Raw genomic sequence first — 224047 nt, 5'->3', positions numbered from 1 at the left:
TGTGTGTGTGTGTGTGTACCTCCACCAGAGTTCTAGGGGGACTATGGTTACACGGATTTAAAAAAAAACAAAGCAAGGATCAAAGCACAAAAGGGCACACCTCCACCAGAGTTACATGGGGGACTATGGGAGTAAGGAGAGAGAGAGAGTGAGGATGTGTGTGTCTCTGTCTGTGTCTGTGTGTGTGTGTGTGTGTGTGTGTACCTCCACCAGAGTTCTAGGGGGACTATGGTTACACGGATTTTAATAAAAAACAAAGCAAGGATCAAAGCACAAAAGGGCACACCTCCACCAGAGTTCCATGGGGGACTATGGGAGTAAGGAGAGAGAGAGAGTGAGGATGTGTGTGTCTCTGTCTGTGTCTGTGTGTCTGTCTGTGTCTGTGTGTGTGTGTGTGTGTGTGTGTACCTCCACCAGAGTTCTAGGGGGACTATGGTTACACTGATTTTAATAAAAAACAAAGCAAGGATCAAAGCACAAAAGGGCACACCTCCACCAGAGTTCCATGGGGGACTATGGGAGTAAGGAGAGAGAGAGAGAGTGAGGATGTGTGTGTCTCTGTCTGTGTCTGTGTCTGTGTGTCTGTGTGTGTGTGTGCGCGCCCACACTCCCTGCAGTGTACCAGGGACACAGGACTTCCACTAGAGTAACAGGGGCACGAAACCCCCAATAGAGCACCAGGCGCACGAATAGAGAGAGAGAGAATGTGTGCATGTGTTTGTGTGTGTGTGTGTGTGTACCTCCACCAGAGTTACATGGGGGACTGTGGGAGTAAGGAGAGTGAGAGAGTGAGGATGTGTGTGTCTCTGTCTGTGTCTGTGTGTGTGTGTGTGTACCTCCACCAGAGTTCTAGGGGGACTATGGTTACACGGATTTAAAAAAAAACAAAGCAAGGATCAAAGCACAAAAGGGCACACCTCCACCAGAGTTACATGGGGGACTATGGGAGTAAGGAGAGAGAGAGAGTGAGGATGTGTGTGTCTCTGTCTCTGTCTGTGTCTGTGTGTGTGTGTGTGTGTGTGTGTGTGTGTGTGTACCTCCACCAGAGTTCTAGGGGGACTATGGTTACACGGATTTAAAAAAAAAACAAAGTAAGGATCAAAGCACAAAAGGGCACAACTCCACCAGAGTTACATGGGGGACTATGGGAGTAAGGAGAGAGAGAGAGTGAGGATGTGTGTGTCTCTGTCTGTGTCTGTGTGTGTGTGTGTGTGTGTGTACCTCCACCAGAGTTCTAGGGGGACTATGGTTACATGGATTTTAAAAAAAAACAAAGCAAGGATCAAAGCACAAAAGGGCACACCTCCACCAGAGTTCCATGGGGGACTATGGGAGTAAGGAGAGAGAGAGAGAGAGAGAGAGAGAGGGAGGATGTATGTGTGTGTGTGTCTCTGCCTGTGTGTGTGTGTGTGTGTCCACACTTCCTGCAGAGTACCAGGGACACAGGACTTCCACTTGAGTACCAGGGGCACGAAACCTCCATTAGAGGACCAGGCGTGTGGGGCTAAGGAGGTCAGTCAAAGGAGACACAATCAAAGCAAAGTTACGACAAAATCCTCTGTAATAACGAGCTAAACCAAGAGAGCGACGCAACTCGCGCTTGGTGGTGGGAACAGGTAACTCAGCAACAGCGGTTATTTTTGCATCTATTGGCCCTGACCAACCTTCTTGCCAAGATAGGTGATGGTGGCCTTGGCAAACTCATATTTGGCAAGATTTGAGGTGAGCGAAGCGTCTTGCGGGCACCAACACACAGTGGACAAGGTTTCCATATGGCAAGGCCAGTCAGCAGAGTAGACAACCACATCATCGAGATATGCCTCACAGCTTTTCACACCAGACAGCACCCGCTGCATAAGGCGTTGAAAAGTGGCAGGGGCATTACGCATACCAAATGCCATAACAGTGTACTGCATGAAACTGTCTGGGGTCACAAATGCAGAGATCTCTGAAGCACAGGGTGTTAAGGGCACTTGCCAGTAACCCTTTAGCAAGTCTAACTTTGTGACATAGCGAGTAGCACCAACTCTATCAATACAATCTTCAATACGAGGAAGAGGAAAAGAATCTGGTTTGGTAGCAGCATTAATTTTCCTAAAATCAGTACAGAAGTGTGGAGTTCTATCAGAGTTTGGCACTAACAAACACGGGGAGCTCCAGGCACTAGAACTAGGAACAGCTAAGCCATGATCTTGTAAGTACTGAACCTCCTTCTGCATCTGAGATCTTTTGGTGGGATTCACCCGATAGGCATGCTGCTTAATAGGACGGCAATCCCCTACATCAATGTCGTGCTGCAAGACTGTGGTTTGGGTCGGTACATCTGAGAAAAGTGCATAATGATCATTAATTAATCCAATGATGTCACTCATTTTTTTCAGCAAGATGCGATAAATAAGTATCTAAATCACCCAATACTTGGGAATTCGGTAACCGAGCACACAGAACAGGAGTATCTTGCATCACTAGGTCATCGTCCTGAGGAGAGTAGGATGGTAATACTGTTGTTACAGCCACAGGCAATGTCCTAGCTGAAGCAGAGAGAGCTGGTTCACCAGTCCTGGCAACATAAGGCTTCAGCATGTTCTCTCAGGTTCCTGTGGATCCTGGTCCTGGCCCTGGCCCTGCTGATGTGGTTCTCTGGTTCCTGTGGGTCCTGGTCCCGGTCCCGCTGATGTGGTTCTCTGGTTCCTGTGGATCCCGGTCCTGGTTCTGCTGATGTGGTTCCCTGGTTCCTATGGATCCTGGTCCTGGCCCCGCTGATGTGGTTCTCCACCAGCCAATGGATGTGCGTCTGTCCAAGGCTACAGCCTGTCCGTCCTTGGGAGCTGGATCTCTCCTTCACTGTGGTGCTCCCGGAGGTTTCTCTTTTCCCACTGGGTTTTTTGAGTTTTTCCTTCCCGAAGAAGGAGGGTCATAAAGGGCAGGTGATGCCTCGGACTGATCCATCGGACTGATCCACTGGCCTCATCGACTGCTGGACTCTTTATTAGATTGTTTGTTCGCTTACACTTGTTTATTTCAGTGAACTTTGTAAAGCACTATGAGACACTCTGTTGTGATATTGGGCTAGACAAATAAAATTGAATTGAATTGAATTGAAAGTGACATACGCGTCTCCTATCAGGAGTACAGATGACACAATCTGTTTCACTCGGTTTCTTGCCAATGGTATAAGGGCCTGTGAATTTGGCTTCAAGTGCTGAACCAGGGATAGGAAGGAAAACCAAAACAGAATCTCCAGGTTTAAAACATCGTTTGACAGCACTCTTATCAAAGTGAGCCTTCATTTTTGATTGGGAGCTGGACAGTGCCTCTTTCGCCATCTCATCATAATCCAACACATTCTGATTAGGAGAAGTATGTCCAGTCATCTGCTCACCCAACAACTTCAATGGGCCACGGACTGTGTGACCAAAAACAAGCTCTGCAGGACTGAAACCCAACGATTCCTATACAGTTTCTCGAATTGCAAAGAGTAGGAATGGTATACCCTCATCCCTTTCCTTACCAGTTTCAAGACAGTAGGTGCACAACATAGTCTTAAGGGTTTGGTGGAAGCGTCTCCCCATCGTTACTATGGGCAACGTGAGATCGCTGGTAAACAAGATGGAGGAGCTAACAGCGTTAGCCAGGAGTCAGATGGAGTACCGGGAGTGTAGTCTGGTGTGCTTTTTGGAGATGTGGCTGCATCGGCACATTCCCGACGACGATGTTTCCATTGGTGGCTTCCAAACTGTTTGGGCCGACAGGGACTGCACCAGGAGCGGTAAGCAGAAAGGAGGGGGGCTTACCGTTCTGGTGAACAACAGGTGGTGCAATCCTGCTCATATTACTATCAAGGAGTGCATGTGCAGCCCGGACATTGTGCAGCCCGGACCTGTAACCAAGCCAGATTGCAAGTACACAACATGCAATGGGACTTCAATCCATGCCATACCACAACCCTGAACTAAAGCATTGTCCCCTGTAAAGGTTTCTTCAGAGAGGGGCAAGACTCCCTTTACCAACAAAGACTGAGCAGCTGCTGTATCTCTTAGAATACAAACTGAGACAAACTTCCCTGACTCAGAGGTAGCCATCAAACCTTCCATACGGAAAGGTGCAAAGAGGTCAGACTCAGAGCTGTCCTCAATGGACTCACCAGGCTTTTTCACCACCCCAGACCTGTCCTTAATGAAGTGACCGAGTTCGAGTTCCTTCGGACTAGACAGAGATGGTACTGAAGCCAACAATGCCACCGGCTTAGCAGCTTTCTGCTTTTTACTGAGAACATGACAGTCAGCTATAACATGACCAGGCTTTTTACAATAGAAACAAACTCTCTCAGTGTTTCCAATGCTGGAACTAGCAGATTTCATAGCAAAAACTGAAGAATTAGCTCCATTACTGCTAGTTTTAAAACGAGGAAGGCGAGGGGAAGTATTGTTCTTAGTCTCATGGGCTTTGACAGTATGAACTACTTTATGGGCTAAGATGTATTCATCAGCAAGCACAGCGGCATCTTCAACCTTTGACACTCGCTGCTCACTCATAAGTTGCAACTGATGGAGGAACACACTTTTTAAATTCCTCTAGGAGTATCAACTCACAAAATTGCTCTTTGGCTTCCACTTTCAGAGACGTGCACCATCTATTAAACAGAATTTCCTTCTCACTGGCAAATTCTACAAATGTCTGTTTCTCCACCTTACGACAACCTCTAAAACGCTGCCTGTAGGCCTCTGGGACCAGCTCATAGGCACGCAAGATGGCTGCTTTAACTATTTCATAATCAGAACTTTGTGTTAGCGTTAACGAAGAATAGACATCATGTGCTTTACCTGACGAACACCAGGGTCACAAGTGTTCCAAAGGAACACAACTACAGCCTAGAATCTAACAAACTACTGCACAAAACAAATTGCTCTGACTCCCCACAACGCTGTGTGGAAACAAAAGCCTGCAGATGCCACCACATGCTATCGCTAGAATTAGAAATCAATGCTGTTACCTAACCTACTCTAGAGCATGCCTTGTTCCCTCTCTATCAAAAACTGTCTCTACCTAACTAATCCTTGACTAGTCTTCGTCGGCTTTCCGGGCACGCCAGGGGCCACCCCAGGGTTACCGCACAAAAAATAATAAAGTGGTGATGGTCTCTCCAACACCCGGAGGCTAACTTAACCAGGCAGCAAAAAGTATCATTTATTTAGCCAAATGAACATAACCAACATGCTGGGAACTGAATCATGTGCCAGGGAGCTGAGAGAGAGAGAGACAGAGAGAGAGTGGGGGAAGAACTGCTTATACAGAACACAGACGCAGAGGCTGACGCCGTTTGGCTCGACATACCTGTGCGAAAAGACTTGCTCGGCACTGACGTATATCAAAAATAAATACAGATCTCGTCTAAACGTGGGGGATGATCTCCGAGTGGCCGTCTCCAAAATTAAACCCACAATTGACTTGCTGTGCTCCATGCATAGTGCTTATTTTAACACTGAAACATAGAAATTCCCAAAATGTACATTTGCACCGCAGCAATGTTCACGTTTACTCAGTGTTACAGTTTATGGTTATTACTTTGACTGAGATATTCTTCTGCTAACGTGGAAATGAAAGAATTGTGTGTAAATTAAGTTCAGTGTTCACTCATAAGTTGCATGGAGATTGCTTTATATACAGTATGTGTTACCAAACGTGCACGAGGTTCGAGCCGTGTGTAGACGGAGCTGGGGCATTGCTTCAGGAATGGAGCGAATAAACTGTGCGGGCACCGCAGTGTCGTACTTTGCCTTTAGTGTCCCGTTACACTGCAGCTCAATCTGAATCTGTACAGGTGCAGATTCCACGTCGATGGCAAATGGGTTGCGAAGCAGCTCGAAATTCTTTTTTTGTGCTTCAAAGTCACGAAAGCGCAGTGCGAACTCAGTGCGCAGTGTGCTCAGTTTATCAGCAAAGTGCGCATTTGGGAAAACCGTTGTGCGGACTTGGTTCAACGTTACTTGGCAACGGGGAAAGTGAGGCGAGTTGCGCTGGTGCATTTGCGTCTCCCAGAAGAGCAGCTTCAATTGAAATGCCTTCACCGCATCATACATGTCAGTGATCGTGCGGTCACGTCCTTGGAGCTGAAGGTTTAAGACGTTGAGATGAGCTGTTATGTCAGCCAGAAACGCCAACTCACATTTCCACTTTTCATCCAGCAAAACTGTGGGGTCTTCTCCTTTACTGTCTATGAACTGACACATTTCCTTGCGGAGCACAAAAACTCTATTGACAACTTTTCCCCGACTCAGTCAACGCACATCTGTATGAGAAGGAATGTCGGCAAACTCTGAATCTATTTCCCGCATTAAAAGACTGAAATTGCCGGTGATTTAAACCTTTGGCTCGGATAAAGTTTACGGTTTGCGTTACAGTGCTCGTTACGTGCACCGTTTTTAGGACTTTACCACACAGCGTTTCCTGGTGTATGATGCAGTGATATGCTGTTAACTCACCAGTACAGTTCTCCTCCTGCATCTTTCCTCGCATCCTTCCCACTAGTCCACTTTTTTCACCGCACATCACCGGTGCTCCATCTGTTCTAAGTCCAATAACTTTGTGCCAGGGCACTTTCATGTCGGTTACGCTTTGACATAGGTTTTCACAAATGTCTTTTCCTGTCGTTGTCCCTTGCATCGATTTAATGTCCAATATTTCCTCTGTAACGTGCAAATTAGAGTCCACTCCACGGATGAAGATGGCCAGCTGTGCAGTGTCCGTTGTGTCAGTACTTTCATCCGCAGCAAGACAGTATGCAATAAAGTCTTTGCTTCTTTCGCTCAACTGTGTTCTTAAATCAGTGGCCATCTCACAAACCTGATCAGCAACCGTATTTCTACTCAGGCTTACATTTGCCAACGTCTGCTTTTTGTCTGGACACAAGACCTCGCACACCTTCATCGTGCAGCTCTTCAGAAACTCTCCCTCGGTAAGTGGCCGGGCTGATTTGGCTATCTCCTCTGCCACGATAAAACTTGCTTTCGCAGCAGCTTCACTTTGTGATTTTGCTCAGGTGAAAAACGTCTGCTGAAATGTCAGATTCTTCTATAACTCTTCTACTTTATGTATCTTCTGCTCTGCATTCAGGTTTTTCAGCTTATCCTGATGTTTTGTCTCGTAGTGCCGTCTTAGATTAAATTCCTTCATTACAGCCACATTAGCTCCACAAATTAGACACACAGGTTTACCGCCAATGTCAGTAAACATATACTCAGCCTCCCGTGGGTTTTGAAAGGCTCTGTTTTCACAATCAACTTTTCTCTTTGCCATTGTGAGAGGCTAGCTTCGCAATAACTTTACAATAGGGTTGTATACAGCAACAGAAGCTTGGCTTGATTGACGCGGGAATGTTCCCAGGTAGCCTAGTGTTCGGCAAGGCAGCTGAAGTGCTGCGTTATGCTATCTGTAGTTTGTGTGTTATCAGCGCTTCATATCGCCGGGCCATTAATAACAATAATAATAGATCTATATAAAATGATCTCACGGGCCTTGAGTTTGACACATATGCTCTATAGGGTTGAAGTCTGGAGATTGACTTGGCCAGTCTAAAACCTTCCATTTCTTGCCCCTGATGAACTCCAGTGTTGGTTTGGCAGTGTGTTTTGGGTCATTATCTTGCTGCACCATGAAGGTTCTCCCAATCAGTTTGGTTGCATCTTTCTTTAAATTGGCAGAAACATTTTTCCGTAGACTTCTGAGTTCATTTTGTTGCTGCCATCGTGTGTTACATCATCAATGATGCCCGTCCCAGAAGAAGCCGTGCAAGCCCGAGCCGTGACATTACCTCCACTGTATTTCACAGATGAGCTTGTATGTTTGGGATCATGAGCAGATCCTTTCTGTCTCCAAACTTTAGCCTTTCCATCACTTTGGTAAAGGTTCATCTTTGTCTCATCAGTCCATAAAACTTTGTACCAGAGATTTTGATGAGTGGTTTGCACCTTCTAGTGTAGCCTCTGTACTTTTGTTCATAAAGTCTTCTGCAAACAGTAGATTGTGATACCTTCACTCCTGCCCTCTGGAGGTTGTTGCTGATGTCCCCAACAGTTGTTTTAGGGTCTTTCTTTACAGCTCTTACGACGTTTCTGTTGTCAACTGCTGCCGTTTTCCTTGGTCTACCCGTTCGACGTCATCACGCCACACGTACACCAGTGGTTTCTTTCTTCTTCGGGACATTCCAAAAGGTTGTACTGGCTGTGGCCAAAGTTTGTGCAATGGCTCTGATTGATTTCCGTCTTCTCTCAGCTTCACAGTTGCTTGTTTTTCACCCATGGACAGCTCTCTGGTTTTCATGTTGGTTACACCTCTAACTATAAATGCAGTCTGCACGGGCAAAACCCAAATCTGAAACTGAATGTAGACATTCAGCTCTATTTATTGTTTGAGTAATCAATGTAATAGGACACAGCAGGGCAACAAAACACACCTGTCAGCAGGGGCGTAGCACCAAATTCTGGGCCCTGTACACTCTCAATGTCAGTGGGCCCCATCCCAGTGGAGCCTATTACTATGACAACTAAAGATAAAGAGAAAAAATAATCTAAAAATAAAAAAATCAGATATTGATTTATAATGTGTCAAGTGTTGTGATGGTTTCTCTCTCTCTGTCTCTGTCTCTCCCTCGCGAACCAACATACCAACGTAAGTTAATTGGACTTTGCATAACAAGCAAACTCGGTTCACCTTTGGGAAAGAAAGCAGTCAACAGCTGCCACTGCCTCCCCTCATTCTGCCTTCTTTCTTTTTCTTTCCTCTTCTGATACCCCGACTTGTGCTTCTTGGGCAGCATGATGTCTAGCCCCCAGGTCATTCAATCTGGACTCACTGACGTTACACTTGTCGCCGGTCGCTGTCGGGCGGACTAAACCATTTTGCGCCTCCAAGAGGGGGCCCCCAGAATGTCCAATATGTTGGGAGGACTTTGACATAAAGTTAATTCTCTCAGTTGATGTTATCAATATATCTGAAATAAATTATGACACCAATTAATTGGAGGGCCCAATTCATTCGAAATGAAAACATCACAAAAAATATATATATATATATATCAGGATTTTCATGGGCCCCTCTCCCTACTCGGGCCCTGGGTAGTCAGGTCCACTTTTCCCCCCACTACCACGCCCATGCCTGTCAGTCACGTGTTCCAATACTTTTGCTCACATGAAAAGTGGGTGGGTTCAGACAAAAGGTGCTATCTTCTAAGTTGTTTATCAGATCCAAATGTAAATACCTGGAAATAAAAGCTGAAATGTTGTTCTCTTGTCTCAAACCCAAATGTTCTCAGTGTACAGCAAAAATAAAGGAATTGACCTCACTGTTCCAATACCTTTGGAGGGGAGTGTAGATCCAATAACACGCCTGTTTGGGGGCACACTTGAATGGGGGCACATGCGCATGCAGCGACCAGCAGCAGGAAGAGTGTCCGTCTTGTTTGTTTGAGTATGCTTGAGTTTGGAAGTTTTAAGCCTGTTAATTCGCAAGTTTTGGATCAATCTTAACTCTACATCAGCTTGCTGAAGCGTGACAGGGTTCAGAGACGATGGATTTGACCGTGATTTATTTCCTGGTGGTGTTGGCGTCTGTATGGCGCGCGCTGCTCACGGCACCTGAAGTCAATATGATAATTCAATACTCAAGAGATTACCTGTTCAACTATAACAACCCTGCTATCAGCGGACCACCGGCGAACCTGGTTTTCCCTGACCTGGAGGAATTTGTCCACGGCCATGGGAAAGGTGATTACTTCAGAGCTCTGCAGCGTAAACCGAGGAAGCGAGGCAGGAGAGGTGGGGTGCGGGAGCGCATGAGACGCCAACATCTGTCTCGCATACCCCTGCCTTCCATCATCCTGTCTAATGCCCGGTCCCTCTGCAACAAGATTGAAGAACTTCAGGCTCTTGTCCGTCACCACCATGAGTTCAAAGAAGCCCATATCCTGGCATTTACAGAGACGTAGTTCGGGGAAAAGGACGCCGACGGTGATTTGGCCATAGACGGGCTCGGGGTCCCGTTCCGCACCGACAGAGCGTCTGCGACAACAGGGAAATCATGCGGAGGAGGGGTATGTCTGTATATAAACGAGTGCTGGTGTAAAACTGTGGTGGTGAGAGAAAGTTTATGCACCAAGGATGTTGAGCTGCTTTCTTTGTCCATGCGCCCAGTGTATCTTCCACGAGAATTTCCACAGATTTTTGTGATGGTTGCTTATATCCATCCAAAGGCTAATGAGGAAAACGCCACTGAACTAATTTTTCAAACCGTGCTATTTCCCCAGACGGTCCTAATCTCATTTTAGGTGATTTTAACCACTGCTCACTGGGATAAAACCCTCAGAAACTTGTACAAGTATGTTTCCTGTCCCAACCAGAAAGACAGGATCCTAGACAAGTGTTATGTGTCTATTTAAAAAGCCTATAAATCAATACCACTCCCTCCGCTGGGTTCAGCCGACCACAATTGTGTGTACCTGATTCCATCCTATCGGACATGTCGTCAGAGGGGAAAAGTGACAACCAAAAACAGCAAAGTGTGGTCAGAAGAGGCCACAATGTCTCTTCTGGGCTGTCTGGACAGTACAGCTTGGGAGGAGTTCATTGAATCCTCTAGTGACATTAACAAACTGTGGTCAGCTCCTGGATAACCTACTGCGTGGACACTGTTTTTCCTGTAAAGACTGTTAAATCTTACCCAAATAGCAAACCCTGGGTGAGCAGGCATCTTAAAGTGTTGTTAAATAAAAAGAAACAGGCTTTTAAACAGGGTAACCTTACTGAGCTCCTTTCTGTACAAAAGGAAATCAAACAGGAAATCGGGAGAGCTAAATTATGTAACAAACAAAAAGTTGAAGATAAGCTGAGCAACAACAACCTGGGCTCAGCATGGGACAGTATTAAGACTATGGTTGGGCTGACTGACAATGCAAAGAAAAAGGTCTCATTAGACGGGTTCACCTCAGATCTGGGTCTGGCATAGGAGCTAAACAAATTTTATTCAAGATTTGATGTGCATGATTTTAACAATGAAATAACTACGTTGAAAAACACTTTTCTGGAATCCAATCAACTGGCCGCACCTCCGTTTGATGTGTATATGGCTGTCAAAACTTTGAAACACTGTAAAACCAGAACAAGTGCTGGCCCTGACAACATTAGTGGTCGAATGCTCTCAATCTGTGCTGAATAACTAGGACCGATTTTTAATTATATTTTTAATCTGTCATTTTCCCAGCAGAAGGTTCCTATTTTGTGGAAACAGGCCACTATAGTTCCTGCTGCCAAATCTAAACACCCTAAATCTTTAAATGATTTCAGGCCCATAGCCCTGACTTCTCTAGTCATGAAGTCATTTGAAAAACTGGTTAAAGCTGAACTCCTGAATAGGACTGAACACTTGCTTGATCCACTGCAGTTTGCCTACAGGAACAGGAGGGGGGTTCAGGATGCCACCGTAACTCTGCTAAACTACATCTACAAGCACCTCCTATCACCCTGGTCCTATAGCACTATTGTTAGTGCTATAGTCACTGTTAGTACGTTGGTTGCTGTTTGTGTTGTCTCTCTCTCTCTCTCTGTCCAACCTCCACTTAATGCGGACCCTGACAGAAGCCGCCCACATTGACCCTGGGTCTGTTCGAGGTTTCTTCCCGTTAAAGGGGAGTTTTTCCTTGCCACTGTTGCTCAATATAGTATCTGATGCTTGTGGGAATGTGGGAATTCTTGAATACTTCATTTTGAATTCCTGAATCATTGGGTCTCTCTCTAATTAAAGAGTTTGGTCTAGACCTGCTCTTTATGTAAAGCGTCTTGAGTTAACGCTGTTGTGAATTGGCGCTATATAAATAAAGATTGATTGATTGATATGTGCACCCTCTGCTAAACAATGTGAGAGTGACACTGTTACACTGTTGAAACACCTAGCTGAAAGATGTCACAAAGCTAGCCTATCTAAACTTCAATTTGTGAAGCAGGAAGTGACGTTTCTAGGACGCATTATCTCTCCACATGGCAAATCTCTCTCTCGAAAAAGAACTGAAGCCATTCGCAGGCAAACCACAGACTAAAAAGCAAATTATGTCCTTCCTGGGAATGTGTTCCTACTGTCACACATTCATTCCAAACTTATTACTATTAACCTATTACTAGCTGGACCTGAAACCAGATTTTGCTTGTAGAATCCTATGTGGTCGCTTTACCCTGTACTCTTGAGTCTCATCTATGCCTGTGATGTTGGACTCCGAGCTCGTGAACTTACATAAACTTCTTGAATGAATCTTAGAATCCTCTCTTCATTACTACAAACCATGGAAAAGCATCCCTACAATTTGGCGTCACGAACCTGACGGTGCTGCTTTAAAGGTTTTTTTTATAACTCTATAACTTTTAGAAATACTGATCGATTATATACCTGTAGGCCTACTTATAGTGTTTTGTGTATTTAATAAAAAAAAAAAAAAGGGACAAAAAATAGGAAGAGGGGGGCCCCTCCACGTCACACGTGGCATTAAAGTGGTGTCTACGGGATACGCACTGACTGCGCAGTCCAGGGAAAAGCGTCAGGTCACTTATAAAGTGACACTGGACGGCTTATAAAAAGCATCAGGTCACTTGTAGAGTGTCGCTGGATGGCTTATGAAGAGCGTTAGGTCACAGGAAGTGTCGTTGGACGGCTCGTAATAAAAGCGTGAGGTCATTGAGGTGACGCTGCGTGGCTTATGAAGAGAGTGAGGACACGCAGGAAGTGTCGCTGCACTGCTCAAAGACAAAAAGAAAGACAAAGGTTGCGCAGGTCGCTTCGCTGGACGGCTTATGTATGTTGTTGTGTACACTGTTGTGCTTTGACAAGTGGTAATGTTCAATTTGGCTATCAGAAATAATTAATAATTATCAAAGATAATTATTAATTATTAAAATGAATGAACTTTGAATAAAGTCCACCTCGATTGGGGCACCACCTCGAAAAACGAGGAAAAGACAGCCGTTTTAATTGATTTAGTCTCATAAAAGTACTAAACTATCAATTTGGAATTATGTTTTATAATTAATTTAATAACTACTACCAAAATTACCACATTGATAGCTAGCTGAAGGATTTTGGAGTTCTTGACAGTGTAGAAGTTGGCAGTGTTCACCCTTGTACAACATTAAAGGAGACAGCAGGTATTAAAACATTTATTAAAACAGAGCAAGACGCAGGGACATCATTTGTTACTCATTAAGGTGAAGGACTTGTATTTTGGTTGTAAGTACAGCTGAAGCAGAGTAGGTATTAAAGACATCTGCTGTTACAGAAACAAAATCAATCAAACAATCTAACTAAGTCTCTATGACTAAACGAACAAATAATAAGAGTGTGTGTGTGTGTGTGTGTGTGTGTGTGATAAGGCTGAGGAATGTGGGATGGGCCCACAAAGGTGGGGGGAGAGCCCAAATGGTGATGGCCAGACCCCCTGAGGTGTGGGGCAAAGGAGACAAAGGAAGCTAAGTGCTGTTAGCTTAGCTTTGTCCCTCAGTGGCCTGTTGCAGACTGTGTGTGTGAGAGAGATAAAGGTGCAGGTTAAGATAGGATGGTTAGTTTGTATACCCTGTGTCTGTGTGACCAAACTAACATCAACTAAACTTAATGGCTGCACAGTAATCTACAACACATCACAATAATCAAACTCAATGAACATTTAAGCAAGTCAATACATTAACAGGGGTAAACCATGTATGCAGTAATGCTATGCTAATTATGCCCTGCTTTCTCAGCCTGTTGCTGGAGGAAAGGTGTGGTTCTTGTCCGTTGCTGTGTGGTTGCAGGCTGGAGGAATCCGGTCGCTCCTTTGTTCCTGTTAGTTAGCAGCTCTGTGCTAACTTGCTGGTGTGCTCCTGTTGTTGGTTCTGGTTATCAGCTGGCAGCCTCTGGGTCGTGCCTGCTGGCGCTGATCTGCTTACTTCAGGCAGGACCTTGTGTCGCTACCATGAAGGAGGTGGCTGCTCTGGACAGACCACACTGAGGCAGAGCTTAGCTGAATTGAGCTTCTCTCCTCTTCAGGAGAGATCAGGAGAGCTGGTCTCTCCTCTGCAGGAGAGACGTCCGGAAAAGAGGGAGCAGAAAAGAGAGATCAGAAAGAGTGAACTGGTTTTGTTGGCCTGCGGTCGTAAAATCATGTGTCCCCTCCGGCCAATGGTGACTGTGTGTGAAACTGGGGGACAGTTAGTTCTACAGTCCAATAGTTCTTCAGACAAAGAAACATGTGGTTTCACTATGTGCTATTCACTGTATAGTGAAGCACAACAACACGCTGCTATCTTGACGGCCCGCTCGCATCGACGAACCCGATTTCTTGATGTGCAAGTGTTGTTGTTCTTGTTGCTATTATTGTCATATACTGATCGAGCAGCATTGAGACATAACAGCCTCCCCTAAATTTAGCTGGCAGAGTAATAAAATTAATTAAGAAAATACAAAGAAGGAAGATACAAAAGAGCTTCATTCAAGTCTCCACTCTCTGTTGACCTCACTTGCCCCCCTAAAAACCCGGACTGTGTCATTCACCCACTCTGCACGTTGGTTTACACCCCAACTCCGCCTTCTCAAAGCCAAAGGACGACAACTGGAACCACTCTACAATAAAACCGGTCTAACTGTTCAGAAGGACATGTATCACCACCACATCCTCCGCTACGAGGACTCAATTAACACAGCCAAATCACAATATTACGCAGGTCTCATCAGTGCTGGTGATGGCAACACTCAGACTCTGTTTTCATTAATCAACAACTCCCTCCACCCACCGGACTATTTTCCCCCCACACTTCTACTCTGTTGACCACTGTAATGCACTCATGAACTTCTTCAATGCACAAATAGACAATATCCACAGCCAACTGGCCTCTCACATCCCCTACAATTCTTTCCCTCCTGTTCCCCAAACTCCCTCCTCCCAGCCACTCTCAAGTTTCGTCCTTCCCTCTGCTGCTGCGATAACTGAACTCATCAGAAAATCTAAACCATCCACCTGTCAACTCCACCCCCTCCCGACACCTCTCATCAAAGCCTGTTTCTCCTCCCTGTCATCTCTCATCACCACCATCATCCACTCCTCCCTCACCTCTGGTTCAGTCCCATCACCTTTCAAATCTGCTGCAGTAACACCGATTCTGAAGAAACCTGGTTCAGACCCCAACAATTTCAATAACCTTCGTCCTATTTCCAATTTGCCATTCCTCTCTAAAATCCTGGAAAAAACAGTTGCATCTCAAGTCCACTCTCACCTTTCCAACAATAACCTTTAAGAACAATTCCAGTGAGGCTTCCGTCCCCATCACAGCACAGCAACAGCCCTACTCAAAATCACCAACGACCTTTTAATGACAGCAGATTCCAAACTCTTATCCATTCTTATCCTCCTCGACCTGACTGCAGCTTTTGATACCATCTCCCATTCCATCCTTCTCCATAGACTGGCTTCCATTGACTTATCTGGCACCCCACTTGACTGGTTCAAATCATATCTCTCTAGCCGTTCTCAATTAATTCAGTTAAAAACATTTACATCCCAGCCATCTCCCATCTCCTCCGGTGTTCCCCAGGGTTCTGTCCTCGGTCCTATCCTCTTCATCATCTATCTCCTCCCCGTTGGCCACATTTTCCGTAAATATAACATTCAATTTCATTGCTATGCAGACGACACCCAGCTCTACCTTTCCACCAATCACATCACCCCTGTTCTCCAACAGCTTCGCTGGCTCCCAGTCACATACCGCATCACATATAAAATCCTCCTCCTAACCTTCAAAGCCCTCCATAACCTCGCCCCTCCATACCTGACTGAACTCCTCGACATAAACACACCCAGCCGGACTCTCAGATCATCATCCTCCATCAACTTCACTATCCCTCCTGCCAGTATGACCACCATGGAGTCCAGAGCCTTCAGCCGCTCTACCCCCCCGCCTCTGGAACTCCCTCCCACCAGACATCCGTAACATCAACACTGTAGGTGCGGTTGTCTACCACGGGTGGCAGTGTAGTGTAGTGGTGTGGCATGGAAGCGTATATATTGCACACGTGCTATAGGCCAGGTAATGATGCATGGGTGACGGGGAGATCAGACGTTTTTTACCGCTGTCACAACGCATGCAACCACCATCTCAACCATCACGTAAGCAAAAATGTTTTGTATGTAAAGCGGATTTAAATTAAATGTGAACCTCACCCAACAGCACTATCGCCTGGAAAATCATTGTTTGAAGCGCGTTAAAAACAAGGTCTTGTCCCGCACCCAGCTGAGTGGCCAATCAGCCAATTGACACTACAAACACATTGACTATTTTTAAATCACACCTCAAAACCCACCTGTTCAAACAAGCATACTCATTCTGACTGTCACTCTGCAGATCTCCCCTTTTTTTTAAAAAAAAAAAAAAACGGTTACAACTTTTAACTTTGTTTTTATCTGTGTCTTGTACGGTGTCCTTGGGTGTTTTGAAAGGCGCCTATAAATAAAATGTATTATTATTAAGTCTTATGTATGTTTTATTTTTACTAACTGTATGAAATATTAATCATGGGGTCACAAAACAGTAAAGTCTCTAGAGGAAATATGATAACCATTAAAAAAAATCTGAACATGATTTACCAAAAAAGGAGAGGAAAGCTATGAAAAAGTCGTTAAAAACAAACCCTCACTTAAAAGAAGTTACAAAGACAACAATTAGCCAAATGACACCTAGAGAATGGATACAATTAAAAATCTAATTTTATTATGTTGAACCATTTTTAATGGACATCTCTGAATGGACTGATAATCGTTATCCTATAGAAGGAAGTTTTGATAGAAACAAATTGGACCAAATTCGTACATATATAATAGATAACACTGCAGTTCCCAATCCAAACTGGGACAAGGAGTACCTGATTGATGTATTCAAATCTTGGGAATTAATGAGCAAACAGTGGCCAGCAAATGTAAAAAAAAAAAAGAAGAGTAGAAAAAGACTAAATTGATTATGAACATGCCTCAAAATACACTCAAAATAGAACCAGCTCAAACTGATGACAAACAAAGTTAAAAGTTAAAATTAAATCTTCAGTTTCGTTATATCCCTCTCTTAACATGAGCATACCACCTCCAGAATATGAATCTGATGAAGAAATGGTTGATTGGATGTTTGCGTGTTCAGGCACAAATGTACCTTCCCCACCACTAATTTAAGTTACTCCTACAATTATTTTTCCTGGAATTGGTAATATATCAAAACCAATTCAAGACTGAAGAAAACAATGTGTCAACGAATGGATACAAAATTGCAAAAAAGTTTTTGAGACTATAAACAAGAGAAATTAGACTTGGAAAAAGTCAGAGCTGAACAAACTAAATATGTCAAAGAGTGTATGGCATGTGAATTCAAAAAGATTTCCGCTATAATAAAGAAAGGCAAAGAGCTTTAGAGCAGTGTTACGGCGCAAACATAAAAGTGGACTTCAATCAAATTGATACTAAAATGATGAAATCTATTATATCTAGCATATCAGAGATAGACAAAAAGTATTCAGGACATGATTGAATATTTGATAATAGTAGAGGAAGAGGAACAAGAGCATAGCTTTTCAAATGAACAACAAGTAGAGCAGACCTCCTCAGGTAAACAACAATTAAACATTGCAATGCCTCTAGTAACTATGGATAACCGTCTCATGGATAAACCGTTAACACTTATGGAAATATCGCGGATCACGCAGGATGCTCCTTCACCATTAGGAAATCCAACAGCATTTTTGAATTGGTGGACTACAGCTTTAATGCATAGCTCATTGTCTGGAAAAGATGTTCGTTATATTTTGACGACTTTAATGCCACACATTAAAATTGATACGATAATTGAGGAATGTCAAACACTCAGTTATGATAATGACGGACCTATTGACGGTGAAGTTACCGTAGAACGTAAGTATTCGTGGTTACGAAAAATACATAAAGAAGAACACATTATCTTGAGCTGCATTTTTCTTCAAGAAGGCTGCGAGTTCATCAGAGATGTTACCCAAGTTCTGAATTGCAAATGAAAATCAAATGAACCAATATCTGAATATGCAAATAGATTTCAAAAGTGTTGGAAAGAACAAGCTAAGTTAGAAATTACAGAAAATGAAGACCCATTTTTCGTGTCAATGTTTTTAAATGGCTTGGATCAAAATGCAGCTTATACTTGAAAAATATCTGCACCAGGCATTTATTCACTAAAACCAAATGAGCTGTTAAAGAAAATAAGGGAATTAGATGCTATTGGATTATTTGAAATGTCTAAAAATAAACTGCAAGCATTACAAATGACTCCTGAAATTCCTGAACAGGTTATGGCTTACCAAAACACACCATTAAGAGGCAGAGGTATGACTAGAGAATACAGGGACAAAATGAGACAAAATGGACCTCCTCGGTATAGAATGGGATATAACTCTCCACTCCCACCTCAGAGAGGAAGAGGCTTCAACCTTGGGATGGATTTAGAGGGGTCACTGACGTTTGTCATTATTGCCAACAAGCTGGACATTGGATACGAGACTGGATACGAGAGAGGAGGCAGGAAGTATACCAAAACACAAATCCAGGGCATGATTACAGCCCATTTCCTTCGCAGAACAGGGCTCCTTACACACAGCAGCAGACACATAGAAGTGATCAGAAACCTGACACAACCCCTGAACACAGACCATTCAATGCATTATGGACCAACAGTGGGACACGGACAAAGATCAACATTTCAAAATAATAATGAACGCTTCTCAATTCCAGATTTCTAATAAACCATCTGAGATACCACAATTAAGTTTATCTGTTTCAGGAAAAAGAGTGCTGATCACCCACAACTTAAGTAAAACATATGAGATAAACTACAACACGATAAACAATAAGATCCAGAGGGACCTGGATAAATGGTCAAAACTGACTTTAGACTTCAGATCTAGGATGGAAGTGGTGAAAATAAATATGCTACCTAGACTTCTATACATCTTTCTATCATTATCAGTTAAAATCCCAGAGTCTCAGTTCAATGCATGGGACAAACAGATCTCTAGATTTATTTGGGCTGGAGCAAGACCACGGATTAAATTAAGATCCCTCCAACTGACTAAAGAGAATGGAGGTCTAGTGGTACCTAATTTAAAAGAATATTTGTCTGCTGCACAATTGAGATACATAGTCTACTGGTGCTCCTCGGAATATCAGGCAAGTTGGAAACAAATTGAAGAAAAGACAGGCAAACACAAGCCACAGGCGAGACTAGTTATTAAAGAAAATGTGGACCAAAAGTGCAATAACCCCATTACAGAAGAAACTTTAAAAATATGGCGAGAGATTGTACGGAAATAAAAGCTTGAAAAGGACATCAAACTTTTGATGTGGCCTTCTCAATGCCCTAGTTTTCAACCGGCGGCTCTAGATGATAGATGATGATACAAGGTGCAATGAAAGGGGAATGACAGCTCTTTGTATGCTCATTGAAGGCCAATCTTTTAAATCATTTGAAACAATTAAAAAATCATTTAAATTAGAAAGAAATTAAAAATTTATACCATGGAAAGACTAACTTACCACTTGGGGCTGAAAATGTCTACCTTTCATCAAAAATGGAGGAAATGGACAGCGTTTAAGGAGCTTGAAGCTGAATGAACGGACTATGTGGGCCTCTTTGTTAACCACTTGCAAAATAAGGAGTAAGAACTGCCCCTCGTGTTTCTTTTGTTCTGATTTTTTTCTATCCTTGAAAAAAAGAGAAAAAACAGTTAAAAAAACTTTTTTTTTTTTAAAAAAAAAGGTTATTTTAGTATTTTTTACTAAAAATCTGACCATCGCTGTAGGGTTCGTAAACTTTTGAGCAGCACTGTATATGGGCTGCTTCTGGTTAAACATGTAAGGACACCTAAACGCTGACTCCTGTGACCCCTCTGATTTATGTTTTTGGAAACAGACCGGACTGCTCGGCTGCAGTGCTAAAGGGACCCTCGGGCTGACGCTTCCTCATTTTGTCACACGCTCGTGCCGTAAACGGGCTGTTCGAACCAATGCACATCTCGACGCTGAGCGCATAAACCTGTCATCTCACTGCAAACGTTCACCTTGAATGCAACACTGACAGCAAAACACTGTTACACGTGCAAATATAGAGAAAAAAGCAAACACGCCATACATCCACCAAAATGCGTCTTAATGACAAATGGGACATATTTACATATTTCAGCTTTTCCAGGATACAAATGCATTTCTTACACTTTTATCTTTCCCCTTTTTGTCACAGTACTATGATAAAGTGTAATAAATATACAAATTGTGAATGACAGACTTCTTTGCTTCGCACAGGTCCTCACAGACTTCGTCAGTTTGTGCAGAGTCTGTGTGGTTTAGTCTTTTCGCATTACTATCACTATTATTCAGCACTGGAATGTAGCCTTGACACGTCTGCCGTGTCTCGTTAACTTTAATATGGCACCAGTGTCTTGTCTTGCTGCAAATCACTGAGTATAATACTATATTCATACGTCTACTCTGAATTATGGCTTTGTCTCTGTGGACTTACCCATGTGGTAGCTACGCCAAGACGTCGGTGTGGGTCGGGCCTGTAAACCACAATGATTAGAAAACTGTTAGAAAACTTTTGAGTGAGACGGTTATTTGAAAAGGAAACGTGAGAACGAGGCTGGTCTCCCAATGGAAAGTGTTGGGATTCTTACACTACAATTCTTTAGATAGAAATCTGCACAGAAATTAGATCATTGCATAAATAACAAGGTGAACGACAGATTTGCTCAACAAGAGCACACTTGATGGATAAATCTCAGAAAACCTGCTTTATGATCACAAGGTGTGCTCATTCTGACTGTGGCCACATGGGGGCGTTACTATACTATTAGCAATGGAGACTACTGATGATCTTTGCTGCCTCTTTTCAAGTATTTTGCAACCTAGTTTTCCCCTTTTTTATTCACTCTGATCACATTCTGATGATTGGGAGAAACTCCAGCTCCTGTGTCACAGACATATAGTTTGTGGTATTGCATGAACAGTACAGTACAGTAGAGCAGACTTTTCCCATGTGTCTATATGAAGCAAGTCTGCAAACCAACAGTTTGGATAATGGTTACTAAATGACATCTAAAATGGCAAACAAAAAATGACCAGGCAGGATTTTATATGTTTCACTTCAATAAATATCACTGAATTGCATTTAATCAAAGAATTGAGCCTAGATGAGAAATATATGGATATTTGCTGGGTATAAATCTGTAAAGGTATCAGCGTAGTAAAGTCTTGTAAACAGCATCAGGATCGCATCCAAATCAATAACAAATATATTAAATAGATTATTTACAATCTATTAAAACCTACTCATCCTCACTGTAAACCAGTGAGGATGCAGTCCGGTCCTCCAGGCCAGTAGGGGGCGGTTACAGCGTAACACGTAATGGCTAACACCGTGTTACATATGAAATGCTATGAATTAACTTTATTTTAACGCTGTAAAGCATCTGTATAATCTGTCATTCAGCTATTTTTATTTAAAATATGTTGCGCACCTTGTGTCGGGCTGGCGGCGCCGTTTTTAAGGTAAAGACGCTGTTTAATGAGCACTAATGAGCTAGCTAACAGCGAGGCTAACAGCGAGGCTAACCTCCTGCTAATGTTCCCAAACTTCATCTTTGTTGTGCTTACTGGTAACACTTTGCATTCAAGTCTCTCGTATGTGCATTTATATTAGTTAACTTTGACACATAAGCAGGCCGTGTTACCGTGTTGTGGGCAAACGGTGAGACAGGTGAGCTGAGGTGTCCGTGTCTCTGCAGAGCTCCCAGGGGACCGTGCCTTACTCGTGGGTGTCTCCAGCCCAGCAGCGGCGATGGGCCTCGCGCCTGCCCATGAACACCGTAGTCCTGTTTGTGCCGCAGCAGGAGGCCTGGGTGGTCCAGAGGATGGGGCGCTTTCACCGGATCCTACAGCCGGTGAATCTTTTCTGCCAAACCTGCAATAAGACACTAATTTCTCTCTCTGTTTGACCACAGTTCATTTATGCAGATGAGTGAATGAATGAATGGATGGATGGAGCACCTGCACATTTAACCCACTTGTTTTGTCCTTTTATTACAGGGACTGAACTTCCTCATTCCCATTCTGGACCAAATTCGTTATGTGCAAAGCCTCAAAGAGATTGTCATTGACATCCCTGAACAGTCAGCTGTCTCCCTGGGTAGGTTTTTTTTTTTTCATAATGGGAGAAAGTGATGACATTTGAAAATTGTGCTTATTGGTGGTTTAGTTAACCATCTAAACAGCTGACTGAACTGATATTCTTTGCCCTTACACAGATAATGTGACTCTGCTAATTGATGGAGTCCTTTATTTAAGAATCACAGATCCTTTCAAGGTACGCTGGCAATATTTACTATATATTTATTTAAGTATATATATATATTTATTTAAGTATATATATATATATAAGTACTAGCATGTGTTCTTTCCTAGTTATTATGTATCTGGACTAACAACTGCCAAATAACTGGAAATAACTGTACAATGTGTGTAATAAAAAATCACTGTAGGAACATTTGAATCACAGTCATGTAAAATAATCCATCAAAAATTCAGTTCAAACCCTAACACATACCTGACTATTACTAAGTACAGTTAAATTAATCTGAGATTGAAGTGACAGAGTGACTTGTAAAAATCTGTTGTATGATCACTGGTTTGCAGTAATCCAGGAGCTCTCTGATTTTGCCAGCAGGTGGCGCCTGTTATGTTCTCATTCATGACCTGATCCACTTAGAGATTGATTCGTTTTGTCTCCCTACAGGCAAGTTATGGTGTACAAGATCCAGAATATGCTGTGACTCAGCTTGCACAAACCACAATGCGTTCAGAACTGGGTAAACTAGCCATGGATAGATTGTTCAGGGTAAGAAACCTCTGCACTGCTTGGTGTGTATTGCATAGCAACGAGGGAAGTACCTGAAACCTGCTGCTTTTCTGGTTTTTGAAGGAAAGGGAGCATCTTAATTCCAACATCGTCCACTCCATCAACCAGGCGTCAGACGAGTGGGGCATCCGCTGCCTGCGCTATGAGATAAAAGACATACAACTTCCGCCTCGTGTTAAAGAATCAATGCAGATGCAGGTAACACAACAAACACACACACACACACACAACCGTGACTGTCATTTCAACACTGACAGTTACTACACACAAGGTTCTGAGACATGTCGCACCCAGCCACTGGTTGGTTTTAGGATGATTTTGTTTCCCTGGAGGAGAAATATTCAGCATCCCTCTTTGTTGTCTGTGTAGGTGGAGGCTGAGCGGAGGAAGAGAGCCATAGTGCTGGAGTCTGAGGGGACCCGGGAGGCGGCCATCAACATCGCAGAGGGTTATAAACGAGCTCAAATCCTGGCTTCAGAGGGAGAGAAAGCCGAGTACATAAACAAAGCGGCCGGTCGGTGTATTTCCCTTTTGTCTTAAAGAAACATCTGTTTAAGTGGGATTTTTCCATCGACTCAGTTACATGCACGAATCGTGTGATCACATATGTAATTGAAGGTCTTGTTAACGCAGGACTCAGGCCGTCATTACGCTAAATCCACAAAGCATTTAATTACGCGCCTGCAGACTGTGTTACAACACTACACTAGGATCTCACGACTCAGACTTTAAACAAATCAAACGCGCTTACTGACAAATTGAAAGCACATTGGAGAGCAAGCGAATTAAGAGGAATGAGGAAAAGGGACGTCTAAAGCCTCCAATATACTGTGAATCCAAAACAAATCTAGTTTTCTTTTAAATTGTCATGCTGTGTTGTGTTTAGGTGAGGCCCAAGCTGTGTTAGCCAAAGCAGAGGCCAAATCCAAGGCCATCCATCTGCTGTCGGAGGCTCTGGCTGAAGAGGTATAAAGTAGATGTTATGGCCTCTATTGTCTTCAAAGGACACGATATTCACAGTATTTTACAGTAACCAGAATTTTGGTTGTGCTCTTGGTAGAACGGACATGCTGCCGCCTCGCTGAGTGTTGCCGAGCAGTACGTCTCCGCTTTCTCCAAACTCGCCAGAGAGTCCAACACTGTGCTTCTGCCCTCCAACACTGCTGACGTCAGTGGCATGGTCACACAGGTATACTGATCTACCTGCCATGGAACTTAATTTGCCTTTAATTTGCTCACAAACTATATCATTATTATTATTTTGTATTGTTCCTCTCCACCTCATCCATTATTTTCAATACACCTTATTGTGTAATATCACTTACTTAACTATTGCTATCTGTGGTAACACTTAGCATCCTGTTGTTCTGCCCTCAGGCCATGACCATTTATAGCACGCTGGCCAAATTGAGGCCAAAAGTTGAGGCCATAAAGACCAAGACAGAGGAGCCCAATGAAAAGCCTCCAGTCCAGTCAGCATCATCTCAGTAGCAAAGGACGCCATTATCGCTCTAAACTGCAGCAGACGCTGAAAAAAGCAGAAGCAGTTTTCCACAATTATGGAGGACAATGACGCTGCTGTGTGTACTCCCTCGCTGTCTGGCGCAAAGGGCACAGATTGCCGGGGCAGCCGAGCAGTGCTCGATAAACGGAGACGATGCGGAGCGGGGACGGCTGGGAAAAAAGAAAAAATTGACCACAAATGTCAGGTGTTGTACGTGGACATGTTTTCTTTGCACATACAAAACAATCAACTTTACGTGGACATTTGCTCAATGTGATACTATGTCGACAGTCGTGTTTGTCATGCTTGAAATATAATTTCATATAATGATAATTTACTATATTTTTTTAAAGCAGTTATATTTTACTATAGCGCATACAGTCCTTTGACATAAAGCAGTTATTGTTTGGGGTATGGTTCAAAACCATAAAGGATAACTACATGTGTCTATTTTTTCAGCCTGGGCCCTATGTATACATATTTTGAGGTAGAAACGACTGGAAGGTACAAGCAATGCAGTGGCTGCAACATAATCCTTTGAAGCAAGTGCAGCTACTCAAAGTACGTCCAATAAAAGTGCTTGTTTTCACCAGGCTCAGATTGTTATTCTGTGTGTCTGACAACATTATGAAAAGGATCCCTACGGGGGATGGACTTGTGAGATCCTTTTGGTTTAACCAGAAATTACATTACGCTATTCAAACCCACCAGACTCCATCGACAAAAACAGTGATTTTGCCTTGCCCTTCCAGTTCAGACTTCTAAGTTGGTGCTCTGCGGTCGTTCAAATGGGTTTTTGTTATTCATAAACAGTTTCCAAGTTCCTAGTTGTCATAAAAGCACCGCTTCCTGTGATGAGCTTGTCGTAACTACTGCAACTATACCCTCTCGCAAAGATGATTTATCACAAACATTTCTGTTATCTATTATCATTCTGATGTAAATTTTGATATGAACCTTATGCTGAGCCATTTCCCTTCAATATTTCAATTGTTTGAGACCAGCAAGTCTCAGTTAGAGTAGTTTGATTTCATCAGTACATCTGTCACAGGCGTGGCAGCTATTTCACGAGAAAAAAGACTCCTGTGCGGTAAAGCAGTTCTCGTGGTTCCACATCTTGAACAAAACTTCTCTCTTTTAAGAACTGATTCCATTATTTGAAACACTTCCACTAAAAGATTTTACTTAAAACTTTCCAAGAGGCGCTGCACACCCACATCTAGACGTGTTCCTGTATTAGAAGCAGTTTTACTTTACGACTATCAGTCTGACAGAATCATTTTAGGCCTGAGGGTGAGGGCCACCCAAGACGATGTAAGTTTAGCAATGGAACAGGGAGGAAAAGACTTATTTCTTCTAAACAAATGTCTGTTTGTCTTTTTCTCTTATTTTGGCCTTTTTCTAACTTGACTCTTGCTTCTGTTTTAGTTGTGTTTGGTTTGTTTTCACCCTCTGCGGAGGATCATGCTCAATAAATATTTCATCGGGGCTTTAAATTCTCCCCATCACGCCCCCGAGGAAGCCGTTAATCCTTCAGACAGATAAAGTAAATGCTAACTCATACATATTCAGAGTTCATTTCCACGAGGCAGGTGATTTGTTTTCTCTTTTTACACATCAGCAAGCCTCTTGGTTCGTGGGTGCCACAGAAAGGATAAAGCCTGGAGTTACAAACTGAACAGGCTCCCTCTAATTCTATGCCGTGAGCTCATATGATGAAATGGAGAAAGCAATGACTGGAATGTGGAATATGGTTGCGTGGATTTCAACACATAAAGCGTACTGCAAGCAGACACTTGCCACCGTGTGCGTGTGTGTGTGCAGGGGTGTGCGTCTTTAATCCTTGAAAAGGCTGCTAGTGACTGGCCCAAATATCGGATGTTTTCTCATTCGAGCGTTTCCCAGACACACCTCTTTCTCCCTCGTCGGCGGCGGCCTTCTGTCTCTCCCTTCCTCTTCTTATTCCGTCTGACTGTCTGTCTTCTCCTTAATTTATTTTACAGTTGTCGGTAACTCCTTTGCCTCAGGAGAGGAAAAAAAAAAGATCATAATTTAGACAAAGATGTGAGCTCCCTCTCCTGTTCACCTCTTCTTACCTTCCCCTCCTCCTCCTCATCCTTCATGACACACAGACACACATGCCCACAGCCTTAGGGCAGTATAGTTAAGGAGGTATGTAAAGTTTTTCATTTTTAGCACCCACCAGAGGCAGAGAGAGAAAGAAAAGAGATGAGAGGGGGAGGGGAAGAGACAATGATGGAGCTTGATAAAGTGCAAAGGAGTGAAAGCAGAAAATCTGTTTGGTGCTGCAGGTGTGACGCCAATTTTGCGGCTTTACTAGTGTTTCTCTACGTCTCGTGCACACAGACGTACTTGTCTCGACAAAGCAATAGTGCTTACCGAGGTGAAGAGAAACCAGCGGGAACTGGAGCAGCTGATATAAAGCAGAACCAGCAGAGAGAGAGACGGCAGAGGTATTAGCAGCTCATAAAAAGGCACTTAAAGCTGCAGTTAAGCAACTCACACATTCATCACCGCTGGCTGCTACCGAACACACACAATTTTTTAAGTCTCAATGGCAGCTGCTCCCATTACAAGGAATTAGAAAGATGGAGGGGCAAAGATGTTAAGATAACAAATATGTGAGAAAGAAAAGAGTGATAAGGAATGTGGGAGAATAATGTGATTCTGTAACTGATGCTTGAACCTGTCTTGTTTTTGTCTGAGAGGACAAAAGTTATAAAGCAAAAATATCCTCACCACTGAATTTAAATCACATAAAAAGAGGATGATGGCATGTGTTGGGAGAAAGTGTGTCAACGCCAAGGCGCTGTCTGCTTCTCTACACGCTGTAAAGCCTGCAATTTCTGGGGAGAAAAAAGCGAGTGTGCCAGTATAATCAGCTATAATGCACGAATCATCTCTTTCAAAGCCCTCACTCCGCCCACAAGATACAATCCCTCCATTCTGGTATTTTTTCTCATTCACTCCAGCAGGATGTCTATGAGCAGGACGCACATTCACTCTAGTTGGACAAGAACTTAATACCAAAAGCTGGACTTTTTTTTATTTTTAAATCTCCTCCTTTCCTTCATTTGGGAACCGGATTTGGAATAAGTTCTTCTCTTTTTTTTTCCACTCTCTTTCTCTTTGATGCTTTTCTAAGGATCAAGCAGCCTGACAGAAAAAGTTTCGACAGATTTAGAAAGCAGCAAAAAAAAAAAGTCCAGAGAGAGACAGGCAGAGCTTTGCCCCTGAGGTTTCTGAGGAGGAAACAGGAGACAGATAAAGAGGCAGCAATAATCTGAGAGAGAGACAGGGAGGGAGGGAGAGAGGGAGGGTAGAGCACAGCTGTCGGGTGAACAGAAGGGAAAATATAGATTAAAAAAAAAGCCTGGAGGTGCACAAGTGTGAAGGACGAGCAGAAGAGACCGACGACCAAGGCTGGAACAAAAGGGACGTACGCGGTCAACGCATTAAAGGACGGGGATTGAGGGATAATTCGAGTTGAAGGTCAAGAAAGACACCAAGAGAGAAAACAGCAAACAGAGACAAACACTGACTTGGGGAAGTCAACACCTGACATCTAGCTAAAACGCAGTGAGAATGGAGACGCGGCAGGACGAGAGGAGAGACTTCAACTGAAGTGAAAGGCAAAAGAAAAAGGAGGTGTGTTTGAGCCAAAGTAGAGCAGACGATTTCCTCATCATGTTTTATTCAGCTGGCTTCCCAATTTCAAACAACCTGCGCCGGAAGAGCAACTTCGTCCCGGGATAGAATGAAGAGAGGAGCAAAGAGATACCTGCTGAGTCTGTGACACCCTTCTGCTCCTCCTTTTCCTCCTCCTCACCTCAGACTCCTCCAACTTCCTCTCCTCCTCCTTTTCTTTCTTTCTTTATATCCAGCTTTGAATTCACTGACTTTCTCCTCCTCCTCTGTCCTGATATCTCCTCTCTTCTCCATCTCCTCACTATGTGGATACCAGCATTGCTCCTATGGATTCTTAATATCAGCAATTTGTGCTCAGGACAAGATTATACAGACTACTACCAAACTGGAGACATGGGCACTGAGGTGAGACATTTCATTTCTCCATCATCTCTAAAAACATTTGCTGCACTAACATATTGCTGTACCATTTCTCGGCTTGGCTTTAGACAAAACTACTACTAATTTAAGTGTCTCCTATTGATTACAATCAAGAGACAAATTAAAGTACAAATGTGAGCCAAATATTCAAAATATATCAAGCAGAAAATTGTCACCAAATTTTTACATTTGGCGCCCCACATTGGCACATTGGGGATGAAAAAAGTCAATGGATCTTAACCCACCTGAACAACTAAGGGAGATTTGGAGACAGACCTGTCAACCATCATCACAACACCAAATGAGAGAATATCATTTGGAAGAATGCTGTTGGCTAAGCTAGTAAAGCTCTGTTTATACAGGATGTCTCCACAAGTTGAAGAACTAATTTACGAGACAGAACTGACAAACAATATATGTGTTCACAAGATCAATTCAGTCATACTGCGAACCATCCAGTGGTTTAAGGGTAGTGGCAACAGCACGGACACGCAGAATGTATATAATATATAATCTAGTGTAGAGCGGTTAGTGTATGATGGTTGTATGGTGGTTTTTCTATTTTCTAAGGAGAAACGAGCTTTTTTTCAGTCTTCTGTCGTGCCAAAAATTTGTATCCATCCATTTTACATTCACAGTATAGAACAGAGAAGTTCTGTGGTCTTGTGAAATGTAAAAACTTGTCTTTTTGGAGTCTAGAAGAAGCTTTAAACTAATCAAAGAGATGGTCAAAGCAGACTGTAACCTCTTCAACGTGTTAGAACCTGTATGCTGCATACAAGATGGTGTCATCAGCATAAAAATGAACATTGCAATATTCAATTGAAAATATATATATATATAAGTATATATGAACTGTAGAGCAGCTTATTTAGCTAAATATCATGATCGACAGTATCAAAATGCTTGGACAGATTACAAAGAGGGTTTTTACCAGGTGAGTTAACCATGCCGTTTTCTGTGACGTAATTTGAAATAATACTATTGGCACAGTTCTCTGTAAACGACGTGATTTGCTTTGGTTTCAAGTGTTGGCTTTCCTGTAAATCCTGTTTACAAGCCAACCGGGAAACTATCTGGTGTTCGGCTTCAAGTTCTATTGAATGACTTGTGAATATGGGTTCTTCTGTCAAAGTGTGTACACGGTGGAGTTAAAAGCGTTATCAAAAATGTCTTTGGCATAATATGAATGGAACTGGCCATTTATCAACTGTTTAAAAGAATAGCTTCAGACATAAGATGTTTACACTGGAAGACAGACTGAGTGACAAATGCATGGGTGTGTGCATGTGCGTGTGTCTGTGTGCCAGCAGTATCTAACGGTCATTCGTCCATCGTGACCTCATAGTCCCACAGCGATTACCTCATGTCATGTGATCACTTAACAACACAAAGCAGACAGAAAGAGAAAAGAGGAAACCAGGGAAGACTTTGAAAGAGAGAGAGACAGAAGAATCCATCATCCAGTGTAAAATTACAACTACTACTATTGAATTATTGGAAGTTATTTGCCGGAAAAAGTATTACCACAAATTGTTTCATTTTAAAAACCACTTCAACAATGAGTGAAACACTGAATTGGAGTAACTCAATTTAAATCAATAGCAGACTTTGTTTTTCCTTACTGAAATTGCACAATAGCTGTAGCTATAGTTGTGTCTCAAACACTAAAAAAGTGTGGTTGGTCCAACACTTTGGTGCAGACTGAAATATGTCTCTTCCTGCTACTGGATGGACTGATGGCATTTGGTTGAGATTCATGGTCCTCAGAGGATGAATCCTATTCACTTCAGTGATCCCCTAACTTATCATCTATTGCCACTATGAGGATGACATCTGGGCTTTCGAATGAAATGTCTCAAGAACTTCAGGATGGATTGCCATGAAAGTTGGTGCAGACATTCATGTCCCTATCAAGACGGATTGGAATAACTGGTGATAAATTCAAAATGAATTACATTCCCATCAGCCTCAGCTGTACTTTCTGTTTATTACTCATAAGCAAACGGTAGCATTTGTTCTTATCTTGGAAGAACTGCAAATGTTACAGTGAAATGAAAGCAAAATGAAGACAGCTGTGAGATACACGGAAAAGGGGGAGGTAAAAAATGACAGAAAACTACGTTGAGATGGATGAGATGAATAGAAATGGAAAGGGAGGGGGATACAGAGACAGTGAGAGAGTGAAGGAGAGATAAATGGAAAGACTGATAGGAGAGATCTGGTTTCTGTTTAGGTAATGCCAGCTGTACCAGTCTGCTCCTTCTCAGCCTGAAAAACTAAACAGCCACCCCATATCCCTGGGAGGAAGAATTAATATTTGACACCCAAATCGACCCAGCTGACATTTGGTCCCTGCATATGATACAGAGGCATTTATTCTTATTAGTCTGTTATACAATTAACATTTTATCTTTCATCTACTGTATCTCTACAGGGTAGAACAGAGTCATCCATCATGACTCCAGGAAAATCATTAAGGGGATGACTCACAGCAGGAATGGTTTATAGAGTGATATCTACTGTCAACTGAGAATTCCAGCACAAAACTAGTCCACCACATAAAGCCTCTTTGTGCAATAATAATAATAGTAATGTGGGTGGTGTTGGCTGAGCTGACAATCTCTGTTCATTCATCTCATTAAAGCAGGCCTAATGCTGCATTTAAGCACTCCTCAGAGGCTCTTATGCAGGAGTCACGAGGTTGCTCGTTTAACTTGTTGTTAAAAGGCACATTAAAGAAGGGTACAATGAAAACTGATTCATAAAAACCTGACTGAGGCCAACACTAAATGCAGACTTTGTAGCTTCCATTTGTACTTGAATGCAAAAACACGTGTGTGTGTGTGTGTGTGTGTGTGTGTGTGTGTGTGTGTGTAGGTGAGGAGAGGACACTTGTACTCATAATAACTAACAGTAGCCAACATGTTACAACACATTGGTAGCAAAGGTATTCACTGTTTATCCAGCTCAAACCAGCAGAGCTTACACTGTAAATTCTACAGTATCTAATAGTTTCCCAAAGAAACATGACATGGAGCAAATCTGTGTTGCATTTTAAGCATTTCTATCATATTTCACAGCCCAAAACAGGCTGAAATTTGTCACTTCTTTGACGGACTGTTGTGTCATCAGATTTTTCCCTGCTTTCCAGGCTCCGGTATTGTCAGATGACCAGTCCAGTTTGACTACAGTGACGAGCGTGGATCAGCTATTGCAGATTCTATACCCCGAATACAGCTTGCTTCAGCACTGCCTGACGAAGAAATCGTGGCACATCTCCTCTTCCCCCTCTTCCCCCTCTTTTCCCACCTCCTCTGCAAGCCCTTTGGCCCAAGCTAACAATGAGGATCTGTGGGGTCAGCCGAGGGAGGAGGCTCTTTACAAAGTGGACGGGACGCTAGGAGGTAAATATCGAGATGCATCACATTGGACTCCCAGAGATTTCACTACAAAACATGTCATAACGGACCTCAAAGCTTTTCAGATTCAGAGCGTCATGAAACATAATCCAGTGCCATAATCACATATGTTTTCAGTCATCTTAGAGGAGATCCAGCGGACCTCATGCCAGCCCAGAGAGGTGTGTGTTGAGGTCGCCAAAGAATACCCAGAATCCACCAGTCAGTTCTACCTCCCTCGCTGTGTGGCGCTGCATCGGTGCGGCGGATGCTGCAACAACGAGGCCTATTACTGCACCAACACAAGTTACTCGCTTGTCAACAAGACAGTGAGTCGCAGCTGGATTCTCTTATTTCTTCCTTGTGGCGACCCTTTTTGTTTCCATGTCAGACACTTGTTAACACTCGTGCTCACTTACATTACACAACTGTGTTGGTATTTTCTGCTCTCACATCTCAAAGTAACTCGGGGAAATAGGACTTAAACCAATCTACCCCTTTATGTAACAAGCTCACGTGTATCGCAGCCCGCCCTACTGCAGTGGGACGCCCTTTGGCTGCGACTGGACATCAAATCAATGCAAAAGAAGTCACGCACAGTTGCACAATCTTCCACCCATTGCATCAACTTCCACACGTCAGCCACATCGCATTTAGTCATCCCCAGTAAGATTGCAATGACAGTAGTAGAAGAAGAAGAAGAAGAAGAAAAAGAAAAGACAAGGGCCGAGAAATACTTAGACACACCTGTAACCATCGTCTTTCCTCCTCCCAGCTGTTGGAACTGTCCCCGCCAAGGATGGATCGCTCCGTCGTCATGGTAACCTTCGTCAACCACACTTCCTGTGAATGCCTCTCCAAGCGGCCCCTGCACTCCATCATAAGACGAGCCGCGACAGATCACCTGTGAGTAACAGTGAGGAGTGACGTGTGTGTGTGTTTGCAAACATTTCACTATCTGAGTCATTGGTATCCGTGCATTTATAATGTGTGTGTGTGTGTGTAGGTGTTCCCCGCCCGAAGTTCCCTGTGCCTTGGGGTCATTATGGGATCCAGTGAACTGTGTGTGTGTCTCTACAGATGCCATAAACTACTCTGACAGAGAGACAGGTATGTGCGCATGGGTCATGTTGGTGAAATTATTCAGTTTCCGTTGTGACTGCTGCATAATAAGGTCAGATCGCCCTTCAGGGGTTTTAAGATAACACATTTCTGTTATATCAAATTCTGTGACCTTTCTCTAATTTTTGCTGGTTTTTCCTCGTGAAATGCCGCATACACTCAGCTCTTCTGGCCATAAAAACCCATCAAAAGTATCCTGAAGGAACACTGCTTCATTTTAAAGAGGAGACCACATCTCCAAAGAGCAGAACATTTTGCCTCATGGGTACAACCCTGCATTCAGAGCAGGCAAAAAAACCCTATAACAAACCCAACATCAGCTGATTTCCACTATGTAAGTGGAAATCAGCTACAGCAGGTGAAGATCTGCACAGCCTGTAACTCCTGCCACTGCAGTGGGGGCTGCACAGACACTCCTCAAACATGTTGTGAGCAGACGCCAGCAGCCAGAAAGATCATCCATGAAGGGAATCTTATAGAAAACATGCTTTTACTTTTAAAAGTGTGTGTGTTTTGAAAAGTGGATATCGTTCCTCTGTTGCACGAGTGAAATGTGGTGAAAATAGCTCTGGAACAGAGGCAGTGTCATCAAAAATGTGGCTGCACCTTCGCTGAGCAGGTTTTGGAATGTGAGCCAGATTTCTGCCCAGGTTCAAAGAAATTTTCTCAAAACTGTACCACAGCCAGACGATGATAAGGAGGATGATGATGATGACTGGGCGGCAAATGAGATGATCTGAAACCACTTCCCCCCTGGGGGAATGTTTATTCACATATAACGTGAGAAGTCAGAGTGTCTTTGTGGCATTTTACTTGTACAATCATGCAGTGAAGTACAGTGTCTTCATCTCCTGCTACTATTTCATTTTCTAATAATCAACTGTCAAACCTCACGTATCACACAGCTGTTGTTGAAAATAGATACCAGTGGGAAAGAATGCGAATGACTAGAAATACAAACAAATTTTTAAAATATATATGTACATTTTAGTCATAGTCGGGCAAACATATCCAACTGACTTTTCCTGAGAATTGGGCTTAAAAGTAATGTTTTCACAAGCAACTTCAGTGAATACTCTCTTCTATGGAGCTGCACTGAAGCACCGCAGGTATGTGAAAGCTCAACCAAAGGACCTAAAAAAAGAAAATGTCAGCTTCTTTGCGACTTTAACCACTGGCATCCATTAGAGAGTCTCCAGCCCTGCTATGTGGGGCTGCACGGTGGTGCCTCAGCTGAGTCTCATGGGAACGTCGTTAGTTTTTCTTCTTCTTTTTTGTTCTTTTCATGAATTAATCAACACCACTAAACACCATTTTATACCTCCTTTCCGTGTGGCTTCCAGAAGCGCTGGATTCGGGTCTGCTGGCTCTCTGTGGACCCAACAGGGTTTTGGATTACTCCACCTGCGAGTGCATCTGTCGAAATGGACTCACGGAGGACAGCTGCGATCCAGGCTGGAAACTGGACCATAACACCTGTAGGGAAAGTTTCAGTTACTTAAAGAATTTCATATTATGTTGTAAAACACCAGAGTCTGATAGAATTTGGAAAGATGTAAATAAGGAACAAATGTTTTAATGAATTAACATTGTACTTGTCCAAAGTGGAATGCCATGTTTAAACACTCGTGTGCACTGCTGTGTGCAAAAGTGATCCAGAAACTGCTGTTTCTCTGTAGCTACCTCTGGCCCTGGTTTCACAGGGAGCAATTTACTGTAAATACACCAAGTTGCTAAGAAAGGGGCTGTCATTCTGGATCTGCAACCAGGAAAGAGTGAGCCAGAAAGATGAAACACAGACAGAGGAGAAGTCTGGGAAGTAGGCCTTTATGCAAATAAGTATAGTAACAAGTCAGAACCCAACCGTCAGATATTTAGTTTCAGCTGTTAAATTACCTTTATGTCTTTGTTTCTCTCACTGTTTCTCCTCCAAGGTGAATGCCAGTGTGAAGGTCAAGGCGAGGGGAAGTGGTGCCCCTCCGGCCAGCGGTGGGACGAGGAGCTATGCGGCTGTGTGTGCGCCGCAGAGTGTCCCGGGAGTCAGCCCCTCAACCCCGACACCTGCCTGTGTCAGTGCAGAGAGAGTCCACAGTCGTGTCTGCGCCAGGGCAAGAGGTTCAACCCCAACACCTGCAGGTAGGTGTGCAGGGAAGCCTGGAGCCTGTCCTCAGCTGCTGAAGTGTCCTTGAGCAAAACACTGAATTTCTCAGCTCTAAGCTCCTCCATCTCCTTTGGGGGATCAAATTATCACAAGTATTCACACTCTGGGTCTCTGCCAACTACACCCTTAGAACATCCTCTGGCCTGAGCCAAACAAGCCAATAAACAATGTTTCTCATCAACATTTTTATCTTGCCTCTGTATAGGGAACAACATTAATCCTGCACTTTATTATAACCTTTATTCATTTGTTTTGGCATTTATAGTAGCTGGAGTTTGTTGTCGCATTGTTTACACCACAACCAGTGCGGTTGAGGTTGATATTTCCTGTCTGTCAGCATCAAAGCATTTCACAATCAACGAGTGACAGGGAACACTCATCTCATCTTTTTTTTTTTTTTTTTTTTTTTTTTAAATCAAAGCTTGTCTCCAGGTTGCGTCAGAACAGTTCATCGGAATTATTACTTCCTCTTTCTCCACTTCCACTGTTCCACTGATGCATACACACATTTCTTGAAATTTTCCAGCTGGACTGCACTTCTGTAACATGAACTCTCTTATTGCATTGCACAAAGACACTGACTGCCATAGCAGCCCAGAACACACTCAAACTGCTTATAAAGGGTTTTAAGAGAGCATGAAATATGTAGATTGGCTCTAGGGACACCAACAGCAACAACAGGTCTTAAAATGTACACGTTAGCAGTAATGGCTTAGTAATATTGACAAACTTGAGTAGGTTTTTACTGGTTAACGCATCAGTTCTTCAATGTAATTTGGTTCTTTGCATGCTCTGATAATGCCTGCTTGTTATCTGGCAAACTGTAGTCTGTCACTCGTGCTGTTCCACGCATGTCTTCTGGTTAACTGAGTTCACACTTTAAAGCTCTAGCTCAGTGTTTTGGACGTGGAGGTGAGGATGAGACAGTTCCTGGTTACAGTGACTTAAGACATAAAAGACATACATCAGATTGTGTAGTGTTGGCGCAGATAAATCTCCAGCACCTCTTGATTCTTTTTCCACTTCTGCACATCAGTTCACCGCGAGTTCACCCGATCCAGTGGCTTATACTGGGAGAACTGGTCCTGTCTGCTGTGCTAGGGGTGCCGTCACAACTCTTCGACCTGGGAGAGAAAGTAGGAGGAAAGAGTGAGAACCAGAGCTTTGACAGAAAGGGAAGAGGGAGAAACTGAGCGAACCCTCGATGGACGTGTCATGCATTCCAAACTGGAAAAGCTTTCTTTCGCTCGCATGTTTCCATATGACCTTTTATGGACACTGGGTGTCCGAAACGTTCGGTCTCGGTTGCATGTGCGTGCTCTGCATACGTGTTGTGGTTCCCACAGTGAGCATGAGAGAGTTTAACCTTCCTCTGACCCAAGAGGCCTGCGGGGAGACAGACAGGGAGACAGGGTGAACTTGATGACAGTGAGCAGAGCTGCCGTCAGACAGGCAGGCGAGCTCGGAGACAGATGGAGTGACAGACACAAAGAAAAACACGTGAGCTTTGATTTGGGTCATTTCTAATCGTGGTTATACAAATGTGGGAAAGTTCACAGACACACATTTCTTTTGAATGGCTGGTGCAACCCAATCCAGCTCTTTAACACAGCCAAGGTCATATAGGATGTTATTATCCAACCACGCACAAGACAACTCTTTTACTTCATTCTTCATTTTGTCTATTTTTTTATGTTTGATTCCACATCTGGTCACAGTAGGTGGTACACAGAAGACCATACACCTACTGTGATTTTGAAGAGGAGAGTTCCCAGAATTTGTCCATAATCCTCCTTCCCTCTGGAGAAATACTCCCTCTTTTTCTCACACACAGAACCGTTTGATGCACAAACAAAACTTGGATGAGGGTTTATCCAAAAGGGATGTGAAGAGCTAAATAATCGATAGTGTTCGTGCCAAAAGTATAACCTCCCCTGTGTTTGCTTTTTATTTGTTCTTCTTTGTTCCTCCTCTTAACCTCACCCTTTCTTTCCCTCCAACGCTCTCTCAAATGCTTCTTTCCTACTCTGATCCCTCCCCACACTTTCTCCCCCCTCTCTACTACTTCTGTCTTTTTATTTCTACTTCGCCTTCATCTTTCCATCCTCCTCTCTCCTCTCAGCTGTTACAGGTTGCCTTGCAGAAAGCCCAGGCCCGTGTGCCAGACTGGTTTTTATTACAGCCACCAAGTCTGCCAGTGCATCCCAAACTACATGAGGCCAGAGTGGAATTAACCAATCACAGGCAGACAGAGGAGCAAGACTGCAGATGCTGCCGTTTGTTGGCCTTTGACATTAGGCTAGAAATGTTTTGGCGTGTAAACAAAGGAGAGAGAAGGAGGAAGTGCCTGTTAACAGCAGGGAGATGGACCTACACATTTACATGTAATGGATTACAGAAGACTACAAGCAGCACTTGGAGGAGGATTAATGCTGACTGCGCTCTGGCACAAAGGATGATGGGAGTGCTTCCCAGTGAAACAAAAAGGCCAGATCAGCCGCCCGTATGCAGTAAAACTGGAGTAATCTTAGCCAAAGAGAGGAGAGATATTTGACTTTCTGGTACTCTGTCTTTAAGTGCCCGTGTGTTGGCCCTTTTCCCAACACTAATAACACGATCTCCACTGGAAGCAGCCAATCACACCTGGAGCATGACAGCGAGAGCGGAACAGACCAATCAGACCCAGAGCCAGCGTTCGTCCCTGCCGCAACGTGTTTGAGCAAGATATTCACCCACCGACCTGCTGCAGAGGCTCCGTTCACAACTGTGTGAAATGGAAAGTGGAATAAAATAATAACAGACCAGACTCCATGCATTTTTTCTTAGATTCCAGCTTTGCGTGTTGGCTGCCTCGAGTCATGACATATTAGAGAGGTTGAAGGATTTATTTTGCAGAAATGATGTGATGTCGCAGGGCCTTATATTCCCGCTTTTAGGGAAGGGGAGCCCAAGAGGCTGTTTCCAACGCTAGATTTTAACTGCAGCGAACAGATTGTGTGTGTTGCGTGAAAGCAATGGAGTTGAAGCTCTTTCCGAAGCTTGGTTGTTTATATTTAGGCTGACGATAAAAATGTCTTTTTACATAAAAGTCATAGCTGGTGCAGCTTATTTGAGTCTTCTCATTTTTCCCAAGAAAGTAGAGGTTTAATGCCAGGCCTGGTTTAATTGAACGCTAATTTAAACACTCCACAACAGCCATTAGAGCCTCCAGTTTCTACTTGCCTCTACTGTAGTGCTGCTTTGAAGATTTCATACACGGCTGAACCCAATCACAGTTGATGTTAACACTTGGGTAGAGATCTAGATCTTGTAGTAATTTAACTTTACACACTCAAAGTAATATTATTTGTAAATATTTAAATCTTTTTCATATTTAAAAATGAAATTTTGAAGATGGAATCATTTGTTAATGTAAAATACCGTATTTAAGTCCATATCATAACTAAATATTGTTTTGGAATCAAACTATTCACATCTTTGAACTCCAGTAGTCTTAACTATTGATGAATGATGTTTATCACTGTCCGCTTTGACTGCACTGCAGAGTATTCATTTCAACACCTCTTTTAGACACGTATACAGCTTTTAAATCATGATTTTACAGCTCAAAAATACACTAAATGTTAGGATGAAGATCCATTGCAGTGTAGAAATGATTGTAGTGTTTGTGCTATATGGATGTAAATAACTGAAATTCTTTTATCATGCTACTATTAGATATTTAAAGTAGTTTTGAAGTATTGATTAAAAGCCACGTCAGACTGATCTGTTTGTGTACCAGTTTTGTTAACGTTGAGTATTGGGCTTTATTTTTCAAGGGTATATTGGCATCTAGTGCATGTTTCAGTTCAAATACTGATAACAGAACACTTTTTTTAAATGATTTTACCATGTTAAGATTAAAGTCAAATGCAAGATTGAAGAACAAGACATTTTTGACTAGCCATTAACCAAACTATGAAAATTATCGCACTGTTATAAATGCCACAGTTTTACATTTTATTTTGTCATTTAAAGCAACATAATGTGAATTTTGCTTAACAGCAACCCCTGGTTACAAGCATTAGTTTTTAGATAACTGTTGCCAACTGGTTCAGTAATGTGCATAAACAGCATTATTTACCTGATGTTAGCTAACATTAGCCACCATGTGCTACGATCGTACCAGACTATCTGAGGCTGTAGCAGTGAAACCTCTGAATGTATTGAATTGAACAAGGGTGTATTTTTTTGGCCTGTGGATCCAAGTTTTTATTTGTACTCTCAAAAATTGGCTTCAACTGTTCACTTTATTTTCATTAAATGTTGTCACCCTGGTTTGGAGGCAGGTATGTACATTTTGATGGACAATAAAACATGTCATAAGTGTAATGAGTGTCCTCTGTATGTTATCCCCCAGATTTCCAGAAATATAATACACTTAATCCAATAATGCGTATGACTTTGAAATTTGTCACTGCTCCTTTAAAAGCACAATCGCATGTTAACTCTGGTAACTAGAGGATGAGAAATGCACATTTTGTTGCTCATGTTTCAAAGGACAGTCGCAGTGAAAAGTACCTCGGCACACACACACACCTGTGGGGTGGGAACTTGACTCTTCCTGTGGTCTCCCGTTTCTCCTTCTCCCTCCTCTTTGGCGGTCTCGCTCTCCCTCTGTCCCCGTCTGCCACAATAAACAATATTGACTCAGATGGAAAACAGAGGGATCGCCTTTCTGTCTGGCCCTTGTGACTGTCTCCCTGTTGAACTGCCTCATCACTTGTCTGTCTGCATCATTAGCTGATTATAGTGATTAATGGCTCAACGGTAATTACTGTCATCAGCAATAGAAAACCACAACTACCTAAAAGACATTTAATCTGACTTTTTTTTTTTTAACCAGCTCTGACAAATCAATGAATTAAACAACTGTCTGACACCCAGCGAGGTTAATAGCCACTTTGGCAGCTCTACTGACAATAACTGGGACAAATGGGATTCATTTCGAAATAATGCTACGTCATGTATATAAATTGTGCTCAGAAAATTACCCTAAAATGCCCATGAAGTTTCAGACGGTGAGAGCCTGAGCCTGAGGCTACATTTGGTGGAAATCCAGAAATGCAGCTGTGGCTTTAGCTCCTTTTCAAATTGGGAAAAATGCCATTAAACTTCAAAAACGTGATATAATTATGACAATTATTGGGTATTTGGTCTTGTTTGGTTTCCTCTTGTTTCAATCCGACAGTTAATGTTTAACATGATAATTTGTACACTGGCTAAAAACACAAAATCACTTCGCTGCTGTTATGCCCAGTTATGCAATTAGATTCCCCTCCTTGGTTTTTACCTTTTAAGTAGTTTCACATGTGGGATGCAGACCTTAATACCGTCTGGCAAAGGTGAGGATTGATCTTGTGAGTCTACTTCATTTAACATTTTCTCTTCCTCTGCAGCCTACTGTCCAACACTGCTGCGTCTTATCTTTTGCCAACGCGCTGAAGCGTTTAAGTTCCTACTTTTGGAATAAACTGCTCATTCCTCTGATAAAAAAAAAAATTCTCTGGTGTATTACGTACTGTTAGAAGGCCAATCGAATTGATGCCATTTGCAATGTTTTTATTTTTTCTCCAAGAACAAAATATAAACCCAGCTCCGACACCCTCTTATATAATAAGCCATTGAAACTCTTCAATATTTACAAAAGATAGAAAATAAAACATAAATAAATATAACCTGCTGCTGCTCATAAAGGACTGGTGTGATCTTGCTTTAAACTGCAGTTTACGACCGTCTGTTTCCTCTTTGACGGAAGCCTAAAAAGCAAACATTCACCCTAAAAGAGAAATCACAATGTCTCTATGGTCTTAAACAGTTCAGTAAAAGATAAAATTGAAAAATCTAAGTGAGAAAATATAATATATGCCACAATGTCGGCTGCTCCACTGAAAGCAAATAAAGGAGAGAACACAGTCAGTGACAGAACCCAGCAAAATATCAGCTGGACGCTGGCACATTTTGTGGTGGTTATTGCTAAAGGAAATAACAGCTTGATGGATGTGACTGGAAGTCAAGCCTTTTCTTGAGTTCGTTCTGGGATAAATACAGTGGAGCAGCTCTGTTTGTAGAAGTCCTTCCACTGCAAAAAGAGCAAATAATATCTTCTACTGGTTTGCAAGAGGGGAAAAAAAAAGTAATCTGTTAACAATTGAGATTGGTGCACACTGACCCCTACTGGTTACTCTTGGTTAGGACAAGCACAGACCTAATCCACAGTAGAGAATTAACCCCAAGGAAGAAATACAATTAGTATTTAAACAAGAATTACATATAGAAAAATCCCAAAGATGCAACAGCAATTTTACAGCTTTTCAAAGTTTAGACTCTTAATCAAATGTAACCTTAGGATGTTAAAACAGTGTGATTTTTCGAGGCTTCGTCTAATCCCCGTCACTTTAAGAGTTTAAGCAGAAACAACTCGACTGAGAAACCTTATGAGAAGAGTGCAAAAAGCAAACAATGGCATTTTATGGCTTACTGATGTGAAAAATATGTATCCTAGTGATAGCAAGAGCAGCCTTGTCATCGTGTGTCTATTTTTCTTTCACAGCTTTCAATAGTCCAGTCTTAAAGCCACTTCCTTAACCTCCATACCAGGTGAAGCAGCTGGAAACAGCGGCGGTTCCAGAGCAGGCACTTCAGTACTAGCCGTTCCGCCGACAGTCTGACTGGGATTCAGTTCAGCTCTCTTTTATCGGTTGGCTAGTTCATGTGTTCTGGTCGCTCCCGGGGGCCTTGCATTACAGGCACATGCTGCGGCGAAAAGTCAGATTCTCTCTCTCTCAGTGTCTCACAAGTTTCTGGCCATGGTGGTTTGCGAGTCATCAGAGAGCACCGAGCCGCTGAGGTACGATCCATCCGGAGGCTCCGTGGACAGTCCATTATGTATCCAAAACTTCCCCTCACTTTGACTCAAGTAGAAACATTCAACTGTTGCCTGAAACACACAAACAAAAACATACTAAAGCGAATATTGATTATTAGTTTGTCCTCAATTCCTGCAACTTTAACTTATTATCAGAACTAATAGTACTTATAATATAGAGGGCAGACTCACCCTCGTCATCAGAGTCAAACCCAAAGAGGTTGGAGCACTTCTGCAGTTGGAGATGACTCTGCAGATCCTCTGCGCTGTTGAAAGTAGCAAAGCAGTTGGCACATCGCTGCCTCTGCACAGCCTTAGAGAGATTTGCCTGCTGAGGGGGGGGACTTCGCTGTGAGGACTGGAGGAAAGACACCTCCTTCCTTCGTTTTGGCATGGTGATGTACTTCTCGTCCAGGTATGCTGTAGGTGGCAGACGCATGTACGGCCTCTTGCTGTACTCTGCCAGAGTGTCCTTACACACAGCAGATTTGACATCCTCTTTTGGTGCTTGTCCGTTCGTCATTACAGAGTAGCCGGGGCTGCCTTTTGGACACTGTGGTGTTTCCTCTGCAGCTTTTCCCTCCTCGCCCGGAGAGCTCTCCACCACCTCTGCGGGTTCAGTTTTTGACTTTACAGGCTTCTCCGATGGATCTTTGCATTTTTTCTTTACAGTCTTTGTGTTGCCTTCTTTCTGAATACCCTTACGCTTCTTATTTGCTTTGTTGGGGTCTGAGTTTTTAGTGACGTGAGGTTTCTTTAATTTTTCCTTTTTCATTGGCTTCTGCATGTTCTCCTCAGCGGCAGTAGGTGGAGAAGTTGTTTCATGTGAGCCGCTAGCTGTGGCAGCGGGGATGGAGGCACCACTGCTGTCAAGTGCGGCATCTGATGTTCCTTCTTTTGCTTTTTCTTCCACTTCAGAACTCTTTACTGCCGTTTCAGCCTCAACCCACTGATCCGAGGATGCTGACTTGGTTGGCTTTTTCACTACAGGTGTTTTGCTTAGATCTTTGCATGCCCGTCTTTCCTTGACTGTCTTTTTGTCTCCTTTTTTATGAATGTTTTGGTGCTTCTTACTAGTCTTGCCTGAGTCTGAAGTAGTAGTATGAGTTCCTCCTTTTTTTGTTATGTGTGATTTCTTTGACGTTTCCTCTGTTGTTGCTTTCTGTGCTTTCTCTCCCGAGGCATTGGGCAGTGCAGTTATCTCAGTCAAGCCGTTAGCTGGGACAGCAGCCACAGAGTCAGTGGAATTTTGTGTTGTGTCTGTGTTTTCTTCCTTTACTTTTCCCTCCTCATCAGCACAACATTCTTCTTCTACTGTTGCTGCTGCTGCTGCTGCTGCTGCTGCTGCTGCTGCTTTGGCCTCAACTTGTGGGACAACAGACTTTGACTTGGCAGGTTTTTTCGTGGCAGAGTCTGGTTCTTTGAGACAAGATTTTTTCTTGACAATCTCTGTGTTGGCTTTGCTATTTGTAACCTTCTGCTTCTTTGACTTGCTGGAGTCTGAAGGCGCAGTTTTGTCCTCTTCGGGAGCAGAGCGTTTTTTCGCTTTTTGCAGTTTCTTCATTCTGTCAGCAGTTAACTTCTGTGTTTTGTCTGCGGAGATGCTTGTGATTGATTGACTTAAACATTGAGCTGTCGAGGTATTACCCGAGAACCCCTTTTGTTTAATGTGATTCTTCTTAACCTGCTTGTTCGACTTTGAGCTGTTAAGAGTCTCTGTAGTTTTGGCTGCATCCTCACCCTGCAGACTAGTTTCTTCTTTTAAATCGACAGTTAAATCGGTCTCTGCTGCTTTAGTGGGGCTTGCGCGGTGAGCAGCACTCTTCTGGTCCTTCTGTGGAGCAGTTTGTTGGACAGTGGTAGTGTTTTCATCGTGCACAGCTTTCTTTGACTTAGGAGGACGCCCTCGTCTTTTAGGACCTTTAGTGCTTACTTTGACCTGCTTCTTGATTTTATGCCTCACTTTGATGTTGTGTTTTAACAACGAGGATGAGATGACTTTGTGGGTTTTGGAACCTGCCAAGGTTGTATTTGTTACTTGAACTTTTCTTAATGTTTGCCTTAATCTCAGATTAGGGCCAGTGGGCTGTGTGGAGGTGTCTTTGTTGGAAAGATTCTTTAAAACATGTGAATCCTTAGTGTCACTGCCCTCTTTCAACTCCTGTTTCAACAGAGACGGTCCGACGGTGGTCGGAGGAGGAGCCTTAACATGTTTTCCTGTTGCCGAGCTGTGTGTAGCCTTTCTTCTTAACTTTCGAGCGGCCTTTACGCTCATAGCCTTATTTACAGTAGTGGTTTTAGTTTCATCTTTTGGATTATAATCAAGTTGTTTCTTCCCAGTCTGTGTGTTACTATGTTTGTCACCCGTTTGCTCATTTGTATTCTTGTCTGATTTAATGGGTTTGGAAGTATAGTGCTCTCTTTCATGAAGGTTCAGTGCCCAGAGACAAATAAATAGTTGAGAACAACCAGGGAGGCAGCACACCGCCTGCAGTGGACTGTGCCTCCTGGTGTGGCGTCTCATTTCCATTCCGGTTTTGAACCTGGCAGTACAACCCTGATGAAGGCAGGGATGCCGAGGAGTGAGCCTGTGTCTTTCAACGTGATGCTGAAAATGTTTGAAACTCCATAAGACCCTCATGCAAATACTACATCTGCTGTTTCCGACGCGGAACGCCACTTCTAAAGGTTTGACTTCACCACGGTGATCGTCCAGGGCATGGTACAGGAACGCAACGCGGTTTTTTGACACGTCTGTAAACCAAGCGCAACCATCCACAGGACAGCAGACCTTCTCTTGTGGCTCCACATTTTTCTCCTTAACAGCTTTCACATCTTGTTTTGTGGCCGTCTTCAAGACCAGCGGAGATTCTGTCTTCTTCATTTTATCTGTAGGGGGACAGCTGAACTCTTCGTCCACCTCAGCTGATGTTGCAGAGGAATCCGTTTCTATTTCTTGGTTTTCTTGCTGCCTGGCATTTTTAGTTCCACCGCTTGCTCTTTCTTGAGAGTTCTGCTGCGTGAGTGGCTGCTTAGCTTCTGAATTGAAGGTGTCCTTTTTTGGTCTGTCGGGATCTTCCTTTTTGACAACATGTCCATTTACCTTATGAGCAAGGGTTTTATCATTAAGGTGCTTTGAAGCGTTTTGTTTCTTTTCTTGTGAAGATGGACCATCCACTGGCTTATCGTTTGATCTTAACTTTCTGGATCCAGATGCGGTCGAATCTGCAAGACTTGTTGATTTAGGGCAGACATCAGAATGCCTCCCACTACTACGGTTTGTGGTCTTAGCTTTGGAAGAGGTCTTAGGTGTGGAGATATCTTTGGTCTCTGAGACCCAGTTTTCTTGGGCTTGTTTCCCAGCTGACTCTTTGCTCTTCTTCAGCTTCTCAATGTGGTCAGACAGGTGCATCATGGCCAGGAGGTCATCTTTGAACATCGTCCCACAGAACATGCACTCGTCTTTTCGATAATGAAACATAGCATGTGCTACAACACGACTTCCTTTAAAGACTTTACTGCAGAAGGTACAACAGTACTCCAACTTGGATTCCTCTGTTTCGGGTTGGGCATCCTCGTTATTCTCAAGTGCTTTTAGACCAAAATCCTGAGGTCCATCTTTAACATTAACTGCAGAGGCGCCTAGTTCTGGTACAGAGCAGTCAGAGGAAGTGCATAATTTGTAAGGAACTTCATGTTTACTTCCAGTTGTCGACTCCTTGGAGGCACTTTGCTCTGGAGCTGGCAGGTCCAAATCTCGAGCGAGTGCCTCAGGTGAAAGTTCAGTGACCATTTCCGTTACTAAAGTCAGAGCAGACATGTCATTCATTGTGTCCCGATCTGTAGGTGCCTTGCTCAAAGTGACTATTGTTCCTCCGAGGTTTCCGTCATTTTCACTGCTGTTGCCGACCGAGGTGTGCACCTCTGAAGTGTCTCCTTTTGCTTGGGCTACAGGAGTTTTTCCGGTTTCAGCCTGCAAGGAGAGTGACTTCACCTCAACTTGTTTCTCATTGCTAATATCAACATCTTGACGCTGCAAGGGCATGGAATCAGCAGCGCTAATGTCTGAAATGTTGGCCGCATTGGACACCGGATGAGTTTCTACCATCAGATTGTTGTCCACAGCTGGGGCCTGCAAAACCTCAGCTGAAGTTGTGGTTTTTGACGATTTTGAGACCTTATCTAAACCTCGTGATTGAGTCACTTTTGCCGCTTGTGGGGTTTGTGAGGCAATAGTGACTTTCATCTCAACGGCAGACTCTTCACAGGGATCTCTTGCTGAAGCTATGGTTTGAGCTTCCACGACCTTATCCAACATTGGTGCTCCTGGCGCTTCAGTTGCTGCTAATGTCTGTGACGCATTGGTAGCTTTTATCTCAGCAGGCTTTTTAGAGAGTTCTTTTGCTGTAGCTGTCTTTCGTGAGACTGCTTTTGTAGTTTGAGTTTGAAGGCCTTTTTCTAAAACTGAGGATTCTGCCACTTCCGCTGCTGGAGGTGTCTGAGAGGCAGCCCCACCTTTCATCTGACTGGCAGGCGTTTCACAGAGCTCTCTCTGTGGATCTTTTGGAGGACTTCCTTGCACAGAGGAGCGTGTGATTGTTGACACTGAGCCTTGAACATTCGACCCATTACCTTTCCCTTTTTGCCGCCGAACATAACAGTGCAACTGCTGTATAAACATAGCTGTGTCCCGCGCTCTTAGAATCACCTCTTTGCGATGTACAGTCTTTACTGGTTGTGGTGTGGCAGGAAGCTTCACTGTAGGTTTGTATAGAAGCACTTGAGGGAACCCTCTCTGTCTGTGGCAAGTGTCGTCAATAAACGTACCCATCAGCTCATTGTCTGGTAGGGACAGCTCAAGAATTACTTGTGGAGGGTTGGCAGGTTTAAGACAGTCCAAAGATAATTCTTTCTGGTGCCTGCTGTTGTTTTCCCTTGTCATTAAATGAGAGTTTGCTGAGGGTTTGTGTTTTGCATTGTTCTTTGCGTTGTTCTTGATCTCACCAGTTTCAGACCTCTTTACAACAGAGGACTGATGGTGCTTTTGATGTTTCAACCCATGCTTTTTGATCTTAGGATGAAGACTATTCTCTGCGAGAGTTCCTGAGTCTTGAAGAAGCCACTTCGGTTGTCTAATTCTCCGTTTTGGCGGGTTCTTCTCCGAGAGCCGTGTAGTGCGCCTCAGTTCTCCATGCCCGTGGGCTCCATTGTCCTGTAGTCTGTCTAGCTGCCAAAATGAACGCCTCGGAGGTTCAGATGATGCGTCCTTCAAAGGTCGCGACCCTTGGTTGCCTTTCTTCTTTACAGTGTGGTCAGCATTTAGCCGTGTTTTGCCTGGGCCCACCTTTAGTCTTTTGGAGTTTGTATCCTCTTTATGATGTCTGTCCTCTTTATGGTGCCTCTTCTTACTTCCTTTCTTACACGCTGATGTGCTTGATCTGAGACCAGGTTCTTTGGTGCAATAGTTAAGTATCCATTTGTCCTCCATGATTTCCTCCAGGGCAGCACTGACCACCTTCTCACTCATCAGCTTTAAACAGTTGGTCCGCAAAGCAATGAGGTTCCAAAACTCTGGGTCAAAATACAGGTCCTTCTTTAAAACCTGAGGAAAAACAGAGAAGAAAACATTTTGATACAACAGTACCAAAAAGAGCAAACTACAATGTTTTCCCCATCATGGTTTGTTAAAAATGTGCTCTAACCTGCAGGGTTTCGAAGCGAGTGTGATTTCTAATGGGGCCGTACTCCACATTGTACTCCTGGTCAGGATGCATGTACAGTAGGTAAACCATTTTGTAGGCCTCAACAGTGCGTTCCAGGAAGAAGACGAGGAGAGCGCATGCACGGCAGACCTCCAGGTCATTGGGTAGCAGGCCAGCAATGGTTTTGTAGATTAGGGACTTGGTGATGACATCGCAGGAAAGGCAACACTCCAGGGCATTAACACATAGCTCCACGCAAAACTGGATACCTTCGTCACCCAGCTAGTGAGACACAATCAAAAGGACTTGGTAAATATGTGATTCAATACTTAATTTACTTTTATATTTTATTCTTATGAAGATACATTGCAATTCAAATTTCTCTCACTTCTTGCAGTATGGCTCTGATGAATGGGAAGATTGAGTTGGCATTGGTGGCAGACAGCATCAGCTGATGAGTCTCCTCAAGTAGAGCTTGCTTGGATGTATGCAACCGATGATGAAGCTTACTCCATATGAAGACAAGATCACTGCAAAGAACAGTAAATTAATGGATCACTTGGCCTCAGCTGGTGTTACGCACACTGACCTGAAATTTAAGCTTTCTTACCACAAATAGTACATGTCTCCCCTACGGAGTTGCTGGGAGAGGAAGGCTCTGCTGAGGGCGAGAAGCAACTCATCCTTTTCCTCACACTCCAAACTACAGATGATGTGTACGGCATCTTTACCATTAAGGTCAACCACCTGAAAACACAAAGAAAGCATTAGTGTAGCCCAAAAGGCAGTTTTCACACGATTCACAATTGTGTGGTATCTAAGCAACAGGTACCACAGACTGGAGGGAAAATTCTTGTCATTTGACGGAAAGACATGCTGGTTTTCAGCACACAACAGTCCACTCACCTCTTTGTGTAAGAGGTCGTGCTGTGAAGTTTTAAAAAGCAATGCGAGGTAGACCTGGAGGAAGAACAAGTGTTGTCCTGCTGTGGGATGCCGGGCACAAAACTTAGCCAGGGCCATAGCCTCACTGATCCGCTCACAGGATAAGAGGTAGCGCACCCGAAGCTCAAAGAACACCGGCAGCTCAGAACTGACGCACCCATCTGCTGAGGAACAGTCGAGCCAGAAGAGAGACAGATAAGGTTTTAGTTTAATCTAAAATCCTAGACATTACTGCAGTCAATAGCTAGAGAGGTAATAACACCAGAGTTGGATGTACTCCAAATGTTAATCATGTTACCTACCTTCACTCTGAGGTAAACTGGACTCACTGAGGATTGCCTGTAAGACTGGGCTGGCCCAAGGCCCGCCGCCCTGAACCAAACGCTCCACCTGAAGTAAATGAACATTCTGATGCCTCGCAAGGGCCAAATGACATTCCTGAAAGAACATGAGGACAAAAACAGTGTCTTAAAAATCAATATATCAGAGTGCCATCGTCAATTATTACAATAATGTTGAAGAGTGTTAAATAATCAACTGTTTTAAGAGGTGTAGCACACAATAAAAGACTATTAAGTTAAGCCCCAAAACTTGCATTTCTGATTAATTATTGTACTAGGATCTGTCCATTGTTGTGTTGGGAAAGCGATCTGCATTTCATCCTCACCTGGAATGTAACAGTGAAGTGTTTCAGTGGCTCCTGATGGAAGTCTTTCTGGTCAAAGAACAGCAGCAACTCAAAAACACTCCTGTGAATAGATCAATATTGTTTGGCTTCGATCTGCAGATCCACATTTTAAACAGTTAAAACCTACTTTATAATTTCAATCAGAGTATTCATGTAAAAATACTGACAAAGAAGCAGAGGAATGCACTTAATTAGGAAGCTGAGGGAAACCCTGGGGGGGGTAGGGTCAACAGCTGGCAGCATGCCAGGGTTTTTCCTGGCTTGCACATTTAGTTGCGTGAGCCAATGAACACAATCAACTTTCAGTTCCATAAATGTTGCTACCAAATGTCCTCAAATACACAAGAACCTCAGGAGGTGCAAATAAAAAAGCACAGGTTTTGTTATGTTTTATTATTATTGTTGTTTTCTGGAGGAAAATTTAGATTTTTTTTCCTTTTGTGTATAATGGTACTAGAAAGTGATTGAAGATTTTTTCCTGATTATGATATTAACTTGGATATATTGTTAATGCTTTGACCTATCAATGTTTAATGTGTTTTTTTTTTTCTATGTGTGAGGTCGGATGTTTTATGTGTGCTTTGTCAAAGGCCCATTATGCAAGGCCAGTGCCTTAAGGGGCAATAAAGGGTTTCATTCATTCACAATTAAACCAAAGTGAAGATTGGACAGTAAAGCAACACTGAGCAAAGCAGGAACCAAAACAAAACAGTACAAAGAGACATCCAGTCTACTTTCTCTCTTAAGGAAATCTAAAGCTGCATGTGGCCTCAGCCATGGACGCTCGTAAGCAATGTGTTGCCTGTTTTGCTTTGTGAAGTAAAGAGATTCAGAGATGGTAGCAGGAGGGGTTCAGATATGAAAGCCTGGGGTCATAGCTGTCAGTAGCACATTTTGTTCCGATCGCCTACAGCAAATCCAGTTAGTTGTCTTCAAAGGCTTATTTTCATCACAAGTTGCATGATGGTGTCTGGCGCTGCAACTTTGTGACAATTTCTGACTGAAAAGCACATTTCTCTTCCACTATAACAGTATTTATACGACTATCGTTGTGAGTATATTTTCCATCGTTTTTACTGGTGCCTGGTACTATGCCCGCCAGGAGCAGTAGATTGGCCTGGGGTGCTGACATGACGCCAGGTCTCTGTAAATGTTGTTGCTTAGGCAGCCTGAGTCCCATTTCATCCAGCCGATCTTTGCGACCGGACATTAGCTAGAAGCAGGCTTAGGTACTAGCTTGGTTAGCTTAGCTCTTATCCCAGCTCTCCCTCCTCTCCTCCCGGGGAGATCGGCCTTCCCAATACAGCGCTTGGTCCGGGTGGACGGAAGACGTCGTGGGCACTGACTTAAGGTCTGCTCCAATCCAAACGCTTATGTTCAACGTGTAATTCTGCCACACTTAACGTATTTGAGCAATAAAAGTAAAATTTGGCCGATAATAAAAACAACAATGTAAGTAAGTCGAATCTGTGGCAGCTACTTCTGAGAGGACTGACGGCAACCTAACGAGGAGGGTCTGTGTACTTACAAGGCCAGACTACTGAGTGTGTGAAGCACATGATCACAGTTTGATGTGAAGAAGGTGGAGGCTCGAGCAAAGTAGCAGAGAGCCTTCTCAAGGATCCTGAGCTGAGGCAGCGGCACCTGCCAGCGAGAGGCATACTCCTCCACCAGCTGCATGGAGAAGAGACCAAACAAAGATGAGTCAGAGGCACAGTTACAAGGGCAATTAACACTTTGGGTTGTTTAGCTTGTTTAAATCTGTGGCAGTATTAGATGTTTTAACCACAGCGACAATTACAAGGCTCAGCCTAGTGGCATTTATACAGTGTTACTAATACCAACCAATCACAGCTTTAGAGTTTGATAATGTGGTAAATTTAATATCTTTGGGTTCTGGGCTGGGCTCAGACAAAACGAGACAATTTAAGGCCTTTGACTGTGAGAACCTGGGAAGGGCACTTTTTTCACAATTTCAGACATTATAGTATAGACTGAACAATTAATTGAAAAATTAATTAGCAGATTTATTAAAAATGACAATAAGCCCTGCAACCAATACATCCGTTATGTAAAAACCAAGAGAAAGCAAGCAGCTACCTGGCTCACAGATTACCCAGACAGAAACAAATACATGAGAATAATCAACATGGCTGAGCCACACCTTTTATGATGATGCACAAATCAAAATACCCATTGTAAATTGAATGAACACACAGCACAGCCACCATTTTGACTGCAGCAGTTATGGCTGCAGCCTTCCCCTTGGACACACATCTACTGCAGTGCACAATGATAAATGATGTAAGTCAGAGACCTCTTTGTAACCAAAATGTGGCTCTTTGTACTGCTTTTCACAACACTTACAGTTGACCTGTCAAATCCCTAAATCACAATGTGCTTAGATTGCCCTCTAATGGTGGAGATCCAAGACATCACTCTGGTGCACTACTGGAATCTGGTGAATGTGGACTGTCAATAATATTCCCAAGCCTTTGTCCAATCAGTACAACTAGTCCCCTACTAAATTACACTGCAGCTAGTTATTAAGAATCACAACTTCACTTTGGTAGTTAATTCAAATCCAAAACCCCGATGATGAAAGTGCCCAAACCCCAATGTTTTTATACTGTGCTAAACCTTGAATTTAAAGTTTGAAATGACAAGCTAATGGCCTCATAGCAAAATCAGATTTAATGTCTTGGATTTGTCAACAGGAAACAGTGGATTACACTATTTTCCACTGTTAGTAAACAGACTAGAGCCCTGTTTATGAGTCTGTGGTGTTGCCATCTAAGATTGATCAGCAGTCCCTGACAACTGACATTTAAATGCACTTTTCCACGAGATGTGCTGCCTGGTTTTATTCCTCTAACCTTAATGCATCATGAAAATCTTGGTATGAGAACATTTTGTGATACCAGAAATTATGTAATCCATTACTTCAACACTGCATCTACAGCTGCATGTCCTGTTGCTGTTTTGAGGAGGGGGGGGTCCAGACAGGTCATTAAAACACATTCAAAGTTGGCTTTTATGGGAAATATTTGATAATTAAGGCAACTAACTTCATGGCAACCATAAAGTACCATCAGCAATGCTCCTTACTAGTTACATAATTAGTAAACGTGAAAAGACTTGTCCAGTCGGTTTGGTAAACATTGAGCGTACTAACTAAGCTAATTCGCAGGCAAAATCTGGGCTAGCTGGGTAGCGATTAGCCGAGTTAGCTTGCTAGCTGTACAGTGAACATTCACAGTCAAAATATGATTGATTTTCAGACTTTAACGCACAATAACGCTACTAAATCTAAGCCTGGGTTATCGTGCATATTATTTAAAGGGCGTTACGGTAATGTCTTAGTTTTTAAAGCGATTACCACTCGTTAGCTGGATGCTAATGAACCTAGCTGCTAATGCTAGTCGTGTAACGGCCAGTTCTGGGGGAGGGGAGTCGGCTAACATATACGCTCTTATCTTCGACAACAAGCCTGTCACCAACTTCAGCCACGGCTCCTTACCTTGCGAAAGTCGGAGCAGAACGCTTTACTGTCTGCTCGCAATTCATCACTTGAATAGCGGCTCAGCAAACTCTGTAATTGTTTTTCAAGCCCCTCTAACTCGTACACACTGCCCTCCTCCGCCATACTGCCTGTCTAGCCTCGCTCGTAGCATCTACCACACAACACATACATCGCCACGGTCAACGACTTGCATTGACAGCGCTGATTGGATGCTGCCAACCTACAGGGGTTCGCTCCTTTTTTAATCCGGCGTGCACCGGTGGAGATCTATTAGGGCGGGGTCACAGCACCGCAATTACAATAGATTGCCTTTTAATGAAGCCCCGCCAACACGGTATTACGGGTAAATTATTACATGCGCCACAAACCACATGGCAAACACAAACACAGCGCGTTAATGAATGTTAATATTTGCGTTCACGTCCCCAATACACGAATATAAATGAATTAAAATGACAACCATTACAGTCAAGACTAACTTAGCTGTAAATCATATTTAGAGAATTATATTTACAATCAAACATTTATATAACTACATTACCACAAGATATATAGTGCAGATTTCTCTAATATGATATAAAATCATTTTTTTGGCTTTACTCCTTGAAATAAAGCCTAAATGTGGACATCGGTTTTGAGCTGTTCAACCACAGTAATGTCTGATTTAATAGATATTTAATTCTAAGATAGGGAGAAGACAGAATAGGCAGTGACAGACCTCCTTAAAACTTTATTTAATCATACACTTTCATTAAAGGAAAAATGATGCAATACAAAACTTTTTTCTCAGACGCAGCTAAGATTAAATAGTCAAGACAACTTTACAGTTCATGTCACAGGCACATGTGATTCTTCAAGACATCTGATTACACTCTGCATGAATTTCTTTTGTGTAAACATACACAAATGAAAGAGAAGCACATAATGAGCAGCAAAGAATAAGATAATATGCATATATACAGCAATTCTGTTCTCTAATCTTTTAAGCTTTATACTATCCCGTCTTATTTCTGATGTTTGATTGATACACAAGGCCAAAGTGAAGTATTAAAGTATTTTTCCAGACAAATAAAATAGCAACAATGAGACCTCTATTCAATACTCTGATACAAAACAAAAAGCTTTCTACAAGTAATAAACTTACAAACGATTTGCCTTGAGCATTATGAGCAAATATAGTAATCATCAAAGGCATCAAATCAGGGTTGGCATAGAAACCCAAGATATTTTGTTTATTACAGCTTAAGACTCAAATTCAAACATAAAAAAGAAATCAACATTCTTTAAGTGGAAAAACCTGAACCTAAACTAAATCAAAAACTACACATGATTATATCTGCCATCTTTGAGCCTCGTCTACTAATCATTGGCTTCGTTATGTTAATGTCAAGAAACGTACAAATGTGTACGTTATGTTTCAGTTTCAGTTCAGCTCGTCCGTGGACTCTGACATTGATCGCTCTCTTCTTTCCCGGCCTGTGACAAAGTTGAGCAGGTCAACGGCCGTCACCACCCCGAACACCATCTGCTTCAGACTCGGAGAGCCGTCCGTCAAGTCTGGTGGTGGAAAGAGGACGGAGGAGAGAGGGATCAAAGTGAGCACAAAAATTCTGGTTCCAGTTCCTTAAAAGTGATGATTTGCCGCTTTTCTTTGTTTTACATCATTTTAAAATCGATATGAAACGGAGGGATTGTGTTTCAGACTATTGATCGAACCAAAAACAAGGCATTTGGAGATGTCACTTTGAGCTCTTTTAAACAGAAATAGACATTTTATAGACCAAACAAACAATCAATTAATCTAGAAAATAATCACAAGATTTAACAATAATCAAAATAATCATGTAGTTGCAGCCCTGTAGTATAAAACTGAACCATCCCAATGAAAAGAGGTTGGTTGTATGTAGGTAGTGCAGTGACCGATTCTACAGCAGGACAATAAACTGTAAATCAAACATTAATAAAATACTCACATTGATTTCGAATGGTCTATTACAGTATTGGACGGTCTAGACTGACTATAACAGACTGTTGCTATGGATGCATTTCTGATAGCAGAAGCAATAAAATCATTTTCAAATCATTACTTTATGTCAAAGTATTATTATCCAGCAAGATTGTAAGTGATAATAAGCGAGGTAATGTAATTATTAGCTTTTGCAGTTATGGCCGCTGTTTCCTGTACATTATCGCTCACATGTTGATATGAGGAACAGCTGCCTGTCGACACATCCAGCAGACGAAGAAACACGTCTACCAGTGAATGTGAGTCCAGTATTAACTATTTCAGTCCTGCTTGGGTGTCCAACAACTGCTGAGGGAAATGTCTGGCTCTTCAGCGTAAAGGCACCACTATGCTCACCAGCTTGTCGCTGACTTTGTCTGTCTGCTGCCCGTGTTTTAAAGTTAGCCTCACACTCTTCTCCCACTGCGTGAAAGATGCATGTGATGTGTGACAACTTCACTCCAGTCCGGGCAATTACACAATATTCAGAAGTCAGTCTGTATCCAGTTTTGACGCTAGACACAACTCAGAATAATGCAGTGGTGGGCTAGTTTATTGCCACTTTGTAGCAGCAGCGTTGTCCAAAACAGATCTCTGGGATGCTCGCCCTGCAGCTGGACTTCAACACGTGTGTATCAGAGAGGTCGAACGATCGGTAGCAAGTTGACCCAGTGAGCTAGACTGGTGTTGTCATAAAAATGAGGCTGCGGCAGGATCCCAGGTCCGCATTTGAACAGCAGCAGTCAATACTGGGTCACTGAGAAAGACCGTGACCCCCCACACAAGCAAGCTCAGTCTAAGCTGCTGGGAATGAAGATGCAGACTAATTGTCTGATTGTGAATATGTGCCATAAATAGTATAAATCAGATGCAACAAATCTGAGCATTAAGAATTATATTGCTTTTATTCTATTTAACAGCATGACTTTAGCACAGTGTGTTTATCTATCCTACCAGTGGGGGGCGCCAAAGTTAGAAATCTTGTGCAGACATTGAGTTAATCGTGTTTGTAGGCAAATGAGAGCTTTTGAATGATTTAAGTGTGCGTGTGACTGAGTGCATGCATGTTTGTCTGAATGTTGTACTTACATTGGATCTGTTCATGTACCACCAGGGCAAAGTGGTCGGTCTCCAGAATGCGGGATAACTTTCCCAAGTTATCAGTCAGGCGGATCTGAAATCAGGATAATAAGGCAATGACTAAAGTATAATACAATATTCATGTTAAACTGAAAGCAATTTATGCACAAGTGCCATACAGATCTAGCTTTTAAGATAGAAATATGCAAAACTGCCAAAAATTTAAATTCGGATACTTTCACGGACAGGAAGTCTTCGCACAGGGGAAGTGAAAAGAAACAAACAAAATTGCATGCAAACACTTCTGGATTTGTCAAGTCTTCAAAGTCATAAAATAGTTGAGGTTTTAAATTACAGTTGGTTAAATTATAGTCATCGGTTTTTACAATCTGTTATGGACCAACTCCAGTCATGTCCTCCCCTGAACTGGTTTGCCTCATTGGCTGCTGCTGTCAGCCAATCAAAAGTAAGAATTCAGCCTCAAATTCCTTTAACAAATTCAGCCTTTAAGGCACTTTCACACGTTTTCACATTTCCTTGAGTACATGAGCAACAAATAGGAGTTGACGTCAGTGTCTGACCTGTTTGAACTGCTTGTAGAGCACTTTGCTGACCGGGTCCGACAGCTTAATCTTCCCTGCCAGAATGCAGGCCAACATGTTCCCAAGAGTCACCATGCCCAGGATCAACCTGTACATGCACACAGAGGTGGGAGTTAACAGAATGCAGATTTGCAGTATTTGTGACATTTTGCTTGTTTGTCTTTTCTCTGTTGGGATGCTCACCCAGCCTCATCCACCACGGGCGCCTGGTCGAAGCCCTTGTCTTTGAGGATTTTGATGGTTTTCTGACAGGTGACGGAGGGCAGGACGGTGAGGGGGGCTGACAGGTTCAAACCCTGCAGCTTCAGGTTCCACCACCTGACGGGCAGAGACGAAATGAGAGGGTCTTTCACACGTGAGGGAGATTTGTGCAACAAAAGAGAATATACCCTTTAATTACACATACCATGGTTTTTTCACCATGAGGTCCTCCTCACTCAGGAATCCCTTCTGGACCATCCATTTGTCATTCAGGAATTTGGACCTTAAGGGAAAAAAAACAAAAATCAAGATTTGCTTCATCTGTGTTTACACATTCAACAGAAACCAAATCAAACATCTGATGGCCCAGCTAACCTAAAGTGACCTCCATCATTGCACTGCTGTTTGTATTCTGGTGCCTTTTGGGCAACAATTACCCTGATCATCAAAGTGGGGGTTCAAACCACACACCGCTGCGGCTCTTTGTTAACATTTCCAGCATTTCACCAAGACATGTCGTGCTGATTGAAATGACCTTAATTGACCACATGGGGGAACTAGAATTAGGAACAAAATGACAAAAAGATCCCGTTTAGCCATCTGCTCTCTATAAAAATGATGTGAGACCATAAAAGTCCAAGCATTCTAAATTTCCCATAATTTTAATTTGTGACACGCTGAAAAAAAAGAGGCTAAATGTTGCTCTCTTTGTACTCGATACGCAGGTATATAATTCTCATCTAATATGTTAGCCAAAAAATATAATAGCTGATGTATTACACCAAGATTTGTGTTGTCAAAGAACCTTCCTGGTGTTGCTTTCAGCCTGGGGGTTTACATGAATGTCAATAGTGAATACCTCACGTTTATTATTCAAAGTTTCTGACATTACAGAGGTCGACAGCCTGGTTATTTGACATGAGGGGACTCACATGTAGTTGCGGATGGAGTCTGGCAGGATGACCACACAGCGCTGGCCCTCCTTCAGGTCCTTGGCTACATTTACTGCCGCTGCCATGGCCGTCCCAGAGCTGCCTCCTGTTACACAAAAGGCCAAATGGTGAGTCCACTTTGATGATTCAAAACGTCTGGCTATGCTGGTTTTCTGAGCAGGAGCCTGAGTCCTCACCACACAGCAGGCCCTCCTCTCTGATCAGCATGCGGGACATGTTGAAGGACTCCTCATCCTCTGACTTGTACCAGGTGTCAATTACCTGTAAGAAATTAAGGCCGATAACGTATAAGTGGTTGTGAATCAGGCAATTGAAACAAGGAATGAGGAAAAGGGAGGTAAGGAGAAGTGGCCCCTGGAACTCACTGATCTGTCAAGCACGGTGGGGATGAAGTCGTACCCGATGCCCTCCACCTCGTACTGGGTCTTATCGGTCTTGTTAAGCTCCTCAGGCTCAGCCAGGATGGAGCCTTCTGGGTCAACACCAACAATCTGTACACAGCACACACTATTCATAAACAACAAACAGCTCAGCCAAGAGTTATTCTACATCTTTTGTGCCGTTTCTGGGTCACTTGTCCTGTTTGACTTCTGGACAGAGACGACTTACTTTGATGTTGGGGCATCTCTCCTTCAGTTTGCGGGCGATGCCTGTGATGGTTCCCCCTGTGCCTGCTCCTGCCACTAGCATGTCCACTTTACCTGTTTGGACAGGATGACTTAAGGGTCAGAGGTATGGCAGGAAAGTCAGGTTCAATCTACTTATAGAAAGGTACTTGGACAGACGCAACAAAAGAACTAAATTAATCTAAACACTAAATTGGGAACTGTGTGCTACTTTTTTAATGATTATGGCTGTGTCAAATCTTCTTACCATCACATTGCTCCAGAATCTCCTCAGCTGTGGTGTCATAGTGAGCCAGAGGATTGCTCGGGTTGCGGTACTGGTCCAGAATGTGGGAGTTGGGGATCTCGTTTTTAAGGCGCCAGGCTACGCCCACGTGAGACTCTGGTGAGTCGAAGCGAGCGCTGGTGGGTGTACGGACGATCTCTGCTCCGAGAGCTCTCAAGACATCCACCTGTGAGGAGAGAAAAGCACAAAGCACAGAGTGGATGTTGTGTCAGCTGCCAAAACCAAGATCCTGTCCAATATCTATATGTCATTTGTAGTACAGTAGCCTGATGTGCACTTATAGTAGCCCTACATTAGAGTAGTAATAAGATAAGAAAAGTTTCAAATAATAATATCTGTGTATAGAGATGTGCACATCTTTTGTGGCAGGAAGGTTTGACAAGATTTGGACGAGGTTACGCTATTTACGACATGGATTGGCTCATTAACTTCTGGTGTGTTAATAGTGCTCAATGGGTCGTTTTGACATTTGGCAAACCTGGAACGCAAAGGATTAAAATAAGCAAATTATAAGATCACAGGCAGAAACGAGTGCACTTCTCAGACTTAGACTTAGACTTCTTTATTTTATCCCCCATAGGGGGAAATTTTCTTGTTACAGCAGCAACAATATAAACAGGGAGAGTGAAAGAAACAAAGCAATAGAAAAGACAAAAAATAGCAAATATAAATATAAATATAAATATAAATATAAATATAAATATATGGATATCCTGCACCGAACTCGAGCTGGGTGCTCTGCCACAAACATGAGGGCTTCAAAACACGCTAGTTTGGTCTATTATTTCAAAACTAAATTCACAAAAATGACTAAGACACTCTTATCACTGATATAGTGGCTTTTCCCAGAATTTCTTTCTAGGGACGAAAACACCACACAAAATTAGAAAACACTTAGCGGCTCACCTTCTCCATGCTCATTTTCTCTGGCATGACAATGATGCAGCGGTAACCTTTCACAGCTGCAGCCAGCGCCAATCCAATACCTAAAAACCAAGAAAAGCTGCTAAATACGAGCACAGAGAGTTTTACAACGTTGCTGCTTTCACCTAATTGACATTCCATTCGTCATACGTTTAAATACCTTTCGTCCCGTAGCAACACATGCACAAGCACAAACACATGCAGTTAATTACCAGTGTTTCCAGAGGTGGGCTCTATAATAGTGTCTCCTGGCTTGAGGATGCCGGCTCTCTCAGCATCCTCCACCATCCGCAGGCTGATCCTGTCCTTGACGCTGCCGCCGGCATTGAAGAACTCACACTTGGCCACTAATGCACAGCAGAGAGATTTGCTTAGTCATTTTGGATGCTGAAATGATGCAATTGACCACGAACTGCCTTCACTCATTTCTTGAACTGCAACACACATTACACATCTCACTGGTTAGATGGTGTCAATGAGTCATAGATAGTAAACGGTCACACCTGTTTGATCTGAGAAAGTGTCTCGGCTTGAGTGTGTTGGGTGACTCACGTATTTCGCATTTGAGTCCAAACAATTTGGGGATCTTGTTGATGCGTACCAAGGGAGTGTCACCGATTCTGTGCAGGATGTTTGGAAGAATGGTTGGAGCGACCGCCCTGGGAGGAGGAAGTGGAAGGAAACGATGTTTCATCAAAAGAGAAACACGTGCAGAGACACTGTTTAGACAATAACTCTACAGTAGGTACGGAGATTAAAATAGTGATGCTTGTTTCCACTTGTTTCCACTTGTTCCACTTGTTCCACTGGTATGGGGAGTTGTTTGTTTGCCAAGTGGCACTCCCCATGATCAGCAGAAAACAGTTTTTGCTGGTGAGAAGAATCAAAGTAATAATGATATCTGTATAATGATACATTTTCAGTCCCAAACGCATTCAAGTATCAGCAAAAGTTTAAACATGATATTCAGCTGTTTCGGTGGTGGAAATTTCAACACACTGACCTTGAAATTTGTGTGTGAGGGGAGTCGGCTTTTGAGGCTCCCAGGCTCCATTTGCAGCGGCTGGGGAGGTCAGGCCGGATCCATTTCCTCTCAGTGCTGCCGTTCTTTGTGTTGATCTGAATGGTTCTGCTCGCGCCTTCAGTGTCCTCCATCGCGGGCGGCTTGTCAACCCCGTTCAGGGGGAACGAAGCCTCCCGGAGTTTTGCGTCCCCATTGGTGTGGCTGAGCAGCTTGCCAGCATGGGGGCACACGGGGCCATTGACGGTGGTCTCTTTGGATGAGGGAACTGACGGCATGGCGTACCCTGGAGAAAACAGACCAAAGAGGCTTATGTAATGACGTGTGACATTTTCAAAATCGATAAAAATGTCATATTCTTTTGTTCCGTTTGTCTACAAAATGCCATCTCTAACCGGTTAATGCTCTACTAAGGTACAGCGGTGCTTTGAGCTAATGTTGGCATGCTCCAACACTCACGTTTACCATGATTGTGTTAGCTACTTAGCACTAAACCCAAAGTGCAGCTGGGGCTGATGGGAATGCCCTTAGTTTTGCAGGTATTTGCTCGAAATTTAAAGTATTGGACAAATTAAATGTATGTCCTGATGATAGCCATAGATGAAAAGTTAAGGGGTCACCAAAGTGATTAGAATTAACTGTAATCCAGAAACATTTAGCTAAAAGTCTGTAGCATTCATCCATATGGATATGGAACCATGCCTAAACACTGGGCATTATATGAAAAAAAAAAATCAGGAAATATCTTAAAGTAAAAGTAAACAAACAAGACTAATCTCCTGAGTGGAACTTTTGGTACTTTGGTTCAATATTTCTTTCCAGATACTAGAAGTAACGAGGCTTCGATACGCAGCACAAGAAAAGACCAGTTTCATTCACAGCTTATATCAAATCTACAATCTACATTATTACACAGTGTTACCACACATATGCAGGAGCCAGTGAAAAACAAACATCCTCCTCTATCCAACGCTGAGTCATACCAGCACTGAAGAATAGCAGTGTTTCCCCTACCATTATATTAGGGGGGGCGCTCTGCCCCCCCAACGGCCCCCTTTGAAGGTCACGTTAATTATATTTTATAATTTAATTTTATTTTCTATACAGCACCAGATCACAACAGAAGTCATTTAAGGTTCCCTTTCCTATACAACATGTGTTCTTCTATTAAACAAACTAAATAGCCTGATGTTATTTATGTTATTGTCATTTCTGTCTCTGTCACGTGTTTACAGTTCTCCTCTGTTCTCTGCATCGCACCCACGACACACACACACGTATTGCATCATTCATTCACTGGCAGACGAAAAACACCAATTATTAAGAAATTGGTGCAACTTGTGTTTTATAATAATCACAGAAAAGGCAGAATTATGAGCATCATGATTCCAGATTTAAGAGCAAAACACTTCTTACTGTTTAAGATAAACTTCCAGGCATGTTTTGGATGCCTCCACGGCTGATTACTTCTGTATTTGTGAATGTACACCTCAAATGACTCAATGATCCTCCATTACCAGTTATAAAATGTTGTAAAAGTCACAAATACAAAACTAACTGTAAAACATTACCCTAAACTGGAGTTCAGTACAGCATGATGATAAATATTACTGTCTGTACAGTCTGAGTGGACCAGAGGGGAGCATTAACTTGAGTTGGTGAATGAATAACGTTATAGAGTAGGTAATAAAAAATACGCTGTTTTTTGTTTCGTTTTTTGACAAAAGAAAGAGATAAATGCAGACTAATCATTCACGAAATTCATAATTAGTTGCTGCAGCCCTACAGATAAGTATATGAGGTGTGAGACTACTTTGAAATGATCACAAGAATCAGATGCCCCTCGATCATTTACACCCTTCTACGCTTTGACACAGATCTTTGCTCAGCTTCTGAATACGTCCATTAGGTTTCTCCGGTGGCAGCAGATGAACCTTCACTAACACACAGTGCACACAGCGAGGCCAGCTGTTAAAATTGGGGCCCCTCTTTGACTCCACCAAGAGCTCCAACTACAACCACATCTCCTTAAGCAAACAGCTCTCATGGGAGAGAAAACTGCCCGAGGGTATGTTGTTTTAGAGTTAGTGATGCACTGATAAATAAAATGTTCCTCCTCCTAGGAAAACAGCAATAACTGCAAACAGAAATACACTGATACTTCTTCGGCTTTCTACTTGGTCTTTTTTTTTTTTTTTGCTTAACTTTTATTAGCTATTACTACCTATTCTCAAAATGAAAAGGATGCACCGATCTGTTAACCCTCCTCTCCTGACATCAGATCTCTGTGGTCACAACTAGTCGCACTGCTAAGTAAGGCCACACTGGCTACACCTGCTGTGGGAAGTGTGGGAAAGAGCAGGGGGGTATGTGGTGGCCTTACAGGGTTCAACAGGGCAATCCGATCCTCCCGGAGAGCAAATGTGGCACCAAGCCCAGGCTGCAAGACTTGCAAGAAGATTTAACAAGGAGAAACTTCAACTTTTGTTTAATACGGTACACTTAAGCTAAGAATCAAATCCTCAAATACCTACCAGGCTGAGAAAATACACGGCAAAAATCACCTGATCTGAGTCTGGCAACATTAAACCCAATTGAATGAAAAATCCCCATAATATTCTTACCTTATCAGACTGGGTGATCTGCTTAAGTTTTGGCATTTCTAATCTCCTTTGGTATGTTCAGTGCCCTCAAAGTTTGATTATTACTGTGCCGCAGCCTTTCATGTTTCAGGTTTTTTTATTTTTTTTAAATGGCGCAAGTGTCGGCCAGTTAATTGTTCTGGCAGCTACAAAAACAACCAAAGTATCAGCCAGTCAACAGCGCAAGACTATAGATATTCACTCAGCCATAACAAATGGTAGGCCAAATGTGAAAAGCAGGAATGCTGTGAGTACTAATTCAATGTAAAACTGCAGGCATGTACACCTGAAAACCCCCCCACTGCACATCTGAACACTAGTTTATGATGACTTTTTACCTTAAACGCTAGATAAGTAACCAAGTATGAGCTCCTTACTGTGATTTGCGGCTATCAGAAAAAGAACAAACATTGATAAAGAGAAGAGAGAGATGGTTAATGGTCAACTATTTTGATCTACCAAGAAATCTGATGGTTGCAGGTTCTCAAATGTCAGAATGTGATGCTTCTCTTGGCCTGAAAACACAGCACAATGGATATCTTTGGGTTTAGAGAACCGGTTGGACAAAACAGCTGCTCCAGGATACTGTGATCAGTGTTTCTGAGTCAAATGACTCATATAAATAGTCAGAAATAGCGTCAGAATTTTATTTCTAAAGCCAAAATGTCTGTATTTCATTGTACTTCTAAAATGTAAATATTTGTTTCCTGTCATAGTTTTACTACAATAATACATAAATGCATTTGGGTTTTGCTGGTCACACAAAACAAAGAATTTGAATAAGTCATTTTTGTCTGACAAGCAAGTTACTAATCGCTTAATTGATCCAATAAAGAGAAATGTAATCCTTGTAACGTTAACATGACAGCCAGTGTCCAATAGAAATGTAGCAGGCAAACCACTGAGCAGAATAAGAGGCAGCTACCTCTGAACATATTATGATCCATGGGGGAGATGGGAGGCAAGGACTATAAAGGCAAAGTGACGTTAAACGTGATTCAGCTGATTGAATATATATATTTATATATATATATAATTATAATTAGAATATACCATTAACGGAGAATAATTGTGTAAAAACAGGATATATTTCGCTTATTGATCGCTTGTAAGCTGCTGATAGACGGAGACATAAACCAAATGATCTGGCATTTAGTCAAACAAAAACCTGAGCTGCGCAGTTTCAATGTTGCATCAGAAAAGCGTCCAGCCTCCAAATGCCCCACACCACGTGCTTTAACGCACTTTACCTTTCTTTCGCCTTAAATCTCCTCCAGTCGTTATTTCCCACTCACCTGCAGCGTTAAACGTGGCCAAAAAGCGGGTGAAAACAAGCCTGTGTCGGTCCCGGTGGCAGACAACTCGGAGTGAGCGGCTTCGACAAAGGAGACGGCTATCGTGACGGCACACGTGGACCGAGCGAGGGGGCGTGGGCCAAGTTTCAAGCAGCGCTCTGATTGGCTGCGGCGAGGGCGTCAGTTTCGTGCGCTCCACCAATCAGAGCGCACATTTCTGTGTGGAAAAAGCTGCGTTGAAATTGTCCGCACCATGTGTTTACCTTTTACTGACCAAACACACACAGCGTGTACTTGGACACATGTGACATCTTGAGACCTTCTCATGCACCGTGTGGTCCTCCCAAAATAAGCACAGTCATCGGAGAAACGGTTATTTAATCTAAAATACTTATTCAACAGTGAACACCATACTTATTCAACACCAAATAACCACATTTGTTCTATATTTATTAAACCAGCTGGCATTAATTTGTTTAACTAGTTAATCTTAAATGAAATGTGTCAAACATGCTTTCATCAGTGCTGCCTTGTGGGGAGTAGAGGAGAGCCCAGATGATTGGCTGATCAAACGTTAGTTGATATTGCATCATTCAGTAACAGGAACAATGAGTAAGCATGAAGGGAAGTCTGAACTACACTTGTATATCCTCTACACACCCACCTATTATGAATTGCCTGCATCTCCCATTATTAAGATTATTTATATGTTCTAAGGAGACTCAAAGTTCTCTCCTTAACAGCTGTAATCATTCACAGATTTATGGCTAAAAGTTGGAAATAATCGTAAATTTGAGAGCATCAGTGACAACAACACAACGGGGCTCTCATTAAATTAGAATAATAAAATCATTCCAGGAACACAGTCAGATAATTATTTACCCTGATAGATCTGAAGTTTGGCAGACTTCAACATTAGATAAGAACACTTGGTTAAACTTTGTGCCATAAGGCCTCAGCAATTAACCACACCTGTTTTTCCATGTTTGCACAATTGCATAAGAATGCTGCACACATGCAGTTTACCAATAATAGGTGCTTTTCTTAATTAAAAAGGTCTCTAAATGAGAAATAAGTTGCTGCTCATATAAACCAGCAGTGCCAGTGCAGAATTACAAATCTGTTTTATTGAGAAAGCGACACAAGCTTGTCTTAAAAAAAGGGAATAAAAGAAAAACACTTCCAACAATTCACCAAAAAAGAAAATAACTTTGTCATCACTGCTGGGGTGAAGGGGGATGGATTTGGTAGGACATCGGGTCAGTCTTGGCTTCCTTCAGAATCTCCCAGAGCGCTCTCGGTCCCTCGACCTTCGCCTCTCGCGGTCCCGCCGTCGGTCCCTGGAGCGGGAGCGCCGTTCCCGAGAACGTGACCGAGAGCGGTGCCTGGCGAAGGAGAAGGCAAGTTTCATTAACAAATCCTAATTGATCCATAAATATAAATATTTCACTTTCAACACTTGTATACCTTTTCCTGCGACGGCCGTATAGCTCCCTTCGTAGTTCCCGCGATATGGGTTTCAGATGCATGAAGTTGCAGAAGCCTCCTCTGGTGCACTCTCTGGAAGAAAACGGTACATGAGGGGTTAAATCTTGCTGGCTCTGCATTTGGTGGAGCAGTGCCACGAGGAAAAGTTGGCTTACACATGCTGAGGAGCATGCCAGCCCACCAAACAGAACATCTGATCTTTATCACACTCCCACATGGAGTTCGTCCTATCACTGGCAGAGCAAACAACACCCAATCCAATGGAAAAACACTGAGGGACTCATAAAGGAGAGGAGCACAAGTTTCCTCCCTCTGCGCAAGGACAAAGTTTATCTTTGCATTTAAACGAAAATGTGACAATTCACACAGTGCCCAAGCAGCTGGTATGGTTTCAGTGCCTTTCTGAAGGGCCCATGTGAGCTGGACAGTGATGGTTTCTCTCCCTGCAGGTCTGGCCTGATTTCCCGTTACAGGTCTTCATGGCACAAATGAGCTTCTGAGGCCTCTGTTCATCCCACATCTCTTCTTCCCACTGTGTGCAATATGAGTATTTTTCTATGCCGACCTCAAGTTTTGTGTGGTAACATGAATTCAAGTTTGAAGGAGCCTCTTCAACACAACCACCAAAACCACCTTAAGGCCTTTATCAGTTGATACTGTGCTTCAACAGTGACTGTTACCAATCAATGTCTCAGTTAAAGCAGCACAAACCAGTTCACATGCGATAAAGTCTGGAGCCTTCGAGGCTCCTCGAGTGCTGGAGCCTCAGGCTAGTTGCCCTCTTTACCCAGTTGGTAATCCAGCCTGCAGTCTTAGCTGCAGGGTGAGCAGCTTTAGTATAGTGACAGGGCAGATATTCTTCCCACCTCACAAATCTGCTGCCAACACTGCATAGGTTTTTCTGTTTTTAATCACACTGTACATATAACAACTATCTAAATTATGTAAAATGTTGCAAATGAATAGCAAACATTTTCTGGTCATTCAGACACAATGTTGACATTTCCCATCTTTCCTGTTTGATATCTGATGATCAAACAAAGAGAAAAAGATTAGGAGAAGTCTTCTGTTTGGATAAGGGCAAAATGTAGACAATGTCAAACATGCCTGCAGCTCACTACAGAACCTAAACTATCAACCGCCTTCAAATCTTATTTATCTAAACACCTTGTTGTAATTGGTGAGCAACGCAGTATTATCGTATATAAGAATGTTACATTCAAAATACATTTACAATATGTTTCTTTTTTTTTTTTTTACTAATAGAAAGTCTTCAGTGCTCCTACAGTTTAGCAGGTTTCACTCACCCCATTTCATACTGACGGCAGCAAGCTTCCCTGAAGTCAGTGACGGGGGAGAGCTCTGCGTGGATGGGCTGGGCATTGAACCAACGGTTGTTCAGGTCCATGACTGCTTTCTCTGCATCCTCCTCACGACGAAACTGCACACGGAGGACACACAAAGTCAGGATAACTAAGGGTAGCTTAGGGCGACCAATAACTTGTGGCTCCTAATGTGATAAAAAACAAATACATTTGAGTCGATGACAAAGCAGCTACACTGAATGATGGAGTGGTCACTAAAATCAACCTTTCTGAACAGTCCTTTCAACCACATCTACTCATATTCCATCATTTGTATTAGCGCCACCTTTCTCTTAAATGCATTTACATCCACCACCAACCTTGACGTAGACATTGCCGACAAGGTGGTCGCCCAAGTTGTCGCACACATTCATCTCCTCCACCTCTCCATACTTCTCCTCCATCTCTGTGAACACCTCCTGCGTGGGGAGTAGGAGAGGAAAAGAACAGTTAACCTGCCCAACAGCTTCTTCTTTGGTTTTATTTCAAGTATTATCAAAGGAAGCGTGCAGTCACTTTGTGCGACAGGGTCACGCTACATAGACACATATTAGCGAGCCAGATGTTTAGACATGTGTTGGGATTTGAAAGACTGCCTGGTGTGTCATCACATGATTTTAAAAGCAGCTGAGAAAAGTTTACAACCTGCCACCATTTCATCTCAAGATGAACATGCAGAGTTAAAGTGAAAAGTAAATGAACTCCTTTTTTCAGTTAACACCCCAGTATGTGTAAAAGTAGTTACAGTACAGCTGTTGGCATTATTCCTGCTGTGTAAATATTGGCTCCTGAATCATGCTCGCTTCAGCACAAGTCGGATACATTCTGACATTGTCAAAAGGCAGATAACGTGGCTATGACGTCGTGCAATGTGGAATGAAGATGAGACGCTGGCACAGAGGGTCACTCACCTCAAAGAACTCATCATAGTGCTCCTGCATTTCCACATCGCTGACGGCGCCTGCAAAACGTCAACAAGGGACAGTCAAGGCTAAGCTACGTGGACACTGGTGGGAAAAGACAGCCTTCAAATGGACTGTGCAAAACCTTTAGCTTTTAACAAACAAATCTAACTGTAGCAACACAATAGTTACACCCTGAAAACATGGATTAAAAAGGTTTCTAGATTTCTATGTTATTTGGTACTAGAAACGGTCTTCTCTCTCCCACTTCAACCTATTTCACAGAGGCATGGTAAAAACTAGAGTTGACCCATTTAGTCTCCTCCTGGCTAAAGGGGGGTTTACTTTCAAATTATTTCTCGATGTTTTACCTTCTTTACAAAACTGTGTTACCAAATGGACATTGTGCGCAGGAAGCCACAGAACGTCTTTTTGGGTTAAATACTCAGCTGGCTAGTACAGTTAAAAACAGCACTAGCAGGAACCCGCTTTAATGAATCAAAAGCAAAAACGTGTGCTCATTGTGAAAGTTTAAAGTGTAAAGCAAAGAACACAGAAACAGTCATTTAAAAATGGTGTTTAAGCCTATCACATCTTTTTCGCATCAGCAGAATGATGAATCTGATACCAAAGCTGTGCACATTGTGGCACGACATTGACTGTAGTTTGAGTTAGGCCAAGAAAACATGCAAAACAGCATGTGGCCAGTTACTCTATCTGATGATGCGGCCTTTAGAGGACATGTTCCTACACTGAGACAAATTTATGTGGGGAGGTGTAGTATAGTAAGTTAACGGTCCTGCAGATGAAGGGAGAACTTACAGTGTAAACCATCAGCAGACTGGGCAGAGTTTTGAAGGTTATGAAGGTAAATGTTCAAGAGGGAAATGGTCTGAAATACAAAACGTAAACTTCTGTGACATAAATCAACCAAAATAAAGAGCTGGGGAAGAAAAAATGATTAGAAATTTATCTGTCAGTAAATTGCGACCTTTGCTTATCATATCTTGTGACCTCCAGCTAATTTTATGAAGGATAAAACTGTGTTAAAGTTCTCAGAAAAGGCCACTCTGTTATTTATTGGAGGTTGAGCTCATTGCTGCACACCTCAGTTTCAGATTTTTGTCAATCATTTTCAAAAAGTTTCACATTTTGAGATATTAACTGCCTTTCATCTACTCTTGGTGTTTTTTTTTAATTTCCATTTTATGTAAGAGACTCGAACAAAATATTGGTTTAGTTTTGCTTGAATAGGTTGTGATCCACAGAAAGTGGGTCAAAAGTTTTACTTTAGAGGTGAAAAAAGCACTCTAAGCTGTGGGCCGCACTGGGTTCCCTTCACCAGCCAAACTAAAAGCTGGTTGGGAGCCAACTGCCCAGTCTCAGCCCCTCATATTTCATAATCAAATCTAACAAAGCGGTCCTTTTAAATCAAGCCTCTGCTCTAAGCAAGGGTGCTAAGAATCAACTTTTAACCATATCTACAGGGATATGTATTTCTGGCATAACACTACACCTCAGAGAGTATTTATTATCAATGGCAGAGTAAATGCAATGCTTTCAGATTCAGTAGATGCATGATTTGAGAATGGGGTCCAAAGCAAAACACACAATTCTAAGGCCTTTCCGCCCATTAACACACTTACCTGTATGAGAGGTACTGCTTCACTTCTACTAACTGGGCTTAATGGGTTTACTGTACACACCTTAGTGCTCCTCTCCAACTATCATTGTGAGTCAGCTACACAAGGTTGAAAAGCAGATAGGAAGCATCAGAAGCAGTTGTTAGTGCTTTCTAATGGTGTTGGATATACTAAGGAGGTAATGGGGTCAGACTCAGGCGAACAGGGCTGAAGCAGTACCTCACATCTGTTATATGTGATATGCACCACTTTTAGGAAACAGAAAGGGGGCGCGTCGACAAACATCTTACTTACAGCGAGAAGCGTCGGCCGTCTGTGCACTGTTCTGGGGATTGCGGTAGATGTTTTGAATCAAGATGGTCTGCATGGGAAAGAACAACAAAGTGTGTGGTCACATTCACATTCAAACAGGATTCTTTGATGAATGATGAAGGTTTGGGCTCTTTCTGTTGACAGAGACTTCTATTTTAGCTTGTTTACATCTTTGTAGTAACGCAGACACAAGATCCTTTGAAACAGAATAGAAAACAACGACTATATTCTTTTACAAGTACTCACCGCCACGTTGACCAAAAACATTCACAGTGGTTTGTAGAAGAGCGTCGTGTATAAAACAGCGTCAATAAAACAAACAGTGCATATGTACACTTCTGACTCTCAGGTCTAAAGCCAAATGAAACAGGCCACGTCTGAGAGTTACATTCACATGCTAGATTAAAATGTTTGATGTATGTTGCAAGCAGATCAGCTTTGATTTGACAGGCCGGCGCCTTGCATGGCACATCTTCCGCTATCAGTGTGTGAGTGTGTTTGAATGGCACAAGCGCTTTGTTGTAATCGTCAGGGTAGGAAAATAATATAAAAGCAGTCCATTAACTATTACCAGTGATTTGTCAATTCTTTCTGGAGGGGAACTTGGCTTGGGATTACCTGGCTGAAGGTTGGTTTGTTGTGCAATCTCGAGCAGCGGTCTCCATGTCTGCAGGCGCCAATTTTAAAATAGAAGGAGCAATTGACCCTAGAAAAGAAAGAATAGTGAAAAAAAAAAAATAATAATAATCAAAACACAGTTCCCATGTTCATTATAATGAAGGAGCACCTGTGTAGCTCACTGACATGTTTTCAGCACAGAGGAATAAGCTATACCAGCCTTTGGATACACAGACAATACTTGTTAGTTAGATCAATAAACTGCACGGATTTGTTTAGAATATAGAAATAAAGAATAAGATCACATTCCAGCATCATTTTCCAAACACCTCCTTTAAAAAAAACTAGTTTAATAAGTGCTGAAAGTGGTGAAATTGAGGTATGTCATTACCGTGGTACAAAACTAAAGTGTGCTAAGGGTAAGTTACCACAACACTTAATAATTTCTTATTACTTTATTTTAAATTGTAACTGTTTTGTATCTCCACTTATTTGAATGAATGAATTGAATGTAGATGTCTTGGCTCTTAAACACTGTTGTATTTGGCTATATCAGAGCCCACCACTTGCACTAAGGTAAATAGTCTTACGTTATTCCAATTAATTGTCACGCTGCTGCAATAAATATATGATAAACATATCGCGATATTGAAATTTGGAAATCGCTAATAGTTAATTGACCACAAACGTGTAGGACCTTTTGCTGCTCTCCACCGGTCAAACAGAACAAAACAGTCCGCCTGAGCAGGGTAGCTAAGCGTAGTTACTCTATTAACAAGCTCATTGATTAGCCTACACAATATTTGGCAATTAAATACGCTACAAAACATGCTTTCAGTGTTAACCTGTGTACCCACAAACTCGTGAACATTTTGAAAATCGACACATTTTGGCGCAAACCAATAGCACAGTAGCTGCAGGTTAGCCGAGGTGCCTTCCTGATTTCATTCAATGCGTTAGCGGAGCGTTAGCTTCCTGTTGCTAATGTAAGCTTAACTAGGACATTCATCAGCGCTGCTGCAACAAACTGAACCCCGCTGGCGATGAAAAAGATCCGCTGCAACTACTCTTAGAGTAAAACTCACCTTGAAGGCCCTAATTAACTGAAATATTAAATAAAACTTACTTGTCTTTTTCTGTGCCGAAAATGGATGCCAGGTACTCCGCCATTTTCGGCTCGTCGAAGACGTAATGAGGTACGTCATTACGTACAAGGATTAGCGACTGCGCAGTCGGTACCGCCGGCCAACATGCACTGACTGTGAACGCCACATATGTGCGCTGTTGCTCCAGGAAAATTATTTATTCCTCAAAAACAGTGATTGACTTTTTGTTTTCAAATAACACTGTTGATCTCATTTGCGTGAATGCCCTAAATTAATCCAAACATCTTTTCTGAGTACTTTTACTCTTAAGTACACGCTTGATAATAAGTCTAAAAAAGTACACTTGTATTTTTACAGTGAGGTATAGTTGCTTTCACGTAATATCTTTATATTGTATTTTATTTTCTTAGTTGTACACAGTAGATGAGTATTTTTCCATTTTACTTTGCTGCATTTCATAGAGAAATGTTGTACTTTTTACATCACTACAATTACAGCTACCCTGCAGGAAAATATTTTAAAACATGCAAACTGCTTCTAATATGATGCAAAACTAGCCTATACTTATAGCTTTGATTGGAGTATTTTTCCATATTGTACTTCCCTCTCACTGTGCTTATTTCTCCAGAGATTTAAAGGGACCCACTTGCATTGAAATAGTTAAAATGGAAGCTGCAGAGTCTGAGATCCTGACATTCTGTCTTAACTGTAGGTCGAGCCCCTTAACACGCTGCCTAGATTAAAACCTGAATGAGCCTGAGCCGCTGACAGACAAGCAGTCCACGGGCTGATGGTGCTGACTCACAGCAACCACACACACACATCAACAGAGTGGGCATTAAAGCTCAAGAGGCCACAGCATCCCAATCTCCTCTACAGTGCACTGTATACCCTCCACTGAAACCACATCGTTATGCACAGGGCCGCACAAGTTTGCAGTAGACACAGATGGTGAAGATGAAAGGAAAGGAGAATGTAGAGGAAGTCAGCTTGAAGAGGGTGAACCACATACACTTCCAAGAAGTGATGAAGCTGCTGTCAAGGTGTGCAGACTGTAAGAGGACTCGGAGATGACAAGAAGGGTAATGTGAAAGAGGAAGATTTTAGTAAAACATGAGATCTTTGCCATCGCTGTATGGCACCTGGGGCTGTGGGAACCCCCTAATCTGAGATGTTTCGCTGCATTGTGCGTTGGACCTGCAACATTTGCAGAAGCGAGACCACCCACCGACCTTCACTCCCCTCTAGTACGCTCACGCCCCTACCTTACAAGGGAAAGAGGCAGAGGTAGGAAGGGAGTGAGCAGAGAGTAGAAAGAGGAAGCAGCATGTTGTGAAATATCTCCAATTCTCTGTGATGATGATGATGATGATGTGCTTGGAGGAGCAGTTCACACTTGAAAGATGAACGGAGGATTTCTGACCATTCCCATCATGAGGCCTAACCACTGCTGGACCTGCCTGCATGTGTTCATCTTGGCAGCGCAGCTTCTCACCTTAAACGCTGACAGTAAGAACCTTTTTGCACATTGTGCTGTCTCAGTATTTGTGTAGTCTTTCCTCTGCAGGTCTGAAATGTGTCAGATCAGGTATTTGGGTTAGAAAGTCAGCTATTTTAGTTTGATGGGGAGACATTTTAACCATTAGGCCTGATTTCTGTAAAGGTTATGAACTTTAAAGTGGCGTTGTCGACACAGGATTTAGATTTAAAATGCAACTGCACTGGTTGGTGTAGTAATCTGGCAAACTCCATGAGTGGCTCACTTTGGTGTAAAAGTTGTAATTGGAGTGTGAATGTGATTATGCTATACCCCATGTGCTTGTCTTTAAGCGTATGTAAATTTAACCATGGATGTCGGTTGAACTGACAAAAACTTGTTTCAGATGTTAAAAATGGTACTTTAGGTTAACTACTTCCACAACAGGAGGGTGTTTTCACACACGTGGGAGCTTCTTGGAAACAATCAGAGATTTTATGCAAATATTAAAGCGAGACATATTTTTAACATTTCCTCTAACTTAGGCGTACACATTGGCTTTATCGATCGGCTACCCACTCGATCTCCCCGTGTTTTTCACACTAGGGAGGCCATATTTATAATTTCTCGTTTGTAATGGTTCCTTCATCCTCAAAACACCACTGATGTGATATCTTTTCTTTTTTTTTTTTTAAACAGTGAATGACTTCAGTGTCATTCATGTATTTGCCTGTAAGTCAATTCTATGGTTTCTTCTTTAAAACGTTTCAGTCTTTATAACCTTTAACTTCACAAAACACCTTTTGTCTGATTCCTATTCGGGAATTTGTTACTAAACCGCTGAGATGAAAAGACTGCAGGGCTCAGGTTATTCAGTGATGTAGATAAAATAAGAAAAACGTACTATCAGCTTCCAGAGTGAGGACATAAAGAACAGTTGGGTAGTGGTTAGGTCTCATGATGGAAATACTTCAAAAACCAGTGATCCAGTTCTGTAGCACAGATATTAGTCTGTTGGTCTGCTCTCATGTCACAGTAAATGTCACAAGGTTGACTTTACTTCCTGTTTTTGTTCTGTCCTTCAGTGGCAAAAACTTTCACTTTTAGTGGACACACCTTAACTGGATGCAATTGCCCCATAGGATTACATTACAGCCATTGTGGCTCATTTGCCACCCGTTCTCAGCTGCCTGTGGAGGCGATCTACAGGACCAATTCCAAAACCTTTTGTGCACACCAGTCATTTCGAACCCGTAATATGTAAACTTAGACCCAGGTTGAAAAATACCAGAGTTCTACTAACGCTCACTGTATCAGCTCTGAGAGTGCTGTCATCACAAAGCTGAGAGAGAAACCAGGCTGGTTTTCTTCACTCAAGAAAAGTCAATAATGAACTCCAGCTCAACATTTATGAATGTTGGAATATCTGGTGTGGAAACAAACATTTGCGTAGTGTTCAGTTCAAGTCATTAATATTCATCAAGGTCTGTAAAAGGTGAAGTTCAGATACGTGGGTTTAAAGTTCCCCTTGAGACACTGTACTTTAGCTGGAGCTCCGTCTCAGTTCCTTCAACTACCGAATCTCATGCGAAATGTGTTTCCACTCATCACAAAACTACATTCTTTTTCCATTTTTTCAATAACCTGCATGTTCTGTGCCATTTTCATTTTTCAGGTGAAGATTCAAATTGTGAAATTGAAATCAGAATACACCGCGGCACACATTATGAAGCTTCACATGGGGAAGAGCTCAGGATTCAGTGCCCGGTTGTTTTCTGCAACAATCAACCACCAACAGTCTCCTGGAATAAAATTGGGAATACTTCTGTCCCTGTCATTATCAGCAGTCACATTAAAACAGAGTGGATTACTTTAAACCATTCACAAGGAACAGCATCTTTGGTCTTTCAAAACGTACTCAGAAGTGACTCAGGTGTGTATCAGTGTCTCAGTGGAGGCAGTGTGGGTCATGTCATCATCGTCTCTGTCGATGGTGAGTGTGAATTTTCCAGCAATTTAATACATGTTTTATAATTAATGGACAAATGCAGAACTACAGGTTGATTTCACTTGAAAGTGTAAACACATTTCTGACATGAAATTCTCCTTCTATCTTTGTGTCATTAAGACTCTAGACCGAGTGAGAATACCACTGTTACACAGAAGACTGACACAAGTAAGAAAAGCTTATATATTGTGCTTTGCTGCAACACTGCTGTTCCACATGCTTTCAATTCCTTCATTTTCTATCAGTAATCTGAATCCTAAAGCACGTGTTTTGCTCTTTCAAACACTGTAGCCTATATTAAGTACGTTTAATTACATCAACATGTTCATATTGAGTCAAACTTCCTCTTTTTCTTGCAGATAGCCCAACTATGGCTCCTGAACCCACGGAAAATGTCTGGATGTATGTGTACACCGCTGCTGGGATCGTGGCATTCGTCGTCATAGTGATAATTATATCTGTCGCATCAATGCAAGGGTGTAAAGGTGAGATGTTGAGATTTTTTTAAGTATCAAAGGGGATGTTCTTTTCCAAGATAAAATGCCACCAAGTATATAATAAGCAATACAGAGCAATATCGTGACTTATTTCATCAAAATGTCATCATGCAGGGAAACCAAAGAAAGACATTCAAACTGATAATCAGGTAAGAAAAGGACATGCTTTAATCTCAGAGCCACCTTGTCCCATTTTTATTTCTTCAAACATTTTAACATCGAACTTTTTTCTTGGATGCTTGCAGTACATGGCGATTCCCATGGTCGAGCAACCCCTCCAAGACGCCAGCCTCCAGTCCCAGCCAAGAGGAAGCCCCTCTGAGCTGCCATCAAGGAGATCTACTCGGAGAAAGAGACCACCCTCACAGCCCAATGAGATGCCGTTACCAAGAGACAATGAGCATGTTTACGGCAAGGGGCATGAGGACAGGGAGAGACAGGGGAAAACGGTGGAGGAAGAGGGGAGTTTGGTGTACGCTGCCCTCAACCATCAGCTCCCTCCGAGGGCTGCTGTTCGGCCACGGAGGCCAATGGAGGAGACTTCAGAGTACGCAGCTATCCGTGTAAAAGACCCAGCATCCCTCGAGACACTAGAGGACCACTGAGGCATCTTTCAAACTCACAAACTCTCTGCACTTCATTTAAAGTGCCATTGCTGTCCTTACTGGTGCTACATTTCTAACCAGAAGGGCCAAATGAAGCCCAGCTAGGGATATGCTGCCTTAAAGTGGAACTTGTGAGCTTGTGGTTATGACACGGGAAGTTGTGTTGTGTCATGTGATATGTTTGGTGTTCAAGTGGTCACACTGTAAAAACACCATTGCTAGGTAACATGGACTCCTCGCCAACAGGCCAACACTTTAACCAGCTAGCGAGCGTTTAACGTTAATGCAGCCAACCACGAACTGAATAACTAACTTCCATAGCCTGCACCATTTCTGAACACTTCAACAAAACTTCAGAACCTCGTGAACTCTAAGCTTTCATGAAATCACCACTTCCAAAGTCAAGAATCCCACAAGAGGGGGTCGTTCATATGGACTCTGGATACGGCAAACACAGCCTCATTTGAAGGCCCCATTAATTGTGTTCTAACAAGTGCAACAAGTGAATCATGGAAATCAAGTCACAGTCTCTTCACACCCACACAGTCCAGAGAAAAAGCTTAATCAGGTGCTAGATGAAAACACCTGCACAGGTGTATCACAGGTATGCTGGGCATTTAACATTCATAAATATAACATTAGCAAGAATTGCTGAAAATAATACCCATGCAACACAGATGCTGATTAGCTCAAATATGTTTTGTTGAATTGCTAACATTGAAACTTTATGCTGACAGTTTTTGAGGCAAAGGTACTTATACTGTTAAGCTCAGGAAAACAACAGTAAAACATTGTATTATTATGCTTTCCTGGAAATGTCACTGATATAATCCCTCTGGAGCCACTGTGTAGGATTTTTTTTCAAATCATACAAAGTTGCGAGCCACCAAATTGCAGGTGTTTTGATCAACCCTGGCTCTGATATGGAAACTGCCTCGTATTCTCCAAGATATAAGTGAGAAAAGGGCTGAAATCAGGCTAGGACGTCTGTTATGAGAATTGCCAGACAGAGTGGCAATCGAGGGTGCGCTCTGCAACGGTGGGAAGCCTCATATCTACAAGGACAAGAAGAAGTTCTCACGCCAGTAGATGATCACACGATGTGTGAGAACTACACCCACAATGCCCATTATAAAACCTAACTGTATATGCTCACCAGATGAGCCTTTTACTCTGTAACCTCCATGATGTTGTTGCACTGTTAAACGCTCCTCTTACATGTAAGATTAAACTTTGTTATAACTTGCAAGCTGGCTCCAATCTCCTCTGCCTAAAGAAGAAGTCTTTTGACAACGTCCACCATCTGTAAATCTGCAGCTTTGGACAGAAACACCATCTCTTACCAAACTAAATGTATTTTTTACAGAATTTTTGCAATCTGTCTACAATTACTGCAGAGTTGTCTGTGATCTTAGTTTGAATGTTTTGTGTCACCATCACTGTTAAAACTGTGACTTTGTGCTGTTGCACATCCATGACTTGAATATACTCTGTTTAGTACCATCACACCTGATAGCATGAGCCACATACCAACAGTTGACACATTTTCTGACTACTTAGCTTTTGTCATTTTTGTGTTTTACAGCCTTTTAGAATTATTGATTGTGTTTCTTTAACGGGAAAATATGAGAATTTAATAATAATACCATCATTTTGTGCAATCAAATTACTTGATGTGTATCCATATTTGATTTCAAATAAGATTATATGATGTCATCACTGCTGAATCGCCTTTGTTTTGTTCATCCTGTGAAATTATATATACATGGATAAGTGTTTACCTGAAAACCCCCAAACTTTCAGATATAACGAGGTTGAGAAAAAGGTGTATGTGTGCACATGTGTGCCTAAAGTGGCCTTTTTTGTGCTGTGAGATTGAATGTATCTAGCCTCACAGCATGCACTGTGGTGGGGGGATGCATACGCATAAGACCATCATGGTAATCAAAAACAGGAAGCAAAGTCAACCTCATGTCATTTACTGTGACACAGAGCAGACCAACAGACTAATATCTGTGCTACAGAACTGGATCGCTGGTTTTTGAAGTATTTCCATCATGAGACCTAACCAGTACCCAACTGTCCTTCATGTGTTCATCTTAGCAGCGGTGGTCCTCGCTCTGGAAGCTGATAGTAAGTTTTTCTTATTTTATCTACATCACTGAATAACCTGAGCCCTGCAGTCTTTTCTTCTCAGTGGTTGAGTAACATATTCCCGAATAGGAATCAGACAAAAGGTGTTTTACGATGTTAAAGGTTATAAAGACTGAAACGTTTTAAAGAATACTTGATATACCTGACACGTGAATCCAGACCAGACATACTTATATTCTCCTGGACATACCTAAAGACTCAACAGCTCGGCGGTGAAACTCAACAAGGAAAACTAGACCGAATGTGAGTGTTGTTGGAGTCATTTTAACAAAATGTGACGTAAAAAAAGGATCTTTGATGCATTAATACAGATTTTAATTCAACGATTGCACCTCAGGAGGATCTTTATAGAGTCTGTGTAGATGGTTGACGGATAATATCAACCATATCACTAAATCAACCATTCAAGGCAATAGACATGACAAGAAATCAGCTATTTTTTGGTCCACCTGCAGCTTTTTCCATCATATTTTTCTGCCGTGGTGGTCACCATGTACCAGTAAAAACTACACACTGTAAGGCCGAACACTGCGAACAGTGTAGAGACTGAATCTGAAGCTACACAAGCTCATGTCACCATCAAAGGCAGTGGAGCTGCCCCTCATTACAACCACGGCTCCAACCCAAAATCTAATATTCAGTAATGTAAATCTAAACATATTTGATTGCAAGAGTTTGTCTCAGGTTGTGCAGAACCCAAAGCAGAAAAGTGCTTTAACCACAGGTGACTTCCTGACCTGCATATTCAGTTTGATGGTCACAGCTGCAGCATGTAAAACCCTTAAAACTTTCTCTTTGATGTGACTCTTTTCTGCATCATTCCTACAGACTGCTGCTTAAAATGTTTGATCGTTTTTCACTGCTCTCATATTCTATGATCATCAGTTGTCCAGCCATTTCCAATCTGTATGATTTTCCTTTTACAGGTGAAGATTCAAATTGTGAAATTGAAATCAGAATACACCGCGGCACACATTATGAAGTTTCACATGGGGAAGAGCTCAGGATTCAGTGCCCAGTTGATTTCTGCAACAATCAACCACCAACAATCTCCTGGAATAAACTTGGGAATACTCCTGTCCCTGTCAATATCAGCAGTCACATTAAAACAGAGTGGATTACTTTAAGCCATTCACAAGGAACAGCATTTTTGGTCTTTCAAAACATACACAGAAGTGACTCAGGTGTGTATCAGTGTCTCAGTGGAGGCAATGTGGGTCATGGCATCACCGTCTCTGTCGATGGTGAGTGTGAATTTTCCAGCAATTTAATACATGTTTTATAATTAATGGACAAATGCAGAACTACAGGTTGATTTCACTTTAAAGTGTAAACACATTTCTGACATGAAATTCTCCTTCTATCTTTGTGTCATTAAGACTCTAGACTGAGTGAGAATACCACTGTTACACAGAAGACTGACACAAGTAAGAAAAGCTTATATATTGTGCTTTGCTGCAACACTGCTGTTCCACATGCTTTCAATTCCTTCATTTTCTATCAGTAATCTGAATCCTAAAGCACGTGTTTTGCTCTTTCAAACACTGTAGCCTATATTAAGTACGTTTAATTACATCAACATGTTCATATTGAGTCAAATTTCCTCTTTTTCTTGCAATGGTGAGCGATCCTTTCTGCACACTGCACATTTCTGAATGTTTTTCAGGTGATGTCAAGCTCACCAGTATCTCAGTTACATCGACAACTTCAAAACTGGGTACGAAAACTCAGTTTGTGCTCTCACAGTGAGATCGCTGTTTCACATACATTGCACAGCTTAAAAACAGTTTTTTCACATGACTGTAACGTACACAGGTAAGTGCTGCTTGATGCTGAGCCAAATGTCCTATTTTATCTTGCAGAGAGCTCAACAAGTCTGGATAATCTCTGGCCATTTTTGTACCGAGTTGCTGGAATCACGATGTTCGCCATCATAATGTTGACTATATGTGTTATATCAAAATCTGGTTGTAAAGGTGAGGATTCTTTATTTTTAGGCACTCTGCAGAATGTCTCATTTGGAAAAACTAATTTAAAATACCACAAAGTAATTAAAGTAATAGGGTACCTATACACTGTAGTGAGTGTGAAAACAGTAACTGATCTCAATCTTATGTTAGTCCAAGGTGTCTGCTGTTCTGGAGAATCCAGGGACACGCCAGACCTGAGAAGCCAGCCCGTCACTCATATCTATGAAAATGAGGTTTAGTCCTTCTGTCTGTACCTTCAAAATCAATCTGCTGAGCTGAATCTAAACATATTAGAGCTACAATTCATATACAAAATGTCATGATATTCATTTCAAGATTTTGTAACCTGTAACTTGTATCTGATTTTTTCATCTTTTTATTGATTTTTGTGTTAAATTAGTTTTAATGTATTCATATGCAATATGCGTTGAGAATCATGGATTAGGGTGTCACTCATCATTTTGTACATTGATAAAAAATGATCCCTTTCTTCATAATGGAGTGTTTACTGTCTTGAATAATGTTCGATCTCACTGTTGAACTCATTTTTGTGTGTTTTGATTTGAGTGATTTCTCTGTCATAAAACAGAAGTGAAATGTTTCACCCTGTAAAACCCCTGTTGTTTGGATCAAATGCTCATGTAACACATGAGTAGTTCTGCTTCCTGCTCAGGTGACAATCTTTTTACATATGTTTGGTGCAGATAACTTTAAAAATATCTGATTGTGTGTTTATCAATACTGATGTGTGTGTTTGCACTTCTGTTTTCATGCTCTCTTCTGATCTTGACTGAAGCATCCTTTCTACTTGGGTACAGTATCAGTGGAGCCTTTGAGAGCAGACAGACTGCTGACTGACGAACAGGAAGCAGAATTAAACCACACAACACTAAACATATGTAAAGACAAAGGACTCAAGCTCAGGCTACACCCAACCGTTGAAGAAATGATGTTTGAAAATTGGATTTGTTACCATTGGACATAAATCTTCATCTTTATGACTGACTAAAGATTTTAATCTGCATAAATGGATAAATGACAACCAGGCAACAAAAAGTTAAAAAGTTCAACAATAGTTTACAAAATATTAACTTTCTTTTATAACTTGAAGGCTAATTTAGCAAAGCTACTAGCATGTTAAGCCTATGACAAAAGTGGTAGTTAGCTGACCACATTGTTAACAAACTAATAAAGAAGACTAGAACCATGCTAGTGGTTATATGTGAGGCTGTACTTAACATATATATATGCATTGTAAATGTAAAAACTTAACCTGTTGATGGCGCTAGATGAAAAGTCAGAGGATCCCCAAAGTCATAAAGATTCATCCTCTGGGGACCATGGATGTCTGTACAAAATTTAATGGAAATCCATCAGATAGATGTTTAGATATCTCAGTCTGGACCAAACTGGTAGACAAACCAACCTAACATGCTAGCATGGCTAAAAAACTGTTCAGTAGGGTTGAATGTTGCCTTTGGAGTTGAAAAGACACATAAATACATTTTATGTTTGTCAGTTGGCTAAAAGTTAGGTTAGTGGGCTGACATTTTTCCATTCTGTGAGTTCAAAACATACTTCACCGAAACTAGTCCACTATGCTAAAAAATTTGTGTAAAACCCTGTAAATTCCTGTTGCATTTCAAAATGAGTCACCTCTGGTGCTGAAGCACTTGTTTAGAGCAGACAGACGGGGGAAAAAACGTTCTTATTGTTTGATTTTAGCTCGTCAGTCTCCCACCCCGAATCCAGGAAATGAGACCTTTCAGTTCAGACTGAAACCAATGAAAAAAATGAACCAAAAATCTCACTTTGAGCGGTCAAGGAGCACTTCATTTCTATTACAGTCACTACAAGTAAAATAGATTTTCATAAGAAAATATATATCACGTTCTGGGCATCTTTAAGAACACATGAGGACATTTTACTTTTACAGCGTGGACCGAATGCTTTAACTTCCATATAAGCTTGACATATAGCAATAAACAGCAGTGCATTTCTATTTATATCGACACAAAATGATTTGCATGAGGCGGTGATAGTAGGGAGTTGGACACACAGGGCAGAGGTGCATGAAGCACGTGGCCTGTGGGATGTGTTACTTCTGTGGTTTTGAAAGTGCTAAAAGTTGTCGTACAACGCAGCACAATCTGGCACAGGCACAGGCACTCACACATTTCTTGCACAAACACAGACGCACTCACTTTTGACAAACAACCCCACCCAGCATGCTCCATCGCCCACCAGCCCCCATGTGACACATGCAGGTAGACCAACTCATTGGGGGAATTGTGGATAAGAAGTGTGAACCAAGCCTGGATGGGGCCGGGGAGAAACTTCAGACTCTCACTTAAAGGACAATTTAACATGGTTGCCATCTTGTGGTGTAAAAGTCAAACTCAGGATATTGAATTTAAAGGCATCTGGCCAGATGTCTTTTTATCGCGGCGATGCAAGGTTGTAGGCAACCCAACAAAACCCTCCAAAATCTTTTCACAGGAAGGTCAGTCATCACTGAAATCATTATTTCCTACCCCATTAGCATTGAAAGCCACAAGAGACCAAAACAAAACGTCCACTCAAGGTCAGCACACGGTTTCCTCCAGACAAGCCTCTATGTTTTTATTATTAGTCAAATTTCTGGCTTTAATAACATCAGTGCCACCCATAATAATCAAAATAAATCACTCAGTACATTCAAGTAACAAAGGAACTACTTACCCTTTCCTGTTTTTGTGAGGTTTGTGGAAACTGTAAGAGGAAAAAATGTCTTTATTCACATGAAAGATGTTTGGAGAAAATGTTACAATGGTTCCACTCAGGCTACAGAGCTCACTTCCAAAACACGACTAATTCAGATGAAAGCTGCTGCAGTCTACAGTAGATTTTCCAACCTTTGTTTTTTTTTTTTTTAAATCAAGATGCACTTGTTGCACATGTATTGATTTTAGACTGAGGTGTCAAACTTCAAGTTCAAAGTTCATGTATTTAAGCATATTGAAGGCAAAAAAAAGAACAAACTAAAACTAAAACGCAGACATACGTCTGTTTGGGAATGATTTGCACCATGAGTCTAACCGGTCATTTTATTAGTCATTTTTAAAATCACTGTCAGGAACTTAATAAAAATACATCCTGTGGACTCAAGGTGTGATTTAATACCACGCCAACAGTCATTTTCCAATGTTTTTGAAATGTTTTTGAAATGAGTATACTAAATTTATCCAGTGACTCGCAAGTGACTCTCAGTTACACCTGAAACAACAGCTGTGGGGCTGAATGTGTGTTAATTTAAGCTTTAAATATTTGCACTGGGTCGTCACAGATCATTAAAAAAAAAGCCGTTCTGCCACTCGTAGGGTCTGAGAGTGAAAGGGTGAAGTCACTAGAGTGGGCTGCAGAGGAAATGAGTTACCTATAGTGTAACTTTCTGTCCGCCCACAGTCCTCATACATCACAAACCAACAATACCATAAGAGTCCAGACCAGATTGGAGAGTTGACTTACAAATTTGAGGCACTTTTTGGAACAAAGTATAACATTTTCTTACTCAATGTCTCCAAAAATACAGATAATAAAAACAAACAAAAGCAGAGAAGTCTCAGGATTTTATTTCAAATCCACTTTTAACCTCAGATTATCTCCTCAGCACCAGTACAGGAAACTATTCATCAACTCTTACAGATACAAAAATGGTGAATACTGTTTGAAAAACGTAACGCTGCTGGCACTGAAGGCATGATTACTGGTCTGAAAGAAAAAAACAGCAGGGAGATAACCGAGCAAGTTTCTTTTAACTTCAATGTAGGCATTTATTGACATTTAAACCATATCATCGCCTTTATATACAGATAGACTTTACCGTAAAAGTATGTTTAGTTCTACTGTAACCATCCAAGAGAGGTGTTTAATTGTTAATAGAATATGTGATTTTTTTCCTCATAAGTGAGATTTTCTACAAAATGAACTACACTGTACACAGCCCGTGTGGGCACGTATTAATATTTTCCCAAATACTTTTTAAATTCTAACACTGGTGCGCAGCAGGAGTTCAGCTCTGTAAGTCGTGAAATACTGTACAACGACGCACACAGACATGTAGGCACAAACACACAGGCTGTCTCACACAGTGATTCACAGCTGCAGCAGTCGTCCACACAGGAATCGTTTGGGTGGTGTTAACCACAGAGCCCATGAAGGTTACAGGTCGACCACCCTTCTCCGTCCCACACAACACAGCAGCTAGAAATAACAAACCATTCCTTCTTTCAAAGCATCCCTTCAGTGTGAGTCACAACAGGGCCGGTGCTTCATTAAAGGTCCAAGTTTAGCCTCAGTCCCCCTGCTTTTTCTCAACTTACTGTAACTGGCGAGTCTAGTTCCAAGGTGGCAACCTTTTAATCATCCCTCTTCTGTATTTGACAACCATAAATAGAGGGTTTTCAGGCGACGCAACACCCTGTGGTGGCCATATTGGAAGTCCAAGGCAATCAGGCACAGCTGTGAGCAACGGGGTCCTACAGGAAGACAAACTTCGAACAGTTTTGGTTATTTCTGTTGAGAAATTTCTGAGTCTGTGTGTGTTTTTTTAACATTAAACTACCTAAGGATATAAAATAAGTATTCTTTAAAGCAAATTTTGTTTGTTTTTGAATGGAATCAAATCAGTTCCCCACTTATAAGTGAATTGTTTCACAATAGATGACATTAGTTGATTTGCTTAAAAGGCTTCTAACTGCAAACTCTAGTCAAGCCTAAATGTATATATGTATGTATAACTTATCACACTGGTCAACATCTGAGGATTAACTAATGCTTTCCTTAGCCCTGATGCCTCATCCTAACCTAAACCTAATTCTAACCTTAAGCAAAACCAAGTTTGAACCCTCAAACAGCCCTTTGAAGTTGAGTGAACCAGGCAATTTGTCCTCACAGTGCAGGAAAGACCTCATAAAACTGATTTAAAACCAAAATTAGTTCTCACCTTGACAAAGACATGCGCGCACGCACACACACACACACACACACACACACACACACTGCATCAACCTTTTTAGGCTACAGAGTTTATCCCGCCCACTGGACCTCCATGATGGCATATTACAAATCCAAACCACTCTATTCATATCACAAGCATTTCATCCATCATCTAAGCAACTTTCCTACTGTAAGTGTAATATCTAGCATGAAATAACTTGGTTTTAGTTGTGTAGTAAATGACAAGAAAAATGCGTGTGTGCCCCAGTAGTGTCTTCACAGCTCATGGGAGCAGAAGCAGCAGTGTTGGCTCGGCTCTGTGAAAGCTCTGTTCCCTTCCTCTGCCCGCTGAGCTGGAGGGCACGCTGCTAAGCAGCTAGGTCAGGCTCGGAGCTCAGCTGGACCTTCATCAAAGCAGCAGTGATGCCGGCCTCCAAATCAGTCTGGACAGAAAGAGAGAGAGAGACACATACAGTTTGTTGGTCAGCGAGCCACCTTTGTCCCAAGAAACTTTCCACAACGTTTCGTTTCCCATTTTGCATTAAACACGCAGATCAAATCCTTCCTCAGCAGTCTACATGTCCTGTCAGGCCGTGACACCTTTTTCCTGTCAGGACAACCCAGTTTTTATCAGGTTTTTGGGAAGCTGGTCTATTTTCCAGTACCCTATAAGTGATGAGAACCAAAACACCAGCTGATGTCACCAGCGAAATGTCATTTTCAGAAAATTCAAGCTATCAATCAGGTTTGAATTCAGTCCCTGTTGTATCCTGATGATTGATGCAATTAATAAAACCCCAATGAGATGAGCTCCTTTTTCTCATATGACCATGACAACTATGTGTAAAGCAATTTGTGGAGTCCTGTCTGCTTTATGTTAAATGTCATTAAATAGCTAAAAGTTTTTGGATAACCTTTTAAAAGTTAGATGTAAATGACATTTACAATAATAGAAAAAAATCTAATCCTTTCTAATGAGTAAATCTGACATAAAAGTTTGCATAAAGTAGCAGAAATCATCCTCTTGGAACCATGAATGTTTGTACTAAATTTCATGGCAGTCCATCTAATAGATGTCTACATATTTCACTATGCATACTTTATTCTTAACATGTGCCTAATTTTCTTGATTTAATGCCATGCAGATAACAGCTTCGTGTGAATTAGAGGCCATGTATATAGAAAATAAGTCACAAAATTCATCGCTCTTTGTCTCTACAAGAGCAGCCGAGAACGAGTTGCTCTTGGCAAAAATGTCGCAACATCGTGGGCAGAAGTTGCATTTACATCATATAAATACCACACAGGAATGCAAAAATAAACCCAGCAAGCACACACACGCCTGTATGTGCACACAGAGTCCCCAAAACGACCACATGCACAATGTAATGAAACATTGCAGGAATTCCACAGCCGTAATTAAGAGCCTGCCACACCTCAGTGTACATGTGGAGGCAATGTGACTTCTTTAGGAGCCTAGAAGCCAATTAGAGGGAGAGTGACAACTGTGTGTGACAAAGAACCTGGAAAATCAATCCATCAGCACTGCAGAGGGCAAAAAACCTCAAAGAAAAATGATTCATTATTAGAATAACTGGAAGGTTGAAAGTGATTTGCGAGCACTAATCTCTACGGAGCAATCAGTGTTATCCTTAGTTCTGCCCTCATGATTTAAAGGACGACCGCGTTTGTGTCCCGGGCCGGACATGGTCACTCCCCCGTACTTCCTCTGCAGATTGGAGGGTGCCACTGAAAACAGTGGCTTTTGTGGATAAATGGTTCTCATCTGTGGTTCACTTCCCATCCTTGTAGTTGTGCCACCACCATACCTTACAATTTGTACATCTCCAGCCGGGCCACACCAAAAAAAAACATGGAAACACGGACACAAATAGACCAGCAAAACTTTCCTGGAAGAGCCTCAGGCCTCCCCGCTGCTTCCCAGCCGTGATTGCAGCAGGCAGAGGCTGAATTACACCCACTGATTCAGAAGGAACCCCAAAAGCCTCTTAGTGGCCGGCCCGCGGATCAACTTCAGCCGCAGACATCACAACTTTATGGGCCTTCCACAGTGGGTTTCTCTGCAGCTGAACAACATGTCAACATACAGCAGAGCTCTACTTTCAGACAACTGCTACTTGTGAGAGGACACAGAGAGGAAGTGTTATTTCACCCAAATAACAAAAAAAAAAGATTCCCTTTAGTGACATCCAAGCCATGCAGTTTTGTTTTTGCAGTGTTCATGTAAACTTTGAGACATCCAGCTGTGAGATTTGTGTCACCAGTCCAATAAAAATATCCACAAAGTGTCCACAAAATGGTCTCTGCAAGTCATGTGTGTGATACAATCAAAAAACCCTTAGAAGATGAACCAAGTCAACTCCATATAAGGACTTGAGACACTTTGCATCTCAACTGCATCGCAGTTCTCCTCCCTTAAACGGCAATCTGAGTCACATCACAGTAAAAGCCTGTGTTCCTGGCACATGTCGGTCAAGCCAAGACTGAGAAATACAGTGCGTGAGTGTCTGTACAGTGAGTGTGAGAGGGGGTGTTGTTATCAACTGGGCAGGCCGTCAACTTTGGACTCTGTTCCTTCTTGTCTTTGTCTCTTCCCTCCTGCAGACCCCTAACGTCTGTCTTCTTCCGCAGTCCAAGGGATTAGACGGAGAAAGAGGGTCTTTTCTTCTGGCTGCTCAACCCAAGACAATCAGCACAACCACTTGTTATTCTGCTCAGGATCCACGGAGTTGGAAAACGAGGAAACTTGGGCAAAGACTTTTTAAGCCATGTGGAAAGTCTCAAGCAATCAGGAGCAGTTTTTTTTTCCAAGAGAATAATCTATTTTTACAGTGACCCAGCTGCGATCCATTCAAGATATCCCACACTGATTTTGACCACAGATTCTTGAGCAAGTTCGAGTCCTACGCAGGACTATCAGTCACATGCAAATACAGTAATTGAGAGTGTCAAGACTGTCCCTGACCGTCTTATGGGTTAGGACTGTGAGAAAGCACTCTTAAATCAACAGTACGATGGAGACCTTTGTTGTGTGCAAAGCATGTGGGGGCGAATGTTGGTTTTGGAGCTTGATATAATGAGGTGACAAGGAATGTAGGAGTTAAGGCCATGTGTCATTGGGTTTCCATCTTTAAGACACCAGGAAGAGGGGCGTGTGTGCCCTCTGCTTATCGCACAAGAAAACAATGATGAGGAGGAGCTGAAGGAAAAAGAACTCAGTAATCTGTTTAGGAAATGCTCTAGAAGGGTCTTTTAAGGGTCGACGCAGGTATGATAAAAACATTGGGATTTCTCTTCTGTTCTGACTTTAGTTGGCTCATGGCACACAAGCTAAATTGCACATTGCCAAATCGAGAGTAGCCGTGGGACCATCATGACCTTGACGCACTTTTGTTTTTCTTCCTCTACAACTTTCGTTTGGCCAGCGCAAGCACCAACGTCAGCCAAGGCTTCTGTCATTGCAGGGATAAGTTCGGTTTTCGCTGCCTCTCCGCGGTGGGCAGAAAATTTATGATAAAGGGGAAGTGGGCAGCCGGCCACCCGCCACTTTGCGCGCCACACCGTCTCCATGACACCCAGATAGGATTTAGGGGAAGGTGATAACAGGAGTCAAGGGAGTGTTGATGACACACGACTAAGCGTCCAACTTGTCACTGTGTGGAAAGTAGCTGTCAAGTGACCTTTAGTGTGTGACTCTCACTTTACCGGCATGCACCTACACCATATTTCCTTCCTCTGAGATTTTTTTTTTTCCATACTGCAAACAGCTGATTGGCTGTTGTGCACCACAGGACTGGCCTGCAATTGAGTGTGTGTTTCTGTTGTCATCAGCCGGCTTTAATCAGCCGCCACGCCACAAGCTGAATATATATTATTAGTACACATCAAGAAACCTCAAGTGCAATTAAAGCAGCATGCAGCTTTTTGCTTTATTCCTCTCCCTCAGATGCTAAATATCCATATATGGTAGCTGTCAGTATTTTTTGCTTTCTTAAGCTTCTTTAAACCCGCAATGACTCATTTATGGCCAGTTGGGGTCAGCAGAAACATGGTATAATCACAATAGTGACATACTTTTAAATTCATATGGTGAATAGTTATTTATACACTCAGTAGATACGGAGCAACATTTGCATTCATTTGGAATCATCCTGATGAATGAAAATTCAATATTTACTTCCCTTTTCTGGTTTGGTCTCCATCAACTAGTGAGAGAAATATCATCAGCCAGTTGCTGACTTTATTGTATTCGGTAGCGTACAGTTTCTTTTTCTAGCTTTGTGCATGGAAATGATGCTAACAGGAACAGTGAGAGTGAAACTAAACAAAACAGTTGATGGCCGGAAAACCAAAGCAACTCTGTGGAACTGAGGGAAACTGCAGAGTTGGGTGATAATTCTGGGTTGTCCTATGAACAACTCCTTTCATGTACACACAATCATGTGATCCTTTATCGATATAAAAATATTGACTAGAGCAGCTTTAAGTACATTTTTTAGTAGGCATCAGACAGGGTTGTCTCGGCTCAAGGTCTGCTAAGGTCGGCTTGCTGTGTCACGGTTCATAAAATCCCAGGATGTTTTCTGTTTATGTAACCAGGAGAAATGTGAACAGTTCATCATAATCACTACAATGACAAGAGGCACTCAAAACTTGGCCAGCACAACAGGCCACAAGATAAACAATGCACTGCATATCAGCTGGGTGTTTTTCTCCCATGATAGGATCCTGTAATAAAGACATGCCCACAGAAAAGACTGAATTATGTTAAAACAAAAACAAAAAGATGTTGTTGCTCATTCCTATAGCTCTGCTATACAGCCACACAGTAAGTGCTGAGAGCTGACCAGAAAAACCTCAGTCTTCTGCTGAACTCTGTAGCTTTAAGGATCAACACTAAGGATTGTTCAAAGTGCTTCTCATTCACTTTCTTCACCCACGTTTTCCTGAGCTGCTGGGGGACAGACACTGGCAAGGGGAAATCCACATTTCAGACACTCGCATAACAGGAGTTAAAGTATTTTTGCTCTAATTCACCCTTTTGAAAACCACCAGAGCATAGGCATAACCTTGTTGCATACAGGAGCTGCAAACCCTGCTCCTTCACCATGATTAAATCAAATTGTAAATAAATGACACCCCAACACATGTGAGCACAGACTGTAAATACGTTTTGCAAAGTCATCTAAGATGAGCGCGTGTGGCTTGAAAGAGCTTTTGTGGGCAGTGAAGCTGCAGAGTCGGGGCTCACCGTCGGTGCAGATGAAGCACTTGCAGAGACACACACACAGACATAGGAGGAGGACCGCTGCCACACCGCACACCGAGAGGAGGATGACCATGGCTGGAGCCACTGCAGCACACAAACACACACACACACACACACACACACACACACACTCACATTTAATCACTGTTTAAGTTTTTAAAATTACAGCATGCCAGTGTATGACATCTGGATTAAACATGTTAGGTACAAGAATAAGGACTTTCTTAGGAGAAAAATAATCCTTCTTGTATACTGCAACATTACAGGATTCAGGACCCCATCAAAGCAGCCATAATTACCCGTGGTTAAAACAGCAGAGAATACATACATGTGGAAAACAAATTCCACTATACCTCAGTACATAAAGATGGAAAGTAGAACTTGTTCTTACTCACTTGCCGCCTGATCACGGCTACCAGCTGAGGTCTAGTTCCTACCCGTCATTCTGACCCCAAATTATATTGAACAAAATTGTGCAGAGGTTTAAAAATAGTGGAATTATCCTTTAATTTTGCTATACATGTTTTCTTGAAAACATGTGCTTTTTATAGTATACGTGTGACCATGGCACACTTGCACAGGTGTTTTCACTTATTGTGCCTGATTAGACCTACAGAACTGTGTGAGCGGACTGTGTTTGATTGACATTTCCCTCACACTCTGCCCTGAGTTCAAAATCCCACTCAAGTAATCCCACAAAAGTACAGTATAATCAGCAAAATGTACTTTGTAAGTAAAAGTACTCATTCTGCAGAATGTGACGGCTGCATGTTATCTTTGTAGCTGGTTGAGGTGGAGCTAGTTTTAACTTTTACATACAGTTAGGTAGGTTAGCCCAGTGGTAGCCAACCAAGGGTCGGCCTAAATAAGATAAATCTAAGGGATGCCATGAATAATGGGATAGGAAGGAAGAAAAAGCAAAGTTCTGCTGTTAAAATATACATTTATTTTTGGACTGTTCTCTCTAAGCTCTGCTTTTTTGTGAAATATAAATATAGTAATATACATTTTCACTGATTGTCAGCATAGCTTTATCCACCCAAATTACCCAGAAAAAGCACATTTGTGTGCAGGACCTGTGCAATCAGACCATTGTGGGATAATTTGATTGGGTATCAGAGTGAGCTGGACTTCTAACTACAGTAATTTCTCACTGCATTTACTTGGAAATAACCATTTTAAGTGGTCAGTGATGAAAACCTTTAACATTCAATCTGACAAGAAGTCATTAGAGGAATTATATATGAGCTCCTCACTGTTTGTGTTGAGGGCCACAGTCAGCGGTTTCTCCAGACCATGGTGGTGCACGATGCACTTGATGGACAGGTCGCTGAGCAGCCCCGACTGGAACAACAACGTGCTCGTCACTATCGTCGTGCCGTCGCCCTGGTCATAGGCAGAGGAAATGGGCGGTCCGAGCGTTCTGTTGTCCCCGCCGACGTTCCACGTGATCTCTGCTGGAGGTCGGGATTGGGCGGTGCAGTTTGCCTCGGTGACGCCTGAAGATGAGGTCACAGAGCTCACCTCTGGTTTGGGTAAAACTGTAGAAAGAAAGAAAGAAAGAGTATATTCTCATTTTTTGAGCCAAAGTGTCAAATTTACTGAGCGAGAAAAAACACTATTTATTTTTTGCAATCAATTTTGTCATTTTGGATTATTTTGCTCCCATAACATGTCTTCTTTTAGACAAGTGGAAAGAAAATGTCCAGCATACACATTTAAAGTTTTATTTTACTACATTTTCCCTTTTTTGCATCTGTAGATTTCTCCTAAATTCATATTTTTAAAGACCAATATCATGCTCAGAGCCAGAACTCTCCACTTCCACTTAAGCAGCACTTACATACACTAAACTTATTCCTATGTGTATTCTGTTTTTCTGATATCATTAAAGAAATATAGAAAATCCTCTTTGTAAAAAGCTTTGGCTCTAATATGACAGCAAAATCAATCAAGAATTTTGAACCTGGTTTGATCCAATGCTCAGATTTCTGTTCTCAAATTGTATGCAAATTACACATTATAAACATTATAAACACATGTTTATATACACATTTAAACATACAGTTCTGAAAACTAATTGTCTTAATATAAATAATCAACTGGGGAATTTTCATGGTGATTTCTATTAATTACATTAGTTTCTATTAGTTTCTCTCCTAGTTTTTTTGTGTGATTCTTGCATTCATTTTGCATTTGGTCTGAGCCTGCCAATCACAGACAACAGAAAGCGAAAGAGAAACAGAAAGAGATTTGTTCCTCTGCCTTCATAGCTGAGATGGAAAGATGGAGCACATCGTCTGTCAATCTGTCCGCCCAGAAGACACAATGACACAAGTTGTCCACCGACAAGCCGGCAGAAAACAGAAGCAAGGCAGCTTTTACCAACTCTGTGGTTCTGTTTGTGAGTCTGGATCTCAGCTTCTGTCAGCTCAGACAAAAGCCTGTTTAGCAGAGCAAAGACGAGTACACACACACACACACACACACACACACTGCAGACCTTGTGTCTGGGGAAACAGTGAGCCACTCATCTCCTGGGCTTTCTCCCAAATTAATCACCCCAGATTCCCCCTCCCTCTGTCAACACTATCACTCCCAAAAACACACGCACACTGAGGAAGATCGGCCATTAAGTCCAAGAGAGCCTACACACTTGTCTTTTTAACACCGTGGTTTACACCGCTCTGGCACAGTAGGACCACTGAGGGGGGGGAGAAAAAGAGGGGGTTAAGTTGTTGGCATGGGGCGCTTAGCACTGTCTCCAAAGCAGGTCAGAGCAGTAGTTAAATGACCCACTAGAAGAGCTCTCACCTTGGGGCTGCCTGTGGTTTGTTTATACACAGCACTTCCCTTTCCTGAGCCATGCCTGGGATTCACACACACACACACACACACACACACACACACACACACTTCCTCTCAGGCTACAGTGTATCCGCAGTCCACACGTGCCAAGATCACTTGGAACATAATCCCAATGTTGTACAGTGTGAAAGCTGTGGAGCAATCTAGTGACAGACCTTGGAAACTAGCTAAGGCTCTTAAATAAAACCAAAATTAAATTAAAAAAGAATGATTTATGTATACTTCAGCTCAGAGACCGTCCCATATCATTTATCACACTAGCAGTGTCCTTTTTAGCATCCAGTAAGTGTGGTGAACAAATGAAAACGTCTTTTTAGCCGACATGTTGATAACAATGGGCCTCATGCACCAATATCTTCAATATCTTCTCAAGAAATGTGCTAAGAAAAGTCTACATCAGATTCATGATTAGAAATCTTTGCAGAAATTGGGTTTTAAGGAGGAATTCCTTCTCAAAAACGGTTGGTGATTGAAATAATCTGGAAGCATCTGAAATTAGTCATAAGTAGCCTTTTCCAAAAGAGCTTCGCCAGATATGATAATTCATCTGTGATGGCATCACCTGGGTCATGTCAGAAACAATTACTCAAGTGGCATCAACCAAGTATCTCAGTTTGTCCTTAGAGACTAAAAATGCAAAGTACTCACCGTAAACAGAGAGGCAGCTGGTGCCGCTTTTGGTGCCGTCCGGGTACGTGTGGAACTCACAGGTGTAGCAGGCTTCGTCCTCCGTGCTGAGCGGCCGGATGGTCAGTTGGGTGTTGCCCAGGGTTCGGCTCAAGGTGACCCTCCCCACGAACTGCTCCGCTATGCTCTGGTGGGCATGTTTGGTGTAGGAGGCCACGGTGGTGGTGTCGCCCTGCTCGGCCGTCTTCCTCCACAGCACCTGGTGCACCCTCTCGGGGAGGCTGTACCAGCAGGACAGGGTGGCCGGTTTCCCGCTCACGGCTGTCTTGTTCCCCTCAAGGCGCACTTTACCTGGGACAAAGAAAATGACCCTCTTGTTAATACCCAATACAAAGACAATGAAGATCCAACATGTGATTGTATGTTTGCTGTATGTGGGTTTCTTCTGCTGCTTGTGTGCAGGAGCCAGGGTACAAACGGGAGCCTGGGAGCAATTACTGTGTGTGCACACGTTTAATAGTAACAACAGGAAGTGCCGAGGCTAGCTGGGTGGGTGGGCTTACTCCCCTGCCGGTCTGGGAGTTCAGACCTTTGCCTGCTTCTTCCTTTGTGTGCCAGGGGTGTAATGAGGAAAACAAACACTATGTAAAGAGGCTCTGTCTTTGTGGGGAAAAAGAACAAAAGCTCAGATGTTGGGTGTGAGCTGCTGCCCTGAAAATGCTTGTTTAAGATAACTTGTTCTTTGAGATAACAGAAGCTGGGAAGGAAAATTCCAAAACAACCAAAACCACATTTATCATCTTAGATCACATTATTAATGTGAGGGAAATTACCCTTTCCCCTTACAAGATGCCTCTCCTTTCAGCTGTTAGCTGACGGCACCCTAAATTATGCTATAGGTTAGAGTAGGTCACTTTTTGACAGACAGACACTGCAAGATATGCTAGAACTCTCTGTGCTAGTCAAGGTTGAGTTTTGTGTATTGCTGACAGAACTGAGCAGACCAGCTGTCTCCATATTGGTCTGTAATCTGGACAATATATACTTAACGGGAAGAGAGGATCCTCAGAATTGATGTTGGCACTGCTCGCATGAACTGCTGCTCTGCTGGTGTCACTTCTCCTGATCATCAGTAAACATTACTACAACGTAAGCCATCTGTGTGCCTCTCTGTGTCTGCCTCCACAATCCTTCAACAACCTCTCATCTTTCCACAACAATTATTATCCAAAATATGAATCATGTTGTTAGGCTCAAACTAAACACTCTTGTCCAGACTGACCAGTGACGCTGATGCACGTCCTGCCTTCTTGCGGGCCCTTGGGGAAAACATCAAAGACGCACCGGTAGCAGCCCTCGTCGTCAGGCTGCACCTTCTTGATGGTGATGTAGCTGGCGTCATAGTGGGAGGCGGTGAGCTGCACGTTGGGTTCCTGATGGCTGATGCGGACGGGGGCGCTCTGCTCGTACGCCAGGAGGATCTTCTTGTGCCCTTTGAGCCAGCGAACTTGCCGGACGGTGTCGCCCGTTTCCGTGGTGATGTTGCAGCTGAGCATGACGGGGTTGCCCACCTCTGTGCTCAGGCTGGGGGGAGCTGTGACCTCACCTGAGTTCAGACACCATGGCACTTTTAAATTTCAATTTTAGTCAAGATTTATCGGGTGAAACGTCTAAAAGGTGGGTCAAAAGATGAATCTGAGGGGTTGGGAGATGACAAATGAGGGTGCAAAGTTAAAAACAAAGTTGTTTTCATTTTTGACATTTCTCTAATCAGAAAGTTTAGGGGGGAAATGTCTTTGTTGTATGTGCACATATCTGAAACATGACAAGGAGCCTCAACTAGATGCTGCTTTTTTTGCACAAAGGCTGAAAGGTTGAACCACTGTTTAATCCTTAACTTTGCATTTATTTCATCATGTTTTTTTATGTAAAATATTGTCAACTCCCTCTCAGATAAATGCAGTTGAGTAAAAATTGCAATATTTCTTCATAGAAAGCAGGATAATGAATACAGTCCAGGATTGTGAAGTTCCATACTGAACATTTACCTCTTCCTGCCCTTTTGGGTTGTTAGACAACTCTGATTGAATCTAAAATCCTCTTTAAAGAAAGAGCTACAGTCAGTTTAATAGCATACCTTGTGTCCTGGAAGTCATCCCTACTATCCAGAGCAGCAGACACAGGGGCAGGACAGGTCCACACATCGCACACTCAGAGAGGGTTACCAACTCACACGCTGACCCAGTATCACATCCAGGCTGCAGCTGCAAGCACAGACACCACCAGAGAGCTTAAACAACCACAACCTAAACCTCAAACCAACATTTACCAAAAAAACAGGTCAAATTAGCAAAGAATCATGTGTGAATGGTGAGGCTGTGGTGCAGCTGTACCCCCGTCAGCTGTCCAGTGTTGTGACTTGTTGAGCTGCTGCTGGTCAGCACAGCTGTAGCTGCATCTTACTGGCACGCTGTCTGCTGTCATGGGAAACATGAAGCCAGAGGATGACATGAGCAGTGACAGCATCGCCTCAGCACCATCAGACATTACACTCTGCTTAGCAGAGGAGGACGAGCACGGAAATACGTTTAAAACTCAAAACTACTGAACTTCTTTGCAGCTTTGAGCCACGTATGCATCTCTTTAAAAGCCGTTACCATGGCAACACAGCATGCAAGCATCAACAACAGTAGCTACTGATTCAGGATACGTCACCTGGGGTCTAATGGAGGTTCTACATCTTATTACGCAGCGTGCAATCATCCGGCAGCAAAACAAGCTGCAACTCTGTGGTCTAGACAACCGCGGGATTTCATAATCCATACCTGAACTCCAACCTCAAGACAATTACAGTGGCCGGATGATGATGCAAGAAGTGTGTCATTAAGGTGATCATGGCATGACAGCGAGTTTGTTTGATGTAAGCAGAGGGAGTGTGTCTCCCATTACTTCTCCATAAATAACAAAGGTGCAGGGATCAGGCGTGGACCAGCCTTTGATCAGACTCTACAAGTGGAGTGGAAGAGAGACCCGCTGGAACCACAAGGCAGAGCAGGTCCAGACCTCAGAGATTTATAGGTGTTGTTTGCTCTTTTACAGTGCCAACCATCTGGCTTCAAACATGCAGCCTGCTCCTGTTGGGCAACACTTAAATCACTTTACCACTGCAAAGAGCCCACTGATGTCTGACAGAGACCACAACACATCAGACTGAGTCAATGAGCGCATATTATCTTCTGCTGATGCTTCTCTGGAGGTCAAAAGCTTCACCGAAAGGCACATTCAGTGTAGTTATTGGTAGGTGAATTGACAGAGGGTATCCAGAGATTGCTGAAACCAGCCTGGCAACCTAAATCCTAAAAAAATCAGCTCTACATCCAGATGTGCAATGAGCTCTTTCGCCACAGCTGGTTCGGTCCGAGAAGATTTCTTGAACAGATTGCTAAGAAAGCCCCACATTTATGAGGCGAGGGGGAGAAAAAAAGAGCTCTTGCACATAATCAAGACAATTTTGGAGATGTAAATCTTTCTCTTGACAGGTTTGCCACATGAAGATCATAAAAGATCTAAAATGCTGTAGAGATAAGTGCACAAGCAACAGTTTCACCCAGAAATGATTAAAGTTGCTTTAATTTTTTTCTGTAAGAAGGTTAAAGCTAAATTAAATGAATTAAAACTTGTTTTGCAGGTTAGGTGAATGGAAGTAAACAAAACTACTCTAAAAACAGCAACACGTTGTTTTCAGTGAGAAAACTAAATCTTTTAAAACATCCATCTTTCTAAACTTGTCCCGTTCCTGGAGAGTTTCAGCATAAAAAGTTCATTTAAACGTGCAGACGTTCCTGGAGTAAATGAGAAAAAGCTACAAGCTCTCCAACTATTCACAAGTTCCTTCCAGAATAAAAAGCCACCAGACTCACCCGCTGACAGATGATGGTGCTCCAGACAGAGAGAGCTCCCAGTGTTGGAGAGGCTCCCTGCGCTACAGGTGATGTGGAACTGGAGCAGAATAATCCATCGTCCATTGATTTAAATCCACGACCGAACTGTGCTCTGTTTCCTTCTGCCGCCCTCAACCCCCCCCTACACACACACACACACACAGACACACACACACAGCTCTTCCTCTGTTACCGTGGGAGAAGCAGGACCTCCAGTGGCCGTGATGAACACCTGCTGCTGAGAATCTGCAGCTCCGGAAATGGACCATATTATGAAGGTCTTATTTAATAGACCTCAAAAAACATCATATGCATCATCAGCGGAACAATGCATTGATTTAAAACACAATCTTGCATGTTATATGTTAGAAAGCACTACTTTACATATAACTCAAACAGGTTGTCATGGCTGCTCAGCAAATTTCAGTCACACATGCCCACCAATATTTTACAAAAACCTTATATTTGTGTACCAGATTGTAATGTTTCCTGAACATGTTTTGCTGACATGTTCTCAGTTTTATTGGATGTTATTTCTTCACACAGGACACATATAATGCCGTCTCTCCAATAAAATACAAAAAGAAGCAGCAGTAAGTTAATATACAGTGCTTAACAAATGTGTTAGACCACCACCCAGTGGAAGGTGTTTGCCTCCCCTGCCCTAAATTGACAGTATTGCTGATCACCAAAGTATTTTTTTAGTTTCTGTAATGGTTAACCCACCAGTATGTGCAGCTCTTTAATCAGAATGATGTATTTGAAATAATGTAAAAGGAATCTGGAGTAGAGGAACTGATGGACTGGCCAAGTCAAAGTCCAGACTTGAGTCCTATCGAACAGATCTGGGATTTATTGGATTAAAAAATAGATCACACACAAATTTAATCCAAAGCAAATCTCTGGGAACAGCTGGGAACTATTTGGAGCTCAATAACAAAAGAGACGGTGGAAAAGTCCATGAAAACAATCAGGGCCAAAGGAGGTCAAACAGAATATTAAGATTTTTGGTTAATATATGTGAATAAGGACTATTTAGTTGTTCCAGTTTATTATTTGCCTAATAAATAATAATACAATGTTTAATTTGAAACAAGTTTTTTAAAGATTTCTAAAATATTTGTGTTTTTATGACAGGTGGTCTGAGACATTTGTTAAGCACTGTACATTGGTTGAAAATTCATTTAACAGATTAATAAAAAGATGTACAAAACAAATTATGCTAATGCTTCATCTGGAGACAGTAGTGATTTTAAAAAAGCAAATAAAAGGCATGCTCATATAATATGGTAAAAAGATGAGTTCAAAAAAACCACAGTGAATCTTCTTGATTTTATCATCCATGAAACTTGGATAAATGTCCTTCAAGTCCAGTCGTCCTCGCTTTGGCGCCGCAGTCACGTCCATTCTCTGTCATTAAGGAGATGACTGTGGTAAAAACAGCTGCCGCTGACACTTTGATGATGATGCTTTCGGGGTGCCGCTTTTTCTAGTTTTCCCAGTAGACCGCTGCCTTAGCTGCTCGTTCACGTGCTGCATTAGAGGTGTTCGGTTCCTTCAGATAAAAAGGAGACATTAGTCTATTGGTATGTGGGAAAGTGAAGGCTAAAATAGACATTATGTGATGCTCATTTTCAAGTTCATACTTGTATTCAGAGGTGCTACTAGAGCAGGTTTACATGGTTTATTGTTTCTCAGAGCCGACACAGTCTTTGCTTTCACCATCCTCATGTTACTGACAGCTGGCGTTACTGAGCAAAAATAATGGCGGGCAGCGAGGTGGATTCAGGGGATTTTATCTGGTGGGGACAATCTGCCTACTGAGGGGCTGGCAGAGGTCACATGATCATCCCCTTATGACATCATAAAGCGGGCCAAATCTAAACAGAGCGTTTGCACACATTACTGAAAAATGGAGCAGGAGAAAAAGAGAGAGGATAGTCTTTTTTCATAGTTTGGTGGTCACTAGATACACTGGAGACACGTTTATGTTGAAAACATATTAAAAAGGACATTTCGAGTCATATAGGACCTTTAAATGATGTTGCAAAGCAGCAACAATAAATAAAGTGAAAAATGAATAAATTATCTCACTCATGAGTGTCTTTGCTTGGTTTCGGGGGTGTCTTGTTCCTCTCAGAGTCTCTGTGTGACGGACTGAAGAATTTAGGAAACATCAGTACAAAGCAAACATTTATCGATTACTCATTTGTGCATTTTTTATCCCAATCAGTCATTATCATGTTAACAGTGACACGCTGGTATTGCAGCAACACAGCTGGTGAGTTAAAGGTAAAACATGATGTGACCTTTTCCGATGTTTTCTTAGAAGCAAAACAGCGACAATCGCAGCAGCACAACCACAAGCCACTGCCAGCACTGCCAGCACGATGATCAAAGTGAAAACTGTGAGAGAAATAGGGACATTACCAACACTCAACATTCAGAAAGTAACTGCAGATCAATTGGAAAATATTGATTTGAGACAAGCTAGAGATAGACTTACTGTCATTGGATTCAGATTCCTCATCAAAACCTGGAAAAAGCCACAAACATCAGAATCTTAAAGTAACTATTAATGTATAAAACTGCAGCTTTGGAAGTGTTTCCCACCTTCAGCAGACGACTGTTTGACCTCAGGAACCGTCATGAACACCTCTATCTGAGGACCAGACAGCACTCGTGCTGCACATCCAACTTGTGCGCTGTAGTCACGGAGACGAGGCAGCACGGCTGTGGCGGTGACAGTGGCTGTACCGTTGGCGTTGGTGATGCTGACAGAGCTGTGGTTGGAGAGGTGGAGGTCTTGTTGCGGGACGTTCAGCGTCACCGTGGGAGCAGGTCGACCTGTGGCCGAGCAGGACACGACTGCCTCCTCAGCACAGTCTGATTCTCCAACACGTAGAACGGGTTCATGGAGCTCTGACAAAGAGAAGATGTTGGAAAATGGCGCATGAATGAAGTTCTGTTACTGGTGAGCTCAGTGGTGTCTCAAGGAGCCAGTTGAGGTGGTTCTGGCATCTGGAAGTCTTCTGGGCACATCCAAATGGGAGCAGACCCAGAACCTGCTGGAGGGATCATATATCCCATCTGGCCTGGGAACACCTCAGGAGAAGCAAGACCCCGGATAAGCAGAAGCAAATGTTATTCCTTTTGCATTTTGTGCCATAAAGTACACAATACTTGTCAGAAGCAAAAAGTGGTCCTACAGTTGTACAAGTCAGGTGAACAAGTAGACATGATTTTAAGGTTAAAACCACCAGTGGGAATATATTGAAATAATATGGAAATGTCTTTATTGATGCATAAAGGTTCTTACCATAGAGCTGCAGGCAGGTGGAACTAGTGATAGCACCATCAGGGTAGGTGTTAAACAAGCAGCGATAGCAGCACTGGTCCTGCTCCGACACCTTCCTGATGACTATGGAGCTGTTCTGCAGTCCGGCCTCTTTAAACTCCACTTTATCTCTAAAGCCAAGATTCACCTTCTGACCAAAGAACTTGTTGTAGGTGGCGAGATTCTCCTCCCTCTCAGGTGAGATCTTCTGCCACGTGACTTGAAGAACATCTCTGGTTTGCATGAGCTGACAGTTTAAGTAGGCCTCCTCTCCCACTGCTGCCATCACCATGTGCTGGGTTTGGATCTCAGAGCTCAGAGCTGCAGGAGATGACAGTGCAGATATGGAATTTATGGAATTTCCCCTTGGGGATTAATAAAGTATGTTGAAACTGACATTTTAGAGATGCTGCTGAACATTTGTGGTCACAGCAAATTAAAACAGCATTTTATTAAACCTCAAATAGACCAAATCAACTAAAATGAAGCTAAATAGAAAATAAGAGACACAGTAGTAGAATGAGACAGGCTGAATCCAGAGTTCCTTATTCATCCTCTTGAGCGCACAGAGCAGCAGCTTCTCTCACTGTGGACTTGTGAGGAGATAAAGAACCAAAAAGTGCAGAAAATGTTTAAGAACGTGCTGCAGCGCCAAATCTTTTCAAAACGACGCACCCCGATACAACTGCAATAACCAAAGAAAACACAGGAGTCTCCCAGCTGTGCTTCCACTTGGAGAGAAATAAATGACATAGTGTGATGTGAAGGTAGTGATTACTCTCTCACCTGCCTGTACAACTCCAAATGCCCAGAGCAGACAGAAAAGTACACGATGCGCCATCTCTGCAGCTTTATCTCTACTGTATCTACCGCCAAAACTTGTGAAAGTGAAAGCGTCACCAGGGAAGGTGTATGACTGCCAAATAAACACAGAAATTCTGTTAATGAACAACACGAGATGTGAGACACCGACATGATTACATGTTATTCTAAGTGACTGAAAACTCTACAAGTAGGAACACTTTTGCACATAATCATAGACGGCAGGGCACGAAAATCAGGTAAAACTTTACCTGTGTTGACCTTTGAACTGTGAGCAGCTGCCTAATAAATCTACAGTAAACAGCGCCCTCCAGTGGCCAGGTGGTGCAACTACATCTCCAGGTGACATTGAGGCCAGTTGGAAATAAATGACATCCAAATCGACACAATGTGGTCAGTTATTCTTGCTGTTGTTGTTAGAATTAGTAGCAACAGGAGACAAAGCAGTAGTGGCAGCGCTAACAGTGATAAAACCTCATTTAAATAGCAATTTCCAGAAATGAGTGTGGATGGAGAATAATGTTAAACCCTACTCTGTTACACTGGAGGATTATTAGTGGTACTGTGAATCTTATCCCCACTAAAATCGGCCTATTTGACTTCTTCCTGCTACAGTTTTTCATATATTGACATTTACATTCTGGCTTAACTAATACAAACTTACACAACTACAATAAACATGCAGGAGTCACTCAGCACAAAAATGACCAACGACAAGGATATTTGTGTTTCTTCTTTATGATCAAGTTCACGTGATAAAACCGTTCTACTGCTGGCATGTGTCATTTGAGATGCTGTTATTGTTGACAGACATTTTAAGGATATCGTTAAAAAGATAATAAGCAAAAGAACATTTTCATGTTTTCACTGACAAACTGCATCTTTGTCTTCTAAACGCCACACAGATCACAGTTTGGGGTCTTAAATATATCAGTGCAATTACAATCTACGGTTTTCAGTGGTTTCTATCGTCACATGGAGCTTCTACAAGTCTTTCTAGGGATACACATTACACATTTTTGGCACATTTCATCACCAAAGGTTTTTCATCGACTCCACTTTAAAACAAACCTCCTATCTGTTAAACATTCTTTCAACAAAGCAATAACATTGTGCGTGCTCAGTCACTCTCTAATTCATTATTTGGCATAATTTAGCTTGTTAGATAACACAAGTGGACAAAAGCTCCTCGTAGTGTGAAGTCACAATAAAGCACACAGAGAGAGAATTTATATTTCTATAGATTAGTGTCGTCTTATGTATGTTGTGCAAATACTGGTTAAGTGCAGCATAATGGAGAGTCCACAATTAACAAATACAAAAAAGCATTAAATAGTTTAAAAGTGCATAAAAAGTGAATACAAACATCTGGAGATGTTACAGTCATCTTCTAGTGATTTCCACAGACTTGGTCTCTCCCTTAATTGTTGAACAACTAAATAAATGATGTGCAGTGCACAGTCTGGAGCTACAGTCTCTGTGTGGTTAATGCTAATAATTATAAGTCAGTCCAGTCAATCACATGGTGTCCTTGACATCAGAGGGGACACGTTTGGTTGAACCATCACAGGAGATCGTTGTCTGAGCTCATCCTTGTCCTGTGTGACCAACACTTGAGTCCTTAACAGAAAAGCAAAACAATGCATTTTAGCTCACAATGTTTCTTTCATCAATTAATACTGCAAAAGAAGCAGATAGAGGAAACTGATATGCATCAGATTTTGCTTTGCATAAGGAGCAAGTATCAGATTAGCTGGGAGGGCAGGGGGACAATAAGTGGGTGTGGAGGCAAAATGTGACAATATACGACAGACTGAAGACACAACAAATGATTTTAGCGTGTGTGCAAGTGAAGGGTGAGATTATAAAGAGAGGCTTACATACAGAGGTCATTGATTGTAGACTGAACAATCTTATTCGGGACCCTGTGTGACAGACTGAAGGATTTATGAACAGTTAAAGCTGGACAAATATTCATCAGCTCTCATAGACTGAGATATTGATGAAAAGAAGTACCTGTTCTGTTTTTCCGTTTAAGCCAGAAAATAATGACTGCAGCTGCAGCAACATAGGTCACTACCAAAGGCAATGCAATGCTCCAAGAGCTTCCTTTGAGAAAAAGAGGAACAACTGTTGATATGACAAACTTAGAAAGCAGCAACAGATCAAATGTATCTACATCTGAACATCAACTTACTGTCATTGGATTCAGATTCCTCATCAAAACCTGGAAAAAGCCACAAACATCAGAATCTTAAAGTAACTATTAAAGAGATTAAAGTTTGCAGGGTTTCTTATGCAGAAGAGGGGCTTATTATGGAAATGTCTTCCTGATGCATAAAGGTTCTTACCATAGAGCTGCAGGCAGGTGGAACCAGTGACAGCACCATGAGAGTAGGTGTTAAACAAGCAGCGATAGCATCCTTCATCCTGCTCCGACACCTTCCTGATGACTATGGAGCTGTTCTGCAGTCCGGCCTCTTTAAACTCCACTTTATCTCTAAAGTCAGGACTCACCTTCTGACCAAAGAACTTGTTGTAGGTGGCGAGATTCTCCTCCCTCTCAGGTGAGATCTTCTGCCACGTGACTTGAAGAACATCTCTGGTTTGCATGAGCTGACAGTTTAAGTAGGCCTCCTCTCCCACTGCTGCCATCACTGTGTGCTGGGTTTGGATCTCAGTGCTCAGAGCTGCAGGAGATGACAGTGCAGATATGGAATTTATGGAATTTCCCCTTGGGGATTAATAAAGTATATTGAAATATATATGATTTCACACCACAGGTACATTTTAGAGATGCTGCTGAACATTTGTGGCCACAGCAAATTAAAACAGCATTTTATTAAACCTCAAATAGACCAAATCAACTAAAATGAAGCTAAATGGAAAATAAGAGACACAGTAGTAGAGTGAGACAGGCTGAATCCAGAGTTCCTTATTCATCCTCTTGAGCGCACAGAGCAGCAGCTTCTCTCACTGTGGACTTGTGGATGCGAGGAGATAAATAAAGAACCAAAAAGTGCAGAAAATGTTTAAGAACGTGCTGCAGCGCCAAATCTTTTCAAAACGACGACGCACCCGATACAACTGCAATAACCAAAGAAAACACAGGAGTCTCCCAGCTGTGCTTCCACTTGGAGAGAAATAAATGACATAGTGTGATGTGAAGGTAGTGATTACTCTCTCACCTGCCTGTACAACTCCAAACGCCCAGAGGAGACAGAAAAGTACACGGTGCGCCATCTCTGTAGCTTTATCTCTGCAGCTTTATCTCTACTGTATCTACCGCCAAAACTTGTGAAAGTGAAAGCGTCACCAGGGAAGGTGTATGACTGCCAAATAAACACAGAAATTCTGTTAATGAACAATATGAGATGTGAGACACCGACATGATTACATGTTATTCTAAGTGACTGAAAACTCTACAAGTATGAACACTTTTGCACATAATGATAGACGGCAGGGCACGAAAATCAGGTAAAACTTTACCTGTGTTGACCTTTGAACTGTGAGCAGCTGCCTAATAAAGCTACAGTAAACAGCGCCCTCCAGTGGCCAGGTGGTGCAACTACATCTCCAGGTGACATTGAGGCCAGTTGGAAATAAATCACATCCAAATCGACACAATGTGGTCAGTTATTCTTGCTGTTGTTGTTAGAATTAGTAGCAACAGGAGACAAAGCAGTAGTGGCAGCGCTAACAGTGATAAAATCTCATTTAAATAGCAATTTCCTCAAATGAGTGTGGATGGAGAATAATGTTAAACCCTACTCTGTTACACATGAGGATTATTAGTGGTACTGTGAATCTTATCCCCACTAAAATCGGCCTATTTGACTTCTTTCTGCTACAGTTTTTCATATATTGACATTTACATTCTGGCTTAACTAATACAAACTTACACAACTACAATAAACATGCAGGAGTCACTCAGCACAAAAATGACCAACGACAAGGATATTTGTGTCTCTTCTTTATGTTCAAGTTCACGTGATAAAACCGTTCTACTGCTGGCATGTGTCATTTGAGATGCTGTTATTGTTGACAGACATTTTAAGGATATCGTTAAAAAGATAATAAGCAAAAGAACATTTTCATGTTTTCACTGACAAACTGCATCTTTGTCTTCTAAACACCACACAGATCACAGTTTGGGGTCTTAAATATATCAGTGCAATTACAATCTACGGTTTTCAGTGGTTTCTATCGTCACATGGAGCTTCTAAAAGTCTTTCTAGGGATACACATTACACATTTTTGGCACATTTCATCACCAAAGGTTTTTCATCGACTCCACTTTAAAACAAACCTCCTATCTGTTAAACATTCTTTCAACAAAGCAATAACATTGTGCGTGCTCAGTCACTCTCTAATTCATTATTTGGCATAATTTAGCTTGTTAGATAACACAAGTGGACAAAAGTTCCTCGTAGTGTGAAGTCACAATAAAGCACACAGAGAGAGAATTCATATTTCTATAGATTAGTGTCGTCTTATGTATGTTGTGCAAATACTGGTTAAGTGCAGCATAATGGAGAGTCCACAATTAACAAATACAAAAAAGCATCAAATGGTATAAAAAGTGTATAAAAAGTGAATACAAACATCTGGAGATGTTACAGTCATCTTCTAGTGCTTTCCACAGACTTGGTCTGTCGCTTAGTTGTTGAACAACTAAATAAATGATGTGCAGTGCACAGTCTGGAGCTACAGTCTCTGTGTGGTTAATGCTAATAATTATAAGTCAGTCCAGTCAATCACATGGTGTCCTTGACATCAGAGGGGACACGTTTGGTTGAACCATCACAGGAGATCGTTGTCTGAGCTCATCCTTGTCCTGTGTGACCAACACTTGAGTCCTTAACAGAAAAGCAAAACAATGCATTTTAGCTCACAATGTTTCTTTCATCAATTAATACTGCAAAAGAAGCAGATAGAGGAAACTGATATGCATCAGATTTTGCTTTGCATAAGCAGCAAGTATCAGATTAGGTGGGAGGGCAGGGGGGCAATAAGTGGGTGTGGAGGCAAAATGTGACAATAAACGACAGACTGAAGACACAACAAATGATTTTAGCGTGTGTGCAAGTGAAGGGTGAGATTATAAAGAGAGGCTTACATACAGAGGTCATTGATTGGAGACTGAAGAATCTCATTCGGGACCCTGTGTGACAGACCGAAGGATTTACCAACAGTTAAAGCTGGACAAATATTTATCAGCTCTCATAGACTGAGATATTGATTAAAAGAAGTACCTTTTCTGTTTTTCCGTTTAAGCCAGAAAATAATGACTGCAGCAGCAGCAACACAGGTCACTACCAAAGGAAATGCAATCCAAGAGCTTCCTTTGAGAAAAAGAGGAACAACTGTTGATATGACAAACTTAGAAAGCAGCAACAGATCAAATGTATCTACATCTGAACATCAACTTACTGTCATTGGATTCAGATTCCTCATCAAAACCTGGAAAAAGCCACAAACATCAGAATCTTAAAGTAACTATTAATGTATAAAACTGCAGCTTTGGAAGTGTTTCCCACCTTCAGCAGACGACTGTTTGACCTCAGGAACCATCATGAACACCTCTATCTGAGGACCGGACAGCACTCGTGCTGCACATCCTACTTGTGTGTTGTTGTCACGGAGACAAGGCAGCACGGCTGTAGCGGTGACAGTGGCTGTACCGTTGGCGTTGGTGATGCGGACAGAGCTGTGGTTGGAGAGGTGGAGGTCTTGTCGCGGGACGTTCAGCGTCACTGTGGGAGCAGGTCGACCTGTGGCCGAGCAGGACACGACTGCCTCCTCAGCACAGTCTGATTCTCCAACACGTAGAACGGGTTCATGCAGCTCTGACAAAGAGAAGATGTTGGAAAATGGCGCATGAGACAAAGACATCAGCTTCTGGGGTGATTATATTTGTCCTATATGTTAGTTTGGAAGAAGCACATGAGTCACTTCCTAAAAAATGAGCTGCTAGAGAGATTAAAGTTTGCAGGGTTTCTTATGCAGAAGAGGGGCTTATTATGGAAATGTCTTCCTGATGCATAAAGGTTCTTACCATAGAGCTGCAGGCAGGTGGAACCAGTGACAGCACCATCAGGGTAGGTGTTAAACAAGCAGCGATAGCATCCTTCATCCTGCTCCGACACCTTCCTGATGACTATGGAGCTGTTCTGCAGTCCGGCCTCTTTAAACTCCACTTTATCTCTAAAGTCAGGATTCACCCTCTGACCAAAGAACTTGTTGCAGGTGGCGAGATTCTCCTCCCTCTCAGGTGAGATCTTCTGCCACGTGACTTGAAGAACATCTCTGGTTTGCATGAGCTGACAGTTTAAGTAGGCCTCCTCTCCCACTGCTGCCATCACCATGTGCTGGGTTTGGATCTCAGCGCTCAGAGCTGCAGGAGATGACAGTGCAGATATAATGATGCTTTCATCTAGAATATCTCATAAAGACATTTTTCTGCATTATTCTGTTGTAGTTCAAGCAAGAAAATATGGTAAATATGAAGGATAAACTTAAATATATATGATTTCACACCACAGGTACATTTTAGAGATGCTGCTGAACATTTGTGGCCACAGCAAATTAAAACAGCACTTTATTAAACCTCAAATAGACCAAATCAACTAATAAGAAGCTAAATAGAAAATAAGAGACACAGTAGTAGAATGAGACAGGCTGAATCCAGAGTTCCTTATTCATCCTCTTGAGCGCACAGAGCAGCAGCTTCTCTCACTGTGGACTTGTGGATGCAAGGAGATAAATAAAGAACCAAAAAGTGCAGAAAATGTTTAAGAACGTGCTGCAGCGCCAAATCTTTTCAAAACGACGCACCCCCATACAACTGCAATAACCAAAGAAAACACAGGAGTCTCCCAGCTGTGTTTCCACTTGGAGAGAAATAAATGACATAGTGTGATGTGAAGGTAGTGATTACTCTCTCACCTGCCTGTACAACTCCAAACGCGCAGAGCAGACAGAAAAGTACACGATGCGCCATCTCTGCAGCTTTATCTCTGCAGCTTTATCTCTACTGTATCTACCGCCAAAACTTGTGAAAGTGAAAGCTGTCACCAGGGAAGGTGTATGACTGCCAAATAAACACAGAAATTCTATTAATGAACAATAGGAGATGTGAGACACCGACATGATTACATGTTATTCTAAGTGACTGAAAACTCTACAAGTAGGAACACTTTTGCACATAATGATAGACGGCAGGGCACGAAAATCAGGTAAAACCAGGCCATGTGAACGTGAAAAAGGTGGTTCTGACACTGAACTACACCTCACCTGTGTTGACCTTTGAACTGTGAGCAGCTGCCTAGTAAATCTACAGTAAACAGCGCCCTCCAGTGGCCAGGTGGTGCAACTACATCTCCAGGTGACATTGAGGCCAGTTGGAAATAAATCACATCCAAATCGACACAATGTGGTCAGTTATTCTTGCTGTTGTTGTTAGAATTAGTAACAACAGGAGACAAAGCAGTAGTGGCAGCGCTAACAGTGATAAAACCAAATTTAAATAGCAATTTCCACAAATGAGTGTGGATGGAGAATAATGTTAAACCCTACTCCGCTACAGTTTTTCATATATTGACATTTACATTCTGGCTTAACTAATACAAACTTACACAACTACAATAAACATGCAGGAGTCACTCAGCACAAAAATGACCAACAACGAGGATATTTGTGTCTCTTCTTTATGTTCAAGTTCACGTGATAAAACCGTTCTACTGCTGGCATGTGTCATTTGAGATGCTGTTATTGTTGACAGACATTTTAAGGATATCGTTAAAAAGATAATAAGCAAAAGAACATTTTCATGTTTTCACTGACAAACTGCATCTTTGTCTTCTAAACGCCACACAGATCACAGTTTGGGGTCTTAAATATATCAGTGTAATTACAATCTACGGTTTTCAGTGGTTTCTATCGTTACATGGAGCTTCTACAAGTCTTTCTAGGGATACACATTACACATTTTTGGCACATTTCATCACCAAAGGTTTTCATCGACTCCACTTTAAAACAAACCTCCTATCTGTTAAACATTCTTTCAACAAAGCAATAACATTGTGCGTGCTCAGTCACTCTCTAATTCATTATTTGGCATAATTTAGCTTGTTAGATAACACAAGTGGACAAAAGCTCCTCGTAGTGTGAAGTCACAATAAAGCACACAGAGAGAGAATTCATATTTCTATAGATTAGTGTCGTCTTATGTATGTTGTGCACATACTGGTTAAGTGCAGCATAATGGAGAGTCCACAATTAACAAATACAAAAAAGCATCAAATGGTATAAAAAGGGTATAAAAAGTGTATAAAAAGTGAATACAAACATCTGGAGATGTTACAGTCATCTTCTAGTGATTTCCACAGACTTGGTCTCTCCCTTAATTGTTGAACAACTAAATAAATGATGTGCAGTGCACAGTCTGGAGCTACAGTCTCTGTGTGGTTAATGCTAATAATTATAAGTCAGTCCAGTCAATCACATGGTGTCCTTGACATCAGAGGGGACACGTTTGGTTGAACCATCACAGGAGATCGTTGTCTGAGCTCATCCTTGTCCTGTGTGACCAACACTTGAGTCCTTAACAGAAAAGCAAAACAATGCATTTTAGCTCACAATGTTTCTTTCATCAATTAATACTGCAAAAGAAGCAGATAGAGGAAACTGATATGCATCAGATTTTGCTTTGCATAAGCAACAAATATCAGATTAGCTGGGAGGGCAGGGGGACAATAAGTGGGTGTGGAGGCAAAATGTGACAATATACGACAGACTGAAGACACATCGAATCATTTTAGCGTGTGTGCAAGTGAAGGGTGAGATTATAAAGAGAGGCTTACATACAGAGGTCATTGATTGTAGACTGAACAATCTCATTCGGGACCCTGTGTGACAGACTGAAGGATTTATGAACAGTTAAAGCTGGACAAATATTCATCAGCTCTCATAGACTGAGATATTGATGAAAAGAAGTACCTGTTCTGTTTTTTCCGTTTAAGCCAGAAAATAATGACTGCAGCAGCAGCAGCAACACAGGTCACTACCAAAGGCAATGCAATCCAAGAGCTACCTTTGAGAAAAAGAGGAACAACTGTTGATATGACAAACTTAGAAAGCAGCAACAGATCAAATGTATCTACATCTGAACATCAACTTACTGTCATTGGATTCAGATTCCTCATCAAAACCTGGAAAAAGCCACAAACATCAGAATCTTAAAGTAACTATTAATGTATAAAACTGCAGCTTTGGAAGTGTTTCCCACCTTTAGCAGACAACTGTTTGACCTCAGGAACCGTCATGAACACCTCTATCTGAGGACCGGACAGCACTTGTGCTGCACATCCAACTTGTGTGTTGTTGTCACGGAGACGAGGCAGCACGGCTGTGGCGGTGACAGTGGCTGTACCGTTGGCGTTGGTGATGCTGACAGAGCTGTGGTTGGAGAGGTGGAGGTCTTGTCGCAGGACGTTCAGCGTCACCGTGGGAGCAGGTCGACCTGTGGCCGAGCAGGACACGACTGCCTCCTCAGCACAGTCTGATTCTCCAACACGTAGAACGGGTTCATGCAGCTCTGACAAAGAGAAGATGTTGGAAAATGGCGCATGAGACAAAGACATCAGCTTCTGGGGTGATTATATTTGTCCTGTATGTTAGTTTGTAAGAAGCACATGAGTCACTTCCTAAAAAATGAGCTTCTAAAGAGATTAAAGTTTGCAGGGTTTCTTATGCAGAAGAGGGGCTTATTATGGAAATGTATTCCTGATGCATAAAGGTTCTTACCATAGAGCTGCAGGCAGGTGGAACCAGTGATAGCACCATCAGGGTAGGTGTTAAACAAGCAGCGATAGCATCCTTCATCCTGCTCCGACACCTTCCTGATGACTATGGAGCTGTTCTGCAGTCCGGCCTCTTTAAACTCCACTTTATCTCTAAAGTCAGGACTCACCCTCTGACCAAAGAACTTGTTGCAGGTGGCGAGATTCTCCTCCCTCTCAGGTGAGATCTTCTGCCACGTGACTTGAAGAACATCTCTGGTTTGCATGAGCTGACAGTTTAAGTAGGCCTCCTCTCCCACTGCTGCCATCACCGTGGGCTGGGTTTGGATCTCAGCGCTCAGAGCTGCAGGAGATGACAGTGCAGATATAATGATGCTTTCATCTAGAATATCTCATAAAGACATTTTTCTGCATCATTCTGTTGTAGTTCAAGCAAGAAAATATGGTAAATATGAAGGATAAACTTAAATATATATGATTTCACACCACAGGTACATTTTAGAGATGCTGCTGAACATTTGTGGCCACAGCAAATTAAAACAGCATTTTATTAAACCTCAAATAGACCAAATCAACTGAGCTGCAGGAGATGACAGCTCACACTGTGGTTGGTCTGTAAAGACCTACAACATGTAGACCTACAACATGTAAGTCATTTTATCGTGTGCAAAATATATAAAATGTGGATTTAACCATTAACTGATACTAAAGTATTTCCACCTGCCAAAAGTAGCAACTACAGTTAACAAAGGACACGCAGGAGTCACTCAGCTGTGTTTTCACTTCAAGAAAAAAGTCTGATAGAAAATATATTTTTCTTTCTCACCTTTGCAAAAGCCTCCAAACGCACATAAAATGTATACAAGTGCACTGCACCACATTGTTGCCTCATTGTTCCTCCCGCCATTTTCAAAGCGAAAGCATTCCTTTGTTCACAGGTGAGTTTTGGGTGAACTTATCACTGTAGGTGTCATACAAACAATTATTTACCGACAATTTGGAAAACAGCCTTTACAAAAAATATGAGCCCTTTGTTAACATGATAAGAATTGATTAAAGTGATTTGTTTTGCAAGTGATGGATAATTAGCTGTTTAAAATGTGATATAAACAGCACATGACACCTGTTCCCCCCCTATTGACAGCAGCAGTGGTACATCCGGACCAATCAGAGAGAAGCATTTTGACCGCCCATATTTTTTCTGTCTTTGTTGAGATTGTATGACTCTGTTTTTTAGTTAGAGCACTGCTGGTCACCTCCATAATCCCAGGCATAATCCAGGGCACAAAACCACTGTGAAGTCACTTATAACATTTAAATGTCACATTTTGATTAACTGCACAAAATAAATAAATACAGGAAAAAGGGTGGATAATAATTTATGCAGCATATCAATTGACAGATCAAACATTAGTAATTGTTGAGAAAGTCCACAGGTTAATGATCCAATTGTTTCACAGGAATCAGCTTCCACTACAGACTGCACTACAAGCATAGGCTCTATAGGCCACCGCCACAATGATTCCATTAAGCAATAAATAACATTAGTGCACACAAACATTGAAAATTAAAGTGCAAAACTGTGGGAAAAGTGCACATTTACCAGCACACAAAATAATATATTACGTAATATATTCTCTGTAATTCAGACTTTATAAATAAACATTTAGATATAGATTTGAAACATTTCTAATAAATTAATCATCTGATTGCCTCACAGGTCAACAGATCTCTCTTGTTTCCCACTAGGCGTCACTACAGCCCAGTCTGTGACATTACTGCCACCAAAACACATCCACTTCTTTTGCTGGTGATCTGCTTGTTGAATCCTACATGCGATTAATCTGCTCCACTTTGGGCGACATATTTGTCTTTTCACATCACAGCTGCTTTGAAGCGACTCTAGTAATACTCCTATGAAACATTGGTCACATTTGCTGCCTTTTTACATTCAATAAAACCTGAAGCTTTTAGCTTGAAGCTCCAAACACAAAGTAAAAGTGCACAGGTAGTTTGCAAAACCGAATACTATAGTAAACTGTATTTTGTGTTGTAAAAACTGAGGCTGGAAGCTGGATCAAATTGTAGACTTAAACTTTATAAAAAGTGAATACAAACATCTGGAGATGTTACAGTCATCTTCTAGTGATTTCCACAGACTTGGTCTCTCCCTTAATTGTTGAACAACTAAATAAATGATGTGCAGTGCACAGTCTGGAGCTACAGTCTCTGTGTGGTTAATGCTAATAATTATAAGTCAGTCCAGTCAATCACATGGTGTCCTTGACATCAGAGGGGACACGTTTGGTTGAACCATCACAGGAGATCGTTGTCTGAGCTCATCCTTGTCCTGTGTGACCAACACTTGAGTCCTTAACAGAAAAGCAAAACAATGCATTTTAGCTCACAATGTTTCTTTCATCAATTAATACTGCAAAAGAAGCAGATAGAGGAAACTGATATGCATCAGATTTTGCTTTGCATAAGCAGCAAATATCAGATTAGCTGGGAGGGCAGGGGGACAATAAGTGGGTGTGGAGGCAAAATGTGACAATATACGACAGACTGAAGACACATCGAATCATTTTAGCGTGTGTGCAAGTGAAGGGTGAGATTATAAAGAGAGGCTTACATACAGAGGTCATTGATTGTAGACTGAGGAATCTCATTCGGGACCCTGTGTGACAGACTGAAGGATTTATGAACAGTTAAAGCTGGACAAATATTCATCAGCTCTCATAGACTGAGATATTGATTAAAAGAAGTACCTGTTCAGTTTTTTCCGTTTAAGCCAGAAAATAATGACTGCAGCAGCAGCAGCAACACAGGTCACTACCAAAGGCAATGCAATGCTCCAAGAGCTACCTTTGAGAAAAAGAGGAACAACTGTTGATATGACAAACTTAGAAAGCAGCAACAGATCAAATGTAGACAAGGAGACAAAGAGAAGATGTTGGAAAATGGCGCATGAGACAAAGACATCAGCTTCTGGGGTGATTATATTTGTCCTGTTTGTTAGTTTGTAAGAAGCACATGAGTCACTTTCTAAAAAATGAGCTTCTAAAGAGATTAAAGTTTGCAGGGTTTCTTATGCAGAAGAGGGGCTTATTATGGAAATGTCTTCCTGATGCATAAAGGTTCTTACCATAGAGCTGCAGGCAGGTGGAACCAGTGACAGCACCATGAGAGTAGGTGTTAAACAAGCAGCGATAGCATCCTTCATCCTGCTCCGACACCTTCCTGATGACTATGGAGCTGTTCTGCAGTCCGGCCTCTTTAAACTCCACTTTATCTCTAAAGTCAGGACTCACCCTCTGACCAAAGAACTTGTTGTAGGTGACGAGATCTTCTGCCACATGACTTGAAGAACATCTCTGGTTTGCATGAGCTGACAGTTTAAGTAGGCCTCCTCTCCCACTGCTGCCATCACCGTGGGCTGGGTTTGGATCTCAGCGCTCAGAGCTGCAGGAGATGACAGTGCAGATATAATGATGCTTTCATCTAGAATATCTCATAAAGACATTTTTCTGCATCATTCTGTTGTAGTTCAAGCAAGAAAATATGGTAAATATGAAGGATAAACTTAAATATATATGATTTCACACCACAGGTACATTTTAGAGATGCTGCTGAACATTTGTGGCCACAGCAAATTAAAACAGCATTTTATTAAACCTCAAATAGACCAAATCAACTAATAAGAAGCTAAATAGAAAATAAGAGACACAGTAGTAGAATGAGACAGGCTGAATCCAGAGTTCCTTATTCATCCTCTTGAGCGCACAGAGCAGCAGCTTCTCTCACTGTGGACTTGTGGATGCGAGGAGATAAATAAAGAACCAAAAAGTGCAGAAAATGTTTAAGAACGTGCTGCAGCGCCAAATCTTTTCAAAACAACGCACCCCGATACAACTGCAATAACCAAAGAAAACACAGGAGTCTCCCAGCTGTGCTTCCACTTGGAGAGAAATAAATGACATAGTGTGATGTGAAGGTAGTGATTACTCTCTCACCTGCCTGTACAACTCCAAACGCCCAGAGGAGACAGAAAAGTACACGGTGCGCCATCTCTGTAGCTTTATCTCTGCAGCTTTATCTCTACTGTATCTACCGCCAAAACTTGTGAAAGTGAAAGCGTCACCAGGGAAGGTGTATGACTGCCAAATAAACACAGAAATTCTGTTAATGAACAATATGAGATGTGAGACACCGACATGATTACATGTTATTCTAAGTGACTGAAAACTCTACAAGTAGGAACACTTTTGCACATAATGATAGACGGCAGGGCATGAAAATCAGGTAAAACTTTACCTGTGTTGACCTTTGAACTGTGAGCAGCTGCCTAATAAAGCTACAGTAAACAGCGCCCTCCAGTGGCCAGGTGGTGCAACTACATCTCCAGGTGACATTGAGGCCAGTTGGAAATAAATCACATCCAAATCGACACAATGTGGTCAGTTATTCTTGCTGTTGTTGTTAGAATTAGTAGCAACAGGAGACAAAGCAGTAGTGGCAGCGCTAACAGTGATAAAATCTCATTTAAATAGCAATTTCCTCAAATGAGTGTGGATGGAGAATAATGTTAAACCCTACTCTGTTACACAGGAGGATTATTAGTGGTACTGTGAATCTTATCCCCACTAAAATTGGCCTATTTGACTTCTTTCTGCTACAGTTTTTCATATATTGACATTTACATTCTGGCTTAACTAATACAAACTTACACAACTACAATAAACATGCAGGAGTCACTCAGCACAAAAATGACCAACGACAAGGATATTTGTGTCTCTTCTTTATGTTCAAGTTCACGTGATAAAACCGTTCTACTGCTGGCATGTGTCATTTGAGATGCTGTTATTGTTGACAGACATTTTAAGGATATCGTTAAAAAGATAATAAGCAAAAGAACATTTTCATGTTTTCACTGACAAACTGCATCTTTGTCTTCTAAACGCCACACAGATCACAGTTTGGGGTCTTAAATATATCAGTGCAATTACAATCTACGGTTTTCAGTGGTTTCTATCGTCACATGGAGCTTCTAAAAGTCTTTCTAGGGATACACATTACACATTTTTGGCACATTTCATCACCAAAGGTTTTTCATCGACTCCACTTTAAAACAAACCTCCTATCTGTTAAACATTCTTTCAACAAAGCAATAACATTGTGCGTGCTCAGTCACTCTCTAATTCATTATTTGGCATAATTTAGCTTGTTAGATAACACAAGTGGACAAAAGCTCCTCGTAGTGTGAAGTCACAATAAAGCACACAGAGAGAGAATTCATATTTCTATAGATTAGTGTCGTCTTATGTATGTTGTACAAATACTGGTTAAGTGCAGCATAATGGAGAGTCCACAATTAACAAATACAAAAAAGCATCAAATGGTATAAAAACTGTATAAAAAGTGTATAAAAAGTGAATACAAACATCTGGAGATGTTACAGTCATCTTCTAGTGCTTTCCACAGACTTGGTCTCTCGCTTAGTTGTTGAACAACTAAATAAATGATGTGCAGTGCACAGTCTGGAGCTACAGTCTCTGTGTGGTTAATGCTAATAATTATAAGTCAGTCCAGTCAATCACATGGTGTCCTTGACATCAGAGGGGACACGTTTGGTTGAACCATCACAGGAGATCGTTGTCTGAGCTCATCCTTGTCCTGTGTGACCAACACTTGAGTCCTTAACAGAAAAGCAAAACAATGCATTTTAGCTCACAATGTTTCTTTCATCAATTAATACTGCAAAAGAAGCAGATAGAGGAAACTGACATGCATCAGATTTTGCTTTGCATAAGCAGCAAGTATCAGATTAGGTGGGAGGGCAGGGGGGCAATAAGTGGGTGTGGAGGCAAAATGTGACAATATACGACAGACTGAAGACACATCGAATCATTTTAGCGTGTGTGCAAGTGAAGGGTGAGATTATAAAGAGAGGCTTACATACAGAGGTCATTGATTGTAGACTGAACAATCTCATTCGGGACCCTGTGTGACAGACTGAAGGATTTATGAACAGTTAAAGCTGGACAAATATTTATCAGCTCTCATAGACTGAGATATTGATTAAAAGAAGTACCTGTTCTGTTTTTTCCGTTTAAGCCAGAAAATAATGACTGCAGCAGCAGCAGCAACACAGATCACTACCAAAGGCAATGCAATGCTCCAAGAGCTACCTTTGAGAAAAAGAGGAACAACTGTTGATATGACAAACTTAGAAAGCAGCAACAGATCAAATGTATCTACATCTGAACATCAACTTACTGTCATTGGATTCAGATTCCTCATCAAAACCTGGAAAAAGCCACAAACATCAGAATCTTAAAGTAACTATTAATGTATAAAACTGCAGCTTTGGAAGTGTTTCCCACCTTCAGCAGACAACTGTTTGACCTCAGGAACTGTCATGAACACCTCTATCTGAGGACCAGACAGCACTCGTGCTGCACATCCTACTTGTGTGTTGTTGTCACAGAGACGAGGCAGCACGGCTGTGGCGGTGACAGTGGCTGTACCGTTGGCGTTGGCGACACTGACAGAGCTGTGGTTGGAGAGGTGGAGGTCTTGTCGCAGGACGTTCAGCGTCACTGTGGGAGCAGGTCGACCTGTGGCCGAGCAGGACACGACTGCCTCCTCAGCACAGTCTGATACTCCAACATGTAGAACGGGTTCATGCAGCTCTGACAAAGAGAAGATGTTGAAAAATGGCGCATGAGACAAAGACATCAGCTTCTGGGGTGATTATATTTGTCCTGTATGTTAGTTTGTAAGAAGCACATGAGTCACTTTCTAAAAAATGAGCTTCTAAAGAGATTAAAGTTTGCAGGGTTTCTTATGCAGAAGAGGGGCTTATTATGGAAATGTCTTCCTGATGCATAAAGGTTCTTACCATAGAGCTGCAGGCAGGTGGAACCAGTGATAGCACCATCAGGGTAGGTGTTAAACAAGCAGCGATAGCATCCTTCATCCTGCTCCGACACCTTCCTGATGACTATGGAGCTGTTCTGCAGTCCGGCCTCTTTAAACTCCACTTTATCTCTAAAGTCAGGATTCACCCTCTGACCAAAGAACTTGTTGCAGGTGGCGAGATTCTCCTCCCTCTCAGGTGAGATCTTCTGCCACGTGACTTGAAGAACATCTCTGGTTTGCATGAGCTGACAGTTTAAGTAGGCCTCCTCTCCCACTGCTGCCATCACCGTGTGCTGGGTTTGGATCTCAGCGCTCAGAGCTGCAGGAGATGACAGTGCAGATATAATGATGCTTTCATCTAGAATATCTCATAAAGACATTTTTCTGCATTATTCTGTTGTAGTTCAAGCAAGAAAATATGGTAAATATGAAGGATAAACTTAAATATATATGATTTCACACCACAGGTACATTTTAGAGATGCTGCTGAACATTTGTGGTCACAGCAAATTAAAACAGCATTTTATTAAACCTCAAATAGACCAAATCAACTGAGCTGCAGGAGATGACAGCTCACACTGTGGTTGGTCTGTAAAGACCTACAACATGTAGACCTACAACATGTAAGTCATTTTATCGTGTGCAAAATATATAAAATGTGGATTTAACCATTAACTGATACTAAAGTATTTCCACCTGCCAAAAGTAGCAACTACAGTTAACAAAGGACACGCAGGAGTCAGTCAGCTTTGTCTGATAGAAAATATATTTTTCTTTCTCACCTTTGCAAAAGCCTCCAAACGCACATAAAATGTATACAAGTGCACTGCACCACATTGTTGCCTCATTGTTCCTCCCGCCATTTTCAAAGCGAAAGCATTCCTTTGTTCACAGGTGAGTTTTGGGTGAACTTATCACTGTAGGTGTCATACAAACAATTATTTACCGACAATTTGGAAAACAGCCTTTACAAAAAATATGAGCCCTTTGTTAACATGATAAGAATTGATTAAAGTGATTTGTTTTGCAAGTGATGGATAATTAGCTGTTTAAAATGTGATATAAACAGCACATGACACCTGTTCCCCCCCTATTGACAGCAGCAGTGGTACATCCGGACCAATCAGAGAGAAGCATTTTGACCGCCCATATTTTTTCTGTCTTTGTTGAGATTATATGACTCTGTTTTTTAGTTAGAGCACTGCTTAGTTAGTCACCTCCATAATCCCAGGCATAATCCAGGGCACAAAAACACTGTGAAGTCACTTATAACGTTTAAATGTCACATTTTGATTAACTGCACAAAATAAATAAATACAGGAAAAAGGGTGGAGAATAATTTATGCAGCATATCAATTGACAGATCAAACATTAGTAATTGTTGAGAAAGTCCACAGGTTAATGATCCAATTGTTTCACAGGAATCAGCTTCCACTACAGACTGCACTTCAAGCATAGGCTCTATAGGCCACCGCCACAATGAGTCCATTAAGCAATAAATAACATTAGTGCACACAAACATTGAAAATTAAAGTGCAAAACTGTGGGAAAAGTGCACATTTACCAGCACACAAAATAATATATTACGTAATATATTCTCTGTAATTCAGACTTTATAAATAAAGATTTAGATATAGATTTGATACATTTCTAATAAATTAATCATCTGATTGCCTCACAGGTCAACAGATCTCTCTTGTTTCCCACTAGGCGTCACTACAGCCCAGTCTGTGACATTGTGACATCCACTTCTTTTGCTGGTGATCTGCTTGTTGGCAAACCGTTACTCTTGCATTGAATCCTACATGTGATTAATCTGCTCCACTTTGGGCGACATATTTGTCTTTTCACATCACAGCTGCTTTGAAGCGACTCTAGTAATACTCCTATGAAACATTGGTCACATTTGCTGCCTTTTTACATTCAATAAAACCTGAAGCTTTTAGCTTGAAGCTCCAAACACAAAGTAAAAGTGCACAGGTAGTTTGCAAAACCGAATACTACAGTAAACTGTATTTTGTGTTGTAAAAACTGAGGCTGGAAGCTGGATCTAGGATAGCTTAGTTCACTGTTACATCCCTAAAGGTTTTTGGAATGCTTTCAGGCATGAACACCCACAGTGAGAATAGTCTAAGACAGCCAAATGCTCATTAAACATTTTCTCTCCTTGTGGTGCCCTTTAACCTGCCAGGAAGAAAGAAAAGCAGAGATTATTACACATCGTGTTGCTGGGCAGATATATTAGCTGTGAGGAGAATTACACTACTACAATGTGCATTTGTGAAATATCTCACCTTTTTCGCTTCATTGCAGCAGCAGCAGCTACAGCGATGCAGGAAAGTAACATGATAGCACTAATTATGAGTGAGATCTCACGGGAGGACAGTCGGTTCCCTGGAGAGGAACAGCACAGGGTCAGCTTGTACAGCAATTACCTAAATGACATTTGCATCAAAAGAAGAAGGTGGGAAATTTTCTTGGTGATATTTTTACTCTTAAACACTAAGACCCAACTACCCTGACCTGTCATGGGAGGGAGGGATAGAGTTCTTCAGCTTAACCCACTTCACTTTGAAACTTAGAGAGAAGTGAAACTGAAACCATTGGAACTGAATGAGTCACTGCTCAGCTGTGCCTCAGTGAAAACAATACTGAGTTTACAGTTTGAGTATTAGGTGACACTCCTTCACACACTGCATCCACTTCCCTAGTTAATTCCTGGTGAACATCACATAGATTGGATGTTGGGGACTTTCTTCACTTCCTGGTTCGGTGAACAATGGGACACCGATGTGGGACATTTAATAACAAAGATGATGTCAATTCAATGGCATACGCCTCGGAGGACTGGAAGACTACAAAGAAGAAGGGGAATTGTGTTGGCAGAAGCTCTGGCTGGTGCCCCAGAATCAAATGCACCCATTAGAGACTGCAGAGGGGCAGATGTGTGACATCCCTTCCAGTCAGTGAGGATAATCAAAGCTGATCTAGAAGACTGATAGTGGTGAGACTTCTTGGCAGGTCACTTCCTCAAGAGCAACAGGCTGTCGTCAGCATGGTGACCTCTAACGTTCACTTCCTATTTAGTTTACAAAGATGCTCATTGCTGGGAACAATATTGACATTGGGATTTCCGAGGCAGGCTCCCACACTCAAACTACAGTACAACACACACTAAACAAAATGACTCATATGCATACCCTTCTCGTCCTCCCTCCCGTTCCTAGGTCGTGAAGTGAAAGGGATCCTCTCCCGCCTTTGCCCCGTTGCCCCTCTGTTCACCACACACTCCACATGTCCCTTCCAGTCTGCAGGTACTTGCAGAGTGATGTTTCTGCTGCTGGTAAACACGTGGTCGCTGTTAGTTACTACGGTGGTCTGTGTTTGTTCTAAGATGGTCCCACCAGATGAGACGTCCCACTGAAGTGTTGGAGCTGGTTTGCCCGTTGCAGAGCAGCTAAACACGACCCCCTCCACATTGTCCTCATCACTGTCACTGCTGCGAGGTTGTGCATTTGTTTTCACCTCAGATACTCCTTGATGGGGGATTAAAACAGGTCATTTTGAAGAATGCAGCCATTCTGAAAAAGACTATTTGATCACTTACATGCTTTTTAGTTAAAAAATCAGCAGAGCGTTTAGGAAAAAGTCTCAGTTTTCTACCTAAATTTCATAATTTTCTCAGAGATGAATGTCAAAATATTCTTTTCTTTCTATGTCCACTCAGGTGTGTGAATTTACTGCAATTTACCTTGCACTGTGAGGCAAGTCTGCTGTCTTTTGGACCCATCAGGATATGCATTGAAAGAGCAAATATAACAGCTTTCATCGTCCCACGTCACATTTGTCAGAGTGATGGCTGTTGAGCTGAGAGACGCCTCTGTGAAGATCACCTTCCCCTGGTAGGGCTCGTTTATTTGCTGTCCAAACCGCTTGCTGTAAGTCGCCAAATTCTCAATGGACTCGTCTTTGAAAAGCCTCTGCCACGTGACCTGGAGGACACCTGTTGGGGCATTCTCCGATTAGTATTTACAGTAAAGCATCAGAGGTGCTGTTTCACTGTGTAACAAATGCTCTGTAGATATCACAGATAGAAGAGGATAATATATAATGATCATCTTCACTGTGAAACTAGAAAAAATGTTTTCTCCTCACCCTTCGGGTTGGCCAGTGCACACCTGTAGTGAGCATCCCCGCCGTAGTCAGCTGTTGTATTGCCATAACCAGTGATGTGTGAGGTAGAAGCTGAAAATAAAAACAGCTGTCTGTGCATATCCCCTTGTTATGCTGTTAAATGCATAAATACAAAGATGGATAAACTCTGAATAGAACACAAAGCTGTTTTGGGATTTTCTTCTGTTATAATAACGTAGCCTTTAAATTACATATAGTACAAAGTGCAAAGTACAAAGTACAGATACATAGAGAAAGTGAACTATATATGTAAACAGAGGAACATGAAACAGAAATAAGAATATATAAATACAAACTACACATGAGAATTTAGTTTATTACAATTTTACATTTTACATTAGAAAATTACAAGAGTGACAGTGCTGTGAAATATAGATAATACCTGAGGCTCTTCTTTATTCTGTAATAAATACGACGGTGCACAAGGAGGGGTCGCCCTCACCCTGTCAGCACCACTTACCTTTAAAAAGCAAATCAGTGAATATCAGGATCCAAAACATTTCCCCCCACTGCAGCACTGAGGACATATTCAGTTTTGCCTCTGAGCAGGCTTTTAAATAGAGATATCGAAACTGAAAGTAAGGTCCAGTCAGAGGGGGGCAGGGATTTTCATGTGCTGACGCACTGAGATAACAAATCATCAAAGGAAAATGCTGGATATATATCTATATGATGGCCATCACAGTAAAATACATCCTTCATTCTTACTGAATATTCAGAAAATAACAGGACTAATATTTCATTATTGAAACCAGTTAGCAGGACTACAGGTGATAACAGTGTGCTCTAAAGGGTTTTTATACTTTAATAAAGGGCAAACAACACAGACAAGCTAAAGACTTATTTCAGCCTCATTTGAAACTCAGTGACTCCCACCGCTTTTATCTTACTGTTAATATCACCACCATGATTATCACAAGTGTGAAGTCCAGTAAATTAGGATTACTGTACACCTGCCCAGAAACAGAAGATTTCCCCTGAACTACTGCTCTGTGGTGGCTTCTCAGTCATTAGAGGTTACACTTTAACACAATTTGACATATATTGTACCCACAAACCTACCTTGGGAAAGTCCACCCTCATGAAAATACAGTTTGGATCCATTTCTGAGTAACAATATGACATAATTTATTCCCGCCAAAAGCTTCTCAGCACTAATGACTGAGCTGTTGCTGTGCTGTGTGTGACAGCACAACCTCATCTCCAAATGACACCATGTTGGCTCTATCGCCATTCGCACATCAAATCAACCGCTTTGCCTGTCCGCAGTGACGCCACATTTTAAATTGTTACTGTTACAGTTACTGTTTCATATGTTTCTGTCCAGTGAGGCTTCACGATGGCGATGGGTTGGGCGACTTCAACCATGTCACCATGGCAAAGGCACTGCCCAACTTCACACAGCACGTGAACTGTTCCACCAGTTCAGGAAGAGGACCCCGGACTCTGGACTCACCTGGTGCAATCATTTGTAATAATAATACATACATAATTTTTAAAACATACTTTAATATATTTATATTTTCACTTTTGTGTTTGAAGTGTTTTCTTCTTCTTGTTGGAGCTGTGTGTAACAAAAGGAACTTCCCCCTGGGGAATATTAAAGGAATTCTGATTCTGATATTTACGATTTACATTTGAGACTTGTGTGACAGTCACATTCGTGTTTGCATCTATGGTGTGCATAGGAAGGATTCAGTTCCCGTTGTGTTTGTTGAATGTTTCACTTCAGTAAAAGAGGAATAAAATGACACAATCTTATTCCCTTACATCCTCAAACCTCATCATCCTTAGGCAAGCCTCTGCACAAGAAATGTTAGTCATGACCAAACTATTCAGACCACTAGTCATTCAGTCTACAGGAAATGTATGACAGGTACATTTTTATTTATCTTTCCTCCATTCCTCATGAATGCATCACAGCAGAGAGAATGGATTACATTAATCCTCATTATACATTCATCATGTCTGCAGGCAAGTCTCAGTCTCACATGATCAAGTCCTTGTGAAATCTTGTTTACAAAACACTGTGGAGGGGGAGTTACTGTGTGTATCCTGGAAAGAACCTAACTGCTCTGTCGAAGGGTTACTCAAGTGTATTGACAGACTGGGAACTGTGTTCAAAGATGGTGGCACTTGTGTAAATAAACAAAAACAAATGAAATTCATTGAGAATTCAGAAAGGCATTTAGAAAAAGCACTCTCCTCAGTCACTGGTCATTTTCATATTACAGCACTACATAAAAGCATTAATCATTAAGACACACCTTTAAAGAAGGAAGGTCCAAGGTGGTGTCCATTACACAATATATGGTTGATTGCAGCAATTATCATTTTTTTAATATAGTTATCATAGTTATTGATCAAAATCTGTATGTGTCTAGATATTAAGTGCTCCTCTGCTGCAGTAAATCATGTTAGAAAATCTATTCCAAGCTATTCATTACCTGTGGAAAGTACCTGTGGTGCCTGGCACTTGTTAAGGTTAAACCAAATACGCAGCATAGCTAGCGGCTTGTAGTCGAGCAGCCTTACCAAATGGCAATATTAAGTCCCCAGCTGTGTCATCTAGATAAATCATCCATCACACCAGAAAGTATCACTTCTTGAATTTCAGAAATATCTTTGGGCACCAGTTGTGTTTCAGCAAAACATTTCCTTGGTTGTGACCTGTTAGAGGTTAGTCTGATACTGCAGATACTGGGCAGCCTGACCCAACCCTTTATCTGCCCTCTACTTCTTCCACTGTTGCCTTCTGATATGCGAAACATTTCATGAGTCATGTCCTTTGGTTATCAGAGAGAGGAACAAGTTGTCAGGATGAAGTAATAGCAACAAAATATGTTTCAAGTATCAAAAGTGCAAATATTCATCAGGCGCCAGACTGCCCCCCCGGCCCTGTTGGTGTTCCATTGCTGTATCATACATCATATCATATTATTACTCGTAATAACATGTCAGCAGTAGTTTGGTGGCGCTGATTTAAACTTCCTTAAGCACTGTTGGGTATTCTGGGTAGCTGTCCATGTAAAATGTGTAAAATCTTGATCCAGCCATGTTTATCTGGTTGGTCATCAGGCCAGTGAGAACATACAATCATGTTTTCAAACTGAATTAAACTGCACGTTTTTGAAGAACTTGTCACATGCAGAACAAATGCAGCATTTGCCGTTCCCATCAGGACAGCTGACTCCTTCCCTTTAATCTGCCCTAATGGTGCTGACGGAATCTGTTCTCTTGACTTTCAATAAAATCTGCTGCTTCCCAGAAATCAGAATATGCTTGCTGTGCATGTTTGCATGCTGGCTCTACAGTGCAGAAGAGAGGACTGCAGTGCTCGCTAACAAACCTCAGATGTGTGTGAACTTACTTCCTCTGTACAGAAGAGAGGTGGTGTCAGCAGGGGAACGCCGCAGAGAACAATAATAACAAGTATCTATTCAATTCAATTCAATTTATTTGTATAGCCCAATATCACAACAGAGTGTCTCACAGTGCTTTACAAAGTTCACTGAAATAAACAAGTGTAAGCGACAAACAATCAAACAAACAAACAATCTAATAAAGAGTCCAGCAGTCGATGAGGCCAATGGATCAGTCCGGTGGATCAGTCCGAGGCATCACCTGCCCTTTATGACCCTCCTTCTTCGGGAAGGAAAAACTCAAAAAACCCAGTGGGAAAAGAGAAACCTCCGGGAGCACCACAGTGAAGGAGAGATCCAGCTCCCAAGGACGGACAGGCTGGAGCCTTGGACAGACGCACATCCATTGGCTGGTGGAGAACCACATCAGTGGGACCAGGACCAGGATCCATAGGAACCAGGGAACCACATCAGCAGAACCAGGACCAGGACCCACAGGAACCAGAGAACCACATCAGCAGAACCAGGACCAGGATCCACAGGAACCAGAGAACCACATCAGCGGGACCGGGACCAGGATCCATAGGAACCAGGGAACCACATCAGCAGAACCAGGACCAGGATCCACAGGAACCAGAGAACCACATCAGCGGGACCGGGACCAGGACCCACAGGAACCAGAGAACCACATCAGCAGGGCCAGGACCAGGATCCACAGGATCCACAGGATCCACAGGAACCTGAGAGATGAGAAAGCACAGAAACGCTCCAGGGAAGATAGCAAGTTAGAGGCAGACATTTGGCTGACATGAGACATAACGATGGAGAGGAAGAGGAGGAGAGAGAATAGAGGAGCTCAGTGCACCATAGGAGTCCCCCAGCAGTCTGAGCCTATAGCAGCATAACTAGGGGCTGGTCTAAGGCCTGATCCAGCCCTTAAATATATGCTTTGTCAAAAAGGAAGGTTTTTAGTCTACTCTTAAATGTAGAGAGGGTGTCTGCCCCCCGAACCCAGACTGGAAGGAGGTTCCACAGGAGAGGAGCCTGATAGCTGAAGGCTCTGCCTCCTGAACTACTTTTGGAGACTTTGGGAACTTTAGGCCTGCAGTCTGGGAGCACAGTGCTCTAGTGGGGTAGTACGGTACTATGAGCTCTTTAAGATATGATGGAGCCTGACCCTTAAGAGCCTTGTAGGTGAGGAGAAGGATTTTAAACTCTATTCTAGATTTTACTGGAAGCCAATGAAGAGAAGCCAGTACAGGAGAAATGTGGTCTCTTCTTTTAGTTCTCATCAGAACACGAGCAGCAGCGTTCTGGACCAGCTGGAGAGTCTTTAACGACTTATTGGGGCAGCCTGATAATAATGAGTTACAATAGTCCAACCTAGAAGTGACAAATGCATGGACTCATTTTTCTGCATCATCAGTGGATATGATGGGCCTGATTTTAGCAATATTATGTAGATGGAAAAAGACAGTTCTAGAAATCTGTTTAATATGGGAGTTAAAGGACAAATCCTGATCAAATAAGACTCCCAGATTCCTCACAGTGGAGCTGGAGGCCAGATTAATGCCGTCCAGAGCAGTTATGGTAGTGGAAAAGCTGTCTCTGAGGTGTCTGGGGCCAAGCAAAATAACTTCAGTTTTATCTAAAATCAGTTGTTATGGATGTTTGTGAAATGAAAATGAAAGAAAATCATCCTCTCTGTTTGGCAAACAACAGATGGGACAGTTAATAACATGGATCCTTCATTTGACGGACACAAATTCAAAATCAACAAGTAATATTTGTTCCCCACAATAATACTTCTAATTACATTTATTTCATATTCAGAATCTGATTCAGAAATAATAAATAGAGATTGTTTTAGATGAAAACTCAAAACTCAATCTATTTTTAACTGTTTATTTGACTGATGTTTAGTTGATTGGGATCATGAGTAGTACTCTATACTGGTGGTGATGAAGTGCCACCTTGTGGACAAAAGCCTCTTTAAGGCATGCATCACGTGGGAGCAGTGCAGCTCTACACTTAACTCCCCCTAGTGTGAGTCCTCCGTGGTAAACATGTCTGAATTATCAGCGTCAGAGTGACAGTGTAGCACTCTGGCAGTTGAATAAAGCCCGCTCTCTGTCTGCTTGAAGGTGCTGTACGGCTCGATGTCTGGTGGCTCCTGCAGAAAGATGCATTTATTAAAAGAGATATAATAATAATAATAAAACAAAGTTGAATGAATCATGTAAAAGAAGAAGATACACTGTTTTTCTGCACAGTACCATGTCTGTACGACTGGCCGGTGATTCTGGTTGTCTCCTATGGGGTCAAACAACTCAGCAGTCATTAACCGCTCTGCATTGTGTTTTCTATTTCTACACACAAGAAAGGAAATGACAGGCACGTCTTCTGTCATTGCTTCATATGAAACTGAAACTTATCCACCTAAATGTGTCTCTTGGGGTGTAAGATGCTGCACGTACATAAGTTACAAATGTTAGAGTATTCTCCCACCTGTGGTGGATTTTTCTGTGGATGAATCCAAAGATAACTCCAGTCATAATGCTGACTATAAGTGCACCAATCAAAGCACTTTGAGTCGAGCTAATGACGTCTTCATCCTCTAAAACATTGTAAACAAAAATCAGAAAAATGACACTGGGAACTGTCTGCTGTACATAGAAACATGTATCATACTACCATGCTGATAACACGGTGGAAAATGACCACTGTAAATTCAGCCAAAGAGGAGAAATACATAAAATGCTCTTACCTTCTACAGTGATATTCAGATGTAAAATATGTGTCCCCCCATGAAATGAACACTGACAGGTGTAGTTCCCACTATCCACTGGTGTTAAGCTGGTCAGGTGGAGAAACACAGTCTGATTCTGTGCTGTAAGTGTGAACCTGGAGTCGCACTTGTGCTCAAAGTCCTGTCCATATTTATACAGCAGTAGACACTCTTCTCTGCTCCTTTCTGTTCTGATCTTACACACTATGAGCATGATGACAGTGTCTGTCTCATTAGTACACAGTGGAGTGAGATCTGGTTCGCTCCTTATGGTTTTAGCAATCGCTGATGAATCTTCAAACCCTAAAGAAATTACAGAAAATGTTTAGTTGTCACCTTTAAACCAAAGAGAAACACGACTTGCATGAATTAAAACTAGTTTCTGGGCATTACCTTTGCTGTCACCGCGCACAGAAGCAGACTGGAGAAGCAGAAGAAAGCACAGTCTGCATGTGGCCATACTGATGAAGAAGCTCCTGCTGCTGACAGCGAACACCATCCTGTACTGTACTGTCCCCACTTTCACTGCTCTCTGACATAAACTTCAGAGAGATCCCAGCTGATGTGAACTCTTCTCAAAAGGAGGCGCTTCTGCTTTCATATCAAGGCGTCTTCAGGATGAAAAAAGAGATGAATCCACCAAGAGTCCAGACGATTTTAAGTACTGTCTGCATTGGTCTTACAGTTGGTCTTATAGTTAGAGTCGTACGTCACTAACCTTCCAACACTGATGCATATGCTCTGTGGTCGTCACTTATTTACAAACCAGAGCTCGAGCTGTGAAGATATGGCAGTGTGGTCTTTGCAGCTCATGCAGTTTATATCCCCACGCAGCTCTGGTATAATGTGACACATTTGTGAGTAACAAAAACTCTTGACACAAGTGAGTTAACTTTGTTCAGACACACTGTGGCCTACTTCAGCTGGCTGTCACAATCTGTTGAGCAAAAGCAATGAAAAGATTTTCATTTTTTTAGTACAAAATTTAAGTATTACAAGTTTTGGGATATTTACAGATCCCATTAATGAAAATGCGTCTTTACATTCCACTAATTAGTCATTTATAATCAACATTGCACAGATCATGGCCATAAGACTCACAAAGGGCCTATATGGTGTTCTTCCAACAGAAAAATATGATAAAGTGCACTAATAGGTGCCCTTAACATTTAATTTAACATTTTGCTGATGCACCACCGTGTGCAGCTGCTGCCCCTTTCTTCATTTTTCTCAGCTCTAAATCAAAAATCTCTGGAGATGACTGTACGGCAACCAAAACAAGGGAAAAATGTTTTAAAATGTGTTAAAAATCAAGGCAAAATACCCATTCTATCAGACAGATGACACGTGAAATAATCAAATAATGGTAATGCATCTTAAAGACCTTCTGGCAAAAGTAGCTTGCTGTTATTTATTCATTTAACTAGATAAAAATACAACTTTAGAACTTTAGAACATTTACTTTCCTTCTGTGTAACAAAGATAAAAATACTACTGTAATACTATGTTGTGCTTCACTATACAGTGAATAGCACATAGTGAAACTGCATGTTCTTTGTCTGTAAAACTATTGGGCTCCTTTCCCCAATGTCCCCCAGTTTCACAGATAGGTGTGAAATCACCCCCGCACCCAGCTCCACAGTCGCCATTGGCCGGAGGGGACACATGATTTTACGACCGCAGGCCCACAAAACCAGTTCACCCCCACTAAACTCTCTCTTTTCTCATCGTCTCTCCTGAAGAGGAGAGACCAGCTCTCTTTTCTGCTCCCTCTTTTCCGGACGTCTCTCCTGCAGAGGAGAGACCAGCTCTCCTGATCTCTCTTGAAGAGGAGAGAAGCTCAATTCAGCTAAGCTCTGCCTCAGTGTGGTCTGTCCAGAGCAGCCACCTCATTCATGGTAGCGACACAAGGTCCTGCCTGAAGTAAGCAGATCAGCGCCAGCAGGCACGACCCAGAGTCTGCCAGCTGATAACCAGAACCAACAACAGGAGCACACCAGCAAGTTAGCACAGAGCTGCTAACTAACAGGAACAAAGGAGCGACCGGATTCCTCCAGCCTGCAACCACACAGCAACGGACAAGAACCACACCTTTCCTCCAGCAACAGGCTGAGAAAGCAGCACCCTCAAGGACACTTCTTCTACCCCTTTAAGGACGGGTAACAAACTCTAACTGGGCATAATTAGCATAGCATTACTGCATACATGGTTTACCCCTGTTAATGTATTGACTTGCTTTAACGTTCATTGAGTTTGAATATTGTGATGTGTTGTAGTTACTGTGCAGCCATTAAGTTTAGTTGATGTTAGTTTGTTCACACAGACACAGGGTCTACATGCAACTAACCATCCTTTCTTAACCTGGCGCCTTTATCTCTCACACACACAGTCTGCAACAGGCCACTGAGGGACAAAGCTAAGCTAACAGCACTTAGCTTCCTTTGTCTCCTTTGCCCCACACCCCAGGGGGTCTGGCCATCACCATTTGGGCTCTCCCCCCACCTTTGTGGGCCCATCCCACATTCCTCAGCCTTATCACACACACACACACTCTTATTATTTGTTAGTTTAGTCATAGAGACTTAGTTAGATTGTTTGATTGATTTTGTTTCTGTAACAGCAGATGTCTTTAATACCTACTCTGCTTCAGCTCTACTTACAACCAAAGTACAAGTCCTTCACCTTAATGATTAACAAATGATGTCCCTGCGTCTTGCTCTGTTTTAATAAATGTTTTAATACCTGCTGTCTCCTTTAATGTTGTACAAGGGTGAACACTGCCAACCTCTACACTGTCAAGAACTCCAAAATCCTCCAGCTAGCTATCAATGTGGTCATTTTGGTAGTAATTATTGAATTAATTATAAAACATAATTCCAAATTGATAGTTTAGTATTTTTATGAGACTGAATCAATTAAAACGGCTGTCTTTTCCTCGTTTTTCGAGGTGGTGCCCCAATCGAGGTGGACTTTATTCAAAGTTCATTTATTTTAATAATTATTAATTATCTTTGATAATTATTAATTATTTCTGATAGCCAAATTGAACATTACCACTTGTCAAAGCACAACAACTACATCAAACCATGCAGACCGTTTTTAACAGGCAGTGTAATCTCAATGTTTAACGAACACCTCTTAAATGTTATCCAATGTCAACATGTCACACAGATGATGTACAGTCATGTTATCGTTATTTTTCACCTAAACATTTTCATAGATTTCACTTGAGCTTGAATCAGCCTCTCGTCTATCTATTTCCTGATCATATAAATGTGGAGTCGCTGTGCTGTTGCTTGAGCTCCTCTTGCAGTCTTGTTAGTGGCGCACTGTGAAGATAGTTTGGTAGAGATCATTTGCTGGCAGCTGGAGGCTTGTGTAGTGTTCTTCTGGGTCATCTCGATCCTACGGAACCATCAAAATAGAACAGCATCATGTTTTAAAAGTCTGACTAGATTTGGTTTTGGTGTTTTAAGGGCTTTATTTCTTGTTGACTTGAGGAAATAACTTTGCTTTATATGTTTCAGTGTTCCTATGGGCGCCTGAATCTGCTTAAAGGCAGACAGAGCAGAGGGAGAAACCGCTTCTCTACAATCTCCACACTTTACAGCACATGTGGTCATTTTATTCTCTGTTATTCTCTGAATGACGTGTGAACCAAAAACAAAAGATGTAAAAAGAACAATGAACTCCATTATTCTGGAAAGAGAAGCGAGTGCTACCTTGTGCGAACTAACCATTGTTACACATTGTACAAGCACTGTGGTGGCCTAGTGGTTAAGACACATACTTGACCCTATAGCATGAGCGCAACGTTCAATCCCAAAGTCTAACCTTTGCTACATGTCTCCCCCCCTCAAGATTTCCTGTCTGCATGTGACCTACTTTTAAATAAAACAAAAAGGCCTCAGCTAAAAACCTGAAATGCTAAAATGTCTGTATTATACACATATATATGCACATTAAAACAGCTACTTAATGCATTTATAGATAGTGAATAAAAGATTACGTGGCTCACCAACATGCGGGAGGAACCACTGACTGATGAAGCGGATGCTTCTGGCCTTGTGTCGTCTCTGTTAACGATGTCAGAGCTGGACGTGGAGCACAAAACACAAACGGTTAATGACGGTTAATGAACACATGCTAATTGGACAAACTTACTCTTCTGGCCTACAATACAGAGACTTGCAGAAATTGTACTGAGTAGAATTGATTTACAATTCTTTATTCAATATGGAAACTGTATTATTTTACAGGGTTTATGAGAAAGATTTTTTCACCAGTAATGTATTTTTCTCAGGATACATCCCAAGACAAGTCCAGCCACAGCGATGAACGCAGCAACGCCCCCGATCACAGTGGCGTACAACATCTGCAAAGACATGCTGGCTTCTAGAAGGAAATACCAAAAAATACACATTTACCTTCCACAGTGATACTGATGCAGAATATGTGTTCATACATTTGACATCTACAGACATTATTCAGCTTTAAATTCATCACATCTGCAAGAAAATAAATCAACCATTTACCCTCCACAGTGATATTCAGATGTAAAGTATGTGTCCCCCCATTAAATGAACACTGACAGGTGTAGCTCCCACTATCCACTGGTGTTAAGCTGGTCAGGTGGAGAAACACCGTCTGATTCTGTGCTGTAAGTGTGAACCTGGAGCCGCACCCGTGCACAAAGTCCTGTCCATATTTATACAGCAGTAGACACTCTTCTCTGCTCCTTTCTGTTCTGATCTTACACACTATGAGCATGATGACAGTGTCTGTCTTATTAGTACACACTGGAGTGAGATCTGGTTTGCTCCTTATGGTTTTAGCAATCGCTGATGAATCTTCAAACCCTAAAGAAATTACAGAAAATGTTTAGTTGTCACCTTTAAACCAAAGAGAAACACGACTTGCATGAATTAAAACTAGTTTCTGGGCATTACCTTTGCTTTCACCGCGCACAGAAGCAGACTGGAGAAGCAGAAGAAAGCACAGTCTGCATGTGGCCATACTGATGAAGAAGCTCCTGCTGCTGACAGCGAACACCATCCTGTACTGTACTGTCCCCACTTTCACTGCTCTCTGACATAAACTTCAGAGAGATCCCAGCTGGTGTGAACTCTTCTCAAAAGGAGGCGCTTCTGCTTTCATATCAAGGCGTCTTCAGGATGAAAAAAGAGATGAATCCACCAAGAGTCCAGACGATTTTGGTCTTACAGTTGGTCTTATAGTTAGAGTTGTACGTCACTAACCTTCCAACACTGATGCATATGCTCTGTGGTCGTCACTTATTTACAAACCTGAGCTCGAGCTGTGAAGATATGGCAGTGTGGTCTTTGCAGCTCATGCAGTTTATATCCCCACGCAGCTCTGGTATAATGTGACACATTTGTGAGTAACAAAAACTCTTGACACAAGTGAGTTAACTTTGTTCAGACACACTGTGGCCTACTTCAGCTGGCTGTCACAATCTGTTGAGCAAAAGCAATGAAAAGATTTTCATTTCATTTTCATTTTTTTAGTACAAAATTTAAGTATTACAAGTTTTGGGATATTTACAGATCCCATTAATGAAAAGGCATCTTTACTTTCCACTAATTAGTCATTTATAATCAACATTGTACAGATCATGGCCATAAGACTCACAAAGGGCCTTTATGGTGTTCTTCCAACAGAAAAATATGATAAAGTGCACTAATAGGTGCCCTTAACATTTAATTTAACATTTTGCTGATGCGCCACCGTGTGCAGCTGCTGCCCCTTTCTTCATTTTTCTCAGCTCTAAATCAAAAATCTCTGGAGATGACTGTACGGCAACCAAAACAAGGGAAAAATGTTTTAAAATGTGTTAAAAATACCCATTCTATCAGACAGATGACACGTGAAATAATGAAATAATGGTAATGCATCTTAAAGACCTTCTGGCAAAAGTAGCTTGCTGTTATTTATTCATTTAACTAGATAAAAATACAACTTTAGAACTTTAGAACATTTACTTTCCTTCTGTGTAACAAAGATAAAAATACTACTGTAATACTACATCAAACCATGCAGACCGGTTTTAACAGGCAGTGTAATCTCAATGTTTAACGAGCACCTCTTAAATGTTACCCAATGTCAACATGTCACACAGATGATGTACAGTCACGTTATCGTTATTTTTCACCTAAACATTTTCATAGATTTCACTTGAGCTTGAATCAGCCTCTCGTCTATCTATTTCCTGATCATATAAATGTGGAGTCGCTGTGTTGTTGCTTGAGCTCCTCTTGCTGTCTTGTTGGTGGCGCACTGTGAAGATAGTTTGGTAGAGATCATCTGCTGGCAGCTGGAGGCTTGTGTAGTGTTCTTCTGGGTCATCTCGATCCTACGGAACCATCAAAATAGAACAGCATCATGTTTTAAAAGTCTGATTAGATTTGGTTTTGGCGTTTTAAGGGCTTTATTTCTTGTTGACTTGAGGAAATAACTTTGCTTTATATGTTTCAGTGTTCCTGTGGGCGCCTGAATCTGCTTAAAGGCAGACAGAGCAGAGGGAGAAACCGCTTCTCTACAATCTCCACACTTTACAGCACATGTGGTCATTTTATTCTCTGTTATTCTCTGAATGACGTGTGAACCAAAAACAAAAGATGTAAAAAGAACAATGAACTCCATTATTCTGGAAAGAGAAGCGAGTGCTACCTTGTGCGAACTAACCATTGTTACATATTGTACAAGCACTGTGGTGGCCTAGTGGTTAAGACACACACTAGACCCTATAGCATGAGCGCAACGTTCAATCCCAAAGTCTAACCTTTGCTACATGTCTCCCCCCCTCAAGATTTCCTGTCTGCATGTGACCTACTTTTAAATAAAACAAAAAGGCCTCAGCTAAAAACCTAAAATGCTTAAATGTCTGTATTATACACATATATATGCACATTAAAACAGCTACTTAATGCATTTATAGATAGTGAATAAAAGATTACGTGGCTCACCAACATGCGGGAGGAACCACTGACTGATGAAGCGGATGCTTCTGGCCTTGTGTCGTCTCTGTTAACGATGTCAGAGCTGGACATGGAGCACAAAACACAAACAGTTAATGATGGTTAATGAACACATGCTAATTGGACAAACTTACTCTTCTGGCCTACAATACAGAGACTTGCAGAAATTGTACTGAGTAGAATTGATTTACAATTCTTTATTCAATATGGAAACTGTATTATTTTACAGGGTTTATGAGAAAGATTTTTTCACCAGTAATGTATTTTTCTCAGGATACATCCAAAGACAAGTCCAGCCACAGTGATGAACGCAGCAATGCCCCCGATCACAGTGGCGTACAACATCTGCAAAGACATGCTGGCTTCTAAAAGGAAATACCAAAAAATACACATTTACCTTCCACAGTGATACTGATGCAGAATATGTGTTCATACATTTGACATCTACAGACATTATTCAGCTTTAAATTCATCACATCTGCAAGAAAATAAATCAACCATTTACCCTCCACAGTGACATTCAGATGTAAAGTATGTGTCCCCCCATTAAATGAACACTGACAGGTGTAGTTCCCACTATCCACTGGTGTTAAGCTGGCCAGGTGGAGAAACATAGTCTGATTCTTTGTCGTAAGCGTGAACCTGGAGCCGCACTCGTGCTCAAAGTCCTGTCCATGTCGATACAGCAGACGACACTCTTCTCTGCTCCTTTCTGTTCTGATCTTACACACGACGAGTGTGACCATTTGCAGTGTTTTGTCGAGGCATATTGGAGTAAAATCTGGTTCTTTACCGACTGTTTTCACAAGAGACACTGCAAACAATGGGTAGGGAAAAGAATAATAGGGATCATGCACAGAAGTTAGTGGGGTATATCTTCAAAACTCAAATTTAACAAAGTAATTACCAGCTACACATGATTCTAAAGTACACTACTTGCTTAACTGTAATGAAAAGCTGCAATACGATACCTTCTGATGCAAAACAGAAACACAGGGGCAGAGGCAGAACAAGCAAAATGAGTTCAAATCGATCCATAATCGCAGAAAGTCTGAACAACAGGGCTGCTGTCAACAAGACAGACTTTGACACCTCTCTTTTGCTACCTAAACCTCAAAATACTTAAAATACCTTGCAAGTGCTGGTAGTGATGCACTCTTAAAAGGAAGTGCAAAACATGATTTCCTGTACTTAACTGAAGACTCTGAGTGGGTCAAACTTTAATACTGGGTGCCCTGAACGCACCAATGTAGGCTCCGGCTTCTTTCCTCAGAGAAAAAAGATCAACCATGGCGTTGTTATAAGACCAATTCACCAGGCTGATATCTTTTGATTCTTAGTTCCTTTTTTTCAAATTAAATTGAGATTCAAAGTTTGATTGAGGACAAAAAAAATTGTTGATATTTGGTGAATGTTTTGAGGGAAAATATGCAGCTTTAAATACGTAGTAACTTTCACATTTGAGAAAATGATCAGTAACATTTAGTGTGTGTCCAGCACTTTTTATTCAGAAGAAAAACACACATCAGAATCAGAGTGGATATTGTACAATTAAAGCTCTGCAAAAGGCAATCTTTATATGTGAGTGAGCACATTTGAATTTGTAGTATTTGCATAAGTGGCCACTGCAGCAGCTGAATAAAGCGAATTTTCTCTCTGTATGAAGATGCTGTACGGCTCAATGTCTTGTGTTTCCTGCAAAAAGAACACAGTTTAAAAAATATTAAAATACATCAAAATGGTCAGCAGACAAAAAGTAGGTACATTTTGATGTGCAGTACCATATCTGGATGACTGGTCATTGCTGCTGTTTGTCTTCTATTCCGAACAAAGACACATAAAAGCAACAAATTATGAACAGTAACATAGTCGCTCGACATTACACTTTAATTAAGATTTTTTTATCCACCTGCAGCACTATATTGGTATCTTACCGGTGGTGAATTTTTCTGTGGATAAATCCCAGGATAACTCCAGTTATACTGATGAAAATAAATGCACCAATAACAACAGTGGAGCTGCCGCCATCTTCTCCATCCCCTGTAGAGAAGAAATCCTCGTAAGAATGTGTTACGTCTATACAGAATTAAATATTACACTCTCTCTTCTGCAGTATCATGTAAAATTGTATTTCTAGTAGATCATAATTGATAATAATAAGTAAATTATCATATGCTGGCATTTGTCATTTTGCTTTATACCCAGTTTTTTTTAGAATTATTCACACTAGAATAATCAGAATCAGAATCATTCCTTGCTTTTGTTACACACAGATCCAAAAAGAATAAGAATAAACTTCAAACACAAAAGTAAAAATACAAATATATAAAAGTATGTTTAAAATTAAATGTAAAATTATGTATTAAAAATTATTATTACAAATTATTACACAGAGGTAAATTATTACACCAGGTGAGTCCAGAGTCTTATAATAATAATCATAATAATGTATAACAACATAATGAGAAATGCATAAAGTTTGAAACACAAATGCAATGAAACAAATCAAACATTTACCTTCCACAGTGATATTTAGATGGAGACTAACTGTTCCGTAAGGATATGAACACTGACAAGTGTAGTTCCCACTATCCACTGGTTCTAAACTGGTCAGGTGGAGAAACACAGTCTGATTCTGTGTCGTAAGCGTGAACCTGGAGTCGCACTCGTGCTCAAAGTCCTGTCCATATCGATACAGCAGACGACACTCTTCTCTGCTCCTTTCTGTTCTGATCTTACACACTATGAGCGTGATGATATTGTTTGTCCCATTAGTGCATATTGGAGTGAGATCCGGTTCACTCCCAATGGTTTTCACAATCACTGGTGAATCTTCAAACCCTAAAGAAATTACAGAAAATGTTTAGTTGCTGCAATTAATCACAATCAAAACCCAACATGAAATACAATGTGCTGTTGCCCTCCTTAAACCAAAGAGTGACAGACATTATACATTATAAAAAGTAGTTCCCGTACAGTACCTTTGCTGTTGTTGTAAAAGGTGAGCAGCACAAGCAGAACAAACCACAGTTTCCATCTACCCATATTGGTTAAGACATCTAAGCAGCAGTGCAGCTGGGGTACAGTATGCTGTACTGGACAGACCCCTTTGTTCTGTTCTCCAGCTACCTAAACCTCAGACTCTCACAGAGGTATGTGCTGATCTGCTGAAGAGGAAATGTGATGCAAAGCTTTGGTGTCAGATGGGGTGGATGGCAGAGATGGAGATGTAGTAGATGGCTGTTAACTACAGAGTTGGTCAAGTGTGGCTTTAAAAGTACAGCACAATATAAACCTGTGTTTATCAGATTTGATGATTTTAATCACCTTGAACAACGTGCATTAATACTTTGGCTGATGTGAGGTGTCCTGTCCTGTCTGGTTGCTTTTTTTGGACGCCTTCATAAAATGAGGGGCCGCGTTTGTTGTCTTGAAGCTTTGCCGACACACTCTGCATCCAGTCTGAAGTATTACCTCCAGTGGAAGAAGCTGTATTTAGAACTTTATTAGTAAAACTTTACCAGTAAAAGTCCCTCATTCAAAACTGTGCTTAGTAAAAGTTTAAAGCCTCCTTTAAATGTAACGCTACAGTATCCTATACCATATTATCTGATCATTATTACCATAACATTACTGATAATGTTGTAGCTGGTCAAAGTGGAGCTAATTCTAACAATGTCGCTAAATACATGTTTCTATTTGTCAGTTCAACCCTTCATAACATATCACTTAATACATTTTCTCTGTATGTGTTCAATCTGTAAAGTAAGTTGTGACTAAAGCTGTCAAAAGCTGTCGGCTGAACCTTTTGAACTATTTTGTATCAGACTGCAGCTGATTGTTTTCATTCTAGATGAATCTGCTGATTATTCTCTCCATTAAATAACTGATTGTAGAAATTCAGAAAATAGTGAGGAATGCCGTCACAGTGACACAAAGCCTAAAGTGACACCTTCACAATGCTTGTCCTGTCCGACCAGCAAACCTCAACATTTTCACAAGTACATTAAAATGAATGAAATCTCGATGAGGAGCCTGGAGGGACTCCTCCAGTTGTTTCCTTCAGTCAGTCAGAGCAGGAAGAAGAGAGTAAATCTGCTGAGGTTTATGGAACCAACAGGTTATCAAAGCTGCAGACCAGCGTTGGCCTTTTATAAAAAGGAGATAATACGAGTGGTCACAGCTGTAAGTTTCAGGACGATGGTTAAATTGCTGCTGAACGCATTCAAGTCACTGGAGGATGAAAGTAGGTCAAGCGTTCCTGCACTGCAGTCATGAGACAAGCATGAAAATGATGTGTGTGAAGCAGCATAATCCATTACCAGTGACAGTGCTTATCAGAGTTTTACTTTAGAACATATTTAACTGAATATAAAGCAGGCCGTTTACAGGTTGAAAAGATCAATCAAACATCTATCATTTAACAATCGACAACTCTGACAAGAGAAGGAAGTCAGGGAAGTAAATTCGATTAAACAAAACTTCAAGCCCGGTCCTCGTTCTTTTCTCTGATCTGGGTGTTGTGGCTTTGACTCTGTGGTGCTCACTCTTACTTTAATGCTTGTGATAGTTGGTTACGCTTCTTCTTAACTACACTGTTGCCCATAAAGTTGGAATAAAATGTTTTTTTGACCTCTTCTCATAAAATGATTGTGACAATGTGATTTATTCTTGATAAATAAAGTTTATATCTTCTTAACTTTATTGATCAAACTCTTCCAAACAGATCACAGTGAAACTTAAACCACAATGAACCTTTGCAGACTGTGTATTCAGGCTTTAACTAAATTGGGGGTATCGAAGAATTATTCCAACTTTATGGGCAACAGTGTATTAGAAAATAAGCAACCAGATCAAATGTAGTTGAGATATTTGTGGCTTGAAAGGCTCATAGACACAAAAATAACAGCATCACATACCAGCATGTGCTGTATGACCTATTTCTATTGTGGTTTATTGTGTAGAGTAAAATCATGTCATAGGCATGAGGTGCAAACAGAATCTCAGAGTATTTGGATAGACACAGAGTTGATAAACACACCAAAAAAAAAAAAAAAAAGTGAAATACAAGGTGTTTGCGCCTAACAGCTATGAATGCATTTACTGCATCACTCTGGTTTTATTCAAAGATGTGAATATAAATGACCAATAAGTTTGCCAGGTTGACACAAATAAAATAAGAATTCGAGCATGCACAGACTGTGAAACTATCCATCACACAGTAGCAGATATTACACACACATGTAGGCGTGAAATAGATTCAGACAAGCCCCACTTTTGAAACTTCCCTCTCATGAGGCGTCATATTTCATACACCTTTAGTTAAGCTGTAAATGAAAGAAGAAATGAGAGGAATATTCACACAACATCAAAGTCACTGTATACCTGGAAAACAATGAGATGCATGATTTAAATTCAGCATGCAGAATCCACAAAGCACTAGGAAACATTTATTAAGTGATCTATACATGAGTACTATTCCAGGAATAATGTATACTACAGAAAACCCCAAATTGTGGAATAGAGATATTTTAGACTCATTCTATTGTGTTAACACATCCACTCAAACAGCATACTGTAGGAGGAGATGTGTTTTGAAAAGGCACATCTGTCTTTTTGCATTTCCTCTGAAAGCTTTGAAGCCTCCAGCCAAAGCCTGACCCAGATATACAGTCAAACATGTCTCACAGCACTCAAACACTGCTAACTATCGCTGCTTTGCACCGCCCTTCCTAAAATCTCACAATGCAATCCTTGCTCGCACACTGTCACATTTTGGCATGTTGACGGCCGCAATCCAAGACTTAAAGCAGGCAGACAAATATCTGATGGACAAATGGTTGAGATATCTGAATATATCCGGTGCAAGATACTGAAAATAATTAATTAGATAACTAATCTCAACTTTACTCTGACAACAGTTTGCAAATTTCAATCAATCAAATTTAGACTAGTTTTGAATAAATTCTTTACCAAAGTTCCCAGTGTGACATTCAAATCTTCAAACTAAATTCGGCAGTGACATTGTCTCTGCCTCGGGAGCAGATCGGCCTCAGAGAAATGTTTGTATTACTAACACTTCAAGTTCCAGACAGACACAAACTCACGGTAAAGATCAGAGTCTGAAGGTGCAGCCCACACATGCTAACAATAGATTACTGAGGATTAATTGGCCAGAGCCTCTCTGTTCATGCACACACAGAGAACACAGCTTGTCAAACCCGTGCTCGCCTGTTTCTGCCTCCTCAGCTGCTTCCACGCCAGCAAAACCCGAATGATAGTCACAGAGTGCAGAAACAATGTTCAAGGCCTACAGCAGCAGCATGCCTTTCATGTGAAGAGACACACAAAGAGTTCTGATGCGCTAAAAACTTTGAAACAGACTGACAGAGGCATGCACAGATAAACAAATTAGACCTTCCAAATTAGGAGTCTGCCATGAGAAGCCTCATATTTCTTCTTCTCCTCGGCAGACAGAGGGGACACTAATTCATTTCTGCAAGTTAAAGGCTAAAAGTATGGATGATGAAAGTAAGGCCTTTCGTTGTTATATTTCAAAGGCTTTTCTGAGAATAATTCTTGGTAAAATAGTAAAAATTTAAGACGACATAAGGTGGCAAAACATTTTTAACTCATATTTCCTAAAACCCATCCTAAAAGGTGATTTCAAAAAGAGATGACGTGATTGAACTGAGGTGTGGCTTTTATGTACACCGTGCATGTTTGCACAGTGTCCACTGGGTGGCGCCACGTGGTCAGCATTTATGGTGCCGTGGCTCAAAGGCTGCTGGGAAATTTTCTCTACCAGGAAGCATCGTGAGGCGCTGAACAGGCTGACATGAAACAGGTAAATGTCTCTAAAAGCGAGGCACTCAGCATGCAAATTCACATTCTGATTACATTAATTAACTATGTGTCGCATTATGGTGTTTCTTATTTGTGGTATTTGGTGTAAAGAACCAGCGTGCGTCCATTTTTGTTTTTAAGATGTCAGCTTTTTGTGTTTTCCTGCTGAAGCCGTGAAGTCACTGTTGTGTCTCAGAGATGTTCTTGTGTCTGCACAGAAGCGGACATTGTTTGTGTACTCTGTGCTGGCTGTCCTCACTAGTGTCTTCTCTGTATCTTTCAGGGTTAGCATAAAGTTAGCAACGTTAGCAGGGACACTCACAGAACTACAGTCATGGTGAGTCTGATTGTCTCCATCACTGGGCTGGTTGTCATAGTGACACACTCCTGTTATCATTTGACTGTTTCTGCTCCATGCTACTTTTCACTCCCTTACATTTGTCACACAGCTTTACTTTAACTGAAGGATTCAATGCTCCTGTGTGGGTTGAGAAAATCCTACTTTTTAAATGAACTAGGTCATTAAAAAGTCTTCTATTCACATCTACAAATAAAAAGTAACAAATGTATTTATGTCTCTGTCATGCTTTTACAGAACATTGAACACAAATGTTTTTCACAACATATTGCAACAAGTGTTCTTTAACTGAACCAGCTATTGTCATTTTGCTTATACTTCCATAAATATGTATTGTGCAACTAAATTTTCAGATTTTATGTTTATTTTTATTGCAAAATTGGCCTTATATTTAATTAAACAGAGGTATTACAAAGTCTTACATTTAACTTGCTGATGCATGTAGAAAGCCCGTATGGACCACAAGTTTTTCCTCTCTTCTCTTTGGTTTTCAGTGTGCACACCTTTTTAAATTGAACTAAACCCAGCAGATATTTGATGAACACTTACAAAATTTGTGCCGATTCTTTTCATTAGCAGGAGGACATAAGCACTGTGATGTCCTGGTTTTCCAGCCCTGTGTACAGCCGCTACTGGCAGCACTACCAGCAGGCTATGGCGTGGCACCAGAGACACAGGCGTGCCTACCGAAAGGCCCTGGAGGCCGCCAACGGCCCCGGCTACTGCCAGGAGCAGTATCCCAGCAGCCACCGGCGCTACGCGGACTGGCACGCCTCAGAGAGCTACGAGAAAGACGGAGAGGATGGGTACGAGGAGAGCAGCTCGGACAGCGAGATCGAGTGTGACGTCAGCAACATGGAGATCAGCGAGGAGCTTCGGCAGTACTTCGCCCAGACAGAGAGGCACAGAGAGGAGCTGAGTAAGAGAGCAGGGGGTGTGACCGGGTGTAGAGTGGAGGAAAAGTTAATGATTGTGACATTACTGCCTTGTAATCAAATTATTTAGAGGACTTGACTCTCTAAACTTTCCCCATCTCCATCTTGTAATCAGTGATAATCTGCTGCCCGTCATGTGTCTAAAAATACCCTGTTTTCCTGCCCTTGCAGAGAAGCAGCAGCAGATGGAGGCCGAGCAGCAGGACAGCTACGTCCCGGCCGACCAGGACCTGCACGCCGTCTCCTGGCAAAGCAGGGCGGCTCCTCCCACCGAGCGCCCCGGCGAGAGACGCGGGGCCGAGATGAAGAAGCTGTATGGGAAGGACTCGGCCAAGATTATGGCCATGGAGGCGGCGATGCAGCTCACTTTTGACAGAAACTGTGACCTCAAACAGCCAAAGTACTGGCCCGTTATCCCGCTGAAGCTGTAACGGCTGTTGGCCGAGCTGCAAAGTGTTTGATTTGGAGGAAATCCCTGCCCTGATCTCTGGGTGAGACAGCAGCCTTGCCATGTAATGGATGGTGGCAGGGGATGCTGCTAATGTAGAACTAATGGTTTGGGTTAGCAGAGGGTTAGAAGTTATTTTAAGCACAAAAGTTGCATAAATTAGCCGAGCTTCTGCTTAGCCAGACATGAATGTCACTGACCTGTCTGCTGCTGCTCCAAATGAAAACATATGATTTTGAAGATTCACATAATGTTGGATTTGTTGTGGATGTGCTGTTCTTTTTAACTTAGGATCAAGCACACAGCGCTACCTTTTGTTTTTGCCAGTCTTAGATGTCAGGACGCAGAATAACAACGGTGTCCACTGATGGTCAGAGATACAGTAAACCTCCTGCTGTAGGTGATGTAAATATATTCAAACCACATGTGGCTGTGCTGCTTCCACCTAATCTGTTTTAGTTTCCCCTCCAGCTCGGTGATGTTACATGCCGCAGTAGCTGCTCTTATGCCTGTCAACTTAGTTTAGCCACAAAAACATTTCTCTTCTCTGTTCAAATATAGAAGCGTTCCCGCATGGCTGCTTCTGATATTCCACCATATAAACGCACACAAAGAGTGATTTGTTGTTACTTCTAAACTGTGCCTCTCTGATTCTGACATTTCATCCGGTTCAAAGCTGTTCATGTGGTCTCTCAGGAGGGACGTTGACTATTCTCTTTTATCTTGTGCTCGCACAACCGTGCACCCTTTTTTTAGACTGAGGGATGTGTCTTTTTATATATATATATATGAATTCTGTTCATAATAAAGTGTTATGTTTGGATAAAGCCTGCTTGTGATTAATTTGTCTTATGTAAGCTAAGAATTTTACACTTTCTAGGTTTGAACAATTCGTTTCAGGCATTTTGTCTTTTCTGGTGTTGGAATAATGTATGTGGAAGCAGTGGTGGAAGACGTACTCGGATCCTTAACTTACAGAGAAGTCCCAACACGGCATTATAAATATACTTACAGGAAAAAAAACACCCACTGGAGAAATGCAGAAGTAAGATCAGCACACCTTTGAAGTATAGAAATTCATAGTTCTCCTTCCGCAGGACTCACTGCTGTATGAGTGTTAGCAGTGACGAGACAAATCTGAATCTACACTGATTTCTATTCATTTTTTAGAGTTTTCTTTGTTTTTTCTGAAATATTACATCATAGACGTCTGAAATATGACAAGAGGCCCCAACCAGACAGATTTTTTTTTGTAAGGAATCCAGAAAGGGTTGGATACACCGGTTTCTTTAAATCATCTTTTAGAAACCCTTTATTAGTTTTATAGCTGCTAATCTAGATGGTGGAGGAGAGAGCAGAATGGGTGTGCATGAAAATGTCTGCAGGTGTGCATGCTGAGTGTGGTGATGCTCAGATAGCAGAAGTAGAATGTATTGTCACTGATTAGTTATGAGTATGGTGTGAGAAGAAACAAACACCTCTCTGGTGAACAGCAGCTTGGAGAAGCAGGAAGGACACTGGAAGGAGCGTTGTTGGATTAAAGAAGTCTGATCCATTTCTAGCCCCACCCCCCGACAACCCTCTCCCACCCACCCCCCAGATTCCAAAACGGGACGTCCAGTTGTTTGCATGCTGCCCCACTTTCAGACAACCTGTGGACATCATCTGGGAGTTTGGCCACACTTTGTCTCTGTGTCCACGACAGCCGGAAAAAAAAATGGGTAGGTGCACTACTTTCTGCAGTTTAACTGTTTTGCATATTTTCGTCTCACAAGTACAAGAAATCGGCTCACTAAGGTTGTTTTCGTTGGTTCCTTGATATGTGGATGCTGTCCTGCAGCAGCTGCAGGGACCTTCTCTGCGCGTAATGCCGCGCTGTTACCGGCGCGTTTGACTCTAATTTGCATGTGGGCTAATTAGTTTAAAGGCTCAAAGGAACCCCCTCAGTCTGTTAACTTTCCCCGGTTCACTCAGCTGTATGTGTGTGAGAGTACGTCCTTGCGTTGCTGGCTTCTTTTGACCCCATTCATGTGAAGCTGTGCCAGCAGCTGAAAAATCTAACACAAAATGAATGTAGTCTTGTGCAGGGTGGTGATTTCTTTGTTTGTGTGTGTTGCATGTTAGTGGTCTGTGCAGGGGTAACAGCTTTTAAAGATTTAGACAAGGGGCAAGGTCATTTTCTTTCAAATGATGCCATCACTGCATGTTTCTGTCAGTGTTATATGATGTTATATGATTTAATGGGAGTTTTACATGAATATTAACAAAAAAAATCAGTCCTATAGTGACACCAGATGTCTCCTGCTGCATGGTAAAATGGGAGTTTTCTGACTGTGGCTCAGCATAAACGCTCACCTCCTCCTCCCCAGGTCAACTCCTCATGTGAGAGTTGATGCTGATTGGATTAAGACGGAGTGATCCGCTCCCTCACTGTGGATTACACAGCCAGCTAAAGACTGAAACACAGAAGACAATTGCTGTTGTGTAGATGAGGATAGGTGTCGCAGGAAGTGCAGGGTGTTTTCTTGCACTTCTTTATTATTTTATAGGTTTTATTCAATCAGGTAACCATGATAGTAAATTACATCTTGTTGTTTTAAAGGTAGAATGAGCAGTAGGAGAGTACTATCCATATAGTACATCTAGCTTTAGTCAAAAAAGTTGCCAAAATGTGTTAAAAAATGCAAATGAGTAAACTTCCTGCTCTCAAATACAACAACATTAAAACAAGGTTTTTCTAAAACACAGTGGGTTCAGTATATTTAAAGTTTGAAGTGTTCACACCTTTAAATTGGCTTTAGAACAATGCCATTTGGACCAAGTTCAGACCTTTATGTGTAATTAATACATGGGTGCACAGATAGATGTTGACATTGATAACACCAGTCCCTCGTGCAGAAAAATCCAAGCAGAACGAACCAAGCTGACGACAAACACACAGTCTAGACCCTCATATTAGCTTGTCTCCTCGTTTGGCTTTTAACAGCACAGAAGGTGATCGGGGCAAAATTGCAAACACGTGTGTGTGTGTGTGTGTGTGTGTGTGTTTGTCATGCGTCGTTAGAGGATTCGGGTTGAAAATGTGCTCGCCATTAGTTTCCAGTTTGTTTTGGAAGATCCAACAAGTATGTGCTGGCAGAAATTCAGTATTTGTCTCTGACCTAAAACTAGTAGCATTCAGGTTGATCTGATTAGGATTTAAAGCTACCAAGTATTTCATGCGCTTCCATCCCGATCCATTCCCCCCTCTCTCTCTCTCTCTCTCCCTCTCTCTCTCTCCGTCTCTCTCTCCATCCATAACATCTGTTTCCAATAAGGCAGCAGTGCTGTTTATCGCCTTCAGGCCGGTGAGAAGCTGAGAACAGACAGGATGTAGCCAAGTGACATGATTTACTGCGACGGGGAACTGGAGCAATTTCTCTGCAGGAAGTCATTGTAAACTTCTCCTCTTTCAGCTCTGCCGTTTTGCCTGCTACCCCTCCACCCCTCCCAAACAACTACTTAAGTCTCATCATCATCAGCATCATCATCTTCCTCTTTGATCTACTCCTCTCGTCATCTCCCCGCTCATCGTCTCCATCATTATTCTTTTCATTCCCCCCCCCCCCCTCTTCTCTCCCATCCTCCCCCCTTGTGCGTCCTCCTTCGTGAATTCGCTCTTTGTGCTCCCTCTATGCTGCAGTTCGCCTCAGCTCGGCTGCATGTGGAAACTCATATCCTCTCGCATCCTCTCCTTGTGGACCTGCAGATGAGCGCGGCAGCCGCCAAACAGGCAGACTTGAAAGGCTGCAGATTTTTTAAAAGGATTGTTTTATTCTTAAAGAATAAATGATCACTCAGCTTTGGGGGGGGAAAAAAAAGGAGAAAGTGGAACGATCCACTGACCTGATTAAAACAGCAGTGCACCAACACAAACTGCAGCAATGGTGTCATAATAACAGCCTGGGGATAAACCATAATTACTGTGTTTTTATCTGAGTTTGCAAGTTGCTGAAAGCTGATATTTTAGACAAATTGTACACAGACAGTACTGGAATGAAGCTTAAATTTTACTTATGATGGTTAGAAAATGGTATGAATGACTCACTTCAGCATAGTGTGTGTGTGTGTGTTATGCAACGCTGTGTTAGAAAACACATGAAAACTGCACACCACATTAAACGCAGGCAAATCATGTGTCATTCGCCTCTGTAAAGTGTTTTGCAGTGCTAATTATTAAGAGCTGACAAGTGTTGACACTGCAGATGCGACTCTGGGGCAGTTGTTCAAAAGTATCTAAAAGTGTTAAATTAACTGATAGTTGTGGACTTAAGCTTTTCCGCACAGGCATGATCGGTGAGCTTTACACAACAAGATTCAAATTAAGACTGACAATCGCTACATTTGGAATTGGCTGCCCTGTAGTGTGTTTTGATTCGGTCTGAGCGCCAGAAGCAGCTCCACATTCACAGACTAAATAACTGTAAAGGCTCAGGTAAAACCCTGCAGCTGGTGGAAACGTGCTACTGCCAGTCAGCCATGCAGCTCTAGTGTTTAGAGCAATGCTTTCTCAGAGTTGTACACAAAAGAGTGTCTGTCAGGACCATAAAAAGAAAACATGGTGACCAGTAACACAGAAAGGGTCTCTCAAAGATTAACCAAACTGAGGGAGTCTGGAGGCCTGCCCGAAAAGATTTCAAAGAAATGAGGAAGTCTGGGCCAGCCACACAATGGGCTGTCGGACCCAGAGCTTCCAGCCCTAACCCAAGGAAACTAAACCAAAAAATAAAACCACAGAAACTCAACCAGCAGACCTCCATCCTCAAAAGGAACAAATGCAAAACAAAGACAGGAGGAACCGAAAAGCAAAACAATCAAGAGAACTTCAGACAGGCTGCAGACAGTACAGCGAGTCCTTGTCCTCCCTTAAATAGAGGCAGGTCAGCCACTAATCAGCTGATCACGAGCACCTGAGAGCGAGGAGACGAGGGGAAAACACACCATGCTGAGGTGTTGATGAGGGAACTGGAGTGACCTGGCTTTGGCTTCCTCCTTTAAAGAATGTTTCCAACATTAATCGCCTCATGCAGCACGTCCCGCTTACTTTCTGTTCTCCTGCCTCATCTCAAGCTTCCCCATCATCTGTACTTCATCTTTCTGTTCGCTTGGAATTTATTTTGTTGTTTTATTCATCTATTTTAGGGTGTAATGGATCCACTTCCAAACTATTTCACAGAAACCTGCAGCCTGGCAGTTTTCAACATTCCCACCTGTCTTCATATTTAGGCTAAAATCTGCTTGTCTTTTCCTCGTCCCTGCTTGGGAGCATTTTAAGCTCAGCCCAACGGCTACTCTAATGTGTCAGAATCAGTCGTCGTCGAGAGGACCTGTTGCCATGGCGATACAGCGATGCACAAGGCTCCGAGGCGGGCGTCATCTCAAATCCCGGCACACGCAAGCAATTCATACATCCGATCGGACGAGCCCATGCAGGCTAGAATATAAATATATACACACAGGACCCACAGAGCAGCAGGGCATTGCCAACATCCACCCCCCCCCCTCTGCCGCTCTGTCACCCCTGGAGTGACGATGACGACGACGATGATGAAGATGATGAGCCCACCCTGCTTTGCATTTCCTCCACACGGTGACTCATGGTGTGCTTGAACACTGTAGATGGAAGATGCTGCTGGCGTGTGCTGCAGTTCAGTACAGTAGGTCACAGGTGCAACAGCTCCTGAGTCACATGACTCCTGAGGAGGTCACATGATGCAGGCAGGCAGTTGTGGAAGGGGTTGGGGGTGTATATGTGTATGTCTGTGTGTGTGTGCGTGTGTGTGTGTGTGTGTGTGTGCACTTGTTGGGATGATGATGACAACATAACATCATGTGGAGCAGACTGTGGACCAAATCTGGGCCAGCGGGATTAGCGGCTCGTCGGATAAATTGCTGGACAGAGGGGGCAGTGGGGGGATGGGCGTGTAGGCGTGCGTGCGTGCGTGTGTGTGTGGAGGTGTGTGTAGGTTAAGCCATCCATACTGACAGGAGTCAGATCTTGTAAATGAGGCAAGATATCAGAGATGCTGTCTTACTGTGATTTTATTTCTGTACATGGCTCCAGTAGAGGGTGGGCGGCCACTCAGGTGTTAGGATTGTATTTGTGTGTAAATGTTTGTGGGCAAGAGAGAGAGAGAAAGAGAGGCTGAAACAGAACTTTCAATGCCTTGTTGTGTTCATCAAAATCATTACACATTAAAGCAAAACATTGCAATCTCATGCAAATTCAGTTGCACACTGAGGTGCAGGTGTTCCAGGCGGCACAGATGATGACGAAGCATGATGGGATTAGTTTGCATGAATTTGCATTGAAGTTTCCTGTGTGCCTGTTTTCTGTATCAGCTGTCGGCGTGAGAAAGACCCAAGGAGAGCTAGAGAGAGAGAGCGTTTGTGTGGAACGTTCCTTTAAGGCTCCGAATCACAATAAGGCTGACCTGAATTAAAGCATTTTCAACAAAAGTATTTATCTTCAGACCGAGTGTGTGTCAGCATCCGGCGGTTCGGTTCAGGGATGAGAGGGAAGCGTCTCCTTGGCGACCGACGGCTGAAGGCGGGGCAGGATGGGAGATGGGGGGGTGAGGGGGAGGCGAAACTGGGTCATCATCGCCACCACAGATTAAAGGCCCAGATCTCGACACACACACACACACACACATGTGCACCAAAGAACACCCCGACACACGAACATCACACACTTACGCGGAACACGCTGCCTTTGCAGAGAAATCAGAGGCTTTTCCCAGGTGAGAGGGAAGACGAGGCAAGGTGCACTGCCGCGATCTCGCTCTCTGCCAAAGGTTTCCCTTTTAGAAAGCCAGAAGCCCATTAAAATGGCAAGGATTAGACTAAAGCGACAGCGGGAGGCTGATAAAGCCGTCGCTGAGACACTCTGCCTGTTTCTGTGCGTGTGTGTGAGTGTATCGGCGTCTTTGTATGTTTATATTCGCTCAAGTGATGACCTGTTTCCAGCATTACTGACTTAACACTTCTATTTGACTAATGGAGGCTGATAAATCAATGGCCAAACAGCACGTTGGGGAGAGCTGTGATCAGACAGGCGCCTGAACTGAAGGAGAAAGTTTGACTCGTTTCGTGACTGCAGCAAGAAAAATGTACAAAATAGACACTCAGGCCACCTCATGAAAGCATTTTCTGCTTTTGTATTTCAAGGCTACATTTTTCTCTTGCTTTCGGTTGCACAACTGAAAGAACCTTTGTGGACTTCTCATGCACAGTGTGCTCGATGGAGAAGAGGCTGCTTCTGTGTGGGAGCTGTAACACCGACATGATGTTCACAAGAGGCGAGCCACGTTCAAAATGTTTGTTATAATGGTGTTGCAAAGAGTTTGGAAAGGTTTCTTTTTGCATTTACTGAGTGTGAGATTTGAACTAGACGTTCAATTGAAAATAACTGAAAGGGGGGAAAAACAGTTCAGCCTGTCTGCAACTTCACTTCCACAAGTCCCACGACTCCGAAGCAGTGTCGTCTCTTGCTCTCGACGACCTACAACCCTGTATCAGACGGAGACGGACACTAATAGCTCTCAGCGGACAGCAGTGATTTCCCGAGGCTTGGGAGCACAGATACTGTAGGTCGCGGCGAGGTCAAACTATTGGGATCAGAGCTCAAAGCCTGATCGTCGCGTCAGTGCCAGACAACAGAGACGCATAATGGTGTTGAGCAGCGTGTCAGGAAGACGGTTAAAAGGTCAATGTGCTGCCTGTAGTCAGGCTGAGCATCGTACAGGAGACAAAGGGGAAGACTTAGGAGACAATAACCAGTCTCTGAACAACATCAGTGCACTCTGATGTGTGTCTCCTCCATGAGGAGACACACAGGCAAAAACAGTGTCTAATAATTGTCTTAATGGAAGTAACCAACTGGGTTTTTTTTAAAAGATTCAACTCAGAGGACACAGAGCATCTTGTTGCTGATTGCTCCTATGCACAGGGGACAACCTACTCACTTATTTACACCCCACTTCAACTGTCCACACCGTGATCCTGTGATGCTCTCAGCAGCAACACAAAACAGCCTCAAACACATTGGCTGCCTGTCAGCAGCCGCGGCCTACAGCTGAGCTGCTCGCAGGAGCAGAAGTCATTTTATTGATGTCTCACTGATACGATTTTCTCTCACTCAACCCCTCTTCATGGCTATCTTTTAAATTTGTTTTACATTTCTGGCTCTTGGCTGATTCAAGCTGTTACGAGGCCACGTGAGAAGGTTTCTAGGAACTGATAGCATCGCTAAAAAGATCTGAATCAGTGCAGCCTGCAGGCGGTGTTGCGCGTCTCCATGGCAACAGCAGAGCCAGTATCACTCTGAGATGACTCTGATGTTGGGGATGTGACCATCAAGAGAGTCTCGGCTTGTTGTGGAAATCTTTCAAACTGAAGTTTGAAATCAATCTGAAGACAGGAGGATCTGCACAGAGCCGTCCGGAGTCTGCTGTGGCCTCCTTTTCCTCTTCTTCTTCTTCTTCTTCTTCTTCTCTCCCATTAACTCGACATCTAATGACATGAAGGAGCTGCGATGTTCTCATTACTTTGGGACGACCCCATTCGGGCTACTCTCTCTCTTCTCTGTCTCGCTGTAATGAGGGAAGACAGGCGTTCGACAGGCGCTCGTGGCTTTCCCTTTAATGGACGCCAGGAGTTGTGGAGGCAGATAAGAGAGTTTCTGCAGCAGAGCAGCGGCTCGTTCCTCGCTGAGCTCTTTCTGAATCCTGGCATTTGGTTAAAATTGGTCAAGACGATGCATGATTCAGCAGAGTCAGAGGGTGCACAGATCAGCTGTGAGCATAAGGCTTCACAATGTGACATCACTGACATTTACACACACACACTCACACAAACAAACATAGTTTATGGTCCAAATACCTGCTGGTGGATTTATCATCGGTGAACCGTCTCACCGCCGTGTGTCTGCTCTAAACCTCGCCTCATTGTTTTCTCATTTCTCATATAATCATATGGCTGAAGGGGATTACATGTGAATCCTGACTACACCACCCCCAAACACACTCACAGAAACCCACACACACGGTGTACGAGCATTTGATATGATGAGCTGCACAAAGCAAAGTCATTTTCTCTCTTACAAATCTCTCTGTTCATACGTTAGATGTGAAAAAAGTAGAGTATTGAGGCCACGTTTAGCGGCGTGGGTCTAGGGATTACAGTGTGGTCCACCATTTTATTCCAGATTCAGATATCTCAGCAACCATCGGATGGATTGCTTCCACATTTAGTCAAATAATGTCAGTTTAGCTGTGACATGAGGCAACTGAATCTAAGGAAAACTGGGTTGAGAAATTGTACTTGGAATTCCAATTTGGAGACACATTTTGTTGGAACTATGAGATTTCCAACTTTCTGACGTCTCTGGAACGTAACATTAGTGCAACGTCTGGGCCCGAGTCCAAGCACAGAACATTATGTGTGCAGGCATGTGTGTGTGTGTGTGTGTGTGTGTGTGTGTGTGTGACAGAGTGCCAGGGAGCACTGTATCTCATCTTCTGGACAAGTACTTAATCTGTGTGACCCAGCGAGGGATTATGGGGGTTCTGGGAGGAAAAAATGGGACTTGAAACTCACCCTTCAAGCCTAATAACTGACAGTTCAGAGGGTGTGTGTGTGTGTGTTTCTGTGTGTGTGTGAGATTGATTCATGTGGACTAAAATATCAGCGATAGCAGTGTGCATGTATTTTTTTTTTACTTTGATTATTGGTGGTGCCTTTTGATGATTGTCTGAATGTTGATATGAAACAGGAAATAGTTTGCTTTAAAGGTGAATTATGCAACCAGATTACATCAACAGCCCTGCAATAGAAGTTATACACATAAGTACATGTTCATATTTATAGATAAATAGGTAAATCATGAGGTGGCCCATCACTTCTATGGCACTAAATTACATTTTTGGCGTCCTAGAATACCTAAACATATTGTACTATTTGTTTATTGTTAATGTTTTAACTTCTTCATGCGCAAACTCCTGTTTGTCTCACAGTATGGCCCTAATATATTCTCATTATTCCACACAAGATTAAAGAGCAAAAACAGCAGATTAGAGCTGAAACAAATGGTCAATTAAATAGCCAGTCGAATGATAATTAAAATATACAGCAGCTATTTTGTGAGCTGATTAATTTAGGCTATTATTTAGGCAAAATACTCTCGCAATTATGAGGATTTGCTGCTTTTCTTAGGCGTATATGATGAGAAACATCATTCTCTTTAGTCTCAGAGTGCTGGTAAAATGAAAAACAAGCAATCTGATACCTTGGTCTGGTTTTGTAGAGACTTTGAGCGCGGTCATTCTTTTTACGCAGTGGATCAGGTTTCATCACGGCTCAATATCAGAGAGCCATTCAAATGTCAAAAAGGCAGTGTGATGGGACCCTCTGTGATCCACCAGCATATGGTGCAGAGCGGGCGTTAATTTCAGCCCCCGGGGGGGTAAAGGGGTCCGCTAAATGTCGTATATGTCATGTTCGATGTCCTGGTGTCTGATGTGTTGTTGGAGGAAAACAGCAGGGCTGGTGGGGTCACCTCTGTGTGTGTCTGTGTGAGAAGGGGGGGTCCTGGACGGTTGTGTGGGCTGAGCTTTGTCTGAAACGGGCCCAAATTAAAACCTTATTTAAGAGGATTCGGGACAGATGGCGTCCCATTGTTTCAGGATGTTATTATTATTAGAAAATGGGGTGAATGATGGAAACAGACCCCCCCCTCCTCCACCCACCACCACCTTCTCTGAATAATCACACCACACCCACTCTTATTTAACCATTTCTGAGGCACTCAGGAGCTCACCTTGCTTTATTTCTCACTGGATTGGATCTCATTGGATTACACCCGGCCAATGGGCATCCTCGGAGGTAAACAAAGGGTCTCCTCTTAAATAAAGCCAGACACATGGCTGGTTAGCAGTTAAGAAGCTCTGATTGGACAAAGGAGATCCAATCAAAGCTCAAATCCATTTAAGTGAAGGTGTTTTTGTCCAAGATAAGAAACACGCTGAGGTACAGGAGTATAATAGCAACAATGCAGCACACACAATGGAAACTAGGCATCTTCCTTTGTGTGTGTGTGTGTTTGCTGGCTTTATTCCAATGGGAATTATGTCTTTACAGCTTGGAAATGAGTGCTGGATCTTGTCACAACATGCGCGCCGGCTTGATTTGATTAACCATCACCACACACAACCAAATGTGTCCACTCTCAGTGATTTGGGGCCGACTCCTGCTTAAAAACATCCAAAAGTGTTACATTCATTTTGACAGGTACACTTTACACTCTCTTAGCACCAAATCACCTCTTTTTACATCCCTTCTCTCTTCCTCTCCTTCCATCCCTCCCTGACTCTGTTTCTCTCTCAACTCACCAGATGGAGAGGGGGTGGTGAGTGTGTGGTTGTGTGTGTGTGTGTGTGTGTGGATTCATGCATGCATGGTTACCCATGAGTTTGCATATTTACATCCCTTGCACATTTTGTCCTTATTTCCTCGTCCACTTCACTGAGGCAGGGAATGAAAAAAATGTTTCACCTGCAGACCAGAAACAGAAGAAACCATCGGAGCAGCGAGAGACATTCAGTGAGAAAATAAAGTGAATAAGGGAAGTATGGAGCCTGGAAGACAATCAGCTGTCATCAAGAGTGATATTTAAGCAGTTTAGTACAACATGGGCATCATTTTCTCCACAGTCATGAGTGGTTTTATGGACCTAAAAGTGTAATCTGGCATCATTCGGGGGCTGCTAATCCGCATGTGCGAAATAAATCCAATCTGACAGCCCTTTGCGTCTTGAAACCGGATTGTTAATATACATAGAGAGACAGTGCTTTAACGGTGAGGAGGAGAGAGGGAGGGTGTGTACGAGGCGCGCGAGAGTGAGAGAGAGAGAGAGAGAGAGAGGGAGGGAGAGAGAGGGGGAGAGAGAGAGCATCAAGTCACCAGGATAGGCTCCACCGTCCACAGACTGTAAGGTGCAAGTGCCACAAGGAGACAATATTCCGCTAAAATAATGGATGGGACAAAGCCGGCCATGGAGTCCAACGCAGAGGAGACTCAAGACGAGGGACAAGAGAGCAAAGGTACGCTCAATCAGCCGCTGACATTTGCGCCTTTTTCTGTATTTTCTGTTAGAGGCATTTGCGTCTGCGCCAGTCTGAGCGGTTTAACCTACTTGCAATGGCTTCTCGCTTGTGCGCGACACAATAGCGGTGCTTTTTTTTTTCCCCCCCTCCTTTTGGCCTCTCACCTATCTGAGGGCGACTCGAAAAGGCATAAACGGTCTCTCTGCTGCAGATTATATAGATTATTCCCACAATCCCGGGCGCAATTTGACGTTTTCTGTGTGGGTTTTTTTTTTTTTTTTTGCGCCTTGAAGGGGATTTGGAGGCTGGTGGAGGAGAATAGGAGGGTGGGCGGGTTGATGGGTTGTGGAACGTGCACGGTCTGATTTTATGGTGCAAATATAAATGCCAATTTGCTTTGGCGTCGTTGCACCATCATGAGTTTATTTCTACTCGGTGAGCGGCGGACAAAGTGGCGGCGCGCTGCGCTCCGTGCACGGCTGCATTGTTGTCCGTCAGGTGCGGAGCAGCCGCCTCACGACCCTCCTCCCGCCGCAGCCGCCTCGATTGTTATCGGCGGCTCCCTCCCCGCAGGTTCGGTGTCTGGGTGTGAACAGGCGACGGCGCTGCAACCTGTGAAGCCCGGGTTGTGTGGGACCGCAGTGGCGCAGATTGAGGCTTGTGGCCATCAGCTCCATCTCTGCGGCTCAGACATGTTAATGGAGCCTCTGTAGGGTGCACACATTTAATTCTGCTCTTATAAAAGACGCTCTGTGTGAGATAGAAAGGTGACTCTGCTATGAGCATCCTTTAAACCCCTCCAACATTTGCAATGTGCATCTAAAATAAATGATTCAAATGGTGAAACTGTTAAATCGGCCGATCTTCTCCAACCAAACTGTTGCTGTTTCTCCACTGATTCTGTGTGCAGGAGCAGTGAAGGCGCGTCTTTGTGCACTGGAGGACTCAACGCCCATACAGAGTGGATGTGACTGATTTGTTTTCACTGTTGCTTGGTTGTAAAATCAGCAGTGTTGTTAGTGAAGGGGCTCTGACAGCAGGCTGCTCATCATACCAATGCACACATTTGTCTGATGTGAGAATTGTGATGATGGAGAAGAGGATGCAAGCAATTAAGAGACGTTAATGAGCGTTTTCTTTCCTAATAAGTGCAGAGTGTGAGGCAGTGTTGCAGCTGATTTTGGTGCCTGTTTGCCCTGCTGGCTGTTAGAGAGCAGGATAGTTGATACCAAGTCAGAGCGCATGGGGCCTGGAGGGGTTTTACACACACTCACCTCACAGCAGCATCCAGTGTTTCCCCTGCTTTGTTCCCTCTTCCTTTGCACCATTCTGTCGCTCTCATGTGAGCAGATCTGTCGGAATAAAGGGTTTGTGTTTGAAATGGTCCATTTTAAAGTCATTTTTAGTTACAGCGTGAACAAAATGGAAAGAAAAGGTCAGTATTTCCTCAGTGTATCGGCACACTTTTAGCTTCTGTGTTAGAAAATGGCAAAACAAATAGTCACATTTGTTGCTTCAGTGTTGAATAATTACTTTCGTGATTTGACTTTCTGGTTATAATAGTTTTTTGCCCAATTTTCTTGACCTCGAAAATCTAACTTCCAGCACACTTTCTCTTTAAAATGGCAACATTATTTGCAGTTCCTGCAGCCATTCTTGGACCCGGCTCAGTAATATTGCTGGGTCACAGTCTGTGTATGACGTAAGGTGCACAAGAGTGGGGTGTCCCTCAACAGTTGATGTTTTAAAAAGACATTACATCACCCTCTCCTGAGGCGCTCTGCTACGCAAAGGCCACTGTCCAATGGGAAGCCTTTAACTCGCAGCTTCATGTGACCGAGTGGGCGAGTCTGCATGAAGACCCTGAGGATGGTTGAGCAGGTGGGCGGCCATATTTATAGTTAGTCAATTAACCCTCTGAATACCTTAATCACCATTTTATGTTGAAGCAGTGGAATTATCGCCCGGCTCCACCTCTGCAGCCTGGACTGTTGTGCTCCAGGTGTGTTGCGCAACCGTATCCGCCCACACCAGCGTACCAAAATAGACTGGATTGGAGGATGGCCTATTTGTCGGTGTAATCATTTGTGTGTGCCTTTGACATCTGGAATGTGACCATAAGCTTATAGCATTCGTTAAGAAGCTGGAGATTTACAGTGGGGGGCAAGAAGGCGAACGCTGTCATGTAAGGAGCTTGTGTTGGTGGGTGCCAGCGCTGCCTCTTAATACATTTCTCATTCAGAGAACAGATGTAGGAAGTTATAGAGTAAATACGTAACATTTTACTGAGTCACAACACCCAGGTGCACGTTGTGAAACACTTTCTGTACGACGGTCCGACTGAGAGTCTTGTATTAATGCGAAGGATTGTATGCTAGAGCCAGACTTAGAAATGGCTCATTACCATTTATTGACTATTATCAGCAAGTCACATAAATCTCTGCATACAGGATTATAAATATGAAGAAATTGCAATAGAAAAGTTCATTCAGAAACATTGTCCTCATTCTACAATTTGTCCACCAAAGAGCAGCCACAAGTTCATTTTTCAACTGCAAAATGTCTCACTCACAATAAATCTTGATCACGTTTTTTTAATAACCAGATCTGAAGCGACCGTATGGTCTTAATGCAATAACGATTTTTAGACGAGAAGATTGACACCTCTCTCAAACCTGCCCGCTCGACGTGAAGCCAGGACCAAGCGACAGTTATGTTAGCTTAGCATAACATTTTAGACGTATTTTAGATGATTCGTCTTCATCTTGTGTGTTAGCATCAGATGCTACGTGCACAGTTTTGCCGTTAAGAGCACGTTGATTGGATGTAGCTATTTTAATTATGGTAAACAGCCCATGTTCTTGATTGCACCACTGTTGTGTCTCTTTGCAGCGTCTCTGCATGACATTGAGCCGTGAGTAATTACAAACTGGAAAATGAACACAGCGCACAGGCAGGGTTTATAATCTGAGGGACGGGCGGCGGCGGTGTTTGTGGGTATGGATTGATCTTTTTGCTTGATTGCGTCCTATAATCTCTAATCTGTATGTCTGCAGAGGTACACTGTGCTCAGCACTCGATAACGAGATGTCAGCTACGCTCTCTGAGGTACAATTATATCTGATTTCATTAGTATGAGACTGTTTGATTAGAGAAAGCAGCCGCGTCCCATGTGACATTTTCCTTTTTACCTTTAATGTGGATCCCTATTGCGGCTTCGAGGATTGCAAAGTGGCTCTGAGTACATTTCAGATCGCTCTCTCTGGGTCTGTTTGTCCTTCACTTTGTTGTAAATGATTGGCCTGTTCACACACACACACACCTTCCGTCCTTTCCTATGTGTGTGCGAGTGCCCGCTCTTACATAACGCGTCGCTGGCTCGCCGCCTTTAGTTATGATGTTCAGATCAGAGCCGTAAGAGATTACATCATCGTCTGGAGGGGTGCAGGTTTTGTCAAATTTTCTGCATGGAAGGGCAGAGCTCGCTGCAGCCTCTGAAGCACAAAGACAGTTCCTCGTAATCAGTCTTTACATTTTTTCCCCCAGTGAAACTTGTGATGTTTGACCCTAGCAGAGTGGGATATTAAGACTCTGTGCTAGAGAATTAGTGAGTCAGTTGAGTGATTTAAAGGAGGTGGATATCAAGTTAAAGTGACAGTGTTTAATGGAATAGTTTGACATTTTGGGAAATACGTTTTGCTTTCTTGCCAGGAAATAGATGAGAAGATTGGGACTAGTTGCCAAGCAACCAGCAGAAACTCCAGGAAGTTATTGCTCCTGGCCAAGAAATAGCAAATTGTCTTTAATGCACCTCAGATTTTGTGCTATTTAAACATGAGGTATAATGTATCAAAATATATAATTAGTGAGTTAGTGAGATGCTGATTGGTGGATTTTGTTACCTTTGGACAGAGCTAGACGAGCTCTTTCTCCCTGTTTCCAGTCTTTATGCTAAGCTAAACTACTCTAACTGGCTGCTGGCTGCAGCTTCTTAGACATTGTGCTCTCAGCTGGTGAGCAAACAAACATGTTTCCCAAAGTGTCAAACTATTCCTTTCATTGCTAAATTCCATTGGTCACTTTCTTGTGGTCGCTTGTTACACCATGAAAGAAAATAATAAAGAATCTGTGGTCTTGTCATTTCTTTGATGGATCTGTGTCTTGGTTATTAGATTGATTTTATTGCTATAACTCACATAGAGCTGAAACAATTAGTCGATTGATGGATTAGTCCAGTGGTACCCAACCTCTAAATCTGTCACAAGATGATTAAAAGAAATAAGATTAATAAAAACTGATTTTTGTCATACCAACTTATACAAACATTTCTGCCATTTATTCTTTTATATGAAATACTGGCTACTTTTGCCTCTTTAAGCCTCTGATAAGCCTTTAATGTAACAATCTATAGCTCTTTGGGCTTTTGAACTTCTGTTGAGGGGTTGGAAAAGGTTGGTACCACTGAATATGTTGACAGAAGAGTTCCAGCTATGAATGGGAATATCTGTTGTTGTTTTTTTATGATAGCAAATTAAATATCTGTGGCTCTGGACTGGCGTCGCCCTTGGCTCTGGAATATTCCTGACATTTCATTGGACAAACAATAACTTTAGCAGATAATGAAATTACTGCAGCTCTAAACTCTCCAGACTGAAACCTTCAATGAGTGACAGTGATGTTACAAGATGTGAAAATGAACCAGGGTGACTTTCTGATAACGCCCAAGCCAGAAGGGTACAATTTCTTACCACTCGACAGGGGTCAGTTGAGAAAAAAAAAAAACAACAACAGAGTCCAGCTGAGTCCTGGTTGAGGCTGTGAATCTAAAGGCCAACCCCTGTTTGATGATGAGGCGAGAGGAGAGGAGCGGGACCGTTCTCCCTGCTGGTGCTGACATTTGGTCTGTGTTGCCGATAAATATTGGACAAGTTCCCTTCCCTGCCTCCTTGACCTTACAGTAGATCAAGCATAACTTGTTTTGTGTTTCATAAAACATTCTAATCCTTTATGGATCATTAAAAGTAAAAGTCTACTGTAAATATTAGAAGTTGACCGATGGTGACTTCTGCTCCTTTCTTGAATGAACATGTTGCCTGGTTCAGCGTTGTTACGCCTTGTAATCCACTTTACAGGCCAAAGCAAATCGCTGCTGCCACACACACAAATCCTAAGAAGCTTCTTCTCCACACTCTTTAAGGAGTAAAAGTCACTCATTATTCAGCACTTGTATGTGTGTGATAACTTTACGGCAGAAAAGGGGTAAAATTAATCAGTCAGCCTATACACATTTATCTACTACTGCTTTGCTAATGGCAAAATTGCACAATATCCAAACACCTTCTTCCCTTCGCTCAAATAGAAAAAAAATAAATGAACAGTTTGGTATGGTGGATGCGCTTTGGATGTGCTTGTCTAATCCAAGATGAGGCGATTCAATGCACCAGTGCCTCTTGGATGGAGATAAAACACGATGAAGTCATCTCTATGGTGACCCAATGTGCAAGAAAACAAGATCAAGTCCCCTCCATGGTGACCAACCAGTGGAGAAAATGTGATAAAGTGTTCTCCATGGTGCCCCTCCTGTGGAGAAAACATGATGCAGAGCACTAATGGTCACAGTTAGAATGGAGAACACACCATGCAGTGCCATGTAGGCTGCCCTACATGCTAGAAAATTATTTGCTCTACATGCTGAATAGTTAGTTACTAGCTCCCTGTTTGCATTACAGACGTTAAGTAGCTATACTTAATATTTGGGTTATATAATAAAACTTATTTCACCATTAATGGATCACCACTTTCTGCATGTTGGCGTCTTTGAGCCATGCTAAAAAGCACAATTTGTTTGAAATCTATACTAGCTAACTGTTGGACATCACAATTTAGTTTGCTCGATATTTGCCAAACACCAAAGTCAAGCTTACAATTTGCATGTAAATGTCCCCACTGGAGGGAAAGCTCAGTGTAATAGCAGCAGATTTGGACATTTCCACCATTTGTGCTGCTGCTTTTCTCTCATGCACCCACATACCATCCACTGCGTAGACTTACTGTTATCGGCATCCGTCTCCTACTTGACTTTGTTACACATACCCACCTCTCACTCAGGCAGAAGCTCTCTCTCTAGTTTCATCTCTTTGTGGGAGTTTTCCAACGACAATATCAAGAATAAAAAGTCTCCCACACACTAGATCGATGCTCCAAAAAAAAAAAAAAGTATTAAATGCAACCACAGCCTTCATCAAGAAGCTCCATCAATTACCTCAATTAGTTTTTCAGTGACAAAAATATTGAGGACAAAAGAAATTGTAGCTGTTTTTAAACGTACGCATGAAGATAAACTGGATTTTTTTTTTTTTTTTTTTTTACATTTTTGAAAGTCCTTACACTCACTTTTGTGTCAGGACACTCATGATCTAAGAAGTGTGTTTGTTCATGATAATTGTGACTTGCAGGCTTCAAGAGGATGTTGTGGTAACATCTTAAGTCCCAGACAACCAAAAAAAATCAGAGGGTCTATTCTAGTATATTCTTGGCTTGAGTTTTTGCTGTGCTTTCAGTTTAATTTGCATGCAAAGAAACTGAAACAAAGTTCCAGTTCTTGCTCAAATCTAGTGACACTCATCTCCTCTCTGTCTCATCCTGATTCTCCTGCTTATCTCTCTCTCTCCCCCCCCCCACACACACACACAGTAATGCACACACACTCTTCGCCTATTCTCCTCTCGCCCCGGAGGTGTGTGAGGTTGTGGGAGCATGTGAAAGCCGTCACACAGGGAGAGGCTCATGTGTTCCTCATTTGAAGCCATTTGCCCAAAGCATGCTGTCAGCCTCCATCTGGATGTGTGTGTGTGTGTGTGTGTGTGTGTGTGTGTGTGTGTGTCAGGGTCGGTGTGTGCGCTTATATTTGTTTACGTGTCAATGACCAGGAGTGGTTTAGGGGAATGTCTGTCGGTGCTTTGCTTGCACTGAAGGAAAAGCTCTATTTTTGCACACGTGTAGGCGAGACCGTGTGGTTCACCGTTGTGTTGGTACTCAGCCCTCTCCGTCCCCACACAGTGGTCAGATTTATATTTAAATGTGCTTTGTCTGCTTTCATGTTCACAAATCAAACACTGTTCAGCATGAATGTGTCCTGTTGGCATTTTGCATGATGCCTCCATAGTTTGTTTCCTACCTTAAAAAAAAAAAAGCATGGCATTTATTTATTAAAAAATAAGTAAATCAATACACAAGTAAAAAGTAACATTTAAATATTAATGTGAAAAAATCCGAGAGCTGAATTGTCAATTGGTTGAAGTTAATTTGCAGCAAATTTGCTTATCAATTATTAATTTTAAGTGAGTCTGCGTTACTTTTGCTAGCCAGCAGTCCCTGTGGTTGAACATCACAATTACAGAAAACTGATAAGTGCTTAAAATATTGAGCAACAAGAGCACAATCAGAGAAGTGTCATATGTGAGGACTTGCTGCTTTTCTCTGGTTTATATCGATCTAAATTTAATAACCGTTTGATTGATTTTGGGCTGTTGCAATGACAAAATAAGACGTTTGATGTCACCTTAGGCATCGGGAAATAGTTGCAGGCAACTATTTGCAAGAAAGGAGCAACAGATTGCAAGAATGTAAAAACAAATGCACAAGCTATCAGTACAGAGTAATCACCCTCCAACAATGCATCTCTGTTTGAACCCCAGTCTGCAGTGGGTATATGAATAGCAGCAAGTGGCAGGTTGGCGCAGCATGCCTTGTTCCTGAGTGATGCCAACCTCCTCTGGCCTTCCTCCATCACCCACTGATGTCCAATCTGCTCCTCTCATGCATAGCCCATAAAACGCCTGATGCCGATTAGCACTTGTCATCATTAGCCATGACTGACATGGAGAAATGACGGGGCCTGTATGATGTGTAGGTCATCCTGTCTCTCAGTTTCTGTTTTGGTCCTGCTTTAAAACGGTCACATTATTCATGATGATATAAGCTTTGTTTTTGGATCTTCTTCTGTCGAATGAATACAAAACATACAAGACCTATTGTGTGAAGTCAGCCTTCACAGAAAGTGGATCTGTGTTACAGCAAATGAGGCTCTCTTCAGTTACTCATATTGAGAGTCCATGCTCACTTAGGCCCATGTGCCAGCGTCACACACACACTCACACACTCACACAGTGCTCACAGAGCGCCTGAGGCTGCTGGAAAGTGAATCTCCATAATCACATCAGGGTGAGGAGGGTGGAGTGAAGGCGCACGGGCCAGGGGAGGGCCGCCGACTTCTTTGACATCTCAGGCAAAGCGACATTAGACAAGTTGGTTGCGTAACGACAGAGCCATTCAGTCTGATGGCACCGCACTTCTGCCCAGAGGGGCCATTTTACATTTTGGTGGAACAGGACTCAAAATAACAGTGTTCACTTCGCTCTGCTGAGCCGGCAGACGGCAGCTCAGGACAGGTGATCCTGCTTCGATCACAAAGAAACAACTGAAAGCTGTTTCGTGAGTTTGCACCCTGTGTAGGCGGTCAGTGGACGATCTGCTGTCAGGGCCACCCACTGCACCCTGCAGCCTGCCACTTTTAAAGACACCCTTTTAATGCTCTGCTGTTAATTGTACTTGCCTCATTATATAAAATAGGCCTAAAGGACACGAATGCAGCCTTCTTGCATCATATTGTGTGATTATTCACTCCAAATTATGAGATTGCCTGAAGATAAACCATACCAAGAAGCTGATTGCTATTTTCACCAGAACAACAGTATGTGTGTTTTTTATCTGTATCCACTCATGCGTCTGCATACTGTATGTATTTCTACATTCAGCCGGGGTGGGCTTGTTTGCTGTGCGTCTTGGGAGTTGACCCCCTCACCCAGCTGTCAGCATTTAGTCCAGTTTGGCCACAGAAAGAGGGAGATGGAGGGAATCAGCAGGATAAAAGTATTGATCATGCAGCAAAGTGCAGAGAACGGGATTTGAGAGTCCATCATGCTCAATTACGCCCGGCCAGATGCTGACCTTGTGGCATTCATAATGCTGCATAACCAGCCAAAGGTTTCTCACAAACAGGAGATTAGGGTCAGTTATGTACCGTGGGAAAAAAAGAAAGTGTGGTTGGGAATGGCGCTGGGGGCTGGCGTCATCCTCTTACCTGGCTCAGAGCATATTGTGTCCTCTTGATCAACAGCGCAAACAAGCCGATTACTGAAAACATTTGCCTCGATAATGTGTTGGTTATCAGATGGGTGTGTGAGGTGAGGAAGAGGTCAAGATGATTTGAAGAGGAAATTAAACAAAATACATATCCTGAAGTATTTTCTGTGTGCCAAAAAGCTTTCAGCTTTTGAAGGATAATTCCACTTTATTACAACTTACTTTTGTTCCTATCAGTAGTTATAACATCACTAAGTTGATTGCTGAGAACTGAAAAATGGGGACAAAACAAATTACCTGAACGCATCATTACAGGTGATCGACTGAATAACTCTGACAGAAAATTAATCCGCAGCTATTTTGATAATAGATTAGTTGTCTGAGTCGTTTTGCCATCGTCTGATGGTTTCAAGATTCCCAGTTTTGTAGGGTTTTCTGCTTTTCTTCACATTTATATGACACTATGTTGATTATCTTAAGCTTTTGGACTCTAGGAGCTTCTGTAGGAATTCTAGCCACATTTTCTAGTCATTTGTTCACATGCACACACATGCACACACATGATTGACTTCTGTACACATAACCGTGACTAAAGCTATTTTTCTGCTTCAAGTCTATTTTCTGCGTGTCACTTGTGTATCTGCCGTGATTATGCATTTGGCTCTGAAGGCTGCTAAAGTGCGTGAGCCATTCACACAGTTCTGTGCCTGAATGCATCACATGTAGACACTGATGGGGACTGAAGCTGCTGCGTTCAGAACACAGACATTTTATAGACAAAAGAATTATGATGATTACCAACATTTGTGTGTCTTTCCCTGTTGGACATTGTTGTGGCTATGTCGCTGTGTTCTCAGATTTAACCAAATACTTTTCTGTCTCAATGAGAAAAATGAGAGCCGAGTTGTTATAAAGTGGAATCATCCTTTAAGGAAACAGTTTTGTTTGTAACTTCGTGACGATGCGGTTTTGATGTTCTCTCATGGATTTTAAAACGGTTTCATAAAAGCCCAGAGTGGCATTTTATCCTTCAACTGAAGTGGAAAGACGGAAATCTCCCAAGCTTAGGTTACGAGTTTGTGTGTGTGTGTGTGTGTTGTTGTGGCTGAAGTCTGCTGCCATCAAACAGATGGGACTTCGCTTTCATCTCAACCAGAGTAGACGCAGCCATCCATCCCCCTCCCATCACTTTCGCCTTTACTTTCCCACACCCATCCCCTCTCCCTCTCTCTCTCTGTCTCTCTCTCTCTCTCTGTCTGAGGTTCTCCTCAGCTCTTGTGGGAATCTACCCATAATGCATTGAGGAAATTGCCCCATAATGAATACAGCACTTCTAAATTGGAATACAGCCGCAAGCAGGGACCAGACCGGCCGCTGAAATATTCACAAAGCTTTATTAACGCTATTCCTGGCAGATGCATTGTCCGTACGAACAGTTGGCGATAATCATGCGGTGCCACTGGGTTGTTCAGTTTATAGCAAATAATTAACAATCAGGAGAGTCGGTGTAACCTTCTCTCTTCTCTGCTTTATAGGCATGGCAGCAAGGAAATCACTGGTGCTAGAGAAATACTGGCTGTATTCTGTAGAGATGACTGATTAAATTGTTTTATTGTTTTTAAAATGCAAACGCTACAAATTCAAACCTTGTGACAATGTCGGAATGAACTTTGTAAGGCGAACACCCTTCACTGAAAGTTGTGGGCGTCAGGTGATTGACAGGAAGCGGAGCATAATCACAAAGGACGTCAGCAGTCTGTGACAACTTCTGTCTCCAGCCGTTTTTCATCCAATCAAAGAGCCTGAATGCTTCTCTTGTCCAATACGACGACTCGGAATATGAATGTGATTTAAAAAAGACAAAACCAAATGGAGGCTTTGTATCGACTGTGTGGTTTATCTGCTGCTGGAGATGTTGTTAAGAGGACACAAACAGCTTCTTTGCAGGGAGAACTAGGAATAATGATGAATTAACATGAGGGGGCGCTGGACAATTTCTCTTGGACAAAGTCTTAATTTTTTTTTTCATATCTTGTGCAGCTGCACAGCTTCTCAAAAATCATTAACTGTCTGTAGTTGTGCAATGTTGCATAAAGGCACTGGAACTGCATGATTATTTTAGAAATGTATCAAGTAGAGTAGAAAGATGTCAACCTAAAAAAGTAAGGCTGCCTTGGTGACGGTAACCTGAACTTAAAAGCTGTCATAGCCCGTGTCTACTGTCGTGACAAATCCACATTAGACTGCAGTTCTTCACTGCTTCATTGAGCTTTTTAGTTTTCCAGCAACACAGTTCTGATGAACCCACTGGACATTACCTGCTAAGCACCAAACAGCAGACAAATTTGGCGGCTAGCTGGTGAACATAGTGGTGCATTTAACTGATTGAGAGCCAGAAAGGTAGTTGGTGGAGACCAAAAACAGCGCTAAAAGAGACAGCTTGAATTTTCATCAGGTGCATAAGGCCACAAATGAATGATTATGTTGCCCCGTATCTGCAGGATGTGTAAATCTAGCATGTTCACCATATCAACTGTTTTAGATATTAACAGTTGTAGCTTGTTCCTGCTGACCAAGTGGCCAAATTAATTAATGCAGATTCAATCATGTCTCAGTGAAAACCAGTTTTTACATTTGAAAACACAGGAATCAAGCTGGATGTGTATCAGTGGTCTGCATCACTTTCTCTTGTGTAATGAATTTTATGCAGAACTGATAAAATAAAACAATCGTATCCTCTCTCGCCATCTATCTCTAATTCATGTTAAACAATACAATGTCTGTTTGACCCATTTCCCAAATCCTAACCAGTAGAATATAGGTAGAGATACTTTGCAGCGCTCTCCTTGCGTATGTTTTTCCATCACTTCAGTTGCTTTCACATCATGTACGTTTTTTTTCTGTTATTTTTGACTGTTGTCACCATTTAGCACCAATCTTTAGGTTGAGGTTACATCACTCTACATCGGTGTCTGTACATGCATGAAGCGGCTGCGAAGGACTACGCTACCACTGAACTGGGTCGTGGGTAACACGTTGCTATGGCAACTGCTATTCGCCGGCCCTGGGGCCAAGAAGTGCTTTTCGCTTACAGTTTCTCTCTCTGTTCTTTTCTCTGTTCTTCCTCGCTTGCTCTACCTCTTTCTTCACCTTCGTCTCTCCCTTTCCTCTTCCCTTTGTTTCTCGGTTCGCTTTCTATCGATCTCTTGCTGGCTCTTCCTCTCCATTCACCTCTGCTTTTCCTTTATCTCAACGATAGTTCTCGCTTTTGCCATCGTTCCCTTTCTGGTTTTCCTTCATCTCCTCCTCTCATTTTTCTCTTTTGTCTCTATCGGTGGAAAAAAAGAGCAAATTGCAATCCTAATTTAAGCTAAGGAACGTTTTCTAGTTTTGTCCTGCAGGCCACAACAGCCCTTTTGGAAGGAGAACAAGCTTTAACAGCAGGGGATGTTAATCCTTAATTGTAGCTCCTGTCTGTCAAATTATTTGCCGTTCTGTTGTTTGACAAAACAGGTGACAGAAATCCCCAAATCGTTTCTTTCACATTTGCGAGCTGGTGTTCAGGCGCCTTCACAGACAGCCTGTAACATGTCTCCACAACCTGATGCATCGTCCTTGGTCTGAGATTGCTGGGATGATATATGATGCAGCATCGTTACAGGAGCGTAACATATTGTCTAAGCGATTAACTCCAGCTGCCTCACTGTAAGTACAGCGGAGGCATGCAGTCATATTTCAAAAAGAGAGCAGAGAAGAAGACAAGCAGGGCAGAGACGAGAGGTAGCAAGATGTAGCGAGGTATAAAATGAGAGCGATGGGCCGGCCTCGGTGTGTCACCTAAATTCTACTCTAATGAATAGTCCATTGATTTCCATTAGGGTCGGCTGGAGCTGACCACTCCGGCCTGTCTGGTTCCCATTAGCGCACTTTAAAACTGAGGCTGACGAACAGTCGTAGCCACAGGCGGACCAGATGAGGGGCCCGTCCAGTGTTTAAAAGAAACGTGTGAATTCATCCACAAAGCTGCATGGGGGCAGGGAAAAGATAGAACCTTAAATACTAGTCATACCCTGTTGAAATTTATCTTGGATTCAGGTGGAGCAAAATCTGCAAAAAGGCTAATTTCCCTACTTTGAGGTACAGTCCATGAATATCAAGATAACGTCACCTGGAAATTCTTGATTTGCATGTGAAAAAGCAGGATTAGCACATCCTCTGGAAGGGTTTTACGCTCTTGTCTAAGTAAAAAAGACAGGAAGACTAATATACTGCATTACCTGTTGAGACTGGCGTTTTTTGCAGGATAGAGTGTCATTAAAGAGCAGCTTTTAAACAGTCTCCCGGTCGTCATTGTATCGACCAGCGAGTCTATTGCAGCGTCCCCTTGCCCCCAGAGGCCTGGCCTGTTTCTCAGCTCAGGAGTTTAGAGCCATCCAGCCTTATCAGCTCCACCTCTCCATCAGCCCGCTTCCTTCATTAACATTAATAGGATTTGGATCTATTATGCAACGAGCCTCCGCTGCGTTACGCAACGCGGAGTCTTCAGCAGAAGCACACTTCAGAGAGAAGGGGTTGCATCTTAGATTTATGGCTTGGGCTTTAAATCACTCAGAGAAGGAGAGGAGGGGTTTTCAGTGTGTGCCGGCACACGACCCCACTCCGAGGTCAGAAACTTCCGAAACAAGCTTCAGCAGAAGGGGGTCACCACAAGTGAACAGGACAAAACTGTTCTTATCAGAGAAGGACTTTCTGTATTAAGACTAATGAAAAGTCTGTTAGTACCAGAACGTTTGTGTAAATTACCAGCTGTTTGTTAATATTCACAAGATGATTAATCATAAATCTGATGAGTGGGCCTACAATTAAGGTTTCAAACTTTTGTTGTGAAGTTGCTGAAATAATCAAATTTTGTGGAATGAAATTACTAAACTTTCTGTATAAAGTTATTTCACTTATTTTGATTTGTATATTTTATGCAGTTATGCAAAACTCAATTCAGCAAACAAACTACTTTTCCACATCGACTTTTCCTTTGTCGCTAAGAGCTAATGTCTCTGTCAGACTGTAATTTTGCACAGCTAACATCAGCATGCTAACAATGACAGCATAAACATGGCGATGTTCAGCAAATGTTTTGCAGGTATTTGGTCATAAACCAAAGAAATTTAAACCCAATGATGGCGAGATGAAAAGAGGATTCATTCTGTGAGTGTAGTGTACAAATGCTCATTGCAAACCATCCAATAGTTGTTTAGACATTTAGTTAAAAATCACAAAGTCAGGGAATCACCTTTAGGATTCATCGCCTGGAAGCCGAACCAATATTCATGCCACTCCATTCATTAGAGATTTCATTCTAAACCAAAAGTGGTTTGAGCAAATCAGCAGTGATGCTATCGATGATTCTTCTTCCCCTCAGTGTGGCTGAAATCAATCTGGCCTTTTAAACTCGTCAATAACAACTGTCGACTAGTCTATAACACTACCTGGCCAGGGCGCTCCATTAGAAAAAGAGTGGATGTACAGAGGGTTTAGTAAAGGTTTGGAAGAATGTTTAGATTCAGCAAACTTCTGAATATGAAATAATGATGCTTCAGAGTTGCCAGTTGGAGCAGGTTGTCATGGAAACAGCAAAGTGGCACACACAAGACAGTTCATTTGTCGTTTTTTTTTTTTTTTCCCAGAGTAACTTCCTGCTTTGCTGGAGGAGCTATTTTTAAGGGGTTGTTATATAAGATGCGACTCTTGTGCTCAATACAATGTGTTATTTTCCCTCCTTTTCTTTCCTCTTTATCCTCTTGACTGTGATGGGAGCAGATTTCCCCGGACCTGCATCCTGAGCTCATAGATCACTCAGGAAGCTTCGCGCGCTGCCACCGTTAATGGAAAACGAATTTATTAATTCATCATCGTCATCATCATCATTCTGTAGAAACTGCTCGAGCACAAGGGATGATTTTCTATCAGTCATCATTTTGGAGGTGTGAAAAATGAGCAAAATGCTGGAGAAAGATGGAAATATATGCAAGGTGTGCAGGCCCATTTTTCAAGGCCTCTTGTCAAGTTTGAAATGTGCCTTTAAAGACAAGAGGGAGAAGTCTTATCGAGCAGTGTAGGATGTGAGCTTGTAGCGCGGCTTACATGTAATATTCAGCACTCCCAGCTGAGCTCAAAGTGAACGCACTAACTGTGAAAGATGCTATGATTAGCCGCTCGACATGCCTGACAAGAAGAAGTGTTGTTCCTCTCTTTTAGACTCGGAGAGACGAGCGTGACTCTCAGCAGCTCGCATGCTTGATTCAGCCCCAGCAGCATGAACGTCCACGCAGGTTTCTGCACAAGTAATGTTTAAGCGGCAGTGGACAAAGGGGGTTGCAGTGGGTGTCATCACCAGAGCCCGTTCGAGCCTCTTCATGAGGTGTCATGTAGCTGCAGACAGTTCAGTTCGCTCCGTTTGATATTTGCCTGCTTTCAAATCTGACCTAGATTGTTTGTTCTTGTATCTTCCTCAAAGGACTTTTAGCTGTATGGGAAATGTCCAACAGGAACGTTTCAACATCAGTCAGCTAACCCTCCTTTTGTCTCCCCCTGCAGGATGCTTCGAGTGCTGCATCAAATGTCTGGGCGGGGTGCCGTATGCCTCCCTGGTGGCCACCATCCTCTGCTTCTCAGGCGTGGCCCTGTTCTGCGGCTGCGGCCACGTGGCGCTGACCGGCACCCTGACCATGCTGGAGAACCACTTCTCCAGGGTCACCAGTGACCACGCCACTCTCGCTATGGTGTAAGTTCTTCGTTGCACCACCCGAAATCTGCCTTTATCAGTGAAAATAAAACACTAAAGCACATAATGGAATAAGGTGCTTCACAGCGAGTTTTCACAAAAACTAAAGGAGCATAATATCCTAATGTATGAATCATTGATGAGCTCTTGGCCCCGTTAATAGTTTCAGTGGAAAGCCTTGAAACAACAGTGAAAACACTGGTACTACCCCTGCAGTTATTAAATCTGTCGAGGAGAGCCATCCTCAGAATACCCTAAAACTAGTAAATGTCTCAAGTGAGAGTATTCACAGAGAGAGTCAAGGTATTCTCAAAAAACACAACATTTTATCCATCAAAGAGCCCAAAAACATCTATTTCTGGTACATTATTTTCACAATGGTTCCTACTGTCAAAGGGAAGCTTGATCCCCAATGAGAAACTGTTCACGCTACACTGAGATCAGCAGCTTTTGTGTTATTTCTTAGGTTTTTCCAACATTTTTCTTTCCTCTCTGTGCGTGTGTGTGTGTGTGTGTGTGTTCAGGATCCAGATCTTTCAGTACATAATCTACGGCATCGCCTCCTTCTTCTTCGTCTACGCCATCATCCTGCTGGCTGAGGGCTTCTACACCACCAGCGCCATCAAGAAGGAGCTGCAGAGCGACTTCAAGACCACCGTCTGTGGACGCTGCATCACTGCCTTCGTATGTCAACGCACACACACACACACACACACACACACATGAGCACGACGCACAAGCAGCTGCTGCAAATCATCACACCCACTGACCCAGTTCCACTCCAAATTAAAGCCTCTAATTTAGATTTAATTACTCTGATGTGCATTTTATAATGTCCTTGCTTAAAATAGTGTGTACAGGCTTACACAAAACATTCACTCACGGTGGTTTTACAAGCCAGGACAAGGGTCAGCATCAAAGTGTTGCGGAGGCACGATCGCCCACCTCTGTGCATCCATGGACGCACGCAGAGACATAAGAACGACAAATACACACGGAAACACTTGTGCACACTCACACAAACACTCAGAATCCCACTTGAGCCCTTGAGGGTAACTCTGGCACAGTTTGTCCTTTCTAGCCTGATTACTCTAATTGCTGCAGATGTCCGGTAACATTAGCTTAAACACAGACTCTGAGTGTGTATTTGTGTGTGTGAGGGGGGGCAGAGGTGTGTAAGGAATGATACTAACCTATTTGTTTTAATGCATCTTTATCTTTTGGGGTGATCAGATCATATTGACAAAATATAAACCTCTCTCTCCTCAGTTCATGTTCCTGACCTACATCCTCGCCCTGGCCTTCCTCGCCATCTTCGGCTTCACGGCGATACCCGTCTTCCTCTTCTTCAACATGTGGACTACTTGCGCTGCCATGAGGTCTCCCGACGCCAACATCACCTTGCCTGACTCCATCTGTGTGGACGTCAGACAGTACGGTAAGTTTTCCAGCCCACATCCCACTCCACTCATTTAAATAGTTGAAATTTGGGACATTTAGCAGTTAATTTACATTTACGGTGTCATCTACTTCAGTTAGTGATGACGGTTATCATCAAGGTTCATCAAGTTAAAACTATGGTGCAGGTAGATAGAAGTGCTCATTGTTTGATCCTAATAAATACCGCAAACAGCCATGAAGAACAGCCTCCAAGCAGCTCACCCTGGAGTCATCGAGGTCAGCACGTCCTTTGTATTTTAGCCCTGCTCTGTTTCTGCACACACCTGATCTAATTAAGGATGGCACACTTTCATTACAGTCAAACTGGATCAGGTGTGCAGGAGCAGAACTTGGAGGGCAAGTGGGCCTTGAGAAGTGGGATTCTAAAAGCACTGTTTTACAGCAGAAAACAACTGTTTGAGACCTCAGTGCATTATTAGTTAAACTTCAGTGGCAGCTTTATAGCTGTGCTCCCCAACCTTTCCATCCTTTTTAGTTGTGACGTCATCAAAGGTGTGATGTGGCCATGAGTCCTTAACAGGTCCAGAAAAGTCCCAAAAAATAACTGGAACATTTTTGTAAGAAAGATAAGATTTTCCTTTCCTTTCCCATCTTGTGATCCCTCAGGTTTAGCTTGTCAGGTCACACATTCTCAAAATTGGGAGAATGACCGTCGCCTGCTGAGGTGAAATTGGTAGTGAAGTTCACCAAAGTTTAACTCCACAAAAGGTGAAGATGCAGATTTTCCCCAACCGCTGCGAGAAAATGTTTTATTCTCCCCTTTGCTCCCATTGAAGGGGAGTATACAGGAGGTGGACATTCTTCAGTGTTAATTTTACACATGTGTGATCGTGCCATAACACTGTTGAATGATCAGCGCTCAGCGGTTAGGTGGGCAGCACCAGAGCGTCAGCTGAATACAGAAAACAGTGCCTTTATGGTTTGTTAATGAGGCTATTTAAAAAAAAGCAAAAAAAAACAATCGCCTGCCAAAACACAATCATAGAAGAGGTGAAACGCGTAGTGAAATAAAATAAACATTTACGTGCAACATGTTGCGTATCAGCAGGTATTTTGATTTGCAGCTGAAGTAAACAGGATCTGCCTTCACGCTGTGCTATGTGTGAAGTTTAAGAGAAATTCCCCTGATCAAGGCGAGTGAGCTCAAACATCCCTCACCAATAAAAGCTTTTAGCGTTGCACATAAAAGAAGATCCTGGTGCTTCTCACACGTGTGGCCCAGGCTTCACCTGCAGGATATAAAATGCAGAAAGAAGCCAACATTTTACGAACTACAGCCACCATTAGACTCCTTAACACACAGGACAGCTCATTCTTGAATACGCCAAGCTGTAGCAGCAAATGTATTAAACTGAGCACATAGTCTTGCTTTGATAACACCCATGATGCATTACATTATACACTGTCATATGACAGTATGATTCAGAAGGCTTTACACTGATCTATGTCCTTATAGACAAATATAAACATCACATATTTATATCCAGCCCCGATTCGCTATGAATGTAATTTTCTATACAGGAATAGTTCAAAAATACATTTAGCTACAGATAGATTACTGAGAGCCTGATTGAATCTCTATGAAAATCCACCTTCCTACAGTATTACAGCACAGCAACACTCTCCTGTGATTGCGTATCTGGTTATCTGTTTGATGGCCTAATGCACTGTACAGTATGTGACCCACATTTGAAGGACAGCTGGCCCCTCTACAAAGTAGGATGAGGATCACATATGCTTCATTGGCAGTCGTACTGTACTACACTGCATGAAATATTAACCCCAATTACTGGCAGCCATTAAATTAATATCAGCAGTTCAGGAGCTGATGAGTGAACAGTTTTGATATCGAAGTCCAATCTTATTTATTATGATGATGTTAATGAGGAGAAGGAGTGAAAAGGAAAGGAAGAGTTTTCAAAAATGTTTTCCTAAATCAAAATAATGACCCATATTTTTCCTGCAGGAGAGGCTCAGAGGCACGGACAGCAGCCGCCCTGTTTCCTTTAATCTTTATCCGAGCCTAACTCATAATGCCTTCAATCATACAGTCTCGGGGGAGGAAAAAGCTTCTTGTCTCAGATGAGAAAGCGGCAGTCCTGTGATGTTTCATCTCTCTGATCCTGCAGGTATTATTCCCTGGAACGCCACACCGGGGAAAGCTTGTGGAGCCACACTGGGAGACATCTGTAACACCAGCGAGGTGAGAGGACGCTGACCTGACCTTTTCTTCTCTATGTTATCTTCCCTCCCCCCCCTCCCCCACTAATTTTCTCCCTTCGCCCACAGTTCTACCTGTCCTACCACCTCTACATCGTTGCGTTCGCCGGCGCCGGGGCCACCGTCATCGCACTGGTAAGCTCTCCGTGATCCCACTGATAATGGGCTTCTCAAAATATGCACGTTGCCATGGCGTGCTTATCTGTTGCCATAGCAACGCCGCCTCTCATGCTCGCCAGCATGTCATCCTATGGGGTGAAATCCAGCCTGCCTCTGCTGTGTGTGTGTGTAGACGGGGTCAGTGTGCTGTGGAGGAGGGCTCTTTTGTTTTATGTCCAGGGAGATGGAGATGGTAAAAAGGCAGAAGGCACCTCTCCACATGCCTGCGTTGTCTCCTGACAGCACTGGACTTATTCACTAAGCAAAAAGAGATACAGAAAAGTGTTTAAAAAGAGAAGCATCTGAGCAAAAGGGTGCCAGGAGTGTCCATGCGAGGTGAAAACGTTTATAGTAGTTTATATTGACCTCTGTAGCTGCCAGCAGTATATCACTGAGAAGTTGTGGCACCTTTCGTTTGAATGGTCTCAGAGTGGTTTTCTTTCTGCTTCTTTCAAACTGTGCAGCGACGCTGTGCAACAGCCTGCGCGCAATACCGCATGTTCGCTCATTTGCTCAGTCAGCGAGGCAATTTTGTGTCATTAAACTTTTATTTGAAGCTCATTATCTTCTCCATTCAAACACCATTTAGCAGCATTTGTGCAGATCTGAAGTCAGTCCAGGTTTTCATCCCCAACAAGGCTGCCAGATGATTTCACTGATGAGCACTAATTAGTGGAGTCACCTGGAAGCAGAGTTTGATTCACAGTCTGTTCGCAGTGAAAAAGTGACAGAATTAAGTATACTAAGTGTACATTAGACTGAAAACACTTTCGTACACAATTAGCCCACAATGCAGTGCACGAAGGAAACAGGAGCTTACTCACAGCTGCAAAGCATTCAAACAAATTGAAACAGCACTGAAAAGATCTTAGAAAAGTATCAGATTTTAATGATAAAAATGTTTCTTCTTTCACGTCAATCAATCTTTATTTATAGAGCGCCAATTCACAACAGCGTTATCTCAAGACTCTTTCCATAAAGAGCAGGTCTAGACCAAACTCTTTAATTAGAGAGAGACCCAACGATTCAGGAATTCAACATGAAGGATTCAACAATCCCCACATGAGCAGCATCAGATATTAACTACATGCAAAGTGTTTAACTTTACATTTTACACTAACAGGAAATAAATCAGGATTTAGAAAATGTCACGCCAATTGGGCTTCATAAACAAACCACAGTGGTTTTTCCAAAAATTCAATGGTTTGACCACCAACTTTACCAGCTTCCTTTCTGTTTTGCATTGTGGGAGAATAGTTCATACATTTTGCTTTTTTTCCAGTGGAAAGTGAACACACCACATACTTAAAACCTGCTTAAAGTGAGTATGTGGCTCGTACTCCGGCCACAGATCGAGTCCTCCGCTGCTGTTTATTTCCTGTCCTGATGATGAATCAAGAAAACATCTCCGTTTCTCTTCAGATCCACTACCTGATGATTTTGGCGGCCAACTGGGCCTACCTGAAGAGTGCCGTCTCCACGCACGACTACCAGGACATCAAGACCAAGGACGACCAGGATCTGGAGGCCGAGGCGCGCTCCAAGGAGGGCCAGAACTCCTCCTCCTACTCATAAGGACAAGCGATCCTCTCCCACCATCACCACCCATCTCCTCTCCACACCTCAACCCCCGCCCCACAACACCTAACGCCCGCCCCTCCCTCTGTTAAAACAAACCACCTCGGTCATGTTTGATAGTCCCCCAACCTCCTGACCCTCCACTCTCTTCCCCTCCACGATGCTGTTAAAGAGTCGTGGGCGTGCGCTCACACCAGAGGGGAAGAGAATAGAGGATCGGGAGAGGCGGCAGGCCCAAGACGGAGGCAGATGCTTCAGAACGGGAGAGCTCGCCCGTCGGGGTCGGGGTCGAGCTCAGGTACGGTACATCAGTTCAGAAGCGTCTCCTCCCCTCGCGCTTTTGGGCGGCGGCTCGTGAACGTGGCCCGGCTGTGATGGCCCTGCCCCCTGAGCCAGCACGGCCTCTCAACACTCCTAACAGCCTAAAAAAAACATTCACTGTCTGCGCCAGCCACAGGGAAGCCAGGCAGCGACCAACATCCTCCGTTTTTTTGGTGTTTTATATGCATATATATATGAATATGAATATATTGTGCGAATGTGTACGAATGTTGTTGTTTTTTTTAATACTCTCTGAAAAGTATGTCTGATTTTTCTTCTTCTTTCTGTTTTTGCGCTCATAGGTTTTCTCTCCTTTACTTTCTTCTCCATTGTAGACTTTTTATTGCTAATGCTCGATACGTTGTTGCACTATTACAAAACAGAAAAAATAAGGGAGAATGAAAATCCCTTAATAACTCAAAGCGTCCCAGCCCCCCTCTCTCACAGACATACCTACAAGACTCGAATCATGTGGTGTCTCGAGGATTATTGTGCATTTATGATAATAAGAATTTATTTATCCACCAAGGTGTTAACCTTTCATTTAAAACCAGAGGTGTAGCAAAGGTTTATTAAAGGAACCGCTTTGGGAAACACGCTTATTTGCTTTCTTATCAAGGGTTAGATGAGAAGATTGCATGATGTCCTGTATGACGGATAAAGATAAAGACAGGAAACAGCTAGCCTAGCTCCGCTTACAGGCAACAAAATCTACCGACTAGCACGTCTGAAGCTCGTAAATTTACATTTTATATCTTGTTTGTTTGATTTCCACAAAAAGAAGTGTGAAAGCATAACGTTGTGGTTTTACAGTCAGGCTATATTCCTCCTCCAAGGTTCTGCCAACATGAACCCCAACGTAAAACCACAACTTTTTACGCTATTTTTTGTGCGAATTAAACAGCCAATTAAACAAACATCCCATATTAATTAATGAGCTTTTGTAGGGACTTTTTCAGCGGATGCTAGCATCATGAACGTGGCATCGACCTTCTCATTTGCTCATTTGCTTTTTGCCGAGAACACAAACGAGCGTGCTTCCCAAAATGTCAGAATATTCCTTTTAAAGACCTTCGCAGTTCTTGCTACACTCATCACCAGCGGCAGCAGAAATCAAAGATAAATCTGTCTGGGTCTTTTAACACAAGACACACACCTCAGGTATCAAACCAAATCTGATTTCACCCAGTTGTGTTCTTTTCCAAATCTTCACCACCTAAACACTAACCCATACCAGATCGGTACGCTGTCCTGTGTGAATTTTACAGTCAAAACCAGTCCTATCATTTTCTAAAATTCCTCCTTTTGCGAATGAAGTTCACCTGTAAATAGCCGAATCACCCTAAAAAAAAAATCTCGATTCACATCTCTCCCGAAAAAAACGGAGAGATAACACATTCAGTGTTTTGCCATGCTCTTCTATTAATTTTTTTCCACAGATATATGTAAATGTACCCTTTGAGATATGTGTTTAGCACTCAAATACTAGTTCTGCATTTGATATAATAACTGTAATGTAACATCTTAAATGATATGTCGTGGGAGAGAAACAGTGCAGTCATGATATGATGATATGATGGATTGAGGTGCTTGTGACGTATACATTTTAAAATGTGAAAAAAAATATGGAAGTTGATTTTTAATGTTTTATCAGTTTTAGGCAGCTGAGTTCTTCTTGTGATTCAGTAATAATTATTTTATGGAACTTGTTTGTGCTTATTTTTCAAATTTTCCAGCCAAATGAGTGACTCATCAACATGTGAGTTGAGAAAAAAAAAGTCACTTTTGTTTTTTTTTGTTTTTTTTTCTCCTTTCTTTCTTAAATTTTATTTTCAACGTCATGCCTCTCACATGAGCCACAGAGACTGTTTTGGATGTTTACACTCTGAATAAAACAAGTCAGGAATTTTCATACATTAATTTTATAATCAGATATTGTTTAATAATCATGAACTATATTCTATATTGATCATCACTGGTTAGTTTACCCTAAAAAAAACACTGAAGACAAATTTTTGAACTTTGATGAGATGAAGCATGTCAGTATTGTCCATGTGTGCAGCTGTCTATTCTGTATAAAAAAGGACTATATTGCCATGTGTGTTATGTTTGATAAATATACGTGCTTTGCCGCCAGGTTGATGTAAAAAGGCAAACTTCAATTTCCTATAAGACGATGCGTGTCAGGGTGTTGTTGTTTCCTCGTTATTTGCATGAAGGAGACATGACTGTGTCTTTGCAGTTTTTCAGGTGATGTGTAGTCAATTGTACTGACAACTATGGTAGGCGGTGTTTGCCCCCCCTCCTCTACACTTCCCCCTCTTTCCACCCACTCTTTTCTAAAGAAACCTCCATTGTACTTTGATGGCATTGTAGTCCCTGTAGGTGTTTCATTATGGTTTTTTTTTTTTAAGTTGGAAATAGTTCTATGACTCCTATATAGTGATGATTTTTGTAACCTTCTCTAGTAAAACCGATATTTTTTATTATCGTGACACCGTTGTCTCCTGTCTCGTTCTTGCGTCCTGATTTTTTTTGTTGTTTTTTGCATTTCCTGTTCATGGTAACAAACAAAGTGATAATACACAAGGGATTTCTCTAGAGCGGGAACTACCTTTCCTTAAATTATCAGTTATAGTCTACATCCAAAATGCAAATATAGCACATTCATGTACTATAACTTATACTTACATATAAGGAGTTAGAACCATCTGTTTGGGATTTCAGCTTTAAAAAAACAGACTTTAAAAACATTTACTGATAAATATTCTCTTACTGCTGCATTTAACATTCATTTAACTGGCAAAAACTTATTCTACAACAAGATAAAAGTGGCATTTTTCACCTCGTAGCCTTAAATTTGGCAGCGTTTGTGTTTAGCAATCAAGAACTGAACTCTTCAGCAGGTGAAGCTGATTGGCTTAATTAGATGCTGCCTCCTGTGTGGACACAATGGAGCAACCCTTTAATAAGTAATATATCACCTCACTTCCAAGAAAAATAGATACTGGTTTCTCAAAAAGTCACAAGAAGTTGCCAGATGATGTATTATATTAGTTTATTTCTATGTATTTGACAAAACCAGGATGTGGTCTTAAAGATCACATTTGTGAAGCTACTGGATCCTCACAGCTGTAAACTGGATCACTTTCATCACTCTTTAGCTCACCAGTGTCTCTGTGGTGGAGGAGTTACATCAGTGATGGAGGTAACAGCTCACTGATGTTACTGTGGAGCCACAAACTGGGACTTTATCAGACTTTTGATGTGTGGGCGCCGCCTGGTGGACATAGAGGGTGCTGCGCTTCAAATGAAAAAGTGAATAATACACAGAAGACAGATTTTTCTCCAGTTTCCTTGTTGGCTGCTGTTTTATTTCCATCGTAAAAAATGGTGGGAGTCCTTTACTTGGAAGGAGCCGATGCTGATGAAAATCACTGTGTGATCCACTTTTCATAGTTACGGGAGGAATAGCAATCAATAAATACATGAAATTAACAAATCAAGTAAGAACAATGGTTATCCAGGTCTATATAAACAACTATAAGAGGCTAATTTTCTTCCTTAAAGAAAAAACTAAATAAGACCTCTGGTGTGGCACTTTGATCCCAACAGAACAGAAAATAATACTTCTTTTTTAAAAATGGTTTAAAAACTAAATCTAGTTTAACGTGTGATTAACCTTTAACATGTGATCTGCACTAAAGTAGTCAAACTCGTTCATTTACTGTACACACCACAAACACAGTAGGTCCTAACCGTCATTTGTTTGAGGAAATACATTTCTTGGCATGTCACTGATGCTGTGTGTCAGAAGTTTGCATTTTACATCTGCAAATGATGTAAAAAAAAAGTTTAGTCCTGCATCTGCTGCTGAGGGCAGAAAATAATGTTGTTACTTCTCTTTTTGGGGTTGAAACTTATTCTAAACCCACAGCTGCCTCTGTGAAGTCAAACCTTTGGCAGTTTGTGTTTAGAGAACTGTTACTACTTTAGAGGTGACGTAAAGTCGCTTTTATCACAGAACCCCCCTCACGTCCCTCCATGAAAGCCTTTAAATTTCAGGTATCAGCCAGTTATATCCACCTACAGTGGTGTGAAAAAGTATCTGCCCCCTTACAGATTTCTTCTGTGTTTGCTTTTTTGTCACACTTACATGTTTCAATTTTAATATCAGACAAAGATAACCTGAGTAAATACAAAAATCAGTTTTTAAATGATGATTTCATTTATTAAGGGACAAAAGCTATCCAAACCAACCTGGCCCTATGTGAAAAAGTAATTGCCCCCTAAACCTAATAACTGGTTGTGCCACCCTTGGCGGCAACAACTGCAATCAAGCGTTTGCAATAACTGGCGGTGAGTCTTTCACATCACTGTGGGGGAATTTTGGTCCACTCTTCTTTGCAGAATTGTCTTAATTCAGCCACATTGGAGGGTTTTGGAGCATCAACGGCCCGTTTAAGGTCATGCCACAGCATCTCAATCGGATTTAAGTCTGGACTTGGACTAGGTCACTCCAAAACCTTCATTTTGGTTTTCTTTTAGCTATTCAGAGGTGGACTTGCCGGTGTGCTTTGGATCATTGTCCTGCTGCGTAATTGGTTTGATGATCTGAAACATGTAAGTGTGACAATAAAGCAAACACAGAAGAAATCTGTAAGGGGGCAAATACTTTTTCACACCACTGTATACCAACAACCTGCAAAGACATACTGTATCAGAAATTCATCAGAAGGTAGTCTGGCTCACAGGTGGGAAAGGTGGGTAGAGAGTTTCATGTCCCTTGAGCGGAGAAAATGCTGAATATTGGCACAAAATGTGGTCAGTTCTGCTCTAGAAAAAGGTCAACGTTTCCTTACAAATTTGGATCCTGCTCAAAAGTGTGACACATCACAGGAGCTACTGAGCAAACAGCAGTTCCTCTTTCTGCAGTCACACACCACAGTCACATAGTATGTGGCAACCACAGGAGCATCACATGACCCACTGGGAGTCACACTCGGCCCCCGGCTCAGCAGCAGGGGGAGTCGGGGGGGCTCTTCCTCTGCAGGTCCACTGTGTTGGTGTGGATCAGGTGATCGGCTCTGTCGTCCAACGCCAGGATGCGACGCACGGCCTCCTCAAAGGCCGACGCCACGTTTGTAGCATCCTTGGCGCTTGTCTCAAAGTACGGGTAGCCGCCGTTCTCGCGGCACCACTGCCGCGCATCCTCCCCTGACACCTGCCGCTCGGGGACGTCCAGTTTGTTGCCCAGCACCACGAAGGGGAAGCTGTCAGGGTCCTTAACATCAGCATAATAAGCAAACTCCTTCTTCCAGTTGGCCAGGTTGTGGAAGCTCTGTCCGTCGTCCACGCTGAAGGTGAGCAGGCAGCAGTCGGAGCCGCGGTAGAAGGGCGTGCGGAGGCTGCGGAAGCGCTCCTGACCGGCCGTGTCCCAGATCTGCAGAGTGACGTGGTGGCCGTCCACCTCCAGCTCCTTGTTGAGGAACTCCACGCCGATGGTGTGGAAGAGGTGCGAGTCAAACTTGTTGGTGACGTAGCGGTTCATGAGGGATGATTTGCCAACGCCGCCGTCACCCAGGAGGATCACCTTAAGGAGAGCCGACTTGGACATCATGACTGCAGCGTGCCGAGAGACTGCACAGGACGACTGGAGACACCAGCAACAGAGGAAGTTTCAGAGAAAACAGAGAAAAGCAGCAAATCTTCACACTCACATTCAAAAAAAGTTACTTGCATATTTCTTTGGATAACCAATTAGTCATTTTAGTCATTTTTCAGGCAAATCTGACAAACTGAATGTGAGGATTGTTTTGTCATACAGACAGTAAAGTGAATATCTTTTAGGACTCCATCACTATTTCCTGACAGTTTATAGTCACCTGTCATTTGAACATATTAAAAACTGAACTGAAAGAGTTTTAACAAAGAATTTGACAGGATTCAGATTTATTAATAACAAGTTTTCAATCTGACTGGATCAAATCTTTGGGAATGGGGAATATTACAGTGTCATGTATAATATTATAGTTCTGATAGTGGAGTTACACTAAAAACACTTAAAATATACCTACACTTATCTTTAAGTCCTTTCACAGTAGGAGTACACACATGTACTGTATGAGCAGGAGTGATAAACTTTTAAACTTTCATTTAGTGCCTGTAAGCAGCTAATACTGTGTGGTGACGCGTTTCTCCACATTAAAGTCAGTCGCCTGGCTGATCCTATTAAGCAGCCACGGCCCACTCATTTCACTTTGCAGCTAATGAACTTCCTGCGTCACATGGACACTGATCACAGGACCGGCGACGCGGTCATCAACGCAGAGACGACGGCAAAACAATTTCTCATCTCTCATTTCAACAATGTGTAGGAGAGAGAGAGGATCTAAGTTAGCAGGTCACCAAGAGGCTGAAGGAGTTCACCCACGCCCAGGCTCAGCTGCAAGGAGGGCCCAGGATTTATGCACTAATTTAATCACATACCACACACTTCTCATGCTTAACATACCAGTTTAAGCTAAACGGCGATCATTCCGCCCACATGCCAGAACAAACCTCTAGGATGAAAGTGGGAAATCTCACCAAGAGCAGGTTTAAATGGGAGCGAGGAGGAGCTTTGCTAAATGAGCACCTCGGCCACCACGGCTAAAGATGGAGCCCCGATCCGTCGATGGAAATGAATGTTGCAGTACATAAAAACACAAATTAGACATCATGACTGCAAGTTTAAGATATCGCAGTCTAAATCCAAAAATTAATCCATTACAATAAAACAATATCTGCCACTACAGCCAGTCACTGTTCATGCAGTCTGCAGCCAATTAGGACGAAATTGGCCAAATCCACTGCTTGTTAGGAAAAGTTAGGCTACCTCGCAGGGTTTAAATACACGAATGAATTGAAGAGTTGAGCTTTAATGTGGTCTGTGGGTCCGGGCCAACGAACGTGTTCAGTCCCGGGACCAGAAACTGGGTGAATGATGTCTTTGTCCTGGGACCTTTAAACACAGCCCTCAGTGCTGCTGCTGTCATTCCTCCTGGTGGAATATCACCATTTTTAAACAGCAGCAATGCAGCAGATGCAGGAATGAACGGCCACACACACACTCACACTCACACACACACGAGGGTCATGTGCCTCATTCAGCAGAATGCTGCTATTTACAGAGGAGGCTGCTCTGTGGGTTATTTCTTTGGGTTATTAAATTATTTAAGTATTAAATTATTTTTTTCCTACAAAACATCCAACCACATGACTTCTAAATTTAAACTTACAACATCTAATATTCCTATTCATGCTTTCTCAATTCACATTAGGAGTCAATATGTCATCCAGCTGGGTAATAATTTGCCAAACCAGCTGATTCAGGTGATACCAATGCCGTGTTTCCTGTTAATAAATGACATTTATAGCACCAATAGCATGGGAGCAGCAGCTGGGAAGTGTGTTAGCTGTGGGAAACAACATTTTGCAGTCCACAGGTGACTTAGCAAACTTTCGGCTGCAATTACAGAGATGTAAAAGCACTTTAAAACTTAATTTCAGTGTTGTTTGCAGCACAGATTTAGCAGATTTCTAGCTAGCAAACACTCATTAGGTCCATTTTCGGACACGCAGTCCGGTTTTTTTGTCACTTTACACTTCTTTAGTGACGGTTTGCTGAGCTTGACCACTTTTTAAAGATGTTAACATGTTGTGTAAATAATGTAAATAACAGAAAATACAGAATTAACGCTGACTCAAGTTACTTCAGCAAAACCGTTCACATACCGTCAACTTCTACATTAGCTGTCGACAGCTCAGAACTAGCATTTAGCACTAGCACTTTCATGAACGTGTTTTATATTAATGTTGTCATTACTGACTTCTGCTGACTCGTGTTTAGTCGCAGTGAATATTTTAAGGAAAACACGTAAAGTAGCAGAGCAGCCGTGGGACTGTCCGATAATGGGAGCATTACTATAAACAGCAGCTGTCCGATAATGGGTGCGCTAACAGTTGACACGCTCGCGACACCACTGACCGATTAAAGCGACAGAAAGCGAGATTTTTTTCTGCCACTGACATTCAACTTCCGCCATGTCTGTAACTGTACCTGTCTGCGTGGCGTTCACTGCCCGGCTGCAGCGGCTAAATCCCCCTCATCCATCCCGGCAGGGTGCAGCTGTGGGCCGGTGACATGGCGCTGCGGCGTCCCCGCTGCTCTCTGTGGCCCCGCAGCCGCTCCGCGCGCTCATATGACCCGAGAGCGTCACGCCTCCTCTCATCATGCGCCCGGAGCATCGTTTCATTGTACCGTCCATCTGTACCAAAACTGTCTCTGTGTTTCTTATTCCACATGTAAGACCACTTTTAAATAAATAGATGTAACCTGTATTAGAAGAATCACTGGGTTAAACATGATGGTTGTACCCTCAGTACATGAGGGCCCACAATAAGTACAGTAGTGCCATGATCTCTATTCCACCCTTCTAACAGGGGATGATGGAAGGACACACCTGCAGCCACTGATTCAGCTCACACACACCTTATTACACACACCCCACACCAGTCCTCCCCTCTGTGGGTCTGTGGGGCTTCTGTTGTTTAGTGTCAGTTGATTGTTCCGGATTTTCTGTCTTTTTTTAATGCTGCAGATCAGGAAACTGCTGTATACCAGTTTTAACTAAGTCAGGCCAGTTTAAATGTAACACATTTTAATATCTGTGATGTTACCATCATGTTACTATTGTGATGTTACCATGTTACCAGAAAAGTCTAAGTCTAAGTTACTTTAAAGGTTTTCTTGTATATGCAAGAAAAACATAACTTTCAAAAACAAAACTATGTTAACTTCTTCCCTAATCCTTTTTTTCCTGTGAAATACATTAAATGTTCACAACTTCAGACTTGGGCAGGACAGAAGTGTTGGAAACCACTGGATTAAAGGACCTGACTTCAGTATATTGCACTGTCCCTTGTGCACCGTCGCTGCACAGATGAGCAATTATCAGAGTTTCTGCAGGTTTCCAAGCCTCTTACAGCTGGTTCAGAGTCCAAAGCAGCTCCAGATCCTTACCTCTGTCTGCAGCATGTTGTGTCTGTTTGTGTCCGTGTGATAAATGGCCGCAGAGCACTGATTTGACAGGCCACCGTGACTGAAAGGGTGGAACACAGCACTCGAGTGATGGGGAGCATCTGAAAGGAGACACAACACAGAGAAGAGCTGCAGTGCTGAAATACCAAGCTGCCTGCTGTATCTGCTGACAAGATACTGCAGTCAGACAGCCGTGACAAAGGGGACTTTGGTTACAGGGGATTTTATCTTTGGATTTCCCCAATTTGTCCTTTTAAAACCAACTGAGCCGGCAGCCAAGAACAGAAAGGTCGACCTGAGCAAATGAGACAAAAAAGGAGGAAGACTGTAAAAAATAAAGAATAAAATGAGCCCACTTTAAGCTGCTTGGTTTGCATGAGGAGATAAAAAATGAAATATAGAGTCACATTAAGGAGCCACATGCATGTGACATGAAAGCAGAACTGACTTCTAACAGTGTGACCAGCGTGCAGGCGGTATGCTGCGTGTGTTTTAGGGTTTCCCGCAGCAACAAAACAACATTACAAAGAAGACTTAATTCTCTTGAGTTTCAATTTTTTAGTGAAAAATGCCAAATAAAAGCCAACGAACAGCACACAGGGGACACGCAGACGTGGATCGACCTGGTGCAGACAAAGTGACCGAGGATAAAAGCGAGCGATTTGAACAGTTTTGTGAAACTCTCCGGCCTCCACAGCGGAGCCTCGTCGACGTGATGTCACAGCGACGTGTAAATGAGCCAGGGTGCCACGTAAGCTGAGCGGAGGACCATGGGATATCCTACCCTGAGGGTGCGCTGGAGGGCAGATTACTGACTCACATGCTCACTGTTTTCTAAGCTCACATGCCTCATCCACTGCAGCTTCAAATGAATGGGATATTGTAGGTGGCTATGGGCGTGTTTTCTTAGTTTTTTTTCTAAAGGAATTCAAGCAAGCATGCTCAGCGTGACTTACAATAAGTGCAACAGAACACCGTCTCATCCTTGAAATCATGAGAATTATACATTAGTGAGGGCAAAGGTCACGATCGTAGAGGCTTTAGATTGTTCCTCTGAGCAGAGCATGTTAATGTAAGACAGAGGAGCCGGGGAAAAGCAGTTAGAGGAGCGACTGTAAGTGTAGAAGAACGGGAGGAGACAGGAAACAATTCAGCAAGAAGCAGATGACGAGAGCTACTTCTTGAAAAGCTGTGGTTTCAGTCTGAAGCTGCATTAAACAGTGACTGTGCTTTTCAGCCCGTAGTAGGAGGGCAGTGACACAGTTTGGGCTCATAGTTACACATTTTCTGCTGAACGCACTAAAATTCCAAATGTCATGCACAATAAAGGACACATCCTCGAAATTTCTTGTTTAAACCACAAGTATGTGCTCCATCCCGCCAGAGGGCTCTGTCCTTTGTTTCCACTCTGCATTCCTCTCACCGTTCCTCCTGTGTCTGCTGCAGGAAAGTCTTTTGTCTCATTTTGTTGTTGTTCCATTGGACATCAAAATCACATACTGGCGCTTTTGGGGTCAAATCAAGCACCTCTTCAAGAAACTACACTCCACAGAGCGTCAACCGCAATGTTTTTAGCTCTCGTGAAAGTCTATAAAAGTTTCTCTGTTCATACAGAAACACGACTGAGGTGAAAACAGGAAAACCACTTGAATAACGGTTTCACACAACTGTGTCTGATAGTAGAGCCAGAAAGACTGGTCCCTGGGCAACAAGGACATGTTGTGTCACTTTAGGGTTTCAAATGGTTTAAAGTGAATACTTGCTGGATTTTTTAAGTCATCTAAGAAAGTACACTGAATATTTTCAGATTTTGGTCAAACAAAAAAAGCTTTATGAATACTGAATATTTTACAATGTTTGTTTTATAGACTGATTAACCAGCCTGACCCATTTTTCAGTAATTCTTGCATCTGGTGTCAGTAAACAAAGACACTCTGGCCCTTGCTCTTTTTTTTTGGAAAAAAAACTACTACAAGAGTAGTCGACCTACAGGCCAGAACCAAAACATATTCAGTTTGCTATCATAGAAAAGACAACCAGCAAATATTCTCATATGAGCTTGATTGAGTACATTTTTGTCATTTTCATTATTAAAATGATACATTTTACGATCAAAATTGTTGCTGATTAATTTACTGTTAACCCACTAATTGATTAACCCACTAATTGTAGACTTGGCCACACATTTGATGACATTTTTTATTCCAAACCAATAAATCTGACACTTGAATTCAGAGGCAGACCCAGCCACTGTGGTACCACTGCTGCCCACACCTGCTGCAGGTCACAAAAGTCATTGCGTCCTCGTCAGGGCCGCTCTGCCTCACCCACGCGGGTAAGAAAAGGGCACCCCTGGACACCTGCGTCACCCGACAGTCTGACCCCCCACATCTCCTGCAGCGGATCTTCTGCGTCTGCGTCCCCTCTATCCCTTGAGGAAGCTGCCTTTCGCTCACACCTCGGGAAGAGTACTCCTCCCTCAGCTGCCGGAGCTCCACGCTGGCCATCTCCTCCGAGGACATCCGTGCGAAGGCCTCAGGTGACAGCGAGCCGCTCAGGAGGCCCTGCCCAAGATGCCCGTTTTTAGGATTCTTCAAGTTGGCCACCTTGCTCCTCACACAGGCTTTGTACTTGACCTGGCTGGACTTATGGAGCTCATGGATGTGCTCTTCGATGTCTTGGGCCAGCGCTGCGGCCTTGCCTTGATCAGGAAGTTCGGGGCAAAGAGCAGCAAGAAGGAGCTGATCACATTTGGATCTTACAGATGAGGAGATACAAGATGCGGAGGTGCTCTCTGCTGTGCAGGGATCAGACCGGAGGCCATCTTTGGCCACTACGGATGAAGCTTCTAGCTCTGCACACGTCACACTCTGCGCAGCACTATCACACGTCGGTGCTGGACCTCCGTGGTAATCCCCAGCCTCGCCTGGAGATGGAGGAGAAACCCTGCGAGAGAGCCCAGGATTGTCCTTCTCACATTTCACACCTTTGCTGTACTGCCTCTTCCACTTGGACAACAAGCTCTTTGCCGTCTTCTTCACGCTGTTATCAGAGCAGGTTCTCAGGAGCCTGTAGAGAACTTTGACAATGTCCGTCGTCTCCAGCTGCTCTGCTGTGACCTGCAACTTATCCAGGTCACAGAGGAGGGTCAGGATGTTCCCATAGCTGCTGTCTGCATTGGATTTCTCTATCTGCAGGACACAGTGGATTATCTCTTTTGCATCCATGGTGGCTGCAGAGAGAGGGGGAGATGTTACATACCTGAGTGGTGCACCTAACTACCTAATCTTTAAGAAAAGTACCAATAAAGATCTGTAGCTTAGTACACAACACCTGTGTGGTGACTGTGTTGTTTTCCTGATCTGCTACTTAGCAGGATGCAAAATTCAACATACAAAAACATGGATTTGAGTCGGTTTACCTGAAATGCCTCATTGTTTGCAGCTTCTTCCCACAAGCACTAATCTCAGTAACGTCTGCAAGGGAGCAGCCATGTTGAATCTTTGTTCAAAACACAGGAAGTTCCCTGAGTTCACCTCTAGATGGCGCTGCAGCCTCATAGATGCACTCAAAGTGGTCATGAGGGGTTATTTTGCCATGAGTTTCTAATGAAGGAGCTTAGTGCAACTGAGTGCACAGTTTGTTATTTCTGTTTATCTTGTATCTGTTTCCAGACATCATTTTTCTAAGAAATGGAGATGAATACAACTTTTGAATATCTTGAATATTTTGTGGTGTGATAAATATGTTTCAGTATCAAACTAATAGGGCCTCAGGGACAGTTGTGCTGTGATTTGCCTAATATGTACTGTAGGAGTACCTCTCTGTGTCAGGATTTAGGTGTGTACATTGGATTTTTAAGGCAACAATGCTGCGTTAACGTCAGCATCAAAGCATAAAAAAAGAGTAGAGGATTACACCCACAATCTTGGGGATTAAAGAATTCAGTAAGGAGGTAATAAAACTACATTTCAGTGTTTTCCAGATGCTGAGGGAGGAATGCCATGAGCTATAGGATTTGATGTTTAGGTTCAGCGTGCAGAAACATGCAGCCCTCGCATACATGCAGCCATACAGCCTCCAGACAAGAATTCAAGAGTGGAAGGTATCTCACGACATGATGAGGCAAGCTTTTGACCTGTTGTGCAATTACATGTTGTGAGGGAAGGAGATGAACGAGTATTTAGTATAATTCATGGTTGTGGAGCAGAAACAAGAAACATTTCTCTGCGTCAGAACCACTAGAGTGGACATCTGAGGGGTTATTATGTCCTCAGAGCCACTCAGACAGTTTGATATAATCACACACTGAAAATGTAGAAAGTCTGGGTGGTTGACAAGTTACACATGCACTCATTTAAAGTTATTTGAATGAAGATGATCCAAGGAATGCTACTGAATATGGTGGCAGCAAAACTGAAATTTAGGGACAGTGTGAAAAGTACCGTGGTGGCGACAGAGGCTGTAATGGGGGCTTATGTGTCACTTTTTTAAAATTTCAATCATTATCAATTTCTTAGTTGGCTGTTTAATAATTTGATCTATAAAGTATCTAACAAAAGTGAAAAATGTCCACAACAATTTCTTCACGTTGACATTTTACACTGTTCCATTTTGTCCAAAAACCCCAAATATTCAGCTTATTATCATATAAGACCAAAAAAAAAGCACAAAATATTCACACTTGGAAGCTGGAATCATGGAATTTTTTTGTTGTTTTTGCTTGACAAATTGACAAGCAATTAATCAGTGAGTAGTACTAGTATATACTAACTCAGCTCCACCCTCCTCCCATCACAAAAGACACACAACACTCCCCTTTTTATGATGCTTAACACTTTCATACAGTCCCTTAGGAGAGATCTCTCTGTCTAAAAGACACTTTAATTGAATTATTCTGCCAATGTAGGATGTATTATCTTCAATCTGTGACACAAATATCCCTTTGGCGACTCTTCGTTGCCTCTGAATGGAAAGCTGGCTGCCTTTGTGTCCATAAATTACGCATAAATTAGCCTGGAATGTGAGTTTTTATATCAAAATGACCTTTTAATTTAGTGAACCGCATTTAATAGGAGCACCATAATTCAACGTACACTCCTGTCGAACACTATTAATCACAGAGAGACCTCTGTGACATATGAATGAGGAGGGTGCCATTGTGTAACCTGAGGTATGACATCACCCTCTAAATCTTATATTAAAAATGAGCTTTCAAGGCTCGTGCAGCTGGGGCCGATAGCGATGGAGGCCCTGAGGGAAAACTGATATGGTGTCTTTTAGCATAATAGCTTCTGGCTCTCAAGTCCTCACATCACAGCTTAAAACCCCAAATGGAAGTCAAAGCTTCCAGGAGGCTTTTAGCTGCATTAATTAATTCACTTTTCCTGCTGAACACAAGTGTGCTGGCTGAAGGACTTTTCTGTCAGCGCATGCAGCAGTGTGCAGTGTTGGGTGCTAAAGTTTTTGTTTGCGTTGTTGTGTGTTTGCTCTTTTGGATGATAAGTGGTTTGCCCTCCTCAAACTGTATGGTGCTTCTACGGTGTGTGTGTGTGTGCACACTGGGATGGGTGGGGTCCAGCTGGGCCTTCAGTGAGCACATGTAAGAGACAAAAAAAAGAAAAGAAAAACCCTCTTCCTGCGCTCCGCACACAACAGCCCCCTGACTTTTGTTTCCCCAACTATGCATGGCTGGAATTCCCACAAACACGCACAAGGCTCCTCGGATCTTATCAAACAATGTTAGTGCGGCCTATCTGCACTTGCACGCTCCTTATCAGTGGGAATGGAATTTTACCAGCACGCCGCCACTGTGGCGCCCATTTGTCAATAGGTGGCGCTCTCTGCACTGTGCTGGTTCCATTGGATCTGTATGAGGAAGTGGGGTCCTGCTGTATCACATCCTGCTTTTGTTGTCTCCGCCTCTTGTGCAGACCACGCCACATTTGACGGCGTGTACGCATGAGCACACACACACACACACACATGCTCGACCCCGCCCTGAGCTTGAGAAATCCATAGGAGGAGTGGGGCTTTCTTGTTAAAGTGATCAGTTTCTTCATGGCCAGACATTCATGACAACATGGCAAGCCCCTGCAAGCACCCCCACACATACACACACACACACACACAACCTGAAAACACCCCCAGCACACATGTTCATACAGCACAGCAAGTGTGTGTGTGCACATGAAAACAAGACAAAAGGATAAAAGGTTACTCACACAGCATGAAGGATTTTGTCTCTCATTCTTGCTGTCACTGCAATACTCAACCTACTTAGGGACTGTATGCAAGTTATTAGGTGGGAGGGGAGGTTAGAGGGTTACACTAAGAGTTATACATATTTTCTTTTTGCAGATTGGAGGGTAGTCTGGCTTTTTTGGGGAGGAGTATTTGTAATTTCTTAAAGAACCCAAATTTATATTTCAGCATTCTTCTGCAGTTGCAGATTGACAAATGAAAGGAATAAACAGGTACAAATTATTGTTCTAGTGTGCATAGTAGATGTGTTTTGTATTGTAAGCAAACAAGATATATCGTGTAGTAATTAATTAGAGGATCGGGTAGGTGGATTCTGTTTCTCTAAGGCAGAGCCAGGCTAGCAGTCTACCTCTGCTTCCAGGCTTTATGCTAAGCTAAGCTAACCAGCTATTGTTAAGAAAGCAAATAAGCATATTTTCCTAAAAGTCCCCCTCTGTTAGTTTTAAATTAGGTTACTCCATGTAAATGTGAAATCATATGGCGAACTGAGTTGTACCAATGAGATGTTATATTGCGTTGAGGTCCTAGGGAGTGTCATTACAAAGTCGAGGATAAAGTCAGAATAATTTCTAATCTTAAAAGATTCAAAATTATTTCGTACTGTCCCTCATTGTATTTCTATTCAACTGGACATTATTCGCAATGATGCTGAAGGGAATTTTGTTTACGCCGCCTCTTAAACACATTAGAGGTTCGGGTTGGCTCAGCTGCAGCAAAAACACACACGTGTGAGAGATTATTAAAGGATGTGGTTTTCATGCTATGGGAGCAAAATCAACCTCTATTTATGTGTCTGTGCTTAATGCTCTTGACAGGATGTGTGTGCGCAAGGGAGTCTGTGTGTAAGTGGGGGATGCCTGGCTGCTCCCCACCCATCGCACCCACCCATTGTAACCCTGAGGGTGATCACAGATGACTGGAGTGGACGTTTTTTGGTCTTTCATCTCGTGTTTCTTTTCTCTCTGTTTCTGCCACAGGGTTCATTCTGTTTTGACGGACACTCTGAAAGGTTTCTGTGTTTCTTGTGTTTCTATTTTAAGGGTTGCGATCTAGACAAGGTCTTTAGCTTGTACTTATTAACCGTCTTGCAGCGCCCCTGATCGGAAACGAGGTTCCCCAAACACGCAACCACAACAAACTGGTTGATAATATTGTCCTTCTCTGTTGCCAAAGCCAGAAATAACAAAGAACTGCAACTGATATCAGCCTGTTTGTGATTTGCTGTGGGTCACAACGTTCAGTAACTCTTCATTGTTTGTGGGAAAACAGCCTTATAATGCCTCTGGCGTTATAAGAAATGAAAACACTTCTAGCGAAGTGATGCAACACTTCTCTGGGCAATAGTTCAAGGGAGAGCTGCATCCTCCAACGGTGAGCTCTGAAATTATTTCACTGAGTTGATTTTCACCTAACAAGCTCTGTTGAACCAAAGGCAGTGATCTGAATCATCGAAAACAAAATATGAGTATTGATTTTAATGTATGCATGACTTTGGTCTGAAGGACGTGACATACCCGTCCTCTGTGGTTACAACCATATGTTCCCCTCAACTATTATCCAGCATTGATTCATCACATTTGTTTTCCCATGAAACCCCCCTCTCCCACACATGTATACACACACACACACACCAACTGAACACATGCTCGGCCTTATGGGAAATCCACCACAAGTGGGTCCCGGGTTACAAATACGACATCCTCCCACGTTGCTCACAGTTGTGCAGCATCAACTGGACCAACATTAGTAATGTGATCACAGTGGAAGGGTGACGCTCCGAGAGCAAACTGTGCACAGGTGTTTGGTTCAGCTGTGTGTGTGAGTGGCACCAAATACCCCCAGCTAGAGTCCTTCCAAGTGAGCATTACTGAAAACGTAGTCAAAAATTACCCCTATCATGCAAGGATTTACGGGTAAAAATACACTGAACAAAAATATAAATGCAACACTTTTGTTTTTGTTCCCATTTTTCATGAGCTGAACTCAAAGATCTAAAACATTTTCTATATACAAAAAAAACATTTCTCCAAATATTGTTCACAAATCTGTGTTAGTGAGAACTTCTCCTTTGCCAAGATAATCCATCCCACCTCACAGATGAGGCATATCAAGGTGCTGATTAGACAGCATGAATACTGCACAGGTGTGCCTGAGGCTGGCCACAATAAAAGGCCACTCTGAAAGGTGCAGTTTTGCTTGGGGGGGGGGGTCTGGGGGGGGTCAGAAAACCAGTCAGTATCTGGTGTGACCACCATTTGCCTCACGCAGTGCAACACATCTCCTTCGCATAGAGTTGATCAGGTTGTTGATTGTGGCCTGTGGAATGTTGGTCCACTCCTCTTCAATGGCTGTGCCAAGTTGCTGGATATTGGCAGGAACTGGAACACGCTGTCGTATACGCCGATGCAGAGCATCCCAAACATGATCAATGGGTGACATGTTTGGTGAGTATGCTGGCCATGCAAGAACTGGGATGTTTTCAGCTTCCAGGAATTGTGTACAGGTCCTTGCAACACGGGGCCGTGCATCATCATGCTGCAACATGAGGTGATGGTCGTGGATGAACGGCACAACAATGGGCCTCAGGATCTCGTCACGGTATCTCTGTGCATTCAAAATGCCATCAATAAAATGCACCTGTGTTCGTTGTCCATAACATACGCCTGCCCATACCATAACCCCACCGCCACCATGGGCCACTCCATCCACAACGTTGACATCAGCAAACCGCTCACCCACACGACGCCACACACGTTGTCTGCCATCTGCCCTGAACAGTGAAAACCAGGATTCATCCGTGAAGAGAACACCTCTCCAACGTGCCAGACGCCATCGAATGTGAGCATTTGCCCACTCAAATCGGTTACAACGACGAACTGCAGTCAGGTCGAGACCCCGATGAGGACGACGAGCATGCAGATGAGCTTCCCTGAGATGGTTGCTGACGGTTTGTGCAGAAATTCTTTGATTATGCAAACCTATTGTTGCAACAGCTGTCCAGGTGGCTGGTCTCAGACCATCTTGGAGGTGAACATGCTGGATGTGGAGGTCCTGGGCTGGTGTGGTTACACGTGGTCTGCGGTCGTGAGGCCGGTTGGATGTACTGCCAAATTGTCTGAAACGCCTTTGGAGACGGCTTATGGTAGAGAAATGAACATTGAATTCACGGGCAACAGCTCTGGTGGACATTCCTGCAGTCAGCATGCCAATTGCACGCTCCCTCAAAACTCACGACATCTGTGGCATTGTGCTGGGTGATAAAAGTGAACATTTCAGAGTGGCCTTTTATTGTGGCCAGCCTCAGGCACACCTGTGCAGTAGTCATGCTGTCTAATCAGCATCTTGATATGCAACACCTGTGGCGGCTGTGGCTTAGTGGTAGAGTGGGTCGTCCCTCAATCAGAGGGTTAGGGTTAGGGTCCCCAGCTCCTATGGGTCAACATGTCGAAGTGTCCTTGGTCAAGACACTGAACCCCAACTTGCTCCTGAAGTATGGCTTCAGTGTGTGAATGAGTGTGAAAGAATAGTCTCCTCCAAATTACGTTCCTCCTGTATGAATAATGGGTGAATGAGGATGTCATGTAAAGCACTTTGAGTAGTTGAAATAACTAGAAAGGCGCTATACAAATACAGACCATTCACCTGTGAGGTGGGATGGATTATCTGGGCAAAGGAGAAGTGCTCACTAACACAGATTTGTGAACCATATTTGAGAGAAATGTTTTTTTTTTGTATATAGAAAATGTTTTAGATCTTTGAGTTCAGCTCATGAAAAATGGGAGCAAAAACAAAAGTGTTTATATTTTTGTTCAGTGTAGATACACGCACACCGGTCCTGTTTGGAGAGTTTAGCTACAATAGGCAACATTTTTGTCTCTCTGACATGCTAAAACTGTTTCCGACCACTGAAAACATGTTGAATCCAACATGTTGTTCTTTCTTCATTAACACGAGCTCTCACTAACACAAAGGTTTCTGGATGAGATCAAAGCACAAAGACTGTTCTGTTCTTAGAAAACGGAGCATTCTGACAGAGGCCGAAAACAGCTGCAGCAGCAGGTATGTCCACTAATGGAAAAGTAATGTGTTTTTTGAACATTAGACCATGTAAACCTGTTGTAGTAGGACCTCCAAATGTAAGCATGAGCTTGAAAATGAGAAGAAAATGGGACATTTAATTATAGTTATTGTCTGCAGAAATTTAGAAGGAAAGGAATGCCTGGGATTTTTTTATTCCCAGGCATCTCTAATTATAACCAAAACATAACCATTTTCAACTATTTTTCTCCTCCTGCTGGCCTCATAAAGAGCTGTAACCACACAGTGTGCACACACGTTAAACATCTACCTGTATGACGAGGTTTGAACAGGTGTGATTAAGTACACTAAAGATAAGAGCTGGGAGTGCTTTTGTCTGGAGGGGCGGCACCCTGTGTGTAAATGACCATTGTAACAGAAGGCTTTTGTCTAATGTGGTCCAGTGTAATCTTCTCTCACTCAGATATGAAGCAGCCGCAAGATATCGCGTTTGTTTGTATTTTATCAGCCTTGGTGCAAATTCCTCTGAAACTGAATCCGTGAGATGATTCTGTCACAAGAAAGTCCCTCTGTGTGAGGTAATGACTGATCTCTTTAGCATTTCAAAGTGTCAGCGCAGGAATTAAGTCTAGTGGATTCATGTCAGTACAATGCAAACTATTTATTCCTAAACGGAAAGGACAGAAGCAGCATGTACTGTCCTTTTTATATTTTTAGCCTACGATCTCCCCCTTCTCTGCCCCCAACTTCTCTGGTAATTTCCGTTGGATGATTGAGTTTGAATTCCAGATATCCCACAGTTAAGATTCATGAGCCTGCGGTGTGTGAGGACAGCACACTTCTTAACCCCTTCAACCTTTCATTCTCCTCTACGCTCCCCTCGTCTTTCTTCTTCTTCTCTTTCCCCTTAATTTCCTGCTCTTCCTCACCAATCTTTCTCCTCCTCCTCATCAGTGCTCGTCTTACCGCCCTGCACATTCCTCCCCTCCCTCCTACATCCTCCATTTCTCCTCTCGGCGCCTGTCCTCTCCTTCAGCAGTCTGATGGATGCAAGACTGGGAGCTCGGAGAATCACAATCAGAATCGGTTAGCCGCAGGGCTGCCACACTGCACACAAACAGGAGCGGAAGGTAGAGAAAGGTGAGAAAAAGTGTGGGATGAGGTGTGTTTTTCGAACTGTGATTGTGGGCAAGCCACAGGAATGTACACACACGCATCTACTGTATGCATGTGTTCACACACACACACACACACACGCTCCCAGAAATTCCTGCTTGGTCATGTGGCAAACATATTAACGGCCAACTGAGAGCAGGAGTAACCACTGCTCTTTCATCCTCTGAGGGATCAATAAAGACACACACACACACACACACACACACACGGTTTAATTTGAGCCATGAGATGAGGAAAGCGTCAAAAAGGATGCAGTCACACCTTCAGTTCTTTTATCAGAAAAGAAAAACTCTGACCACGGAAGCAGGATTTAAAATAGGACTGTGTGAAAGAAGAAATGGCACAACGTCCTCTGACAGGCGAAAAGTTAATCTCATACACAATAAAACACTCTAAAACTCCCTTATCTTAGCAACACCTGCAATAAAAGTATGTGCAGACAGTAGTTTAGTGACGTTTCCTCTCGTGCCAATGCAAGATTGACATTGTTGTTTTGAGTTAAATATTTCAACAATTATTAACTGGATTGCCTTGAAATTTGCCCTCATGGAATGTATTGTAATGACTTTGGGCTTAACTCCTCATCAAGCACCATCATCTGGCCTACATTTTAATTTGTACAATATTTCTGTTTCTGATCACATGCCTGGTGCCAATCAGCAGGTGTTGACTAAGATGGTGAACATGGTAAACGTTAAACTTGCTAAAAAATCAGCATGTGAGCATATCATGTATATCATGGAGCAGAAGAGCCAAAACCAATCAAGTTTTGGTCCCTCCAACTTTAGCTAAGGAAGATTTAACTGAACTGCTGTAATTTTATCTTCGCACATTTGAGAGTATATCAAGAAATACTGTAGCTTAAAAAGTGCATCATTTAGTTTAATGAAAGGAGTCTAAGCTGCAGCGCAGAAGGCAAGCAAGCTTCTCCAAATGAGCTCAGTATGAACACACACACAGTGGACATCACACACACTTGATGAGTGGCTGTCTGAAGGCTGGTGCTCTCCTCCAGTCATGTTACTTAACCTCTGAACTGTAGAACATGTGGAATCTGTGATGTGGTGCACAGACTGGGCAGACGGGGGTGGTGGTTTCTGAATTTTGGGCCTTTGTGAAGCTACAACTCTATTCCGGATGATGAAGGCTGCTCTTACAATGAGGTTGGCGATGAAACACACATATACACACTCTAAGTGGGGACATCTGAAGACAGAGCGTGGGTCATGCTCTTTTCATTCCCCCTGGCTTTGAACTGAAGTCCTTTGTTACTCAGTTGATCTGAGGTAAACCACAACGCTGCGTCTCACTTCCTCCCTTTCAGCCAACATGCAGCACAAGTCTCAATCCAAAAGGGGAACTTTAAAGTAAAAACACACACAATGTGTTGGTTCACAGCTCAGAGGAAGTAACACTAAAAGGAAAACGGTGAGCAGTTGTGTAGTCTAGCAGTGAGACTTGATAGCTTGTTTTACTTTAATAAAGTGGATCACTTGCTAGTGGGGCTGAAATAGTGTAACTTGCTGAAAAACATTGTTTTTGGGGACTTCTATTTTCACTCTGCATTGAAATAAGACTTATTAGATTAATTTGAACTGACAACAAGTGATAGAATTTCATCAAACATACAAGAAAATTGAATTTGATACTCAAAACTTGACGTAATACCTTCTAGCAGGTGTATCCTTTCACAGCAGCCTTTAAAAGCAACAAAACATGATTCTTCTACAAATATTAAACCTTCTTGTGAGCATCATCTACTTCTCATAACCCAACTCCCTTATAAGTGCCAAAGCTAAGGCAAATTTACCGTCTTTAAATGCCAGCATTACATCAACTGTTGAGACTTAGTCAAAGACCACTTTAGGCCATTTTGTTTCTTCATCTAAACATTCCAAAAGAAGTGCGGAGAGTCTCGGGTTAATTGTGTGTACTGACGGTCGGTGAAGCACAGCAGCTGTGCCCAGGGATGGAAAAGGGGAAATGTTTTCTTCAAGCGGTGCAAAGGTTCACAATCTCACCCTGGCTGCCTCAGTGTAGTTACATAACAGTGAACATGTGAAGAAAAAAGGCAGGAGACAGAAAAAAAGAGGAGAGAGATAGAAGAGAGGGAGAAATGGGAGGAGGGAAAGTAACCGCATGATGTCATGCATTTCATAGTAAGAGAAGGGGATCAAGTCAGCAGGGCAAACACACAAACATCACCTTTTTTTTCTTTCTCTCATTCTTTCAGTCGGAGCGAGATGCCGAGGCGCTGAGCCACAGCTACAATGTAGGCCTCGAATTTCAGCAGATGTGGCAAACTGGCCTTATTTGGCATCCCAGGGAAGAAAAACGGAAGGAAGGAGGCGGCCAAAGGGCCAAAATTCCACATCGGGTTTTTATCAAACCAAGACTGATGTGGAGTCAGCAGCAGCAGCCTTTAAAGCTCGGCTTGCCTGCCACAAAAGCTTAATAATAATATCTGGAGGCGATCAGCCATTTTGAGGCCTGATGTCTCTTTTTCATGTAAACAAAGATACGTTCCTGGCCTCTGATATCTTATCTTATCTAATTGTAGGCAGGTTGTGAAGAAACAATTATTTGTAGAACTCCTGAGAGAGAACAAAAAGCGGAGTGCGGGCTTTAAAGCTGCAAATTTTCCGCATCAAAAAGCAATCTAAGAGCTCATGTAGAGGTTTCTTTGTCTGTCGCTGATTCGGTGTGGCGACCTCAGAGCACAAACAGTTCATTTTGACACATAAAGACACATTCAGCAGCTCACATCTGACAAAACAACCAACAGGAAACCGAACAGACACCTCCTTGTCTGCTCTCAGAAATAGCGGCCCCCGCTGTTATCAACCCTGGGTCACACTTCCTGTCTTTCTGCTGCTTGAATTCGAGCAAGGGATTCTGGGTAAGGACTGGAGGTACAGTAAGCCCCTCCCCTCCCTCCTCTGCCCACCTCTGCAGGCAGGAAGTCAGCGCTCCCACTTCCTCCTCAGCAAGAGCAAATGCAGAAGTGGAGATGGTTGAGGTGGGAGAAAGGTCGCTCTCGGTTCTCTATCTGAGCCTCGGCGTCGTCCTCTTCCTCCTTGTGATCAGTCGCCATAGATACGCGCTATTCCACAATGCTACATTATGCATTTTGATTACAAAAAACGAAAAATCTGAGCCTCTAAAGTGATAAAAATCCAGTTTGTATATTGTAAACCAAAGAGTTAAATAAAAAAAAGTCCAAATTGTATCATGTGGGTTACATTCCTGAGCCCATTTTGCTGTTGTGCACATCTTTGGACTGTGGGAGAAAAACAGCACTTGGAGGAAATCCACTCACGCATTCGATGTGAACATGCAAACTGCAGACAATAAGTCATCAGCTGATTCTAACACACACTCTTGCAGTGAGGCAACAGTGCTAACCCTGCAGGGAGTGTGTAAGACTTTAGTGTCGGTATGCTTCACATAGCCATTCTTTCCCCGTCTCTCTTTGTCAAATTATTGAGTTTCACCCCTTTCTATGCCTTCAGATGGAGGCAGACAACCTGTCATACAAACTAGTACCTTTAGTCAATACTTTGGGAGTATTTTGGGAAACCACCCAACATCAAACGCCTAAAATCACTTCAGCTCTCATTGCTAAATATAGTCACCTGCAGCACTTTGCTAGTAACCTTTTGAGCATATATTACACTTGTCTCGGTTACACAGTGTTACACCATGTTCGGACTTTGTCCTCAGAGTCGTTTAGCATGCTCTATGGTCAGGACCAAACAACCACAGCTCGGAGTCAAGCAGCTTTTTGATCGGCTGCCTGTTAAGCTGACTTTCGAAACACGGCAGCGTTGAAACTACCTGGATTGTTAATGCACCCACACACTAACAACAAGCAGGGTGACTTATTACTGTGAAAACTGCACACATGCAGAGGTGTTTTTCTGCCACTTTTCCTTCTATTTTATGATATATAATAAAATAATAATATATGCAGTGGTTTACTACATATATATCTAGTGAAAAGGACACGACATTAATGTCAAAGTTAAACGCTGACACAATACATGGATGGAGAAAAGAATTCTCTGTTTTTGGGATTACCCTTTTGGAAAACACAAAGGGTCGCTTTTCAGGCCTGAGCTGCTGTCCTCACCTTAATAAACACACCATCCCTCCCACATTCCTTAAACAATGGCTGCTCTCTGTACCAAAACAGTGGTTCTTCAGCTCAGGGACGTGTGGTGGAGAAAAAAACCCCTCTTGATGTGGTAACATATTGTCCTTGTAATAGGAAGGTTATCTGACTGGTTTCAGTGTAACAGAGGAAAGGGACGGCCCACATTCCTTAAAACTGACCTCATGCTTGAAAACCATTACACTTTCTCCAAAAACTAAAGAAAGGGTTCATACATCCATCCAAAAACCAGCTGAGATTTAGGTGGATTATGGGTTGCAACACATACTTTCTCTAATTACTGCTCCCTGCTTGATTTCCTTTTACTTTTGGTACATTCTTAGCACTTAATAATAGGAGATGATTAAGATTTCAGCCATAATCTCACCTACAGTTTCACATGAAAAGTGTGTGAAAGATGAATGGAGTTCAGCATCTTAATGAAGTTCCTCCTTCCTGTAAACAGTGAGACAGATAAACATATTTGATACTGTCTTGAGTTTCTGTAAGATATAATAAGAAGTTTCATTATTTATTTCTAACTTTCTTCCTCTTTCTCTTCCCTGAAAGATGAACTTCTGCGCCCGAAATGTCTCTTTTCACAGCTTCGATTACCAGAGATAATAGGTCAGACTGCAAAATTCCTGCACAGAATACAGCGAGCATGTTCATTTGTGTCCAAATATGGTTGCGTGCTGGCACTTGGCATGAGGAGAAAAAATGAGGTAAGAGCGACAGATTTGAGCTTGTGTGTGTGTGTGTGTTCCACATGGAAGTCCCAAAAGGAAAAAGCTCGTTTTTAGACGCCCACGCTATGAAAACAAGAGCGCTGACCCCTGACCCCAGGTGGGGTCTCAGAACAGTGACACACAAACAGTGAAAAGGCGTTGATGAGTCTGTGGTCGGTGCACCTGCTGTGCACAAACAGTCGGCTTGTTTTCAGTCACAAAGATGCTCTCACATATTTTCTGGCTGTCCGGGAAGCCTCATACATATTCAGTTTCTTCCTCTTACTTTACCTGCCACAGTCAATTCATCACCCACACACACATGCATAAACACAGCATGAACAACAAAGGCCGCTAATGAGCAGGAATGCCCACAGATCAGTGAAACAGCATGGCAGCTGTCGCAGCGGGGGGTCCTCTTATTGGTCGGCTGTTGTCCACAGCCAGCGGCGCCCCCAATCAGACAATGGCACGCCTGGCTTTTCCCGCCACGGGTGTGTTAATACTGTACAGTGAGAGATAGAAAAAAAGAACAACAGAGAGAAAGAAAAAGAGGGGAGGTAGGAGGGGGAGACGGTTTGGAGTGCACAGGGGTGAGTCATGTCAACTGCTGCAAGATAAAAAACTTTCTCTCCCCTTAAATCGGCCGTCCAAAGGACCAGCGTTGCTGTTAACAACTAGAAGATCGAAGGGGCGCAAAGGCGGGAATTACTGTACACTTCCTATCTCAAGATAAAATGTTGCACATTGCAGTTTTTAAGGCTACTTCCTGCCGTGGTGCCATTACAACTGCCTTCAAGAGTTAGGTTGAGGCTGGCTAGATATCCAGATAGATGCATACAAGCTAAGAACCAATGCTGCAGCCGCATAAAAAAACAAACTCGATAAGTGTGATACGACATCAATGAAAATGTAAGCAAATGGCACTTAGAGGTTTGAAAATAAACCACACGCTAACTGTGACTCTGCCGATGCATGTTAACATATTCAAATATTTCGAGTAGGGAGTGGGAGCATGCTGGAAAATGGGCTTTGCATTTACTGTGGCCAGAATCTATGAAACAATTTTACTGCCTGCAGTATAATACATAGAAGTGCTACTTTCCACATACCATCATACTACACATGCCCTGTACCAACAACAAAGCACAGTCGTCATTCATAGCATCCCAACCATCCACAGATTTATACGTCACTCCTAATTCACATACAATGTGTGTGATGACATAAGTGGAATTGGGAGCGGTTACAGTAATTCCCATCTGCTGCAGCGGCTCGGTCTAATGTCTGAGGAATGCACAACAGGAGACGTTGGCTCGGGGAGAAGGAATGTTCGCAATTATGGCTGGTCTGGGTGGACTGAGTGTGTGTGTGTGTGTGTGTGTGTAAAAAGACTCAAAGACTAAAAGACTGAAAGACTGACAGACGAAGAAAGAGAAAAATGTGTCTTGAGGGACAATGGTAAACAGTCTAGTTCAAGACTGCTTCAAGATAAAATGATGGTGTGTGTGTGTGTGTGCGTGTGTGTGTGTGCGCGTGTGTGTGCTCCTCCACAATTTGTCTGCCTTCACTGTGCAGCTAGATGGATGCAGGGATTACATAAGACGAGGTCTGATTGGCTGATTCTAAGCACGACAACTGGTCTAGTCTGCACAAATGCATCCCGGTGGATTATGGGTAGCATTGGAAAGTTGCATTAAGGGCAGACTGTCTGTCTGACTGACTGTTTCCTCAGTGTCTGTGGGGGATCTAGTGATATCAGTGCTCATATTGATACAGTGGCAGGACTGTGAGAGCGAAACACAGAGAAAAACAATGAGATTAATCATTGAAAAGAACAGTCCCACAGTGGGGTAAAATAATGAGTCGAAAAGCAGAGTAGAAAAAACAGAATGAGTGATGGATGGATGAAAGCTGATTATGTAACACTGCATAAGAGCTCAATGCTAAAATGCCTTTTGAAAACCAAGTTTAGAAGACGGTGAACAAGCTTACTAGATTGCAGTGGAGTGCATATAAAGCATGATGATGGTGCAGCTTCTGTGCAACTTTCAGAGGATAAAACTATTTTTAAGCTTCAAGCGTCTGAATGGACATTTCTCATGGCAGCAGATGCACATGTATCTTACACCGACTGACATTCAACAACCTCACAAAGCGTTGGATATCAGCAGTTAGCGGCTAGAGTCATCTGCCTCTAATCTAACAAGCTTAAGTATAAGTATAACACATGTTTACACAGATTTATTAACAACCATCGATGTAACTTTCAGTTCACCTTTAAGCTCGAAACAGCTCAGAAAAGTTTCCCCTGAAAACTGCTCACAGGCGATTCTCGAACATGCCGGACATTTTTGGGAATTTTTGACAAGTCAGAGCCAGAAGAAGCCAGAAGATAACACACCCGTTCATTGGGCAGGCCTGTGCATGTTTGTCCCATACCTTACAGTGCAAAGGCACACACACACACACACACACACACTCCCACACAGCCGGTGAAACACAAGCTGAGAGTGAGTCCAAACACTCTAAGGCAAATCAGTGGATCAGCTAGTTTGAGTCGCAGCCATCGATTTCTCGCGCCATCTGCTCACTTTTGGCCCCGGCGAGCTTTTCCATAACAACGCAGTGCTGATAAATGGAGGGGAGTCTTATTTAAGTCTGCAATCTGTTCATGTGGTGAAGTTAATTCTCTGCTGCTTCCTTTGCATGTTTATTAAAATGACCGCCAGTGGCTGCTGATACGGCCTGTCAGAGACGAGCTGTAATCCGGGATCAACATTTTCATAACAGAGGGGAAGTCGCTGTTGTTGGAAACATAAACACGAACTTCTTTCAGGAATGAAAAACAACTTGTCATTGGTACCCGAGGATTATTAGAGGGGGGGTTAGGTCAAAATATCATGAGATCGAAATATGATTTCACAAGCCATGGCTTTTATGACACTGTTTAAATGCAAACCAGATCGTAGTAGCATTTCAGATTTAGAGGAAGCATAAACAGTGGGTTTGACAATGGACCGCAGGCCCAGCAAACAAAACAGAACATCCCCGCCGCTGCTCCAGTTCCCATGAAATCAGGTGCTCTCTTTTTGTCTGCGAGGAGATCCTCTTTCCTGTGACCTTTATACCACAAGTTTTCAATTCCTAAGGGCTTCGTCCACTCCCACTCACGTACAGCTCCTTTATTTACAGATTATAACCTTTGGTCAAACTCAATAGCACGCAACCTGCTGAATGAGATGTTGTAAAAATGTCACAATGAACGTGATTGTAAGGTTTTAAATCTCCATCACAATGCAGAACACACCATGATGTGGAACATCTGACCTGTTTTACTTTAAATAAGCTTTGAGGCAGTTGTGTCAATGGTGTAAAACTCCTATTTAGCTTTGAGATACTCTGTTTGTATCAAAACTAGACGTGAATTACAGCTTGAAGCTTGTCACCTCTTTGAAGAGTCACTAAGCAGAACTATAGTGGGGTTTCAGCACTTTAATGAGCGGTTAATTACAGGCTATATATTTAAAACAGAGAGGAGAACATATAAATACTGTGGCCACCTGTAAACCTCGGTCAGCTTAGTTTAACAGGAGACATCTAGAATGGCGTTTTCATACTTCAGATTTTGTAGGTATTAAAGTCGATGTAACCTGTTAATTAGTGAGTTTTATGGCTGCTGGCAGGTGGATTTTAATCATCAATCATCTCATCTCTCTGCGTATTTCCTAAAATGACTACTTTGATGTACCTTCTTGTAAAATCGCAGCATAGTGACATTTCAGTGGAACATGTTTTTCCAGACAGTAGTGGTGATGCGGGCTACATTTCAGTGGGTGACTGTAGATAAATGTAGGTGGGTTATGTCGATGACAACAAGCAGGAGGAAAGGATGGATTGTATGGCCAAGAGGTGCATCAAACCCCATTTTTGCGTCTGTCTCTCTCTCTGTCTGTCATGACTTACATAAGACGCAGCCTGAGGGCTCCACATGAGCCTGTCAGGAACTGCACATCTATCTGGCAACACTCTTCTCTATCTCATCAGCATCTTATCAGGGTAGATTAGTGTGTGTGTGTGTGTGTGTGTGTGTGTGTGTGTGTGTGTTTTCTTTGACAGCCTGATGGTTGCTGGTGAAGTCAGTGCCAGTTAAGACTCATGACTATTCTTTATTTGGTTCAGATAGCTTGTGCCAGGTTTCACTTCAGAAAATTACAACTAGTATGTTAGAGTATGTTATTAAGATAACTAGCTTTAGCTTTGGGGCAAGGTTTGTCTACCAAAGAATCCCGTGCATGAAAACACTTAAAATCTCCTAAACTGTAAAAGCATCCTAATCTCTGACTGCTGTCAGGAACATCCCTCAGTATGCCCCTTCTATTGAAAGCAATGAGAAAAAAAGTAAGCCATCGCTGTGTGGAGAGCGTCGCGACAAGCAGCCTTACTGTAGCTAGAAGCACCAGTTGTCCTATTTATCGGGGGCTCGCAATCCAACTGAACCATTTCACCCCTCTGGCATCTGAGTGCCGAGGCCGGCCGAGCCCTGACATGGCATGGATGTGCAAAAGAGAGACTCCATTTAGCAGCGCTGTTCCCGTCACTGTGCAAATTGATTGGCTTGTAATGGTTGTCTATGGGCCAATCTGTCCGGTGGACGCAGGAATGCGAGAGGCCGCCAGTCGCTCATATCAGCCTATTGTTTCCATATGAGATGCTGACAAGACGATAGAGACGGCATTGTAGAGAAACTTGTTTTGACCTGAGCACTGATCTCATCACCCTGTTAGCTTCATGGTACGTAAATGCGATGTAGATCTTCTAAAATGGTCACATATTCGTTCTGCGTGACGGCTTTAAAGCTGCTCTTAATCTGCCTCCATTTACCAAGACAATGTCAACAGTCTCACCGAGCTGTTTATCACTGTTCCTCCAGCAAAGACATCACTTCAAAGCCAGTGTGTGCGCTCACACTCGCGCCGATAAAACCACTGTGTTTGGTTTAAGCATATGATTTTAACTACTTAAGCGTACGTGGAAGGTGATTACTTTAAGCAGCATTATGTAACGCCCCTAGTTTTGCATACAGGCTGCAGCAGTTCAGGTAAAGTGAGGGCATTAGCAAGGCTTTAACTTCCCACACTGGATTACGCAGATAGATCAAGATACAGGTGAGTAAAGTTCATCTGCAAACACATACAGACTTGTGTGACTCTAATGCGTCTCTGTTGAAGTAGAAACTTCTCCAAAAACAAAAAAAGAGGAATAGTTTGCAGGCGTTATGAGGCAGACGTTTGAATAGACTTTGTGACCTTTTTGTCTCGTTGCAGAGATATCTGGTGTAGCAGGACAGGTGATTAGTGTGCTAACTAGCCTTTTTCTGCTCTTAACCCCTTGAAGGTCCTCAGAAATAATCACGTTAAAGATCCTTACACACATAAATGTGTATGCATAAAAACAAGCCATAAAAATGTTAAAAATCTTTCTTTTTTTTACATTTTTTTTAAATAGTTTTTTAGACCAGCATCAGCCCTAATCATACATATCAAATTTTAATTAGTTTTTTAAAAAATTAACCCTTAAATTGCCATGTTTTTGTCATGATGCGCATCATTTTATGGTCTAAAATACACAAAAAATACATGAAAAAAATTGAGAACTCTGAAAAATTCACCATCTTGCAAAATTATAAGCAATATGCATGAAAAACTGATAAAATATGCTAAAAATAAAAATCATAACACACTAGAAAGTGCTGAAGACCCTCAAAGGGTTAAACAACTCTTTATTGAATAAAAAGAGTACAGTCCTGACAGCAAAATGTCAGGGGGAGTGAACGGCATACACAAAGTTTAGAGAACTGTTGCTGAGCACCACGTGACACGCTTGGGCTGCTTTTTTGGTAGAGTTTTTCACTGTTCCCTGTCTGTAGGATGATTCTGGAGTACAACACACCTAGGCGAACAAAATGTGTGTCTTTGAAGAAAGAATTTAAAAAAAAAACAGTTGCTTCAGTCTTGCTCAAAGCTGCAAAAGCACATGTCAGTGAGTTTTGTTTCACGGTGACAAAAGGGACCTCACACAGACTGAGAAACACTACAGGCAGGAGACGACACACATCACTCCTCACACACATTCAACAGTCTGAAGCTGGATGAAACCCACCCAGCTCCATCAGGCACAGTGGTTTGTAGCTCCTCGGGTTATGAGTGCTGTTGTGTTTGGGAAGGTTTGTTATGGAAAGACAGAGATCGAGGGTGGGCCTGTTTCTGGGAAGTAACCCTACTCTGACCTCTGAGGAGGAGAAGCTGGGGGAGGGTGGATGAAGGAGGAGAAGAGGATTCTTTGGGATCGTTGCAGCCCTCTTTTCTCTACCCCTCCCCCTTGCCCAACTTTCTCATGTTAATCCTCTGCTATTTTGTCTCAGATTTCTCATCGGAGCTGGGGGCCAAATAATATTCATAAGAATCCAAAGTGTGGAGAAACACTCCCTCTTAATCAAATCAAAACAAAGGGGGAGGCTGAGCTGGGGATTCATTCAGTTGGCTGTCAGAGGTGAATAGTTTGGCTGCAGGAGCAGAAGTTTGATTTTAAACATCCTCGTATTCACACCATTTCAGGCTCCATTCAGCTGCTTTTGTTAGAGTGGAATAGTTATCGAAGGAATTCGCAAAAATACGCAGTTCTCCTGCGCTTAAGGGAACTTTCATCCAACGATCACCTCTGTTGTTCATGGATTTGTTTCTCCAGCATGGGGGGAGGCGCTCGAGCTCACAGCTCACATTCCCTCCTCTCCCACTTCAGTTATTCCCGCCTACATCCCACGAGGTCCGAACGCCATCGGAATGCTAATCTATTGTGTAACAGATGGGACGAAAGCTCACTTTTCCCTGTGCCTATCTAAACATTTACATTCTGGGAAGAGCAATTTCAGAAGATGAGCCTGGTACTAACTCCTCTTCTCAGATGTGGCGTGCCACTTTTTACTGAGCACCCACAACTTTTATTCATCCATGCCGTAGCAAAAAATGATGGCTCTTATAAGAGAGCAAAACAAATCAGCTGATTCTGCGCTGCTGTCGAGATATAATAATCATTTCAACAGAAAATTTGTCTTAATGGCGGCGTGCTGAGACAATCCAGACGACAACAATGCTGTGCCAAAGCGTGCCCGCCGAGGCTCTAAGCACTGACGCCATTATTGTTGTTGTGCCCGTCTTGGCGGTGTGCCTACGCTGAGGCGCAGGGAGCTTTTTAGGGAGCAAAATGGGGCACGGGGAACAATAGGGGCGTGGGTGGCGTTTGGAGCTCTGCCCACGGTGCCAGTTGCCAGAGCAGGTCATGTGCCAGATCTGCAGACAAAGAGGGTGAGTTGGTGCTCATCTGGGCAGGGGTCCAGTCGAACTTGGATTCGGATGGTGGAGGTGGGGGGCGAGGGAACGTAGGCACACGTCTGACTAAAGCCTTTATGTAAGGAGGGGGCCTCAACGGACAAAAAGACACAGGGACCGGCTGTTTCCCCCTGCAAAGACGGAGGGGCAGTCAGGCATCTGGGATTCTATTCACCGAGCAACGGCTCAAATCTTTAAACCAAGCGTTTTGGGGAATTACATCAGCTTGCGGGAAGTCCTATCTGCTGATTTACAGCCCAAGCAAAGCAGCGTTAGCATGTGTGCTTCAAATATCACTGTCTGTGTGCAACCACATGGATCCTCATTAGTCCTCTCTTAGTTCTCACTGGTGCTTCCTCTGTAGCCTTGGGTAACCTCTTCACATTTTGTCTCTCTGGCTTGTTTTCATGGGAACTCTCTCCCACTATAAACGTTGTGCCCACAAACCTCCATAATTCATTAATTCAGACCACAGAACAACGCGGTTTCACCTTTGATACTCAGATGGAGGAAACTTGGCAGAAAAGAGTGCGGCCCAGCCAAAGACTCACACTCAAAAACAGGAAGAGCAATCAGCTCCTTGACTTCCTTGTGCAGCGACAACAGCGAAATCAGTCCAGCAGGTCTTGTTTTGGAGGACAGCACCTGCAGAAGCCTTAAAAGCTGGCTTCTTTACACAAAACTCCTCCAAAATTACAACCAGAAGGCTGTTATGATTTCTTCTTGTGTTGCAAATATTAAGACATCTCCACAACACCATTAATCTGTTGGCTCACACAGACACAAACACAGATAATAGTCAGTGACTGCTCTTTTATAACAGAGATTACTATGTTCACCATAAGTGAATCAGGACTCCTTATCTTTATTGACCTGGTGTTGACCTAAATTGCCTGCACACTATAAGTGAGTCACAGTCTGGGAAGTATCTTTGCTCTGCAAGTACAGTAATCATTGGTGTTATTAGTCCAGGACAGTTGAGCCATTCAAGTCTTTTTGTAATTTGCTAAATCAACAAACAGCTTACGTACAACATGCATCAGGGCACGCAGAGAATATCCAGCTCTTTCCCAGTCATAACTGTGGGCTAACTTAGTCTGCAGTGTGGCCTTAACAAACAGCCTCCTTGTTCCCCAGAGGCCCTACTGAGGGAGCAGTAACGCTGTCTGGACCAACACATCAGGTGAGACACATTTGTTGTCCAGCAGCGAGTATCAAACAGCGACAGGCTGTGCATCATCTCAGCCACGTTTCCATGGCGAGCTTGCCCGTCTGTTGCCATGGAGACAGCGTATAGACCACTCTGACTTAAGCTACACATGATGGGAGCAGAGCAACAGTCGCTGCTTGTAACAAGTGACTGCTGGGTAGTGTAAATATATAAACATGGACCTCTAGATGTGTTATAAGAGTAGTTTGTTGATGCTATGGTGTTACATTACTTCACTATTGTTCATGTTCTGACAGTATGAGTTGCACCAAATCAGCACATTATTCATGAATCATGTTGACATGCACCGTTTAACTAGATGCATAAATTCTTAAAGATGTACATCCGGTGACATTTCAAAATGGTGGCGAAACTCTTTTTTTTGTTGTTTAAAATGTCATCCAATTTAATTCTGAAACTTTGTCACCAAAGGCAACACACACGGTAATTATTGATAGAGTGTGAGAGGAAGTTAAGTGCAGCCAGACTTCCCTTTTTAGACACACAAAAGCCTGTATTCATTAAAAAAAATAGCTCAGCTCTGGAAAGGCATGCTGGGACATTCAGAAGGCCGAGGAAGCTGAGCAGATCTTGGCGCTGATCGGGGCTCACTCCTCCACATGGGGTAAAAACACTGAGCATCCTGAAGTGGACTAAGGCACAAAAAAAGGAATTTATGTGCAATGTTGCAGGTTTGGGTAAACTTGTGACCTTCAAACTGGACAAAGAGCACATCTGACACCAGATAAAGTGGAGTTTTTGGTTACTGAGATTTACGAAATCGACTCCAAATCAATTTAGCAAGCTACTGCCATGATAACAAATCTAATAGTCAGTTGATCCCTGTTGGGAAATTGGATTCACTCGCTGCCAACCAGAGCAGGGTCAAAGGTCAGGCTCAGCGCTCCGGGAGGTTTGAAGAGATTCAACAACTTTCTCAAGGCAGACCCTCTAGCTCTCCTCCACCATGCTTCAACTGAATGTTAGAGGAAAGGAAATGTCACTATCATTGTTTTATACACACTGATCAAACCTGCATCTTCCTCACAAATGAAAACTACTGCTTAAAAGCCTTTGATGTTTTAGAAATCCATTAATAATATCCTCAATGGGGTCCAGCCAACATCCCTTTTAATTGCCATAACACTTGTGTTTTTCCAAAAAATAGCATCCTCAATGAGCGTATTCACTTCCTTTAGACAAAACAACATGTGGCCCAGACGTCTTTGATGCCCGGAGAGACGGGTAAATTAAGGTTCTGTGTCCTTGACTGTGCTGGATGTTTGACAGCAAAGGCTGCAGCTGACCTCGAGCTCAACAGAATATAGACCAGGAATTTCAGCTCCGCTATTGTTCGACAACAGAGAAAATCACACTGATGAGTTGAAAAGGAAACGTTTTAGTTTTTTTTCTCTCATCTTCTTTACTCGTGTCGCTCCTCTAAGCTGTTAGCCATGGTTTACACTGTGATAATGAGGAAGCCAGCCTGGACTTAAAGTGTATAATACAATGTATAATAAGGATATTATGCAGACTCAGGTTCCACTGTGAGTGCCTCTGAAAACAAACAAATGCCTTGATGAACCTGCAGACGTAGCAGAAAGAAAATGAGCCATAAGATCAATGCCATCATTATATTTCTATGCACACAACCCCTGCGTCCTATTCTCAGATGTAAACGCTTAAATAAATCTCTGGATGAGGCAAAACTTTCCACTAACGAGGGGGAATTCAGCCAACTCTCGCTTTTAAAATGTCTTGGAAATTATGAGCGCGTGTGTGTGGGTCTATGGGCAGGAGGAAGGTGTGTTTATGTGTGTGTGTGTGTGTGTGTGTGTGTGGCGCCGTATGCAGCATAATCAGCTATTCATTTTTTCTATATCCATGGTGGGGTGTTCATAATGCATTCTGCTCAGATATGCCACATTTCAGTCCATCTTTGAGCTCTTTGAATTCTGAATATTTGTAACCATGACTGCCTTCACTATATGAGCTAAAGCAGAAGTTATCCCAGCCCCTGCAGAAAACTACCACTTATGTCATCACATTTCTAGCTTTCAAAAAAATCTGCATTTTGGGAAAGAAGTTTGGTTTTTTTACTGAGAGCTAGGTGAGAAGAGCGGCGCCACTCTCATACTTATTACAGGGAGGAATAACTGTGCATGCTCCCAACCTCTTGGACGAAGGCACGAGTCCAGCCTCCTTGTTGTCTCACCTTGCCCTGTAAGTGTGCTGCTTTGCTGTTGTTGACACAGCTTCAAGCCGACCTTGGCTCAGTGTGACTCACTGCCACGCCAGCAGGCGTTATCGCCACTGGACTGACCTCGCCGATGGGAAATAAAAAATAAACACCATGTCAAACAACCGTGAGATGTGAGGTTAAGTGGATTCGGGGGGAGTGTCGAGTTGAGCTCGCCAGATTCGATCATAGCTGAGAGCGTCTGTGTGTGAGACCCCTCTGGTAAAACATATTTAATACACAAGCATCAAAGTCCCCTGAGGTCTCTGAGTGCAACTCACACCACTTAACACATGACTCATTAAAGCCTGTGGCGATGGTGTCCTGGGTGCATTTCAGACTCCAGCGAGGTGTTGCACAATGAAGCCTTTGAGCAACATTGTTTGAGCAACTCTCATGTCACATACACCATATGATGTAACACCACGAGGAGGCTTTAGTGAAGCCCTGAGGAGAAGATGAGATGAGGAGCAGTGGGCTAGATGGAGATATCATTAACCCGGGGGCCTCAAAGCTGAAAGATGGCAAAAATCACATTGCGCATTCATCTGTGTTATTCATGCTTTCAATAATAACCTTCCTTGCGCCATGTAAGGAGAAGAACAGAGAGGGTAGTGTTGGGTAATTACAAGTGACAACACACGGGCACAGACAGATTAATTTATCAGTGCAACTCCACCCTGATAACACAGACACAAACTGACGAACGCTTGCACCTCCGCTGACAGACACCATTCCTTCCTGGTTTCATTTGGAGGCAGCAGCGTGGGGGCAGAACGCCACCAACTTCTCTTCATTACAGCAGGAAGTGCAGCTTCACCAAGCACATGCAGCTGGAGGCAGGATGGAGTGAAAAGCTCAGGCGCCTTTCCAAATCATCGGCCGTCAATCACCGCTTGTGGAAACACAAACACTGCAGGTTGAGAGGGTGTCCTTGGGCATTTCACCTGCACACGCTGAGCTGAAGTGTCAAGAATATATTTATTGGAGAACATAATGATAAATCAGTTTGATCCACAGGTACTGCAAGCTGAGGCACATACAGAGTGAAGCTTGTGTGGAAATCTAACTACGCAGTCATTCAGCCATATTTGAGCTTTTCTGAGCACATCTGAGGAGGCATCCAGGGTGCGTCCTGCTCAGTTCATGTTCAGTCGTAAAGGCTTTAGTATGCTTGAAATGAGGTGAAGCATAATGCAAGCCCCTACCCTGACCCGTCCAAAGTTAGAATTGTGCAAGATTATTGTAACTTTCCGAAGCCAACAACCCAACAAGCATGCCCACTTCACAAAGATGTGGATGTAAGCGAGGTTTGATCTCTCTCAAGCTCTTGAGTCATTGTTGAGTGCAACACGATGAATGTCCTGTCCTGAAGTGAGCGTAGTTCTCCCCATTAATAAACCATTATAGCATCCCATCCCTCTTTTCGATAACAGCTTCTCTACAGTGCCTTCAAGTGTGGTAGATCAATCAGCCATGAACAGCCACATAATTCAAACTAGTTCCTGTTACCCACACCACACCCACTGAGAACGTACTTGAATACCATAAACCCTCAAACTAATAAAGCTAATATACGGTGTTAATGATTAGCTGTAATGCTATCCTATTTAGCTTTGCCCCAACCCTCCAGAGAGGTCAGAGGTCAAGTTAGGAGTGTCTTCAGCATGGCACAAGACACAAAGGCACAAAAGCCTTGATTTGTGGTTGAAGGGGTCGTTTCCAGACCTTCTGCTCCATATTGCTGCATGTTAGTCTCATGCCGATTAAAAAAGCTCAAATCAGACCATGACATGACTGAGCTTGTTATTAACAAGGGGGCAGTAATTAAGCAGCTCTCTACTGAGGCCGCCGGAGTAATTAACGCTCACGATCAACATTCTTCCAGAAAGTGACTCAGCCGTAGAGTCTCTGGGCACCACTGGCTCTTCTCAAGTTTAAACTTGATAAGGCTGATACATTCTGCTGAGTTTGATTCTTTGTCAAGGATCCAGGTTTAATCTCTGTGCTTCAGAGATTTAAAATGAAATAAAAGAACTGATGGGAAAGCCTTGGTCTGGATCCAAATATCTAGGTCCTTTGAGTCCATCCAGGGCAGCATGTGCCTAAGTCTTTTATTTAGACAGATGTGAAAAGGCAAAGTTAGCATATTTAATGATGCCGTGTAGCGTAGTAAAGCTAAAAGTTAGTTTTCAACGTTCAGGAAAGGGTTCATAGAATTTTTAGATATGCCTTTTTGCTACTTTTGCATTCCTTGCATTTTTAAACACCTCACATGCATTTATAAATGGACTGGATATCTTCCACTTTATGAAAAATTGAGCTGTGACAGAAAGCTCCACATTTGTAGCTTTCAAAGGGGGTTCTGCAACAAAAACTATGGATTCTATAAGTAGATCATCTGTGGTGTTTTGTCAAAGAAAAAGTGCATCAGATGTCTGCGGCTGCAGCATCATCTTCTGTGAGGAGGAAGAGGAGATGCAGAGCATGGCCCAGATCTGTGCCTGCAGCGAGGGAGGATGCTTCTAGTTCACAGCGTGGCAGCCACAACCTCTGTGCTCACAGGAAATGTCAAGGGTGTCGCTCTGTATAAACCCTCAGGAGAGCAGCCACTGAGAGCTTCCCCGTGTTTACACCTCACAGATGCACCAAGGAGACTCATGCACGCACGAAGGCGAGTCGGCCAACGCATCTGTTCATGGGGTTAAAGCGAGCTCTGCACGCACACACACACACGTGCACGGCTATATGTAGGCTGCGGAAGTCACACTCACTCTTTTGTTTCACGCTCGCTCTCAATCATCACCTCAGAGTGGATATTTTCAGGACCACCTCATCAAGTCACAATGAGTCGAGCTGTCACACTGTAACGTGCTGCACTCTGCTCTGCTGTCTGTGCAGCGGTATTGATCCTGTGCAATGCTTTGGCTAATGCATTTACAAGCAATGTGGAACGTCAACACCATTTAGACGCCATTGATCGGGGCCCCACCTGGGGCCAGAGTAATAGAGCATGTCTGGGATAATCAACCCATGCTACAGACAAGCAGCCTGCTGCTGAAAAAGCCCTGTCTGTAATGCAGGTCCACGCCCACTCTGTGCCCCACTCATCCTTCACAAGCCAGCTGTGCTTTTATGCATCAGTTTGATGGTGTAATTAGTGGTCATACAACTGTTTAACGGACTTTTACCCATCCACAGGATCTGATGTAATTATCATTTATGCAACTAGAGAGCTAGCACTGACATTATAGGTTCTGAGCCTCCTGTAGCCAACAGTGCACGTTTTTGCCTCCTGTGTGTTTTGCTCTCCTCTCCTTCACAGCACTTTATGTCTTTGTTCAGAAAAGTGCTATAAAAAGTTAGTTCCTGCTTTCCTGTTAACTCCGGACGCAGAAGTGCACTTATCTGTAAACACACTGCACAAAGGGGACATGACTGGTGAAACCTTTTGTCGCCTGTTTTGTTGCACAAAAGCATTTTAATGGATGTACTAAATGTATTTCCAGGAGCAGTGCATCTGTTGGTTAAACATTTGATGCTTAAACACGCGTTTGAAACTAAAACAGGTAATGAGATCAGTTCTGCTCTGATACCGCTTAACTGTTTCTTGTCAAGTGCTATCAAAGGGTTTCAAGGTCACAATGAATCAAGGAAATCCCCCTCAATGAAAAATAGAGGAAAGCTCAGGAAGGATCATGAAAAGGAAAACATTCAAGGTCAAATAGATGATAATAATATATTAAATGAAAGCAGCATGTTGCCGCCGTCCAGTGAAAAACATGTGTCACCAAATTTGGTCATTTTTAGATGTGAATTGAAGGACTGAATGTTCCCTTATGGGTTGAGAAAACCCTCCTTCGTCTTGAGATAAAAAGACCATTTAAAAACACACTGGCTATTCTGAAAAATGCACTGACTCATGGCTAAAAACAGGGCTACTTTTCTTAGTTTGTGTAAAGCCGATGTCTTAGAGATGGACACGGCTTTTACGTGGCCTGAAGGAGATGACGCGTGACTGACTTTGCCTCTTTCGTCACCAAAAAGCCCCCCTAAAAGTAATTCCTTTGCATTAAGGCTTCATTCTGTGCACATGGGGTCCCTGAGCACTTTGATAACTGTATTAAATTACACTCTGAAGTCACATCCTATGAGCTAGCATACACATGGCCCTCACAAACAACTGCTCATTCCCCATGTGCGTGTCATTGCCATATGTTGATAAAAAGCACCAGTGGTGAGCATTTGCACACGGTCACCTCTAACACAGCAGCAAAGAGAGGACAAATGTCGCATATTTGCAGGGTGCAGCAAACTTGACGACCCCCTTTGTGTGTTTTCTTAACATTGGTCTGCTGACAGCTGAGATATCACTCAATGATACCACAGACAATCTAGAGACATGCAGTTTGGACAGGAAGCCACAATAATGACACAAACATGCTGCCTAAAATATGCTCTTCCTGTTTAGTCTCCCCTCTGTTTTTCTTTCTCTGCAGCCAAAGACACAGTGGATGTATCTGAGTGTATTAAAGCTAATGGTCAGGTGTTAACGTGCGGTCGATGGCAGGCACGCCCCGCTTCACTAGCACTGCCAAATGTACCTCCTGGGTGGGTAGTTGCCATGGAAATCCACAGCAGACCCTGTGTTTGTCTCTGCCAGCCAGTGATAGAAAGATAATTGACTCAGTCGGTCGCTCTGTGGAAACCAGTACCTGCAGATAATATATAACCCAGATAAGGACGAGCGCTTGGTGAATGGCTACACTGACATGTGGCTGTTCATTTCTCTCCTCTGCAGCGACAGAGCTAGTCAAGACTAAGAATCTGCAACCATGCTGGCAGCACTGTGAGGCCGCACGTGAGCTCAGTTCAAACATGCTGATGTTCAGCTGGTATCGCGTTACCGTGTTCACATCCTAAGATTTGCTAATTAGCACTAAACACAAGGTGCAGCTAAAGCTCATTAGTCTATTATCGTGCCATCCAGAAGTATTTCTCACAATGAGAATGAGCCGTCAGGGGATCACCGAAGCCACTAGGCCCGAGACATTTCACTACAAACCAAAAATGTCAACATCGTGGTGGCACAAAAGTCAGGGGATTACCAAAACTGTTAGGCTTCATCAACCGGTTCACCATGACGGTCTGCACAAACCGTCATGTCAATCAGTCCAGTGTTTGTTGAGATATTTCAGTCTGGATTGAAGTGGTGAAACAACCACATGTAGCTTGCATGGCTATAAGCAGTGTTTGTGGCCACAACTAGCCACCTCCTGCCCGTGCAGGGATTGCAAAGGTCGTGCAGCAGCCTGCTAATGGAGCTTCAACAAAGGCACGTGTGCATTCTGTAGCCATTAATCAATCAATCCCTTAGGCCAGTTTAAAGGACACGTCTTTAGTGGAGACAGATGGTCAGATATGTCTAAAGACAAGAATGTGCTGCGTTCATAATCTCCTGAGCATTTAAAACACGCCAACCGGACAGGTTTAATGACGAGCGCTTGCCTGGGAGAAATAGTCCCCACCAGGATAACAAGCATCCGACCGCCCGACGCCAGGAAGTGACTCAGCAGCAGCTGTTGCCATGGGTTACAACGGGAGGCTCAGCGCTGACACATCTGATCCCCCCTCCCCATCACACTTTGGAGCGATGACTCCACCCCATCTGCTGCTCCACCTTAAATCCTCTGTCACTTTCTCGGGGAGCTGTGATGCAGGCCTGTGTGGAGCCATGCAGCACGCAGAGGAGAGGCGGAGGGAGACCTGGGAGATGGGAGGTGTTAATCCCATCTGCGGGAAGACCTGCGAGGCTTTGGCCTAGTCTCCCAACACTAGCCTACTAACCTCAGCTTTTACCCCTCCTCCTCGACCGGATTAATGGCTTATTAAGAGCAACTGACTTAACAGCAATCCACTTACACTAACATGTAAGATTTGTGGACTATTACATGGCCTGGGATCAATCTCACCACCAGCATGGGAACAAACAGCCGAGTAACTCCGAGAACACTTTCTCTTTGCAGCACACGATTTTTGAATGTTGTGTTTATCCGCCACAGGAAACACAAGATACAAGTACTGTAGCAAAGATGCACCTGATGAGGGATCTTTCAAGTTGTGCTCCACGTGATCACACTCGAGATGGATGATCAGCAGATCCACGCTGATTAAACGTAAGAGGGATGTCCTGGCGGTGGCTAATTTAGGATGAAGGGCTGAGTAAATCTCCCGCTGAGGCAACACCCTGTACTCTGGGTCAGGGCGCGCTGTCCCATAAGCCACTGCTCACAAATGCATCAAATAGATACGGATACATGAGCATTGTCACAGACCCCTCTTCTTTTTACTAGAGGCCCTTTAAAAGAAGAGGGGACAGATAAGAAACGTGCTCCCAGGGATTCACCTGGATACATACACTGAATATTATGCATTTACATGTAGTAAATCATCCTTACTGCCTTTGGTTTAGTTAAATAATACCTGAAATGATCAAAGCTCCTCAGTCGGTACAATCTACTTCCTGGACTGCAGGACTATTTAGCTCCATGGCTTGGGTTTGTCTGCCATAATCTGTTGCTTTAAAGTCAGCTTTGTGCTGACAGGGGTTTTGATAACTTGTTCAAGAAAAGACCTTTGTGACAGGTGGTCTAACAAGTTGCTTTTATTTCACTGCCTCTGTCTGCACACACACACACACACACACACACACACACACACGGGAACCAAACTTCATCTCCTGTGCCAGTAAATCCTCACTGTGGAAACATTTAAGCCTTTCAATAGTGCACAGCCTCATCTGTTAAGTAATGCTTAAGGATTGTTTGGCATCCGAAGAGCACAAGATGGTGTGAGAAGTGGGTTAGAATAAGATGAGCAGTCTTGACTGTAAGCTACAATATTACGTAAAGGTTTGCTGATGTAAAACTAGGTTAAGTGTATTTCTGAAGTGTGACGCTTGTGTTAAAAGTGAGCAGCAATGGGTGGATCAGTGTCGGAGGATTTGTGTACCAATGCCAGAAAAAGCACTCTGCAGTACAATTCTTTAGTGACAAATTCTTTTTTTATTACAACATTTCACGGTTTTTCCATTTCTAGTAATGGTTTGTGGTAGAGTAACATGACAGCTTGAAATCCAAAGAATTTTGATCTACTGGTTGAAAGCAAACACATGGAATCAATTGCCGGTATATTTTGTTTCCTTTTTCTCATCTGAGGCAATTCAGAGACAGATTGCAACACAAAAGCTATCCCGAATCACTCACTGACAAAAGGGCGTTACAATTAAACCGTAAATAAGGTCCATTGGAGCATCTCCAGATCTAGATGGAATCCGTTACCTTTACCCTGGTGTACATACAAAAGAAAAAAAAAAAACATCGTGACAGACAACAGTATCAATTTTTGGGGCATTTACATTTTGGCCAGCGTACAAACAAGGTTGTGCATTTCCGAAAGTTAGGACGAAAAAAAAAAATATAAACAAAAAAAGCTTGAGGCCTCAGCTTTGGCGCAAAAGCAGCCACACAGGAAGTTGGGTGTTGGTGGTGAGACAGTGATGAGCTTCCTGGGACGTGGGCCACGCCCCGTCCCTCAGGCCTCGCTACCGCACGTCAGTGATGGCAGGTGTTGAAGAAGAGACGTGCACCTTCGGCGGTCCCTCCCCCTCCGCCTCAGACAAATCCTCCTCATCTCCCCGACGGAAAGACGAGCACGAAGGCGGCTAAGGTGGCATTTGCTGAGGGGACGGGGTCGACCGCCCTGACGAAGGCATCATCCGTCCACAGGCTGTGCAGCTTGGTTACTGTTGTCGTTTCATAATTTCAGTTACAAAGTTATACAGCTAAAAGAAGTGACTGAAAACAAGGCAATGCGGGAGGAGGGGGGGTATACAGTGCATGACGGGAGGGAGGGGCTTCACGATGTCGCTGCCTTCTCCTGTTCAATGGCTGTGGAGGGGAAGAGAAGGGAGAGGATGTGAGGTTACACTGAAAAACTGAATAAAAACCATAATGTGCCAAGCATCTTCTACACTGGTGACACATGTGATGTAATGCAACACCCCCCCAACCCCTCCCCCCACCCTTCACACTGCAGGTATTTGAGCCTTACTTTCTTTTGAAGGCAGGGGATTCTTCTCCTGTGTCTCTGTCTTCTTCAGCTTGCTCTTGTCGAAGCTGGTCACCTCTGAGATGTCTGGCTTGTCACCCATTGTGGCAGATAGTCTGTGAGATCAGGGAGCAGGCAGACTGGTTAACAGGGCAGGTGAGGAACAGCTGATTATTGCACCCTAAAAGCATTAAAGCTGAAACTACAGGTCACCTCTGCAAGGAGGGCCAAATTATTCCATTAGAATATATCTAATCTAGATTTATTGGGCTGTTAATGACGTTTTAAATCGGCATAAACCATCGGAGCATGTGGTCTAGCCTGGCTTTACCAGGCAGAAGGGCGTTGCCTAAATCTCAGTGGACAAAAATCAGTTGTTCAGCTCAACTACATGCGCAACCGCAGACTACTTTTCCCTCTAATGTGCGCGGCTGCGTCCGCCTTTTGTTCGCCTGCGGCTCTGCCTGCCATCCATCCCGTTATCCAACACGCAGTCCGGGATGCTGCACACTGGGGACAGGCTGCCCCAGACAGA

The 224047-nt window shown here is 42.6% G+C and overlaps 19 protein-coding genes and 1 long non-coding RNA gene across 27 annotated transcripts; 6 read left to right on the top strand and 14 right to left on the bottom strand.

The window, feature by feature from the left end:
- Nucleotides 1-5657: 5657 nt before the first annotated feature.
- LOC139223417 (general transcription factor II-I repeat domain-containing protein 2-like) lies at nt 5658-7296 on the bottom strand. The gene is given in 2 exon segments (XM_070855332.1): nt 5658-6335; nt 6337-7296. Coding segments are annotated over 2 exon segments (1638 nt in total).
- Nucleotides 7297-14665: 7369 nt separating this feature from the next.
- LOC139223416 (stomatin-like protein 2, mitochondrial) lies at nt 14666-25057 on the top strand. The gene is made up of 12 exons (XM_070855331.1): nt 14666-14732; nt 15694-15991; nt 20600-20630; nt 21853-22008; nt 22148-22253; nt 22372-22430; nt 22860-22961; nt 23046-23180; nt 23352-23496; nt 23869-23948; nt 24043-24171; nt 24360-25057. The coding sequence occupies exons 1-12, from the start codon at nt 14666-14668 to the stop codon at nt 24471-24473; spliced, it is 1422 nt and encodes a 473-aa protein (XP_070711432.1). The 3' UTR covers nt 24474-25057.
- Nucleotides 25058-28100: 3043 nt separating this feature from the next.
- LOC139223566 (vascular endothelial growth factor C-like) lies at nt 28101-38473 on the top strand. 2 transcript variants are annotated; one of them, XM_070855509.1, is made up of 9 exons: nt 28101-28295; nt 28472-28560; nt 31730-31982; nt 32115-32305; nt 32752-32882; nt 32983-33086; nt 34442-34576; nt 35033-35234; nt 37382-38473. In XM_070855509.1, exons 1-9 carry the CDS (start codon nt 28265-28267, stop codon nt 37491-37493), a joined length of 1248 nt encoding a protein of 415 aa, XP_070711610.1. In that variant the 5' UTR covers nt 28101-28264; the 3' UTR covers nt 37494-38473. The 2 variants fall into 2 exon arrangements, with proteins under 2 accessions (XP_070711610.1, XP_070711611.1); XM_070855510.1 differs by having other exon boundaries at nt 28101-28560.
- A 2377-nt stretch (nt 38474-40850) lies between these two features.
- Nucleotides 40851-46288, bottom strand: LOC139223649 (serine-rich adhesin for platelets-like). Its single transcript, XM_070855617.1, has 2 exons — nt 42359-46288; nt 40851-42238 (listed from the first exon to the last, which is right to left on the bottom strand). Exons 1-2 carry the CDS (start codon nt 46272-46274, stop codon nt 42228-42230), a joined length of 3927 nt encoding a protein of 1308 aa, XP_070711718.1. The 5' UTR covers nt 46275-46288; the 3' UTR covers nt 40851-42227.
- Nucleotides 46289-46408: 120 nt separating this feature from the next.
- On the bottom strand, nt 46409-53139 carry LOC139223414 (zinc finger protein 654-like). Its single transcript, XM_070855330.1, has 10 exons — nt 53022-53139; nt 51030-51175; nt 49481-49562; nt 49116-49251; nt 48775-48974; nt 48479-48615; nt 48257-48398; nt 47869-48150; nt 46632-47768; nt 46409-46450 (listed from the first exon to the last, which is right to left on the bottom strand). Exons 5-10 carry the CDS (start codon nt 48889-48891, stop codon nt 46409-46411), a joined length of 1857 nt encoding a protein of 618 aa, XP_070711431.1. The 5' UTR covers nt 48892-48974; nt 49116-49251; nt 49481-49562; nt 51030-51175; nt 53022-53139.
- A 600-nt stretch (nt 53140-53739) lies between these two features.
- LOC139223620 (cystathionine beta-synthase-like) lies at nt 53740-64760 on the bottom strand. The gene is made up of 15 exons (XM_070855587.1): nt 64660-64760; nt 60705-61008; nt 60254-60360; nt 59914-60048; nt 59684-59763; nt 58739-58943; nt 58475-58566; nt 58231-58356; nt 58042-58126; nt 57845-57950; nt 57118-57195; nt 56895-57029; nt 56691-56799; nt 56119-56203; nt 53740-54581 (listed from the first exon to the last, which is right to left on the bottom strand). The coding sequence occupies exons 2-15, from the start codon at nt 60998-61000 to the stop codon at nt 54448-54450; spliced, it is 1773 nt and encodes a 590-aa protein (XP_070711688.1). The 5' UTR covers nt 61001-61008; nt 64660-64760; the 3' UTR covers nt 53740-54447.
- Nucleotides 64761-65764: 1004 nt separating this feature from the next.
- Nucleotides 65765-72183, bottom strand: LOC139223609 (splicing factor U2AF 35 kDa subunit-like). The gene is made up of 8 exons (XM_070855580.1): nt 72113-72183; nt 70987-71074; nt 70351-70417; nt 68423-68472; nt 67832-67930; nt 67455-67588; nt 66127-66219; nt 65765-66044 (listed from the first exon to the last, which is right to left on the bottom strand). Exons 1-8 carry the CDS (start codon nt 72154-72156, stop codon nt 65936-65938), a joined length of 684 nt encoding a protein of 227 aa, XP_070711681.1. The 5' UTR covers nt 72157-72183; the 3' UTR covers nt 65765-65935.
- A 1278-nt stretch (nt 72184-73461) lies between these two features.
- Nucleotides 73462-77928, top strand: LOC139223682 (B- and T-lymphocyte attenuator-like). Its single transcript, XM_070855656.1, has 6 exons — nt 73462-73601; nt 75245-75562; nt 75698-75745; nt 75937-76062; nt 76189-76223; nt 76320-77928. The coding sequence occupies exons 1-6, from the start codon at nt 73496-73498 to the stop codon at nt 76677-76679; spliced, it is 993 nt and encodes a 330-aa protein (XP_070711757.1). The 5' UTR covers nt 73462-73495; the 3' UTR covers nt 76680-77928.
- Nucleotides 77929-78736: 808 nt separating this feature from the next.
- LOC139223413 (B- and T-lymphocyte attenuator-like) lies at nt 78737-81053 on the top strand. Its single transcript, XM_070855329.1, has 5 exons — nt 78737-78812; nt 79760-80077; nt 80213-80260; nt 80696-80809; nt 80954-81053. The coding sequence occupies exons 1-5, from the start codon at nt 78737-78739 to the stop codon at nt 81040-81042; spliced, it is 645 nt and encodes a 214-aa protein (XP_070711430.1). The 3' UTR covers nt 81043-81053.
- A 3317-nt stretch (nt 81054-84370) lies between these two features.
- On the bottom strand, nt 84371-143885 carry LOC139223798 (OX-2 membrane glycoprotein-like). Of its 4 annotated transcripts, none has more exons than XM_070855796.1 (8): nt 143837-143885; nt 96959-97039; nt 96703-96829; nt 95848-96171; nt 94587-94916; nt 92327-92611; nt 91053-91154; nt 84371-86223 (listed from the first exon to the last, which is right to left on the bottom strand). In XM_070855796.1, exons 3-8 carry the CDS (start codon nt 96767-96769, stop codon nt 86219-86221), a joined length of 1113 nt encoding a protein of 370 aa, XP_070711897.1. In that variant the 5' UTR covers nt 96770-96829; nt 96959-97039; nt 143837-143885; the 3' UTR covers nt 84371-86218. The 4 variants fall into 4 exon arrangements, with proteins under 4 accessions (XP_070711897.1, XP_070711894.1, XP_070711895.1 ...); XM_070855793.1 differs by lacking the exon at nt 143837-143885 and adding an exon at nt 98486-98627 and having other exon boundaries at nt 96959-97042; XM_070855794.1 differs by lacking the exon at nt 143837-143885 and adding an exon at nt 98486-98627.
- Nucleotides 101082-102695, bottom strand: LOC139223412 (OX-2 membrane glycoprotein-like). Its single transcript, XM_070855328.1, has 3 exons — nt 102630-102695; nt 101826-102164; nt 101082-101428 (listed from the first exon to the last, which is right to left on the bottom strand). Exons 1-3 carry the CDS (start codon nt 102682-102684, stop codon nt 101082-101084), a joined length of 741 nt encoding a protein of 246 aa, XP_070711429.1. The 5' UTR covers nt 102685-102695.
- On the bottom strand, nt 104123-104891 carry LOC139223889 (uncharacterized). The gene is made up of 4 exons (XR_011586046.1): nt 104863-104891; nt 104682-104774; nt 104550-104602; nt 104123-104285 (listed from the first exon to the last, which is right to left on the bottom strand). It is a non-coding gene; the product is annotated as an uncharacterized lncRNA (long non-coding RNA).
- On the bottom strand, nt 108067-109685 carry LOC139223411 (OX-2 membrane glycoprotein-like). Its single transcript, XM_070855326.1, has 4 exons — nt 109614-109685; nt 108724-109062; nt 108206-108514; nt 108067-108128 (listed from the first exon to the last, which is right to left on the bottom strand). The coding sequence occupies exons 1-4, from the start codon at nt 109666-109668 to the stop codon at nt 108067-108069; spliced, it is 765 nt and encodes a 254-aa protein (XP_070711427.1). The 5' UTR covers nt 109669-109685.
- LOC139223643 (OX-2 membrane glycoprotein-like) lies at nt 111104-114474 on the bottom strand. 2 transcript variants are annotated; one of them, XM_070855609.1, is made up of 7 exons: nt 113295-114474; nt 112473-112811; nt 111955-112263; nt 111848-111877; nt 111666-111759; nt 111530-111586; nt 111104-111269 (listed from the first exon to the last, which is right to left on the bottom strand). In XM_070855609.1, the coding sequence occupies exons 1-7, from the start codon at nt 113347-113349 to the stop codon at nt 111164-111166; spliced, it is 990 nt and encodes a 329-aa protein (XP_070711710.1). In that variant the 5' UTR covers nt 113350-114474; the 3' UTR covers nt 111104-111163. The 2 variants fall into 2 exon arrangements, with proteins under 2 accessions (XP_070711710.1, XP_070711711.1); XM_070855610.1 differs by having other exon boundaries at nt 111138-111269; nt 111534-111586.
- Nucleotides 117267-120638, bottom strand: LOC139223869 (OX-2 membrane glycoprotein-like). Of its 3 annotated transcripts, none has more exons than XM_070855874.1 (7): nt 120172-120638; nt 119370-119708; nt 118852-119160; nt 118745-118774; nt 118560-118656; nt 118424-118480; nt 117267-118163 (listed from the first exon to the last, which is right to left on the bottom strand). In XM_070855874.1, the coding sequence occupies exons 1-7, from the start codon at nt 120224-120226 to the stop codon at nt 118058-118060; spliced, it is 993 nt and encodes a 330-aa protein (XP_070711975.1). In that variant the 5' UTR covers nt 120227-120638; the 3' UTR covers nt 117267-118057. The 3 variants fall into 3 exon arrangements, with proteins under 3 accessions (XP_070711975.1, XP_070711976.1, XP_070711977.1); XM_070855876.1 differs by having other exon boundaries at nt 118032-118163; nt 118428-118480; XM_070855875.1 differs by lacking the exon at nt 118424-118480.
- LOC139223870 (OX-2 membrane glycoprotein-like) lies at nt 120713-124115 on the bottom strand. Its single transcript, XM_070855877.1, has 6 exons — nt 124044-124115; nt 123545-123634; nt 123141-123392; nt 122590-122925; nt 121684-121783; nt 120713-121573 (listed from the first exon to the last, which is right to left on the bottom strand). The coding sequence occupies exons 1-6, from the start codon at nt 124108-124110 to the stop codon at nt 121540-121542; spliced, it is 879 nt and encodes a 292-aa protein (XP_070711978.1). The 5' UTR covers nt 124111-124115; the 3' UTR covers nt 120713-121539.
- On the top strand, nt 143545-146117 carry gemin8 (gem (nuclear organelle) associated protein 8). The gene is made up of 4 exons (XM_070855797.1): nt 143545-143578; nt 143861-143914; nt 144512-144854; nt 145042-146117. The coding sequence occupies exons 2-4, from the start codon at nt 143912-143914 to the stop codon at nt 145299-145301; spliced, it is 606 nt and encodes a 201-aa protein (XP_070711898.1). The 5' UTR covers nt 143545-143578; nt 143861-143911; the 3' UTR covers nt 145302-146117.
- Nucleotides 146118-157331: 11214 nt separating this feature from the next.
- Nucleotides 157332-178852, top strand: LOC139223625 (neuronal membrane glycoprotein M6-b-like). Its single transcript, XM_070855591.1, has 7 exons — nt 157332-157458; nt 173200-173386; nt 173911-174070; nt 174656-174824; nt 176977-177050; nt 177137-177202; nt 178649-178852. The coding sequence occupies exons 1-7, from the start codon at nt 157389-157391 to the stop codon at nt 178799-178801; spliced, it is 879 nt and encodes a 292-aa protein (XP_070711692.1). The 5' UTR covers nt 157332-157388; the 3' UTR covers nt 178802-178852.
- Nucleotides 178853-182183: 3331 nt separating this feature from the next.
- On the bottom strand, nt 182184-187335 carry LOC139223626 (ras-related protein Rab-9A-like). Its single transcript, XM_070855592.1, has 2 exons — nt 187227-187335; nt 182184-184778 (listed from the first exon to the last, which is right to left on the bottom strand). The coding sequence occupies exon 2, from the start codon at nt 184743-184745 to the stop codon at nt 184140-184142; it is 606 nt and encodes a 201-aa protein (XP_070711693.1). The 5' UTR covers nt 184746-184778; nt 187227-187335; the 3' UTR covers nt 182184-184139.
- A 3072-nt stretch (nt 187336-190407) lies between these two features.
- LOC139223856 (transcription elongation factor A N-terminal and central domain-containing protein) lies at nt 190408-191705 on the bottom strand. The gene is made up of 2 exons (XM_070855860.1): nt 191629-191705; nt 190408-191439 (listed from the first exon to the last, which is right to left on the bottom strand). Exon 2 carries the CDS (start codon nt 191432-191434, stop codon nt 190439-190441), a length of 996 nt encoding a protein of 331 aa, XP_070711961.1. The 5' UTR covers nt 191435-191439; nt 191629-191705; the 3' UTR covers nt 190408-190438.
- Nucleotides 191706-224047: the final 32342 nt, after the last annotated feature.

The sequence above is a fragment of the Pempheris klunzingeri genome, chromosome 24 (assembly GCF_042242105.1).
Source record: "Pempheris klunzingeri isolate RE-2024b chromosome 24, fPemKlu1.hap1, whole genome shotgun sequence".
NCBI lineage: Eukaryota > Metazoa > Chordata > Actinopteri > Acropomatiformes > Pempheridae > Pempheris > Pempheris klunzingeri.
The sequence above is the reverse complement of the archived record's forward strand: the minus strand, read 5'-3'. Positions and strand labels throughout refer to the sequence as shown.

What these genes read in the sequence shown, in the direction of transcription:
- LOC139223416 (XM_070855331.1), top strand. Translation starts at nt 14,666, where the DNA reads ATGTATCACCACCACATCCTCCGCTACGAGGACTCAATTAACACAGCC. An exon ending in CGTCGGTGTGGGTCGGGCCT is followed by an intron (nt 20,631 to 21,852) that starts GTAAACCACAAT and finishes GTGTCTCTGCAG; the next exon opens with AGCTCCCAGGGGACCGTGCC. An exon ending in AAGAATCAATGCAGATGCAG is followed by an intron (nt 23,181 to 23,351) that starts GTAACACAACAA and finishes TTGTCTGTGTAG; the next exon opens with GTGGAGGCTGAGCGGAGGAA.
- LOC139223566 (XM_070855509.1), top strand. Translation starts at nt 28,265, where the DNA reads ATGAAGAGAGGAGCAAAGAGATACCTGCTGA. An exon ending in ACTCGCTTGTCAACAAGACA is followed by an intron (nt 32,306 to 32,751) that starts GTGAGTCGCAGC and finishes TCCTCCTCCCAG; the next exon opens with CTGTTGGAACTGTCCCCGCC. An exon ending in TTCAACCCCAACACCTGCAG is followed by an intron (nt 35,235 to 37,381) that starts GTAGGTGTGCAG and finishes CTCTCCTCTCAG; the next exon opens with CTGTTACAGGTTGCCTTGCA.
- LOC139223649 (XM_070855617.1), bottom strand. Translation starts at nt 46,274, where the DNA reads ATGGTAGAAACTCATCCGGTGTCCAATGCGGCCAACATTTCAGACATT.
- LOC139223414 (XM_070855330.1), bottom strand. Translation starts at nt 48,891, where the DNA reads ATGGCCCTGGCTAAGTTTTGTGCCCGGCATCCCACAGCAGGACAACAC. An exon ending in ACGACCTCTTACACAAAGAG is followed by an intron (nt 48,616 to 48,774) that starts GTGAGTGGACTG and finishes TTGTGTTTTCAG; the next exon opens with GTGGTTGACCTTAATGGTAA. An exon ending in TCAGAGCCATACTGCAAGAA is followed by an intron (nt 48,151 to 48,256) that starts GTGAGAGAAATT and finishes GTGTCTCACTAG; the next exon opens with CTGGGTGACGAAGGTATCCA.
- LOC139223620 (XM_070855587.1), bottom strand. Translation starts at nt 61,000, where the DNA reads ATGCCGTCAGTTCCCTCATCCAAAGAGACCACCGTCAATGGCCCCGTG. An exon ending in GATTCTGGAGCAATGTGATG is followed by an intron (nt 58,567 to 58,738) that starts GTAAGAAGATTT and finishes CTGTCCAAACAG; the next exon opens with GTAAAGTGGACATGCTAGTG. An exon ending in GACTCCATCCGCAACTACAT is followed by an intron (nt 57,196 to 57,844) that starts GTGAGTCCCCTC and finishes TTTTCCCTTAAG; the next exon opens with GTCCAAATTCCTGAATGACA.
- LOC139223609 (XM_070855580.1), bottom strand. Translation starts at nt 72,156, where the DNA reads ATGGCGGAGTACCTGGCATCCATTTTCGGCACAGAAAAAGACAA. An exon ending in GACGGCCGACGCTTCTCGCT is followed by an intron (nt 68,473 to 70,350) that starts GTAAGTAAGATG and finishes GACGTTTTGCAG; the next exon opens with GCGCCGTCAGCGATGTGGAA. An exon ending in ACTATGATGAGTTCTTTGAG is followed by an intron (nt 67,931 to 68,422) that starts GTGAGTGACCCT and finishes CTCCCCACGCAG; the next exon opens with GAGGTGTTCACAGAGATGGA.
- LOC139223682 (XM_070855656.1), top strand. Translation starts at nt 73,496, where the DNA reads ATGAACGGAGGATTTCTGACCATTCCCATCATGAGGCCTAACCACTGC. An exon ending in TCTCACCTTAAACGCTGACA is followed by an intron (nt 73,602 to 75,244) that starts GTAAGAACCTTT and finishes TTCATTTTTCAG; the next exon opens with GTGAAGATTCAAATTGTGAA. An exon ending in ACATTCAAACTGATAATCAG is followed by an intron (nt 76,224 to 76,319) that starts GTAAGAAAAGGA and finishes GGATGCTTGCAG; the next exon opens with TACATGGCGATTCCCATGGT.
- LOC139223413 (XM_070855329.1), top strand. Translation starts at nt 78,737, where the DNA reads ATGAGACCTAACCAGTACCCAACTGTCCTTCATGTGTTCATCTTAGCA. An exon ending in CCTCGCTCTGGAAGCTGATA is followed by an intron (nt 78,813 to 79,759) that starts GTAAGTTTTTCT and finishes TTCCTTTTACAG; the next exon opens with GTGAAGATTCAAATTGTGAA. An exon ending in ATCAAAATCTGGTTGTAAAG is followed by an intron (nt 80,810 to 80,953) that starts GTGAGGATTCTT and finishes ATCTTATGTTAG; the next exon opens with TCCAAGGTGTCTGCTGTTCT.
- LOC139223798 (XM_070855796.1), bottom strand. Translation starts at nt 96,769, where the DNA reads ATGTGTGGACCTGTCCTGCCCCTGTGTCTGCTGCTCTGGATAGTAGGG. An exon ending in GACGTGCATCAGCGTCACTG is followed by an intron (nt 94,917 to 95,847) that starts GTCAGTCTGGAC and finishes TCTTTGTCCCAG; the next exon opens with GTAAAGTGCGCCTTGAGGGG. An exon ending in TGTGGCCCTCAACACAAACA is followed by an intron (nt 91,155 to 92,326) that starts GTGAGGAGCTCA and finishes TGTGTGCTGCAG; the next exon opens with TGGCTCCAGCCATGGTCATC.
- LOC139223412 (XM_070855328.1), bottom strand. Translation starts at nt 102,684, where the DNA reads ATGGCGCATCGTGTACTTTTCTGTCTGCTCTGGGCATTTGGAGTTGTA. An exon ending in ATTTGGAGTTGTACAGGCAG is followed by an intron (nt 102,165 to 102,629) that starts GTGAGAGAGTAA and finishes CATCTCCTGCAG; the next exon opens with CTCTGAGCTCTGAGATCCAA. An exon ending in CACCTGCCTGCAGCTCTATG is followed by an intron (nt 101,429 to 101,825) that starts GTAAGAACCTTT and finishes TCTCTTTGTCAG; the next exon opens with AGCTCCATGAACCCGTTCTA.
- LOC139223411 (XM_070855326.1), bottom strand. Translation starts at nt 109,668, where the DNA reads ATGGCGCATCGTGTACTTTTCTGTCTGCTCTGCGCGTTTGGAGTTGTA. An exon ending in CACCTGCCTGCAGCTCTATG is followed by an intron (nt 108,515 to 108,723) that starts GTAAGAACCTTT and finishes TCTCTTTGTCAG; the next exon opens with AGCTGCATGAACCCGTTCTA. An exon ending in CAAACAGTCGTCTGCTGAAG is followed by an intron (nt 108,129 to 108,205) that starts GTGGGAAACACT and finishes GGCTTTTTCCAG; the next exon opens with GTTTTGATGAGGAATCTGAA.
- LOC139223643 (XM_070855609.1), bottom strand. Translation starts at nt 113,349, where the DNA reads ATGTGGTGCAGTGCACTTGTATACATTTTATGTGCGTTTGGAGGCTTT. An exon ending in AAACGGAAAAAACAGAACAG is followed by an intron (nt 111,587 to 111,665) that starts GTACTTCTTTTC and finishes TAAATCCTTCAG; the next exon opens with TCTGTCACACAGGGTCCCGA. An exon ending in ACAATCAATGACCTCTGTAT is followed by an intron (nt 111,270 to 111,529) that starts GTAAGCCTCTCT and finishes TTTTCTGTTAAG; the next exon opens with GACTCAAGTGTTGGTCACAC.
- LOC139223869 (XM_070855874.1), bottom strand. Translation starts at nt 120,226, where the DNA reads ATGTGGTGCAGTGCACTTGTATACATTTTATGTGCGTTTGGAGGCTTT. An exon ending in AAACGGAAAAAACAGAACAG is followed by an intron (nt 118,481 to 118,559) that starts GTACTTCTTTTA and finishes TAAATCCTTCAG; the next exon opens with TCTGTCACACAGGGTCCCGA. An exon ending in ACAATCAATGACCTCTGTAT is followed by an intron (nt 118,164 to 118,423) that starts GTAAGCCTCTCT and finishes TTTTCTGTTAAG; the next exon opens with GACTCAAGTGTTGGTCACAC.
- LOC139223870 (XM_070855877.1), bottom strand. Translation starts at nt 124,110, where the DNA reads ATGTCCTCAGTGCTGCAGTGGGGGGAAATGTTTTGGATCCTGATATTC. An exon ending in CACTGATTTGCTTTTTAAAG is followed by an intron (nt 123,635 to 124,043) that starts GTAAGTGGTGCT and finishes TTTTATTTTCAG; the next exon opens with CTTCTACCTCACACATCACT. An exon ending in GCTGCAATGAAGCGAAAAAG is followed by an intron (nt 121,574 to 121,683) that starts GTGAGATATTTC and finishes TCTTCCTGGCAG; the next exon opens with GTTAAAGGGCACCACAAGGA.
- gemin8 (XM_070855797.1), top strand. An exon ending in GAGGCACAGAGAGGAGCTGA is followed by an intron (nt 144,855 to 145,041) that starts GTAAGAGAGCAG and finishes CTGCCCTTGCAG; the next exon opens with AGAAGCAGCAGCAGATGGAG.
- LOC139223625 (XM_070855591.1), top strand. Translation starts at nt 157,389, where the DNA reads ATGGATGGGACAAAGCCGGCCATGGAGTCCAACGCAGAGGAGACTCAA. An exon ending in GACGCTGCATCACTGCCTTC is followed by an intron (nt 174,071 to 174,655) that starts GTATGTCAACGC and finishes CTCTCTCCTCAG; the next exon opens with TTCATGTTCCTGACCTACAT. An exon ending in ACATCTGTAACACCAGCGAG is followed by an intron (nt 177,051 to 177,136) that starts GTGAGAGGACGC and finishes CTTCGCCCACAG; the next exon opens with TTCTACCTGTCCTACCACCT.
- LOC139223626 (XM_070855592.1), bottom strand. Translation starts at nt 184,745, where the DNA reads ATGATGTCCAAGTCGGCTCTCCTTAAGGTGATCCTCCTGGGTGACGGC.
- LOC139223856 (XM_070855860.1), bottom strand. Translation starts at nt 191,434, where the DNA reads ATGGATGCAAAAGAGATAATCCACTGTGTCCTGCAGATAGAGAAATCC.